The sequence below is a fragment of the Lissotriton helveticus genome, chromosome 1_1, assembly GCF_964261635.1.
Source record: "Lissotriton helveticus chromosome 1_1, aLisHel1.1, whole genome shotgun sequence".
NCBI classification, from domain to species: Eukaryota; Metazoa; Chordata; class Amphibia; order Caudata; family Salamandridae; genus Lissotriton; species Lissotriton helveticus.
The window spans coordinates 1859035891-1859324248 of record NC_136057.1 but is presented as its reverse complement, the minus strand read 5'-3'; the positions used below and the strand labels follow the sequence as shown (position 1 = coordinate 1859324248).

The window sequence follows — 288358 nt, the reverse complement described above, 5'->3', positions numbered from 1 at the left end:
TTTCCCTCCTCCACTCTCTTTCTACTTCCCCTGCTCTTACCCCCCCACTCCCCGGAATATATTCCCTTGCCAGCTTTTTCCCCTACCTATATGTTCCTTTTTGTTTGTCTCAACCTTACTTGTAACTAAAATTGCCATGCTCTAATAACTGTGTAACCTTTGTAAAGCTGTAACCTGCAATTTATTGTCTGATACACATGTAAAACGCTCTGATTCCTCCAGGTCTAGCCAGCGCTATATAAAACCTTTTAAATAAACAAATAAAAAATAAAAACACCTGTATCTTCAATGGGGAATATGTACATGAGCAAGTCGATTAGACCGATCTCAACCTGTTGTTGACAGTTGCCGATACTTAGGATGAGGTGAAATGGTTACAAAAGGAGGTTTCCAAAGAAGAATAAGCTGGATGAATTAGGGCTGGATGTGTGAAAAGAGAAGATGACATATGTGATGGAAGATCGTTGGTGCCAAATAGCTTGTTACACCCTATGGCGAGACATATTCATGGATCTACACACATAGGGAGGGATGCAATGATGAGAATGTTCAGGCAGACTGGTTCAACCCCAAATTTTTAGTGATTGCTGAAGCTTTGTGCCACAGGTGTGTGACGTGTCAACAGATAAATGTGGGGAAAGGGACAGCAGTTACCCTGAGCCATATCGGAAAGTCAGGGGGTCCTTTTAATTGAATGCAATTGGATTTTGTGGAAACGCCTGTCTGTAATGGGCTGAGACACATCCTGGTGGTGGTGTGCATATTCTTTCATTGGGTGGAGGCTTACCCTACGAGGAGATGTGATAGTCTGACAGTGGCAAAGTTGTTACTTAGGGAGCTCATTCCGAGATTTGGATTTCCAACTACCTTGAACTCAGACCGAGGATTCCATTTTAATAATGAGATAATTAAACTGTGTGTGCAGCTTTTCAAGTGGAGCAGAGGTTACATTGCAGTTAATGGCCATAGGGTTCTAGCATAGTGGTGCAGTGCAGATTAATGAAACCTTGAAATCCAGGCTAGCCAAGGTGTGTGCTTCTACCTCAGTAAGTGGCCTGATGTCTTGATGCTTGTATTGATAAGCCACCGTAGCATTCCGGACAGAAAGACTGGCCTTTCGCCACATGAGATCCTCATGCGGCATACTATGAGGCTATTTCCTGTATCTGCCAACATTCTTGTAAATTCTCAGATGATCTAGTGCTCAACTTTTGCAAAGGACTAGCTGATGTGGTTCATTCTGCGTCTCACGAGGTTGGCACATGGATGCACCGCCACACCAGGAGCAGTGTCACGACCTTGCCCGTGGGGTTTAGGTACTCATCAAAAAGCATGTGAGGAAGAGCTGTCTTGAACCTCATTGGTATGGTCCATTCCAGGTGAGTCTAGTGACAACCACAGCCGTGAAGTGTGACGGCCTTCCAAACTGGGTGCATGCCCCTCATACCCATAGAGTTCCATGTCTCCTCGATGAAACAGCTCCTCTTCCAGAAGAAATGCCAACAGAGATTGAGAGACCTCGAGAGAGGGTCAGCCAAGTTGTGAGGGAATGCCCTGAATCCGGAAGTGCACTAGAGAAACCCAGGTGGGACAAGGAAGACAAAGTGTGGTGAGTGGCTCGAGAACAGCTGGTGCTGATGTGGTGTGTCAGGTCCGACCTCTGAAAAGGGAACTAATGCTGTGGGTCAACAGTAGGTGGAAGAAGGCTGGCCACAGGGGCTGCCAAGGAGCGGTCTGCGATTGTCTCCTGATTCCGAGCTTGCATCTGTGAAAGAAACCTCTTAGTTTAAGAAAATCAAAAGCAAAGTAGAGGAATCTGGTCTCAGGAGGTCCAAGAGACTGCGGGTGCCTTTTTGGAGGTATGCTTTTCCTGAGTAGACCTACCTAGCTGTCAATGCCCACGAGAACAAACTCTTGAACATCTTTGCTGATCATCTACATTTTGCTGAGGATTCCGGAGACTGAATTGCAGTCTTCTCTCATTTGCCGTTCCTTATCCACCAAGGTTAAGGGGCTTGCGAAACCTAATATTGAATGACACCGTTTTCCCTCATTTGAATCCAGAACAGCCCCCAGAGGAGATTGCACAATTAAGAGCTGATTTGCTGCAGTTGCTCATATATGAGTTAGGGTCTGAACTTAAAGAGCTGTTGAATGAACTCTGTGAATTTTGCCTATAAGCCTGAGGAAAACACCTAAGCCCAAGTGGAAGAAGAACAAAATTAGGGAACCAGTCCTTTAGAAAAACAAGGAGTAGGGTTAGGGAAGTCTCATGAAGAACTGTATATACATGTGTATGATCTAACTCTGGGCGAAGCACTACGGTCGCGTAGTTTGTGAAGTTTCCGCTAATTTGCACTATGCGAATTGCACGTAGCACAGTGCAAACACGCGTAGTGTAGTGCAGCGGTCATTTTTTGCTTGCTCGCGGTCCTCAACAGCAAGTTGCGACCGCGAGCGAGCAAAACGACATCCCGGTGAGACTTTTTCCTTGTTCGCGATCAGCAACATCAAGTTGCTGATCGCGAGCGTGGAAAATAAACCTCCCGGCGAGATTCTCAGCTCCTTTGCCCAAGCCTAAAGAATAAGTAGTAATGTTAGAGGGGCAAAATTTACACACCAATCTTTCGAGTGGAGATTTTTCCTTAAACGCTTATGCTAGGTTACTTTATCAGTATGTGTACACTATGGAGGCCAGAGATTGTTATGTCTGCATGCAGTTACCCACTTCAGCATTTGAGGGCATCACTTACCACCACCTTCCTTTGATGTAGGAAATTAGCTGTAGTCTGCTTCTTAATATATTTTATAACAAGGATCATTTTGAATATAATTTTTCAAATTATAATTTAGTCCTTCCAGAAGTGCCCTTGTTTAAGCACCTGAATAAGCATAAGCATACAGCTGAATTTCCGGGTAGATATTTCCTTTCACCCAAGACAATAGATACTGCTTATGCACACCAACATTATCTAACTTGTGCACTCACAAGGATTGAAAAGAAATGTATTGATCAAGTAGAAGATAGGTTTAGAGTGAGGTGGCTACTGCTGAAATTGGATGTCGCACCCAGGAGTTGACACAGGAGAAAAATGATTGCAAAACTTCAGGGAGACAAGAGTGTTGTGTTTAGATTGGCAGCATGCTGGAAAATTGTCTTTACCACAAACAGACTGACCATAGATCTATATTTGTAGGAGAGAGTGTATGTGATCACAATTTCGAAGTCAGAGGGTCATGGAAGTTGTATGTGGATGGGAGAGACCCACTGATTATCAGAGTCTATTACATTTGTGGGAAGAATGCTTATTTCAAGTTATCCAGTAGATGGTATGGAGCTTGTTATCTGGGAGTGGTATTTCAGATGGAAAAACTTCTTTTTTTCTACAAAGAACAGGACCCTCTATTGGTTTTCCAGGGGCACCGTCCTATGCAAATACGTTTATGGCTAAATTTGAAGACACACACATTCTTCAGAAAGAAGCATGAACTGATGATCTTGTAATATACATGAGATACATAGATGACATCCAGTTAATCCGGAAGGGCACACACCAAAAATTGGAGCAAAACATACAGATACTGAATCAGCAGAACCCACAAACACAAGTCACATACCAAATTAGCCAGAAGTCGATACATTTCTTGGACATTCAGTTAGAACACATTCAAGGAGAATTACAAACTAGCGTTTTCATGAAACCTACAGATAGGAATAAGGCTTTGCGTTTTACAAGCTTCCATCCACTTTCTTTGAAGAGACACCTACCATTGTCACAATTCATTAGAGTAAAGATGATTAGTTCAGAGTCCAACATATGTTCAGAATTCATGCAGAATACATATCAACAATATTTAAAGAGAGGTAACCCTACCAAGGTATTGGGTGAAGCTATGAGTAGGGTCCAGCGTATGGATAGACAGGGGTCATTACAAACTAGGACCACACAGCCTCAACAAAGGGAAGTATTCGTATTGAATTTCTCAACTGAAGCCTCAGCCATTAAACGCAGCATATAACGTAGGTGGGAGGTTATAGAACAGGAGCCAGATTTCCAGGGTCTTTTCATTAATAAACCAATGTTTGTGCATTCCCGATCCAAGAATCTGACGGAACTTTTGCAAACTGGAACTTTATTGAAGAACAATAATGTGACAGGCCGGAAGAGATGACATAACTGCAGCAATTGCAGTAATGTAATCACAGGCAAAATGTTCACTCACCCACTTACAGGCAAGAAAATAAATTGGGGCATTTGTCAGATTGCAACAAAGAAATGGTAATTTACGCCATTTAATGTCTTTGTAGGCAAACATACAAAGGAAGAACAGCACATAAAATCGGAACTTGAATCACGGAACACAAAAGCATGATTAGAACTGAGAACAGGAATTCATGTCTAGCTGCGCATTGGTTAGACATGAAACACATAATACCTCAACTCCGATTCACAGTTTTGGAAAGACAATACCAAGCAATTAGCTCAAAAAGAAATGATGTCTATTAAGCAGTTGGTACCACATGGTTAAAATGACAAGATAGAGATGGGATCATTTCTATAATAAACTACGTAACGTAAATAATTGAATATACAATTGGTACTATGTTTTAATTCACATTGTATATTACCTGAGAATTCAATACTTTGTACATCAATGTTATTTGTGCATCTCTTGTTCATCTTGTAAAGCATTGTTAAATATGTTCACAAGTCTACAGGTGCACCCAAAGTATGACTTTTAACTTTGTATCTACATGATTTTGTTAAATATTTCGATCACTTCAATAGGGTCACAGGATTTAGAGACACCACTAATAGTGAATTTATGGTTATTTTTTAGGACTCAGAGGGTCGAGGCACCACTTGAATGAAGATGGAGGTGTGATGTATTCCTATAGGTCCTGAATCGATCCCCCTATTCCTGACCCTATTCTGGTTAGTAAACTAACAAGTTAACTAGTAATCAGCCCATGAGGCAGAAAATCCCCATGATGCAGATACCGTTATCTGACGCAGTCACACTACGGCACAGGAACGTGTTATCTGATTAGGTCATAACACTTGCGATCTAATTAGACAAGCGATATTCCTCCAGCCCCTGATAAGGCATACGGAGTTCTCATAACAAATCAAACCTATGACAACCTGGGCAAAACCCTGCGGCCATTGTTTTGATTTCACCGAGAACTTCAGTAAAAGAATGTGCTAACGAGCAAGTCGTATGACATCCTTATTGACGTATCTATGTCCATCCTTACGTCAATCTCGGCACCTTAAAGGTATAAATATTACCGATCTTGCCCTATGCAAACACACGCGTGGTGACGAGACGGAGCAGCCATACTTGCCGAAGCCAAGAGCAGAGCAGACCCCGCTGGCAGCAGCCCCGCCTTCCTGACGCACTGAGAGACGCGCTGACTTCTCCTGCCGAGAAATCCAGCCCCGGCGTTTCTGGGTAGCCCTCGCAGGCAGCCTGGAATATCGAGACCAGAGAGAGAGATACCATTCCTCATTCACCCTAACTTCCAGGTACAGAACTGAATAACCCCTCACAGAGAATTCTTAAGTTATTCACTTGGCAAAAACAAACTTAACTTAAACTGTAACTTTCTATTCCCGCCCTCGTATTAGACTTAGGTCAGGTACACGGGGTAGGCGTATCTAGAAACACCAGTTGAGTACGTTCAGTCAAATGTATATGTGTATGTAATATATTTTATTCATTTTAAACATCTTATGGCTTAGAAACCATATCAATGTTTTTACAGTATTATTTTATACTATTGCTTTTAATGTATGCACTTTACTTAACTATAAGTATTGCAATAATATCGATCCATTTCTCTTGTACGAGAAAAGAGACTGATCAATAAATAACACCTTTTTATTGAACACGCCCGTCTCTTCCTTTTCTCTACATTCTGATGAGACTAAGAATGCACGTACTGACTGAGTAAAATAAATTGCCTTTTGTTCACACGACTCTCAAGATATACTCTTGATTAGGGGAGAGCAAAGTTGTCATGTTCTATGGTTGTCAGAAACTAAATCCCTTCTTGTCTAATCAGGGGAGTTAATTCTTTCCTGAACATTCGAGAAAGTTTCTAGTGAACTCTGAGCTAAGCTGGCAAACCCAAAACTTTAAGTCTAGTATCGACAGTAGTAGACCTAGTTAACGTCTGGTCTAGGCCTTTACTGCTGTAGGTATTATTCCAATGCGCAGAGCCTATTGGGATGATAGGAACTACACTACATGGCGCCCAACGCGTTTGGAAAGGGCGATAAAACTAACGTAAGACATTTAGAGTAACTCAGTCGTGCTTTCTCACTCAGACCCCTTTTCCCACAATACTCCAAAGACGTCTGGAGTGGGTGAAAGGTTATATCCGCCAGACCTCGCAGGAGGGAACTCCTATGTATGGTTCTTGGTATAGTCAACGTTGAAGGATACACAGTTCCAAAATATTGTGCATCTAACCTTTGTTTCCACTAGAAACCTGATCTGCAAACAAACAAAATAACCTTTTGGACAGTAAAATGTCAGAAAATGAGGATGAAAGAGAGGCAGTTAGATTAGCAACTGAACTCGCAGCAGCTGACGCTACCATGCAGGCAGCAGACGAGGATATAATACTCATCCCGGTCATCAAAAGGAGATCTATAACTTTAAAACTTATAGAAAATGGACTGACACCTAGAGGTGGCACAGTCATATTCGTAATTGAGGCACACGAATGTCGGCAGACAGAGGTATACTATTCATGGATACATTTTCCAGCAGCAAATGCTGTAACAAAGTACTTCCACTATTACAAAATAGAGGAACCTCCTAATGAGTACACTCCTTTCGAGGAGGTGGAAGTACCACTCAAATTTCAAGAGCATTTGCTCTTATTTGATGGCGCCCTAAAACATAATAATCACATCACCAGGCTCGGTCCTTTAGGTAGACCAGGAGCAACGTGGCCGGTCCTAGCCGGATACACACCACATCCAGACATCAATGAGATGCCAGCAGCAGAGCTGTTAACACAGCTAAAACAATTAATAAAAATACATAGACAATTAGTCCAGTATGTGATGCGGACTTCAACAATTCAGCCAGCGATTAAACTCCCACAGCTGACCCCTCACCAGGGGAACACAAATAAAATTACACCACAGAACATCCAGTCCTGCCTAGGTAAAGTACCGGCTAAACGGGAACAAATACCATTCTGGTTGGCACAGAAAATCACCCAAATAGAGGCGGTGTTTCCTGACACCACCCCATTAGAAAAACACAGGATTCTGACTATCTGTCTTCCAATGGGAATCGCACCACACATTGAGGACTGTGACACTTGGGGTACAGTCTTTGCTTCCATTTACACAAAAACGCACGGTGTTCCATCCATTTCGGTAATACCAGATGTGCTAAAACAAATTCAAGACGAATACGGTCCAGAACCCGCTTTAACTCTTGGTATGAAATTACTGAAAGACTTCAAGCAGGTCTCGGCTATATTATTAGCCAACATAAAAGGTGAAGCAGCAAACGTGGCGATCCGCCAGAGGTTAAAAGAGACAGATATAGCAGACCAACCAGCGGAAATTGCCAGAATCATAGAAAAATCCTATGAGGAACTAGGTAGAGATAGTTTAGGTGGAATACCAGTAAAACCGCAACTGATTGAAAGTCCAGAAAAAATATTTTTTAATAATAAATCTACATCACCAAAAAAGAACTGGGATGGAAACAAAAAATCCAATCCTAAAGAAAAGAAATTCCAGTCCCGAGGAAGGTCTCCTAGGCGAAGAGAAAAATCTCCGAACCAAAGACACAGGTCACCCCAGAGTGACCCCTCTGGGAATAGATATAACCTTAGAAATAGGGATAATATAAAGAAGCCTGATAGATATCAAGACATTGATACACGTCCCTCTCAATCTTTTCAGACTTCCTCGCAGAAATCGGAAAGAAGAGGACGATCAGAACAAAGAGAAGAGCACGCCAAGTCCAAAGACAAGGAACCTGCTCAACTAAAAAAGAAATTACAATTTCCAAAAAAGAAGGTAGCCAGTATCAAGGTAGTTAACAATGCCGAGAATACTGAGGACACAACTGAAAAACGGAGAGTGGGCAGAAAATGAGGATGAAAGAGAGGCAGTTAGATTAGCAACTGAACTCGCAGCAGCTGACGCTACCATGCAGGCAGCAGACGAGGATATAATACTCATCCCGGTCATCAAAAGGAGATCTATAACTTTAAAACTTATAGAAAATGGACTGACACCTAGAGGTGGCACAGTCATATTCGTAATTGAGGCACACGAATGTCGGCAGACAGAGGTATACTATTCATGGATACATTTTCCAGCAGCAAATGCTGTAACAAAGTACTTCCACTATTACAAAATAGAGGAACCTCCTAATGAGTACACTCCTTTCGAGGAGGTGGAAGTACCACTCAAATTTCAAGAACATTTGCTCTTATTTGATGGCGCCCTAAAACATAATAATCACATCACCAGGCTCGGTCCTTTAGGTAGACCAGGAGCAACGTGGCCGGTCCTAGCCGGATACACACCACATCCAGACATCAATGAGATGCCAGCAGCAGAGCTGTTAACACAGCTAAAACAATTAATAAAAATACATAGACAATTAGTCCAGTATGTGATGCGGACTTCAACAATTCAGCCAGCGATTAAACTCCCACAGCTGACCCCTCACCAGGGGAACACAAATAAAATTACACCACAGAACATCCAGTCCTGCCTAGGTAAAGTACCGGCTAAACGGGAACAAATACCATTCTGGTTGGCACAGAAAATCACCCAAATAGAGGCGGTGTTTCCTGACACCACCCCATTAGAAAAACACAGGATTCTGACTATCTGTCTTCCAATGGGAATCGCACCACACATTGAGGACTGTGACACTTGGGGTACAGTCTTTGCTTCCATTTACACAAAAACGCACGGTGTTCCATCCATTTCGGTAATACCAGATGTGCTAAAACAAATTCAAGACGAATACGGTCCAGAACCCGCTTTAACTCTTGGTATGAAATTACTGAAAGACTTCAAGCAGGTCTCGGCTATATTATTAGCCAACATAAAAGGTGAAGCAGCAAACGTGGCGATCCGCCAGAGGTTAAAAGAGACAGATATAGCAGACCAACCAGCGGAAATTGCCAGAATCATAGAAAAATCCTATGAGGAACTAGGTAGAGATAGTTTAGGTGGAATACCAGTAAAACCGCAACTGATTGAAAGTCCAGAAAAAATATTTTTTAATAATAAATCTACATCACCAAAAAAGAACTGGGATGGAAACAAAAAATCCAATCCTAAAGAAAAGAAATTCCAGTCCCAAGGAAGGTCTCCTAGGCGAAGAGAAAAATCTCCGAACCAAAGACACAGGTCACCCCAGAGTGACCCCTCTGGGAATAGATATAACCTTAGAAATAGGGATAATATAAAGAAGCCTGATAGATATCAAGACATTGATACACGTCCCTCTCAATCTTTTCAGACTTCCTCGCAGAAATCGGAAAGAAGAGGACGATCAGAACAAAGAGAAGAGCACGCCAAGTCCAAAGACAAGGAACCTGCTCAACTAAAAAAGAAATTACAATTTCCAAAAAAGAAGGTAGCCAGTATCAAGGTAGTTAACAATGCCGAGAATACTGAGGACACAACTGAAAAACGGAGAGTGGGCAGAAAATGAGGATGAAAGAGAGGCAGTTAGATTAGCAACTGAACTCGCAGCAGCTGACGCTACCATGCAGGCAGCAGACGAGGATATAATACTCATCCCGGTCATCAAAAGGAGATCTATAACTTTAAAACTTATAGAAAATGGACTGACACCTAGAGGTGGCACAGTCATATTCGTAATTGAGGCACACGAATGTCGGCAGACAGAGGTATACTATTCATGGATACATTTTCCAGCAGCAAATGCTGTAACAAAGTACTTCCACTATTACAAAATAGAGGAACCTCCTAATGAGTACACTCCTTTCGAGGAGGTGGAAGTACCACTCAAATTTCAAGAGCATTTGCTCTTATTTGATGGCGCCCTAAAACATAATAATCACATCACCAGGCTCGGTCCTTTAGGTAGACCAGGAGCAACGTGGCCGGTCCTAGCCGGATACACACCACATCCAGACATCAATGAGATGCCAGCAGCAGAGCTGTTAACACAGCTAAAACAATTAATAAAAATACATAGACAATTAGTCCAGTATGTGATGCGGACTTCAACAATTCAGCCAGCGATTAAACTCCCACAGCTGACCCCTCACCAGGGGAACACAAATAAAATTACACCACAGAACATCCAGTCCTGCCTAGGTAAAGTACCGGCTAAACGGGAACAAATACCATTCTGGTTGGCACAGAAAATCACCCAAATAGAGGCGGTGTTTCCTGACACCACCCCATTAGAAAAACACAGGATTCTGACTATCTGTCTTCCAATGGGAATCGCACCACACATTGAGGACTGTGACACTTGGGGTACAGTCTTTGCTTCCATTTACACAAAAACGCACGGTGTTCCATCCATTTCGGTAATACCAGATGTGCTAAAACAAATTCAAGACGAATACGGTCCAGAACCCGCTTTAACTCTTAGTATGAAATTACTGAAAGACTTCAAGCAAGTCTCGGCTATATTATTAGCCAACATAAAAGGTGAAGCAGCAAACGTGGCGATCCGCCAGAGGTTAAAAGAGACAGATATAGCAGACCAACCAGCGGAAATTGCCAGAATCATAGAAAAATCCTATGAGGAACTAGGTAGAGATAGTTTAGGTGGAATACCAGTAAAACCGCAACTGATTGAAAGTCCAGAAAAAATATTTTTTAATAATAAATCTACATCACCAAAAAAGAACTGGGATGGAAACAAAAAATCCAATCCTAAAGAAAAGAAATTCCAGTCCCAAGGAAGGTCTCCTAGGCGAAGAGAAAAATCTCCGAACCAAAGACACAGGTCACCCCAGAGTGACCCCTCTGGGAATAGATATAACCTTAGAAATAGGGATAATATAAAGAAGCCTGATAGATATCAAGACATTGATACACGTCCCTCTCAATCTTTTCAGACTTCCTCGCAGAAATCGGAAAGAAGAGGACGATCAGAACAAAGAGAAGAGCACGCCAAGTCCAAAGACAAGGAACCTGCTCAACTAAAAAAGAAATTACAATTTCCAAAAAAGAAGGTAGCCAGTATCAAGGTAGTTAACAATGCCGAGAATACTGAGGACACAACTGAAAAACGGAGAGTGGGCAGAAAATGAGGATGAAAGAGAGGCAGTTAGATTAGCAACTGAACTCGCAGCAGCTGACGCTACCATGCAGGCAGCAGACGAGGATATAATACTCATCCCGGTCATCAAAAGGAGATCTATAACTTTAAAACTTATAGAAAATGGACTGACACCTAGAGGTGGCACAGTCATATTCGTAATTGAGGCACACGTATGTCGGCAGACAGAGGTATACTATTCATGGATACATTTTCCAGCAGCAAATGCTGTAACAAAGTACTTCCACTATTACAAAATAGAGGAACCTCCTAATGAGTACACTCCTTTCGAGGAGGTGGAAGTACCACTCAAATTTCAAGAGCATTTGCTCTTATTTGATGGCGCCCTAAAACATAATAATCACATCACCAGGCTCGGTCCTTTAGGTAGACCAGGAGCAACGTGGCCGGTCCTAGCCGGATACACACCACATCCAGACATCAATGAGATGCCAGCAGCAGAGCTGTTAACACAGCTAAAACAATTAATAAAAATACATAGACAATTAGTCCAGTATGTGATGCGGACTTCAACAATTCAGCCAGCGATTAAACTCCCACAGCTGACCCCTCACCAGGGGAACACAAATAAAATTACACCACAGAACATCCAGTCCTGCCTAGGTAAAGTACCGGCTAAACGGGAACAAATACCATTCTGGTTGGCACAGAAAATCACCCAAATAGAGGCGGTGTTTCCTGACACCACCCCATTAGAAAAACACAGGATTCTGACTATCTGTCTTCCAATGGGAATCGCACCACACATTGAGGACTGTGACACTTGGGGTACAGTCTTTGCTTCCATTTACACAAAAACGCACGGTGTTCCATCCATTTCGGTAATACCAGATGTGCTAAAACAAATTCAAGACGAATACGGTCCAGAACCCGCTTTAACTCTTGGTATGAAATTACTGAAAGACTTCAAGCAGGTCTCGGCTATATTATTAGCCAACATAAAAGGTGAAGCAGCAAACGTGGCGATCCGCCAGAGGTTAAAAGAGACAGATATAGCAGACCAACCAGCGGAAATTGCCAGAATCATAGAAAAATCCTATGAGGAACTAGGTAGAGATAGTTTAGGTGGAATACCAGTAAAACCGCAACTGATTGAAAGTCCAGAAAAAATATTTTTTAATAATAAATCTACATCACCAAAAAAGAACTGGGATGGAAACAAAAAATCCAATCCTAAAGAAAAGAAATTCCAGTCCCGAGGAAGGTCTCCTAGGCGAAGAGAAAAATCTCCGAACCAAAGACACAGGTCACCCCAGAGTGACCCCTCTGGGAATAGATATAACCTTAGAAATAGGGATAACATAAAGAAGCCTGATAGATATCAAGACATTGATACACGTCCCTCTCATTCTTTTCAGACTTCCTCGCAGAAATCGGAAAGAAGAGGACGATCAGAACAAAGAGAAGAGCACGCCAAGTCCAAAGACAAGGAACCTGCTCAACTAAAAAAGAAATTACAATTTCCAAAAAAGAAGGTAGCCAGTATCAAGGTAGTTAACAATGCCGAGAATACTGAGGACACAACTGAAAAACGGAGAGTGGGCTCAGACAATGCTAGACAGCGCAGCAGAAGTGAGCATAGCTCGCAAAGTCCTTATGAATCATCTGGAGACAGTGGACACGAATGAATATCTTCAAGTGGAAACTGCGGACACCAGAGTTAGCAACCCTCACAAAATATACGAAATAACATTGCATATAGAGGGAGATAAGACTAGGAAAATAAGGGGACTATTTTGGGATAATCTCTCCAAGGGCTATGACATCCTTCTAGCTGAAAAAGACTGGCCACCAGAGTTTGTCAGGGAGTGCCCTCATGGCGAAGAAATAATTATGCCTGCCTTCTCAAATCAAATTCCAATTCATAAAAAATACACACTTGCTAGAAAGTGGGCAGTGGCTCTAGCTCCTGCTTTATATAAAAATCACGTGGGATGGGATGAGGATTCTCCTCCTCACAAAATCCAGTTAAAATCACAACCTACTGCACAAAGGCAGTACCCAATTAAGCAAGAAGCTAAAAAACAGGTAAATGAAATACTAGATCAGCTAGAATACCAGGGGGTGATTGAAACTTGCACCTCACAAATGAACAACCCTTTGTTTCTGGTCTCCAAACCAGACAATTCATACCGTCTAGTTTTGGATTACCGACACCTTAACACATGTTGCAAAACCTTTGCAGTGCAAAACTCACATAGTACTGCACTAATGAATAACATAGTGCGCAAAAAATACAAAACAACATTAGACATTTCTAATGGATTCTTTTGTCAAAACATAGCACCAGAGAGCAGATATTTAACTGTGTTCTCAATAAATGGCACTCAAAAACACTTCTGTCGGTTAGCCCAGGGGTACAAGAACAGCCCGGGGGTATTCTCAGCGAGAGTAACAGAATTACTACAACTATATGATGATGAAGCATTATCTTATGTCGATGACATTTACTTAACAGATGATGACTTGGAGACTCACTTGAAGAGAGTGAACACCATAATACTTGGGTTCGCAGCAGAGGGTTACAAATTCAACTTTAAAAAATCCAGAATTGCCCATCTGACAGTCCTGTTCTTAGGATATGAGTTATCAAGTGAAGGCAAAAGCCTGGCTGACAATTTCCTAGAGAAATGTGCCGGACTCCAAGCACCTAGAACACTAAAAAACTTACAGTCGATTCTAGGCTTCCTAAACTTCGGAAGAACATACATTGCAAATTACGCAGAAAGGGTCAAACCCCTTTATGATCTGATAAAAACCAGATTTTAAAAGATCCAATTGGACTCAAATACACACAGAAATTTTGAGATCCCTACAAACAGACATGCTAATTAAAACAAAATTAGAAACACGTGATAACACACGCAATCTTGTGATTCGAGTCATCCCAGGAAGATGCGGATTCACATACCTGACCTCTAATGAGGGAGAAAAGGTACCAATTGCATTCAAATCACACTTGTACACAAAAGCTGAACAGAAATTCAGCAACAAAGAAAAAATTGTTCATGCAGTTCAAACCGCAATAGCTAGAGAAAAAGATCAAGCAGACGGTAGACATATCACAGTCAGAACAGCTGAATCAGCCTTTGAGGCATTAACAACACCGTGTAATTTACCAACAACAACATTGAATCCGGAATGGATACAATGGGTGAATTCAATCACAACGGACAAAGTATACTACTACTTTGATCCAGAACTAGAAGAAATGGAAAATCTAGAATATGAAAAAACATACCCTCTGCCAATCGACATTCTGCCTTTACGACATTACGCCTGTGTAATCTATACAGACGGACATGCTCAACCCTCCGTTTGGGGAGAACAAGCATACAACCCCACATGTGAGATTACAAAAGAAGTGTGGCGCGGAGGTAAACTAAAACCTCTATTAACAAAGACACACTCAGTAGAAACTAATTCAGAACAACAAACTGAAGTATTAGCTCTGAAAATGGCGCTAGATAATGCGGATCGCGAATTCCCGACACTTATAGTGTCAGATTCATATTACTGCGTCAAATCATATAACAAGGATTTGCAGACATGGATTCAAAACGGTTACAAAGATAACACAGATGCACCAATAAAGCAGAAACTGCTCTGGGAACAAATAGCTCTTTTACAAAAAGAACTACCAAAGACTCACGTGACTAACTCACTGAGTCATCAGCGTGATGGCGTTCACGTTGCAGGGAATTCATTGGCTGAAACGGCCGCAGCGGCAGCCACTAAATCGGCTCCCGTAGTTCGAAAAAAGCGTACATTAAAATACATTGACGGTGAAACAGTGCTGGCGGTGAAAACGTCATCAAAAGGCGACTGCTCAGCGTTACCGATCAACTATCCACTCAATTATACATACATAATCGATGCAAACTCCGTCCCTTTTGCTCGAATCCCTGGAGTGGGGGATATAGTGATTCCAAACATGGACAGGAGAAACTTGTTAATCGCAGACGCACATATGGGCGAGGGTCTCAGACACCTCAAACTAAAAAATTCTCTGGAAGAATTACAATCAAGGTACTGATGGCCAGGCATGAGCCTGCGTCACACCATGTTTGTAAAAAACTGCCCAGACTGCAACAGAGATCGCAGTGGGGAGAGAAACAGTTTAATACCTCGTCGTTCTACTCCAGAAAAAATCAGGAGTAAAAAGGAAGGGTTGCGATTAACATATACAGGCTAGTTCCACTTATAATGTAGATTACCAGCACTCGGCTGACGTCCGGACTGTTATACAAAGATTTGCGAGTCTAAATGGCATATACGCTAAGAGCATGCTACGTTTGACCATTGTCTCCACTCTAGCCCTCAAGCCTGAGGGGAAACATGACCAAATGAGCATAGCCCAGCGGGAATCTTCTCATTTCCTTCCTGAGGGTACGGGATAGTGTAAAGAAAAAACCAAGGCATAAAGCAATCTATAGCGGAAAGGATATTAGGTTCGGGAGCTGGGTGGGTCAAACATCTAATAAGTGTCCAACGTAGTCTCAATAACTTGCCAAGAAATTCTCTCTCGGCGTTTGACTTTAGGTTTGCACGTACCAGGTTGTTAGGCAGACTTGGTGGAGCCACGGCGAGCTACCGGCAGATCTTGGAGGCTGTCTGCCGGCTGGGTTCGGGAGACCAGCAGCAGCAGCAGCGGCAGCGGCGGATGGCGGAGAACCCAGCCCTGCAAGCTGCCGAGACCGAGAATGAGGGGGCGGAGTCGTGCTACTTGCCGGCCGGGAGCTGGGAGCGAGCAGCGCAGGGGGTCAGCAGAGGACGCCGAGTGCTTGCGAAAATCGGCACTCCAACAAGCGGAGGAAGGGGTCGAGGGCTGGAAGCCATCACGAGTAATCCCAACCCCAAAAGTGTACCGCAAGGGGTCCGTGCGGAGCAAGTAAGCAGGGGGGTGAATGAGGGAGGAAATCCCACAAGATACCAGTTAAGGAGTAAGAGGCTGGGAAAAGACATTCTTGTGGGTTTAAATAAAAGTGATTGTACACAAGGGGGGGTGAAAAACGCTGAGACAGAGGAAAAAGCTCTCCCCAAGTTCACAGCATATAAATCTAAGGTCTCGCCTTCAAAGAGAGAAAAGAAAAAAAGACAAAAAAAAAAAGAGACTGGATTTAAGACCCCAAAAGCTCCTTCACTTAACCTCTATTTTAAGCCAGTTCCAAAGGTGCTGGTGTTGAAGCCTGACTCTACCCCTCATCCTCAAGTTAGGGCTGGTGAGGCAGTGGAGCTCGAGGAAAAAATTGAATATACATTAAAATCTATGGAAGAAGAGGAACGCGAACAGGACTGGTCAACTCTTTCAACACCAAACCCATTTCAGGTTTTGGATACAGAGATGGAGGCAGATAAGGGGGCTAGTTCGGATGTAGAGGTGTGTATGGAGCAGATATTCCAATCTACAACATCAGTCCCATTGAATATGTTAGCTGAAAGCTCACTTGTCGTCTCTGCTGAATTGGGAGAGAAGGCGGCAGAGGATATATTTATAAAGAGGGATGAAACCCGCAGTAATGAAAAGACGATGTTCCCCACAACTGAGTTGGGCTCAGGGCAGCAAGAGAGATCTGCCTCATTAGACGTGTCTGTTATGGAACTCTTAAGAAAACTGGAACAGGATATCCATTTAGGTTTCGAAGCCTCTAGGAAGAATCAAGAGCGTATTAGTGCCACATGTGCGTTGTTAGAGGACAAGATAGATAAATTAACGACACGGGCAGGAGAGATGGAATCCGCAATGAAAGCTGTGCAGGGAAGAGTTCTGGATAACCGTAAGGAGATAGAGATTCTATATTCTAAAGACAGGCAAATGGATGAAAGGATAGAAAGGCTGGAAAATATGGAAAATATGCAAAGGCGTAACAACCTAAAAATTCTCAAACTTCCAGAAGGAAAAGAGGGGACAGATATAAAGACTTTTGTAGTGCAGTTGTTGAAGAACGAGCTAGCACTAGAGGAAACTGAGGAACATTTAGTCCGTGATATTCAACGAATACACCGAGATCCTTTTAGGTTGAATCCAGACCGGGCCAAGCCAAGAAAAATTTTGATTAATTTTGCAACATACTCATTAAAGGAGAAAATTCTGTCACTTGCTTTAAAGAAAAAATCTATTGCGATAGATGGAGTAACAGTTGATATCAGGTCTGATTTGTCACCAGCCACAGCAAATAGGCAATGGGAGATGGGAAAGCGATTGATACCCCTAAGAGAGATAGGAGCTACGGCTCAATTAAAATTTCCCGCCTTTCTAAAAGTCATGTGGCACAACAAAATGTATACATTCCGTACAGTGGACGAGGTAGATGCTTTTTTGGATGTTATTCATAATGAAAAGAAATAGAAATAGACTAGCGGCCATAATATTTGTAAAATAGTAAAAAGATACACCACCACTGAGACATCCACAGGCCTAGGCCATGGGAGTAATGGATGGGTTTTCCAGGGAGGGAAGTGAGTGTAGGGAGAGGGGAGGGATAGGGGCAAGGGAGAAAATTAAAAAAAACATTCCTCATGAGCGGTCTTGCTGTGACTTTATCAGAAAGAAAAAATGGGCAGTATGTGACAAGTATGACAAGTATGATGAGCAGGGCTGGAAATAAGGAGTTACGGTTCCTTACATGGAATGTCAATGGGCTCCGAGTTAAATCTAGGAGATTACTGATTTTGAAATATTTAGAAGATTCACCAGCGCAGGTCATCATCTTGCAAGAAACACATTTAACACAAAAGGAAAGCAAAGAGGTATTTAGTACTCAAAAATGGATTGCAAATGCTATTTTTACATCACAAGACTTGGTTACAAAGGGAGTAGCTATTTTGATTAGAAAAGGATCTGATATAGTAGTCGAAAATAGTGTAGTGGATGGTAGAGGAAGATGGGTGATCTGTAGACTACGACTGTCGAGTGAAGTGCTGACAGTTGTAGGCTATTATGGTCCGAATATAGATGATCCCACAGTTCTAGAGAAAGTTGAATTCGAGTTATTGGATTTCCCAGGTAAAATTATTATGGCTGGGGATTTTAATACAGTATTAGACGTAAGCTGGATAGAGCAGGCAATGCCAGAGCAATAATGAATAGTAAAATGACGGCCAAGGTTAAGTCAATGATGGGGCAACTAGGACTCTGTGATATTTGGAGATTTAAATTTACACAACAGTTGGGGTTTACTTTCTACAATAAAAAGTATAAACATAGCTCACGGATAGATTTTTTTCTGATTGATAATAGACTGAAAGAGAGAGTTATAGGTGTAGATCACATAGGGGCGCATTTGTCAGATCATTCTGGTGTGAGTCTAAATTTGAGGTTGGAAGCAGAAGAAATTATTTCAGTTTGGAGACTAGATCGGACAATTTTAGCTGATACAGAGGTCCTAGAAACTCTTAAAGATGAGATACAAGTCTTTATAGAAGTAAACGTGGGCTCAGCTAAGGAAGATATAGTATGGGAAGAGTGTAAAGCGTTCATGAGAGGCAGAATGGGAGCTCAAGGGGCAAAGAAACGAAGACTGTACTATAGCCAGGTCTCAAAGTTAGAAAAAGAGATTCGAGAGTGCGAAATTAATCGAATCCCCCAGGATGTGACTACTTCAGATGGCCCATGGGAGAAAAATCTTTTAGATTTAAAGGTTCAACTTACTGCAATACTTACACAACGAGTTAAAGAGAGATGGGAAGCTAGTCGGTTGGCACATTTTTCATATGGAGAGGGATGTGGCAAGTTACTAGCGTGGAAGGCCAAGAAAGATGTCGTACGTAATCATATTAAAGAAATTAAGAAACCGGGCATAGATCAAACTATAACAGAAAACAAACAGATTGTAGAAGCATTTCAGGAATACTTTACGAATGTTTATACAGAAGACCTTTGTCCAGATAAAAATGAGATTGAGACCTGGCTACCCCTAATGAAACCACTGTCAGATGAGGATATGCTTGGGCTTAATAAGGAAATCACTCAAGAAGAGCTGATGAAAGTGATTAAGGATAGTAAAAGAGGGAAAGCCCCTGGACCAGACGGTCTACCCGCAGAGGTGTATAAAGCCCTAGGAAATACATTGGCCCCCACTTTGTGCCACTTGTATAATAGAATTTTTAGGGGTGAAGTGAAAATTCCAAGCTCCTGGAATGAGGCAAATATTGTTTTAATACTTAAACCAGGGAAATCTCCCAAAAACATGGATGCCTATAGGCCGATTTCACTTTTAAATTGTGATTATAAATTCTTTTCTAAAATTTTGGCTGATAGGCTTGGGAAAATAATCCATAAATTGATACATGAAGATCAAAGGGGTTTCATTAAGAGTAGGTATTTAAAAGACCTTACCTACTCTTTGATAGGTTTGATAGATTTAGCCTCTAAATATGATTATCCCTTGGCAGTGATAGCATTAGACGCGGCCAAGGCCTTTGATCGAGTCAATTTTGTATACTTAAAAACTCTCCTGCAATATCTTAACTTAGGAGACAAATTTACGCAATCCATCTTTTCATTATATTATGCCCCGACTTCGCGAGTACTTATAAATGGAACTCTTACGCTTCCTATTAGGGTAATGCGGGGCACCCGGCAAGGATGTCCCTTATCACCTTTACTTTTTAATATATATATAGAGCCTCTCGCTTGTAAAATTAGAGCCTCAGAAGAGATACCTCCTTTTGCTGTGATGGGTTGGGCAAAGAAATTAGGTTTATACGCGGATGATATTATTGTTTATTCTACTAATTTAGTTAGATCTTTGGAAAACTTAGTAAACACAACAAAAGACTTTGGTAGGATTTCTGGTTACCAGTTGAATCAAGAAAAGACCGAGATAATGACCTGGAATCTTAACACGAGAGGGGTAAAAACTACAGCAGAAATGAGATATCTTGGTGTTAGGATTACACAGAAGATTGAGGACTTGGCTAAAACTAATTTTGACAGAGTGAAAAAAGAGGTTGGTGATACGCTAAAAGGCTGGATAAACATACCTTTGTCAATATATGGGAGATCTAACCTTGTAAAGATGGTGATTATACCAAAAATTACTTTTTTGTTTGAGACTATTCCGTTGTGTTTTAAAAAGGAATGGTTGGCGAAAATACAAAGTATGATAACTTCATTTATTTGGGCGTCAAAATCCTCTCGAATTTCATGGAAAAAAATAAGAAGAAGGGTAAACAAAGGAGGGTTGGCGGCTCCAGATTTACAAATATACGCATGGGCTTTTTGTTTAAAAAATTGCAGGATGCTATTGGGTACCCTTGTTCAATCTCAGATCGGCTGACTTTTTGGGATAATGCTGAAGATATCAGGTTATCACGAGTTTGGATACTTATATAAGTTTGGAGACCCTAAGTTTTTTAAAAAGGTGAAACTCAAGACTCTGAGGGATCTGGCTGAGATTTGGTATAAAATAAGAAAAGTATTTAAGATCCCCTATCTAAGTTATATGGCTCCGATATGGGAATCGCCGGGAGCTCCTTCCTGGACAAGAGACGCTTTAGCTTTAAATTTGATAAAGGAGCCCGACCTGCAAAGATGGAAAGATTTATTTCTAGACGGAAATTTAATTTCTTGGAGTTCTTGCCAGCAAAAGTGGGGCCCAGTTTTTTCAAAATACAAGTACTTACAGATCCAAAGTTGGGCAAATCAGTCAGAATCAGGGATTGGACGGGAAAATGATTTTGAACTAAAGTTGGAGTCAATGGTTTTTAAGAAGGAAGTTGCTTGCTGGTACTGGCGAATATTGGAAATGGAGGACGGAACATTTGATTTACCAGAGACCCTGTGGAAGAAAAGCTTGCCAAGGATCGCGACAGAAGACCAATGGCAAGTAACTATGAGCATGCTATATAGAATTGTTAAACCGGCAAACCTAAGGCGAAATGTTTTATTTACCATTCACAGGGCATACTGGTCTCCGTATAGGCTCTCTAAATTTAAGGATGGAGGAATAGTCGAATGTTCAAAATGTAAAGCTCCAAACGTCGATGACTTACACATGTTTGTATCGTGTCCGAATATCAAACAATTCTGGATTGAAGTGAGTAACTCCCTTTCCAAAGCATTGAACCAACCCATTGAGGTAAGCCCTGAATTAATTATTACCGGGAAATATGATTTACAAAATAGAGTTTTGGGTAATAATGTTAGACTTATTTTTTATGCTATGTTATTAGCACGCCGAGAGATATGTAAAGTATGGGTCTCACCACTCAGTCCTATTTTATTGGACTGGATCTTAGCCATGAGATACATGGCTAAGCTTGATATGTTAGATCGCTCTAAAAGAAATAGAGGGTTTTGGATACCCTTCCTGCTAAATTTTGGTTAAAGTTATATTTATGTTAAAAGTCCGATGATTAAGCCCGTGCCTGTCTAGCTGGTATATGGATCATCCGAGTACGAAGAATAGAGATGGTGGAGGACACACATCTTGGGTCGGGTGATCAAGAAGGATAGTTGAGAGGAAACCAGAACCAAAAATATGTGTTGTCTACGCCCCATAACTCTAGACCAGCCTAATAGACAATAACAGCCCAGTGGCGGATAAGTACGAAGTTATGGGCGGCAAGACGGCAAATGAGGATTAAAAAAAAAAAAAAAAAAAATTCTCTGAAGGGATTCAGTGCGTACGAATTATTATTTGGAACTAGGATGATGATCTCTGACATTGATAGTCAGACTTCAGTGGTGAAAGAAAAAAGCTTTGATATCAAAGACCGTTTGGCTATTTTGCAGGACTTAAACAAAACAAGAAAAGACCTGAGCAACATAAAGTTGAAACAACAGCCAACAACCACTGAAGAACCACCACCTGTCCCAGCAAGACCTGTCTGGATTCCAAAAGTCGGGGATCTAGTCAGGGAGAAGATTGCGGTAAAGAAGGAATTTGGGCCTTCTTACAGAAAAGCAGTTCCTGTCTTGTCTGTCAACGGGACAAGATCAGTTGTACTACCGCCACTTGCTGGTAAAAAGGAGAACCGAGTTGTATCCATCGACCTGGTAAAACCACAATCATGTGGCCGATAACAAACAGTAGGCCAAGTGGACTCCCAATAAGTAGCAGAACACCAAGGTTTGCTACCAGTACAGAGGTCCTAACAAAGAGGCTCATCACATTCGAAACGCCTACAGAAGAACAACATAGACTATGCAAGAATGCAATAGAACTAAGACCTCTGAAATCCCAAATAAAAACATTTAGCAGAGACACACCAATCTATAATGAAGTACCAAACGAAAATGCAAGAAACAGAAATCCTGAAGCAATTGGAACAATTGACAGAACTGCATCCGGCTACTTCATAAACTTCGATGATTCCTCTGAAGGCTTCAGTGAATCAAAGACACAGCCATCATCAAAAACCTTTAAAGATAAAGCTAAGGAACTTTTGAAACAACTGAAAGAAACATATCTGATTTCTCCATGGATTGACTTTTGGGTGGGTTTTGGTGCATTTATCCTCATACTTTGGCTCATCATGATACTAACATTGGGACGCTTCATTGAGGGAAAATACGCTAAAATGGACACAGCAAGTCAGAAAATCAACTTGATCCTCAAACCACACACATCTTCACACGTCGAGAAAAGAGAACTTTCTTCAGCCAACTTCACAGCCAATCCGATACCTGGTGGGGTAGCTTGGGACAACACTGACTATGAAATGTATGGTCCGGTCGAGATCCTGAAATATCACACCAAATTAAGATCTCCTTGAGTGACTTTGTAAAACCAAACTCATTTGCTGATGATCGGGACTTCGAAAGCATTAATAATATGATGTCTGATTTAGTAATGTCTGCTAAATTTACCAAACATGATTATTTGCAGGGTTCTACAAATTATGATAGTATGTACTGTTATAACCACTATGGTAACCATTTTTTACATAGATCTGCACAACCTAGAAATGTTTTAAATTATAATCAATGGGAACATTGTGCAACACCTCCAAAAGGGAGCTCAAGAACCGTTTACGACAAATATTCATATTTTTCAGGTTTTAACACAAGTAATGCTGAAACATTTTATTTTAAATTGTCAAACAAAACAGGGACCAAGACCATGATAACCAACACAAAATTGTTATATTCAGACTCATTCTTTGAAAAAATGAATACTTTTGGTTTTGATTATTGGGACAAAAATGTTGAATTGAAAAGTGTTCGGGGTACAAAAGAATGGCAAGTACAGGGTATAGAAGCTTTGTTTAGAGCCTGCATGATCCCAGAACAAATGATATTTTTAAATGACACTGTTCAACAAACCACCTGTCTTGGCCTAGCCAAAATCAAAGATTTAAATAAACCGTCTATTCCAAAGCCAACAATGTTTAGCAACACTTCTACAGATGAAGAGATAGACGTAAACCATATATTAAACAAAAACAGAACACATCCTGATTGGAAACAGTGGTTGATCTGGCCCACAGATACTAATAACTGTCAAGACAGATTCCTGAACAAAACACAGGGGTTCAAAATGACCAGGCCAGACCCTAGATATCCTCAAAGACATCACCCAGGGATAATAACAACCTACAGTGTGGGCAAATTATGCCTTCAATGGCTACAAACTTCCACACTGGCAGAAATTAAGCAACACCTAACTTTACTTACTGATGGTGCTGACTTGCGTGATTTCACTTTGGGACCACGCAAACAGCGTCAAAAGCGTTTCATAGCAGCCTCTGTATATGCAGCATACAATGAGGCCTGGAAGGTTACTCAAATTGAAACAGCAGAGAGAATACGGGAAATTGACCGTATTAATTTGGAAAAATCACTTTCTGTAGTGGACAATGGGTTAATGACTCTGTCCTCCAGAATTTTTTCTTTGGACAGCATTGTGTCTTCAGCAATCGACATATTATCGCAGGACTTACTGTTATTACAACACGGTCAGTCACAATTGCGTTCTATTGTACAGCTTGGCTGGACGTTACAAAATCTGCGTTCAGGCTATGTGCCTTGGCGTTTAATCAACACAACGTCACTATTCCAAATCTTTAACCTTACTGATAGACAAATCAGTATGGCACAAAAGGGTGCTGATTATACAATCCTGAGCATTGAGAAACTTGAGAGATTACCAGTGACAATGTCAGAACGACCTGTCAGTGAATGGATAATACATGGGATAATAAATATTCCAATCTCAACCTTCAGGTTTCAATACTGCCAAAAATATATACAGGCTGGCATGTACGAGAAATTGGGAAAAGGATACCTTAAAACAACATGGAACCTGCCCTATTCACATGCATGTGTCAGTAATAAAGGACAGAAAGTGTTTCTTAGTGGCAATAATTGTGCGATGTCACTAAGCTGCACGCTTCTGTGTAACGGAATTAGTTTGCATGGAGCCTGTGAAGGGAATTCATACAACCTTTCATGTCACCAGCAAGGCGCACCTGCAACAGAAATAGAACCATTCTTTCAAAGACTCTATAATGGGAGTTACATTCTTATTGTAGACCGCAAATGTTGTAGTCTTATGCCCGGGACTCCTTATCTAGTAACTACGACTGCGAAGGTCAAGTGCTGTGGACGCTCATTGTTCCCCAGCTCCTTCCCAGACAGGGAGGCAAGTGCATGGCCCGATTTGAAAATTACTTCTATTCGAATAGATACTTTAAGCAGAATGAAAACAGTGCTTCTTCAGACGCCTACCAGGCTCTCGTCATCAAAAGAAACGTATGATCTACAAGTCGCAAGGACGACTGCAGAGATACATACATTATTATCAACTAATTCCCCCGTACATTTCGCGGAAATCCTGAATGAAATCTTAAATATTTCTGATACCAATGGGGTCTCAAAGGTATTTAAGACAGTATTTTCGATGGCATTAACACCATTCAAAGCCATACTGGGTATTTTTCCAGATTTCGTCCATTCGATTTTTGGCGGACTTCCCCTGATCCTGGGACTAATTGCAGGAATCCTATTCTTAGTCCTTATTTTTCGTTATGGCAACCCATGTCACAGACAAAACTCTTGCGACAAGGGAAGAAACAATCCTAGCCATTGGATACCGGGACCGGATATCAAAAATCCTGGGACTCTCCCGGCTTAGAGACCTGAACATGACTTGGTTTCTATCATTTCGACCAATGTGGCAAAGATGTGTTTTACCTGTATTGAGGTGTCTGCTATGCGGAGAAGAATGCGTGTTAGACACCTGTCTGACGCTACAATCGGATGCGCCAATGGATGCAGAAACATTGTTGAGCCCGATCAAGGTTCATGCTTTGTGCTGCCCTCAAAGGCTACCAATCCTGATGACGGCATTCGTGGAAGCTTCACCACTACGATTGATGGGTAGTGAAGTTCAAGGTGAAAGCAGCATCGAACAGGTACGACCTTCTGTCAGTAATACAAATCAGAATGTCAATGGAGACAATCATGCGCAAGAATGCATGATTACACCTATTTCCGAGTTAGTGGAACTTTCCCAGGAAGCTGTTGACAGTTTTTTCGAAAGCCTGAATGATATGATGTTCTCCCCAGAACAGAAATAGAGACTTCTTAGCAAGCTCGCACACGGCGTTCCCTGAATTCGGCCTTCAACTTTAAAAATAAAGTCACATGAACAGATTTTCCCTCCAGTACACGGACAGCAATTTTTCAGCAGCCCCAAATATTTTTGCATATTTTTCGGGAACTATTCTTAAAGAACTAAGGTTTCTAATTTTTAGATAGCTTATAGACATTAGCTGCCCGCTGATACGTTCATAAATATTTTATTCTGTGATGGAATGGTCTCGAACTTTTTTTCTGTATTAAGAAGCCATTTCATGTGTAATTCTCATATACCAAATAAGCAATAATGTATACAAATGCGATTACTTTGGCATTATTCTACAGCTTGAGTGCATACAATACATATGTCTGCAATTTTTCCGTATATTTGAAAAATTTCAAAATGCATTTATGTATTTTGGGGTGGTAAGGTATACACTATACTCTATAGTATGTTGTACTATGTTATACTATGCATAGATTAGTAAATATGTACATAGTTAGCGTGGAGTGGGTGTGATGTATTCCTATAGGTCCTGAATCAATCCCCCTATTCCTGACCCTATTCTGGTTAGTAAACTAACAAGTTAACTAGTAATCAGCCCATGAGGCAGAAAATCCCCATGATGCAGATACCGTTATCTGACGCAGTCACACTACGGCACAGGAACGTGTTATCTGATTAGGTCATAACGCTTGCGATCTAATTAGACAAGCGATATTCCTCCAGCCCCTGATAAGGCATACGGAGTTCTCATAACAAATCAAACCTATGACAACCTGGGCAAAACCCTGCGGCCATTGTTTTGATTTCACCGAGAACTTCAGTAAAAGAATGTGCTAACGAGCAAGTCGTATGACATCCTTATTGACGTATCTATGTCCATCCTTACGTCAATCTCGGCACCTTAAAGGTATAAATATTACCGATCTTGCCCTATGCAAACACACGCGTGGTGACGAGACGGAGCAGCCATACTTGCCGAAGCCAAGAGCAGAGCAGACCCCGCTGGCAGCAGCCCCGCCTTCCTGACGCGCTGAGAGACGCGCTGACTTCTCCTGCCGAGAAATCCAGCCCCGGCGTTTCTGGGTAGCCCTCGCAGGCAGCCTGGAATATCGAGACCAGAGAGAGAGATACCATTCCTCATTCACCCTAACTTCCAGGTACAGAACTGAATAACCCCTCACAGAGAATTCTTAAGTTATTCACTTGGCAAAAACAAACTTAACTTAAACTGTAACTTTCTATTCCCGCCCTCGTATTAGACTTAGGTCAGGTACACGGGGTAGGCGTATCTAGAAACACCAGTTGAGTACGTTTAGTCAAATGTATATGTGTATGTAATATATTTTATTCATTTTAAACATCTTATGGCTTAGAAACCATATCAATGTTTTTACAGTATTATTTTATACTATTGCTTTTAATGTATGCACTTTACTTAACTATAAGTATTGCAATAATATCGATCCATTTCTCTTGTACGAGAAAAGAGACTGATCAATAAATAACACCTTTTTATTGAACACGCCCGTCTCTTCCTTTTCTCTACATTCTGATGAGACTAAGAATGCACGTACTGACTGAGTAAAATAAATTGCCTTTTGTTCACACGACTCTCGAGATATACTCTTGATTAGGGGAGAGCAAAGTTGTCATGTTCTATGGTTGTCAGAAACTAAATCCCTTCTTGTCTAATCAGGGGAGTTAATTCTTTCCTGAACATTCGAGAAAGTTTCTAGTGAACTCTGAGCTAAGCTGGCAAACCCAAAACTTTAAGTCTAGTATCGACAGTAGTAGACCTAGTTAACGTCTGGTCTAGGCCTTTACTGCTGTAGGTATTATTCCAATGCGCAGAGCCTATTGGGATGATAGGAACTACACTACAGAGGTTACCGTTTACTCTTCACTTTTCACTAATGTTTTTAGTGGAATTTTTATGGATGAATCAGGGCACACTGTTCATGATCAGGGTGATAGCTGTGACACGTTAGTGTTGGGTTTCGCTTTGACTCGTTTTTTTTTTGTTTCCATTGACGTTCATTCGCGCTTACGTATTTCCATACGTGTACACAGGTATTGGGCTAAACACATTGTAACTCAGGCAGCGTTGTGTTTGGCAGTGGACTTGGTCCGGAGTAAAAAGTGAGTACCATTGTATATATAGTTATGGTGGTTTCTTTTGTTTGGATTGAGTTTATGGTAATTTAAGCCGGTTTTACAGGAGGATCCAAACCAGCAAGCAACTAATATTGACACATTTACAACCGCACTCGATTTAAAGTAAGTACTGTGGATAAACATTATGGAAAATTTCTAGCATTCATGTTACGCTATATTAACGGAGGTCCGTGTTAATTACAGTAGACAGAATATGCACTTCGATTGAGTGTAAGCGTATGCTGTGACTGGGTATGTTTTGAGCTACTTGCACAGGTGTGCATGTATTTGCACGTCTACTGTCAGGCTGAGCACTGGCATGCGCACGTTGTTGAGATCACAGGGTTGAGCGTGGACGGTGCACGTTTGGGTTACATTAAAACAGACTTACTGGTTACGAGATGCACCATAATTGGATACACTTTAAGGCCATTCCAGAAGGTTGATATGACGACAATATTGAGGCTCCAAAAGCATGAGAAGGTTATTTGGTCACTCACAGTTGTTTGTTGTTATTACATATTATTGAGGGTATTAGTTAACCCCTTCCACGCGGGGCTAATTCCCTTGCGGTGCGGGGGGGGGAGGGACTGCGCACGGTGCCGCGGTACTCATGACGAGTCCAGCTCGTCATGCTGCACAGCGGAGCTGTGCTCATGTCGAGCTGGACTCGTCATGACTCCGCCCACTCCCATAGAACACCCTCACAGGTGGGGAATTAGCCGTGCGTGGTCCGGCCGGGCAGTTATGATGAGCTCAGCTCGTCATGAGCACAGCTCCACTGCGCCTCACGACGAGCTGAGCTCATCATAAGCATGCAAGGGGTTAAGCACTAGGGTGAGCACAGAAGGCAGTAACTATTGGAACCTTGAACATCAGATGAGATACAGGTAGAATGTTGACTAGTCCTGGCAGACTATATTCACTTATTGTACACACCTGTAGTTGTTATTTATAGAGAACCCCTGAAGAAGGGTCTTCCCGAAATGCATTGGGATCGCAGTACAGAGATTCAGTCTTCAAGTGTAATACTTTTTAGCAATGTGATGTAAACATTGTACATTGTTAAGAAATTGTTTCATGCTATGTAAAATCAGCCAGAATATATGGCGACTAAATAGTAAATTGTCGATGACATAAAGAATCATTAAAAAAGAAGAATATAATCACACCTTGGCATACTATTTAGATTTTGATAAAAATGTTTTAAATGTAACAGTACACAAACCCTAGGGTCTTGGGTGGTGCACCTTGTTAGGGTATACAAGATTTGTATGCACCATTTAATATATTTCCGAAAATATACCATGTGAATGATTTTGACCATCCGGTTTGGGGAGAGAGTTCCAGACATAAGCGTGGTTTGAGTGCGCAAGAGTTTCTAGGAGAAATTTTTTGGGCAATCATACCGAGCGTTGGAGTGATCCTGAATGATATTAAGATTATAAAGCTTTCTACTGTCTTTGATAAATTATCATCAAACACAGCTGGATCACTGTTATTGGTCAAGACAGAAATGGTTGCTACTAAGTCAATGGTTTTGCAGAATGAGCTTACGTTAGACATTTTGCTCGCCGAAGAGGGCGAGGTCTACCGGATGCTAAAGATTCAGCAGTGCTGCACTTATATTACTGATAGTCACCGAAACCTAAATGGTTTAGCCACTGAAGGAGTTTGGGATTCTGTTGGAAATGGATTTAGTGCTGTTGGCAGGTGGTTTGCAAATTTGGAAATTGGCATAGTTGGGTCTATTTTGAAATCGTTGTTCATAAGTGGGATATGTGTGTTTATCCTGCACAATCTGGTAAAGGGGTGGCGAAAATACAAGAAGTAGTGAAAAAAGATTCAGACACGGGGTGAAATGTATTTGGAGAATGCAAGAGAGGAGTACTATCATGACCTGAAGAGATTGGAACATTTTAAAAGGAAACAACATGCAGCCACGATGGTTTAGATCAGTCCATCTAAATGTACATCTGATAACATGTGGAGATTGTTGATGGCTTGATACACCATTAGAGGGGAGATTAGAGAAGCGTAATTTTACATTTTGTGTTCTGCTTAAGTCATTCTTTTAATAGTTTTTATAGGAGTGCATTATATTCATAAGCAGTCTGCACTCACGTATATTCTGTGTGACTAATTTAGGACTAAAGGAGTTCATGTTCAAGCTGGTAATGTATTTCTCCGTCCTACAGTATTTCACATGTGTATTATTTTTTTTTATTTGAAAAATCTTTATTCCGGATAAAATTCCATAAAAGACAACATTTCATATCAAATAAAAGGATTGCAAGATAAAAACAGTTTAAATATAAAAGGAATTGAAAAGAAATCCATGCCCAGGGTTACAATAAAAAAATTCATTGGAGTTTTAAGAATTGCATACGAACCCACGAACCAAAACGAGATGTAGCAAATACTATGTGCAGGCTAGTATCGTGCATGTTTATTAGGTGAGTAACTAATAAATTCGAACTTCATATTGACACCCAAGTATAATATTTTCTTTAAATGTGTTTGTAAAATGGTCTAACATTATCATTGTAATAATATTTTAGAAATTGATTATTCATGATGTCGAGAATTATGATGTAATGCTATTTACAAGTCACAAGCTATATTTTACCCTATGTGTTAAGTTAGCCTAATGGTAATTGTTATGTTAAAAAAAATTATACAATGCATGTACACCCATAGGTTTCATGGCGCTAACTCTAGAACTTGCCGGGACCGTGGAGAGTGTTATTCGTGGGCCTGCAAGAAGAGCCAAGTTTTAAGCATTTTCCTAAAAGTCAGAAGATCAGTACAAGACCGAATCTCCAGAGGAAAGGAATTCTACAGTCTTGGGGCAAACCTGCACCCTCCCTGTCGTTTTAGCTTGAAGGTCAGTAGCTGGAGATGTGCTGAGTGGACGTTGCGAGAGGGAGTGTACCTGGATAAGAGGCTGTTAATGAATTTGGGGCTCCGACCGTATAAAGATTTCGAAATTAGACTTCCCGTCTTAAAGGCAGTGCGTTGGGGGATAGGGAGCCAGTGTAGTTTCTTCAAAAGAGGTCTGGCCAATTGCCATCTGGGTTGCTGGTGGATCAGTCTCGCTGCTTGGTTCTGGACCATCTGTAGACGCTTGATTAAGAAGAGTGGCATGCCTAGGTAGATTGAGTTGACATAGTCTAAGTGTGATAGCACCATGGCTATCACAACTTGAATCAGTGCTGCATGAGTGAGCAGACGACTGATTTTTCCGATCTTTTGTAGTTGAAAGAAACAGACGAGACCACAACACCAACTTGAGATCTTAATGATAGGTCGTTATTTATAATGACCCAGAGACTCTTGACAGAGTTAGAGGGTACGGGGGGATCTCAGTTCCAAAGGCCAGTAGTGGGGGCCCCTGAAGATCTGACTGTTCCCTGTCAGAACTAGTTCAGTCTTGCCTGGATTGAGTTTTAAATGGTTTAGGTCCATCCAGTGGCGGATGTGAAGCATGGTGGCCTGGAATTCAAGGGCTGAGTTAGGTGAGTTATCTATGAATGAATGAAAAAGAAACTTGCTAAAGCGCACTGCGGCCAAGCGGCTTCCTGGCGCTGAGGGTGGAAATCGGATTCTACAAAGCAACCAAGGGGGCTAACCGGGGAAGGCCTGGGAGAAGAGAAAGGTTTTTAAGGCTTTACGAAAGGAGGAGTAAGTGGGGATAGAACGAATGGACAACGGAAGACTGTTCCAGAACTGGGGGGCCAAAACCGAGAAGCGGGTGCCACCAATTCGGGATTTACGGTAACGGGGTACTTGGAGAAGGAGAAGAGATGAAGAACGAAGGGTACGAACCGGGGTGTAGGGAGTGATTAAAGAAACAATAAAGAGAGGAGCAGAGTGGGTATAAGCCAGGAAGGCTAAGCAAGCTAATTTAAAAAAAGATCGGAAGTGCACCGGGAGCCAGTGGAGGGACTTGAGAACAGGCGTGATGTGAGAGAATTTGGGGAGATGAAAAATGAGACGGGCTGCTTGGTTTTGAATGGCCTGTAACCGTCGTGTTTCAAAGGCCGGAATGCCAACGTAAAGGCCGTTCCCGTAATCAAGACGGGAGGTGATGAGGGCCATGATGATGGATTTGAGGGCATTCGTAGAAAAAAAACGGGACATTTTTCGGATGAGACGGAGGGACAAGAAGCAAGATGAAACGACAGAGCTAACTTGGGCATGCATGGAAAGGTTGTTGCTAACCTTAATGCCCAGGGTACGAACAGAGGGAACTGGTAGAGGGGGAGGGCCAAAGGAAAGGGGCCAATGAGTCGGGGACCAGGGATTAGAGGGACCACCCATGAGGACAAGCTCCGTCTTGTCCGGATTCAACTTAAGGTGATTCGTAATCATCCAATCCGAGATAAAGACTAGGGTAGAACTAAGAAAAAGAGGGGAGTCAGAAGTAGAAAGATCAAAGATGAGCTGGAGGTCATCCGCGTAGTTATACACGGAGACCCCCAGCTCACGGAGGGAGAGAATAAGAGGGTAAATGTACAGATTGAAAAGAAGAGGGGAGAGAGAGGAACCTTGGGGGACCCCACACACAAGAGGGCGGGGGGGAGCGGAGAATCCTGCAAGATGGACTGCCTGGGACCTGCCTTGAAGAAAGGACGCCAACCAAGAGAGTGCCACACCCCTAATGCCGGCTGCGCTGACACGGTCGAGAAGAATGGCATGGTCGACCGTGTCAAACGCAGCCGACAGGTCGAGGAGCACCAAAGCTTGGGGAAGATTAGAGTCCGCTTTTCCCTTGAGCTCATCCAAAACAGCAGTGACGACGGTCTCTGTGGAATGGCCTGGGCGAAAGCCCGCCTGATTGGAGGCTAAGAGGCAGTGTTCCTCAATGTGTGAGGACAGGCAAGATGTGACATAACTTTACAAAATCTTCCCCAAATAGGGAAGAAGGGAAATGGGCCTAAAATTAGGGGGAGAAGAAGAATCCAGACCAGGTTTTTTAATGATGGGGAGAACTGTTGCGGTTTTAAAGGAGGAAGGGACGGAACCGAGGGCCAACGAAGAGTTAAGCAATATGAAAGGGGGTCCAGGACAATAAGTGAAGAGGGTTTGAAGGATCCGGGCCGGAGCGCAGTCAGCTGGAGATCCGGACTTGACCTTAGCAAGCAAAAGAAGAAATTGTTCGGTAGAGATAGGGAGAAAGTGATCCAACAAAAAAGGCGGCGGTGGGAGAGGGAAAATAGCTTGGGTTTGAGAGACTGCGGGAATATTGGCTTTGATGATGGCAATCTTGTCAATGAAATAGTTATTGAGTGCAAGGCAAAATGATTGAGATGGGGCAAAGCTGATGTTCGTGCGATCGGAGGTGGCAAGCTGCTTAACAAGAGAAAAGATCTCACGGGGTTTATTTACAGAGAGAGCAACTTTCTCAGAAAAGTAGTCTGTTTTGGCCGACACAATTGCTTTCTTGTAGCTGTTAAGCAAAAGTTTATATTTAGTGCGGAGTAAGGGACAATATTTACGCCTCCAGTGGCGCTCCGAGCGCCTGAGATTGAGTTTAAGGTCTTTAAGTTCGCTCGTGAACCATCTGTGGGCATCGTGTGGCCGGACAGATTTGACTTTCTTAAGGGGGGCGGCGATGTCACAAGAGGAAGAGAGCCAAATACTGATGGCGTCAGCTTGGGATTCGAGAGGGAGGTCCGTCAAGTCAGGCACTGAGGAGGCCAGAGAAGAGGAGAGAAGAGTGAGGTCCGTCTGGTTCCAGCAACGGGCTAACACATTCTTGGAGAGAGGGGTTTTAGCAGAGGAAGCAGAAAAAATACTAAAAGAAATCATAAAGTGATCCGACCAAATGCACGGAAGGATAGAGGGAGCAGAAATTTGATGACGCAATGACCAGATTTGGTCCAAAGTATGACCCTTATCGTGAGTGGGAACAGTGATGTGAGGGGTAAAATTTAATGACTGAAGAGTAGCAGAGAAGTCTTTGGATGCAGAACTTTCTCTGGGATCATCAGGCCAGTAATTAAAGTCCCCAAGTAGGACAACTGACGAGTTGTTTACTGCCAGGGTGGCCAAGAGGTCCTGTAGTAAGGGAACAAACTGAGACATGGACAGGGGGGGCCGATAGACGAGCACAAAAGTAAGGGGATCGGTAAGGTTAATGGACCGGGCTACCAGGAAATCCACATTGGGAATAGGTGGATGATCAAGAAGCTGGAATCTGAGCGTGGAACGAATGATCATTGCCACACCGCCACCGGCTTTTCCAGCCAGGCGATCCACGCGAAGAGCATAATGAGTGTCTGGGAGGATAGCCAGGAGGTCGGGGAGTGAATCTGTGGAGAACCAGGTTTCAGTGAGAAATAGATAATTGGGGGAATCTGAGGATAAGAGATTGAAAAGTTCGATTTGGTGCTTAACTGCCGACCGAGTGTTAAGCAAGAGAGCGGAGGCTGCGGAAGGTAAAGGTTGGGGGGGAAGTGTTACCGGATAAACAGAAGGGGAGGGAGTGGAAGGGAGGGGAAGGGGGAGTGAACAAGGGCAATGGGACGCAAGGACACCAAGTGAATCAAGACGGTGTACCAGTGAAGGAGAGAGAGGGCTGGGGGCCATAAGTGCAGATAATTGTGCAGAAGTGTATGACACAAATTGAGCAGGGTCTGTGGCCCCTGGTCCCGGCCGGTCGCGGACAGGCCCAGACGGGCTTGCCTTAGGCGTGCCTTCGGCGCGCAAACGGCACGCCCGCTGCGCCCGTCCGCTGCGCGTACAGGGAAAACACATGATTTATAGGGCCGTTAAGGGCGTGGCCAGGAGAAAGTGGGCGTGGCCCGGGGAGCGGCTCGCTGATGGCGGCGAGCGAGGGATCCTGAACCCGCTGCAGCGTCTACCTCGGCTGTGCGGGGAGCAATGAGGCAAGGGAGAGGTCCCTGCAAGGGTAGGTAAGTTTTAATTAAAAGCGCGAGGTGAGCGCTAGACAGGACAAACAAGTTTAAAATCACAGGGCTTCAAGTAGGGCTCCCGCGGAAGGCAGGGGAGAATCCAGAATAGCGAGCTAGTAGTCAGCTCTTCGTTTTTAAGCCCAAAGTGGGCGTGGCCAGGAGAAAGTGGGCGTGGCTCGGGGAGCGGCTCGCTGATGGCGGCGAGCGAGGGATCCTGAACCCGCTGCAGCGTCTACCTCGGCTGCGCGGGGAGCAATGAGGCAAGGGAGAGGTCCCTGCAAGGGTAGGTAAGTTTTAATTAAAAGCGCGAGGTGAGCGCTAGACAGGACAAACAAGTTTAAAATCACAGGGCTTCAAGTAGGGCTCCCGCGGAAGGCAGGGGAGAATCCAGAATGATCTATGGTGAACGTTAGCTGAAGATCATTGGCATAATTGAAGGTAGTCACGTTCCTTTCCTTCAGGGACTGAATCAAAGGTAAGAGGTAAATATTAAACATATGGGGGGACAGTGAGGATCCCTGTGGGACTCCACATGTGGATATTAGCTTAGGGGCTGTGAATGGGGCTAAGCTTACTGCTTGGGTACATCCTTCGAGGAAAGAGCTGATCCATCTGAAGGCTGAGCCCTGGATGTCCGCCTGCCTGACATGGTCCCTCAAGATACCATGATCGACCATGTCAAAGGCGGCTGAAAGATCTAATAGCACCAGGGCCTGTTGTCACAACCACAGCGCTCCTCAGGATCTGGGCGATGCTCAAAGGGGTCCACCTCCTGACATCCCCACGCTCTGACTGAAAAATGCACAGAGCGTAAAGGCGATCAAGCGAGGGATAGGGATAGGATAGGTGCAGTGGTGGAAAAGGGAGACCTGAAACAAAATAAGCATATGTTGAATAGGACACACAAAATAATCTTCACTCATATATTCTCACTAATGTCACTGTAATACCTTTAAAGATTCTTCCCTGGCAGATTCTTCCCTGGCGTCAACACCTATAAACCAAACACAATCCATTAGTGTTCTGTCCACATTTCCATACATGCAAATAGATTTAAACTCATCCACATACATACCCTCTACCATACACCCTTGTATCCAGAAGAAAAGAAAAATTCAACTCCATGAATTAGGTACGTATCTTTGGAAGAGTATGGTTGTCTGCAAAACAAACTGGGAAGTCCAAACGATACCACTCACTAATGGCATTCAGGCAGGTCATGGAATGCAAGTAATCAAAAGAGTAACCATATATCCATCAGTAAAAGTACTTCCACAAATAAGGCTTGAGAGACAAAAAAAGAATGGATGTCTATGTACTAATCCAGGCACTTGACACCCACTTTCATGAACCAAACCAATCCTTACTTTCCTCCTCTGATCCCAGAAGCAAAGGGAAAACAACCCGCTGCCACAGGAGTCTTTGCGGTAAATCAGTTTCCCGCAGAGGCTCCAACCTGCAACAGAATCCTCACAGCGGTTGCAGGCAGGAATCCAGGCGGGGAAAATAAGCGGGCTGAGATCGATGGCCCAGCTGAGCTGTTCTCCCACCGCAGCTGCAGATGGGAAACCTCCAGTCAGAATATTGTTCACTCTCGGCCGAGTGGAATGAGAAAACTCTTGCGTGAAACCTCCCAAGTCAGGAAACGAGGGAAACAAACAGCGTCTTGGGCGGAGAGCGCTTTTCAAAGGTACGGGCCGGAAATAGGCAGAGCAGCCGCTCTGCAATCCGGAACTGCACAGGAATACTAGAATCACGTACAACGCTCCACGCGTAGCACGTGATTACATAGGCCATAAGGATGGCCTTCTGGGAAATGTAGTTTCTTCTGGCTGTAAGTGATTAACCATGGTAGGCACGCTGCTATTCAAGTCCTGACAGTATGTCCTCCTCCCAAGTGCCTCCTAGCTGCAGGCTTACCAGGATTGCAAGACTAGAAAAGGCGCACGGCATGAGGGCACGTACACCAGTGCACAGCTCCCAGGAATCTTCCTTGGACGGATACCCCTTCCAAGAAACCAGGTACCACAGATGGCCTTGACGGTATTTAGAGTCCACAATACGCCGCACTTCGTATTTCAGCTGTCCATCTCTCATCACAGTTTGCACAGCCCTACACTGTGCGCATTTCGCGGGTTTCAGCAAACCACAATGGAACACCGGATGTATCCTCAGTGATGCGGGTAGCTTCAGTTTGTAGGCCATGGAAATGATTCTGCGAAGAACGGTGTACGGAACAATGAACCAAGGATGAAAGATGCTGCGATACCTGAAGCGGATATCCTTCGTGGAGAGCCAGACCCTATCTCCCACCTGATATGTTGGCCCTTCCTGTCGATGACAATCGGCCATTTCTTGTAGTACCTTTTGGCTTGATCCTGGTTAACTTGAATTTGTTTGTGGATTTCTAGGAGATCTCCAACTTGTCCCATCAATGTAGGATGGTTCTGCACATCACTTGGAAAAACCAAAGGCAAGGTGGAGGCGTGAAATTCAGTGTTTGCACTGAACAGTGTTTCTGGGATAGAGCTATGCCAAGCATTGTTATAGGATAGTTCAGCCAACCACAACAAGGACACCCCGGATTCCATTGCTTCCTTAGAATAGCACCGCAAGAACTTCTTTAATGTCTGATTCAACCGCTCTGTTTGTCCGTCGGTTTGCGGATGGAAGCTTGTAGACAGTGCAGCTTCCACATAAAGAGCCTTGCACCACATACGCCAGAATCTGGTAACGAACTGGGGTGCTCTATCTGAAACAATGATCCTGGGAAGTCCTTGCAATGGAACCACATGAGCTAATAACAACTGAGCTGTCTGACTCGCCGAGGGGAGATTCTTAATTGGAATAAAGTGACTCATTTTAGACAGACTGTCTATGACAACTAAAATAGTGTTGTATCCCTGATGCATTGGTAGACCAAGGATGAAATCCAGACTGATCGTATGCCAAGGTTGTGATGGCGTGGGCAGTGGCATTAGTCTCCCTTTACTCTTGCTTTGTTCTACTTTAGCGCGAGCACAAGTCTCACATTGCGCCACCCATTGTTCCACATCTTTGGTCATACCTTTCCACCAGAACTGACACTGAATCAGGTGTAGAGTTTTCTTATGCCCAGGATGACCCGCTAGTACAGCGTCATGACACCAGTTGAATGCCTTTAAACGGAGAGTGTGGGTAGGCAAATACAGTTTATTATCGTGCAAAGGAACACCATGTCTGAGAGAGTCTGATGAGTGTTTTGATATGCCCACTGCCGCCATTGAGCTGGGGACCGATTGGTCGTGACTTGGTCGAGAAATTGTTCCATGGTAACCACACATAGAACTTTGTCAGGGTTTACGATTGCCTCTGGTAATTCTTGTTGAGGCGATTGGTTCTCACCTTGTCTGGACAACGAGTCTGCTTTTTTGTTTTCTGTTCCTGGACGAAAGGTGATCAAGAAATCATATTGTGCGAAAAACAGCATTCACCGCATCTGTCTCTGTGAGAGATGCTGAGCTGTCTTCATGAACTGTAGATTTCTATGATCTGAGTAGACTGTGATAGGATGTTGGGCCTCCCACAAGTAGTGTCTCCACTCTTGGAAGGCTTTCTTGATAGCCAATAGTTCTTTTTCGGCCACTGTGTAATTGGCCTCTGCAGGGTTCAGTTTCTTCGAAAGAAAAGCCACCGGATGCAGCTGTCCTGTTTGCTTATCTCTTTGGGATAACACCGCTCCAATTGCCACATCAGAGGCGTCAGCTTCTACTACGAACGGGATGTCGGTTTGTGGTTGTCGTAGGATGGGTGCGGTACAAAATGCCTTTTTTAGTTGGTTAAAAGCTTCGGTGGCTTCGGCAGTCCAGAGAAAAGGTGTTCTTTCCTCAACAACCTAGAGATGAATCTCTGATAGTAGTTGGAGAACCCCAAAAAGCATTGAACATCTCTCACACTCTTATGAACAGGCCAGTCTTGAACCACCTCCACTTTTCTCTCAGCCATCCTAAACCCATGTGGACTCAAAATGACACCCAAAAACTCGACCTCAGTAACTCTAAACTCGCATTTGCTTAGCTTGCAAAATAAACTATTTTCTTGCAGTCTTTTGAGGATCAGAATTACGTGACTTACATGTTGTTCCTGAGAGACTGAATAGACCAAGATGTCATCGATGTATGCAATCACAAATTGATCTATGTAGTCCTTAAGCACGTCGTTGAGGAAATTCTGGAATGCCGCCGGGGCATTACATAACCCGAACGGCATAACCAAGTATTCGAACAACCCTTACGGTGTTTTGAACGCGGTCTTCCACTCATCCCCATTGTGGATCCACACCTGATGATAGGCCCCTCTCAAATTAAGTCAGATGTAGATATTGGCCTCCCTCACCTGATTCAGCAGTACCGGGATGAGCAGAAGCGGGTATCGATTCCTCACTGTATTTTTGTTCAACAAGCGATAATCAATAAACGTCCTTAACTCGCCACTGGCTTTCGCCGTAAAGAAAAGAGAAGAAGCGGCTGGAGAACGAGAAGGACGAATGAAGCCAATGGAACTAAAATGTTCCAGGAATTCCCGCAGATGCTTGGTTTCGGGTTCGGCTAATGCATAGACTCTGCAAGATGGAATAATGGCTCCATCCACTAGGTTTATAAGACAATCATAATCGCGATGTGGGGGTAAGATCTCATCCTTGACTTCATTGAAAACCTCCTGATATAACGCATATTCGGGAGGTAGTTCAGTTTCTATTTCTGCTGCAGTGGCAACATGATAAATCTGAGCTAGGGCCAATGTGTGTGAGTCGTTGCTTTTCATGTATTTAGTAAGGCATTCCGTTGAGTGGAAGCTAATGGTTTTTAGTCTCCAATCCATGGTAGGGTTATGTTGCCATAACCATGGCATACCCAAGATAACCTCGTATTGTGGTGCCTCGATTATATTTAGAGTAATGTCCTCCACATGATCCTGAGAATTTCCTTTGAGGACCAATTCTACCACATCTGTGTGTTCTACGATGGGACCTGACTTCAAAGGAGTGCCATCTACTTCTAACACTTTTTCAGGATTGCTGCTAGGCACCCTGACCAACCCCAGATGATGTACTAAACCACAATCAATCAAGTTTCCTGATCAATCATGGTCCATACCTGATGTTTTTGTTGTCCCGTCCCAAGTATGAAGGACAGCACTATGTGCGATTCAGTGCTTTTTATTCCAGTGACGCTAAAGATGGCGGTCTCCATTCTTTCCTTGATGGTTCTACCTTACATAGCTCTGTCTGGATAGAATCTCCTTTACCGGAGGTCCCCACTGAAATGATTGCTACTTTTCAAAGGTACGGGCTGAAAATAAGCAGAGCAGCCGCTCTGCAATCCGGAACTGCACAGGAATACTAGAATGACGTACAACGCTCCACGCGTAGTACGTGATTACATAGGGTCCGATCCCTCCCATAAGGAAAGCCTTCTAGGAAATGTTGTTTCTTCTGGCTGTAAGTGATTAACCACGGTAGGCGTGCTGCTATTCAAGAACTGACACCTGTGGAATGCCTCTGTCAGCTTTATCTCGTAAAGCGTCCAGGACTGCCAGAATCACTGTCTCCGAAGAGTGAGCGGGACGGAATCCCACTTGGTGTGGATCTAGGTAGTCAGAAAGTTCCATGAATTTGGAAAAGCACTATGCCACCTGGGCTTCCAGTACTTTAGCCAGGTAAGTGAGCAGGGAGATGGGGCGGTAGTTAGACAAGTTTTGAGGGTCTGCTGCTGTTTTTTTTAGGAGAGGGACCACAATTGCGTGTTTGAATATTTTAGGGATAGGGCCCTGCGAGAGGGACTCATTCAGGAGGGTCAAAGCGGGACTCAGCAGGGCAGGGAGTGTGTCTTTTAAGAAATGAGGTGGGCAGCGGTCCATGGGGGAGCCGGATTTTACTCTGGACAGCAAGCCCAGGAAGCTCTTGTGCAGATGGCTGGGAAGTGATCCAAGGTAGAAGGGTTCCTCGTTGTGACAAGGGGTGGCTCATTGGGGATAGGTATTGGGATGGGGGCTTTAATAATAGAGATTTTTTCCAAAAAGTAGTTGTTTAAAGAATCGCAGAGTTCCTGGGTAGGTGTGGGTTTAGGTAGAACTCTGTCAGCATTAGATAGTTTATTAACAATAGAAAAGTTTTCCTTTAACCTACTGTTAGAGTTTAACATTCTAGAGAAGAAGCATGCGACCTTGGCTGTAGTAATGGCTTTTTATATTCTCTCCATGCTTCCGAATAGTGGCATTTTCCTTCTAGAGAATAGTTCCATCTCCATTTCCTTTCTTTTGGATGAAGGGCAAGTTTTTGTTCTTTCAGTTTGTCAGGGAACCATTTCTGTGCATCAGAACGGCGAGCATGCTTTAATTTATAAGCGTGGAATGCATATCACTAGCCACTAATAGCCAGGCTGAAATATTTGCTTCCAGGAGTTCAACTGGCCAATGAACCCTGAAATTCCTGTTTATTAAGGGCATTCCATTTCCTAATCATGCCCCCCCTCGGCTGTGGGGGTCTTGCTTCTGATAGGCAGCATTACCGTGAAGTTTATTAGGTGGTGGTCAGACCATATGCATGGTAGGATCAAGGGTGCAGACACAGTGAGATTAGTGGCCCAGACTTGGTCCAATATGTGTCCCTTGGTGTGTGAACCTTTGTTCCTAGTTTATTATGGCCATTAAATAAAGAAATAAATAAATTAGTGAGGCAACAATTTCTTTTTAGATCCACGGAAACTGCTAATAAGTTAGCCTTACTAAAAATAAGGAGGACCAGAGTGAGAGCAAAATTAAAAAAAGAAAAAGAAGACTCTCTCTGGATTAGCTTAAGGGAGGCTTCTGTTTATGGTAAATCTAGAGAATTCTGGTCCATAATTGGTAAGGGATGTGGTGCAAGAACTTTCCCTATTCCCATTTCTATTCCTGAAGATGTTTGGATCTCTTTTATATTGAACTTGTATGCATCAAATGGCGTAGAGGGTGAAGATAATGATCTTGTATGGGATTGTAGGTTTTCTATGGATCCTCCATCTGAGAAATCCATTGCTTCGGCGATTAAGAGTATGCGTTCTTCCGGAGCAATGGGACCAGATGAGTTGCCCATTTCAGTACTGAAGCAGGATGTTTTTACTTGGAGCAGGATTCTTTTCCCTCTGTTTAAAGCATGTTTTTCACTTAGATCAGTTCCTACATCCTGGAAAGGAAGTATATTAATACCCTTATTTAAGAAGGGAGAGCGGGACAATCCCATGAACTATCGTTTGATAGCTCTACTGGATGCTATCGGAAAAGTTTTTGCTAAATGTCTTCTAATATTAATTACGGATTGGGTGGAGGCAAATAGTATTTTACCTTTGGAACAGACTGGGTTCCGTAAAAAGCATAGTACCCTTGATAATTTAACTGCCCTTCAAGTGATTATGGACAAATATGTACGAGTCCGAGGAGGTGGAGTATACGGGGCATTCATAGATTTCTCCACGGCGTTTGACAAGGTGGATCGTCCAACGTTGTGGAGAAAGCTTGCTGTAATGGGTATGCCGCCCCATCTACTGGAACTTGTAAGATCTATTCACTCGAATACCTGGTGTAAGGTGTTACAAGGCGGAGAAAGGGGTCTTTCTCAGACCATCCCATCCTTGAACGAGTTAAAACAGGGGTGTTTATTAGGCCCCCATGTTGTTCTCACTATATACTGCGGACCTACCTGCTTCCATTGCTGCAGGTGTTGGTTTAGCTCCGGTAGTTGGAGGTTCATCCATCTCTGTTTTAATGTATGCGGATGATATCCTCATTTTAGACTTAACTCCTAAGGGCTTGTCTAATTGCCTGCAAGCTTTACATGTATTTGCAGAAGCACATTTTATGAAGATTAATGTCTCTAAAAGTAAAATCATGTGCATCACTGGAAGAAAAAAATGTAGATCTGTAAACTTTGGATGGGCTATAGGAGGCCAGAGACTAGAGGTGGTTAAAACTTACACCTTTCTAGGTAAAATAATCTCGGCAAACCTAAGTGAAAAACCCCATATTGAACATAATTCGCGTAAGGCATTGGCTCATGGTATGGGGTTATGTTCGCTGTATTCTGCTACAGGGAAAAGACACTTTGCCCGATTTTTGGAAGTATATAGAGCAAAAATCCCTGCAACTCTACTTTATGGAATAGAACTGGTGGAGTTAAGACATTGGGGGTTTTTGCAGTCAATGGAGGGAAAGGTTCTAAGAAGAATTTCTTCCCTTAATACAGCTTGCTCTGTGTCCGCATGCAGGCTGGAATTTGGCCTTCGGAGTTGTTGGGTACAGGGGTTGATTGCCCTGGTAAGATGGGTGGCCTGTTTGGCCAGAGGTGAATCGGGTTCCTTACGGGCATATATTAAAAAGGAACTGCTGGGCAATCTAAATGAGTTCTCATTAATAGTAAAAAAAAATTAGAAAAGCTGTAACAATGTTGGAGTTGGATGAAAATACCTTGTTTTTACTCTCTCCTTCTCAACTAAAGTCTCAGCTGAAATATGCATCTTGGGAACTCTGCTTTAAATTGGATATGATTGCTTTACATGAAAAGAAGGGTGGCGATTTACTCCTAAGCTCGTATTCAATAAAGCAGGCCCAGCAGTATGTCTCCTGGAATATCCCTCATCGAGTGCGAAGGCTATGGTACCTTTTACGACATGACTTGCTTCCTTTAAATTCTCTTTTAGCAAAGTGGTATGGAACATCTCCCATATGTAATTTTTGTTATAAGGCAGTGCAAGACCGAAATCATGTTCTGTTTATTTGTCCTACATTACGTCCATTACGCTCTAAGTGGTTAAGATCTATTTGTTTACAATTGGGAATCTTAAATGTAAATACTTTCTTTTACGCCCTTTATTGTCCACCCAATGAAATGTTTTGCTTCAAAATATTTACGTTTTTTAGATGTTTATTAATGAAACCTGTAGAGGTTATTTGAGGATTCTTCGGCCAGTGTTCATGTTATGATCCCTTAATCGGTTCTTTTTATTTTCATTATTGTATATTTTACTGTATCTTTTGGTGTATAGTTATGTGATTGATTTATGTGGCCCTCTTTTGAGAGCCGAAAACATAATAAAAACTTGATGTTAGGCTTGATGTGTCCCTTGGTGTGTGTGGCTGACGACTGGTGCTGAGTAAAGTTTAGATTGGTTAGGAGGTCAATCAGTTCGGGAGAGTGAGGGCCGCCACCTGTATCTTTAGACCAGTAATTTAGGTCACCTAATAATAACACTTTAGCATAGTTCATAACAAGGTTGGCTATTTGTTCACTCAGTGAAAGGGGGAACAGGGGTGTGTACTGCGGGGGCCTGTAGACCAGGACGCAGATCAGCGGGCAGTGTTGGACTCTAATTTGATGACGATATTATCCACTGCAGGGAGACTTAAGGAGCTAATAGCAGTGAATTTGTGGTCTCGATGATCGTAGGCCTGAATATTGTTTAACTTGTTTCCAAATATCGTTTAACTTCGCTCATGCTTGTACTGTGAAATGTTGCATGTATTTGTCTTCCTGCTGCAGGTGGACCAGACATAGTCAGTTTAGAGAAGGTGTGAGAAAGTGCCATCTTTCTTGCATGGTATGCCCCCACTTTTTGCTGAATTGCTTATGTACTTTGACTGAGTGTGCCCTGGGCTCCTGCCAATCAGGTGCCCAGGACCTGTGTTCCTCCCTAAATCTGTATTGAAACATAAACCCAATTGGCATCTCTGGCCACATACCCTGGTAAATGGTACCCTAGGTACCGAGGGCACTGTGACCAGAGAAGGCCCCTAAGGGCTGCAGCACTTATTGTGCCACCCTTAGAGGTCCTGTACCCTGACAGACACTCACTGCCTTTGCAGGTTGAGTGTTGTGATGCACAACAAACCAAAGAGTTGACATGGCACACATCCCTGTGTGCCAGCCCACACAACACACTGCCCTGGCATACCTCAGTCACCCCTCAAGCTCGGTGCCCCATGCCAGTGGTGTGGGTACAGGTGCATGAGCACTGTATCCCTACAGTACCCAGGTCCATTCCTGGGCACTGTAAGTGCAGTGCTGCCATTAAGAGTATATGGTGCTGGGAGGTCGTCATCACAAACTCCACAGCACCATGATGGCTACACTGAAGACTGAGAAGTTTGGTATCAAACTTCTCAGCACATTAAATCAACACTGATGCCAGTGTGGGATTTAATGTAAAATGCATGACAGAGGGCAACTTAGAGTTACCCCCTGAAACTAACCCACAACCCGCGTCCTGACTGAGAGGCTGCCTAGGCTGCCACCCAGCAGACATATTGCTGGACCCCTGAGTAGAGAGCCATCTGCTCTCGTGAGCCTGGAACAATGCACATCCTTGGGCGAGGTGCTAGGCCTCCTCCTCTAGGATGGGCAGGGGAAGCTACAAAGGCATGCCACCTTTGTGAGCTTCTCCAGGCCACATGCTGTACTCAGCAACTGGCCCCCACCGGTTCTGACCCCCACTGTGGCGGGAAGAGAGGTGGGAAAACCAAAGTGAGGAAAGGGGGTGTGCCAGCCTCTGCCAACCCCACCCTTCGGGTGGGGGAGGCGAGGTGCAGCACAACTGCGGGCTCTCGCCATCTTGAGGATGGGGAGCCCTACCCAATCAGGGTTAGGCTCCTGCCCCCCTCGCACTGGAGAGTGGCAGGATAGGGGGTGTACTCACCCCAGGAAAGGGGCCCCTTGGTCCCTGTCCTTTCCCTACCTGTAACGCCCCTAAATGTAGTATTTAGGGGCACCTTGAACCTTCCTTCCTCAGATCCTGATTCCGAAACTACAAAGAAGAACAAGAAAAAAGAAGACCTGCCGTGCAGCTGCTAACAAGAGGATGACACCAACTAACTTGGCCCCAGCCCTACCGGCCTGTTGACCCTCGAACCTGCTCCTGCTAAACCCTGCATCTCCTGTGGTCAGCAACCTCAAAAATACCAGAGGACCTGACTGCCTTGCTCATCTAAAGAGTGGGACTCCCACGAGCAGAGGTTCTTATCAAAGATCTACATCCCCTGGTGCCAGCCAGGAACCGCGAATCCAGCACACTCTGCACCCGCCGAGCCCGGCCCGTGCCTGAGTTGACAAAGACCACGAGGATGTCCCCCAGCGACTGTGACCAAGAATCCAGCACCCAAGGACCTCCCTCAATGCTCATGATGACGCTTGCAGCCTCAACTACAGGGGCCCCCCCAACAGCGACCAGCAGAGTGTAAGATTTCCTGACACCAAAAGACACCTGTGCACCCGGTGCCCTGTGGTTCCCTGTGCCCAATGCCTGGGTGCCTCTCTAACCTACAGCTTCCCAACTTACCTCTCGAAGTGGTGGTCGCACATGAAGAATCTCCGTCCCTGAGTCTGCAGCCTTTGTTCGTCTTGCAGCTTTCCCTTTGAAATCCATTGGGCGCCCGAGGGCCCAAAAGCACCCTACACCCAGCCCCCCAGTGTCGCTGGGGGTGCAACATCTGTTCTGTTCAACTTCCCCACTTGCCATGAGCAAATGACCAGGAGCCCAGCTCCCACAGCCGCGTGGCCTGCCTGCTAGCAGCCACCAACCGAAGGCCCCCTACCCGCCACAGGCTAACATTGGGTCTACTCTCTCTGCACCCGGCTGCCCCTGTGCCGCTGAGGGTGTAACTACTCTATCTACCTGAACCTGGGAGACCCCTGAGTCTAACCCCAGAACTTTAACTCTGCCAGTTGAGTACTTACCTGAAAGCCGATAACTTACATTTTCTTCATAGGGAAACATTGACTGGTTTTAACTTGGAAATTCTTCTAAGGGTCGAGTTTTGCAACTTTGAAATATTCACTAAAAATCATCCGATCAATGAGATCGAAATTACTCACCTGTTAGCAGTAGAGATCCCAGTGCTGGATCTTTGTGCCCAGCACTGACCCTAAAAAGTAATTACAACTGTGATTTTCCGATAACCTGATTTTCTCCCTTAGGATAACATTGCCTGGTTTTCACCAGAAATTCTTCTAAGTGTCGATTTTTGCAACGTACAAAATTCCTTAAAAATCGCCCGTGTACCAAAAATGGTTTATTTCAATTGTTTACAAGAGATGCACCAGGGCTGAATCCAGGATCCAGCCCTGAGTAAGAAAAACATACGCAAAGTAATTGATATTGCATTTACTTAAAATTCCCATTGAGCTCAATGTTATTATTGTGTAAGGATTGTGTTGCATATTGCAACAACTGTATCTATTGCATTGAAAAGTCTATTGCTATTTGAAAGTATCCAACTATAGCATCTCATTCTGAGAAAGTATTTTTATACCTACTTGTGGTTCTAAAATAAAACAACAATATATTTTTACATACAGAACAACTGGCCTAGAGTTCAGTTCTTGAGTGTGTGAGACCATTTGCTGATTGGGTGTGCACAACAAATGCTTTGCACTGTCCTCTGATACTGCTTTTCTGCTCGACCAAGCTACCCCTTTAGAGAGTAAGGTTATATCTAACTTTAACCTCTGCCAAACCTCTGGGGACTGTGGGCTCTGTGCACACTGTACCTTACTTTGGTGCAGTATATACAGAGACACTTTCTTACAGAAGGGTCTATTGTTAAGTCAGTCAGTCAGTCAGTCAAAATACTTTATTGCGATAACTTAATATCATATAAAGACAATGGCAATACATATACAATAAATACATAGTTAAAAACAGTTAAAATACGTACAAAAATACAAAAGTCATACAAAAATCATGCTTATAGTGCAACATACGGAGTACTAGAAGCCTCAGAAAAAGGCAAATCTAAAACCAGATAAGTTCCTGGTACAAAGCCTGTTATGTTCACAAAGGGCCATTTTGTATACTAAATTTGTACTGTTAAGGAGGATCATTTTGATTTTTTAACCTAATATTCCTGCTCCTAATAGCACTCACTAGGAAACTTGCCACATGGAACATGATCCCAGGAGTCTGCATAAGCTGTAAGAAAATAAGAGCGGGTTTAACTTGAATAAATCCAGCCTCTTTTAAAATAGGCACAAGAAACTTCCTCCTTGCCTCATCGTAATGCCCACAGAACATTACAAAGTGCATAGTATTTTGTTCGGAGAAGTGATCACAGGAACATGGTAATACCTTTTCTGGAGTACTCCAAACAGGATAAAAACCAAGATTAAAATGAATCAAATTAAAACGAAACCGAGTTAAAATAAACCTGTGGTACGGATGGGTCACCACATTCAGGTAGCTTTCTGGGCCATCAGGAATGGATAATATTAAGCTAGCCCTGACACTAGGTTTTTTCAGCTCACTCTCTTCTCTTTCCAGGGATAAAAGCTCTCTCATTGCGCACTTTGTTAAAGCAATGTCTTGGGGTGTTATGGACTCTGTTACTAAATATAACTCTGGCCTCCCCAACTTGGCGAAATTTTCCTTGATGTAGGTCAACCACTTGATGTTATTGGCTTTATCCAAACACAGACATTCTTTCATAATAATATAATTTAGGGGAATTTCTTTATTAAGCCACATCCTCAGCCAAGCTACAAGAGGTGCTGTTTTTATCAAGTCTGTGATGTAGCCTTCCCCAAGTTCCAAATGTACAGTGTAGGATGCAGTTGACTGAGGGACACCAAGAACAGATCTGAAAAATTTATTTTCCATGGTCTGTAGGGAGTCTAGGCCCCTGTAACCCCAAATTGAGCTGCCATAGGATGCAACGGAAATACATTTGGCCTTATAAATTTTCATTATGGCTGCAATGGGCCTGGCCCCCAGTTTCTTAGAGAACCCCTGCAGGGCTGAAGATGTTCTTGCCAACGAGATTACTCTATTCTTTAACTTGGGTCCCCAGTTACCCTTTTCATCAAATGTAATCCCTAGATAAGGGAAGGAGGCTACTCGAGCAAGCTTCTCCCGTCCACAAAAAAAAGTTTTATGAAAAGTTTTCCTTCCTGCACTGCCCATAAGCATAATTTGGGATTTCTTCGCGTTTATTTTGAGGTCGAGTGAGCCCATAAAGGTTTCAAAAGCGTCCAAAAGACGTTGGAGCCCCACCCCGGTACGTGCAAGAAGTACCGCGTCGTCCGAGTAAAGGAGAACAGGGATCCCCTGCTCCCCTACACGCGGAATGTCGGGGGTCACGTCCCTCAAAGCGGGTTCTAGAGCATTCACATATAATGTGAACAGCAGGGGTGCAAGAATGCACCCCTGTCTGACCCCTTTCTCTGAAGCAAAGTCCTCCGTGCACCGTCCATCCGTGGTGACTCTAATTTTTGCTGTAAGACCCCGGTGCAAGTCTGCCAATAAATTAACCAGTGTCCTGTCCAAACCCATTTCTAGCAATAGGGACCAAAGCTTTGACCTGTTAACCAGGTCAAAAGCAGAGGAGAGGTCCATGAAACCAAGGTACATGGACCCTGCCTTTGCCTTAGTATATTTCTCTATTAGCATGTGTAAATTAAGGCATTGGTCCTGTGTGCTTCTTTTGGGTCTAAAACCATATTGAACATTGGTCAGAATGCTGTTCTCAGTTGCCCACTCATTTAATTTTGCTAATATGACTCTTCCTAAGATCTTAACTGACGAGTCAATCAATGAGATTGGTCTGTAACATGCAGGATCCTGCCTATTTTCCTTTTTAAACACAGGGATGATTATTGATGGTTTCCATGACTCTGGTATATTGTCATGGCTTAAGGCATTAAAAACCCTGCAAAGTAATCCGGACCAAAAATTAGGAAAACATTTAAAAGCGTCAGCCGGGACACCATCAGGTCCTGGCGCCTTTTTTTTTAAGGTACAATCTATTGCTTTTAGGACTTCTGCGACCTCAAAATGCACTTGATTTTGACTAGCTATACTGCCAACCAGGCCCCCCGGAACCTCCACTACTGTGGTCAGAATAAATGTCGCTAAAATGCTTTATCCAACCTTCATCAGGTATGTTAGTTTCGAGAGGAGTATTCTCCTCTCCTGTAAACAGAGGTTGGTTAACAATTTTCCAGAATTCTCCACTGTTTTTCAAAATAGCTGGGTCTGATAGTTGGGACCAAGCTTCATCTTTGATCTCTTTTTTCCTGTCGGCTATTGCTTTTTTATACTGGGCTCTACAGGTTGTGATACGTGCGTGGACTTTTGGAATAGCCTTCAAGGCACTTAATAACGCACAATGTGCTTTAGAGCATCTGCTATCAAACCATCTTTTGATGGGCAGTGACTGCTTTTTTGAACCAACAAGCAGTCTATGATTAATCTTGCTGCAGATGCTACCAAAGGCAAGTACCACTTCACTGTTTTTAGCCTCACTAGATGAACACACGCCAACCTCAACCTCAGCATCGGAGAGTACCTCTTGTATAAAGGATTCTGGGGTTACACTATCCCATTTCAATCTGCGACCCTGGTCTTTAACTTTAAGTGCTGACCTGTTGTCGCGGGGACCAACTTTCCGCAGGATTAAGTCAGATTTTGCTAGATCCATGGTGACAGGATTATGGTCGCTAAACACAGAAACCACAGTTTTATACATTAAAACTTTACCCAACAAACATGATGGGATAAATATATAATCAATGATAGAGCCATTGTCGGTTCCCTTAAAGGTAGGGACCCTAACACCCCCCTCCCCACACCCCGACTCAAATAGATTCCATCTTGCTAAAAAAAATTCTAAACATTCCTCCTGCTTATTATGTTCAAGATGGATCGGCGAGCAATTAGGGGGGATTCTTCTTCACCGCATACACACATTAAAGTACATGGGTGGATATTAAAATCCCCCATAAGAATAATTTCAAAAAAATTTACATTTTCACTATAGACTGACAAAAACTGATCCAATCTATCTAGACTATGCAAAGTACAGTCAGATGTGTTGGCATTATAAAAATTTATAAATAAAATATTAGGGTGTTCTGCTAGTGAAAGTTCAACAATTAGGCAATGATCAGAGCCCGAGTCACATTTCTTCAGATGACCTTTTATATCTAATTTAAAAAACATAGCAGTCCTCCCTTGGCTCTTCCTGCGACACTGGACACTGCTGGGATACAGAAATAACTATACCCATTCAGTGAAAAACTGTCTTGTGTGTCCCAGGTTTCTTGTAATGCAATAATGTTGAACTTACTAATAAAATCTGACCATGCAAGGATTCCCACTTTTGCCTTAATTCCTGCCACATTGCAAGTGAGTATGCTAAGAGCAGGTACATAATGCCCATCATGGCTGTTTTGTTTGGGCAAGAGTCAATCATTTTGGTCCAGAAAGGATAAAGGAGTATAACGATTAGACAACAAAAGAGGTGGAACAAAAGGATTTTGCTGAACTGAAGGTACTGGGTAGTTTACTGTATTACGACCTCGATCTTGGCCCCAACTGTTATCCATATTCCAGTTGTTATCCCACCCTAGTGCAGGGGTCCTTGGGTAAGTAACATTCTGTTGTTCTCCATAGAAGAATTTTAATGTTAATGGAACAACAGTACCCTGTCTGCGTTGGGGCGGGAGGAGATTAATGAGGATGTTTGGCAGGATACCTGGATGTGAAAAGCTCACTGTCACACAATCCCCCTTAAATTTTTTTTGACGGTTTCCTAACCAGGGAACCCTTTTTGCGGACTTAATATCCCGACCCAATTGTTGCTCTCCCCCCGGAGCTAACTTCATGTTGTTTGTTAGCCATTGTAATGCCTTATTGGACAAAGAAGTAGGTGATTCAACTATGCCACCTTCTAGGGGGGGAACATTAGCTAATACTAGGACAACTGGCGAGGCTTCAACAATGAATTGTAAATGGTCCATTACCTGGGCTTGTACTGGGGGGATATTAACTGTTACTGCTCCGTCACCTTGACCAGCTGCCTGGTTAACATTTATAATCGGTAACTGCTCCGGGGGGTCGATATGTAACAGATCATGTGTTCCTTCTCCAACAACATTCTCTCCTGTGTTATTACCCAAATTAACAACCATCGTGGTTATATTTTCTACCCCCCCCCCGCTATCTTATTCTGCAGTCCTCCCAGTTTTTTTACCTCAGTTTGTAGTTTGTCTATTTTTGCTACTAGAGGTTTGATAATAGTTTTCATTTTACATTCAATCAAATCAGCAATTTTAGAAAACAAATCATCATCAACAGTGTATTTTGCTTTCCCCTCTCCATTGTCCTTTAGTTTTGTCTTTGGAGTGGTTACCCTCTTCCTCCTTACCCCAGAACGCAGCCCACCCCGCTTTAACTGGTTTTGTACACATGTACGTACTGGCCGAGGGGCCTGGTCTGAGGAGGACTGGTCTTCATCAGAAAGACACGCCTGTGCCTCCTGGTCAGAGTCAGTATCCATGTCATTTTCAGGATCTAAAGTAGATACCTCGGGGGCAGGTTCTACATTCCCCGATGAAACATTAATAATAACCTGATTGTTAGGTAGGCTAAGATGGTCTACAGGATCAGACTCCAAAGATGGAATATCATCAGTAAGGGGAAGTATAGTAGGGCTCAGACATCGTAGGTCTGGAGATTGGCTCAACCCCAAAGATTCTCTCCTTTGTGAGTTTATTTTTTTCACAGTTTGAACCAAATAGTTATCAATAGTGTTAGCTGCAATGGCGATAGTTTTTTTTGACATGCTGACGCTATACCTGGAAAGCAACCACCTCAGGAATGAATATAATCACTTTGTATAAGGCGGCTGTATCTTACTTAGGTGTTGAAACTTTTACGTCTCTCCGGCAGCGTTCCTGGCCCTGTCCCTGTCTCTTCCTGCCGATGAGGGCCGTAGAGGGCCCGCCCTTTGCCCGGGCTTAGCCCGGCGCACGCCCGCGCGCGTCCCGCGACGCGGACGAAGCCTTCGACCCTTTGAAGCGCCTCCGGGCGCGCTGGCAGGCGGAAGTGGGCGGGAGTGCTTGCCGAGCACTCTGGGAGCTGTAGTCTCCCCGCGGCATCCACAGGCTTCACTGGACCACTGTGGCGGGAGAGAGCTGCAGCGTGAGCACCCCAGAGGCAGCGAGGCAACGAGCAGGTAAGTGCCCCCAGGTCCGATGACAGCCGTCCCGCTCCTGTTCCGCGTTTCAAAAATGTCCTCCACTCCTCAGATGGAGCCTTCGCCCTTTGAAGCGCCTCCGGGCGCGCTGGCAGGCGGAAGTGGGCGGGAGTGCTTGCCAAGCACTCTGGGAGCTGTAGTCTCCCCGCGGCGTCCACAGGCTTCACTGGACCACTGCGGCGGGAGAGAGCTGCAGCGTGAGCACCCCAGAGGCAGCGAGGCAACGAGCAGGTAAGTGCCCCCAGGTCCGATGACAGCCGTCCCGCTCCTGTTCCGCGTTTCAAAAATGTCAAAAATTGTTAAGTCAATAGCTAGGCCTAGGAAGGAATGTGATTATGAAGACGAGATGGATTGGGATTCTCTTGGGAGATGGAGATGGCACCAAGGATGTGTGGGAAGTTACTGTGTGAGGTGGAGAAGGGAGTCGATGAAGATTTTTGGGACAATGGAAAGTTACCCAATTGTAGGAGGTGCCTGTATTGGATGGTTATTTTGTATTAATGAAGTTAGGGACAGCTGTCACTTCTCTTGCAGACGCTTTGTGGTACAGTCCTCTCTCATTGATTGTGGCATTAAGCTACATAACCATAGTTAGAGTTTTCTCTCAGGAAGTCTCTGGTGTCTGACAGCTTTTTGCTGTCCTTCGGGTGATGCTCAGTCTAGGCTTCCCCTTTTACGTAGTATAGGGATGGTTAGGGAACTGGGACTTTTTCTTCTTTGATCACTCGATGCAATCTAACTCACATTTTTGTCTTTTGATAACCTACGTGGCTATAACTGAATTGGTAGTTTCCTTTTTGTTATATAGAGTGAATTGGTTCCGGAGATTTGGCTTCATCCTATTCTATTTGTATTTTTATACTGTCATGCTAAGATTGATAAATGTGAATCTGTTTCAAAATTTAAAAATAATCAGACTAACCAGAGTTTGTTGGGGATCTGAGTTGCTAAACAATTCCTGTCTTGAAGTGAATTGTGTTGAGGAGTTCTTTACCTCTCATGCTGCTTGAAAAGAACTATCTGGAAAGGTTGAGGAGGCAAATTTCCGCGCTAGTAGCATCACTCCCCGATGTTCCTCCTCTGACCCCCACTATCCACCCATGCTTGCTCTGTGTCCCAGACTCCGCCTACATCTATGACCCCGTCTTCCTCCCTGTTATTGCTACTTTCCTCTGTGACCCCATCTCCCAACTCCTATACCCCCTTCTCCTCTAAGTTCCTAGTCTCCTTTTGCCTGTGTAGCACCACCCACCCATGCTTCTAGGCTCCTCCCACACCTGTACCCCCTCCCTTCTGCAACCCCACTCTGCTTCCCATTCTTGCTCCACCCCACCACACTCAGCACCTTTGCCTCTTCCTACTCGTCACTAATCCTGAACCCACCCTTGATCTCGCGAGACACACACACGTAATTTTCCCATTTTAAGCAGCCTATAATTTAAACATTACTAAGCATCTGGGAAAGGGGTAGTGGTCTTTATTTTAACTTTCACAGGTGCTATTTGACAGCTGTGTACCTCCTTCACACACTTTCATACAGAATCATGTTTACAATTGGAACACCTGATCATATATATGCCTCTGCTTAGAGGCCAAGAATTGGATGCGTATATATTCTGATCCCTTGCGATCAACTGTCACGGATTGTGAGAAATGAACATTGCCTTTGGCCGAATTTCACAGCTCTCATTCGTTGACCTTTATAAACACCCGCCCAGGGCCGGTCCTAGGCCTTCTGAGGCCCCGGGCGAAAGGGAAGAAGTGAGGCCCCCCTAATTGAATATTGCGTCACAAGAAGTGACATCACAGAAAGTAACATCACAGTACTATTGATCTTATTTGGCATCACTGAAGCGAACTAATATGGATATCAGTAACATGGACAATAAGTAGAGGGGATGCAAAACAGGTGAGCAAATATCCAGTTAAAAGGAAATATTGCAATCAAACAACCACACACACACACAACCACACACACACACACACAACCACACACACCCACACACAACCACACACACACACAACCACACACACAACCACACACAACCACACACACAACCACAACCACACACACAACCACACACACACACCCACAACCACACACACACACCCACAACCACACACACAACCACACACACACAACCACACACACACACACACACAACCACAAACACACACACACACACACACAACCACACACACACACAACCCCACACACAACCCCACACACAACCACACACACAACCACACACACAACCACACACACAACCACACACACACAAGCACACACACACAACCACACACACAACCACACACACAACCACAACCACACACAACCACAACCACACACACACACTACCACACACACACTACCACACACAACCACACACACACACACACACCACACACACACACACAACACACACACACACACAACCACACACACAACCACACACACAACCACACACACAACCACAGACACACACAACCACACACACACAACCACAACCACACACACACACAACCACACACACACACAACCACACACACACACACAACCACACACACACACAACCATACACACACAACCACACACACACAACCACACATACACACCCACACACACAACCACACACACAACCACACACACACAACCACACACGCACAACCACACACACAAAACCAAACACACAACCACACAAAAAACCACAACCACACACACACAACCACACCAAGCATTGGCATAGCCAATAGGTCTCACCTTTGGGACCTTATAAGTGTTTAGCCATACAACAGTTGATGTGGGTGCACCAAAGATATTGTACTGCATAACTAAATACTTAGAAGGTCCCAAAAGCAAGACCTATTGGCTATGCCAATGCTTGTTTTTATAACCCATAATATGCAAACCCAGTCACAGTGGTGTGTTTTTACATGAAAACATGTGGAGTCAAGAAGACAGTACTACCCTGGTCAGTTCCAGGGATTCAAAGATCACTAAATTTAACTGAGACACTTCATTGTATATTTGGCCTGTGTCAACGAAATTCCAGCTCTAAAACAACACAATCATGGGAGAGCATCCAGATGCATACTTATCTCCAAGGCATCAGACCTGGGACGTAAGGTGTTCGAACTATCTAGTAAAAAATAAAATATTTACATTCTAAAACTATATGGTTGATGTTGAAGCACTAAAGATCAATTTGGATATTACTGAACACGTATTTGAATCACGGGGATGTTTGTCACCAAATGATACATATAATAATGCTGAAAAGTTAGGTATTAACCTCTGGCACAGCTGAAAACTGTTGTGGGCGGAGAATGAGCATGGTAGCCAAGGATGTTAAAGCATGCCCCAGTTCAAAATTTAAAGCGTAGAGCACTGTTTTAAAAGGTCCACTATACTTAAACGGCAAGGTGCTGTTGCGTTCTACTAGTAACTTATGAACGTTGTTTCCACGGCAACTGATTTTGCTTCACTTACTTTTTCACGTCTCTGCTTCCTGCCCAATAGCCACCGATGGCTACGGTGCCCACTGCCATGACAAAGATGATAAACCATATTGTAGTCCAGGACAGGCTCAATAGAGGCATACATTGCCACCTTCACTATCACCAATATATGAATGAGTCCTGCTTAAAACGTACACTCCTGCTGTGCTTTCTGAAACAGACACCGAAGTCTACAAGGCCCAGGGAAGGGGGCCCCCACACTATGACCTTGCAGCTCGATCCAGTGCTTGAAGGCCTTGGAGTGGGGCCCCCTCCCATGGGCCTTCAAACAGTAACAAGGCACTTCCCAAGACAGTGTTGAGAGCTCATCAGAGTACACACAAAAAACAACAACAAAAAACCTCAGTTGAAGGGGTGTTTTTCAATAGTGGGCAGAAAATAAAGTGGTAGCTGTACCTAGCTTAGATGGCAACGAGAACGGTAAATATTTTTATGTTTTGTAAGTAATACTGCCCCCCTGTGTCAGATCAGTATCAGTCAGATAGTGTTTCTGCATAAATGAATTAATGGCTTTTAATTTATCGAGCTAGGAAGAATGTATCGATCACTGTATGTCACAGGCATTATTATTACCAAACTTTAGCTGTATTCAATGAAGATGAGAGACACTGCCCTATCAAGATTCGATGGTTAACAAAAGCCAGTTGATCTGGCTGCTCCCTCCTCCCCTCACCCACCTCCTTTTACGTGTGTCCGTCTTGTGCTGGAACCAAAGGGGCCTTCTGTTGCCTAGATACAAAATGCACAAACAGCGCCGATAATGGCAGGTACTTAACCGAGGCGCTGCCCTGCCCCTGACATTGTGAGCCAACATAATTGCTGGCTCAGCTATTGTGCCGTCCCCCGTTCTGGTTGTACCGTCCCCCAATCGTAATCTAATCAGGTGAGGCAGGGGGCCCTGTGGTGGGCTGTGGAAGTGTGACCTTTCACAGGGGCGCGAGGCCCCCTGAGCGCGAGGCCCTGGGCAGCTGCCCACACTGCCCATGCCTAGCGCCGGCCCTGCACCCGCCCACAACCTGAACTCATGAAAACATACACACTATACATGAGTAATAAGTTGCCTGAAAATAAACACAGAAACAGATTCTGGAAAAATCAAGTACTCCTAGGGAATTCAAGTGTAAGTAAAACAGGAAATGCAAACAGGAACAACATCGCTCTTTCCAGGCTGCGTTTCCAGGCTGAGGCATGTGTCCACTCCACGCCCTCTACCGACCGATTGTAGCATCAAGCGCTTAACCCGCTGAGCTACCTAGAGGACAATTCAGAAGCATTCATGTTTGATATGTGCCAGTCACGTTCTCTATGATAATTAGCCTGCTCGAGGTGAGCTGTGAGCAGTCTCGCACCTCCGCGTGCTCACGCTCGCGACTGGAACATTCCGTTTCGCGGTATTACCGGCAAAATGGGTTTAGCGTTCTCGTGTGCGCCATTTAGCAAACCCACTCTCTATTTTCAGGCTGCTAAAAGCAAATACATGTTTTTCTAGTCAGCACGGAAACGCGTTCTAAATAAAAACAGCTCGTTCTGTTGGAACGACGCCAGTGACAGAGAAATGGAAATTTCTGCACCTTTCGTCAGCGAAGAGAGCAAACAGGCGGGGCGAAGCTCGCCCACAATTTACCTGGGACTGGCACACGTTTAGGTCTGGCATCGCAGCTGCCACTTAAAAGAAGGAGAAGCGTGCATTTCTGAGACTTCCCAGCTCTCATGAATTTAGCATGGCACTCATTACTTTTTGATGAGTTTCATGATTCTAGAACGTTCCGTCTGTCGGAAATTAGAAGTCCTCTCATTCCGGCATCTCTTCTGAATTTCGAATTAAAGGAGGGGCGTGGTCTACTGTTCTGGTCCCGTGACACTTATATGTGTCACATTTGAATGGCACATTCATCAGCGGGGTCCACAGAATTGGAATATAAGATGATGTCGTTGAAAGAGTGTTGTGCTGCGGTAGATCGGTGGTTTTGTGAAGGTCCACGACGAGTTTTGAAGATCTGATGCGGGAGGGGTCGTGACACATTGAGGGTAGGGGCCCCAGGTATGTGAGCCTGCCCAGGGCTTGGGCTTATCACTAATAGCATCCAGGTGTCCGATCGAAGGTTCTATCATAGCTATGGATGGATCGCTTCTTCCTCATGGTCAAACTTACCTACGTTCCCAGCCACAACCTAGAGAGCTGCTTGTCCTTACTTATGCACATGTCAACTCATGATGGCCACCCAGCGCTTCTTCCTGAACACGCACGGGTGGACGTGTGAATCCAGATATCTCCTCAACCACTTGATGGATTTTAGATGGAGTGAAAGACCCGACTTAAAGAGGCTAGTAGACTGTTTAACAGTAGACGTCCCTTCATTGAAGGCGGTGTACATAAACTTCCAAATCTTTACAATAACTTAAACATCAGCAATTCTATTAATACCTAAAATACACATAGCCAGATTAATTAATGGCCCATACTTTTCTCTTCAGCCATTTGTGCAAATTTCTCAACTGCACTTGTTACCTCCAGTGAATGCATAGTACATAGAAACTGTTCTGCTCTATGGCGCGTATTTATATAAAATCTAATGAAAATAGGTTTTAAGATACTTTGCTTTTACCCTATATAAAACCAATATTCTAATAACATATGCACACTTGCACACTTGTACAAGAGAAGTGAAATGGCTCCCACTACATCTCAACCTACTTCATTTAAGTGCACACAGACATTGACAAACATTAAAACTCAATATTTCTAGAACATTTATTGCTCACAATTTAATTTCATGTGCATTTGTGTTGCTACCCAAAGTAATTTGTACCACTTGATTCTCTGATGACCAGTGAAGCCAATTATGGCAAACATACTTAACAACATGTTGAATTTGTTAGAACATTGCATTACAACTTTTTTTTAACAAATAGAGAATGCTTGTATTTAGGTCTATTTGATAACCTGTATAGTGATATCAGAATATTACATGAGGATTTGAGGATGATCTGCTACTGGCTGACATTTTGGGGCATGTCAAGATTATTTTGTGACTGATATTTTGGGGTACAGCCTGGACACTTTAGCAATGGTTACTGTTGATATTTTGGGAAATGTCATAAAGGGGTTGTGAACATATGTGCTAGCTTTTTTTTAATTCATGAAAATCGAGCATTCATGGTAATAAGTTAGGGCATTTCGTAAGAATGTTCTCAGTTCCTTTTTTATCACTGTAGTAGATGGAAGGAGCATTCAGGTACAGCAATACAAATAAGTAGGTTAAGGAAGCCCTTTACAGCCTTATCACTGACTTACCCCCTCCACCAAGGAAAACAAGATTTTTCCAATTTTGGACGAGGCACAAAAATGGTAGGAATTTCTGACACGAAAATGTTTGATTATATTGCACTTATTTTGGTAGCATTTGATGATATTACTATCGGACATTGCATGATTTTAATATTATTTTGAAGGCGTAGGATGTTTTCATTTTCATTTTCATATTTTAAGTTACTTCTTTCTTTCTTTCTATTCTTTCTATTAATTAGTTTATTTTACTTTAACCTTGCACTGCCAGTTTTTTCACGTTGATTTGTGAATTCTGCCGGTTGTGATTACCTATTGCTTTGTGGTTGTTTTTACTGTGTTTAACTTCACATATTTCTATTCTACTATTCTTTTTGTTTTTTAAAAATAGCTTTATTAAAATTATTAATGACAAATAATCCAAGTTGTCAAAAAACAAAAGATAAATTCATACAAAGGTAAAGATTAAGGGCCCCATTAGGATGTCGGGCGGATCGCCACCGCCCGCATGGTGGTGGCGATCCGCCTGACGGGATGGCGGGCGGACAAAGTCTACCCGCTATCCTAATGGAACCCTTAATGTTTAAGAGATATTCAAAGTTAGCATAATTTCAAACTATTGCATGAAATACATGTTAAACAAGAATATGATCGAGATTCAAATTATTAAACACAACAAAGACTATTTTTTAACTCAAAAGCATTAAACAATATATGTATTAGAAAGGAAAGCACATACTCAGGGAAGGGAGTTGGTGTCACTATTTTCTGAAAATAATACAATGTGAATATATCATGAGTATGTTCTATAAGTCAAAATCAAGACTATAAATCTATTATTTATTGTTACACATCTTTAAACAATATAAACCGCAGGTCCAGAGAAAACAAAAAAAGTTCATCAATTATAGTATATGCAGCAAGCCATACATTAAAGGAAATTTAGCAACCTCTTCACCTTCCATGTGATATGTTTTTTTTGTATTAGGTCTGGATAAACAGAAAGTAAAATAAGCCCATAATATATTTCTTTTGTTACAGAGATCATTATTATTAAGGTTAATGTTAGCATTCTCAAAACATTCAAATTTTCATCCTCCATCCATCATACTATCAACTTCCATATATCTACCAAATAGCCCTCAGCAAACAACTCTCAACACCTCCACACCTCCACTCCACCTATCTGTTTGTGAGCAGCAGCAAAACAGGAAGTACGTTGGCTGCAGTTGTATTGCGTTGTAATATGCTGTAATGATCTTTATTCTGCAACGGTGCTGCTGTGATTAGTGGCATTAAAGACGTAATGCATAATGTTAGCCTCTGTGGCTTGACATAAAATCCACCCCCAAAGTGTGACAATGCCACATGTTCATTGAGTCCTCTGAGAGTTTCTTTCAGAATTAATGGAAAAAATCAATATCAGATTCTTGGGTTCTACACGTTGAAGCGAATTGATTTCAGATAGAATTTCTAACAAATCCTCCAGATGTCTTCTTCCCTACACCACTTCCTTCCAATCCTGTTAAAAATCAAGCTCTTCAGGAAGGGATACAAAAGTTGCTAAACAAATAGGCCATTATCTCAGTTCTTCTCACCAGGGTACCGAAGGGGGGTATTTTATTGTTTTTCTGGTGGGGACTTCAGGCCTGTTCTGGATCTGAAATCATAAATCAGTTCATTCCAAACATCAAATGCAGTCCCATTAGACCACCGTTCTGTTCACAAGAAAAGCAGACTTCCTGGCATTACTGGATTTTCAAGATGCCTATTAACATTTGCTGATTCATTCAGCTTTTCAGACATATCTTCATGTTTTGTTGGAGAAAGTGTTTTCAGATCCGGGTACTTTCTTTTAGTTTGTCCTCTGCACCTAGAGTATTCACTAAAGTGGTGGCGCTAATAGGAGTGCTCCACACTAAAAGGGTATTCCAGTGTTGCCCTATTTAAATGACTGACTTATTGTTTGTTCTTTTTCGAAGGCCATCCATCATGTAAAATTATGCAGCAACACAGAATTTTTAAATCAGGAGAAGTCTCAGTTGAGTCGAAGTCAAGACATTACCTTCTTTGGAGATCACTTAATGATAGATGTTGGGAAGATATTTTTTTTCCTTTGCCTCAAAAGTTGAAAATTGTAGAGCAACATCGAATTATTTTAAGATCTGGTTTATGGACAGCAAAAATGTAGCACCAGGTACAAGGACTGATGGCATCAACTCTACCATTCCCCGGACTAAACTTCCCATGTACTCATTAGTGAACGACTTGCTAAGTCAGTGGGAACCTGTGTCTCAGAACTAGGAGCAGGAGGTCCCAGTTCCTCAGCAGACTTAGCAATCCCTTCAGTGGTAGATTGTGGATGGAAATCTTTCCTAGGGTTTCCTCATTCATGTAACCCCAAAGAAAGTTATCTTAATGGATGCTAGACAGAGGGGTTGGGCTGCATTTCCAGTAGAGGGATCAGTTCAGGGGGCCGATTAAGTCATCGTCAAGTCTTTCCTCGAATTGGAGGAAACTAAAAAACAGTACAGTTGTTTCTCCTACCCATGGATCTACACCTGAAGGGTTAGGAAGTAGGAGAACGGGCAGAGACCAATGTCTGTTGTTCATGTATAATGCATGAGAGCAGTGAATTTGACAGTAGGGACAACAAGGTGACAGATTGCATGAGTGTTTCCCTCTATGAATTCCTCTGCATTGAATCCAATCGGTGCCTCGACAATTGGTGAAGATGATTGGGTGGCCAGAGGTGGCTCTTTTTCATTCATTTCTGTCTTTATTTCGATCGCTTGGATCATAAAAGGTACACATCAAGATTAAAAAAAGACTCATTAGTAATACATTTTCATAAAACAGGAATTAAAAAAGGTCATTACAATTGTCATCTTATTGTACAGATTCAAAGTGCAGGTGCGAAACAGGAATCAGGCAACTAATTACTTATTAAAATAGATTTGTGTTGTGATTAATAAAATCAATTGCAGTTCCTTTTCAATTTAAGAGTTTCTGTGCATTGAATGTTTATAATGCCTGTGCCAAATCCGTATCAGAGTTCAGAATGTAACGAGCTCGCTTATGCCAAATCGCTGTTAGGAATTTGGCTATCGCAAACACAGTAGGAGGTGATAGGTCCGTCTTAAATATTCTGTAGGCTGGAAAGAAGTGCCTAAAACCTACATTTTTAAGAAGAGGGACAAGCCAATACTTTCTAGGTTTTTGATAGGCATTGCAAAAGAATAAGACATGTAGATCATTTTCCAGCTGGTGTAAGCATGCGGGGCATTGCTTAGTGGAGGTGGGCTGGGACCAAGTACTTGTAAATGCTCTAAGGGGAAGGGTGCCATACCTCCACTGTAGAAATAATTTCCTGGTGAAGGCAGGACAAATTCCATCAAAAACATGTTGGAGGTGGTAAGAGTCCTTGGATTGGATAAATGAGATTGTTAAAGTCCCCAACCGCGTATTCCCTAGTAAAGTGTTTAGTTTTGAATCGTAATAGTCCTTTGATAAACGCTTGTTTCAACCAGGGGGTGTTCGTTATGTTTGGTAGACTTAAAATCTCTTTCAACTCCATCCTATAAATCAGGAGCTCTGGAGTAATCCAGAGTCGTCGCCAGAATGTTAGTGGTTTTAAACCCAGTTCTTCTTCTATCGGTCTGAGGCCCAAATCAAGTCTGAGAGGGAGAAGCGGGATGCTTGAGGGTAGGGCTACCAACTGCCTAATAAACTTGTTTTCTGTTGTCGTCAAGTTCAGGCCAGGTGTGTGCCCCCACTGTTCCCCGCCATATGTAACCGCCCCCCTCGCCTGCATTTTGTAAATTTCGAGCAATGGACCGAGGGGTTTAGAAGTCGATCTATTTATTATCCTGGAGATTCCACCCGTTAACTGGACCAGTTTAAGGTTGGCCTTTATTCGGTGTGTATCCCAGGTCATATTTTGATTAATAGTCACCCCTAAATACTCAAATGTATGGACCGTTTCTAGGCTCGTTGTGCCTATGGTTGGGTTGGGGCGAGTTGTAGAGGGGGGGCTGAAAATCATGTATTTAGTTTTCAGGGCATTAATCTCCAGCCCCCTCTCACCACAAAATGTCACAAAACCATCCAGGACTCGTTGTATCCCCATCAGGGATTTTGACAGCAGCAGGGTGTCATCCGCAAACATGATTACGGGCACCCTGCTGCCGTTGAGCCTTGGAGCATCTATGTCGTTGATCCCAGTCAGATGGGCGATTGCCCCTTTGACAAAGAGGCAGAACAGGGTAGGTGCAAGCACACAACCCTGTCTCACCCCCCTGTCAACGGGGAATCTTGCTGAGAGCATCCCATTCCTGCCACACCTGACCCGTGCAAAGTTTTGTTGGTGGAGTCTTATCAATATATTCAGGATGTCAGATGGAATGCCCAACTCCGCCAGCACGGACCACAGTTTAGATCTTGGCACCAAGTCGAAGGCGGCACGCAAGTCTACAAAGACCGAATACAGGCTGCCGCCCTCGATTGTTACAGTTTTCCAGAATAGCAGGCTAAGGCGGAAAATCTGGTCCGTTGTTGAGGTTTTCCTTCTGAATTCTGCCTGGTAGGGGCTCAGAATGGAAAACTCTTCAATCCAATCTTGGAGGCGATCTAATATCAGTCTCCCGAATAGTTTTTGTGACACATCGATTAGGCTGATGGGCCTGTAGTTGGCTGGAAGCAGAGGTGAACCTTCTTAAATATAGGGACAATCTCTGCTCCCAGCCAAGTACAGGGCACCTCCATGCCCCTCAAGACGGCGTTAAAGATCATCAGCAGGTAAGGTGCCCAAACTTCTGGTTCTTGTTTAAAGAGGTCACCCGGAAACCCGTCCAGACCAGGAGCCTTACCAGCTGCTAGTCTGGAGATAGCCGCCCGCACCTTTCCCTCGGTGAAAAGATCCCCCTCTGGCTGTGAGCCAATAATTGGCAGGGGGTGAGCTAGGGCCCCATCATTGTCCACATCAGCTCCCGTGTAGAGGGCTTGGAAGTGTTCTTCCCAAACCTTAGCTGAGATATTAGGTTCGACAGCCGAAATTGGCTCATCGGACCCCGTATTTACAATTCGCCAGAATTTACGGGAGTCCCTCTCTGCTAGTGTGATGGTGAGATTCTCCCATTTCTCCTGGTCCCATTCCGCCTTAGCATGAGTGATCAACTGCTTGTAGTCCCTTCTCCTTGCGTGTATTACAGATCTATCATTACCTCGCTTTAGGGAAATTAATAGATCTGATTTGGCCTTTCGGCAGGCAGCATTGTACCACGAGGGACGATGACTCGCACTTACCCCGGTTTTTCCTGGGGAGAAAAGAACCTCAGCCATGGTCTTAATAAGGTCCTCATGAACGGACCAGAGTTTTTTATACATGTCCTGGGTATTGGATTGCTCCACAAGTGCACTCACCTTTTCGAGTGTGGGAATAACACGACCATATAGCTCTGAGACCCTTTCTGGATTAGTGGCTAATTTTTCCCACCTCACTCTGCGTCTATTGGTCGTCAGGGTCAACCCTATGGCGGACACATCTACACCAGCCCGGTTTTCATTATCTAATCCGGGAAGAAAAAATTCTAATTCAAGGGCGTTATGGTCGCTATCATCCCTCGCTATCACCCTGAAGTCCTTGATTTTAGACCAGGAGGACAATTGGACTAGTATATAGTCCAATCTTGACTCCCTTCCCGCTTTGTTGAATGTACATTTAGGCCGCATGTCAGAATGAATGTGGCCATTACAGGCCCTTATAGCGTGTTTAAGAGTTAGAGCGGTAATCTGTATCGCCAAAGGTGTCCAGGCTCTGGGGGGAGGAGCCACCGTAGGAGGTACTAGCCATAGCGCGTCCTCCTCCATTGATGTTCCATCTAGTAATCCTATTAATGGCTCAAAATGGCAGTTCAGGTCCCCTCCGACCATGAACGGCGTACCCTTGGTGATATCATTGAGGAAGGTGGATAGTTCCTCAATGGTACTCGATTCCCAAGTTATATTCACCGGTCTGGAGTAAACATTTACCACTGCCAATTTAGTGGAGTTGGGCCATTCCATGAGGACGCATTGGACATCCTCCGAAGCTGTAAAATGAGATATGGCCTTGCAACCCAAGTGGGTTGCCACCCAGATTGCAAGGCCACCAGAGGGGCGCCCCTTGCCACCCCATCGTGCAGGAATAGAAAATACAGCAAAGCCTGGGCGAGTGTGTTCCTCTCTCGCCCAAGTTTCTTGGAACATACAGACGTCTTTGGAGTCTATAAATGTGGTCCAATCTGGGCAATCAAGCTTATTTCCCAAACCAGCCAGGTTCCAGGACAGTATCTTTAGTGTAGCTGGTTTGGAATTTAGGGTAGAACTTTGGGTGGCCCACTGGCAAATTAAGCTGGCCGATGGTGTTACACTTTGGTTCAAATCCCCATGACTAGCCACGGGTTGCGTGTTTCTGGGCGGTGGCCTATCTAAGGACTGTTGGCATTCCTTATCATGGTGTTGTTTTACGCGGGACCTAGTCCCAGGGATGCCAGCTGTACCTCGAACGGAGAAGATGATCTTACCCACCCGCTCGCCCCTAGATCGATAATGTACCACCCCCCTTCTCAGCGGATTATGTCAATCCATCATGTCCAGACAGCTAAACCTATTGTGTGTTGTGAGATAGGCAGGCTGTTGAACTATGGGGCGATGGAATTCCCTTCTCTCCCTGCTTCCCCAGCCTCTCCCTCTTATTGGGACTGTATCCCATCCCTCCTCTTCCCGTGCGTTGCTCCAGGGCGGGTAGAAAAAAGATAGGGGTAAGGACTGGATAGATGTCCCTTGGTCACGGTATGGCCACCCACATATGTGAGAAACAGTCCTAGGATCCCTGAAATTAATCACGACGCAATCACTGTTAATAGATTTCATTGTATTGCCTAGCCAGGGGACTCTTCTTACCATAAGAACCTCAGTCACTATTCCTGGAGGGAGGGGTCTGTTTGGAGTAAGCCAATTGACCGCCTTGTTTTTTAGAGAGGCGGCAGATTCTTTAGTCCCTAAATTTAACTCCGGTATGCCCGTTAGAATAACTACGTATGGACTTGCCTCAGGGGGGAGGTCCATGGTTAAGATCTTGTTTGTTTTGTCACCCACCCCTTGGTTGGATTTAATATTAGGCTCGGGGGGAACTATTGTAGTGGCACCTCGATTGGGTTGGGGAGTTGCACGGTGAGTAGTCGGCGGGTGCAATTGTAGAGTGTTTGGAACTATTCTGGCATCCTTAGTGGAGGGTGCTGTTGTACCCCTCTTACTCTTAGACAAAACCCCACCCCTGTGAGCCTTAGTATCTACTTTGAGGCCATCTGCTATTAATGCCGATGTTTTTTCAATCATTGTCACTCTAGCCTCAATCGCAGTTAGACGGGCTTCTAAAGGGCTAATTAGTAACCGCAAGAGGGCGCCAATATTGGCGATGGTAATATCACCTCCTTCCGTTGGTATGGGGGTGGAGTTCGGCTGCTCTATGACTCGCGCCGGTGAAGTTACAAGAGATATTATTGCTGAGTCATCAGGGGGTGTAGGTACAGTTTTACTGTTTTTCAAGGTGTTAACTTCCACTGGAATATTGTGCTTGGCAATGTTTGCCTTACGGCCCCCAGGGATTTGGGCCCCTCTTTTCCTTTTGGGTACTGCTCCTTCCCTGTCTCCCCGTTCTTGGCGACTATCTCTAGCACTAGGGATTACATTATTTGAAGTAATTAATACTGAGGAGGAGGAGCTAGGTTGTATTTGGGGGGGGGGTGGTGAGGACAATTGTCGTATTTCTTCAGTGCCTGAGGATTCATTGACCCTATGTTGTGGAGTCAAGTTAGATACATTAGGCAAACCCATCACCCCATTATCCCGAGTTACCCGCTCCATTGTGTCAAGTCCATTATCGGGAGTTCTGGCATGCGCTATAGTGCCCATGGAAGATCTTTTTACCCATGCAATTTCCTGGGATATGCGCCTCTCCAGTGTGGTAATTTCATCAATTAAAAGGGAGCCAGCCTTGACAAAATAGTTATCCAAAGTACCTGTTGAGTGTCCACCAGCCAGCATTGTTTTACTCCTCGTTTCTCTAGTGGAAATAATCCTTTAAGCGAGGTCTGGTATAAGAGCGAAAAGCCAGGAGTGGTGGCCCGGTCCAGTCTCACCCGTGCTCGAACGGGCTCAAACGGGCCCGCCCTTGGCCTGGGCTTCACCCGGCGCACGCCCGCGCGTGTCCCACATCGCGGTATGCAGGGCCAGTAATATAGAGGAATAGCAGTGGGGGCGGGAAGAGGACGGAGCGCTGCCACGCGGGCTGCCGGTCCTCGCAGTCCCGCCGGTGCTCCACACAATGCCCCAAGATGAAAGTTCACCAAATGACTGCCTGCGAGCGGCTCCCGCGAAGCGGGGGCCGCGAGGCGCTGCTTTGTACTGCGGTGGGGGCAGGAAGAGGACGGAGCGCTGCTGCGCGGGCTGCCAGTCCTCGCAGTCCCGCCGGTGCTCCACACAATGCTCCAAGACGAATGTTCAACAAATGACTGCCTCCGAGCGGCTCCCGCAAAGCGGGGGTCGCGAGGCACTGCTTTTTACTGTGGTGGGGGCGGGAAGAGGATGAAGCACTGCCACGCGGGCTGCCGGTCCTCGCAGTCCCGCCGGTGCTCCACACAATGCCCCAAGACGAAAATTCACCAAATTACTGCCTCCGAGCGGCTCCCGCGAAGCGGGGGCCGCGAGGCGCTGCTTTGTACTGCCGTGGGGGCGGGAAGAGGACAGAGCGCTGCTGCGCGGGTTGCCGGTCCTTGCAGTCCCGCCGGTGCTCCACACAATGCCCCAAGAAGAAAGTTCACCAAATGACTGCCTCAGAGCGGCTCCCGCGAAGCGGGGGCCGCGATGCGCTGCTTTGTACTGCCGTGGGGGCGGGAAGAGGACGGAGCGCTGCCGCGCGGGCTGCCGGTTCTCGCAGTCCCGCCGGTGCTCCACACAATGCCCCAAGACGAAAGTTCACCAAATGACTGCCTCCGAGCGGCTCCCGCGAATCGGGGGCCGCAAGGCGCTGCTTTGTACTGCGGTGGGGGTGGGAAGAGGACGGAGCGCTGCCGTGCGGGCTGCCGGTCCTCGCAATCCCGCCGGTGCTCCACACAATGCCCCAAGACGAAAGTTCACCAAATGACTGCCACCGAGCGGCACCCGTGGCTCTTTTTGTATAGAGGGACAATGCTCCTCTTCCTTGCTTTTGCATGATTATTCCTGTGCTAAAACACAAAGATAAATGCAATGTAATTCAGCTGGTCATGTATAACACTTTGGGGCCGATTCCGATGTCGGATAGACCTGAGTCCATCCGATATCGGCCAGGAGCTGTAACCGACCGACCTGCTGTCGTCAGTTACAGGCCTGCTAGTACGATGGTCGCATTCGTATACTTTGCAATACAAGCATGCATTCCGAACGGAATGCATGCCTGCATTGCTGAAAGCAGGGTTGCAGTTCAGTTCATCCCTGCACCCTGTGGCCGGCACCTGATGGTGCCTGCCACCGGGTGCAGGGATCAACGGAGGGGCACCATAGGTGCCCCCAGGCTGCCATTCAGCAGCCTCACACCCATGGGGGCCGTGCTGGGGGCCCCCAGATACAGCTTCCGACTGCCTTTTACTGCTGGACACACCGGCACCAAAAGGCAGTGAAAAGCGGCCATCGTACTCCCTCGGTCGTAAAGAGGCGACCGGGGAAGTACTGAGGTATTTCCAGACTGCGGACAGGCTCTCCGAGCCTATCGTCCGCAATCCGGAAATCCAAGTCGGATTCCTTTCTGACCGAGCCCATCGGAATGGCTCGTTCGGAAAGGAATCCGACCAGCACTGACCGATTCGGCCAGAAGGGCTTCTAACATGGTTCGGAGCGCTTCCGGCCTAAATCGGAATTGGCCCCTTTATGGTTTTCCTCAGATAGCTGTGATTTCCAGAGTTTTGCAGAAGATCAAGAAAGACAGTTGTTCTAGGAGTGACTTACTGGATGTGCTAACCTTAGTTCCCTCTTTTTCTACAGTTGGCAAGTTGTCCTCATTGGCTAATTCCCTTCGTTCTTTACGTGCTGAGGGGAGTACAGCTATCTTAATCAGCATTACCTGGATTGCATCTGATGGCAAGGCTAGGGAAAGGATGACTCTTTTTTCAAGGGGTTGTTTGGTAACAAACCTAATCCAACAGTCAAGGTGACCTGCAACTTTAAAATCAAATGCCCACCATTGGGAATCCTTTCACAAATGGTTCAATACGAAGAGACCAATGTCTTAGCTGTAGAACTCATCAAAAGTTGGAATTTTTACAGGAGGCCTGGCTTCTTCGGTCTGTCTTCCATCTGGCATCCTCAACATTAAGATCACAATGGGCATACTAAGAGCATTTTAAAGCCATGGTTTTGAAATATTAGAAGCTGTAGTATTGAGACTAGTAAAGAGTTGTATTATGAAGCGGCCAGTTAATCATAACCATTTTCCAGAATTTTGAACCTCTTACAGAGTGAGATATAAAGTTTCTTACTTTTAAGGTTTTGGTTCCGGTAGCTATAGCTTCTACTAGAAGAATAGGCAAAGTGGGCGCTTAATTGTTCTCAGAACACATTCTGAAGGCCTTCGACTATAAGGTTGTTTTAGGTTCTAATCCTCGGTTTGTTCCTTAAAGGAACTCTTCCCTAGATGTAACATTGCTAGCTTTTGTCAATTTCCCAGCTTCTGCAGAGGCGGAGCTCCTCCACACTATGGGTGTTAAGAAGAGCATTGTTTATCTGACAGAACAAGATCATTTAGGAAAGTGAATGACTTGTTTGTTACTTTTGGTTTGACTGGTAAAAGTTTGATACCTTCAGAATCTACCATAAATAGGTGGATTAAGCAAACTATTTGTTTGGCATGTGAGATTCAGAAAAATACAATACCTGATCATGTAGAAGAGAGATCCACAAGAAAAATCTCTACTTCTTGAGCTTCCTTGAAATGGCATCTTTGGTAGATATATGCAATGTTGCAACATGGTCATCTCCTCATACCTTTGCAAAGCATTACAGAATGCAAATAGGAGGCTCCTTATCATCTTCTTTTTGATTAAGTGTTTTGAGCTCTGCTTATAAAAATTAATTGGTTTCTTTATTTCACATGTATAACACGTTTTAAAGTAAATCCATGCACTGCAGTAATGTCCTGTCGTTATCAATGAAGCCAGTGTTTTCCTGAGTATCAACTCTTGACGTAAGGACTGTGGTGAGGATAACAAACAAAAAGGTAATGCCCATTTATTTACCATAATCTTCAATACTCCGAGTCCAGGTCTTTCTCATCACATGGTTTCTAATTCGTCCCTCCCATAGGGTGACTTCAATTTCTCTTGCAGCTTGGGATTTCAACAAGTGAAGTTAGCAAACTTCCTAAATGTTTTCTAAGTGTTTTGGGTAACATGAAGTCTGAAGCCAATGGAGGAGTAATGGGAAACTGAGTTTATTTTGATTGGTGATGATTTCTGTTAGAAGAAGCATTCACTCATGATGTAAGGACTGTGACAAGGAAGACCGAGATTTTGAGTGATGAAGATTGCTGGTAACTGGGGCTTACTTAAAATGACAGATCACAAAATTGCAGTTTGACTTGCGAATCAGTAGTGTCTGCGTTTTTTCCTAATAAGGTACTTGAGTTTCCATGCTTTTGGGTACCTTCCTAGCAGTCCTCTGGGTCCATTTCCTCTCATGGTGGCCCACATACCGTTGCTTTGGAAATGGTTTTTCATAGTTGCAAAGGAGAATTGATTTGCAATTTTCATGAACAAATTTACACCAAACCAACAATAGCATACTTTCTGAGTACATTTTTACTTTCATTCAAAGAGTAGCGTAAATCCATCCAGTCATTTCAAATTCTTTATTATCTCTTTATAATTGATTCACAACCAATCTCTTGTGAAATCCCAACGTGTTTCGGTCTCACAGAACAAGGTCTCTGTGAGACCGAAGCGTGTTGGGTGTCACATGACTTTCTCCTTGACTGTTATAGTCACTGTTGTCGGTTTCTTTTTAAACGTTTCAAGAGCAGCCTCCCGGCGCTCCGATTCACTATACATTTTTCGTGTGAATACTTCTAGTACGTTGCGTGAATTTACCACCTACCAAAGGTACATAAGCATGCAAATATACCAACTGGGAGACCGATAGTCTCCTCTATGGGTAGACTCATGGAACAAATTTCCATTTATGTTGATCATTTCTTTTTTTTTAATTTTATTTTTAATTTATTTTTTCCACAGTAACTCAATGGACCAATACATACAGTAAATATCAAAATCAGTTCAAGCAGACACATGATCAGAAAACATCCCCCAAATTCCTAAACCAATATTTTGTTTCTTGATCCCTTTAACAGAATACAAACTAAACTCTAACAAAAATAAATGATACATCTTAGCCCTCCATCGTTCAAAGGAGGGAGGTTCGACCTGTAGCCATTCAGCAGTGATACAAAGTCGGGCAACAGTCATTGCAATAAAAACAAAATATCTATGTTTATATAAGGGAGTACCCTTGCCAACTTCCGGTCCAATACCCAAGAGCATCATTATGGGTGTTATAACAATAGAACCCCTACTACTCTAGACAACAATTGCTCAATGCATTGAATATCATTTGTCAAACAAGCACATGAAAATTTTTTTGCAAAATATCTGCATTATCCCCCCCCCCGCATCAAAAACATTTCCCATCTTGCCCAGTTCCCCATTTTATCATACGTGCCGGTGTATAATATAAATTGAAAAAAGTTTTGAAACATTGAGCTTTCAGGTTCGCGGACTGCAGAGTGTCCCTGGATCTAACAACAGCATCCTTTAAACTCAAATCCTCAATGCCCAGGATTGCAACCCATTTAGCACTATATTTATCAAGATCATCCTTTTTACAGGATAATAATAATTGATACAGCGCCACGATTTTAACCTGTCGTTGGACAGCAGTGACTACTGAGCTGGAGTCCGATCTAACTTATTTCCGGAAAATAAAATCTCTAAACTGAAGAAACTTAAAGAATTGATTTTTAGACAGATTATACTGTCGGGATAATTCTTCATAAGACATCAGGGAGCCGTCATTACAAAAGAGATCCCCAAGTAGAATAACGCCCTTTGCCCCCCAACCTTTAGCAATGGTATCCCAGAAAAAAGGAGGAAGAATATTTACAGCATTTATAGGGGTATACCGGGACAATTTTTCCACTAAGCAAAACTTTCGTATTCTTTTCCATACATTGAAGGCAGATATAAGGACCTTGAACCTTGTGCGTTTGTAATAAATGCCATCAATTTGTTTGAAAAACATTGACGTGCCTCAGGACCCAGCAAAAGCTGAAAAATAGACGGAGCCTCCGCAATATTACCCACGTCTTCTCCTGTTAATAAAATATGCATTCTTAACAAAAAACAAGCATAGAAATAAAGGGCAAAATCAGGAATAGCAAGCCCCCCCGCTCCACAGGTAGGGTCAGAAACCTCATGGCTCGTCTGGGTTTACCCGGGGCCCAAAAAAAACTTGGAGCAAATAGACTGTAGGTGCTGCAAATGTGCCATAGAAATCTCCAACGGAACAGCTCGGAAAACATACATCACCTTAGGTAAAACATTCATCTTAATAATATTGGTTCTGCCAATCAAGGTAAATTGCATTCTGGGCCACTTATCTAATGAATCGTGAATACCCCATAGTAATTAACGTTAACCAACTCCTCCATGGATGATTTAATTTTAATACCCAGGTACATCACTTCTTTTACCACTCGTGCATCTTGCATTATCACCTGATCAGTAATTAAAACCTGTGTCTTAGCGACATTTAGTTTATCGCCAGAAATCTGACCAAACGAGTATGCAAGCCGCTCTATCTCTTTGAGCGCTGAAACAGGGTCAGAGGTGGTTACCGCGATATCGTCTGTATATGCAAACACTGAATAAGATACATTGTAGACCATGAAGGGCTTAACCGAAGCAATATTCCCTAGTTGTTCTAGAAACGGATTTATAAATAACGCAAACAACAATGGGGAACAAGGGTACCCCTGCCTTGTGCCTCGAGTGATTTTTACCCCTTCAGAGAGTAAGCCCATTGAAGCAATCCTGGCGACCGGTGCAGTGTACAAAGCTTGTAGGGCATTTATGAATCGTCTACCAAAACACATCATTGACATCAGTTCCCACAAGTAAGCCCACTCCACACGGTCGAACGCCTTTTCTGCATCCAATAATATAAGACCTAACGCCCGTTTCTCCGTCTGTGCGATATCAAACAACATCACCACTTTATTAACATGGGATACTGTACTGCGCTCAGGAATAAAACCATGTTGATTTTGGGACACTAAAGGAGTAATAACTTGAGACAGTCGGTTAGCTAAAATTTTAGAATATATCTTGCTATCACAATTCATTAATGAAATTGGCCTATAAGAGCCTGCCAATTCTGGATCTTTGCCTTTTTTCCCTAAGACCACAATAGTGGCTTCTGGGCCGATCCATTCTGTGCAGCCGTAAATGTGCATAACATATCTTCCTTTAATACCTCAAAAAACATTTTCTATATTTCTGCTGGTAGTTTGTCAGGTCCAGCCGCTTTCCCCAGTGCTAGTCCATTAACAGCTGCAGCCAGCTCTTCTATAGTTATCTGTTCCTCTAACCTCTCTCTTTCACTAGTCTCAAGTTGTACGATAGGCCAATCCCTGCTATCTAGAGTGGGTATACTGGGAGGTAGATTTTGCGTATACAATTTTGAATAGAACTGTTGGAAAATAGCTAATATCCCTTTAGGGTCCAGGCAGCGTACACCAGCATTATCCTTCATCCCCGCAATACGCCGCCCAGATTCTTTCATACGTAGGCGAAACGCCAGACACCGACCTTTTCGCTAAATTCGTGAATTTGTTTTTTATGGACCAGGTATTTCCTGGCATTATCCATATTCCATATTCCCTTAATTTTGGACCTTACTAGCTCCACAGCCTCCTCTAATTCTTGTATATTGCCTATACACGTAGTAACCCCCTGAATTAGTCTCTTTTCCGCATCCCTCAGCTTAGCATATAACTCCCGCATTTCCTGCTTTCTCTTCCTATTCTGATAGATCACAAAACTTAATACCTCCCCTCTGATGCATGCTTTGAATGAATCCCACACAATTGCAGGTTGTGACGAATACCGATTGATAGTAAAGAATTCCTTAATCCAGTCTGACATATGTCTCTGAAAGTCTTCATTCAAACATAATTTCCGGTCGAAAGAATTTTTTTTAATTGGAGGTGAAAAAGCAAGAGCAGGAACCCCAAGCACAAATGGAGAGTGATCGGATGTAATAATTGGCAAAATTTGCATTAAAGCCCCATTAATTAGCGAAGCCGACAAAAAAAAAATCTAAGTACACAAACTTTTTGTGAGAAAAAGAATAATAAGTATATCCCGGATGTTGATCATTTCTTGTCTAAATTTGTGATGTCTTTAAAGTCATAAATTAAAGACACAAAGGAGTTTCATGAGCATATAGAGCAAGTACAGTGGCAGGAAGGGGATCACATGATAGTGATGGATATCACCAGTCTATATACGTGCATTGCACACAAGGACGGCCTGGTGGCGGTCCAATATTTTCTAAAGAACCGATCGCTGAAATTCAATGAGCATGATAAAATATAGCTAGAATTCTTAGAATTCTGTCTCAGTAATAACATTGTTCTGAACCTGGACCAACACTACCAACAGGTATTAGGAACAGCGATGGGAACCTGGTTCGCCCCCAGCTACGTAAACCTGTTTGTGGGCTGGTGGGAGGAGCAGGTGGCCTGGACAAATGGTAACAGCATTTGGACCAAAAAGGTGGTGGCCTGGTACAGATACATCGACAACCTCTTCCTAATTTGGAGGAGATCGCATGAAACAGCTACTTTATATGTTGGGATGTTGAATCAGAACAGTGTAAATCTGAGATTTAGCACAGATATTAGCTATACAACGGTTAATTTTCTAGACCCAGAGGTGTGTGCTATTGGCCATAAAATATGCACTAAGTTATATCGCAAGCCCACGGCAGGCAATTCAGTACTGCACACCTCCATCCACCATCCACCAAAACTGATAATTAGTATCCCCTAAGGGAACTATTGAGAATAAAAAGAAACAATATGAGGGAGATTGATTTTGCAAAACATGCTGAAAACTGTCTAAGAAGATGTAGAGCTAGGGGCTATGGGGAACAGGTACTCATGTAAGCCCTACGTAAAGTAAACTCTATACCGAGAAACAACTTGTTACAAGGTAAAGCCACTAAACAACTAACTGATGGCAAGTTTAGAATGATATCTTCAAAAGAAGAGAGCTTCCCAGAAAACCAGAAAGGACTGGGTATTAATAGGCAAAACAAAGGGGATTCCTTTCTGTGTTATTCAATTGACTGACAATTTAAAAAACTTAGCAGCTAATCACAAAACTTTGGACAAGACATGTAAAGAAAATATAATCCAAAAGGCTCTATAAATTCCTATTTATACTCATATTTATTAGTAGGAAAACATTTGATTAAAATTGTACAGTACACAGTTGGACACAATCTCTAGTTAATATTTTGAACTTGCACATTTCATAACATAATGAAACAATTGGATTTCATGTACATGTGTTGCACAAATTTCATAAAAAACATCAAAATTATTACAACATTTATATCAATATCATACTTTTTATAAAAGAAATAATTAAAAAACACAAAGAAAAGGGTAAGAGTTGAAATAAAAGATGCCCGTGGTGAAAACAATGCGAGCCTGTGATGCCGTTCTTGTCAGTGGAAGCCCATGAAGAAGAGGCGAATGCCTCGAAACGCGTCGGTGACACATGCTGGCGGAGTCAATGCGGCTTTGCATCGAAATGAATAAGATGGTGTTGAGTGCCTTCCAATGCTCACGGGCACTTTTGGAAAAAAACATTATCGCGGCAGCCCTTGCCGTAGGAAGAGCACCGTCTTGAACCAAAAGAGGCTGCGGTTAGAACTATTCAAATTCCGCTTGGCACATCATCCCAAATGCTAAAGAAAAGCTGCAATTGACACCGCATCCTACTAAGGAATTTTAAAGCGCTAAATATACAAAACTGCATCGCCCTTACCAAAGGAACTAATGAACTTGTATTGTTGTACCACAGGTCCCAGAAGGCACTATAATCGAGTCAAGGGTAAGAGTTGAAATAAAAGATGCCCGTGGTGAAAACAATGCGAGCCTGTGATGCCGTTCTTGTCAGCGGAAGCCCATGAAGAAGAGGCGAATGCCTCAAAACGCGTCGGCGACACATGCTGGCGGAGTCAATGCGGCTTTGCATCGAAATGAATAAGATGGTGTTGAGTGCCTTCCAATGCTCACGGGCACTTTTGGAAAAAAACATTATCGCGGCAGCCCTTGCCGTAGGAAGAGCACCGTCTTGAACCAAAAGAGGCTGCGGTTAGAACTATTCAAATTCCGCTTGGCACATCATCCCAAATGCTAAAGAAAAGCTGCAATTGACACCGCATCCTACTAAGGAATTTTAAAGCGCTAAATATACAAAACTACATCGCCCTTACCAAAGGAACTAATGAACTTGTATTGTTGTACCACAGGTCCCAGAAGGCACTATAATCGAGTCAAGGGTAAGAGTTGAAATAAAAGATGCCCGTGGTGAAAACAATGCGAGCCTGTGATGCCGTTCTTGTCAGCGGAAGCCCATGAAGAAGAGGCGAATGCCTCGAAACGCGTCGGCGACACATGCTGGCGGAGTCAATGCGGCTTTGCATTGAAATGAATAAGATGGTGTTGAGTGCCTTCCAATGCTCACGGGCACTTTTGGAAAAAAACATTATCGCGGCAGCCCTTGCCGTAGGAAGAGCACCGTCTTGAACCAAAAGAGGCTGCGGTTAGAACTATTCAAATTCCGCTTGGCACATCATCCCAAATGCTAAAGAAAAGCTGCAATTGACACCGCATCCTACTAAGGAATTTTAAAGCGCTAAATATACAAAACTGCATCGCCCTTACCAAAGGAACTAATGAACTTGTATTGTTGTACCACAGGTCCCAGAAGGCACTATAATCGAGTCAAGGGTAAGAGTTGAAATAAAAGATGCCCGTGGTGAAAACAATGCGAGTCTGTGATGCCGTTCTTGTCAGCGGAAGCCCATGAAGAAGAGGCGAATGCCTCGAAACGCGTCGGCGACACATGCTGGCGGAGTCAATGCGGCTTTGCATCGAAATGAATAAGATGGTGTTGAGTGCCTTCCAATGCTCACGGGCACTTTTGGAAAAAAACATATATATATATATATATAATTATTCATATATATAATTACTGAAAAAATCAAATGTTATAGGGGCGTTATAGTTAGGCTCAGCTTTCACTCGTACAAAACCATTGAAATTCAACAGTTATAGTTACCTGAGCTAACTATAACTTACCCCCCGCAATGCACTGGTTATGACCTATGAGCCTAACTATAACATCCTTGTAACCTTTGATTTTTCGGTGAATTTCTAAGCTTTTTTCTTTATTCTAATTCCTCACAGTAACGTCCCTGTAGCCTTTGATTTTTTTCAGTGAATTTCTAAGGTTTTTTAATTCTATCTCCATGGTTCTGGGATTTTTATTAAATTACCCACGAGGTTAACCAGAGAGTCAGCCGCGGCAGTAGGAAGAGATAAATGACAACTCTTTGCTTTAGAATCTGGGTTCCAAATATACAGGGTTTAATACAACTCCCAGAACCTGTGATCAAAAAACAACAAACGGATCAGTGAAATGTATTCCCTCTTTGAAGTTGCCAAAACTATCAATTGAGTATGAGAAAAGTAGGACTACTCCTCTTACAGTGAGTTGTTTGAAGGTTATTGAAGTAACAGCCAATTAGATATCAGAAGCGAGAAGAGCTTTTTAAAGTTATTCAATTGAAGAAGGACAATAAACTTCCAAAAGCTGAAATCAAGTAATTGCCGAAAAATATTTTAAAGCCAGAACAAGCAGGGCCACTCTACTCAGAGCCAACGCCAAAGAATCTGTGTCGGAGTCCTGACGAAGACGCAAGTCGAAACGCGCGTAGCTAGAACACAAACCGCCATTCTCCTCACATCAAGAAAATGTTGAATATATATTGAAACCATTGGATGTATATCCAAATTGTGACATTGTATGATGAAATTAACTCGTTGATACTTCCTTATATAAATAATTAAACAATATGCAGAGATAAGATCATTTTGAAATGTGAGAGTAACTATCAGTATTTAAGGTATGCACACCACAATACCTGTTTTTATATGAAAAATGTCTTGCTATTAATTGAACAGATATCTTTTGTATTGAGAAATATTTCTACAATGAGAATTGTTTTTTAAAAAGTGATCATCTTTTTACCAATATAATAAAGAAAAGAAAAGAAATGTTTCAGATATAGGGTTGTTTTGTGCTCGATATATATATGGTCACATCTGGGATTAATTGTTGTTGATATACCTGTGATTTGTTGAACCCACCTTGCCAAGGTGTTTCTTTTTCAAAAATTATAGTTCCCTGTTATGGCGAATTATCTCATATACAGGGGCCCAGTTCTTTATAAAAACATTTGCTAGCCTAGACTTACCTGGTTTGCCCCCTCCAATAACTTTATATATAATGGAATGGTTTAGATTTTTCATGAACCATGACTGCATTGGTATCTGCTTTATGGCACTCCAATTCATTGTCCCTTTGAATTCTTAGGTTTGGAATGTCTATGATGTTATTGTACTCTACATGGGACTCTGTGATCTGTTACATATGGACTACGCACTTGCACTTTGTTTGCTTTTCACCATTTGAGTATTGCAGGATATATCCTGTGTAGAGTTTATCTATACAGCAGTCTTGATTCTCTGGGTCATTTGCACTGTGTATGTCATATACAAATGTTCGTACTGTATTGTTTGTTTGTTGCTACTGGTGATATACTGTAATTGTCTTATGGAATTCCAATTGAGTGGTTCTCTGAATTCTTAGGTTTGGAATGCCTATGGTGTCATTATACTCTACAGGGAGCTATGTGACCTATTATGCACTGATTATGCACTTGCACTTTATTGTTTTTTCACCATCTGAGTACTGTATGATACATCTTGTATAGGAGCTTATTTGCACAGCAGTCTTGATTCTCTTGCTCATTGCACTGTGTATAGTATACATGAATTTTTGTAATGTATTGCTTGTCTGCTACTACTAGTGACTTATTGTAATAATGCTCCTTCCTTGTTTTTAAAATGCAAAAATACAAAATAAAAACATTTTAAATGGTGTAGTGGAGTGACTGCAGCTCTGCACAGACTGAGCACGGGCGCCTCTATTCTGTTAATGTTCTGATACTTATTTCCTGAGATCAATGCCCTTTTTTCTGTTAAGTTTGGAGGAGCAGTAGCATTATCTATCATCTGCTGCTGGCGCCCAGAGAAATTCAGGAGTTATAGTTACCTGATCTAACTATAACGTACAACCCTTGCAATGCACTGCTTATTGACTCACATATTACATCACTCATGACATGGTCAGTGACATCAGTGATGACATCACTCATGACATCTCAAATGATGGCATCATCTACAGCAGTACTCACACGCCCACTCATACATTATAAAACCTCTTATACACCCCCACTCACACACCCACACAAGCACTCGCAGACCCATACAAGTGCTCACACATCTACCCACTCATCCATAGAGCCACTCAAACACTTACTCACTCATACAGGCACTCACACAACCACTCACTCACTCATAAAGCTACTCATACAACCAGTCACTTACCTATACAGCCAGACAGATTCACACACTCACCCAGCTACTCACACACCAACTTATTCACCTATACATCCACTAACATACCCACTCCCTTACCCATACAGCCTCTTAATACAGCCACTCACTCACCAATACAATCACTCACACACTCTGACATCCACCCACACAACCACTTATATACCCATATACACATCCATACAGCACTCACACATCTGCTAACTCACCCATATATCCATTCAAAGAGACACTTACTTTACAATACAGCCACTCACACACCAACTCACTTAACCAAACAGCCACTCACTCACCCATACATCCTCATACACAGCCAGTCCCTTACTCATATAGCCATTCAGAGACCCACTCACTCACCCAGTCATTCAAACACCCACTTATCCACCCATACATGCATTCACTCATCCATACAGCCACTCACACACCCACTCACTCACCAACATAGTCACTCACACAGCTACTCACTCACCCACACAGCTAATCACATACCTACTTATACACCCATACAGCCACTCACACACCCATACTGGCACTCAGACACCCAATCGCATACAGATACACACAGTCACACAGCCTCTCACATAATAAATGTTAGAAATAGTATCACTCATTTGTAGTATAGAAAGTATACTAGTTTAACCTACATAGTACCTTGGAGTATATGTTTAGAATACACGCACACTCACTCTATGATGTCATCAGTGATGTCATTTGAGATGTTATCAGTGATGTCATCAGTGAAGTCGCTGACCATGTAATGAGTGATGTAATATGGGAGGTCATAAGCAGTGCCTTGCAGGGGCGTATGTTATAGTTAGCTCAGATAACTATAACCGCTGAATTTCTCTGGTTTTGTACGAGTGAAATGTGAGCCAAATTATAACGTCCCTGTAACCTTTGGTTTTTTCAATGAAATTCTAAGTTTTTTTAAATTCTATTTCTTAACTATAACATCTCTGTAACCTTTGTTTTTTCAATGAATTTCTAGTTTTTAGGTCGAGCCTGTCCCATTCCGCAGGAATGGATAGGATCAAATTCATGTCGGCAAAATCCTCTTCAAACTAAGGGGTTTCAGCCCGGCGTTTTCTTGCAGTTCACGTGAACATGCACGAGCATTCACGGCCAGGGCTTCTCCTCCCCTAGCAGCACTCCTCCCACACCAGCAACTCCCCCCTCCCACACCAGCACCTCCCCTCTCTCTCCCCGCAAACACAGCCTTGCCGTAGCAGCACTCCTCCCACACCAGCACCTCCCATCTCTCTCCCCGCAAACACAGCCTTCCTTTCATTTCTCCTCCCCCTCCCCAGCCAGCTTCCCCCAGGCCGTGTTCCCTCAGATATGCTATTGCATATCGTTTGCTACCTCTTGTATTTTGTTGCTCTTGATACTTGCACAACTGTCACTATTGTCTCATGTAACGTAACGTTTGCTTTTGGAACATGCTCACTTGTAATTTTGGCTTCATGTATCTAAAAACACCTCCCACGCGCTCCTTTCTCCCTCTCTCCCGCTGCCTAGTCCTCCCACCCCCTCCCTCTCCAGCGCGCGCTCCACTCGCATCTGCCTGCTGCTCCCCCGCCCACCCCCCCACTCCCCCGCCCAGCAATGCCGAGAAGCTTGTTTCCTCTAAGAACATATCGTTTGCTACCTCTTGTATTTTGTTGCTCTTGATACTTGCACAACTGTCACTATTGTCTCATGTAACGTAACGTTTGCTTTTGTAACATGCTCACTTGTAATTTTGGCTTCATGTATCTAACAAGCATTGGCATTGCCAATAGGTCTCGCTTGTGGGACCTTATAAGTATTTAGTTTTGCAGCACAATATCCGATTATGCAACTCGGATATTGTGCTGCAAAACTAAATACTTATAAGGTCCCACAAGCGAGACCTATTGGCTATGCCAATGCTTGTTAATACTATCTCCTTACTATACTGTCCCTGTAACCTTTCATTTTTCAGTGAATTTCAACATTTTTTTAAAATGTTATTTCCTTACCGCAACTTCTAACCTTTGAGGGTGGGTGTGTGAGTGGCTGTATAGGTAGGTTAGTGGGTGTGTGAGTCTCTGAGTTGATGAGTGAGTGGGTGTGTGAAAGTCTGAGTGAGTCTGTGAGCGGTACTGTGAGTGTCAGAGTGGGACTGTGAGTGGGTCTGTAAGTGTCTGAGGGGGTCTGGAAGTGGCTGTGTGAGTCTTTGTGTGGGTCCGTGAATGGTAACTTGGGCTGGGCATAACATTCCACTCTGGTGGTAGAGTTTATGGAATTCAGCAACTCCGCATTCTGCGCCGAACGCGGAGTTACCGATAAACTCCGTAATGTAACAGAATTTTTTGAGCCATGGATGAACGTGAACGACTGCCGCTGCAACCTGTAGTGCGCCAGGAGACCCAGGCCCTTTGCAGATTGGTTGAGAAAGGGGTGCAGGGCCTCCGATGATGTTTAAACAACCCGGCTGTGGGAGCCTTACTTGTGGCAACAATAGGAATTCATGGCCCCCAACGACCCTCAGCAGCCAAGGGGACTTCATCCCCCAATCAGTAGTGCGCCACGGGGCCCCTATGCAGAGTGGTTGAGAAAGGGGGTGGGGGTCTCTGACCACGTCTCAGCAATCCCACTGTGGGGACTTACTTGTCACAATAATAGTGGTTCTTGGCCCCCAATGACATTCAGCAGCAAAGGGGACTTTGTCCCCCAACCAATAGTGCACCAGGGGGCCCCTGTGCAGAGTGGTTGAAAAAGGGGATGGGTCCTCTGACCACAACTCAGCAATCCTGCTGTGGAGGACTTACTTGTCACAACAATAGGCATTCGCGGTCCCCAACGATCCTTAGCAGCCAAGGGGACTTCATCCCCGAGCCAGTAGTACACCAGCGGCCCCTGTGCAGAGTGGCAGAAAGGAGGCAGGGCCTCTGATGATATCTCAACATTCTTCTATAAGGGACTTGTGGCAAAAATTGGATTCTTGCCCCCCAACGACCCTGAACAATCAAGGGGACCTCATGCCCCAATCAGCAGTGCACAAGGAGGCCCCCGTGCAAAGTGGTTGAGAAAGGGGGCAGAGCCTTCAATCACGTCTCCTTCTCAGCAAGCTTGTTTCTGACCTTTATTTTGCCTTTCTGCTCGTTTCTGACCTTTATTTTCTCTTTCTGCTCATTTCTGACCTTTATTTTGCCTCTTTCTGCTAGTGTTTCACCTTTTTTCACCCTCCTTCTGCTACTTTCTCACCTTTGTTGCCTCTTTCTGCTCATTGCTGACCTTTACCTCTTTCTGCTCCTTTCTCACCTTTATCATCCCACTTTCTGCTCGTTTCTGACTTCTATTCTGCCTCTTTCTACTCCGGCCATTATTTTGCCTCTGTGTTCGTTTCTCACCATTATTTTGCCTCTTTATGCTCATTTCTCACCTTTATTCACCATCTTTCTGCTAATTTCTCACCTTTTTAGCCTCTTTCTGCTTGCTGCTGACCTTTATTTTGCCTCTTTCTGCTTGTTTCTCACCTTTATCATCCCTCTTTATGCTCGTTTCTAACCTCTATTCTGCCTCTTTCTACTCATTTCTCACCTTTATTCTGCCTCCTTCTGCTTTCTTTTGCTATTCAGTGGGACCGCGGGGGGAGTGTCAAGGCCCCTGCGGTCCAGGCCGGCTCCACGCCTCCTGCGGGAGCCGACATTGCTCTGATAAACAGGGGGCTGCTGAAAGGCAGCTCCCTGTGTGTCAGAGCAATTTTTCATGTTTCCCTGCATGCGTATTTGCATGCAGGGAAACAGATTAAAAAAAACGCTTTCTGCAAGCTTGCAGAAAGCAGAGTTATGTTTGCTTTTGCTTGGTGGGAGCTGTCGATCAAAATCAAACAGCTACCTCCCAATCGTGGGAACCTTGAGAGGTAGCAGGGGCCAGTCCTGGGGAGTGGCGGTCCCCAGGACCATCCATGGCTCCACAAGGTGCCCCTCCAATGTATATTTCAGCCCAGAGGAGGTGGTGGTCCCCAGAGCGGAGGGGCCATGATGGACCCCCTTCATTATTTTCTTTGTACCCTGGGAAGATGTTGGTTCTGAGGTTGCGAGGGGCCCCTGCGGGCACCCTACATTTATTTCACATTGTTTTCTGCAGGAAAGTGGCGGTTCCTGGGGTGCAGGCTGGCTCAACAGGCCTGCTCGCATACATATTATACAGTGCTTCTGGAAGGTGGTGGTCCCCATCAGAAAGGGGGGGGGGCGTATGGGACCCCTGCATTTATTTTACATTGTTTGACCCAGGAAGGTGGCGGTCCCCGGCTTGCCTGCATACATATTTCAAAGCGCCCCAGGGAGTTAGCGGTCCCCGGGGCTGTGGGCCATTTTACATTGTTAGCTCCTGAAAGGTGGCGGTCCCCAGGCTTTCATAAGCCCTGTGAGGGTCCATTATATAAGTATTCATGCCCCGAACCTGGCCCACCAGGGGGCTAAACATTAGAGAAGTGCAGAAGCCCGTTCATGTGTTTTTTTTAGGCATGATCCACGGATTCAGGGCGGCTACCACAAATTTTGCCATGGTGGGGTCCCTCTGGGATGCTAACCACCACATCTAGGGGGTCATGGTATTCCTACTGTTAGACCTGGCTCCTTGGCGTGAGTCTCCCTTCCACTTTTTGCTGATGTGCCTCATGTGTTTTGCTGGTGTTAGCTGCTCAGGGCACTGTGCCACTGCCAATCAGTGCCACAGTGCAAGTGCTTCCTATGAAAAGTGTATACATTGATTGGTTTCCATGATTGGCTTATTTGGTTTACTGTCAGTCCCCAGTAATGTGCACCAGGAGTGCCAGGGCTTGTAAATACAAATGCTGCTGGTGGGCCTGCAGCACTGGTTGTGCCACCCACAGAAGCGGCCTAGTAAAATGTGTCTAAGGTCTGCCATTGCAGAACCTGCGTGCAGTCTGGTACTGTCATGCTGGCTGTGCACCCACTTGCCAGCCCCTAAACCTTCCCTTTACTTCATGTGAGTCACCCCTAAAGTAGGCCCACGGGCAGGGTGCATTGTAAGCATAAGGTAGGACAAGCCCTGATGTGTGTGGCATGTCCTAATAGTGAATTACAGCCATTTTCGTTTTTCACTATGGTAAGGCTACCTTTTCTCATAGGCCAGAATGGGCTACTGGAATTATTACACTCTATAATCCCAGCAAGCTCAGGGAACCTGGTAGAAAGTCAAGTTTAGTATGCCTGAACTCAGAATAATAAAATACTTCTTTTAGTAAAGTTTATTTTAATATCCTGCGTTTGCAAATGATACTTTTAGAAAGTTAGCATTTGCTTGCCTGACCAATTCTGCCTGCCTCTGCTAGGATGTGTATCTGCTGTCTGGTTTCTGTGAGTGACAAGGCTGGGGGATTCCAGGGGACAGTCTGGACTGCCAGGCAGTGAATAGAGGGATTACCCCCAGGATAGGTGGGAGGAGTGCCCCTTCTCTCTGAATAGGGCTGTACTCTGCCACCACAATGCTGGCTCCACCTCCTGCGGAGCGTCTGATGTCTCTGCCCTGCAACCTGAAAGAAGCAGCATGAGTCTCCAAAACAAAGTGCTCCAAAACTGGGTTGAACCAGGCTCAGGCAAGAACAAAGGATTTTGAGTATAAAGGTAGGAGCCCTGCTCCTAAACATTAGATCCTGCTTTGACCACGAAGAACCTCTGCCCGACTAGAAGGACCTGGAGAAGCTGAAGGAAGAAAACTGTCCCTGACCTGGGGGACTGGCCTGCAGTGGGTGCCTTGCTGAAGAAAGGAGAGGAAAAGACCAGAAAGGACTTTTCAGAATTTGTGCCTGAAACAATTTCCAAGGGCTTGGGAACGAGCTTGCCCCCTGAACAGAGTCCCGGATCATTGGACTCTACATTGCCTTCCCTGACGAGTTGTTGGGACCTGCCTGATCTCTCTGTGCCACTGGGGCCCCACCTGAAGTGTGCCTCGCTCTCCCCTTTGCAGCCCGTGTCTGGCCGCCCCCGCCTTGAGCCGTGCCGCTCTCCTCTGAGCCGTGTCCGCTCCGCTGGGCAGCCCGCACCCTGCCCCCCTCTTCTCCCTGAGCCGCACTGCTCTTCGCAGCCCCCGCCGCTGGAATAGCCCGGAGCCCCTTTTGCGAGGCAAAAAAAAGCCCGTACGCTTGAAGCGTACCGGCCGCCTCCCCGCCCCGCTCCGGCCTTGTTAGAGATCACCCGCATTGTTCATCAGTAACCCTGACGGAAGGTACGGTTCGTACCTAACAGGCGTCCGCACCGCCCCAAGAGAGCCGCCAGTACAGTCCGTGCCCGCCGCTAGGTGCCGCCTCCGTACCCTCAACTTCGCACCGGACCAGCATGTTACTTCACATAGTCTGGTACGGTGCGTACCTGGAAAGCGCATCGGACCGCCCGCACCAGCACCCGCGGTACGATTCCCTTCACCACGCGTGCTGAAGAAGTACGCGCCGCACAGATGCCTCGCCCCATGAACGCCTACGCTCCGGATCGTCTGCCCACCCCCTCTCCGCAGTCCCGCTCACTCGCCTCGCACCTCGAGGCCTCCTCCGAGCCGGACTGCCTGGGAGAACCGCAGACCTCGTCCCAGGCCCGCCTTCACTTTGGGCCGCATCTGTACGCCACGGATTCCTGCAGTTCAGGTACTGTGCAACTCGGACCTCAGGGTCCGCAACGTTGAAATAACATTGTTTAAAAGGTACAAACTGAGAAAGAAGGCGTCGCCCAACTCGTGCGAAGCGCACAGGACCCCCAGCCAAGCATTTTTAACGACCTTACAAGAACTCTTTTTCCAAAATACTGTGGCCTCATTTTTAATTTCGTTATTGTGGTCTTGTCCTGTAAACCTGCATAGAAACTTATTTTTACATAAAGCATACGTGTTTTTATAAATATAGACTGGTGTTCATTTGTGGTGGGCCATTTTTATTTCTGTATGTGGTCATAAAGGCTTAACTATCTAACGCCCTGAAGATTAGCCTTGTCTGCTCGCGCCACGCAACCTAAAGGGTGAGCAGGGGTTATTTTTGAGGAGTAAGTCCCTTGCCCTGACTAGAGGAGAGGGTCCCTGCTTGTCACAAGTGCATACCTGTGCCAACCAGAGACCCCCAAATCTAACACCTACCCTGCCACCTTTTCTTTTTGAAACTTTGTTGGTGGGACTCAGCTTAAAACCGAGTCCCAAGGTGGCTGCCAACACTTCCTGGATTAAAGTGTTGGCAGCCAATCAGATTTGAGCACACGGACTGTTGGATCCTCGGAGGATCCATGTCCCTATATATACAAATTTGAGTTTTCCTTAATATTTTCCAAAAGTACTGAATGGATTTATGCCAATTTACAAAAAGGTCATTTTCTGGACCAACAGCTACCTTTCTGCCAAATTTTATTGTAATTCTGTTCAACATTTCGGGGTGTAGTCATGTCTAAAACCTCTATGGGACTTAACATGGGGAAACCGTGTTTTGGGAACAGCTGAAGTGAGCATCATACTAGTTTTGAAAATGATGCGATGTTCCTCAAACAACACCCAAGTTATTGGCAAATGTAAAAAACGCTCTTCCTGTGGAAAATAGGCCTTAACTATAACTACCTAATGGTGATCGTCAGTAGGATATATATATATATATATATATATATTATATATATATATATATATATATATATATATATATATGTATATATATATATATATATATATTGGTTTTTTTGAGCACTTGCACTCTTAAAATGTTAATGAACTTATTGCATTTTTTACCCACTATAAGATGGCCGCCACTTAACTGATGTCTAGTTGGCTGAAATCATGTCCATCATTGGTTTCCATGGCTATGGAATTGAAGGGTGGGTTTAAAATGGTTGTAACACTAAGGGTCAATCGACATTGAAAAAGCCGCGAAGGCGAAACGCGTCTGTCGAACTGGAGGGGAGAGGGACTGAAAGCACCGAATAAAGCATTTTTAGCTTTGTATCCTGACTCCGAGTGTGCCTCTTAATTTATTAGCAAACCACCTTGCTTGCTAAGTGAAGGAATATGGAACGATTCACCATCGTTTAAGGGTGCACCCGAAAACACGGAGCGACGGCGGTGAAGCCCTGTTTCAGAAATCAATATGGCCGTCAGCCCGGAGGCTCCGAAACGTACAGCAACGCCGAGAGATATATCGGCGTGAAAGGACGTGGAATGAAAAGAGCGGTGTCCGTGAAAAAATCAACGCGGACTTAACAGAGACGGAGACCGTGAAGAGGCGGTGACGAACCTGTTGGAAAACGATACAACCCCCTTGCGGAGGCTGCAGCGCGGACCAGGGTGAGTCGCTGTCTTCACATGTGTTAAACGGACTGTTTTAAAAGTTATAGCTCTGAGCCTCTATTTCAAGGAGTAATATCACGGTGCAGCATAATCCTCTCCCCTCCCTCATCCGCACAACCAGTGCAAGTGCCACAGAGGGCGCTACGCAATTACGCCTTGAAAACGAGAAAACATAAAGACTCCCTAACATATCCGATATGTCCAGTGTAAAGGAACGAGAGGAAATGGCCGTAGGGATGTTCAAGCCCAATCCTGGCGCACGGCCCAAACAAAGTGCGAGAACATCAGCCGCGGTCAGTCCCGCAAGTAATCTAGCAATTTTATTTCAAAACCTAGAAAAAGCCCACGAAAGAGAATTAAGAAAATGGTGGGAGGCCACCTCATTACAAGGATACGTGGACTGTGATCGTATTCCTAGGGGCCTTAGGATTTACACTGTTCCGGCCTACGAAAACCCGGATCCCCAACTATTGAAAGATTGGGCTGAATATACTGCTGAATCAGCTAAAGGCATGGTAAAAATGCTAGTTCATTACGCCTGGAGCGACAGAAAGAAAGCTCTAGAAGAAATAGCAAGATTGGAGGACCTAATAAGTAAAGAGCAAGATACTGCGGCTGCAATAGATCTAAAGATATATATATATAATATATATATATATATATATATATATATATATATATATATATATATATATATATATATATGGGCGCTTGCTGTAAGGTATAATTCCCCAAAAAAACGAGAAATTGACAATTTTCTTTAAATGCACTTGCACTTTGTGAAATGTTAAAGAATTACAAATGTATTCTTTGGAATGGCTTTCAAAAAGATTTCTTCGGTTTATATAGATATTTGAATGTTGTTATAATTAACATGTTCCAAAATGGCCCCGACTCTCGATAGAGTGAAACCCAATACTCTAAACTCTTGTGTCCTTCATCGCTTCCCAATACCACTGCATTGTGTATTTTAACCGTGTAAAAATGGTGGTCAAACATTGTGAACAAGGGAGCTTGACTCTCGAAACGCGTTGATGTTAAAACCTGTCCTCGAAATAAAGTGAAGACTCTGTTCCTACCTTGGAGTGCCGGATGATTTTGTGCTGTTGTGTTTGGGGTAATCTTATATCCAATATATATATATATTTCCAACAAAGGCCCGAAAGCATTTGAACTCGCACTCCCAACTGCAAAAACGTGAAAACGGGCTTCCTCTTTGCTTGCACTATTTTATACTGCCCCCAGTGGGCCACACCCATTGCGGTGAATTTGTGTTGCATGCAGGGACTTGTGGTCCAGGAATATATTAGTTACCCACAGTGGGTTCTGTTTTTCACATTAAAAGATCATGCAGCATTGTCTTTATATTTAAAAGCCCACAGTGGGCCCGACGATGCTTAGCTGGTTGAATTGATCCCCATTAGCTGTGCAGGTCGCAATGTGACTCAGTTCGTTATTGCGCAGCTTCTCTTCTTTCTTCTGAGATGGTGCGAACTCCACGGCAGGGCGCCGTGCAAGTTAATAGTTCCAACAAAGGCCCGAAAGCATTCGAGCTCGCACTCCCAGCCAATGTTACCTTCCGGCATTAACATAGAGAAAACGGAACCCACTGAGGGTAACTAATATATTCCTGGACCACAAGTCCCTGCATGCAACACAAATTCACCGCAATGGGTGTGTGGCCCACTGGGGGCAGTATAAAATAGTGCAAGCAAAGAAGAAGCCCGTTTTTGCAGTTGCCTGAGAAAAAGAGGCTGTTGCCTTGAAACGCGTTGGCATAAGTAATAAAGGATTTCCTGGTATGCAGAGGCTGGTTTCTCTATGTTAATGCTGGAAGGTAACATTGGCTGGGAGTGCGAGCTCGAATGCTTTCGGGCCTTTGTTGGAACCAATAAATAAATAAATATATATATATATATATATATATATATATATATATATATATATATATATATATACTCCATACTCCTGTTTTACGAGTTCTTCGGTTTCAGCGCGGGGACACGCCATCTGAGCGTAACCAGGCGCTTTACAAAATTCCATTATTATTTATTATTTATTATATATATATATATATATATATATATATATATATATATATATATATATATATATTTCAAAATTTTATTTTTCTTCTCAGAGAAGATACCACGAACCTCCTTGTAGTGACAAGTGTGAATTTATTGGCCCATCAATCAATCAATCAGTAGAATTGTAGAGCACTTCTTGACACGCAAGGGGGTATCCAGGCGCTGGTCCATGTTTACCAGCCTTTTATGCATCTGTGTTAATGTAGTTTGTTTTCACCTTTTTTTAAACTCAATTTGGGTGTTCCCCTCTGGACCCCTGAACAAGGAGGGATGTCTCCAAAATAGGTTGGGAGTTGTTGTTGTCAATAAATTCACGCTTGTCACTACAAGGAGGTTTGTGGCATCTTTTCAGAGAGGAAAAATGAACTTTTGGAGTACATTTGTAGGGACTCACACCCAAACTACCACCTTAAGAGGCCGGAAGTTATGTGAACTGAGGAGTCTACAAGACAAAAATAATAATTATATATATATATATATACGCTACATTTAGGTGAGCCAACATTTGTTTGTAACTTCGCATCGCCATGTCGGCTGACGCTGTACGGGGCAGAAAGCAGGCGGCGCTTGGGCTATTTGATGACTCCCCGGCCGGGGATGTTATCGCTGTGGGGGACCCTACAGCAGTTCTGAACCCTAGCAATACCCTCAGAGATGTATACAAAAAACTGGAAAAATTGATGAAACGAGAACTTTCCAAGTGGTGGGAACACTGTTCTCTAAGTAGATACCTCGAGGTCAATCGTATTCCTCGTGGTTTACGAATCATGTTGGCTCCGTCCTTTGAACAACCTGACCCCGATATGTTAGACGAATGGGCTCAATGCAATCTGGATTCATCCCGCAGATTAGTAACCATCTTGGTTAAATATGCTGGGAGTGATCATGTAAAGGTGCAACAACATTTGGAACTGATCAATGCCGAAATTGTGGAATTGGAAAAGGGGTCAGAGGCTGAATCCAACAAGTTACGAGATGAAATGATCATCAGATTAAACAAAGAGGAGGAGATAATTAAAAAAAGAAAGGCGTACAAGTTCTTACGCGATAAAATGGACTACCAACAAGGTCGCGTGTTTACATTTTCCAAAAAATATGACGCCATTAAAGCGGCCAATATCTCTCCCGACCCTGGCAATAACTCAGCGGCCATTGCTGGCCCCTCGGCCTTATCTGCTTACTCATCTGGTTCAGATATTAGCTCAGCTCCAGGAAGTGGTTCTGATACAGATAGCACCTTAAGAGACCCCAGGTTGGGGTTTACAAAATTCTCTCTGGGCCAAGAGGTCAACTGCCTGAGGCAAGACAGGCGGGCCACATTGCGCCCGCGGGTGTCAAAACAACAGCCAAACAAAAACGGAACCACAAGCGACAACAGCGCCGCAAAGCAGGACGAGGGCGATCAGCCAAAAAAGAAAAAATTCTATCCCAAGAAACGCTGGAACAAATCAAAGTAACGGAGACAGATGAACAAGGTATGGTGGAGGGTCCAGCAGTTATCAATCTAACTCCCACTGTGCTTACTCCTTCTGACATTGAAATCCTCTCCTTGGGCTTAACATACTGTCCAGCTAACAACTTCAGTTATTCCAGAACCAGAATCGAGCTTTTCAAGTACATCCGCAAACTCAAGCTCAAAAAATACTTTCTGACGCATCATCAATCGACAAAATCTGTTGTGACTGGCGGAGTGTCTTCTGCTTTGGGTCCTATTGCCAAAGACGCCAATCTACTCCAAGATTTGACCTCACTAGGTGCAGAAGGGGCGGTGTCTGGGACACAAGATGTGGCTGTGGTTTACAATGCGCCATATCCAACTAAATTTAAACCAAAGTCTACTTTTTCTCCAACAACCCTTCATAACAACCTAGATATATTTCACGATCTGGCAATAGATGGGATTAAGCGTTTGCATATTTCCACTCTTCGATCCAAACATCAAGAAAAGACTCACACCACCAAATATTACAATTTGGTCAACAAAATCCAGACCAACAATTCCATCATAGTGCGCCAAGCCGACAAAGGTGGCAACATTGTTCTCTGGCCACGTTTGCTATATTTGGAGGAAGCTTACAAACAATTAAATGATGTTTCCTGTTACAAAAGATGTGAACTTTCCGAGATTAAATTGGCACATAACAACCTCAATAGCCTATTGTTGGGGTGGAAAAGTACCGGCCTCCTAAGTTTGGATGAATTCAAATTTTTAAAAAAGGATTTTCCAGTGCTGCCAGTATTCTATCTAATCCCTAAAGTACACAAAGATGCCAGCAACCCTCCGGGAAGACCTATAATTTCCGCCAGGGATGGTCTCCTGGAGAACGTCACCAAGTACATTGATTTTTTTCTGCAAGACTTTGTTTCTGCCCTACCTTCGTTTGTGCAGGATTCAAGTGACTTGTTGAGAAAGCTTGAGACTGTGGATTGGAAGCCCGAGTATTGGTTGATAACACTTGATGTATCATCTCTTTACACCAGCATAAAACATCTAGATGGACTAAGAGCTGTACAATGTTTTTTGAGTAATAGATCTGTGCAATTTGTGGAACACAACAAAATGTTGATTGCTATGATTTCATTCTGTTTGAGTAACAATTATTTTTCATTTAACAACCAATTTTTTCAGCAGATCAGGGGTGTTGCCATGGGGGCCTGCTTCTCTCCCAGTTATGCCTGTTTGCACATGGGCTACTGGGAGAGGCAGGTCCTCATGGGCCTACACTCTCTGATCATGTCTGAATGTGTGCCCCATTGGTATCGTTACATTGACGATATTTTGTGGATCTGGCGGGGCACCAAACAGGAGGCAGTCAACTTTATTGCACTACTCAATAACAATGTTTACAATCTAGAGTTCACCCACAACATGAGTCAAACCTGCATTGATTTCTTGGATGTCAAAATTGTAATTTCCAACAACAAATTACATACCACCTTGTTTCGAAAGCCAACTTCGGGCAATACGTTGCTACATGCTAAAAGCAACCATCCGGCACACTTAATCCGCACCATTCCCTACGGGGAAATGCTGCGCATACGCCGCATTTGTAGCACGGAAGATCAGTGCACATTGGTACAACAACAAAGTAAAGCCCGTTTTTTAGCCAGGGGTTTCTCTCTGAGTCTAATAAATTCAGCTATTAGCAAGGTTAATGCCATGTCAAGAGAGAAAGCTTTGCAACCCAGGAGACCATCTAATTTGGAAATTGACAATGCTAACCAACCGGTGAGACTGGTATTAACTTTCAATCGCCAGTTTCAGGCTCTCAGGAAGATTGTCACTAAAAACTGGAATCTGATTAGTTCCGATCCAGTGATTGGTCATCTCATGCCAGGAAGACCTGACATTTCCTGTAGACAACCCTATTCACTGGGTGATGCGTTGGTCAGATCCAGTCCTGAGGTGGTCACGACAATACCATGGTATAAGGCCATCAACGGTTTTAAAAAATGTTCGGTTTGTAAAGCCTGCAAACATGGTGTCAGTGTGACTAAGTATTTAACTCAATTTTCAGATGTCCCACGTTTGATTACCAAACAATTGGCATGTAAGACCGAGTACACAGTGTATGTGCTGGAGTGTCCCTGTGCCCTGCGATATGTCGGTAGTACGAAGTTGCAGGTGCACAAGAGGATACTCCAGCACATTAGGGCCATCAACACTGATGATTCCACCTATCCCGTGGCTCGGCATTTCAAGGAGCATCACAACCAACAAAGTCACTTACTGAAATATTTTGCTATTGACTCAGTTCCACCCCTACGTAGAGGTGGTAATCGTGAAGCTATCTTGAGAGCTCTTGAAACTCGGTACATCCTGGACCTCGATACAAAGGCTCCATGTGGCCTTAATACGAGTGTGGATTTTTATACCCATTTGTAAAGGTCGGGTGGTTTCCATCAGTTGTTTCTGGTTACATCTATAATTACATCTAAATCTGGGTACTATAAGCATCACCAAAAGTTGGGGATTGGCTTGTTTTTCAAAATGAAATTGCAATAGAACTGTTTGTGTAGGTCTCCCCCATTGGATAATGAATTTTGAACTATCAATCCAATACACTCCCATTTTCCATCCAGGGAGGGATTTTTTAAATCTTTAGCCATTTTTATTTGTCAACACTGCTCACGACACTAGTTATTTTATTTTTGGTGCTTGCGGTTGATTTAATTACACTTGTGTAAAATTTGATTAATATCTGGAACGGTAGGCCACAGATAATCAGGTTGACAATATAATTCGATATGACATGTTAGACCAACCCACTTGGGTAATATTAATGCTTCAACCATCACAACAAGAGTGTATAAATCGATCATGGGTGAGAAAATTGGGATAATTAAACACTGTGTTAGTTTCCCTAATTGATAGTAGACGATTAGATCTTAGAGAGGGAATTAACTATAAACCTTGATTTCTCTCTTGTGTTCATTTATTTTTCTCCCTTCATTTACACACTCCCATGTATATTCACTGAAAGTGATTCGACAACATTTGCAAATTTTGCCTGGAATAATTTCATTGTAAATATCCTGTTTAGTTGTTGTACACTAGTGATCGATTATGGTGGTTGCACGCAAACGAGCATTTTATAATGTTAACAACATTGGTGACGAATTAGTTGCTAGAATTGCACATGTTGTTTATGTCTATTGCCAGAAACCTGTGATGAACCAATCATTTGATTCCGCAAGCATGCACTAGCACTTTAAAAATGGGTTGCCCTATCCCCAGCGTCATGTGACCAAGGCCTCTGGGTAGGCCGAAACGTTATGCGGGTGGCGATGCATTATATCTGAATAAACACATCTTTTTCACCTGATGGCTGGGTCGGCTTTCGTTTTTGCTGGATCGGTGGTGCCCTGAGATACTGGGGAGTGCCGGTTTGTGTTGGACGAATGCAGTTGTCATATATATATATATATATTTTGGGGGCGGAGCTTGTTTGGGATTACCCAAATAAATGTCAGGACGTGTAAAGGCGCAGGGTTTCAGATGGTGACTGTTTGGGCGCTGAAGAAGGCATTTACATGCCGAAATGCATTCGCCACAGCCAGTGAATAAATCAGCTTCCTTGAACTTCCCCTCTGTGGCTTCTGCTTTCTTTCGTTTGGAGAAAGGTGTGTTGCATATATATATATATATATATATATATATATATATATATATATATATATATATATATATATATATATATATATATATATATATATATATATATATATATATATATATATATATATATATATATATAGTGTGTGACCATGGCATGTGTGTTTGTTCTCACGCAGACACATTGTGGATATTAAACAGGCACGCCCGTGCCCCACTGCCTCGCCTGACTCTGTTTCTGTTCTTGGGAGATAAAATGCCAGCTCTTATAAATAGACTGCGTGATGGCAAGGGCGAGGGGGGTGGGAAGGGCCTGGGAGTTTATGGGCTCAGTGCAGATTACAGCAGCCTGGAAGGGACAAAAGCTGATCAGCCACCCGGTGGGTTTTGGCATCTCTGCTGCTGCTCTCTTTTGTAAGCCCTTGTCTACTGTACTTCTATGTGTGTGGTTTATGTTTAAGGTCTCGCCATTTGTCCTCTAAAGGTATGCGGTCCCATTACTCAAGTCAGCTGCACCCATGTTGACAGCCCTTGTGTGTGGCTAATGGCCAGATCTGCCGACTTTGCAGATGGGGAACCAGTTTCGATCCTGGCGTCTGCTCATCATCCTGTGATTCTGGGCAAATCACGTAATCTCCCCACACCTACCAAAAAACGTATATGTCCTTAAGTAATGTAACTGATGCTCATGTAAAGCGCTCCAATACCTTCAGGTCGAGTTCGCGCTATATGAAAGTGCGAAGAAAAACCCCTCTGAAGGATGAAAGGCTGCGTTAGTTCCACAAAGATTCGAATGTGGGGGCTAAAAAAAGCATGCACATCTCTTCAGTGACGACATTCGGCCACTAATGCATCCTACTTGGGCGGGAATCTGCCGCCAACCGGTTTCATATAATGTCTCATAATGTCATACAAAACTCCCAGTTAGATCGTAAAATGCAGGCATAATCAAAGTGCTCCTCACACCTGTGGGCTGCGGTGCCACTGCACCTGCTGCACCAATGATCATTACTTCCATTATAGTCTCTGCTGCAAGTAGATTACCGCATGTAGGTATATCAGCAGGTTAGAGGCCTGTGCGCTAGATGAGTGGCCTCAGGGGGAACTGCAACTGGATTTCCTGAAAGGGTCTGCAGTCTGCAATCTCCCACATTTGTTCAGTAGGTGCATTACCTCCTGAGCTGTCTCACTATGGCTGGACCACCTGAATGGCATGTTGCTTGTGAACAGAACTTGGCAGCAGGCGCATCGCCCGAAGCTACTATCTCGCTCGGATTACAAACAGCGCTCTTCTCCAGGTTCCAGGCACCCTCCGGGGCAGGTGGGCGCTTTAAGCAGCCATGGGCCCGTGGATCCGTGAAGGGGCGGGGCCGACGGCAGAGGGGGCGGGGCCTGGGCGGGAGAGCACTAGGATGCTCTGTAGCAGCGGCAGCACCGGCAGCGGAGGCATCCCGTCCATGCCAGGCTGCACCGCGGACGGGCGTCGACGAGGGGCAGCGGGGGCGTCCCACCCTGCCTGGCTGTCAGCTGCCGCCCGCTGCGCAGGATGCGCCTCTAATTATAGATCATGCCGGGCTCCCTCGGCGCCCTCGCCCTGCCTCGCTGCCACTGCGGGGAGACTGCAGATGGCGAGCGCCGGAGCCGGCTCGCAGCATCCTCCTCCTCCGCCCCGGTGACGCCGCTCATGCCTCCGGCCGCCACCTCCGCTCCTGCCTGCTGCCCGCTGCCTGGAGGCTGCCCGGCGGGGCTCGACGACCGAGGACCGCTCCTGCAGACCGGCCTCTAGGCGCGGCGCTATCCCTGCATGGGGGTGTGTGGAGGACAGGTGGCACCGCCGACCTCTGCAGGACACGGCCTTTTGATGCCAGCCTCCCCTGGGCATGGATCGGGAACCCCGGCCTTAACAAGACTGGCATGGATCTCTGCTCTCTGCAAGGCGTGGGTCTGTGATCCCCCTCCGCATAAGACATGGGTTTTGAATTCCGATCTCGATGAGACATTGGCTCGTGATGTCTAGTCTACAGCACATGGGTCTGTGATCCCGAACTCTGTAAAGCCTGGATATTGAATTCCCATCTCAATCAGACTGGCGTGGATTTCTGGTCTCTGTACTACACACATCTTTAATCTCTGGAAGACATGGGCTTTGAAATTCGACCCTGATAAGACATTGGCATTGATTCCTGATCCCTACGAGCCATGGCTGTTTGATGTGCATCCCTATAGGACATGGGTTTTGAATTTCGACCCTGATGTGGCATTGCCATTGATTCCCGATCTCTTAAGGCATAGGTCTTTGATGCCTACCCCTAGAAGACATGGGTTTTGAGTTTCGACTCTGATAGGACATTGGCGTTGATCCCTGATCTCTTTAAGACATGGGCCTTTGATCCCAATCTTTATAAGGCATGGTGTTTGGATTCCGATAAGACATTGGCACGGATTCCGAAACCCACTAAGACATGGGTCTTTGATCCTGAACTCTATATGGCGTGGGTCTTTGATCCCATTCCACGTAAGACATGGGTTTTGAATTCCAATCTCGATAAGACATTGACAGGGATTCTGAAACTCTAAAAGGCATGGGTCTTTGATCCTGAAATCTCATAAAGCATGGGTTTTGAATTCCGATCTCTGGAAGGCATTGGCTTTGTATTCCTTTCTCAATAAATCATGGGTTTTGCATTCTAGTCTCATTAAAACATTGGCCTTGAATTCCAATGTCTGTAAGGCGTAGACTTTGAAATTGTTGTAAGACACTGTACTTTGATCCCACTTTCTAGAACACCAGTGTCTTGAACGCTAATCTCTGTAATACGTGGAGCTCCAATCCTTTTAAGGCCCAACTATGGAACTTCGATCGCTGTAGGACATGGCTCTTGGACCCCGGCGATGAATGGCCCAGGACCCGCAATTGAACTTTTGCCTCGGCTGAAGAGCAGACACAATCTTTATGTTCAATCATCTGCAGGATTTGGCTTTTTTTTTCCACCCCTAGGATGCTGACCATTTCAGAGGGGCTTTGATGCCATTGCTCAGCCAGGTTACGTGGACGCCTTCCCCCCCTGGCCTCTCCCCTTCCCCCACGCCATGGGCTGCATCCAGAGCATCACCTGCAAAACACGGATCCGGCGCGAGAACATCGTGGTGTACGACGTGTTGGCCACCATTGACCCCTGCCCCACTGTCATCGAGGAGACCTCGCCCATCGTCCTGAGGTACAAGACGCCCTACTTCAAGGCCTCCGCCCGGGTGGTGATGCCCCCGGTGCCCAGGAACGAGACCTGGGTGGTGGGCTGGATCCAAGCCTGCAACCAGATGGAGTTCTACAACACCTACAGCGACCTGGGCATGTAAGCGAAGCCGCGTCGGCTCATGTCAGCCTTGTAGCTAGCTGCCCCTCCCCCACCCTCAGTGGTCGCCATGCACGTGCTTCCCCTCGCTGCATGCCTGGGGAGGGGGGCTGGGCTCCAGATTCAATCCATAATGCATGAGACCCCCACCCCCTCACCACCACCCCCTCATGCATGCAAAATTCACTCTCTGTCCCTAACCACACACACCCACACCTCAGGACACCCTGGAACACCGCCACAGCCGCTTGAATTAATGAAGTCATTTCACCTGTGACAAGGGAAGGGAAAAAACGAGTATGTGGCGAGCAAGTGCACGTGGATGAGAACCGAGCAGCTCATGGTGTCACGCCTTGGGGAGGCAAAACGGTTTCTGGAAATTCATGAATATGTTGGCACTGAGAGGCCAAGGAACGGGGTGGGGCTCCCGTACATCATTAATTGTTTTTTTTTGTGTCAGTGAGCGTGCATTATGCAGCAGTGGTGTAACCAAAAATCACGAGGCCCCTGCAGAATGTCACCAGGAGCCCCTGAGTCTCATATATATTTTTTGGCCTTGGGCTGAAGGACTTCCCTTGAAAGGTTGAGGGGCCCCTTAAAGTGTTGTCCCCTCCATTACACCCCAGCTATGTAGGAGTTTACATAGGACACAAAAGGGCAACAATTTCCCCATCTATCACCCCACCTGCTTTCCTTGGTCTCCAGCTCTACCCTAGTTCTCCTGTCTCTGTAAAAACGGATTTTGAAAAGTTTATTTGCATTTAGCACAGAAGTCTCCTTGAAATACATCCTAGCCCCCGGCATGACACTCCGAGACGGATAGTCTATTTAACATGACTGTAGTTCTTCCAAAGGCATTCTGGTACTTGTAGTCAGTTTTCTTTGCCTCTTCCGATGCAAATTTGTGAGGTGTAACACAGTGTGTACATGCACAGGCCTTATAAAATCTTCTGGTACTTTTCTGATAAACTTTAATAGTCAGACACTTCTCTGTTAATACTGGAATTCTTATGTGTATTTCAAGCTTCTGGGCGGTCTTAAGAGAAAAGTTTTCATATCCATACCTTTCTATGGCATGGGTGACCCCAACTGATATACCCAAGTTGTCCTGGGTCCTAAAGCAATCAAGGAGAAACCCCCATCGCCTGGTTTGATAGTAAAGTGCAGTGGGCCCCTCAGACCTCTGGGCCCCTGTGCCACTGCACCTGCTGCACTTATTATAGGTATATCCCTATTGCCCAGTGGTTAATTTGTAAAAAAAATAAGTGCCAAGGCTCTTATCAGGAGGCAGCTTGCCCCAGCCCATTTCGCCTGTTAGCGATGCCTAAAACAGAACCAACTACTAACCATGAAATTGGGGAAAGGATGTGTTGTAATGGCCAGAGCTGCTGACTTCGTAGCTGGGAAACCAGGTTTGAGTCTCGGCATCAGCTGTGATTCTGGGCAAATCAGTTAATATCCCCGTGGCTACCATAAATTAATGTGTCCTTAATTGGTGCTCATGAAAAGCGCTGGCGTTGATGTTTAAGTGCTGGTGCTGAGCACCGGAAACCACCAGATCAAATTAAGCACTGCCATTCCCCCTTAGACTTTAACAGTCTTAGACTGAGAAGGTTGAACAGTACAAGTACAGGATGGCCGGGGAGGATAGAAGCTGTGTCAAATAAAAGACAAGTGCCAATATCCCTAATCGGGTGCTACTAGATTCCGAAATGTGTTTTATTTGTAAACAGATAAAATGCCCTCAGTGTTATCTATAATCAGGGCCTCTGGAATAATGCGATCTTGTGGCTGCAGCGTTTTGTGCATACTTATGGATTTGCTGCATTTGGCACATGCAGTATCTCCTGCAATATCTGCAGATCGGAATAGAAAAATGTTTCAACCTCAAACCGATCAATAGTTACTAAAAACGCAGTGACACGTCTTGCAGTGCACTGGAAGGTCCTTTGCAAAGGTTGACTGATCCCCGTTTAGTTGCTTATTGCTGTATTTTGCTGTTAAACTGGATCTAATGACGTGAAACCCTTTCCCAGACTGTGTTCACCTGTGTGCAAAATGATAAAAAATGAAGAAATACCATCACAAAATATGCCCTCTTGCACTGCATAGCTTGCTTTTTCTTGTCGCATAATTTAGTCAATCCTGCCACTTAACTTAGCCCTCCCATACCGCATAATTATAGCAGCCCTGTCTTTAGGCACAAAAGCACCCTGAAAGTATTAACATTTGCACACAGTATCGAGTATGATTTTCACCCATTTAATGTCATGGTGATATATAATGGGGTAGTAGCATGCCCAAACGGGTTTTGCATCCAACTTGCATGTGTCAATGCACCGTTATGCACACCGAGGTGCAAAACGTAAATGCAAATTGTGCTCAGCTCACAATAGGCGCTTGTTGAAAACAAGCGATTAAACCTAAGTGATGCTGTATCTGTCTGAAGTTTGTCTTTTCTCTCTTTGACAAAGGCAAGAGGCCAAAAACTCATACCAAGTGCAGAAAAGTCCCAAATACAAGCTTTTTCTGTCAGCCCTCACCAATTACCTCTCCTAGTTACGTCATCTAGAAAATACGAGGGTGGGAGCAGAGCTTAATTTGCGCCGGTGCTTGCCGGTGGTCGCCGGTGGTCAGCACAGGCATTCTTTTTCAGCGATCGGGACTCATTTTTCCTTGTCAGACTTTAACCCAGCGCAAAAGAGGTAGGCAGGAAACGGAGAAAAAAGAAGATATAGAAAGATAGGAAACCAGTGAAAAAAGGTTGAAAGCAGGGAGGAAAAAAGAGCCTGCAATAGTGTGATAAGAGATAAGTGTAGGGTCGAGGAAGAAAGAGACTTGAGGTGAAATCAAGATCTGGCAGCCGGCGTTTGCAGCTCCCGCCCTGGGAACACGCGTTAGTACTTTGAGGACGAGAATAAAGCGAAACCCAATCTGAAAATGAATCTTGAACAGTGTGGAAGTTGCCTAGCTACGAGTTTAGATGTTATTTGAAAAGTGCGGTGCGATCGGTTGCAGACCGCATTAGACCGTTTAGAATTATCCACAGTGGTTAACTTCTATTTTTTTAAACACATCCTACTGCTGATATTCAGGGCCGGTTTTAGCACTGATGGCGCCTGGTGCGACAATCATTTTTGACGTCCCCACTCCCAATGACCGCCTCCTCAGATTCTCTCACTACCACCAGGCAAAAGTGCCCCTCATCTCTCCAATCATAAGTTAATGCTAAACCCAGCGATCCCTCAGCCCGCCGAGGTCAGTGCCCCCTCCACATGTAAGCACCCGGTGCGTCCGCACCGGTTGCACTGCCCTAAAGCCGCTCCTGCTGATGTTCAGTATAAGCGCTCCCACAGTTGGCAGTTAGTTCTCAATGGAAAATGGTTTTGTCCAGGAAGACACAATTTGGACAATTGGGGAGCCGGGATTAGAAGTGTATAGGTGTGGGTATTTATAAAGAATAACCTTAGCAAGTGAGCAATGTACATTATGAAGGTGTACGGGAATCGTTCTGAGGTGCGCCCCCTGATAATCGACAGTATCGAATATCGGGGACAGAATACTGAAAATAAAATATCAACAGGTGAGCAAGTCTAGATTTTCGATACCTACCAGTGCTTAATTTGTAATAAAAACATAGAAGCCAGGGCCCCCGTCAGGAGTCCACCCCAGCTTGCCCCAACCATTGCACCTGCCAGAGCTGCCAAAGGCTGCACCAACCCATCTACTAACCATCACACTCTTACAAGTGTGACAATTCCAGGCCCCCAAAAGCCATAAAAATGGCCTGGGTGGTAGGCATTAGTCATTGTTATTGTACATTGAGTTAATAAGCAGCTGTTGTAGTTATCTTTAAATTCAACTGACCGCTAGGCAGACTGTCATAAGTGCTGGTGCTGACAAGTGCCGGTGCAGAGCACAGGAAACCACTGGCTCAAATTAAGCACTGGTAACTCCACATATATTTACCCACGCAGTACATGTATCTTCAAGGTACATAGATGTGAAGTTAGGAGCAGTGTATCTATACTTGCCCACATGCACTTACCTTTGGATATGTTGTCCCTTGATATTCAGCCCTCGATATTAGTTTGCCACAATATTGTTGGTGCTGATTTTCAGTAGTATAAACCAGTATTCAGCAGTATAATCCAGTTCTGGGATTATGGTGTCGAGTCGGGATAGTGTGGAAGTGGAGGGAGAAGAAGGAGAAGCACAGAGAAGCTGAAGATTTCTTGCCAATGATGACTGAGAAGTTGTTCCATGAAAAGAAAAAGGGCTTGGAGCATATTTACAAGGGGATTGCGCCACCAGAATGTCCCGTTTACCGACATTCCGGTGGCGCAATGCCCTGCACAATATGTTTTGTGGCTAAACACTGCATTTTTAATATGGTAATCTTTCCTACAGGTATTTGCGTGAAAGGCGTGCGCAGAGTGTGTTGCAGTGGGCCTTCCATCGTAACACCCATTGCTTTTTGACGCTGTCCCAGATTTACAAGGATCTGTAAATCTGAGAAACGAACGCCATGCAATAGTAGACTAGATCAACGAGGAGAAATACTTTTATTTCCCCTCCTTTTTGCTCTTTTGATGTGTGCTTGCATCTGCACATCTGCCATTAATGATTGTTTATGTGCAGGAAGGTGTCCCTTCCTGCACATAAAAAATCATTAAATAATGACAATTAGCTTTTTCTATGTGTACCGCAGAATGCAGGAAACAGAGAAGTAACAAACCGCCATTGTTAATTGTTTATGTGCAGGACGGGACACCTTCCTGCGCATAAACCATTCTTCCCTGCAACAAAGGCTCCCTTGCACTTCGGCACAAGGGTGTCTGTGTTGGCGCTAGGTAGCTATTTTTAGGGCCAGCTCTAATGAACACACAGAGGTGCGCCGTATTGTTGCAAATACGACGCATCCCAAGAAATGATGGAGCGCTCTTCAAGTGTGAAGAGATGAGGTCCTGATTACAATTGGCCTGGCAAATTGCCACACCTGCGTAAGCACCGGTTTGCGCAGGGATTGCAGTGAAAAGTTGTGCGATGTGCATTACTGATGGTAATTGCCATGGGCGAAAAAGATTGCACTCTTCATTACATTTCGGCAGCTCAAAACCTCCTGGAATTGAATACAGGGAAAAGACCAGGTACTTAACAGTACCTGTGTTTTTTGGTATGGTAAGCTAAAAATCCACGTTAGTCCCCAAAAAATCAGAATATGCAATAATTATCACATCCAATAAATTCGGAACACCTTTGTGTCTGATTTTTATCGGATCATTAATCAGGCTTTTGGTGCATAGTAGGTGAAGGTTTGTCTCCTGGTCTTTCTTTAGCCATAAGTCTGAATTTCAACTCACCTCCTTGTGTTACATTGGCTTCCTGCGGTGATTAGTTTTTGGACCAGGTGGGTTGGTTCACTGTTCATTACTGCCTTGTAGGTGAAGTAGCAGTTCTTGAAGATAATGAGTCCCCCCAGGGGCAGCCAATACACTTTGCTAAGAGGCCAGTATTGTAATCTTGTGTTTCTACCCTTTGAGGGGGGAACATCCTTTACGACGCGGATGTTACCCCGCTCTACCATTACGACGCGTCTCTTACAACGCAAGTAGTAACCACGACTTGCACTGGAGGGCGCTCAAGGACAAGAAATAGTTCATTTACTATTCTAACACCTTCCCTACTATCCACGAGGACTGGTGTTGGAATAGTAAATTAAACTATTCCTAAATCCGCACCCTACAGTGCAAGTCGTGGTAACGACTTGCGTTGTAAAACACGCGTTGTAACGGTACGCGTGGTAATAGCCCGCGTCGTACCGTCATACATCCCTTTGAGGAGTCTGGCAGTGGCACACAGAACAATCTTCACAAGTAGGCCTCGGAGAAATTTTAATTACGTAGGCGTAATATGCATAATTTTCTGGAAATTTGCATTACTCTTGCGACACGAATTTCCAGAAATTACGTCACTGAACTGTTTGGTGTAGTTATGCGCCAAACTCTGTTAAAATTTAAAGTGCAATGCGCCATTTGAGGTTATCACAAAAGCCCAGGAACAATAGAATGGGAGCAGCTGTTGTTTGCTGTCTTTTATTAAATGTTTATATAGGTGGGGGTAGAAATTCTGCTCCCAATTTAAATGTTCCCTTGCACCAAAAATTGGCCTGAAGACGCATTTTACACCATTGTAAAGTACAAAATGACAGAGTTGCTTAATTACTTGTAATTTTGCTGAAATGTCACGTAATTACACAAAAACAGTTACATGAATTTAGCATAATCCCATTCACAAGGATCAGGGTCAAGTCTGGAGCTACAGGAGGGTCATTGGCCCACATTGGTGCGAGAGGATCAGGGTTTAGATGGCGGTTCTGAGTCCTAGTTTTGAATAATATGTTTTTATCCTGCGTAGTAGGATCCCTGAGTTTTCGCTGTTATTTATGTTTTGAGGAGAAGGCAACTGCAGTGGCGGCTCCTCCGCTATGGCGGAGGCGCGTCACCCCGCTGCTTTCAAGCAGTGCGAGATTGAGAAGTAAAAACATAAAATGATAATAACTCTCAGTTACTATCATTTTATGTTTGTGCTGCTTTGCAGGCGGGCGGGTGAGCGGGGCTGCTCTTCTCTCGGAGCAGAGCAGGGGAGGAGAAGTTTGCCCACTTCTAAGAGCGCAATGAGCGTTTGGTTGACCCTCTCAGGCCGCCCAAACCAGTCATGCACACATTCTCCATTCTCCATGCAGGCTGCATTACAGCCTGCGTAGAGAACATGCCATGCCCCCATTCCCTGGTTGAGTGTTGAATCAGGATGCTCAAAATGAATCACAATGCTGCATTGCAGCGTTGTGATTGGTCAGTGGGGCCTGGCTATGCTTCCTGTTCCTTAAGGAGAGCAGGAGCAGAGACGCATGACCCTGCTGCACAGTAAGTTTTTTTTTTGTTTTTTACTATGCACAGTATCCCCCCAAACCTGACCCCGCTCCTCCACCCACGAGCCTTGCCGGCCGCCACTGGGCAACTGTCCATGGTGAATCTGAGTGAAATGGGCCCAATTTAACTAAAGTTTGGCATTGGACCAACGCTAAGCTTTGGGTGCATATGACACAAAGGGGAATAAATTATTCAGTGATCAACTTCTGCATGCAAAAGATAGCCGGCAGGGTTGCAGAACCATCAACACCTTGGGTTGCACAGGCCTAATCCTTATTAATTTATGCACAGTGGGTGTAACAGAGAAGGACAAGCCAAAACTGGCCAGCCAATCACCTAAAATAGTGTGTACGGCCGTTGCATGAAATTCTAATGCCAAAACAAGCCAGGTGCAAACAAAAGGCAAAAGGACTAATGTGAGATATTCCGACACATAATGTATAATTTAAGAAAAATGTGCATATATACACAGTTTATACTTTGCCAGCTGCCAACTTTTAGGAGTTTGTAGACAAGGGTGAAAATAGCCTACAGGGGGCATGCAAGGCACTGCTGCTTCGCGTTTGCATCGCAGCACTAGTGCAGTGTTAATCCACCTTTTTTGCGTGAGCACCTGGGATGTAGCTATCAGTAGTGCAGCAGGTGCAGCGGCACCGGGGCCCATGGTCCTAGAGGGCTCCTCTGCATTCCAATTATGGCTGTGTATTACTATGTAACTGGTACCAGAGGGCCAGGTTTCTTGCTTGCATTAATTCCAGTGGCACCCTTGAGATGCCACTGATGAGCACTCCAGATAACTCAGCATGCAAATTGTAACAGCTTTGATTTTGCTAAATGTTTCTATAATATTTGACGCACTTGATTATATGAGCAACAGTAGCTGTAGGCCTTATAGTTCGCTAAGAGTAGACGAGTAAATCTCTTCAGTGTTATGTTGCGGAGCCAATCCTGGATGTCTGCTTTTGTGGAACTGTTGGCGATGAGAATGAGTCTAGGTTTAGTCAGTCGTGGCCGGTGCAGGTAAGCGTGGTGGGGTTGTTGGACGCGTTGGGGGTGGGTGGGCGGGGTGCGTTTGGTGGGGCGGGAGGAGGGAGTCAACAGACGATGGAATAAGGAAAATTATATAAATAAGTAAATCCTATTCCGTCATCTGTCAACTTTCCCCACCACCCTGCCCCACCACGCTTACCTGCACCGGCCGTGACTGGTTTTAGTCCAGTTAGATTCGAGGTATGCGCATGACACTGAGCCTTGTAGGAGAGTGAGGCAATCTCTGTGTGGACAGCTATCTTTCGTTGTGGTTTTTAGAGTTGAGGGCACGTTCTTAAGGTACTTCACTGGCAAAGCCACAGAAATTATGCAGCAGGGGAGGACCAAATTATGTGGCATTGTTTTCTAAACTATGCGGCAACAAAACCTCAATGAGGCACATTTTGTAACTATGTTACTTCCTTATGTTGTCAGTTTTGCAAGTTAACGCTGTCTGGGCAAAGGTTCCATTTCATTAGTTACAGTTTAACACTAAAATACATTAAATATCAAGAGAAAGATCAACCTTTATGAAGGGCCTTCCATTGCACAGCAATACATGCTGCTGTGTTTTTAGTAACTTTTGATCCGTTTGAGGTAAAAACTATTTGTTTATTAAAATCTTCCAATTATGGAGCAGATGATTGACTATGTGGCAAAGGCAGCATATGCATAATTATGCAGAAAATGCAGCAGCCGCAAAATTGCATAATTCCAGTGCACTTGTCCGCAGGTAATTGGCCCGCACTTAGATTTGAAAAATCAGGGTTTCCACTTCACATTTATCAATGTGACAAGTGCCTACACAGGTGGAGTGGAGATGGAGGAGGGGCTAAATCCTTGTTTTTGGGGTTTCCTTAATCTCCTCACTATTTCCTGCCTCTTACCTTAAATGCCGAGGCAACAACCTACAGCAGAGTTCCATCTTGTCTTAAAGTGGGGGAGGGGGCGTGAGTCTGCGAAACACCGTACTAACACCAGTAAGACATTTATTTAAGTAGCCAATGCCCATGTCTATGAGGTTTTACAGATCTCTAACCTCATAGACATGGGCATTGGCTGGAATGTGCTGCCTCCGTTCAGTTCACTCTCATCACATAGCCCAGTGGGTTTAAGTGGACACTGCAAAGATGTGTCATATATTGAAATCCCAGCAGTGTTGACTTCACTTTTTACTCTATCAATATTAATAACGATGAGTGCTATTGAGTTAGCTCTTTAAATGCCATTATAACATATGCCTATTACAGTGCCTCGAAGCTACATGACTGTTTCAGAAAGGGCTGTAGAGAACCCAGGGGCATATTATCAAGGGGGGCGATAGTATTATCGCCGCTTAGTGGATGAAAACGGCCGCTAAAGCGGCAAAAATTGCCTATCGCCCTATTAGCAAGCTGTTGCTAACAGCAGTTAGCGACAGTTTGTAGGCGATAGCGAGCGGTTTGGGGCCCGCTTTGCATTTCAGCGATATTTATCGCTAATGACATGCAAAGTGGGCGTACCCAACCTGTTAGCGACTGAAAGCAGTCGCTAACATCGCTATCGCCTATTACCAATACAGGCGTAGCAATGGAAATATTCGCGCTAAGCGCGAATATCTCCAAAATCTAACACCTGCTCAGACCAGTTCTTAGCCATTATATCCAATGGGAGGTGGATATAATGGCTAAGACCCTGTTAGCGATAATGCGTGAATATCGCTGTATTCTCAGCGATATTCACGGATTTTGCCGCTATCGCCGGGGATTTTATCGCTTTTGAGATAAACGTTGCTAATAGCACGTTATCTCAGCGATAAAATCCCGTGATGTGCGGCGATAACAAAATTGCCGCTAACCCTACTTAGCGATAAATATCGCTATTTGTTGATAATGTGCCCCCAAGTTATTACTACTGGTAATCTTGTAGGTAGATTTTTCTGGGATTGTAGATATGTCGAATCTCTCCTTTGTTTTGTGGGACAACAGGGAAAGGATATGTAATGTGTTTTCATTTTTGGGTGAGTTGAAGTAGGGATAAACATGTCTGCAGAGTGGCTGCTATACTTTCCATATGAACATGTGGAGAACGGGTTGTATATTCCGGAGACTGAGCACACTGGCTATACATTTACCACTACTGGTAAATATACCATGAGAACAAGCACCCCCCCAGCCACTTGAGTAGTTTCTAGTCCATTTTTAACCCATCACTTTCTAGCAACTTTTACATTGATTCTAAATACTTCCAATCTTGTCAAAAGAGAGGAGAGGAATCAGACCAAACGGGAAAAGAATTAGAGCATAATAAAACAAACTCCAAGAGCAAAACATGAGAGGCTGGAACTGTATTCATATGACATATATGATTAAAAATTCGACCTTAAATCCTCTCAAAAGAGTGCCAATAACTCATATCCAGGCCTTCACACGCATAAAATAAAGACGGGGGATTTTGGCCCTATACACTGACATGACATGTCCAAGATGACATCGCCCACAAATTTTATAAAATCTCTATAGGGCGTTGACCTGAGAGAGGACTCTGCTCGGACAGAGCTTCATGTACTCAACATCGCTCCCATTCTTAGAAAAAACCTTCCAGAGGTAACGATACAAGCCCACTATTTCTAATATATATGTACCCAAATACCAATTAAAAATTCCTCTTTAGTCCTGACGCCTCCTTAGGAAAAATCAAGATTTTGCTTTAAGAAATACTAATCTTCAAAAAGTGGAGTTCTGCATAGTTTGACGATGCTACAAGACGACGCTGCAAGTCAATATGAGTTAAGTCCATAATGGCTACATTGTCAGCATATATCAGGGAGCCAATGGACATTTCACCAATTCTGGGAGGATCACCCTTCAGTTGATTTAAGGTGCCTGGGAGATCATAAATATATAAGGAAAACAGAAGAGGAGCCAAGAAACAGCCCTGCTTAAGATCGCTCCAAGTTTCAACCTTATGGGATGAATCTTGTGTCCCCCCCCATCAGGTATCAATATGTAGCTCCATAATAAGACCCACAAGGTGGTGAGGAACACCCAAAAGAAGAAACTTTTCCCACATTTTTTGATGACCAACTCTATTAAATTATGTGGAGAAATCAATAAACGCTGTGAGTGCTAACATACCTTGGGAAAAGGAGTATTTTCCGCTATCGTTTGAAGGACCGCGATATTGTCAAGTGTACTATGATTCCTCCTAAAGCTGGCAGGTTCCGGGGGAATAATATTCTGATCTTGAGCCCACTGTTGTGAATGACAGAGTACACTCTTGGCAAAAAGTATGCCAGGGGCCTTCTTAAACAGTGGTACAATAACAGTGCCCTCCCAGGATTGGGGGATTTTCCCGGAATGATAACAATAATTCAATAATGGGGCAAGGAAGGATCCCTAAGCTGCAGCCTCCTTTTTAATGACTGTGATGGGAACTTCGTCAGGCCCCAAAGTTGCAGAGCCTATGGCATTCTTTATAAACCCTATAATCTCGTTAACAGAGGGAGCACCGAACACGGAATACAACACCTTGTCTACACAAAGAGTCACGGGGATATCTAGCTCAGTGTTACTCGTGTACAACTGGGAAATATATCCCACCCGGACATTTTCGGGAAAAGGGATTTCCTGCACGTTCACCCTAGAGTCAAATTGTTCAGCAATTAAATGCCAGTTTTTCCTAGAGTCTTTGGCAATTGCAGCATCTCTTAGATTGATCCATTTTAAATTGCATTCCCTCCTACTTTCCAGGAGTTTATGTCGGGTTCTTAACCATTTGAGGCGGTCGATTTCATGCTGTCTAACTAGGGAAAACAGTAAATACTGTTTTCTTATTAGTACATTTATTTCCTGGTTTATTGCCTTAATCTGGAACAGTTGAGGTACTGCTGTTAGAATGCATGTTATTGACCCACCCTCAAACTCCTCACATTATAATCCAAAGGGCAATGCAATTTTCTTTTTCTGTTTAAGGATTCTTACATTTTTATTTTTCCTTTTCATAGTCAAACCCCTTTGGCTCCTTACAGGAGACTCCACCTGACCCTCCATTATAACCCTACTTGACTCGGCCACAATATGATGCAGTGCAGTCAAAGTACTAGCAATTGCAGATTCCCCTTTCAGCCCCACTCCTTACTGTGGTACTAATCCATTTACTTTCCCAGCTTTTTGGTACCTTTTCTGACCCCTTTTTTATTAAATATTGGAAATATCTCTATCTTGTCTATGCCCAAAGAGCGGTTCTGGATCCGGTCCCCAAACAATATACTTAAGTCTAGCTCTTTATTTTCAAGAAATCAACCATTTTTTGGGTGACATCACATAAGGTAGCGGTGTACCAACTTGAACAGAAATATTCTTTACCCTTCCTGGGGGCACAACCATTTTAGTTTAGTTTTTTGTTTCACAGTATTATCCTTAAATGGATTTATGGTTGACTTTAACTTGGAAGGGCCTAACTTGTTTACAATCTGCACTTCAAACAAAATTGCAGACATCATTTCCAATACATGATCACATCTAAACACTGTTTTTTCCAATAGAGACAAAACAGAATATAAAATCTTTTGAATATAAAATACAAAATCAGATTAAACACCATCTCCTCCATTGACAGAATTCAATTGAGTGCTCAGGAGGAAGACTCCATGGTCTAATTCTGAAAGGGACCCACCCCCAAAATAACACTTGGATTTGTAAAGTGCGGCTAATTACCCGTGAAGGTATCTAGGTGCTGTTTATTTTTGGTGGGAAAGGGGAGATTAAGTGATTGGACAGAATCACAGGATGTTGAGCCGACATCGAGACTCGAACCCGTATCCCCAGTTTCAAAGTCAGCAGCTCTGTCCGTTTCCCCAAGGGAGAGGAGCTACAGTACAGTGGAGGTAATGATGGACGCTGCGAACTGAAGGGGAGGTGGGGGGTTGTGTTAAGAAGGCCCCCAGAAGTCAACATTTTCAAGGAGGGACCATAAATGGGGGAACCAAACTTACTCCCTAAGCAAAATGAAGTCAATTTCAGGAAGAGCAAAATCTTCACCAAGCATCTTCTCTTTGCTGGCAACTGTAGCACCTTCATTATACATTTCTCTTCTTGGGGACACTTCTGAGGCTGCGCATAACCCCACACGGAGGCCACCTTCCTGGGGTGAGCTTGAAAAACAATCTTTGATAATGCTATCGGAGGGGTTAGAGGATGTTGAATGGGCAGCTGCAGGTGACTCCATAGAAGATGAAGTCGGAGGTGGATGAACTGGACTCTCCTGTATCCCAATACCCACCAAGGGATTCAATGTCATCGCTGACCCTCTTTGGACATCCATGAGCTGAAGAAGAGGACATAGCCAAAAGTGGAGACAAGAGAAGACAGGAAGTAGAGGCTTCCACCACTGCCATAAAGGTGACTTTAAGCATTTTCTGTAAACAAAACAGTAATAACGGGATGAGATTTGAAAAGATATTGCTGGGAGCTTCCTGTGCCACGGACGGATTTTTTTATTTTTGAGTTTTGACCCTGGGAAGAAGAAATTACTCACTCAGAAAGCAATTTCTTCAATGTCATCGTGTTCTCACAAAACCCCCCTTAAGCAGTGCTTTAAATGGGCCGGTACTCACCGGTACGGAGTACCGGCACTTCTTACATTTGTCACTCTGAGTACCGGCACTTCTCTTCTGCCAGAGGAGAGTACTGGTACTCATGAAAAGGGAGGTCACTGGCTGAGAGTGCGAATGAGAAGGTGGGGACGTTTCTGTCAGCCAAGGCGCCACTTATGTAGCCCCCACCTGAGCCCCAGCTGAGCTATTCAGCAGGGCTCACTTGAATAATGTGAGGTGCTCACGGTCACGCTGTGCTAGACAAAGCAGGATGGCGATTCATTTTACCTGCTAGTGTGCGCATGTGATTTCAAAGCGCAGCACTTCAGGTAGTGAAAAGTACTTTAAACATATACATTTTAGCAGTGGCAAGGGCGGCGGACTCTCACACTTCCTGTACTTTCTCTGGATCAGAGGGTTAATGCCCAGACAATGCGATGGAAGAGGCTCTTTGAGCGCTAATCTAACAGCGTTCTGCACTGAGAAACCCACCTTCCTAAAAAAAAATGCCTCAATTACCCAGTGTGTCTGCATTTGTATGACTGTTTTTTTAAGAAAAACGCGCGAGAGAGAGAGAGAATCAAGGAATGCTCAGGAGGTATTTTAAAGAAAATGGGTGGCACGTTGTGTGTACATGTCTATGGTGACAAAGGTTCATGAATAACGTAGTAGGGAATGTTGGTGGGTGAGTGAGTGGATGGATGAGTGAGCTAGGGTGGATGTATTGATGGCTGGATGAGTGAATGGATGTATGGGTGAAAGAGGGTGGATGATTGGATAAAAGGGCGGATGATGGATGTGTAAGTGAAAGATTGGATGGATGGATAAATGGAAGTGAGGGAGGATGGATGAAAGGGTGGATAATGGATGAGTGAATGGATGTATGGGTGAAAGAGGGTGGATGATTGGATAAAAGGGCGAATGATGGATGTGTAAGTGAAAGATTGGATGGATGGATGGATGATGAATGGATTGACGGAGGATGAATGAAAGGGTGGATGATGGATGAGTGAAAGGAGGTATTGAGTGGATGGTATAAATGAGTGAAAGGGTTGATGGATAGATGAGCAAAAGGATTGATGGATGAGTGAAAGGATGGACAAAGAGATGGATGAGTGAAAGGATGAATGGATAGGTTTAAGGATGGATGGATAGGTTTAAGGATGGATGGATAGGTTTGGATATGAAGGGTGGACAGACGGAATGGTGAAAAACTGAATGATGGATGAAAAACCGAATAGACGACAGAATGTAACGGGTAAATGGTGGCCATCAGCAGGTAAATGGTAGGATGAAAGGATGATAGGATAGATCGATGGAAGAGACAAGAGATATCTTCTGGGGAGGGTCATGATGATTTGCTTCATTTGCTAGTTGCCATAAGAGCTTTGGTTTGATATGGGGTTATTTTCAGTTTCTTCCTACTCACGTGCTCAAAAATATATAGTATTGTGCCAAACATCTTCAATTAACAGTATGGCATTAAGAAGGTGCAACTATTGCAAAAAAAGGAAATGTTAACATATCGCATTTCTCTTTCATTTTGTATAATGAGTTAACCTGCTTTGTTTATATAAACACATGTATCATGTGTTTTGGTGTGTGCTGCAACTATTATGTAAGTTGTTAATTATCACTATGTCTTGCCCTTAGCCCCGCCCCTAGCTCCGCCCAGCCCCGCCCACTCACTACAACTCTAGCTCATTTTAATGAGTACCTGCACTTATTTTTTCCCATTTAAAGCACTGCCCTTAAGCCCTTCCAAACCTGCACCCACTGATATTAAAGCTGTTGAACAGGCCGGGGAATTCATTGCACACACTGTTCACAACTCAGAGAATGCCCAGGTAATTCCAGAAGGCCATTGGGTGACACAGAACAAAATGTGGCGCAAACCTCCATCAACCAAAGAGACGAAACATACAAATGTGTGCATCCCCTTGACTCGACCACAAATCGCACCCAGACCTAGCTGGGCCGCTTCAGTGGATCCGGGCGCACTTTCAGCCAAAGCAACTAACAACAGACAGTGTTAACATCAGGGCTTGAGTCGGGGTACCACGCGGGTGGACGGCGTCCCCCCACTTATTTTACCGGGAGCTCGATAACCGGAGGAAATGGAGCCACACAATCACTCTTTGGCCTCTCTGGGGCGAGATCGGAGCCCATTCAGAACGCTGCTCACGCGATGGCTTCTCTGATGCAATCGCATCTAAGGGGTGAGCGAGCGGAGGCAATGAGTCTGATGGTGCAAGCCACCTTTCGTGACGTCACTTCCTGTCATGTCATCAGCGTCCCCCCACTTCCTGTTTTTTAGGACTTGTGCCCTAGTTAACATGCGAGCAAAAGGCAGGCAGCAGGGTAAATGTCAGGGTAGAGATCAGGATAAAGCATGCAAGCATCTAAACAGCAGGCTTACTAACGCCAGTACAACAACGGACGAGGAGACTCTGTAAACAAACGAAGACAATAATTTCCAGCCTCACGGTTTATCAGGATCGGGATGGGGATTTAATTCCAGGCAAAGACGTCAAATTAAATGCTATTACGTTTCAATAGAGGAAAGGAATCAATGAATGTTGGACGTCTATTTCCACCTTGGATATAAAAAGTGTTTACGGACATCACTTCTATAAGTTCGATTCTCATCACTGCTTACTCTTGGATTTATGATACTATTTGAAATTTTGGACCTTTCTTTTTATTCTGAAGCCTTGAAAAAGCCCTGTGGGCGAAACGCGCGTCGGCTGCTGCGTATCAACAATGCTATGATTGGAAAATAAAAAAACTCATGGATCTGATTGAAGAGTGTGATTGGATTCATCTTTTAGACTGAAAATGTGGAATCCTATACTACAACATTGAAAGAACTCATCCATTTGTAGACCTTTGAATGTGTATTACATCAGGTGGATTATAGATATAGTGATTGGGTGTGCTCTGATTTATTTTTGCAATCTAAACAGCAAGCGAATGGATACCCCTGTAGATGAGCATATGTGCAGAGGGCAGGCTCCCCTCCAGGAGGCACAAGCAGCACCAGCCTTATGCCGGCTGCCTCTGCGCCACCGAGAGGCCCTGCGGCCTAGCCTCTACCTGCGCACTGCCGTCCTCTGAGTCACGTAGCACAGCTGTCCGACTCTGACTCCCTCGGGTTCCGGTGTGTCACTGCTGTCTGTCCCCACCTCACAGAGCAGGGGAGGAAAAGACAGCAGGCCAGCGGAAGGCAGGAAATAGGAGCTAGAAGGCTGGCCATAAAACTCTCCTACTGCCGGCCACTATCGTCTCTGCGCAGACCGAGGCTGTGGGCTGCAACAGATGGAGCACCCCTCTGCCAACGCAGATAGTTAGCCCTGCTACAGCACTTGCTGGGAGCCACGTCCGCCGCTTGCTTCCTCCGTTCGCACGTGCTGATTCTGGTATCTGACGTCAGTAGGCGTGTTGGCTCTCCTGCACATAGGACTCTTCTTTGGTGGGGGAGAGGTTGGGGCCTTAGTGCTGACTTTGGCGCTGGGGAACCATGTTCAAGCCTCAGTGTCAGCACCGCTTCCTGTGATTCTGGGCAAAATCTCCCCGCGCCTACCAAAAAATGAATGTGTCCTTGTGTAATGTAACTGTTGCTCATGTAAAGCACCCCAATATCTTCGGGTCGAGTTTGAACTATATAAAATCTGCAAAAACAAAAGAAATATGCGAAAACATGATTGCCCAAGGGCACATATTTTTGTCAAATGGGAGGGCAGGCTTAAAAAACATGTCTGCTGGTTCAATAGTTTATATCTAGTCAACTTGGCCAAGCCAAGAAATTACCCTTTCCAGATAAATGTCACTGTGCTTTGAGCCCTGTACAAATTAAAAATTCAGTGCTTATTTGTAGCATATTTTGGTAAAGTGGCAAAGCTGGAATTAGATGCCACGTATTTTAGTTTGATGGTTAAAAGAAGCCTTCTTGCCTAATTAGATTAACACACTTAACAGGAGTACCCTATGCACACACACAAATATCAATCAAAAATGATATAACAGTCATGTAACAGAGTACAAATAAACAAAACAACAGAAAGTAGTGGGGATCTCCTGTGGGAGAGTAGTCCGATGAATCCTTTATTATGTTAGGTACATACAGGAACACGGCGACCTGGGAGTACGCGGTTTCATTGCACTCATGTGAATCAGACATTATGGAGACAATTGGGATCTTTATCGAGATCGTACACGACTCCTGGGCACTACACATCTTTACACCATCTATAGAATCGCACGATTTTCACGATTCTTCTACACGTTGCCTACGCATTATACTGGGACTCTGATTAGTGATCACCCACTCCCGACACAGGGTGTGGATGTCATTTCCTTGAGACCTACAACCAAGGTCACGGGCCCTGCTGGGTCGGAAATATCACCAGCAGAGCGACCTCCCGTTTTGACACAGCCACGTTTAGCCCTGAGGATTTGCATAGGCGATGAAACACGTGTCGGCTGGCTGTCTAACATAATAAAGGATTCATCGGACTGCTCTCCCACAGGAGATCCCCACTACTTTCTGTTGCTTTGTTTATTTGTACACTGTTACATGACTGTTATATAATTTTTGATTGATATTTGTGTGTGTGCATAGGGTACTCCTGTTATTCATTTAGTTGATAGTTTCTTCTACTAACTGCTGAGTGGTTCCAAGGGCTTCCCACTCACCCAGTTGCACCACTTCTACACAGCGCGCTACTTATTGATGCGTCCACTGATGGCAGTGCACCCTTTGCTAATCTGACATAGAAAACCTTTTAGGATTTGTCTAGATTAACACACTTGAGAGCAATGATTTGTAGGTCAAAACTTCAGGATTGGAGACAGTGTCTGTAGTGACCTGCGTTCAGGTAGTGGCCCCACTACTGCTTGTAACTCTATGCCAAAAACCTTAACTCAGGTATTTAGGCGTCAATTGTAACATGGTTTAAGAGGTCGCATCTCACAGCCCCTTTCTGTTGCCTTCTAGTGATCTATGGTTTTTCCTAGACAGTGGTTCTTAACCTTTTGACTGCTCTGGAACCCCATGTAATCATTACTCAAATCTAGAGACCCCCTGATGCATTATTAGAATCCAGAGCCCCCAAATGAGTCATTAGTGGAAGCTGGGGACTCTGGTTTAAGCAGCATCTATGATTAGATACTTAAAACATTGCCCACAATACAGAAACAACATTCATCAAAAGCACATATACACAAGCAATGAACTATTTTATTTAGTTTGCAAACAAATATATATTTTTTTTAATCTAAATTTTCATTTTAATGGGAAGATTGAGGCTTATCTAAATGCAACTGAAGCCACCCATCATCCATACTGTATTCTGTAGGGTGCATTTGAGCTGCTCCCACAAATCAATCTGAGCACAGCAAGTACATTTTAGCCTCCAATTCCAAATTCCTTTACATCTACAGAGTGTTTTAAAATGTTCAGTTTTACATTTTGCTTCTTTATTCATATAGACTTTATTAATCTGTTATTATTTAACTTCCTAAGTAGTCACTGGCCCCCTGAGTAGGCGTCATGGACCCCCACGGGTCCCAGACCACAGGTTAAGAAAGGCTGCACTAGAGCGTTACAACAATTTATTTAAATATTTATAAGTTTTACATAGCGCTAGCTTGACCCAAAGGTATCAGAGCGCTTCACATGATCGTGAAAGAATACAATAACTCAGTCAGCCAATAAAAATATGAAACAAGACTCAATAGATAATAGTACAAATCAAAGAAAATAGGAGCAAAACCGAAAACAAGAGAACAATTCGATAGGATCTAAGAGACAGCATAGGCAAATAAACAGCCAACTATGACAGAGGGTCAAGTCCTGTACAAGAGAGGATTAACCAAGTTCAGTAATCTAAGAGTTAAAGAACTTGTTGAGTTTCAGGTCTCTTTTGAAGCAAGTGAAGGAGAGGTTGCATGGAAGACCGCAAGGTAGAGAGTTCCATATGCTCGGAGCATTTCCGGAAAAAAAACAAGCCTTGGTTGCTGATTTTTTTAGATTGGGAGGTAGGCGCAAAAGTACATTGGAACTTCTCAAAGATCTAGTAGTCCCTGCTTTGGTAAGCTTGTTTTCTAGGTGTTTGGGTATTTGTGAGTGAAGGGCTTTGTGGATGATACAGGCAGTCTTGTAAGTGCATCTTCCTTCTATGGGAAGCCAGTTCAGGGTCTTGAGGGCAGGAGTGATGTGTTCAAACCGTTTAACATCTGTAATGAGCCGGGCTGCCATGTTTAGAACTGTCAAGGGGGGGTGAGGTAAGAATGACCAATCTCACACAATTTCCACAGGTGCTGGAATGTTTGATGTATTTATTCTAAGGTGGTTTTAGCCCTGTGCTGAAATATGCCGAATTGCTGTTATTTTGGGGTGGGACAGCCAGGCTAAAACAATTCAGGAAAATTGTAGTCTGACTAAGACAAGTGTCACACCTTTTTATTTCTCTCCCACTTGTGTCTGAAAACATCTCTTTTATTCTTCTGAAGAGGCCCCTCCACCTTGATAATAAGCAGGTTAAGGCAGAAAGTCAAGGACTTATTATTAAATGCATACTGGGCAAGCAGAAGGCGTCCGGACGCTGTGGTACACGAAAGATTACCATAGAGCCATCCATGGAATAGTAATTCTTGATTTATGTATGGGACAAAATATCGTTTTGCATACATTGTAAGGATATTGCAAGTCACTGAGGAGTTCCACTGGAATATCGTGCAACAATACCAAAATTAAACACACCGACATACAACTAGTAATTTATTTTAAAAACGTATTTGCAGTTCAGTGCAAGCCACCTTCCAAGAGCAGCTACCGTTTATAATGCAGGTAAAATGCAGAAAGAGTGCTGCTTTTGTGTGATGAAATATATACAGCCTGGGAAAATGCTTCCATAAATGGTTCCTTTCTGCCACCAACTATTAATTTCAGGAAAACACTTCAGAAGAGTTGAAAATCTTTTTAGCCGGTTAAACAAGAGTTGTAATTCTGCTCTTACCTGAACTGTGATAACTTCTCTTGAGCAGCTATGCCGGTTTCTTATTACCGGTGAGTCGTGATGTCACAACTAGACTGTAATATGAAAAGCAGAGAAGGATTTTATACAGGGATTGCTTCCTCCTCTCTCATACATAAGCCCTGAAAGCATTGAAGTGCTACTCTGGATTAACTTTGTGTTGTCAATGCTTGTGTGGTCTTGTGGTTTCGGTGAAGAGATTTTTTAGGTCATTTTGCAGAGAGGGCTCAGAGTGGGGCTTTCTCAGAGGGCGACCATGATCAGGATCTGAACTTTTGGCGGCCACGGCCCGTGGAGGGAGTTCCGGTGGGGCAGATAGGCAGGGGAGGGGCAGGGTGGGGGGTGCTAAAAACCGGAATATGGATAATTGGAGGTAAGCAAATGATTTAATAAATAAAACGAATTTCGTAGCGCGCACTGCATCGCATTTTGTGATGCAGGGCGCGCTACGAAATTCGTTTTATTTACTAAATTATTTAGTTACCTCCAATTATCTATATTCCGGTTTTTAGCACCCCCCACCCTGCCCCTCCCCCGCCCCGCCTTCCTGCCCCACCGTAACTCCCTCCACCGGCCGCGGTTGACTTTTGGGTCTGGTCACTGATAGTGTCAGGTGCCTGGCAGTTGTGTGGATGAAACTTGGTATTTCTACTAACAACAGAATGAATGAGCGATGATTGTAACTGTGTGTGTGTGCGTGTATGCAAGCTTCGTCCTCCTGAATTTGAGGTAGTGTGGTGTGCGGTGGAGGAAATGTTCCCTATGGTGGTGAGGGCATCTAGGAAGCCAATTCTTGTCCAACCCTGGGTTACAGCGGCTTCGCAAGTAGCTTGAAAACTGCAGTTGGTGGGATGGATGCGGCTACTTCCGGGTATAGATTTCCAGTTTTTTCGGCCACTGATCAGCTCTTACGGTGTCCTAGCTGTTGTATATCGCTGATTCTAGTCTAACCCCAGATATGTGACAGGTTTCTAAGCCTCTGTTTTTCTCATCTAGTCAGCTTCTGACTTAACCATGTTGAGTTCATAGGGCGTCTAGTTCTCTAGTGCTGTACCCACATTGTGAGTCTGGTTGCTACATGTGAACATGCTGTAAAAATACAGGTCATAAATATGATGGGAATGCCGGAGTTAACATTTCCAAGTCAGTGGAAAAACCTAGCTGGTATTTTGGATATTCTTTTTAATTCACTGTGTTCTTTCCCATGCATAATTTGTAACCAGATAGAAGTGTAGGGGTCCAATGTTTTTCTGAAAATGCCTCCACCAGTGCTGTCAGATACCAGTGTTGCAGACTACCAAAGATGCTTGGTTTTATTTCCACCTTGTGCCTCTATCGTCCACCACCCTATACTTCTTATCTCTTTGTCTCAATTTTGCAGGTTCTTTTAGTTCCTTCCTTTCTCCCTTTGTCACTGTGTTCATATCTTTATCTTCCTCCTCACTTTCTCCCTTTTCTGCCTTTCTGTCTCCTGCTCTGGGTTATAGTCTGAGGATGAAAAGTACATTCTGTGGGCCTTATTTATGAAGCCCTTACGCCGCTGTTGCGTCACTTTTTGTGTCGCTGCGGTGACATACAAATTGGGCCACACTGCACCATATTTACAAAAGTGTGCATATAGGCAGATGCGTCACTTTGTAAACCCCTGCGCTACATTATATCTGCGTCAGTTATAATGTATGAAGGGTGGGGCGTTCCGTCGCAGCAATGCCATGTAGAAGTAACGCCACAAAATCTATGAGATTTCACAGCTCCACTACTAGGGTGTCCCTACATCAAATCTGTACTCCTGCTTGAAGCAGGCGTAAGGAGTAACGCCTGACTTTTTACATGGGGCGTGTCCCATGTGAAAAGTCATCAGGACATCAGGAATACTGACGTATCTGTAAATCCTTCCGACATGGAGCGCCGTACAGTAAATACGGTGCATCCATGGTGTTGCAAAGATGGCGCTATGAAAAGTGTAGAATCGCTGTTTTCCCGCAGCGATGTGACAAGTTTTATAAATGAGGCCCTGAGTCCCAAAATGGAGTGCCGGTGCCTATCACCTACATCCACCAGCACACATCAAGCATCGGTTATTTCAGGAGCGCACCCATGTGATGCTAAGCAGTCTAGAGCAAGCATCAAAAGAAGGTGCCTAAAATCCGTCGGTGTAGGAGACATTTTTTGTCCGCTTTATGCCTCATCACTTTTGTATCTTAAATCTGTGTGGTCAATGAAGGCGTCCACAACTGGACACAGCCATTCCTTTTAAGCATTTATTTTTATAGCATTCAATTACCCGAAAGCTTTGTTGGAGCAGAACTGACTTATAGAAATTGACCACAGAGCAGAACCATGATAGACAGCATTGTCTTCCTTAGACTGCCAGCCAAACCCTCATAGGCTGTAAAGGGAGGGCCTACCACTTCCCCACCAGCAGTGGCATTCTTTGGACCCGCCCCATGACTCTTCAGAGTGCTGGGGTGGGTCCTGGGGATTACAGTAAAGTGATAAAGCGGGTTTAAACCCTGTTTTTGTATTGTTTTATTTGCTGGTGGTGGTGGGGGAGTGGTGCTCCACTGATCTAATGGAGCGGCCGCCCCTGAGTTTAATTTTATCAACAAGACATCACAATACAGAGTCCAAATAGGCAGGTTGATGGATATTTGAGCACCAAGGCACCACTCAATGCTTCCAGTTAATTCACATAGATCAAAAACTACCAACAAAGCAAACCAAATAACCCAGTTTGTATGCAAGCATTAAGGGTTGACCTCTGATCACACCCAACAAATGTATAATACATATGTTAGCAACAAAGCATCAAATATCCTTATGCCCTCATACCACCTGCTTCTTACCACAATTTACAAACAGCACCAAACTGTGATGAATCATCAAAACGTGCAAGTGAAGGTACCAAAGTAAAATGGCACTCCGAGGACATATTAGTGTCAGACTGCATGCCACATAAATGCCTCAGCCTAGATTTTCTAAGATTTTGCATTGGGTTGAGTCATTTTTTTGACAAAGCCCACGATGCAAAATCTATTCTGGGATTTGCAAAGTTATGCAAAGCCAGATTTGTGTGACTTTGCATGGCTTTGTAAAGAAAAGTAATTCAACACAGCACATAGTACTGCCATGTGTTACCTTGTGACAGGTAGGCGTTACAGGGTTGGGTTGTTGGCATTCCTGTGAATACACCCATGTCTTTTGATAAAAACCCTTATTTACAAACATGTGTAAACACAGGTTTGCACCATAATGATGTTCCTACCTGAGGCTGGTATAACGAGGAGAAATATCTTAATTTCTCCTCGTTACTTCTTGTCTGCCTCCGATTTCATTTTTGCTTTGATTAATCCCCCTAATGAAGTGTTTTGTTTTAAATTATATAATTTTTTTTAATGTTTTTTGAACTTGTATTAAAGTGGTATCATTAGAGATTTCGTGTAATTTTGCTCATCTGATGTTTGCTATATCATATTTGTACTTCTCCTATGTATTTTATTTGGGATGTGTTTGAATGTATACCTTGTGTATCTTTTATGTGGACCTCGTAAGAGTTCCGTAATCATAAATAAAATAAATGAAATGAAAAAAAATCCTCGTTACTTCTACTTTGCGTGTATGCCGGATTCTGCAGCACACATACAAAGAGGAAAAAGCCTCAAAGGACAGTTTTTGTGCAGGAAGGTAACCCTTCCTGCACAAAACCTATCCTGACCACATCTCTGGCACCCTTGCGGCATGATGGAAGGGTGCCTGCATCGATGCTAGGTGGCTAAAAGTGGTCCAGGCTAGTAAAACGCAGAACTGCACCTTATCTTTGTAAATATGACACAGTTCTGCTCTCTATCTTTCAGGTAATGCAGCACAGCACAAGAATGCAACTTCCTTTGCTACGCTATGTTGCCATAACAGGCATTCAATCCTAAAACACCACACAGTCTTATTTGAACTGTCCCTCCCAGGCGGCAGTGACATTATTGCCGACTGAAAGATGACTGCACGAAGACTGCTTCTGCGTGCACACAGACTATTACCACCAAACAGTGGAGTAATGTGGCTCACTGGTTAGAGGAGGCAGACCCTGAAGCAGAGGTCAGACCCGGGACCAGGGTTCAATTCCCGACGCCCAAAATGTCCACGGACTCGATAATTCTCGCTTCGGTGCCTACTCGAATCATGGGTTCACACTCTGCAACTCTGGGCAATAGCTTGCCTAATCTCCACTACGGCCCCCCTGCGGCGGGATGCCTGGCTTTCACCTTGGGGATGCCCAGTAGGGGTTATCTCACAGGGAAAAAGCCAGGACGGGTTCCCAAAGCAAGCGCCTTGAGACCTTGCGGTGATAAGGCGCTATATAAGAACCTTTGACATGACATGACATGACAAACACTTCCTAAACTTCAACACAATTCACTCTTGTTCCTCCTAGGGCCATACCACAAAAAGCGCCCCAGCGGCCTAACAGAGGCCCCTGCAGCCTCTGTGCCCCAGATGGACCCCCAAGTCATCAAGGGGCCACAACTCTTCGGGGGGGCCTTTGAGCCCAACACTAATGAATTTATGTGAGATATGGGGGACTCAGAGGTCCCTCTTCATATGCTACAGGGGGCACCATCATTTTGTGTCACGCCATTGAGGAGCCCCACAGGCTCAACGGGTGTGTGTGCCTGCTCCATGTGGGCCCAGGCACAATGGTATTACAGAAGGGGCTACAGATGCTCGTGTGCCCCCATCTATGAATGGATGATGACAGCACATATTGTTCACCATTGCGATCATGAGGGAGCATTGTGGCCTCATGCAAAGAAGGGAATCTTTTGCCTTTGTGCCCATGTCATATTACAGACCTGTGTGCAGAGGCAAAGGAGCTGGCTGGAGGCGCACGCACTGCGCCACATAAAGGTGGTGCACTCTCAGTGTGTCACCCTGAAGGGTGCACCTTGGGATTGGAGCAAGCACTGTTGCCCAATGGACCCCCAGGGACTCCCAGGTCTCCATGTAGGCAGGTGCATCTCTGGCCACACTCTGAAACACAGGCTGGCTTGTAAGGTGGACCAGATTCAAACAGCTGATTCTCCTTCCGCTAGTGAGGTCAGATCCCCAGCTGAGGGTGGGCCATGGCGCAGGCTGGGACAGTGTTCCCTCTATGTAATACGTCCCCTGGTGTACCAGACAAATGCCAATTAACTCAGATTTGCAGACAGTCACAGACTTAGTAACAGGCATCATAATAGATCACTGCATGTTACAACTTAAACAACGCCACAGTACGCTCTCAGACAACAGGACACTGCCCCACAGACAGCCAGTTAAGGCACAGTTACACGGCGGGCCGAACAATGACCACCACTTGTAACCCAAGCAAGCTCAGAACATTAGCCACTCTACTCCCATGACTGTGTGCTATTAATGGGGGTGGGGTCGCACACTACTCACACACCAGCGTTGTCGCCCCTAAGGACTCTGGTCTATGTAGTAAAGTGTTCGCGATGCATCATCTTTCGATCTTCTGCTATCTTCGCTGTCTTCGCCATCCCTGGACACGTGTTTTGGGATATCACCCCTCGTCAGCAGGGATCGGCCGTGTACTGGGGTTGCCGATGGCTGCCAATATCTGCCAGGTATAGTACCACTCAGGCGCGTAGGTGCGGGATCCCAGGCTCGTCAGCCCACTGCTCATGGGAGCTTTAAAGTTACAAATGGGGGTGGGGTCGCACACTACTCACACAACGGCGGTGTCGCCCCTAAGGACTCTGGTCAATGTAGTAAATTGTTCGCCATGCATCATCTTTCGATCTTCTGCTATCTTCGCTGTCTTCGCCATCCCTGGACACGTGTTTCGGGGTATCACCCCTCGTCAGCAGGGATAGGCCGTGTACTGGGGTTGCCAGAGTCCTGCTGCAGAGTTCTGAAGTACCTGAAGCTTAACCAGCTCGGATTTGTTTACTCCTACTAGAAGCCCATTACAATAGTCAAGTTTTGAAAGGACTAAGGCTGACATCACTGTTTTTTGTAGGTTTCCTGGAATAAAAGGGAGCACTTTCCTTAAAATTTTCAAGATGAAAAAAATGGATGAAGTAAGCCTTTTTATGTGCAGGGAGAAGGAGAGAGAGGAATCCATTATAACTCCAAGATTTTTGGCTTTGACCACTGGAGTAGGAGCCGTTCCAAGTTCTGAAGGCCACCAATCTGCGGACCAAAATGTAGTATCTTTACCAAAGGGCAACACCACCGTTTTACTTGAATTCAGTTTGAGGCAGTTTTTGGGCATCCATTCACTGACACTTCTCATGCAGCCCTTAAATTTTAATGCTGTGTCCTGCTTATTGCTTGAGATTGTAATAATTATCTGTGTGTCATCTGCGTATGACACCAATTCGAACCTGTGCTTTTTTATCAGATGAGCCAAGGGAGCAACATAAATGTTCAAAAGGGTGGGGCTCAACGAAGAGCCCTGAGGGACCCCGCATGGCAGTCTAAAAGATTTCGATTTAAAACCACCCGATTCAACAAATTTCTCTCTACCCTGTAGGAAAGATTTCAGTAATGCGAGGGCTGTGCCACCAATTCCAGCCTCACAGAGTCGATTGATTAGGATGCCGTGATCTACCGTATCGAAGGCAGCTGACAGATCAAGCAGTATCAAAACTGCTGATCCGCCTTTGTCAACTGCCATTCTGATTTCCTCGGTAGCGGTGAGCAAGGCAAGTTCGGAACTATGTTGTCGTCTGAAACCGTACTGTGTCGGATCAAGGACTTGATTGTTCTCGATATAAGTCCCTAATTCCTGGTTCGTGTGTTTTTCCAGGATCTTCGCCGGTAGGGGTAGGCAGGAGATGGGGCGATAGTTACCTACATCCAGTTTGTCTAGGTCAGACTTTTTTAAAAGGGGTAGGATGGACGTCCTTTTCCATGAGAAAGGGAAAATTGCGGTTTTAATGACGGTGTTCAGGACCTCCATAAGAGGGCAGGCGAATGTCTCAGCTAACCTGTGGCTAATGTTGGGATGGCAGGGATCTAGTTGCAACCCTGACCTGGTTGCTAATAAATATTTAACAGTTAGTTCCTGAGACATTAGTGTAAAATTAGAGACCGGGCGGGATATCGGCATATGCCAAGGTGAACGTGTCAAGACAAAGCTTTGTCGTCTCATTTGGGGGAGCCTGGTTCAATGGGGTATTGCCCGAATGGGTCATGAATGTATTATAGATAATGGAAACTTTGTCACAAAAATGAGAGGCCAAATTATCGCAGAACGCTTGATCTGCCATGATTTGACTGGTCTCTTGTACCTGACTAAGTTTCAGAACTGTGGAAAATAGTCCTTTTGAGCTATTTTGTGCCCCTACTATTTTTTCAGAGTAGTATCTGATTTTGTTATTTTTTATCAGTTCTTTATATTGAGCTAGTCTTGACTTATATTTTTCTTTTTCCTTACAATCATAGCATTTACGCCGGCACCTTTCCTGGCCGCGACAGAGTCTTCTTGCTAGTCTTTGATCTTCAGAAAACCATGGTTCCCTGGGTGCAGTCCTGCTAGCTTTGCCTGTTCTCTGTGGAATGGTTAGATGAGCTGCTTTTGAGATCCAATCATGATATTGGAGCGATGCGGTTTCTGAATCTGAAGAAAAACATGGTTTACTAAGATTTAGTTGCTCAGTGAAGGTGTTTTTAGCAAAGCGTTGCCACGAGTAGTTTTTCCCGCTGTTTGCTGGCCCATGTCTGGAGCGTGTTGCCTGCGGTAGATCAAGATTTAACTCTTGATCTACCCCTTAGTGTATGACATGTAAGGAGAGATCTGGCACCCCTAGTTACACTGCAGTAAACATGCATCAACTTTAATAGCTTAATTTACATCACAAACAATAGATGTGGTATTTATGATGTTGACAGTGTCACTTGTGTTTGTTTCTCGGCTTTCAAATGAATTAATTGAATTTCCTATTGCCATTTTTGAATAGTGTGGAATGTGGAAGAAAGGATGACAGTTTATTTTAGGCAATGAGAAGCAAAGACAAGCAAATGGTTGGCTCTAAAATGTTTTCTGTGAAGACACATCTTTTTTGACTGGACCATCAATAAAAACAGCAGATTCCACCTTAATATGGTGAAAAAAAGCATTAATCCACTTCATTCGCAAAGTCGACAATTAAGCATAGCATATGTGAGTCTCTTCGTCCTATGTCTTTGATAATTTTGCAAGATTAGAATACTGCTTTTGACAGTCACTAAACCAAACCTAACAATCTCTGACAAAGCCAATAGGTTTGATGTTTGTATGGCGAGCAGATCTTATCTGCACTTGTCATACAATCGTCAAAACTATTGACTTTGCCAGTGTTCCTCTGCTTGACACCGCTTGGGAGTGAACGTAGGCAAAAACATCTAAAAAATGAATGCTAGTGAATGAAAGGATTGCTTTCTTTTCTTGTGCATCCATTTAACAGATGCTTTTGTCAACGCTTGCTCCCCAGTGCTTCTGGGTCACTTCTATGTGATTTCAGATATAAATTCCATTGGAGGCAAAAGGACACGCTGGCACAACCAATAGAAAACCTGTGAGACTAAAATGCTCTTGTGGGCAGACCAAATAAGTGATTGGCAATGTAGCCATAGGCTAAAGGTTCCACGAAAAGCTAATGGCTAAAAGGAGGCTGACCTGAAACCCCTTAAAGCTAGTATAGAATATTATATGTTCAGTGTATATGACACTCCTTAGTAAGAGATGCTACATTGCTGTGTACAGAATCCAGAGGTTGTCGTAAGGAGATGCTGAGGTTTGTGATAGGGAACCTCCCACCCTGATTTGGACCCCTGCCTTTGTTCCTAAATTACAACAGAACTCACATATTTTCCAATATAGGCCCCGATTCCGAGTTTGTCCGAATAAAGGTGCAGTTTTTTTTTGCACCTGATAAATAACTAATACGGGGGCATATTACCATGCAGGTCGATAGGCAATTATCGCCGCTAACTGATGTTAGCGACAGCTTTTAGGCGATACCGAGCGGTTTGGGGCCCGCTTTGCATGTCAGCGATGTTTATCGCTAATGACATGCAAAGTGGGCGTACCCAACCAGTTAGCGACTGAAAGCAGTCGTTAACGTTGCTATCGCCTATTAGCAAGGCAGGCGTAGCGATGGAAATATTTGCTCTAAGCGTGAATATCTCCAAATACTAACACCTGCCCAGACCAGTTCTTAGCCATGTTATCCAATGGGAGGTGGATAACATGGCTAATAGCATTTCGTCACTAATGCATGAATATCGCTGTATTCTCTGCGATATTCACGCATTTCGCCGCTATCACTGGATATTTTAGCACAATGGAAAAAAACGTTGCTAATAGCATGTTTTCTCCGCTAACATATCCAGCGATAGGCAGCGATAAAAAATTGTCTCTAAGCCTATTTAGCGATAATTATTGCTACTCGTTGGTAATATGCCCCACGGTGCGGTCCATTATTTATCAGTTGAAATTAATAACACCTATCATGGCTATTTGGGAAATAACCGCACCCTTTTCCCCGTCTTAAATTACGGCACGACCCTGTCGAAATGTTTCACAGGTAATTACTGGATGCAGTAAACATCACCCACTTTGGAATTCAGATCCTTGCGGAAACAGGGGTTTATAGGGGATTGAAAAATTCTGATCAACGTGTAACCAGAGCCATACACTGTTTACGCTGGTATCACCTTCTCAACCCCCTACCTTGAAAACAATAGTGCCATGCAGTGTAATCAAACCCTCCCCAACCCGCAAACAAAAAGTACCACTGCACAGTCATTTTATTTCTGTTTACAATGTTTTATGCTGTGCCAGCGTTCTGCCTTCCGGCAGTCGCTTCAAGGTTCCTTAAGGCTCTGTAAACGTACGTGGGGTTTCACTAAACACCGTTTAGTGCACAGAATGCGCACTTGATATCACGAGAGTGCGCTAAGCACACTCACGCGTACCCCGGTGGAAACTCTAGTTGGTCAATTATAAATGGTTTCTGCTGCATGTGGGTGCTGGCAACGAGGGTTTGAACGTTTAATTTACAATGGGAAGAGCGCAGAGAAGTTCAGCACTTGGACAGCTCCGCTGGAGAGCACAGGCTGAGCGAGGCAGGGTGGGCGGGCCGCAGGGGCGGGGTGTAGGGGTGGCGCGGGCTGGAGAAGGCCCTGGAGTAGATGGGACAAGTAGGGGTGGAAGAGAGGGCGGGGACAGTGTGGATTGGAGCGGTGGAAGGGGACTCGGGTCCACAGAAAGAGGTTAATGTAATGTCTAAGGTTGTGTGGATCGAAGAAGGGTGGAGCTGGGAGGAGGGGCCCCGCGGGGGACTTTGGAGGGGGCTCGTGTTGAAGGTGTAGCAGACAAAGACGGGGCGCACAGAGGGTTGGGGAAGGACTCGATGATGGGGCCTTGAGTTGCGGAGGAGAATAAGATGGGGTAGGTTGAGGTCGGGATGGACTAGGCAAGTTGCCTGTAGCATGCGGCCAGTGATCATCCACGGAGGGGAGGGGGGGGTGAGAGGGGAGTTGAGGGGAGCGTGCACATGGGACCAAGTGGAAGTACACTGGGGGCAGGGGCTGGGGTGGAATTTACTACGAAGCCAGGGATGGGGCTGGGGTAATAGCGTGGGGGTGGGGTTGCGAGGGAGTTGGGTAGAAGCCAGGGTTGGGGTGGTGGTGACAGAGGGGAGTGAGCATGAGCTGCCGACAGATGGGTTTAAGTCGGGAGCTGCACGTGGAGCCAGGGATGGGTTTAACGCGGTGATATTTGTGGGAGACACTGCAGACAGCCTGCGCCCGAGTCTCCCCCCTGCCCTGGCCTCGCTGCAGATCTGCGGGGGCCTCGCTCAGCTATGGGTGGGGGAGGGGCGCCGATGGGAGGCCTCTCAACCGTTTCTGCCTCTCGGCTTCAGGGGCTTAACTATCAACAGTGCAGCAGGAGCAGTGGCACCAGCGGTCTACGGGGCCTACTTCACTCTAATTATAGCACGTTTTTTAATTTCCAAACCTGGGATGGCGGGAACGTTCCTTGCTTGCATCAGGGCCCACGGCGCAGTTGCTACAACAGAGCTATTCAACACAGTTTGGTGTCGTTTCTCATTTTACAGAGTTTTCTGTATTTTACTGCAGCTTGACTTCTGAAAGCGGTCGATATTTGCCTGCCTCATCACACTGAGGAGTGAAATTATTGTTTTCCTTTTTATTAACACTTTATGCCACCCTTAAGGTTTATAGCTCTAAGGAGGAAGCGGGTCTTGGGAGGAAAGGAGGGCACGAGAACAAGAGAGAGTTTTGGATAAGAGGCAGCATTTTGCTGTGACATGCAGGCTACTTCTCTGTTGCTTACGGTTGGGTGCAGGAGGACACCCCCTTCCCTCCTTTGTTGGGAGAGTGTCTCCTGACCCACCCACCTCTTTTTGCTTTGGGTTTTGACAGTGCAGCTCTCAAACAGACCTATTGCTAACAACATAGTATGTGTCTGCCTGTTTCAGCCATTAGCTTTCTTCATCTAACCTCTTTCAGCCATTGTTCTGAGACTTCTGTCAGTTTCATCATGGCTCAGTCCAAAGCAGTATTGTTCTTTCATTGATCTCCAATCCAATGCTATCATTGGCTGTTTGTGTCTGTCTTCCCGCCTCTACTCTTGTGCTTTTGTTGAACTGCATAAGAAACTATTTTATGACTGCGCCCTCTCTGTCGACCACAGTTGGCTCCCTCTCATGTGCGTTAACACATTCAACCCAGATCTACTTGTTTTACCACTGCTTGTTTTTTAGGTAGAGCGTGGGCAGTTCATGCGGTGCTGTGCGAGCCATGCTGTATTGGAGTATGGACTTGAAGTCACGCCCACTCTCCACCCATATTTGTCATTGGCTTGTGTCATTGCCCTTTGTAAATGCTGGCTTCTGATTCGTTATTAGGCTTGTGAGTGCCCCCTTAGTACCGCCTTGTCTTCATTTGTAACCTCCCATGAGGACTGGCCCTTTTACTTCGTTTTTACACAGTATGTCTTCTTTAGTCTGTAAGCACTATTTTCTTTAATGAGTTTCTCTTAGTGCAGGAGGGTCTCTCATGCGGAGTTGTGACCACCGGCTTGTTTATTTAACATGTAGCAAACGGGGACCTCTTCTGGGGCCTTGGGAGACAGAAGGGTGCAACTTAGTGAGGTCTTCAAGCATTTGAAATGCAATAGGTCTCGCATTTTCGAGAGTTTAAGCTATTGACATTGTAAATGACAATGCCTTTCATTTATATTTTAAAAATCAAAACATAAATAAAAGTCCTTGTCATTTACAAAGCCAATAACTCGAATTCGCGTAAATGTGAGACCTGTTGCATTGCAGATGCTTGTTCTGTGTTGTTGGCTGTCGCCTCGCCATGGTGACCTTCTGTTCTACTCAGTCTGACACCAGTACAAATCCACTCCTTGACCATTTGTAACTGGCATGAGGCTTTCTGCCCAAGGAACCGGATAAATATGAACCCCAAGTTGACAAGATACATTTCACCCTGACTGGTAGGGTAGTTCACATTTTCAACAAAGCAGAATTGTGGTTATCACAGGCTTTTCGCCTATGCCTTTAAAGTTGGATATATTCTGGCGACCACCAACAATAACTTGAACATCGCCTGGTCACCGAGACCCGTTCTTGTCAATGTAGGACAGACACATTGCCGGGAGCAGGTCTTCAGGAGACTGCCCTCTCTCAGGCTGGTAGCTAGCATGGGTTACTGTAATACCCCGTTGCTGTGATTGCAAAGCCAGAGGAGGGGCTGGACAGCCGCAACAGGAGAAGAGCTAGCCCATGGTCTCCTAGAAGATCTACATAAAGCCCAATCACTGCCATCTGTGTGGCGGACACCTCAAGAGACCATGACCACCCGGTAAACACAAGACTTCTGCTTCCCAGGAGACATGGAAGAAATACTAAGACCACCGAGAGTCAATGGGGAGTACATGTGACCTGGCGGCCATTCCTGCTGACTTTGGAACTGGGTAAACCAGGGTCGATCCCAGCATTAGCTCAATATCCTGTGATCCTGGGCAAACCACTTAACATCTCCATCCCTAAAAAAAAGAATCTAACTTTGTGTGATGTAATCTGTTGCTCGTGTACAATATTCTAATGGCATTGAGCTAGTTTTGTGCTAAATAAAACTGCAAAAATAATTGCTAGGGTTGTGGAGCTGCATAGACGCTTTCCTATGCATTAACACATCATCATGACGTGGCTTCCAAGAAGGAACTAAGCGAGATGGGGACACCTACATGAATTAGAAGAGGGTCCTGAAATACAAAAATAATAAAGCCAAAGAGAAACTGTTGACTCAAGCATCAATGACCGATTATACAAATAAAGCAATTATAAACTGATTTTGTTTTACTTCCAGTTATTTTCATAGAGGGAAAATGGACAGACAGGACATCAAAAGACATAATTGTGGTTCACTTACTTAAAAGATGTAACAACGCACCTTAAAGTACACACGACAAAGGAAGTTGCAAGACAGGGGGGTTCCATGTCATATTTATTTTTTTATCAATTTCACTTCCGTTGCATTCGTTCCAGTTATTTCCTTTTTTTAAATTTCGTTTTACAGCCTTTTGCACAAACCAAATTCGTTTTCGCAGTGCAATACTTTCTGGTTCAACCAATTTTGGATTTTGATTTCATTTTCCCTCGCACTTTTATTTTTATTGCAGGATGCTCTCACAAACCTCTTCTCCCAGTGCCCCTTTTTGCTGTAAGTTTGTGTCTCACACATCCCCTCTGATTCTATGCTGAGGTTCCACTTCACTGACCCTTCTTTTATATCTCTAGTGTACTGTATTTGCCTTACTTCAGCCACTTGTAATATTGTACCTCACCTCTCTCCGACACATCTTATTCTTTTTTTTCTGTTCCTGGCTGTGTCTTGTGACCCAGACGTTATTGAGGTCATACCTGGTAGATTTCCCAAACATCAAAAGGAAACAGCAATCTTTTCAGAGAAAAGGAAAACTGGCGGATGGCTTTCACCTTTCCCCTCAGAGTTATGCTTATTTGGATAGGCCTGCGCCCTAGAATCAGAATATATACACAGGCGTTTGTAATTTGTATTGTATGAGTATTTATTATACACTATTAATGCACATCTAATGTGAGTAAAAATGATTGTAAATAATATAAACATCTCAGCAAATAATATATACAAAGTGCAAAGTTTAGATACACTCAAATCATATTCCATCACACAGCCCTAATCAGTTAGTCTAATGCCTACTAACTAAAATGTAGTTGTGTAAGTTTATTTATGCTGAATCTATATGGCTCATACCGAGTCATTTATAATTTCCTACTCCTTACCCTGCATACCTTTTCATGCTCTCAACCCTGAAGTCAGAACTGCCTATCCAACGTCTCTCCAGCAATCGGTCCATGTGTGAGAAACCAGCCCGAGTCACCGGTATCTATATACCTGTTTAGGTTGAAACCCACCAGAGCAGCTGTTTGGTTTGCAAGAGACATCTTGGGCACATTCGAAAAGCTTCCCTGGGAATGCATTCTGGCCATTGCTGACCATTGGCTTTGTGGTTTATAACTCACATTTGCGTGGATTCTATTTCCTTGCTTCCTTTGTCTTAGACTGTCCAGCTTGAGTTCTTCTCTTCCTTGGCCAATACCTTATTTACTGCATCTTTCCACCTATGTTGGATTTCTGTAAACAAGCCTTTAAATCTTGTTCTTATCTTGTCACTTTTGCTGTGCATTCAAAAACAGAAGTCAAATGTCAGGCACTGTTTTCCAAGGGGGCTTGGTGTTTACCTTTCTTTTTCTGACTTCAAAGTGAGAGGATTTATATGACCATCGTTCTGGCTACTGGGTGTTTGCTGGAGGAAGGCTGTTGGATGTTATATTTTTTCTAGCACACAACAAAATGTAAATGTCTATAAATGAACCGTGGGCGGAGACCTCCACTCCGCACACGGAGCGTGCTGTGATTTGCCTTCTTCACGTTCTGCTGAGAATGCGGAGATGGCAAATCTCCGCACTCTCTGCAGCGGAGCAGAGTTTGCCAGCCCCCACCTCCACCCCTCTATCAAGAAATACGTTAACCTTAATTAAAAAGAAAGTGAACACCACTTACATGTGTACCCTTGCATCCCCGGGCTACCCGCCTCCTCTTCCTTGCCTGTACCAGTAATGCTTGAGAAAATTGTGCCTGCGCGCGCGCCCGCGCATTTCTCGCAAGAAATGCGCATGCGCGCTCATGCACAGTTTTCTCAAGCATTACTGGTACAGGCAAGGAAGAGAAGGAGGGCAGCCCGGGGACGCTGCGGTACACAGGTAAGTGGTTTTAACTTTCTTTTTAATTAAGGGTAACTTCTTTCTTAATAGGGGGTGGAGGCGGGCGGAGTAGCGGAGCTCCATGGAGTTTGTTTTCAACTCTGTGGCCCTCCGCATTGCCCCGCTATGCACACTAGGCCCGGGGTTACTATAAATGAACTGTTCAGATATTTAAGAATATATCAGAATTAGGAAAGCACAAATTAAATGAATACGCTAGGTGATGACATTTGTATACATTATTGTTTGTGTGCTGTATGTTTTTATCAGTAAAACTGTATGTCTGTGTAAATGTAATGGTTAATTTAATTGAAGATGTGGTTTCCATAATGGCAGTGCAATGTCACACCATGCATAATCCACTTTATTCCACTCTACTCTACACCACTCTGCTCCATGTTACTGCACTCTATTCTATGCCACTGCACTCTCCTCTGCACCACTCTACTCTACTGTGCTCCACTCCACTCAATGCCACTTCACTCGCTGAAACAATCTACTTTACATCACTGCACTCAACACCACTACTCAACACCACTGCAGCCTACGCTGCACCACTCCACTGTACTCTGCACCACTCCACTCGGTGCCACTGCACTCTATCCTGCACCACTCCGCTGTATGCCACTCTACTCTGCACCACTACACTCTATGCCACTGTACTCTACTCTGCACCACTTTACTCTGTCATTCTACTGCACTCTATGCCACTGTACTCTACTCTGCACCACTTTACTCTATGTCATTCTACTGCACTCTATGCCAATGCATCATACATCACTACACACCACTCTACTCTGCATCACTCCACTCTATGCAACTGCACTCTACACCACTCAACTTTATGCCACTGCAGTCTAACATGCACCACTTCACTCTACCCGGCAGCACATCACTCTCTGCCTTCACTCTACTCTGAAACAATCTACTCTATGCCACTGCACTTTACGCCAATATGTTCTACTCTGCCCCAGTGTACTCTATGCCACATCTCTCTATGCCTCTCTACTCTGCAGCACTCTACTCTTTGCCACTGCACTCTACGCCACTGTACTCTACACCCCTACACTCTATGACACTCTACTCTGCAACACTGCACTCTCCACTACTGAACTCTACTCAACTCTGCACCACTTAACTCTATGCCACTGCACTCTATGCCACTACACTCTACTCTGCACCACTCTACAACACTCTACTACACTCTACGCCACTGCACTCGACACCACTACACTTTATACCAATCCTCTCTACTCTGTATCACTGCACTCCATGCCACTCTACTCTATGCCACTACACTCTACTGTGCACCAATCCACTCTACCCTGATCCACTCTACTTTACACCACTTTACACTACCCCGAAAAAATCAAATCTTTGCCACTGCTCTCTACGGCACTCTACTCCACTCTTTGCCACTGTACTCTATGCCACTGCTTCACTCTACTCTTCACTATTCTGTGCCACTGCACCATATGCCAATGCACTGTACACCACTGCACTCTATGACACTCTACTCTGCACTTCTGCACTCTTCGTCACTCTACTCTGTGCCACTGCACTCTATGTCAGTGCACTCTACTATACATCACTTAACTCTACGGCCCTCTACAACACTCTAAACCAATGCACTCTACGCCACTACACTCTATGCTACTGTACTCTGCATCACTCCACTCTCTATCACACTGCAGTCTATCCAAAACCACTCTAATTTACTCCTCACCACTGCAGTCTACCCCACTGAACTCAATGTCACGCCACTCTGTCCTGCACCATTCTCCTCCACACCATTTCAATCTACTCTGTAACAATCTACTGTACACCACTCAACTCTATGCCACTCAACTCCACTCTGTGCCACTCCACTCTGCGGCACTGCATTCTACGCTGCACCACTACACTCTGTGCCACTCTAGACTTTTCTACACTACACCACTCTATGCCACTTCACTCTACTCTAAACCACTGCACTCTACATCACTGCACTCTACGCCAATGCACCCTTCAACACTTTACTCAAAACTGATACATTCTACGCCTCTGCACTGTACACCTTTCTATTCTGTACCACTGTACTCTACTCCACTTCACTCTAGGCCACTCTACTCCACTCTGCGACATTACATCCCATGATACTCCACTCTATGACACTCTACTCCATTAAATCCTACTCCAATTGTACAAAACTCTGCTCCACTCTATGCCACTCCACTCTACAACACCCTACTCCACCGTATGGCACTCTACAACACTCTACTCCACTCTGCGACACTCTGCGTAACTCCCTCTATGCCACTCTGTGCAACCTTACTCCCCTCTATTCTACGACACACTACTCCACTCCACTACTCCACTCTATGCCACTTGACTCCACTCAACTCTTTGCCTCTCCACTCTATGACACTCTACTCCCTCCACGGCACTCTACACCACTCTGCACCAGCCTTTAGCTATGCTTATCAGCACCCATGCTGGTATACAACATGGCTAAAAAACATTGGCAAAGCCAATCGCTATTGCATAGGTGAGACCTCTTGGCTTTGCCAATCCTTGTTTGTATATGGTGCTCTGTGAAACGAGGAGGGATCAGCTCACACTCGGTCCATGTTTTGCTGCTTAGGACAGTGAAAAATACTTTCTTCAGTTGATAAAACGTACACAGACTCTACTGCTCTGATAACTTCTCTCCTTTCCTCAGGACCAAACTTAAACACATTTCAGCTGCATGTTTGTTAAAGACCTTCAGAGACTGAAACGACATTTCTCCACCAGGTTAATGGGAGTCTCAGAAATCTGAACATCTGAGCACGTATTTTGTTATTTCACACAAACTGAATGTCTCGTTATAAAATAAGTAGGCCTGTTTTCTAGGCCTAATACCTCACTCCAATGCATTCAGTGCCCGACAATGACACTATTACCATACCTCAAGGTCTGTGTTGTGTGGAATAGTATAAAGCACACATAAAAGTCATGTCACACATGTCATTGTAACTTGTGTAATCTTTTGCAGATTACAGGAGTAGACACACTAGACAATGTAGAAGAAATGAACAAATGTATAGTCCAGCAACAGTGTTGAGCATAAAGAATAGACACATGTACAGGATGAAACAACTGCGTAGTCTTTTTACAGTGTTTATCATTAGACAGACTAGACAGTTTTAAAGGGCTAAGTGTCTGCATAGTCTATCTACAATTGTCACTTCCTGTTTCAGGCTCATTCCGAGTGTAGCAGAAATAGGAAATCAACTGAAACTAGTGTTTAACCCTGAATTCACATTAAGGGCTACCACTTAGGTCTGTCTCCATTTTGGATTGGGAACTTGGTATCGGCGTTTAAAACCACCAAGGATATTATCGCCATCATGTGGTAAAGGCATTAACCATCGTTTTTTACATGCCCAGTAACTCAGCCTGCCTCCAAATGATGGGTGAGGTGCCCACTGCCAGCTAGGGGTTGACGCAAGTTTTTTGTTCAAATATTGGCTCTGTTACTGCTGGTCTCTTAACTTGGGATAAAATTAGAATATTCTGAAAATGTCCCAAAATTAAGAGCGTTTACCCACAGCATCCATTTTGGCCCTCCTTGTGTTATTTATGGTAATACCAGTTCGGCTACACATTTGTGTTATCTGCCAAATGAGGGGTTTTCAAGGTGTGCAGGAACACTGGACCGCAAGGCCTTCCCCCTTGCATCATCATACAGGATCTTCCAAACAGGATATAGAGTGTAAGGTATCTTCCAGTGCATCATCCAATCACGGGGAGATATTCACAACAAAATGTCGGAGCGAGGTGTTACGCCAAAATTGGTAAGGCTGCGCTCCAATATTTTTAAAATGCAGGGATATGCCGTATTTATAAAAATACGGTGCACCCCGGGCTTCACCTAGTGATGGCACTAATAAAGCTGCCTAGCACCAGCACAGGCAATCTTGCACCATGTTGCAAGGGTGCCTGCGCTGCAGGGATGATTGTTTATGTACAGGAATGGAAACCTTCTTGCACATAAACAATCTTGAAAGGCAGTTTGCTCTTTCTATTGTGCTGCAGAATGCAGCGTACATGGAAAGAGCAAACAATGAGGAGAAATTAATAGTTTCACCTTGTATCACCAGTCTAAGTCCAGGTATTCCCTGGTCTTTGCTTTGGGGCTGCCCCAGCATTGTAAATATGGGCCAGCATCAAAAAGCAATGGGTGTTGCGGCAGAACGCCCACTGCAACACCGATTGCACGTCCCTTTCATGCTCAGTGAAGCGGAAAAGGGGCCTTATTTACAAGGTGGTGTTGAGCCACGTTAAGTGGCCTTAACACCACTATGTAAATACGGAGACGGGGATATCGCCACCAGAACATCGCTAAATGTGACATTCTGGTGGCGATATCCCCTTGTAAATTTGCCCCAAGTTTTCCAGGAAGGCTATGCAGCCACAGGCAGAGAGGCGAGGTCATTACATAAAATGGAATAATTCCTTGAAATATATACGTTTCAGCAATACTCACCTTGCTAGGAGAAACCTAATGAAATATGCATGAGGAAAAGGCTTTTGAACGGGAAAAACCTCCCGAAATAGATGTGCAGACAACAAGTAACGCAGCAACTTCCTATTCCTTCTATGAAAACGGTAATAGTGAGTGAATGAATGAATGAATGAATGGCATCTTGTAACGTGCAACTTAGCCCAAGGGCATCAAGGCGCCTAATGAATATTAAGTGCTTACTTTTAGCTGGTGTTTCCCGCGCAGGTCACCAGCAGTAATTTTTCCTCACCATACTCTGATTCAGAGCAAGATAGGAAAAAACAAACAAGGGGCAAAGAATGAGCAAGAGATAGACTGGAAAATACCACACAAAGGAAGAAAGCAGGAAACTACAAGAGTGGGATAAAGGGACAGGGAATGTCTTGTGGTGAATTAAAGAGGCCTGAGTTGGAACCAACACTACATAGCTTTGGTATTAAGCACTCTGGCGGTTGAGGGCTTCTAAACAAAACTTTGGGCCCCGGCACTTAAACTTTTACTTATGGGATCAGTAATTCTGGGGCTAGGACCATGATGCAGTGTTCCCACATACCTCATAATGAACTCCTTTGTCTCCTGCTCTCTCTTTGCTGTTACACTATGTTGACTTGCAAATGTCTTCTTTTCTGTTCAATTACAAGGGTAGTCTCCGCCTTAACTCTTGTTTTGTTATTCATCATTTTGATGGCACTTGACTTCTTTGGAACAGGGCCAGACTGGGAACCAAATCCGGCTCTGGCAAAGTGCTCGTCCGCCAACACCCCCCCCCCCCCTCCCCCCGGAGTTGTGGGTGCGTCAAGCTCTCTGACAGGGCCGGTTTTCGGCCGATTTTGTTACAGGGACGATTTTGCAAAAACGGCCCTGTAACAAAAACAGTCCCCAGGGGGCCCAAACCGGTCCCCTACCCGTGCGGCGCACTGGGGGATTGCCTGGTGCCCGCTATGGCCAGTCCTGGCCTGCTTTGGGAACTTGGGAGGTGCCGAAGTAGGTTTTCTATTTGGGTCGATTCCCAGCAGAAGTTCTTTGCGTGACTAATGAATTTCCATTGGCTACTCCAGATTCTCCCAGACATGATCTCCTCACCCTTTGTCCTAGAGTCATGCCTCAGAAGCGGGTGGTGGGGAGGGGGTCAGGGGGTAGAGTAACCAAAATCACGTGCCAGCCGACCACCGTTTCTCCTCTGTCCTCTGCTTCTTGATTCCGGTCCCGCAGCAGGAAGCAGCAGGAAGCACCCAGCTCACAGCCACACGATAACCACTCACAACGTTGCAACGAAGCGTTGTGAGTGGTCTGAGCACCATGGATTGGCGCTCAGCCAGGAAATGGGGCCTGGGCATGTTCTCCATGCAGGCTGTAATGAAGCCTGCATGGAGAAAATGCAGAGTGTGCATAAATGTTCTGGCGTCCCGAGAGGGACAGCCAAACAGTCATGTGCACTTTAGGAGTGGTCAAACCATTCCTCCCCTGCTCCTCTGTCATCGGAACAGCCCCGCCCTGAACACAAAGCTGCAGCCGTAAGAAACATAAAATTATAATAGCGCAAGTTAATATCATTTTATGTTTCCTTTTCTTCACTGCTGTGAAGCAGTGGAGCGACGCTGCCACTACTAGAACAGTACCCCTTAAGTACTTGCATTGATCTCTACCTCACGTCTCTGAGGCTGTGCGCTCCTCTTGCTGTATCGCGAGCCCTTCATTGCGCGGTCGCTAATCTTTCTTTATTCTTTAAGTGACAATGAACAGACATAAGCCTCAGGTCCAGATGGGATACACTCCAGAGTGGGTTTTAAAAGGCTTAGTTCTGTTTTACCCACACCCCTTGGTCTATGTTTGGAATTAGTAACCTAATCTGATTTGACTCCTGACCACTGGTGGAAGGGATGCGTAGTGTCAGTTTAAGAACAGGGCAAAGTGGAGTCTAGTATCTGCTGGTAGATTTATTATTTGGTTTAATATTCAACATATGATATCCAGTGTGAAAAACATGACATTAGCTATAATATGTTTTGCTGTCGAACATCTGCAAAGTCAGGTGCTAATCTCTATTAACGCTGTGATACTAGGCAAAATAGGTTACAATCCAGAGTTGTAGCTGCCACTCTCTATGAATGCCATTAAATCAGGCATAATAAATTAAATATTTGAGTAGTTGGACGCTAATGTGTATGAAACTATACAATTATATATAATGGTTCTGTTGTTGAACAGCTGGAAAATCATTCGCTAATCTGTATGAATCACTGTGAAACTATGCCCAATTAAAGCTATTGTCGACCATCTGGACGTTCGTGGCCTAATTAGTATGAAACACAGTGTAATTAGGCCCAACCAAGCTGATCAATTTAATCGCCATCTTAGTGGTTGACAAAAGCATGGTTCTGGTTTGGTGGATGTTATATACTTGAATTTTGCATACTTCTGTCATGCCTTGCCTGTGAAGAAGTCATATTTGGTAATCATACGAGCGTGCTTTTCAAAAGTTATGAACTCTGCACTCCGAGGCCAGAATACATGATCGCCATATAGTGGTTTCACTTTTAGGATCCAAGTCTTTTTGTAATTATTAGTCCACCAGGTGCTGAATAATTCCACTCATTCTAACCTACATTGTAAAGGTCATCTGCATTTGAAGACTGTGATACTCCACAATCTTCCTTCCGAAAAGGGTGTCAGCCCCCTTTCCAGATGAAGGTTTTTCCCCAATCATTTTGCGAAGCCGAAACATGTCCACATTCAAAACGCACAATGTCATATTCTCCCTGGTATGGAATTCAACAGTATTCTGATCAAACAAGTAGCAGAGAACTGATGGTACGACGAACAGGGATCACCACTTATTCAAGATATTTAATAATCAAGGCAATTGATGCCTTTAAGCTTTCCAATTGTACATTATATCACTTTCTTGTGTTTATTAGACCACATACCATACGTGATTTATGTTATGATGTTCACAATAATTCACGTCAAGATAGTAATTCATTTCACTAATGTTATGAATTTAGACAGGCAGATCACAGAATTTGAGACTAATTGATGAACACAAAAGTAGTAATAATTGTAAATTGTCCTATATCGCTCAACCTAAATATTGCCTTTCGGAACATATACTTGTTATATATGAGAAAATAGTTGTGCCAAAGTCACTGGCAGAGGAGAAGATTATTTGAAACCAATGATTCTCTGAAAATGAGTGCTAACATTTTTTTTTAGAAATGTGGCTGGTCAGAGGTGATGAGGACACCAGGAATAAAGAAGTAAAATGAAGTGCAATTAAAATGTAGAGAACATAAAGGTGACGTGTACCTTGATGTAAAAATAGTTCAAACGTATCAGTTAAATATCACTAAAAAGTTACGTGTAAAACTAGGAGCATTTGGGATAAAAAATTTGTATATGGGCCTGACTATGAGTGGGGCGGTTAAGTCTGATCCCTCTGTATACCACTGTTTACGCATGGGTCAGAATTACGAGTTTGAAGGTATTTAACACATCCTTTGTTCAACAATTTTGGCAGGTTAAACCTACCGAAAGTTAAGGGGGAAAAGCATACGGTATTTACTGAGTCTTTTGGACTTTCGTGCATTCAACACAAAAATCTGCATGTTATTCCTCACAAACTTGTAATAAGTGTTATTTATCGCATCCAATAAATAACTTACTCCTTGGACTTGTTAATTATCAGATGCCTAAAATAACACCTAAACTCGTAACTGGGCCCTATATATTTTAAATTCTAAAAAAGTCTAAAACCCCTTAATTGATTTACAGAACATCCAAAAAAGGAAAAAGAAGAAAACATCAGTTGGGTTGTTAAGGAAAATCACTGTGATTGGTGGAGGGAAGGCTACATTCTGAAGACAATCCACAGGAGGAATTTCCTCTGCCATTTGAAAGAGGATATTCCACCGGTGGACTCCCCTGTGTATTTAGAACTTCTAAAAAATCTGAGGATTTTCTCTTACCACTCAGCTGAAAATCAGACCACTAAATGGCCTTACTGAGTGTGGCATTTTGGGCTGGACTGTTCCTATCAGAAACAGGGTCAAGACTGATTTGCATAAGGCTGGGTGCGAACTGAAGTGGCATGGTGGGTGAAAAATGATGGATCGGGATGCAGCCCGAGCGATTGCCAGTGGTTGAGATCAATTGAAGCCTTCCATCCATCACCTTGCTATTTTTGCTAATTTATTTATTTTATCTATAAAGTTTTATATAGCGTAAACATGACCCTTGCAGGTATCAGAGCACTTTGCAATAATCAAGGCCACATGTATAGAAATAACAACCTCATCCAGCAAGTATGAGGTACGGGAGAATCCCCTAGAGAAAAAGCAACAGTTTTCCAGGCAGACAACAACGCGTAGAATAACAAGAACAGAGTCAGTGACAAAAAAGCATGCGTGCAGGCTACAGGCTAAATCATGTCCTGGGGTATAGAGCATGCATTCTATGGCATAAATTTGTTCATCAGTTTCCTTTTAAGATCTTCCTTGAATGGGGCAGTTGAGGAATTCTTTCTGATTTCAGGCAGAAGGGCATTCCAGATTCTCGGGGCCATGCCTGAGAAGGCTCAGTTATAAGCTTTCTTTTTTAAATTTTTGGGTGGTTTCACTTGTAGGGAAGTAGAGCCTCTGGATGCTCTGCCACCACCAGACAGCTCTAGTTTTTTTGTGTAAGGTATCTCGGAGTGTTGAAATGGAGGGCTTTATGGGTCATGCAGGCAATTTTCAAATGAATCCTTGCCTCGTATCCAAGTCGGTTAAGAGATTTCAGGTCAGGAGTGATGTGATTGTTCCTTTTTTAAACTGGAATGAGCCTAGCAGCAGAGTTGAGAGATGCCCTTAGAGGCGCTAGATTAGCTCTATGTACACTGCATAATGTTACACTCCCATAGTCCAACCTGGGAATCACTAGACACTGAACAGCAGATTTGAGGTCATCCTGAGGCAGGAAGGGTTTTATTTTTTTGTAAGATGCTCATGTGGAAGTTCACTCCTTTGGTGGCACAGCTGATGTGCTCCTGCATGTTCAGATTATTGTCCACTGTTTTTCCCAGAGATCTCGTTGACTCTATAATGTGAGGTACGCAATTCAGCGCTGTTAGTTGTTTCATCCATTCTGCAATGTCCGGTGAGTGTTTGGGTGGGACAATTAGGAGGAATTCTGTTTTGCAAGCGTTTAGTTTGAGGTGGGTACCGGTCAGCCAGTTTTGTGTTTTTGTAGGGTTGAGTTTAGAGACCTAATATCTTTGGGAGAAGAGATGTTTTAAGTACAGTTGGGTGTCATCTGGGTACATGTGATAGTGGATGTTAGATGAATTCAACAAATCAGTTAGGGCTTCCATGAATAAGTTAAAGAGCATGGGTGAGAGCGAAGACCCCTGAGGGACCCTAATGTGATTTATGGGTGTTTGGATAAGGTTATATTGACCTTGATTCTTTGGGTTCTGCTCTGGAGAAAAGATGCAAACCAGTTAAGAATGGTCCCTGATGTTCCCATCCTACATTTAAGTAGGTCTAGGAGGCTGTCATGTTTGACTGAAAGCAGGTCCTCAAATAGACCAAGTTACAAGCAAGATAGTCTGCTCTGCACAGGTGAACTACCTTTGAACACACCTCAGCTTGGTAGTTTTCTTTCCCTTTGAGATTTTTGGTGATTCAGGTAATAAGGCACACCGGTAGGGGTGGGCCCACGTCAACCAGCAGAAGAGTCCTGAATGAAGCCTTAAATGAAGTACTTCTATACTTAGGGCCACTGGAATGACTCGATTGTGCGGCCACTGTGATTTTCGCATAGTTATAGATTTGTTGCATTTGCCACATAATCAATCATCTGCTGCATAATCTGCAGAATTTAACAACAAAAAATTGTTTCTAGCTCAAAAGTTACCAAAAATGCAACAACATGTGTTGCCGTGCAGTGGAAGGCCCATTGAAAGTTTGACTGGTCACCTTTCTCTTGCTTATTGCTATATTTCTGTGTTAAACTGGTACTAATAAGTTGCAACCAATGCCCAGCCAGTATTAACAAGTTTTAAAATGACAAAATAATGAAGTAATAGTGTTAGAAAATGGGCCGCATTATGTGGCATGATTTGCCTTTTCTTGCCACATAATTTGAACCTTCCCTGTCACATAATTTGACCCTCACTTGCCACATTAGTCCTGTGGCCCTGCCTATACTGTGCAGACATGTTTGCAGGTTTCCACTGGATTACCATGGAAAACATCTAAGTATCATAGTGCTGGATACACCCCCGTTCTGCTCTTAATTCTACCTAGCGTTTTGCAGATCTTTTTAACGGTGTGTGAAACTGCATAATGTTTTTTACACGTTCCTAGCAGAATGTGATATCCCAGGATCTTGTATCACTTTTTTTTTTAACCTGAGTACGCACCTCATTTAAAACAAAAGTCCTGCGATATTTCGGCAGGAGACTGCAGTGGCGGCTCCTCCGCTAAGGCGGAGAAGCATCGCCCCACTGCTCAAAAGGCAAAATAAAATGACAATAACCTATCGTTATTATCATTTTATTTCCCCTATTACAGTCAGCGATGGGCGGGGCACTCATGTTTCAAGTGAGGTGGCTCACTAGGGAAAGAATTGTAAATTAGACTGAAACTCAGGAGGGTTGAGCAAAAACATAAAGATGAACACCTTCATTTTAGGGTTAAAGGGATACGGCGAGGCTCAACTATCCTGGATACAGGAGGGGGAAGAGAAAAGATACATCAGGGGTCTGTGCCACCTCGTGGACAGACCACGTGCCTCTGTGTTGTCTCTCACACAAACCATAGGTTTATGTTTCTGGCTGCGCCCAAGGGTGCATGGGAGGTGCTGTTTGGCCTGGGTATAGGCCAAGCGTGGCACGGATGGTCACACCAGGCTGGTGCTCACAGACAATGGCGTTGGATTCATATTTAAAAACGGGTGCAGTAGGGTGCTGCTCACACTGACCCGGATTCTAAGGCTGGCTTGGCACGCAGGGGTGCCTGAGGGGTCTCCCACTCTGACCACAGGAGGTCTATGTCTGATAACACCCTGGGGTGCACGAGCAGTCTCCCACACATACTGTAGCACCAAGAGGTGCTCGAGGAGTCTCCCACACAGACCACAGGTCGCCTATGTCTGATAGCACCCTGGGGTGCACGAGGGGTCACCCACACAGACCACAGGGCGCCTATGTCTGATAGCACCCTGGGGTGCACGAGGAGTCTCCCACACAGACCACAGGTCGCCTATGTCTGATAGCACCCTAGGGTGCACGAGGGGTCACCCACAGGGCGCCTATGTCTGATAGCACCCTAGGGTGCACAAGGGGTCTCCCACAAAGACCACAGGTCGCCTATGTCTGATAGCACCCTAGGGTGCACGAGGGGTCTCCCACACAGACCACAGGGCGCCTATGTCCGATAGCACCCTGGGGTGCACGAGGGGTCTCCGACACAGACCACAGGTTGCCTAAGTCTGATAGCAGCCTAGGTTGCATGTGATGTCTTTCACACAGACCACAGGTTGCCTATGTCTGATAGCACCCTAGGGTGCACGAGGAGTCTCCCACACAGACCACAGGTCGCCTATGTCTGATAGCACTCTAGGGTGCACGAGGGGTCTCCCACACAGACCACAGGTCGCCTATGTTTGATAGCACCCTAGGGTGCACGAGGAGTCTCCCACACAGACCACAGGTCGCCTATGTCTGATAGCACCCTGGGGTGCACGAGGGGTCTCCCACACAGACCACAGGTCACCTATGTCTGATAGCACCCTAGTGTGCACGAGGGGTCTCCCACACAGACCACAGGTCGCCTATGTCTGATAGCACCCTAGGGTGCACGAGGGGTCTCCCACACAGATCACAGGTCGCCTATGTCTGATAGCACCCTGGGGTGCACCAGGGGTCTCCCACACAGACCACAGGTCGCCTATGTCTGATAGCACCCTGGGGTGCACGAAGGGTCTCCCACACAGACCACAGGTTGCCTATGTCTGATAGCACCTTAGGGTGCACGAGGGGTCTCCCACACAGACCACAGGCCGTCTATGTCTGATAGCACCCTGGGGTGCACAAAGGGTCTCCCACACAGACCACAGGTTGCCTATGTCTGATAGCACCCTAGGGTGCACGAGGGGTCTCCCACACAGACCACAGGCCGTCTATGTCTGATAGCACCCTAGGGTGCACGAGGGGTCTCCCACACAGACCACAGGTCACCTATGTCTGATAGCACCCTAGTGTGCACGAGGAGTCTCCCACACAGACCACAGGCCGTCTATGTCTGATAGCACCCTAGGGTGCACGAGGGGTCTCCCACACAGACCACAGGTCGCCTATGTCTGATAGCACCCTAGGGTGCACGAGGGGTCTCCCACACATATTGTAGCACCAAGGGGTGCACGAGGGGTCTCCCACACAGACCACAGGTCGCCTATGTCTGATAGCACCCTAGGGTGCACGAGGGGTCTCCCACACAGACCACAGGTTGCCTATGTCTGATAGCACCCTAGGGTGCACGAGGGGGTCTCCCACACAGACCACAGGTCGCCTATGTCTGATAGCACCTTAGGGTGCACGAGGGGTCTCCCACACAGACCACAGGCCGTCTATGTCTGATAGCACCCTGGGGTGCACAAAGGGTCTCCCACACAGATCACAGGTCGCCTATGTCTAATAGCACCCTGGGGTGCACGAGGGGTCTCCCACACTGACCACAGGCCGTCTATGTCTGATAGCACCCTGGGGTGCACCAGGGGTTCCCACACAGACCACAGGTCGCCTATGTCTGATAGCACCCTGGGGTGCACCAGGGGTCTCCCACACAGACCACAGGTCGCCTATGTCTGATAGCACCCTAGGGTGCACGAGGGGTCTCCCACACAGATCACAGGTCGCCTATGTCTGATAGCACCCTGGGGTGCACCAGGGGTCTCCCACACAGACCACAGGTCGCCTATGTCTGATAGCACCCTGGGGTGCACGAGGGGTCTCCCACACAGACCACAATTCGCCTATGTCTGATAGCACCCTAGGGTGCACAAGGGGTCTCCCACACAGACCACAGGTCGCCTATGTCTAATAGCACCCTGGGGTGCATGAAGGGTCTCCCACACAGACCACAGGTCGCCTATGTCTGATAGCACCCTGGGGTGCACGAGGGGTCTCCCACATAGACCACAGGGCGCCTATGTCTGATAGCACCTTGGAGTGCACGAGGGGTCTCCCACACAGACCACAGGTTGCCTCTGTCTGATAGCACCCTAGGGTGCACGAGGGGTCTCCCACACAGACCACAGGTCGCCTATGTCTGATAGCACCCTGGGGTGCACGAGGGGTCTCCCACACAGACCACAGGTCGCCTATGTCTGATAGCACCCTGGGGTGCATGAGATGTCTCCCACACAGACCACAGGTCGCCTATGTCTGATAGCACCCTGGGGTGCACGAGGGGTCTCCCACACAGACCACAGGTTGCCTCTGTCTGATAGCACCCTATGGTGCACGAGGGGTCTCCCACACAGACCACAGGCCGTCTATGTCTGATAGCACCCTAGGGTGCACGAGGGGTCTCCCACACAGACCACAGGTCACATATGTCTGATAGCACCCTGGGGTGCACGAGGGGTCTCCCACACAGACCACAGGTTGTCTATGTCTGATAGCACCCTAGGGTGCACGAGGGGTCTCCCACACAGACCACAGGCGTCTATGTCTGATAGCACCCTAGGGTGCACGAGGGGTCTCCCACACAGACCACAGGTTGCCTATGTCTGATAGCACCCTGGGGTGCACGAGCGGTCTCCCACACAGACCACAGGGCGCCTATGTCTGATAGCACCCTGGATTGCATGAGATGTCTCCCACACAGACCACAGGTCGCCTATGTCTGATAGCACCCTGGGGTGCACGAGGAGTCTCCAACACAGACCACAGGTCACCTATGTCTGATAGCACCCTAGGGTGCACGAGGGGTCTCCCACACAGACCACAATTTGCCTATGTCTGATAGCACCCTAGGGTGCACAAGGGGTCTCCCACACAGACCACAGGTCGCCTATGTCTGATAGCACCCTAGGGTGCACGAGGGGTCTCCCACACAGATCACAGGTCGCCTATGTCTGATAGCACCCTAGGGTGCACGAGGGGTCTCCCACACAGACCACAGGTCGCCTATGTCTGATAGCACCCTAGGGTGCACGAGGCGTCTCCCACACAAACCACAGGTCACCTATGTCTGATAGCACCCTGGGGTGCACGAAGGGTCTCCCACACAGACCACAGGTTGCCTATGTCTGATAGCACCCTAGGGTGCACGAGGGGTCTCCCACACAGACCACAGGTCACATATGTCTGATAGCACCCTGGGGTGCACGAGGGGTCACCCACACAGACCACAGGGTGCCTATGTCTGATAGCACCCTGGGGTGCACAAGGGGTCTCCCACACAGACCACAGGGCGCCTATGTCTGATAGCACCCTGGGGTGCACGAAGGGTCTCCCACACAGACCACAGGTAGCCTATGTCTGATAGCACCCTAGGGTGCACGAGGGGTCTCCCACACAGACCACAGGTCACCTATGTCTGATAGCACCCTGGGGTGCACGAGGGGTCACCCACACAGACCACAGGGCGCCTATGTCTGATAGTACCCCGGGGTGCACGAGGGGTCTCCCACACAGACCACAGGGCGCCTATGTCTGATAGCACCCTGGGGTGCACGAGGGGTCTCCCACACAGACCACAGGTCGCCTGTCTGATAGCACCCTGGGGTGCACGAGGGGTCTCCCACACATATTGTAGCACTAAGGGGTGCACGAGGGGTCTCCCACACAGACCACAGGTCGTCTATGTCTGATAGCACCATGAGTTACAGGAGATGCCTCTCACACTGACCGCAGGTCGCCTATGTCTGATAGCACCCTGGGGTGCACGAGGAGTCTCCCACACAGACCGCAGGTCGCCTGTGTCTGATAGCACCCTAGGGTGCACAAGGGGTCTCCCACACAGACCACAGGTCGTCTATGTCTAGTAGAACCCTGGGGTGCACGAGATGTCTTTCACACTGACCGAAGGTCGCCTATGTCTGATAGCACCCTGGGGTACACGAGGGGTCTCCCACACTGACCGCAGGTCGCCTATGTCTGATAGCACCCTGGGGTGCACAAGGGGTCTCCCACACTGACCGCAGGTCGCCTATGTCTGATAGCACCCTGGGGTGCACGAGGGGTCTCCCACACTGACCGCAGGTCGCCTGTGTCTGATAGCACCCTAGGGTGCACAAGGGGTCTCCCACACAGACCACAGGTCGTCTATGTCTAGTAGCACCCTGGGGTGCACGAGATGTCTTTCACACTGACCGAAGGTCGCCTATGTCTGATAGCACCCTGGGGTTCACGAGGGGTCTCCCACACAGACCGCAGGTCGCCTATGTCTGATAGCACCCTGGGGTGCACGAGGGGTCTCCCACACTGACCGCAGGTCGTCTGTGTCTGATAGCACCCTAGGGTGCACAAGGGGTCTCCCACACAGACCACAGGTCGTCTATGTCTAGTAGCACCCTGGGTGCACGAGATGTCTTTCACACTGACCGAAGGTCGCCTGTGTCTGATAGCACCCTGGGGTGCACGAGGGGTCTTCCACACTGACCGCAGGTCGCCTGTGTCTGATAGCACCCTAGGGTGCACAAGGGGTCGCCCACACTGACCGCAGGTCGTCTATGTCTGATAGCACCCTGGGGTGCATGAGATGTCTCCCAGACAGACCGCAGGTCGCATATGTCTGATAGCACCCTGGGGTGCATGAGATGTCTCCCACACTGACCGCAGGTCGCATATGTCTGATAGCACCCTGGGGTGCATGAGATGTCTCCCACACTGACCGCAGGTCGCATATGTCTGATAGCACCCTGGGGTGCATGAGATGTCTCCCACACTGACCGCAAGTCGCATATGTCTGATAGCACCCTGGGGTGCACGAGGGGTCTCCCACACAGACCACAGGTAGCCTTTGTCTGATAGCACCCTAGGGTGCACAAGGGGTCGCCCACACTGACCGCAGGTCGTCTATGTCTGATAGCACCCTGGGGTGCATGAGATGTCTCCCACACTGACCGCAGGTCGCATATGTCTGATAGCACCCTGGGGTGCATGAGATGTCTCCCAGACTGACCGCTGGTCGCATATGTCTGATAGCACCCTGGGGTGCACGAGGGGTCTCCCACACAGACCACAGGTTGCCTATGTCTGATAGCACCTTAGGGTGCACGAGGGGTCTCCCACACTGACCACAGGTCGCCTATGTCTGATAGCACCCTAGGGTGCACGAGGGGTCTCCCACACAGATCACAGGTCGCCTATGTCTGATAGCACCCTGGGGTGCACCAGGGGTCTCCCACACAGACCACAGGTCGCCTATGTCTGATAGCACCCTGGGGGCATGATTGCCGACCCTACCGACGGCTGGTATAAGGCTCTTGCAGCGCGCCGGGGCTCTCGTGCAGCCTCTCGCGCCCTCCTCTCTTGCTTTCAATGAATGGGGCGGGGGCGAGGGTCAGTGTCTCCCTCAGTCAGTTCATTGATTTAAAGCCAGCAACCGGAAGCCTGAAATTAGATCATCAGCCGAGAGCTCCGTTCTCATCGAGCAGCTCTGGGACGGGCGTCGAGTGAGGTAATGTGAGGGGGAGGGGTCAGGGTCACCGGGGACGTGAGGAGATATTACAGTAACGTGGGGGGAGGGCTGGGTTGCTGGAGATGGTAGGGGGTGATTGATGCTACAGTAAGGGGCGGGGTCACTGGGCATGCGCAGTCTGTTCTGTAAGGCTTAATTTGCCAGGGTTTATTGGTTGGATGAGTGATGCATGCGGCGAGTCTACCATTTTTCCTGGGTTCTGGGGGGCGGTTTCATGGTCGGGAGGGCTTTCCAAGTAGTCGGGCGTGTTGATTTATTTTATTTATTTTTATTTATGCATTTTTATATAGCGCGGACTTTACCCGAAGGCGTCAGAGCGCTTCACAATAGGAACAGAAATGAAACATAATGAGAAACATTACACATTAACAGATTACAAAAGCAAACGTTACGTTACATAAGGTAATAGTGACAATTGTGAGCAAACAAAATACATGAGGTAGTAAGGATAGGTAGGTTGATGGATGATTGGCTGCACCAGCACGCGCTTTAATTTTCTAATGGACATTTAGCTGCTGCATTGATCGCATTGCTAATGAATCTACCTTTTCACCTCAAAGTAACAGCATGGAGGATGACACAAGCAACGCAAGGGGCTCCAGGCCCACCGGAATCGGACACCCAGGGCTCAGGGGGGCAGTGCTTCTCAAATCTTTCAGAACCAAGGCCCAATTTCAAAAGGGGCACACTTTCGCGACCCACATGACTAACGGACACGAGGCGGGACGATTTTTGAATGAAACTAAAGCAACGTGTGGCAGCGCTTTGTCATTTACAGAGAGCACATTTTCCATTGAAATGGCCACTACATTTGCACACACATACAGTTTTACTGGTAAAAAATATATACAGTGTAGAAATAGGGCTTCGGTGAATGCTTATCATATGTGCATCACCAAGTAAAGTATTTTGATTTGTTTTGATCCTAATAAAATCCAGCACATTCAGATTTACAAAGAAATGGGCCTCATTTTTGCTGTCCCAACTGCTGAATGCATAGAGTTCCTTTACATTTATTTACATTTTGTTGTATGTTGCAAAAAAATGACATCCTACAGCCTTTCCTTTCCACTCCATGTATCCCAGCAAGAGTGTCACATAATTCACTTTAAAGACTTTGCAGACAGAGAAGGAAAAGTAAGCACCAATTCACATGTTATAAGAATTAACAGGAATTTGTCAGATGACATAGTATGACATTTGACTTGTGTCTTTGAAGCAAATCAAACGTGGCAAGATAAACACAGAATTTAAAGGCATGATTATTTATTGCTCGGATGTTCCCGACTCACCAAAAATCGGCTTCTGACCATTTGGGGAGCACTGATTTAAACGGCTGCATCCTAGGGGAGAGGTGACTTCCGAACCCATACTGATAGTGTCTATGGCCTTTCACTCACACCTGTTTTCTTGGAATAGAGGACAAGATGCCCTCTAATACTGAAGATGAGGAGTTCTCTTTACCCATTCAGTCCTTGGCAGTGGTTAATTTGCACAAAAACAAGTGCCAGGGCTCTCCACAGGAGGCAGCGCTAACAGGAGAAATGTGCTGGTGTAAACTGACTCCTGACTAGAGCCCCGGCACTTACTAACCTGGAGAGGACTTGGCCTAATGGGTAGAGCTGCCGCTTTCGGAGATGGAGAGCCCGGTTCGAGTCTCAGCATGGCTCAACACCCTGTGAGTCTGGGGGAAATCATGTGCCTTATAAATAAGTGTTTCCTTAACTGATGCTATAAGCAACGGTGTAGAGGATTAGGTGCAGGTGCTGAGCACCGGAAAGCACTGGCTCAAATTAACACTGGTCTGTGGCCTCTCACTTCAGGCATCTCCTCTAGGATAAAAGAAAGAGAATGAGAAACGTACGTCCCTATGTCAGCGTTTCCCCAACTGTGGGCCTCGACTTTGGTTTGATGGGAAAATCTAAGCAATAAATGAAGATGTCTTTAAATTTTGAGTTTATATTTGGCACATTTGATTTGCTTCAAGACACAAGTCAAATGTCATACTATGTTGTCTGACAAATTGCTGTTTATTCTTATAACATGGGGACTGGTGTTTACTTTTCTTTCTCTGAGTGGAGGTTTTAATGTGAATTATGTGACAATCTTGCTGAGGTACAGTGAGTGTGAAAGGAAAAGCTGTAGGATATAATTTTTTTGCAAAACACCACAAAATGTAAGTTCCTGTAAATGGACTGTAGGCATTCAGCAGTTCGGATGCAAAAATGAAGCTCATATATTGTTTGTAATTCTGAAGTGTGCTGGAAAAAGAGATTTTAATACGGTCAAAACAAGTCAAGAAACTTTACTTGGTGTTGCACAAATGATAAATATTCACAAAAACCAGATTTCCAAACATTACCATTTGAATGCTATATACTTTTATCAGTAAAACTACATATCTGTGCAAACTTAATGACCATTTCAATGGAAAATGTGCCATATGAAAATGACTATGCAAAACTACACGATGCTATAGTTATATTGTTGTTGTTGTTGGAATACTTTATTCGATAAAAATTATCATAAAAGTACAGACAGACATATATACAAAATACATAAAACAATCTGCCCTAAAGTACTACATTTCTCATAAAATAACATCAAGAATTCCTAAATTAAAACTATACAATTGCTTCTCATAAGTTTGTCATATTGCCTAACAATCTAGATCGTATTATCCAAGCCCCTGCAAGGTATTTTGCCACCCCACAGACAATGTACAATGAGGCAGTATTGGTTAACATAATACGCATGGCTGAGCTATGATCTTTCACGCCCAGGATCTTACACACTGGTTTAAGCCATCTAAGCCTAACATGCTTATACGCTGGGCATGCAAATAAAAAGTGACCCAAATTTTCTTTCGGACAGCTACAACCTGGGCAGTTAGAATCATGTCCCCCCATGCCATTCCATCCTCTCGTGATTTCCTTGAGTGGCAAGGTGACGTACCTGAATTTTAAAAACAAGGTCCTATCCCTGGGTAGTTGGATAAAGTCCAAAAAGGGTTCAAATTTACGTGTTAGTTTATGTTCAAGAAAATTGATCGATAATGATCCTATTTTGGAATTAATATGAACCTTAGATTCAACCCACTCCCAATACAACTTTTTAACAAGTTGTTTAGTGGGTGGGCATTGTGAGACCCAGGACTCCCCCAAACCCAACAAGAGTACCAGCGACTTAAGATTGTTGAGCCACCTTATCTTATTATTTACGTTGAGGATAATTAATTCGTCCAGCACTCTGGCGTATTCTTTTAATTCTGGGGTCCTTCTGAGGCGCACCCAGAATAACAAGGGTCTAAGATGGATTTTGTCAACAATAGGTTTCTTGCCCATATCAAAAAATAGAGGTAACAGGGGAGTTGACACGGGTAGTGATACCAGGTCTCTAATAAACTTGTTCTCTGCGACCATCAGAGCTCTAGTGTTTTCAGCGCCCCAAAGTTCAGAGCCATAGACTGCCGAAGCGACAGCCTTCCCCTCGTATACCGAGAGGGTTGGGGCAATTGGTCTACTGATGGAGAGGCGCTGGTTTTTTAATATAGCTCCAGATACCCTTTTGAGGTTAAGTACCATTTTAGATATGTGCGGGCTCCAAGACATATTATTGGATAACCTAACCCCCAGATAGTCAAATTCGCTGACAACCTCCAAGGGTGACCCAAATAATGAGATGTCTGCTTTCCTAGACTTCCCTTTTGCTGATAGAACCATAAGTTTGGTTTTCGTGGTGTTGATTGATAAACCGCGCTTATTGCAAAAAAGGGAGAAGCGGTCAAGCAGTTTCTGCAGACCCTTCGGTGTCTTAGATATCAAGAGGGTATCGTCCGCAAAGAGGAGTGTAGGTGTCTTTTCTCCTGCAAGGACGGGGGCATCCGCCAGGTCCTCCCTCAAATGGTCCACCACCCCATTTATAAAAAGGGAGAATAGCGTCGGTGCCATCACACATCCCTGCCGCACCCCTCTATTGACTGGTACCCTCCTTGTTAATTGCCCCTGATATAGTTATATTAAAAAATCACTTTGCTTCATGTCCATTAATGGTAGGTGGGTTCACGAAAGTTCGTCGTTCAAAAGATTGGGTCATGGTTCTAAAAAGCTCTTGTCATACTTGGTATTTTGTCACTAGCATGAGACAGTATGTAATTGAGTGAATGCAGTATGAGTGATAGAGAGATAGATAGCACTGTTTAGTTTGTATGTGGGGTTCTAAAAAAGTCTGTCACTGTAAATAATGTTTTTCTAGTACTGAATTATTTATCTACTGTATGTTAAAAAATATCAAAAAATGCTTAAATATGTTTTTTCTACCTCAAAATATGAAAAAAGAAAATAAATGAAAAACTAAAGAATAATATGTTTATTTGAATACCTTCTATTAGTGTTGCATCTTTGTGAAAGGTTTAGATTAACTCTCCTTTGAAAGACTAATAGGTCAGATTAGAGGTTTTGTGTCCTTAGTTGCTGCTTGTTCTCCCCCCTCTAGACCTAAAAAGCAAATTTGGGAGTACCCTTATTTTTTACATTTTCTATACTTGGCCTCTTAGTACTGGCCTGACCTCTATAAAGACAGTACAGTTTGTACCAATTCAGTCCCTTTCATCTCACCCCAGGACCTCTCTCTAGCATTGGAGATTGAGCATACTCCGTGCTAAAGAGTCCCTTACTCCAAGCCTAGTGTCTAGCGTTGGACAGCGTGAACTCTTTGTCTGTGTAATATGGGCCTCTGCCAGGCGGCCTCCCCACTTGGAGCTGGTACTGGGTCATTTACGGGTTATACAACCCATAGCCACTATGTAGGTAGTATCCATGTGAACTGTGAGAAAGTGGTCTTTTCATGCCCAGTCCTTCCTTGGCCTCATTCTAGCAATGTACTGAACCTCGACATTCAATGGACATTCGATTGAAGCTGTGCAAAACTTCAAATATTTAATTAAGCAATTTATTGTTTTCCCATTTATTATCGACTAGACAGAGTTATCTTTAGTCAAGTGCTGATTCAGATTTTTTTTAAATGACCTGAAATGAACTATTACTAGGGTCACTGGAATGATGTGATTGTGCAGCGATTTTCTCATAATTATAGATTTGCCGCATTTGCCACACAATCTATCATCTGCCGAATAATCTTTAGATTTTAACAACAAAAAACTGGTCACCTTTCTGTTGCTTATTTGGGTTTTGAACTGGCACTAATGAGGTGCAACCAATGCCCAGACAGTGATTAGTTTAAAAATGACAAAATAATAATACAATATTATCACAAAATGTGCGGCACTATGCTGCATAATTTACCTTTTCTTGCTGCATAATTTACTTAACCGGCCATATAATTTGGCCCTCCCCTGCCGCATAATTCCAGTGGACCTGACTATTGCTTACAGCTAATTTGTTATTTTCTGCAACATTGCTTTAACTACCTGGGAGGCCATAAAAGCAAAATGTGTGAAAAAATACAAGTGCAGACATTTAGCAATTATTGTCCTACACTAGTCGTTACTGCACTATTAATTGCGCCGCAGCTCAGTACAGAAATGCCGGTGCTCTACTGATTTACACGGTTGTAGTTCAGTACTGAAGTGCCGATGCTGTACTAACAGTATTGTATTCCAGGACAGAAATGCAGGTGATGTACTAATTAACAGTGTTGTAACCCAGTACAGAAGTGCCAGGGCTGCACTCATGTACAGTGTTGTAGTCCAGTACAAAGGGGCCAGCACTGTACTAATCACCAGTGTTGTTGTACAGTACAGACTCGCTGTGCTGTACTAATGACATTTTATGGTCTATTTCAGATGCACCGAGTGCTGCACTTATTAACAATGGGGAAGAGCAGTACAGAAGTGTCTGTACTGTACTAATTAACAGCACTGTAGTCCAGTACAGACGTGCGAGTACCATAGTAATTAACAGGTACATAATTATCCCAGAAGTGTTGGTAACTAGTTAAAACTGTCGTTATCCAGTGCACAGAGCTGGTAGTGTACACATTTGTACTGTCCTAAGTATTGATGTTACAGTCCAGTACAGTAGCACCAATACTGTACTAGTTAATAGTGTGTTCGTCCAGTACAGACGCATCGGTACTCTACTAGTTAATAGTGTGTTCTTCCAGTACAGACGCATCGGTACAGCACTAGTTAATAGTGTTTGTCCAGTACAGTAGCACCCATACTGTACTAGTTAATAGTGTGTTCGTCTAGTAGAGAAGCACCGGTACTGTACTAGTTAATACTGTGTTCGTCCAGTACAGACAAATCGGTATATTGTAAAAGTTAATAGTGTGTTCGTCCAGTACAGAAGCATCGGTACTGTACAAGGTAATAGTGTGTTCGTCGAGTACAGACTTTCTGCTACTGTGCTAGTATTTTTTGCTCCAGTACATACGTGCTTGCACTTTCTTACTTAATAGTTGCGAAGCCCAGTATAGAAGTACTGGCACAGTCCCAAAAACAGTGTTGTCGTTATTTATTTCATTTAATACTTTCATAGGGAGCTCCTATGGCCAAGGGGCGTAGCAGAGCAGCTATAGTGTGAAGGAGGAAGGGGGGAAAAAGATGGAAGGAAGGGTAAAGTCATTCAGAATGCAGCTTGGGGAAGAAGATGGGTCTTCAGTTTCTTTTGAAAAGATCGGATGTTAGTTTCATAAGGTGGATGCGGTCGAAGAGGCAGTGCTTAATTTGTAAAAAAAAAAATAAGTATCAGGGCTCTCATCTTGTAGCTTGCACCACAAATTGCCCCTGACATGCTGCCAACCATAGTAATACACACAACTACTAAGCATCACACTCCTACAAGTCTGACAATTCGAACTGTGTCAGGCCCCCAAAACTATAAGAATAGCTTGGGCAGCAGGTAATAGTTATTTTTAATGTATATTGAATCAATAATTAACTGTTGCTGTGGTCATCTCTAAATTAGCCAGCAAGCGCCACCTAGAAGCAGACTGTCACAAGCGCCAGTGTTGACAATTAAGTGCCTAGCACCGGAAATCGCCAGCTTAAATGAAGCACTGGGACGAGGGCTCCAGGGAGTGGAGCCTTGTAGGCAGTAATTGTTTTGAAAAAACATAAGTGCTGGGTCCAAAGTTTTTCTTAGGCGCCTGCAGCTGGTGCACCCAATGCTGGGACTGCTTGCTCTTAGATTGCACCTCATGCCTTTTTAGGTCTTTCCTAGGCAGCGCATGCGCTGTCTCTTCGAGTCATGTTGTGTTCAGGATATGGACATTAAGCTCCACCCATTGCCTGCACATGTTTTCAGTTGGCTCTTGTGAATGTCCTTTCTTAATGCTTTATTGTCTTTGGTTACTTTGCTAACTAGTCCCTCCTTGGTCCCTCCTTTTCTACTCTTGTAACCGCCCATAAGGACTGCCCCTGTTACATGTAATGTTACACGGTATGTTTTATATACAGTTTGTGAGCACTTTTGTGAATGAGTTCTGCGTCGGAGCTGCAGTAGCAGGCACAACTGCTACACACTGCCCCAACCGCACTACCACGACATGTTGTTCTTGTAATTGTTCTTGTAATTTTAGATGTGTTTTTCTATGGTTTTTGTTGCGAAAGTGTGCAAGGTACCATTTTATTTATTTATTTATTTTCCCAGCACAGTACGCCTTGCTTGATCTTTAATAATGTTGGCTGCACTTCTTGTCTTTTATTGTGCGCGGCTCACCCAACTCAATGTTTTATTTTTATTTTTAACGCAGCATGCTGCACTTTATCTTTGCCAATAGCAGCCGCGCATCTTTTATTTTGTTGAGTGTGGCTCGCCCAACTAAACGCTTGTGGCTCTATGATATCTAGTTTTATCCTGCTTCAGGCTTCAAACAGGGGTCTCAGAGGGGATGATTTACAGATAATATTGAGCTAATTGGGTTGGATGCGGGACATCCATTCACACTTCTGCGACGTGCCAGTCATCTGTGCCGCCGTTTTGGAAGACAGTTACTGTTTATGTGGGAGTCGTGGAGCGGCAAGAAAACACCTACAGTAGGTGTGTACATGCATTCTTCATGCTGCGTCCAACCCTCTATAGAGTGTGCTTGGATTGTTTTCTTTATCTAACACTTGGTTGAAATGTTTTTACAGATGAGGCTTCCGTGTTTCTTGGCACCCTTCATAACAGCACGGCAGCCAGCGATCCAACGATATATTGTCCGTCTGTTGTTTTGCCCAGGGCATCACCATTGGCAGATACTATCCTTTAAACGTTGCTTGATATTTTCAATATCATTATGTCGTCCCATCTCTGTTCTCATTACAAAGTGAGTGGTCCTTCTTCTCTGCCCACTGAAGCTCACAGTCCCTCGTCTATGTTGTTAATAATTTTGTAGTCCTTCCTCAAAGGCTCTGAGTCCTGGCATCCAGTGAGCCAAAGAGAGCGGAGAATACAATTTTCAGCCCTGTTCTGGAGAGCTCTCTTGGTTCAGGAGCCGATTTGTAGGTGCATCACAACCAAGGTGCATGTGCTTAATATTTTTATGCTTCAGCCTGTCTTGTGTTCAGTTGCCTACTTACTATATGACATTTCCACTTTTTCAGTTTTTCAGTGTCTGACATATAAGTATTTTAGGAGTGACAATAAGTGAGTTGCATTGCAGTTATGCTGCTTAAACAAATCAATAAAAAATGTAATGTTTTATCCACATGTTTACAAAATAATTTAATCTGGTGTTCATGTTAAGCATATTAGTTTCCGTGCACGAAGTTCAAGCTACATAAAACTGCACAAAATAAACTAGAGAAAAAACACCAGAGAAAAAGACAGCAGAGGTTGAAAAGCACAGTAAGAGTGAAATAAAGGGGCAGACAGTGTAATGTGGTGGAAGAAAGAGAAATAAGGTGGGATCAAGGCTATGCAGCCGTAACATTCTTTGGTGCAAACCTACACCACCAGCACGTAAAACAAATGTGTCTACTGCCACACCCGTTCTCATCTCACAATCCGACTGCCCCATGTCATCCCTCACACTCCCTAGCCACTCTTTATACGGCCTGCTCACACATATTAAGAACATTTTCTTTCGCATGAGTTTTCAAGGTTTCCCTCTCTCAAACCCACGCTCTCCTCCTCTTCTTAGGTCTTCTGCATACACAGGTCTTTCCTCTTTATGCTTCTGTGAATTGCTCTCCACTTATTTCTCCCTTTCTCACCATCTTTCTGCTCCTCTGTCTCGAGTTCATTCACCACTACCTGCACAAATACCTATCCTTTTCTATCTTACTTTCTATCTGTTCGATGCAGCTCTCATCCCTATCTATTCACCATACCACATAATTCCACTACACAAATACACTCCACACCACATAATTCCACAACTAACAATTCCAATTTAACCAACATAATTCCACACCTCATACATCCACTACACTAGAAACCAAAACATATAGGCAAAAGACATTGTCATTTACAACACCAATAGCTCTAACTTTCCCAAATAAAAGACCTATTGCATTGCAAATGCTTGTTCTTCCTACTCCCTACACTTGCTTGCGCGTTATTTTTCTCTTGTGGGTTCTTTTTAATTCTTCCTTACCCCTTTTCTCTCTCTTTTTATATCGTTCTCTTCCTCCTTTCTCTATTTTCTACCTTCTTTCTGTTGCTCTGGGTCAAAATCTGACGATGAAAATTAAGTTCTAGTCCCCCAATATGAATGCTGGTGACCACCACCTGCACAAATTAAGCACTATTTGTGGGTACCGAGCTATTTCCCCATACCGTTCGGTTCAAATTGGTCCTTTGATGGACAGGCAGTGTTGTGATTTTGATGTGAGGGTGATGTGAAGCTTTCAAGCAACAAAGGAGTCCAGCAGTGAGGGTCTGAGGTCTTTGCAGTTTACTCATGGTTTAGATTCTATGTAAGTATAGTAATTCACTGCTATATCATAGGTTCTGAGTGACATCTTAATCCACAGGAGGTATGCTCTTTCATGTCACTCAGAACCTCTTGATAAAAAAAATCCCTGTAAATCACTGTTATCCATCTTTAATCTTACATATAGAATTCAATTCATGATAGGACAGCCACACTGGCTTGAGTTTGGGAGAATCCTGCGGAGGCATTAATGGTAGGGTGACCAGGCATCCCGGATTTGTCAGGACGTTCCCCTTTTTTCACCAGCTGTCCGGGCAGATTTCAAGAAATTTAGCTCATTTCCAGGTTTTTGGAGAGGGTCGACTAAAAACGGGGGGCGGGGGGGTATTTTTTTTTATGTTTTACAAAGTGGGAATAGTTAACAGTTGTTCCAAGAAAGCAATTTAATTCACAGGCAAGCTACTGGGTTTAAAAATTGCATCTTATGTATGTTCTTACTGCCCGTTTTGTAATTCTCTGCTGATGAGAGCTGTCATTCTGTGCGCTCGTTTGAGGTAAAATTATAGTCCATCTTCTATTTTTGTGAAATGTCCCGTTTTTTTGCTTTAACATTCTGGTCACCCTAATTAATGGTTAAATATCACATTCCTGGCCATGAAGTTGCCTGGGGGGTGAAAGTGACTTCTGCATTTTTAATTGATTGAAAGAGGTTATATGAAAGCGGAGAGGGAGTGAGCCAGATTGTGGCAAGAATCTCAAATTTTTGGGGGCCAATGTTTCTGGTGACTTAGTGGTCTAATGCATCCACATCAGAAATCTGTGTTTGCCCTTCTGGTCACAGCCATTCATCCTTCCAAGGGTGATAAAACACTACCATTTTGATGGGTAACAACATCTGTTATTTCAGCACCAAGATACCCTTCTGAGTGAACTTGCGCTAGAAACAATGCACTATGGTAAGCCACATCAATAGTCGTCCATTTTTGGACTTGTTTTCTAAACTGCTGCTTTCTGGTTCTTTTGGGATCTTTGTGTGTAGCTGAGCCTTATTGATATATATATGGTAACCAGACATGTCGATTGCTGCAAGGGGAGTCATGTAGGTGTTGAAGAGAGCAGGGCCCAGGGCTAATCTTTGAGGCAACTCACAGGGCACATGAGCCATTTTTGACATAAACAGGTCAAGTTTGACCTGTTGGGTGTGGCCTGAGAGAAGTGTTCGAAATGACTGGAATTCTGACCTACTGAACCAGAAGTGTCTCCAATCTGACATCAAAGGGAGCAGGCAGAAGATTATAGTCCAGTACTGGTTATGGCTTAACTATCAGTAATATAGTCCAGTAAGGAAGGAGCGTCATTGTCCTAATTTATATATTTTTGTCTAGTACAGGAGCCCTGGCACTGTCCTAATAAAGGTATGATAGTCTAGTACAGTAGTACTGATGCTGTCCTAATTAACAGTATTATGCTGTAGTACAGAAGCTTTGGAATTGCTCGATTTAATAATATTGTAGTAAAATACAGTTTTGCTGGTATTTTTCTAATAAACAGTGTTGTAGTCCTGTACAGATATACTGGTGGTGCACTAATGTGTAGTAATTAGAAGGATTTAACACCAGTACGAAAATGCCAATACTCTACTAATGAGCAGTGTTGTATTCCAGTGCTGAAGGTATGGCCTTACATTAATTATTTTTGCAGTCTGCTGCAGAGTGCCGGTGCTATAGCAGTTAATAATGGTAGTTAGGAGATGGCACTTTATGAATTAACAGTACAGTTTTCCGCAACATAAACACTGGTACTGTATTCATTAACAATATTCTATTCCAGTCCAGAAGCACCGGTTCAGAATTAATTAACAGTATTGTAGATCAGTACTGTAATGCCAGAACTAGACTAACCCCGGTACTGAACAAATTGATCAAGTTGTAGCCCAGTATAGAAGTGCTGGTACTGAACTGTATAGCCTACTACAGAGGACTATCCCGCTGTTAAAGGCCCTCAACCCGAGCCATAGGGGTCACAACGAGGTTGAGGGCCTTTAACAACCATTAGCGCCCATGGCAAATAGCAATAATAGTCCATATTTGTAAAGCGCGAACATACCACCCCTTAAGGTTTCAAGGGACTAGGGGCCGCCGGGGAGATTAAGTGAGCTATTTACCAGAGTCACATGATGGTAAGCTGAGATGCCACCAGGGAACGAACCGTGAGTCCTGTTCTCCGGAGTCAGACGCTTTGGCTGCTGTACCACACCTCTCCCTTGGGCTATAATGCCGTTAGAGCATTCCACTCACTGTGGGTAGAATGTTCTGAAACAAACAGGGAGGAAGACGAACATGGGAATGTTGAAGCAGAAGGTCTGTGCCAGCTGCTTGGTGCCCTGAGGCACTTTATCGGCCTCAGTTGAGCTCTCAACATCCCAATATTATAAATGATCGCGTGGCATTCAATTTCAATGTATATAAGGCATCGCACTGCTGAGGGGGCACTGACGTTTACTTGTGAACAAAAAACAGTGCTATCACTTGTTGACCTTATGCTTGTCATTGACCATGTACAGTGCTCTGCTGCCTTTTGGCTAGGTCCACTCTATAGAAATACCATATACGTACATACATACATACATCTCTGCCTTTTCCCTTTGTGTAGTATAGGGCATTGGGCACGTGGACCACTTTATGCTCTCATTATGTTTCATCATAGCATCTATACTTAAATTGGAAGTGAAAAGCTGCAAGTGATAGAATATTTATGCAGTTGATGCTGGTGTGTGGATGGAAAGAAGCGTGAGTGCAGCTGTGTTTCTGTGTTATGCATGGATGGAATTGTCTTCTCGACTGTCTAGCTGCACCTGTGCAATGGATGTAGAAGAGATTCCTTCATGTATGCGTATGTATCTTCTCTGGAGAGGTTTGAACAGTACAGTGTACGCCAGCGGTGGCTAGGGCGTAAAGATTGCCACTGTCGGAGGCGTAGTTTGGATCAAGCGTTAAATATTGTCTGACGTCCACCCACAGGCTGTGGTGGAGCAACCTATCTGATTATCATGCCATCAGAGATGGTACATGCCATGAAGATTTGCCCAGGAGACGCTAGGAGCAATCCATAGAAATAAGTAGGGCTTTAAGTTGGACAGGTCTCTGCCAGGCTAAATTCATGTCTGGGATGCAATTCCTCTTTACATTTCACATGTTTTACTTCATCATGCATCCCTTAAGATAATTCGCTTTTTCAAGATGTTGTGTTTCTCTCGTGCTTTTCATGCATCGCGTGACTCCTCAGTGCGGCGAAGTGAGTCACCGCTAGGACTATGGATGAGTTCAGAGAAAGGATGGGTGTTCCTAAGGGACATGATTGACATCTCTGGAGTTCAGGCTGAAAGCAGTGTAAGTTTCTCGCTGTGCCTGGCAGTGTCATAAAGATGTTCAGAATGCATGCCCATCCAACCCGTGGCCTCTCTGCACGGCGCGCTGGTCACATATATGCCAACTGTAAATACTATTGTATGCCAAACTGTGCAAGGGAAGTCTAAACTGCTGTTACAATGTTGACAGCACCATCTTTGATCTGATACTGGTAATAAGCATTGGTAAAAACAATAGGTCTCCTTTGTTTTTAGGCATGTGCTCATTGGTCTTTGATATGTCTGGATGCAATAATAGAAATCTCACAGAGAGACATCCAAGTACTGGTCAGGTGGCTCATTGTATGAAGCACAGGATTCTAATTCACATGTTTTAAGCCACACCCTTATTTGCATAGGAGACGCCTCTTGGAAAGAATTCCTAGTTGCACATCTTTGGCCACGCCCCTTTCTGTCAATTGCATTGTTTTAATCCCACTTTCAGCACTGGGAATGAGCATCCTATGGCCAGCCATTTTACTTGTTCAGATAGATGTGCGGTAAAGAGAGGGGCAGTTGATGCAGACCAGCCATAGAACACCTATATCAGTCCGGGGAGGCAGGGCCGGAATAAACCCTGTGCAGGCACTTAGGCAGTCGAAATTTCGGGGCTCCTAGGCAAATTATCTCCTAATACCCAATGCACCAGATTTTTTTACAAACTGCCAGCTGCCAGAAGATGAGCTTTTAAGAGACAAACTGTTATGTGAATCTGATGTCTCTGGTTGATGTACTTTAAGTTGTTAATGGGTACATTACATAAATAACGTATTTTCTCTATAGAGTCTTTGATGTGAAAATCCTGTTTCTTTGAGTTGATTCATTTTTTTCTATTCTTTACAATATTTAAAACAGCTTTTTGTCTTTTCTTTCAAGATCAAATCAATATTATTTTGATCTGCTGTCACGGGGCGCTTAAAATGAGTGGAGCTGATAGGCAGGTGCCTACTTTGCCTATTTGGTAATCTGGAACTGTGTGGTTGTAAAGGAGCAATGCATGCATTGTAGAGGATTACAGAAGCACCAGTACCCTTTTAATATAATTCCAATTCAGAAGTGCCAGTAGTGTTTTAAATAATATGGTAGTCCTGTACAGAACTTCTGCTACTGTACTGATTCAGTCCTGCAGCCCTGCACCGAAGTACAGTGTTATACCAGGCGACCGTGAACTTAGTGTACCATTCCCATTCTCTGTCGCACCCCGGGCTGTCCGAGAGCGAGATGCACATTTCTACAAAAGGTCTTATTTACACAAGGCCAGTACATTTTATCTAGCTTGTGTTAGCATGGAGTTAAACCTTCTCATTTTTGGATGAACTGCAAGGTGAAGATCAGCCAGAGCAATCCCCAGAACTCACATGTTGGCCCTAAACCTCTTGAGAACTAGAACGCCCATTCTTGACCTGTATTGTTGTGAAAACTGCCCTCTTTTTTAGATCATTTTGTTGGAATAAACCACCTCTTCTGAAATGACCTGGTAAAATTGGGCCAAGGGCACAATTGTTGCATTTCCGAAATTGTGAAAACTGTGAGCTTTTCCCAACTTCGCTTTGGAGTGGCTTTCCTACAAGATATGATTTTTTGTGACAGAATTTCTCTGCTGCAAATTTTTTTGGCTGTGAAAACCTGATGCAAAACTTGGGTATTGCCAGTTTTTTTCCACTCCTTGAGGATTTTTCACTTGCTTTATTGCCCCAAAAAGTTCGGGGTTTTCAAAATGTTCATACAAACTTAGTAAAGTTTATATAGTGGAATTGTCCGCCCCACTTTGAACACAATTGTCTTTGAAGTTTTTGTTGATATAATGCAGCATCAGCTGTATGTCAGACTATCATATAAAGAAATATTGTCTGCCTCATAATTGATGTATGGAAAACAGGGGTGTTCCCGCACCATATAATGTGCATCACAAATTATTCCACCTGGAATGGGTAATGCTGGATGAAGCGTTGTCTTTTCCCCCTGCGGTGCTGCAGAGGCTGGGCGGGGGCTAAGCTCTGCCCACAGCCCCTCCTCACAGATTCACTTGGAGCCTTATTCATAAAGGCCTTGCGACACTTTTGCGCCTTCGCGGCGTCACTTTAACAATGTGCCACATTGCGCCATATTTACAAAGTGAAGCATCTAGGTAGATGGTTCACATTATAAAGCCCTGTGCCACATTATACTTGCGTCAGGTATAATATATGCAGGGTGGGCGTTCCCCCGCAAGAAAGCCTTGTAGAAGTGTTGCAGTGAAACATATGAGATTTCACTGTGACACTTCTAGGATGCCAATGCATCAAAAACGTACACCTGCCTTATGGCAGGTCTAAGGGTGACTCTGTGACATAGGCACAGGCCTACCCCATGCATTGCTGGAGTTGCATCATACGTGCGACACAACTTCAGCAATGCGTGACTTTTGCTCTGACAGATATGTCAGGATTCCTGACGTATCTGTCTTTCCTTGCAACATGGTACATTAAATTAGGCGCATCCATCATGTCGCAAGGAGGGCGCAGTGAAAACTGTTGCATCGCTGTTTTGTTACAGCGATGCAGCAGTTTTCATAAATGAGGCCCCTGATGTTTGGGAAGAGGCACAGCTGGATGAAGAAGCCTCAAAAGCAAAGTTAAACAAACATTGACAACGCCATTAAGTCTAGCCAAGAAGCAAGCAAGGGAGAAGCGCATGGGTGAAAAAGCAATGGGGTGAGTATACGAGGATGAGGGCAACATGGAGGGAGGCAGGGAGAAGCAGACCAGTGACAGACTGCAACAAGGAGCTCCGGGGGAGAGTCAAGTCAAGTCAAGTCAAGAGAATTTATATAGCGCGCTACATACCCAGAGGGTCTCAAGGCGCTTGAGGAAGGGTGGGAGGATTACTTGTCGAATATCCAAGTTTTAAGTTGCTTTCTGAATGTAAGATGGTTCTGAGTGAGACGAAGGTGAGTGGGGAGAGAGTTCCAGGTTTTGGCGGCCAGGTAGGAGAAGGATCTACCTCCCATGGTGGTTTTATTGATGCGAGGCACGGTAGCTAGGGCTTGGCAGGAGGAACGTAGCTGGCGGGGTGGGGTGTAGAAGGAAAGTCGAGTGTTGAGGCAATCGGGTCCGAGTTCGTAAAGTGATTTGTGTGCGTGGGTTAGGAGGCGGAAAGTGATCCTCTTATTGACTGGGAGCCAGTGGAGTTTTTTCAGGTGACTGGAGATGTGGTCATTACGTGGGATGTCGAGTATTAGTCTGGCCGATGCGTTCTGGATGCGTTGGAGTTTTTTCTGGACTTTTGCGGTGGTGCCGGCGTATAGGGTGTTTCCGTAGTCCAGGCGGCTTGTAACCAGTGCATGGGTGACCGTTTTTCTGGTTTCGGTGGGGATCCAGCGAAATGTTTTTTTGAGCATGCGAAGAATGTTGAAGCAATATGCTGAGACGGCGTTGACCTGCCTGGACGTCGAGAGTGAGGAGTCTAAAATGATGCCCAGGTTCCGTGCGTGATCCGTCGGGATGGGTGCTTTTCCAAGAGCCTCTGGCCACCAGGAGTCATCCCAGGCGGAGGGGAAGGTTCCTAAGATAAGGACTTCTGTTTTATCTGAGTTCAGTTTTAGACGGCTATGCTTCATCCATTCAGCTACTTCTTTCATTCCTTCCTGAAGGTTGGTTTTGGCGGTATTAGGGTCTTTGGTGAGTGAGAGGATCAGTTGGGTGTCATCTGCGTAGGAGATGATGTTGAGGTTGTGTTGGCGTGCGATGGTCGCGAGGGGACTCATGTATACGTTGAAGAGGGTGGGGCTGAGTGAGGATCCTTGTGGTACGCCGCAGATGACTTCAGTGGCCTCTGACTTGAATGGTGGGAGGCGGACTCTCTGGGTTCTTCCGGTGAGGAACGAAGTGATCCATTCCAGTGCTTTTCCTTGGATTCCGATGTTACTGAGGCGCTGTAGAAGGATGCTATGGTAGACTGTGTCGAAGGCTGCGGAGAGGTCGAGGAGGATGAGGGCGACTGTGTCTCCATTGTCCAGTAGGGTTCGAATGTCGTCTGTTGCGGCGATGAGGGCAGTTTCCGTGCTGTGTTTGGCTCGGAAGCCGGACTGTGAAGGGTCGAGGGATTTGTTGGTTTCGAGGAAGGCGGCGAGTTGGTTGTTGACAGCGTTCTCGATAACTTTGGCCGGGAATGGTAGGAGCGAGATGGGTCGGTAGTTTTTGAGTTCGGTGGGGTCAGCTGTGGGTTTTTTCAGAAGGGCGCTGAGTTCGGCGTGTTTCCAGCTTTCCGGGAAGGTGCCGGAGTTGAGGGAGCAGTTGATGACGTCTCGGAGGTGTGGCGCTATGATGGAGTCTGCTTTGTTGAAGTTGTGGTGAGGGCATGGGTCTGTTGGGGATCCTGAGTGAATGGAATTCATCAGGCGGATGGTGTCCTCAGTGGAGATAGGGTTCCAGTCATTGAGGATGTTCAATGGGGGTGAGGGTACGGTAGAAGGTTGGGTGGGTTGGTCTCCAGGTTGGTTGTCGAAGCTGTTGTGGATGTCTGCGATTTTGTCGTGGAAGAACGAAGCTAGGGAGTCGCAGAGGGTTTGCGAGGGAGTGATGTCGTTGGAGTTGGCGGAGGGGTTGGTAAATTCTTTGACGATGTTGAATAATTCCTTGCTGTTGTGGGCGTTGTTATCTAGTCTGTCTTTGAATGCGGCTTTCTTAGCTGTCCGGATCAGTTGGTGGTGTGTGCGGGTGGCGTTTTTGAATGCGTTCCTGGTGGTGGTGTTTGGGTCTTTTTTCCAGGTTTTCTCGAGGGAGCGGCAGAGCTTCTTAGATTTTTTAAGATCATCGTTGAACCAGGAGGCGTTTTTGCTGCCTAGTTTGGTTTGATGTTTTTTCAACGGTGCTAGGATGTCGGCGCTGTTGGATAGCCATTGGGTGAAGTTAATAGCTGCTTGGTCGGGGTTAGAGGTGTGGACAAGGGGGTTTTGAAGCAGCGATGAGGAGATCTGGTCGATGGTGATTTTGTTCCAGTTTCTTCGCAGAGTTGGTTGAAGGAGGATGTGAGTTGTGGACTTATTGTAGGTGAAGTGAACGCAGCTGTGGTCCGTCCAGTGTAGAGTTGTGGTGTGACTGAAGGAGATATGTTTGCTGGAGGTGAAGATGGGGTCGAGTGTGTGACCTGCGATGTGGGTGGGGGTATTAACAATTTGTTTGAGTCCTAGGTTGGCGAGATTGTCCAGGAGGGTGGTGGTGTTGCAGTCGGAGCTCTTATCCAGGTGGAAGTTGAGGTCTCCGAGTAGAATGTAATCCTTGGAGGGGAGAGCGTGAGGGGTGATAAAGTCGGTGATGTCGTCACTGAATTGGGCGCGGGATCCTGGAGGTCGGTAGAGGAGGGTGCCTCTGAGTGTGGTCTTGGGGTCGGTGTGGATCTGGAAATGGAGGTGTTCGGCGCTAGCGAGGTTGACGTCTGAGCTGGTAGAGATGCGGATGGAATTCTTATGGACGATGGCAATGCCTCCTCCTGTGTGCTTGACGCGGTCCTTATGAATGATCTTGTACCCTTCTGGGATGGCAATGGTGATGTCTGGGGCTGAAGAGGCGTTCATCCATGTTTCTGTAAGGAAGGCGACGTCCGGAGAGATGGTGTCTAGTAGATTCCAGAGGTCGATGGCGTGTCTGTGGACCGATCGGGTGTTGAGCAGGATGCATTTAAGGTGGTTATTGTCGGGGCTCTGTTTGACGATCAAGGATGAGGAGTTGGTCTTGGTGCCGTCGAACTTGCAGGAATTGCAGGAGAAGGGTCCATGGGTGTGTCCAGGGGCGGCTTGGGTGCAGTTGGGAAGGCGGCCGGGGTTAAGAGCTAGGAGGGTGGAGGCGTCATAAGTAATGCGGGAAGGCTGGATATTGCGAAGACCAGGGGGTTTGGCGCTGGGCGCGGTCCAGGCGCGGACGGGCGTAGACGGGCTTACCTTTGGCGCACCTTCGGCGCGACTGGGGCGCGAACGCTGCGCGTGGACGCTGCGCGCAAGGGCTTCTGTCATATATGGATGGTGGGAAGGGGGAGGGGCGAGGGCGGCTCAGCTGGGAGGCGGGGCGGGCTCACGAGGACGCTGACCGAGCACAACAACAACAACCAAGATGGCAGCGGAGGGGAGGGCAGAGAACAGCGCCGGGGGTTATCGCGCTATGAAAGTAAAAGTAAATGTGGAAGGTTCAGCGCAAGTAAAGGGGAGCAGCGAGCAGGGCAGCACAAGGCAAATAAGCTTCTGGCAAATAAAATTAAAAATGCAGCACAACGATACCAGGTCTCGGCAGTGAGACTGGGGAGCGACCACTCAGCACGGCAGTGAAGAGGGGATCACAGCGCTTCCAGGTATGAGAGCGCTGTATATAGTCAGTGGGAGGGCGGCTCAGCTGGGAGGCGGGGCGGGCTCACGAGGACGCTGACCGAGCACAACAACAACAACCAAGATGGCAGCGGAGGGGAGGGCAGAGAACAGCGCCGGGGGTTATCACGCTATGAAAGTAAAAGTAAATGTGGAAGGTTCAGCGCAAGTAAAGCGGAGCAGCGAGCAGGGCAGCACAAGGCAAATAAGCTTCTGGCAAATAAAATTAAAAATGCAGCACAACGATACCAGGTCTCGGCAGTGAGACTGGGGAGCGACCACTCAGCACGGCAGTGAAGAGGGGATCACAGCGCTTCCAGGTATGAGAGCGCTGTATATAGTCAGTGGGAGGGCGGCTCAGCTGGGAGGCGGGGCGGGCTCACGAGGACGCTGACCGAGCACAACAACAACAACCAAGATGGCAGCGGAGGGGAGGGCAGAGAACAGCGCCGGGGGTTATCGCGCTATGAAAGTAAAAGTAAATGTGGAAGGTTCAGCGCAAGTAAAGGGGAGCAGCGAGCAGGGCAGCACAAGGCAAATAAGCTTCTGGCAAATAAAATTAAAAATGCAGCACAACGATACCAGGTCTCGGCAGTGAGACTGGGGAGCGACCACTCAGCACGGCAGTGAAGAGGGGATCACAGCGCTTCCAGGTATGAGAGCGCTGTATATAGTCAGTGGGAGGGCGGCTCAGCTGGGAGGCGGGGCGGGCTCACGAGGACGCTGACCGAGCACAACAACAACAACCAAGATGGCAGCGGAGGGGAGGGCAGAGAACAGCGCCGGGGGTTATCACGCTATGAAAGTAAAAGTAAATGTGGAAGGTTCAGCGCAAGTAAAGCGGAGCAGCGAGCAGGGCAGCACAAGGCAAATAAGCTTCTGGCAAATAAAATTAAAAATGCAGCACAACGATACCAGGTCTCGGCAGTGAGACTGGGGAGCGACCACTCAGCACGGCAGTGAAGAGGGGATCAGAAGTGCATGAGGGAGATACCTCGAAAACACATGCACTCTTGTGGAATGCTTAACCAAAAGAAACAAAATGCTTGTAAAGCAAACAGTGAATGCACAGAATCCAGCCAATCAAAACAGATATGAAGAGGGTATACTCCAAGGAAGGGGCAAACACAAGATTGACAAGCCAGGATACAATAATGAAGTAGGCAAACGAGAGTGGACAGAAAAGCCATTCAAGTGTAAGCAAGGGGCAGGCTCTACTCCCCCATGTTGTTTTGGCCATATTATATCTCTCAACAGACAGTGCATGCGCAGTCTAGTGGGTGAGACCTAAAAATGGAAAACATTGATAACAGAAATGTTTCCACTAGTGGAGGGTTCCGCCAACTCTTTCAGAAGACAAAGCAAGGCATCATCCTAGGGCGCCATCCAGGGTTGATGCAAGATAACTGCAAAAGGTCAGAAAAATGCCTTCTTTAGTGTACATGCAGCGTGATAGTAATTTGCCTTGAGCGCTGAGAATCCTGGTGCTATTCCTGTTCGAGGAAGAAGGGAAAGCAAGTAAGAAACCAGGAAATCTGCTGCATCTGCCCTGAGATCTGCCACGAAGAGTTGGCATTTTGCACCATTTCCTACCTCACTTCTGGGGTTTTCAACTACGGCGTCCAGAGGACTTGACTTTATTGACGTTCTGGTCGGAAATCATGTTTTTATCACATCGCAACAGTTAATTTCAGAGCTTTTAGCACAGCTGGAAGCGTGTTACCTGACAGTGCCGGTTCGAGGTGAAGTGCTGCTGATCAATGAGGTAATTGATTGGCTATTCAGGCAGCTCTTTTCAGATTGCTAATAAGTACTTAGTCAATTGTACCACATGGGACAGATGAAAGAGTGACTCTGGCATGGAAATTGTGTGAACTAATAACACCAGGTATAGAATTAGCTCAGTTGAAATTTGTGTAACACCGGCTTAATTAGTGTAATTTTGTGTTACTCTTTTTATGCAGAATTCCTGAAATTACGCTATTGGGCCACATCACATAGTTACATGCCATTCACGATAAAAGTGTACAGTGACTGCTTCGTTTACGGTAAAAATTGATCGCAAATACATTGATACAATGCAAACGAAAGAGTGCACATCTGTTGTTCTCAGTGCTTTTGTTTTTTTTTTGCGCTTTTTACAATAAAATGCATTCTTGCAACTGAAATAGACGCAAGGACGTATTTCATTCTAAAATACAGCGCCAAATGGCAGTTTTGCATTTCGCATAGTTTGATGTGCCACATTGTCCTTCACCGTGTGTGACACTTAAGTCAGCCCTTGTTCTTTGGCCTACAGAAATGAGCATGCTGGGTCAGTTAGACCAAGGACGCTGGAATGTGTAGCAATGGAAGATGAAATTATGCGGAAGGGTTGATTTAATTACATGGCAAGAAAATGCAAACTATGTGGCGCATTCAGTGGTAGTAATATTTCACTAATTTCACATTTGAACAAAAAGTAATACTCCCTGGACAAAGTAACCACCTCATTAGTACCAGTTTATCACCAGGATACAGCCATCAACAACTGGAAGGCGACAAGTTAACCTTTGCTTAGGGTCCATTTCTGTACTGCACTGTGTGCTGCACTTTTCTCAGTAACTTTTATCATCCAGTTACGCTTGAAAACATTTTTTTGTTGAAACCTGCAAATTATGCGGCAAGTAATTGATTATGTGCAAGGCCACTGGAATTAATCAAGTGTGCGGGCGGGGTGATTATCACATAATTATAGAGTTGTCACATTTGCTACATAATCCATCATCTGCTGCATAATATGCAGATTATTAACAAAAAAAGAAATTCTTCAAGCTCAAACGGTTCAAAAGTTACTAAAAATGCAGTGGCACGTTTTGCAACACAGCGGAAGAAATTTTGCAAAGATTGACTGGTCACCTTCCTGCTGGTTATTGCTATATTTGGGTATTAAACTGGTACTAATGAGGTGCACCCAATGCCCAGACAGTGTTAACAAGTGTAAAAAGTACAAAATAATGAAGTATTACTATTTAAAAAAGTGCCACATCAGGCCGCATAATTTGCCTTTCCTGGCCACATAATTTACCCGACCCTGCTGCATAACTTGGCCCTCAGCTGCCGCATACTTCCAGTGGCTTGGATTATGTGACACGTGTACTAAATTCATGCGCAGAAAACGCAGCAGTCACAGAATCCCATAATTTCAGTGGCCCTGGTGTGGTGTCATGTTTATAACGTAATAACAGAAAAAAACATTGCGATGTTTTTGAAAAATATACTATTTTCTGGAGGTCTGACCTATGAGATGGGAACTCTGATGCATGTGCTCTAGGTCTCAGGTACATCTGTCTTCCTCTCTGACTCCGGTCGCCATGGGCTACAGCGAATCAGACTGCACCAGTCTAAACTGGGTAGTTGCACTCCCCACTTTGGAACTATGCGCAGAGAAACCGTTTTGTAAAGCGCCTTGACAGCCCGTTTACAGGGTTTGATCGCGCTATATCAAGAAGTGCATTTTAAAAATTCGAATCCACTTAAACTGCTGCCACCCTGGCTGGCAAGGCCTCTTAAATGCCTGGATCCACGCCCTGTATGTTCACCCACAGTTAAACCACAGCCATGGACGTCCGCAGAAATGTTTCGGGGGGGGGGGGGGGCAACATTTTAACTTCATCACTCGCCTTCCAGGGAGGGAGCAAAATGTTAACTTCATCACTCGCCTTCAAGGCACGTTTAATGCAGACGGCCCATTGTCATTCTTTATGTGATGATTAGCAGCAGACAGAATGGCAATGGGCCTGTCCACAGTCTGCTCGAGGTCGGGAGGGGCTGCCGCAGCCTCTAGAGTTAAAAAACAAGCATTTGCAATGCAATAGGTCTCGCATTAGGAAAGTTTGAGCAATTGGTATTGTAAATGACAAACATTTTATTTATGTGTTGGTTTTGTAAATAGCGATATTAATAGCTTTGTCATTTACAATGCCAATAGTTTCAACTTTCGCAAACGTGACACCTATAGCATTTGTAATGCAATCTGTGTTGTATTTACAGGACTTGGATGTATTAATATTACAAATAACAATGTCTGAGGCAGGTGTAGGTGTCTGACCCAGGAGGGGTCCTCGATCATCACCTGTGTCTGACCCTGGAGGGGTTCTGGATCATTGGCACAGGTGAGTGTAGGTGTCTGACCCTGGAGGGGTCACTGGTGAGGCTGTCTGAGGCAGGTGTAGGTGTCTGACCCTGAATCACTGGCACAGGTGTAGGTAGGTGTCTGACCCTGGATTACTGGCACAGGTGTAGGTAGGTGTCTGGCCCTGGAGGGGTCCTGGATCATTGACACAGGTGTAGGTAAGTGTCTGACCCTGGCAGGGTCACTGGCATATGTGTCTGACCCAGGTGTAGGTGTCAGGTACAGGTGGGGATGCTCGGCACGGCAGGATACTGAGGGATCTCACCCCGGAGGGGTCCTGGATCATTGACACAGGTGTAGGTGTAGGTGCCTGGTACAAGTGGGGTGCCCGCCTTGAGAAGGATACTGAGGGATCTGACCCTGGAGGGGTCATGGATCATTGGCACAGGTGTAGGTGTCTGACCCAGGAGTAGGTGCACGCCATGAGAAGGAGAGTGAAGGATCTGACTCTGGAGTAGTCATGGATCTCTGACGCAGGTGTAGGTGTCTGGTGCAGATGTTGGTGTTTGGCACAGGTGGGTGTTTCTGGCATGGGCAGGATACTGAGGGATCTGACGCTGGAGGGGCTCTAGATGACTGGCAAAGGTGGGGGCATCTGGGGATGTCTGGCATGGGCAGAATCCCGAGGGAACGGATGCTGGAGGGTTCTGGATCACTGTGGCATGTGTAGGTGTCTGACGCAGGTTGGGGTGTCTGGCACAGGTTGGGGGTGTCTGGTACAGGTGGGGGGTGTCTGGTACAGGTGGGGGGTGTCTGGCACAGGTCGGGGGTGTCTGGCACAGGTCGGGGGTGTCTGGCACAGGTCGGGGGTGTCTGGCACAGGTCGGGGGTGTCTGGCACAGGTCGGGGTTTCCGGCATGGGCCGGATACTGAGCGTTCTGACCATGAAGGGGTTTAGATGATTGGCATACGTGAAGGTGTCTGGCACTGGTGCTTGGCATGGGCAGAATTCCAGGGGAGCTGACGCTGGAGGAGTTCTGGAGCACTGGCAACGGATTTGGGTGTCGACATGTGAGAGGTCACACAGGCGAGGGTGTCTGACAGCTCAGGGAGTCTGACATAGGTAGAGGTGTCTGCTCTAGTTGCCTGGCACGGGCAGGATTATGTGGGATCGGACCCTGGAGGGCACAGATGAAGGCGCCTGGCATGGGGAAGGGTACTAAGGGATCCGCTACGGGAGGATTACACATCTGTGACAGATGAGTGTCTGACCCTGGTGATGATGTCTAGCATTAGTCCAGATCTGACAGGACAGTGGTGGCACCTTTGTGTTTAGAATTTTAGTGCTCTTGCTGTTGCTGACTTTGTGACAGGTATTTTCAATATTATGTAAAGGAGCATAATGATTTCGGTTAGAGTTGGGGAGGGTGAAAATGAGAAGTGCCCAATTGCACTGCCAAAGGGTGGTGTGAGGGGGGCTTTGGGCAATTTTACACTGAAAGTTAAAAGTTAAGGCAGTCTGTCCTTACTGCAATTATTTTAATATACTGAGCTGACTTACAATGATGTCAACCTGCGACCTATACTTTACATACAGTTCTGAACACAAGGCACATTAGCCTACTAGTATATCTTAATAGAATTGTAATCTGTGATATAAATGTGACACACATACAAAGACACGCTCACCTGAAACCCTTGACCTTGATGTTGTACATGATGTCAACAAAAATTACATTGCTTTTAGCTGTGTTATCTGGGATTGTTATAAGTAACCTCCAAGTTAGAAATGGCTATCTGCAGCAAGTGCATTAACCCCATAAGTTATTTTACTAGGATTCCTATTTATATTAGATATTTGTATTATCTTGCTAGTTTTGGAACCTGCATGGTACACGTACCTCTCTGCAAGATTTGCATTACCCCGCTGAATTATCTTTCCATTTATTTATTTATTTATTTATGTATGCGTTTTTGTATAGCGCGGACTTTACCCGAAGGTGTCAGAGCGCTTCACAATAGGAACAGAACTGATACATGAGAACAATACAGGTGAGCAAAATACAAAAGCAAACGTTACATTAAATGAAGCAAAAATGACAATCGTGAGCCAACAAAATAAAAGAGGTAGCAAACGGTGCATTACAAAAGTGACAATCGTGAGCCAACAAAATACAAGAGGTACCATGCCGTGCACAATGCCTAATTTGCAAAATGACATTGATTACCAACGTTATTATTATTTCTTACATGATTCTGTCCACTATCAGCATTACAAAATCGACAATCTGACAATACAGTGAAATGCAGCGTGTGCTGTAAAAGCTCACTGGGGCGCGTGCGTTAAGGGGGAAAGTTCGGAATAATTCTCCCTACCACCCATTATGTTGCTATTGTTACTGGGGGACTGGTATGCCTCCAAAAGCATATATTCGGGGCTATGTTCCAGTCTATATTTGGATTAAAAAGGAGTATGTAATTGAAAAATACATCGGTCTGCTTCAAGTTTAAAGCCTGAGTTTGGGTTTTCGTCGGAGTAATTAAGTCAAGTGTATAATAAAGATTTCTATTTTACCATGACCGTGCTACTTGTATAAAAGGCTACTCCGGCAATCAGCAATATTACGGCTTACAAAGTGGAGTGTGACGGTCCGCGCCTGGAAGACTGGCGGTTAGGTGTCCATGACTAACAATGCAAACAGTGCGAGAACTAGAGAGCTGTAAAAATGTGCCTCGCCAACACCACCACAAACAAAAAAAAGTTTTCATCTTCTCTGTCAACTACGTCCTTCCCAACCGCGTGGCCGGTAAAAAGGGTCGGTCGGGTGGGTCCATGTTCCCTCGAGTCAATGCTCATTCCATACATAAATAAACTTACAGTAGGAGCAGCTCCTCTGGAAGCGCTGCCGGGCAATGGGAGAGGTGGGTCAGGCCTGATGATTCATGTAAGTTGCCGCCGCCCCGCGGCTTTCCAACCTTCAGTGGAAAGGCAGCAGAAATAAGGGCGACAGCAAGAGGGAGGAGCCAAATTAAACAACCCCTTTCGAGGGATGTAGGCGTTATCGAGGCCCTGCAACTCCTCCGTTCCTGTACGCTGCAACGCCCGCCTTGCAGACCGTGACAGTTCTCTTAACGTAGCCAGACTTCATGATTCATAGATTAAAGAGGGGTCTCACGGTGCTTAAATGGGAGCGGAGGAGTTACGGTTCTCGCCAAACTGTGTATGGTGCAGGTGGCTAAAGAGTTAAACCTTCGTCGCAGCCACGTTCGAATCATGGTAAAATCTTTCCACTGTCTTTACTGTCATTAAATTAGTAACGATTGACATTTACAGCGCGCAGAGACAGTGAACGTGTGATATCATTCACTTTTATGAAAATCAGGTTAACGTAAGTAAGCAGGCACCACTGCCACGGGCACCAAAATAAAAGTGAACCCCTTTAGCAAATCAAATAGCTAACGAGAAAGCAAGAAAAAGAAATCACCGCCGCAGCCCTGCTCCGTGAAAACCGGAAGTAAGGCACTTTTGGCCGAGACGGGGGCGGGGCCTGCAATCCGGCAGGAAGTCCTGCCCCCTGGTGCCGCGACGAGATGAGACTGCCGTAAAGAGGAGCCCGATCCCCAGCAACAGCCCGGTGAGTGCCCACGGAACACGCCGAAAGAGCCCGGTGAGTGGGGGGGGGGGTGTACGCTCGTGTGTGTGTTCGAATGTGTCTGTCTGTGTGTGTGCGCGTGGGTCTGCGTGTGTGTATGCAGTGTGTGTGTGCCTGTGTATGGCTGTGTATGTGTGCATGCGTGAGTGTGGAGTGTGTTTGGGCAAGGGAATGAGGCAGGAGAGGGGCACGGCGCTGTGCACGCTCACGAGGTCAAAACTGAGCAAATCTGCGCTCGTGCACCCTCTCCTGTCCACATTCCCAAAAACGGGTGACATTAGTTGTCGAAGCAGACTGCAATCAATGCTTACGCATTGAATGCAGGTCGTGCTTCGACCTAAAAAGTGTGAGAGGCCCCAAGTGAGAGATCATTTAAACTCCTGGGGCTTCTCGCAGGGGAACAGCCTGCTGTAATCTTGAACATAACAGACCAAAAGGAATGGGCCCGGCAATCCAGGGGGGGGCAAGCGCACCCCCTTGCCCTCCCCTGCGGACGCCCATGACCACAGCGCACCTGCAGGGATTGCAAACCGCAGCAGCCCAGCACCCCAGCCTCCGTCTCCGAGTACCGAGTCACTCAGACTTCGTGCCCAAGTGCAGTTCAAACGCTCTGTATTAGCCCAAGTGCTTTTATAGGATGTTTAAGACAACCCGACTCTAAGTATTTTCAGAGAAAGCAAATGGGTCAAATGTCTTTTAGTATAAGCTCATTCATTAAAAATTTACTATTTACGTTGCTTAGTAGGGTTGTCTGATTTTTCTATATTTGAAAACCTGACACTTTAAATCAATTAAACGTCAATGATCGCCTCTCTGTCTTTCATGTTTTTGCAGCGCCAATAAAAAACCCAATTTGCTGAATATGTCCTTAAAAAAACCAACATAACAATTCAAAATACAGCTAATGTTTGCTCAACTATATTCCAGGAACTGAGAAAAGATTATTCTGACTCCAGAAATAGAATGCTTGGGTCAAGATGCTTGTCACTTATATGGGGCATGAAAATCTTCACTATGCCATAAAACATTATATTTAAAAAAAAATTATAAACACATTTTTATTCTTTTATTTGCAAGACAAGTCACATGCATGGTCCCATAAAACCCCCTGGCCACTTGACTTACAGATATTAGCTGCATCAGTTGACCTTCAACACCTTGCACACGAAAATTACAACCATTTTACATACAGTGTGATTATAGCCCATCCTCACTCCCCTCCCCCGGCGCCAGCCATTTACCTCAAACCCTGGAATGCTTTGCAGGGCAACCCTGTGCCTCATACACCAGTTTCTCTTGCTGGACACACAGTGCCGGCCGGCATGGCTTGTGGGTGACGGGGCGGGCACAGGGAAGGGGAGGCACGCAGGGGTGGGGTTGTGGTTAATGTAAAAAAAACAAAAAAAAATGATCTTGCCGCCGGGTCCCCTGTTTCTGCTCCTGCTGGCCTTGTCTTGACTCAAGGAACAGCAAGCTCATCCAAGTTCCCCTGACCAATCACAATGCTGCGATGCAGTGTTGTGCTTGGTAAGCACCCAGGCTCCCCTGACCAATCACAACGCTGCAATGCAGCATTGTGATTGGTTTTGAGTGTCCTGATTCGACGCTCAACCAGGGAATGGGGGCCTGGGCAAGTTCTCCACGCAGGCTGTAATGCAGTCTGCATGGGGACTGGGGAAAGGACGCATGACTGGTTTGAGCGGCCCGAGAGAGACGACCAAACAGTCATTGCGCACTTAGGAATGGGCACACCACTCCTCCACTGCCCTGCTCCCGCTGCCAAACTAAGCTGCACAGAAACATAAAATGGTAATAATTTAAAGCTATTATCTTTTTATGTTTCCTTTACTTTAACGTTGCACTGCTTAAAAGTAGTGGGTTGACGCTCCTCGGCCATAGCGGAGGAGCCGCCACTGTGGGCACACCAATCCACTCCACATCCTCATGTCGATGGCTTTGGGGCCTTCCAGTAGGTCAAAATGTCCCTTTTAGCCACCAGCAACAACGCCCTATCCGCCGGGGAAACTCCCAAACCTTTGTCTATCCCCAACAGGACCAGGAGAAGGGAGAGGTCCAGTGTCAGTTCTAATACATGTGAGAGCTCGGCGAAAACCACCTCCCAGTAGCGTGTTATGTTGGGGCAGGGCCATACCATGTGAAAGAAATCTGCCAGTGCTTGAGAGAAGCGTCCACATCCAGGGCCTGTTCTAAGGCCCGCTCCGAACAATCTGGCAGGGGTGAGGTAGGCATATATTTAGTTATTAATACTATAGTGAGTCCATACTATTTCACTAAAAAGAGTTTTCTCAAACAAAGCCACTGAATTATTCCAGCCTGTTTCTTTACTAATGCTTTTTTTTATCGAGAAACCTAATCCAGAGAGAAAAATGCAATTTTATTCACCCAGCTGAGAGCCCTGCTTCTTTTCTCCCTCTCCAATCCACCACCCCAAGTTCCACCAGGCATCCAGAGGAGCTTGCAGAGTCTCATAAGATGGCTGCCAGTGTGTCACTTTGATTGCCATCAGATGTAGTGCAATCCTTACATTAAATTAAATACATTTTACTCCATATCTCCTAACTCCTATTAACGGACTCTACGGAATTAAGAGGGTTCTCCTAATAAGGGTATTAAAGCTAATTCTTCATTATCCTGGCTAGTTTACTTTGGAGAGAGGCCAAGTGCTGAATGAGCAAAGAGGCCACCTGTAATCCATGCTGGCTTCAGTGCAGGACTGGTCATAGCTGACACTGTTAATACGCCGACTAGACAGATGGAGGAGACTGGTTTAATGGCTGGAGGGGCGGAGGGCTGCTCAAAACTCCCAGTTCTCAAAGCAGCCCTCAAGAACAACATTTTGTTTTCTTATTGGCACCTACATGATTTGATGCTGCAGAGGACTAATTCTCACCAATACTGTGCCAGACCTCGCAACCCAGGAATATTTCAGGAATTTTTCCTAGGAACTTGCTGTAAAACGCAAACATTTCACGCAATATAATTTGAAAAATTTGATGTAAAATAAATCGTTTTATCCCATTAGGAAAAACATGTTTTAGTTACATTACTCCCACCTCCCTCCTAAAAAAATAAGGCCTCCAAAGAAAGTTGGGCTCACTTGTACCTTGCATTTGCTGTGACACTTCTGTGTAGAGTTTGTGCACCAGGTCAGTGTCACTTTCCTACAACCTCTGCCCTGACTTTATCTGGCCTGCTGGTGAAAGTATAGCCCAGATGCCTGTGCCTCTTCTGATCAGAAAGTTTGTATAAGTTGCACATTGCAAATAGACCTGGTCAGAGTTCACAGAACTCCACGAAGGGCCCAAAAAACTCCACAGCGCTCCGTGGAGTTCTGCCAGCGGTGGAGTGTGATCATTCGCGCTGCTTACGCTGATTTTTAGCGCTGGGAGTATTTCCCACGCTGTAAAATCAATGCAAATGGCACCACGTGCAGCTCAAGAGGGCGCGATCTTTTCTCCCCAGCGCGAGTAGATGGTCTACGTGAGCAGCAGCTTCCTCAACACAAATGGCAGGTTTCTCAACGCAAGCAGTAGCGACCTGCCGCGACCGCCGTAATTGAGAAATCGCGCCGGGTGGTGGTCTAGAATATGATTTTCCTTGCTCGCCAACTAACCGTTGGAGAGCTGTGTGAAAGGAATAACTCCTCTCTGCTCCGCTTTGCGAAGTTTTTGGGAACTCGGCGCTATACGTAGAGCGCAGAGTGGGTAAAACTCTGTGAACTCTGCTGGAGTTCATCGCCCACCCCTAATTGCGAATTGAAAAGAAAAAAGCTAAATAAGACACAGACACCTGAGGAGGCTAATGTTCCTCCTGCAGAGATCTGTGTTTAACCGGTAGTCAGAGCTCGAAAAATTAGATGCCATTGAGTTGGGTGATTGTAACACCTGTTACTTTGAGTGCTGTGAAACAATAAGACACCGAGGCGCTATATGAAAACGCATTACATACTACCTGTAGGAGCACTCACCATCCAACCATCATGGCTGTAAATTAAGACTTCAGACGAGGGTAAGCCAGCCTTCCTCCTTGCAGAATGGACCAGGCCAGGTATCAACCCCCAACAGACCTACTGCAAGTTTCGGATAACATAGCTCAGTGCGTTAATGCACCTTCAGTTAGCAGTAGATCACAGGCTTCAGTCTTTGCACGGAAGGCACAGCCTTTATTCCTTTTTAAGCTCCTCAAAAGAGCTACAGGAGGCTGAGATAAGAGGAACACCTATTATCCTAGCGCCAGCCCATCACGTGGGGTAGGATATGTAAGCGGTGGATCTCAGAACTAAAGGCTGTTATTTGCTGAACCACAAATATCCCTTCACCACAATGCTTTGGGTAGTAGCAGTCACATCACATATCGTTTGACCCCCAACAATATTATGGGGTTTGACCACTTGGTACAACCATAGCTCCTTAATAGATTCCTATTTGTTCCTTAGAGCAGTGCTTTAAAAGGACCAGTACACAAAAGTCATGAGTACCTGCATTTCTTTATTTTGAGAGGGCGAGTACCTGCACTTCTCAGGGAAGGTCAGGGCTGGACTGGTCGTAGTGGGCACCGGTCGTTTTCCCAATTGGCCCTAAGGGTGGAGGCCGGTTTTGGAGCAGTGATGGATGTTTTTATTGTTGCTGGGGGCCGGTTTTGAAGCAGTGCTGCAATATCGGCTCCCAGTAACAAAAACAGGAGCAGTGTTTCCCACCAGCACCCCCCTCTTCACCCCCCGGCCTGTCCAACTGAATTGCCAGGACTGGCTTGCGTTATCAATACGGCCATGGGGAGAGATCCATACTTTTGATTGGAGAGTACCAGTACTTCTCAACAGCCCGCAAGAATTATTGGTTGGTGAGTACCTACCCTCACACAATTTCATTTTACCCACTGACTCAGGGCGTAGGATAGGGCGCGAATGGAAACATCAGGATGAGTCCTGTTTGCTTTCCTTCCGGCCCCTGCCTTCAATAGAGTAGTCACATAATTCCAGGCTACCCTAGACACTGTTTACTGCCTTTGGGTTTCATGTGGGAACCCATTGCATTCTGGATATTGTAGCCCTGTGTTGCTTCCATGTAACGGATTAGACAAACACAGTGCTTAACTTGAGCCAGTGGTTTCCGGTCCTCGGCACAACACTGGAGATAATAGCAGTCTGCCACGTGGTGGCACTGTCTGTCTAATCTACAGATTAGCATAACTAATGTAATTTATGAATTCCGTATATATTAAAAAATTATGAGTACCTGTCACCCAAGCCACTATTATAGCTTAAGTGGCGTGGAATAGTCTGAATTGACACAGTTGCAGGAGTGTGATGGTTGGTAGCTGTGTTGGTTCTGTCATTGGCAGCGCTGGCAGGGTCAGTGGATGGAGCAAGCTGTATTTGCCTTCTGACGAGAGCCCTAACACTTATTTTCAGCCGCGGCCGATACTCGTTGTACCGGCCGGGCGGTGACGTGGGGAGGGGGAGGGGCAGGGGCAGGGTGGGGGGTAGTAATGTATGGATTACGGACTTTAAAAGGTAAGTAAACATAAAAATAAATAAAACGAATTTCGTTGCACACACTGCATCAGCAAATGCGATGCAGTGTGTGCAACGAAATTCGTTTTATTTATTTTCATGTTTACTTACCTTTTAAAGTCCGTAATCCATACTTTACTACCCCCCTCCCCACATCACCGCCCGGCCGGTACTCCCACTACCGGCCGCGGCTGCTTATTTTGTTACAAATTAAGCTCTGGCCGCATGTAGTGCGGGGGGGGGGGGTGCTAATACTGGCACCCTTAATTGGCATCTTTGGGCCTGACCCTTCCGGGGTGTATATCACTGAGTATGATATTACAAGGCAGTCTAATGTGCAAAGAACTCATACGCCTCTTACTTCATTCCTTGGCGTTTCTTGTTTCTTAAACCAGTTATGAATATTTTGTCGACCAAAGATGATGAGAGGCTGAGTAGGTCCACACAATCCCAAGACTTTCATCTGCAGCGGATACGTCATGACGTCCACAGAGACGCCAGCCCCCCTTCTCTTTGACGCCTTCCTCTAATATGGCGGCGCCGCAGACAGGTGGCAGATGCCGTTAATTAGTGTGAGACCTGCTCTGATCACAGGAGATGGGGGGGGGGGGAGATCAAGGCGCTCATCTGCTCCAAGCAGCGGGAAGAGCTCTTCCGCGTGTGGCAACACCGTGCTGACAGAAGAAACAGGGAAACTCAAAACCAAAACCGAAAACCTGTCCCTCGTTCCTCCAAGTAGGGTGACCAACCGTCCGTAAATTTCACGGGCAGTCCGTAATTTCGGCCGTCTGTCCGTTGTCCGTGAAGGATTCTTTAACGGACGCCATTTGTCCGTAATTTTAACCGGGCACAGGTCCCACCACCCTAATGCCGGCACAGCTTGCACCCACCTCCCTTCTTGACTCCGAGGCTGCACCACAGCTCCTCAGATACTCAGCAGCAGCATTGGAGAGGCACAGCGGGATGGCAACCCTCACACCTCCAGCCCTTGATGACCTGTTAAGAGGTGCTTGAAGGTGACTGAGAGGGAGGGGCTGCAGGTTCAGGAGCAGCGGCATCCATTCACATGCAAACAGCCCTGAATGCATCATGTCTCTGCTATTTAGAGGGGGGCTCACACATTCCATTTCTACCCAGGGCCCCAAACATCCTATTCTCGGCCAGATTACGCCCCTGATTACACCGAGGCAGCACGTGCTTTTCTTCACCGAGCTTACTTACTGTCACTAAATTGTAAGCAAACCTCGGTTCTTCAAATAAGCAGTCTATAATGTAATACAATAAAGAAATGGCACAATCCCACCCACACTGATTAACAAAGTATGGAGGACAATCAGTTAAACCAGTTCTCTTGGAGTATCTCCTGTAAGTACTGTACATCACAGTGGGGGATGGCATTTTGGACAGAGAGCCTGTCTTCTCGTTGTCTTGTGCAGGAGGGGGAGACGAGCCCAAGATGATACTAGAATACTGCATGCCCACCCCTGTGCCCACCCTGGTGGATCCTGTTCCCTCTCCTGTGATGGCTCCTGCCCTCCCCTTAGTGATGGCTCCTGTCCCCCCATGTGGTAGCTCCAGTCCACCCCCGCCTGTGATGGCTCCTGTCCCCTCATGTTGTGGCTCCAGTCCACCCCCGCCTGTGATGGCTCTTGTCCCCCCTGTGGTGGATCCTGTCTCCGCCCTGGGTGGCTTCTGTCCCAGTCCTGGAACGGCCCCTGCAGCGAGGGTGAAGTTCTTGATGGGCCTCTTCTCAAAAGGGCTCAGCTCAAAATTAATATGGAAAGGTGGGCGAGTAAATAAGTGAAGGGATGGGTGAATGGCTGTATGAATTCGTGAAAGGGTGAATAGATGAATGAAAGATTGAATAAATGGATAATGAGAGAGGATGGATGGATTGATGAGTGAGGGGAAGGATGGAGAGAAAATGTAAATAGCTGGATGTATGGGTGGAAGGGTAGCTGGATGATGGATGAGGGGAAAGATGGATGAGGGGAAGGATGGATGGATGAGAAGGATGGATGGAGGGGAAGGATGGATGGAGGGAAAGGATGGATGGATGAGGGGAAGGATGGATGGATGGGAAGGATTGATGGGTGAGGAGAAGGATGGATGGTGGATGAAAGGAAGGATGGATGAGGGGAAGGATGGATGGATGAGGGGGAAGGATGGATGGATGAGGGGATGGATGGATGAGGGGAAGGATGGATGGATGGGGGAAGGATGGATGGGGAAGGATGGATGGATGAGGGGATGGATGAGGGGAAGGAAGGATGGATGGATGAGGGGAAGGAAGGATGAGGGGAAGGATGGATGGATGAGGGGATGGGTGGAAGAGGGGGTGGATGGAAGGGAAGGATGGATGGATGGATGGATGGATGAGGGGAAGGATGGATGGATGAGGGGATGGATGGATGAGGGGAAGGAAGGATGGATGGATGAGGGGATGGATGGATGAGGGGAAGGATGGATGGATGGATGAGGGGAAGGATGGATGGATGGATGAGGGGATGGATGGATGAGGCGAAGGAAGGATGGATGGATGAGGGGAAGGAAGGATGAGGGGAAGGATGGATGGATGAGGGGATGGATGGATGAGGGGATGGATGGATGAGGGGATGGATGGATGGATGAGGGAATGGATGGATGAGGGGGATGGATGAGGGGGATGGATGAGGGGGATGGATGGAGGGGAAGGATGGATGGGTGGGTGAAAGGATGGATGGATGGATGATGAGGGGGAAGGATGGATGGATGGATGATGAGGGGGAGGATGGATGGATGGATGGATGATGAGGGGGTGGGTGAAAGGATGGATGATGAGGGGAAGGGTGGATGGATGGATGATGAGGGGAAGGGTGGGTGGATGGATGGATGATGAGGGGGAGGGTGAAAGGATGGATGGATGATGAGGGGGTGGGTGAAAGGATGGATGGATGATGAGGGGAAGGACGGATGGATGGATGGATGATGAGGGGAAGGATGGATGGATGGATGATGAGTGGGTGGGTAGAAGGATGGATGGATGATGAGTGGGTGGGTAGAAGGATGGATGGATGATGAGGGAAAAGGATGGATGAAGAGGGGAAGGACGGATGGATGGATGATGGGTGGGTGGGTGAAAGGATGGATGGATGATGAGGGGAAGGACGGATGGATGGATGGATGATGAGGGGAAGGATGGATGGATGGATGATGAGTGGGTGGGTAGAAGGATGGATGGATGATGAGGGAAAAGGATGGATGAAGAGGGGAAGGACGGATGGATGGATGATGGGTGGGTGGGTGAAAGGATGGATGGATGATGGGTGGGTGAAAGGATGGATGGATGGATGGATGATGGGTGGGTGAAAGGATGGATGAGTGAGTGAAAGGGAGGGTAGATGGACAAAAGGATTAATAGATGTGTGAAGGAGTGAAATGATAGATGGATGAGTGATAGGGTCAATGCATGGATTCATGAGTGGATGAGTAGATGGATGGATGGATGGATTGGTGGGTGGATGGATGGATGGATGGAAGGAAGGATGGCTAAGTGAAAGGGTCGATGGAGAGAGAAAGGGAGGATGGATGGATGACTAAAAGAGTGGATGGGTGGAAGGATTAGTAAGTGAAAGGATGGCCGGATTGGTGAAAGGGTAAATGGCTGAATGGATGAGTGAATGGATGGATGGGATGAAGAGTGGATGGATAAGTGTACAGATGGATAGGGTGAAAGGGTGGATGGATGGATGGATAATGGAGGATGAGTGAAAGGTTGGGTGAGGGGATGGATGAAGGGATGGATGAGTGAAATGATAGATGGAAAGATACATGAAGGATCGGTTTGCAAATGGCTGAATATGTTTGGAAATGGCTGGGCTTACTTATATACTATTGCGCGACCACCTCTGACATGTCTGTAAAACTTACCTTTTGTCCCGAAGTTTTGTCCTGAATTTTGACCTCCTGTCCTGAATTTGTGTCCTGAATTTTGACCCTTTGTCCTGAATTTTTACACTCACCGTCCTGAATTTGCACCAATGCCAGTTGGTCACCCTACCTCCAAGAAGTGCCTAGAAGCACGTCAGTTGTAAGAATTCACTGCACTCCACCCTGAGCGGCTTACCCTCCCCCTCACACACCCCTCCAGCGTTCGGAATACGCACCGAGGGGAACAGACTACTGTTTCATATTTTGGGGAGAGGCACAAAATAATGCGGCAGGGCTGAAAAATTATGCACCAAGAAAAGGCAAACTATTAGGCATAATTCGGCACATTTATCGTAGGTATTACTTCATTATTTTGTCATTTTTTACACATGGTAATAGTGTCTGGTCAAAGATTGCACCTTATTAGTACCAGTTTAACAACCAAATACAGAAATAAAATAAAACTGCTGAAAAATGACTAGTTAACCTTTGCGAAGGGCCTTCCACTGTGTGCAGGCACAAGTCAATCCATTTTTTATAACTTTTGATCCGTTTGAGCTACAAGCATTTTTTTTTATAAATCTGCAGAATATTCAGCAGATGATGTGTTATGTAGCAAATGCGGCAAATCCAAATTTATGCAAAACAAGCTGCAGACGCAGAATTGCATAATTCCAGTAGCCCTGACCATTAGATGACGGTGGGATCGCGGTTCCAGATATGGAGTAGTATTATCTTGCAGCACAACTGCAGTGGCCAGCTAGATAGAGGGATGTGCGATGGGGTGACACTGAAACATCGGTATTTGATTTTTTTAAATATTTTTAGTGCGTTTAACAACAACGTATTCCATTGTATAGATAGCATCAAGGCCGGTTTTAGCCTCAGAGGCACCCGGTGCAACAATTTATGTTTGTTCCCCCCCTAATGAGCTCCTTCTCCGCTGATTCCCTCTCTACCTCCTTCCAACAGTGCCACTCATTTCTCCACAGCCCCTCTCTCGCATGCATTTCACTTTTTTCTTTGCGATACTCATACAAACCCTAGGGTGTCAGAGCACTTTACAACACCCAACACGTTATGCAGAGGTAATGAATCATACACATGTAAATCGGTCTATAGGAAAAGTTCAGGGCTGGACTGGCCGTAACGGGCACCGGGGGTTATCCTGGTGGGCCAGAAGGGTGTAGGCCGGTTTTGGACCGGTTGGGGCTGTTTTTGGTATGGGGCGGTTTTGAAGGAGTGCTGCAATATTGGCCTCCTGTACCAAAAGCAGCAGCAGTGTTTACCACAAGTAGCCCTCCCCGCCCCTTCTCGTGGCCGGTCAGACTTAATTGCCAGGGCTGGCTTGCGTTCCCAGTCCGGCCCTGGAAATGTTACACAGAACAGTGGTATTTACTATTCTGTGATCTGCATGTATACGTTCTTTGCAGCAGATATATTCACCCTCTGTACTACTTTATGCTGTGTCAAAGCTGCCACGAGACAAAACTTCCATCTCTCTCCAGCAGAAACATTCATCACCTGGTTATCTTGACATTTAAATTGTTGCCTGAAAACTGCTAGACAGGCAAGGAAACAGCAGGTGCTTTTGAAAACAAAAGTTATTTCTAAACACAGTGCTTCTTCCAAGGTCAGCGCCAGGTGCATCTACGCTGGTCACACTGCCCTAAAGCCCTGCATAACATATTGACTGTAAATTCACACCTGCTGTGCAGCATATTAGCAACTTTCAACTAGGCCCGGTCGGTATTTCAACTATGCTGGAGTATTCAGAGTAATTTCAGTGATTCTGCTTTACTCTTTGACATGGAATTACTGATAATAACATGATTACTCCTGCTTGCGTTATTAAGAGTATTTTGGGAAAAGCAATTCTACTGCAAAAGCACATTTAGCGAGCAGCCGCTCGCACACGCTACTCTTGTTCTGCAGCATTTAGCACTATTTCTTAGCGCAAACTGCATCCTTGCAACCATTATGGACGCAAAGCGGCATTTTGCACTAAAAAAAATAGTGCTAAATGCTGGAGGTAGTAGGGGGGAAATCTACCCCAAGAGCACATTTAGCGATTGCTCACTATTTGTGTTCTGTTTCATTTAGCACTATTTCTTAGCGCACTGCAAAATGTACTCTCATGGTCATTGTGGATGTCAGCGGGCATTTTTGCAGTAAGAAATAGTGCTAAATGCAAAATTGCTCTTTATTACGCGTACTTTCACAGAATTCTTAGGCAAGTCTGTGTGATTACACTACACTGAATTACACGAGTTACGCCCACCCCTACTATTAACATTGAATACACATACCTGACGTGACTAAATTCGCCACGTATCCTCTCTCATGCTATTGTTTGAAAACTGGTTGCTGTGGGGAGTGGAAGGCCACCAGGCAATCCTCCTTTTACCTTAGCAAAGGGTGGGATCTTTTAGTCTATAACTAGGGCACACAAAGTTACGAGTTGTTTGGGTGTTCATGCTATAGCAACTTTACGGGTGGGGTTACACCTGTAGATGCCTAGCCTTTGTTTCCCTGTACAGTGGTTCCTAAGTCCCCTGTATTACCATGTAAGCCCAGTCCTTTGTATTCTTACGGAATCTCTTCCCAGTGTTGTGTGAACTACTCCCTGCCCAACCCTTCATAGTTTTCCTTCCGAATTGTCTCTAATTCATTGTCAGTCCAATGAGTTACAGACCTACTATGTTCCTTGTTTCCCTATCTTATTTTGCTCTCCATTGATAACCTACAGCTCCTCCATGCACAAAATCTTTGTTAATCACCCGCTCGTTTTTCTTATCCCATGTATGTGTAAAGCGCTCTGATATCTGCAAGGATCTTGTTCGCGCTATATAAAACTTTAAAAATAAAAATAAATAAAATAAAATAAATTCTGCACCCTCTGGCACTTTCCACGCCATTGCTGTGCCACGTTTTGGCAGGACCGAAGCAAGGCTTAAGAATTTGTGGCCCATTTTCTTTTTCTCAGTTTGTAGGAGTAAACTGTACAGGAAGTATTTCGGGTCGAGGAGGGCTGATCTATATTCAGAGTACCTTCTAACATGCCTGTTACCTTGCTCCAATAAAACTCCATTAACTGGCAGGTCCACATCATGTGGAAGAAGCCAGTGTCAGTTTGGGTATCTCTTGTCTGTTGAAGGGCATATGAGACCTATTCTCTTCGGGGTGAGGTACGCCCTGTGCAAGAAGTGTAACTGCTGTCATTTGAACCGCGCACTCCTAGCACCTCTAGTCGGGTATTTCAGTGCACCCTTTCATTCACTATCAGTGGAGCCTACTTCCAGGGCTCAAGTCTATTTCGATTGTAATTGACTGAGATCCCCGTCTAGGTCCTCCTGAAGGGCCCTGTACAAACATGTGATTGGTTTCTTTGTTGACCTTATGTCCAGCACTTCTTGGAGTGTACGACTCTGATTTGGCTCTATTATGAGCGTGTGCCCCCATTTTTTTTGCAATACCCCTAAAAGTCACCATATATTAGTAGTCATCCTGTAGGTACTGTGTACATTTCTATAATCTCTGTGAAGGTTTTCAACACCCCTACCTCATGCACATCTGCCACTTATGCTATGAGGCATTGCTCCCGGTTCTGCATCTCATTCTTCCTCCCTTTGATCAAGATTTAAGTGGTATATTTGGTAAATAGACCATGTCATGCCTAAGCCTATGGGGCAAGGGGAGGGCTGGTTCCTCCTCAGAGGGACAGCCCAGATGCATATCAGAGGCGGTGTGTCCTTTCAAGCTCACCCGCTTTGATGTGCCAATTCACTAGCTTTCTGGGAGGAGGGTTGTGAACTCCTTCCTGCCCAGCGTTTGTTTCTAACTGGGAGTGATCACACTCCCTGGCAGGAGGTCAGTGTCTAGTCTTGGTGGCAGCAGACGTTGGAAAGCATGTGCTGGTCAGCCAGAGCACAGTAAAGCTGGGGCAACCAGGGGTTAACCTGTAAGGTGCCCTCTTGGTGCATGTCACATCACCCAGAGCACAAGAATAATGTCAGGGGTGTGAAGGCATGTTGTTTGATATCAAATATGACTTATTTTAGTGGTCTCATAATGGAGATGCCAGTCTCGAGAATGCCCGGTTGGCAGACATGTTTTCCTATGGACTGCTAAAATATATAGTGGTTTCCCATGGGGAAAGTCACATATGGACATATAGGCTTGCACTTACATGTCCACACCTGCACTCTGCCTCCTGGGCTGAGGAGGCCTTCCTTAGGGGTGCCTTGCATACATTAAAGGCAGTGCATGTGACTGTGCCACACATGATGATGGCACAGTCGAGTTTGAGCAGTTTATATTGCTTCTGCAATGGCAGACCTGCTGTCAGTAGGTTGCATGGGTCACACAGGGTGGCACAAACTCATGCTGCAGCCCTGGGGGCCCCTTTACCACCAATGCCCTGGGTACCCATGGTACCATATGCTATGGACTTATAATGGGGTAAAACTTTTGCCAATTTTAGATTACCAAGTCGAAAATAACCGTTTTAGGAACAATCACAGGCACTAGGGTCTTGGCAGCAGACTCCAGTACAGTATCAGAGCCATAACCATCAGCATTTGGAGCAAAAACTGAGGTGGTGACTATACAAAAGGGGCACTTTCCTATACCCACTGTGACTCCAGTGAGGGTGCCCACTGGAGTTCGGAGTCCATCTGGTAATATATGAACTTAGGAACTCCCACGCACTCCTTCTTTTTGGGTAGTTTTGTTTTAAAAAGCCCAACTCTGTACCTTCCTGCCCGCAAAATCAATGATACCATCAAAGAGTATAGTTCTTTATAATAGCGAACAATTGGAATTTGATGTTCCCTGTCGGGTTATTATATTGGCTCTCCTACTCAACCCATTTAGTAAAGCACGCTATTGAAAGGAGAACCTTTTGATATGTTGCGTCGCTGTGTGGGGGCTAGAGCCCTTCAGAGAAGGCATAAGAGCTTCCATACACAGGTGAACTGCCACTAGCGGCTTTATTAGCATGGCTCGCGAGTGCAGCAGCGGTGGGTTACATGCATAGGTGGGGCAAGGGCTGACCACAGCGGGTGGGCTGTTCGGGGAAGGGAGACTAGTGGCGTTTCAAGGTCTAGTTAGTGAATATGGGATTCCGGCACAGCACTTTCTCTTAGATGGGGCATTGGCAGCTGAAGTCCGTAGGTTGTGGAAGTTGATATATTGGAACCACCAACTCATGTTTGCTTTAACGATACACACACAATTAAAGGCAAACATAGAGTGATTACCCTCTTGTATAAAGCATTGATTATGCAATCTAAGTGTGTGGTGACTGGGTTGCGGGACCAGTGGTCTGCAGATATGGGAACACCATTCAAAGAAAGGGATTAGGGCAACATCTCAAAAGATACCCCCACACTTCAGGGAATTCCAGGTTGAGCTTATTCAGTAGTACTTTTTACACAGGGTTTATCTCACATCTAAAAGGATGAAACTTATTTTTACAAATGCACATGCGGCATGACCTCGCTGCAACTCAGAGGGAGCAGACTTCTATCGTATGGTGTGGGAATGTCCTATGCTAGAAAATTACTGGGAAACAGTGGTGCATTTCATCAATGAATCCACAGGCGGGAGCATTACCAACGCTCCAGCGACTCGCCTTTTCCCTCGGGCTTAGTCGAGTGCTCGTCACATCTAGACATACAGACCTGGCATTGATACTGGCTGCTAGACATCTCTCTATGAGCTGGAAGGCCAGGAGTGGGCATAGACAATGGGGTGGATGCTCCAACAGCTCAAGTGAGCAAGGTGTGGGGGTGCAGCACTGAAAGGGAAATCAAAACAAGGGTTGAGAAAGCATGATTGGATGTAGACCTGGGATGCAATATTGCAGGACTACCCCTGTATGGAGAGCAACAAGCTAATACTTCCTGCTCCTGATGACAATGCTACTAGGGTATAATACGATGACAACCTGCTGGAGGCCCGCCCCTTTTTTTATATTTCCTTATTATGTATGTGCTAAAGTAGGTCCTCAAGTCATGACAAATGGATTTCTGGTTGGCTACACTATCTTTGTTCCCTCATATGCTCCCTCCATTTGAAGACAGCATTATAAATGCATATTTCTCATACATCTCCAGTTGTTCTAACAATTTTCTGTTCTTTTTTTTCTTTATTGTTTTTTCTTGACATCATGTAAGTATTACACAGTCAACTGTCTGGAAACGACATAGCATTTTTTTTTCTTTTGTCATTAGGGGCGGCTCCTCCGTTGGAGCAGAGGAGCGTCGCCCCACTTATATCACTCCCAAAGATAAAAAATAAAATGGTAATACATTACCATTTTATTTTTCATCCTCCCGTCCTGAACCGAGAATCAGGATGGGGGCGGGGTCACTTCTAAATGACAGCAGCAGGGAGGAGGGTGGGCTGTTGGGTCACTTTTCAATGTGCGCATGTCTCTTTGGCCGGCTGTCTTGCTACAGCCAGCCACACATACGCAATTTGAAAGCTCTAACCTGGCTATCTTATGACATCTGGTTTAGAGTATGTGCATGCCTTCAGGGTGGTGGGGAGCACAGATTGAGGCCACTGCCTCCAATGAGGGCGCTGCTCTCACAGCCTGCGAGCAGCACCAGGATTGATGCCCACATAGCAGCGTGGAGTTCATTGGAAGTGGTCCAGAGCGGAGGTTGTTAGTTCAGATAAGTTTTATTTTTTATTATTTGTGCGCGTGCCTGTCCACCCCCTCCCCTTAGATGGCCACTGCCACTGTTTGTCATTGACAATATGATCCTTAATGGACACTGTGACAACTCCTTTTTTTTATTACTTGCTCCTATATTGATGAAAAGTGTGGAGAGTATAATTAAGTAAGGATTATATTGAAAAAGGTAATGGCTGATGTATCATGTTGTACTGTAGAAAATAAAAATACATTGTTTTTAAAAAGTCCGTTTGTAGGGTAACACTATAGAAGTTCCTCCATCACTAACATACCATTCATGTGGCCACCTAACCCCATGTAATCATGGACATGGTTTCCAGTTCTGGCCTTCTCAATTACATATCTTTGCTATCAGGTGTGTTTATCCTCACTGCCTGCCCGCCATCTTGTGGGGTTAGTGCTCCCTCCCGAGGGCCTTTATCAAGGTCATGACAATGCAGACGCGCTGCAAGGTCCAGGCGCTATGCATGCTGATCATTATTTTTTAATTGTTGGGCTGAATTGAGCTATTTTATTCACTGTTTTAGGATTGTGTTGGGGATAGGGTCCTTACCTTTATTTTGTGCCATGCTGCAGTTCCCACCCCTCAGTCCGCCCCAGATTTCTGTCTGTGCAGAAGGGGTTAGGCTACTGCAGTTTCTCCTCACTTCCTGGCCACCATCTTTTGGGGTTAGCGCACCAGCACTCCCTCCACTGGGCCTTTATCAAGGGCATGACAACACGGATGTGCAGCTGACACATACAGTGGGAGTGCCACTTCTGCGCCAACGTAACACCAAAGGCAAGCCTGTCTGCGTCTGTCCAAGCCTGTACGACTCCAGGGGCCAGTACACCTGGTGGTTTGGTATCAGCCCCTAGCCAGTAACCTAAACAGGTACTACTGGGTCTTGCAATGTCCGTGCCATTAGCCTACTGCCATGTGATAGACCCAGTACAGGTAGAGCTGTGGTTATTTACTCAAATCTTTGCCAAAGAATAATACTCTGGGTAACTTAACCCTTACACCCCAGCCCACGGCAATATTTTATTCTATTAATTGAGGGTCACTAGTTAAGCATAAAGTGGAAATACATGATTTCCTGGAAGAGCATCAGCCAGATGATGTCTTCCTCACCGAGACGTGGCTCACACAGGACACCTCTCCTGATCTTCTTCAAGCTATCCCTAAAGGTTTTGTCATTGTGAGAATGGATAGACAAGGACAGAGAGTCCGATGAATCGCAATAATTTTCAAGCAAGCGGTACAGTGTACCCTCTCCAAACTGTGCATTGAAGGCAGTGAAGCAGCTTGCTTCTCGTTGGCATTGACCAACAACTGCACAATAACAGGCAGCGTGATCTATCATCCACCAGGTCCTGCCTCTAAGTTTGTTTCACGATTAGCAGACGTGGTGTCTCCCTTGGTCCTGCTTTATTCCACCTTAATCTGCATTCTGATGATGTCACCTGTTCAGCATCAAAATCAATGATTGCAGATCTGGAGGGTATACAGCTGGTCCAGTGTGTGACTTCCACCACACATAGATTGGGGCATATTCTTGACCCTGTTTTTTCTAACCTGACTGGTTTAGTAACTGACCACCCTATCCCTCTCCTTTGGTCAGATCATATGGCAATTCCTCTTTCGGTTTTCTTCTGAGAAGGTGCCTACTAGTTTTGCCTCAACCTCGTGGACACGGGTGAAAAAATTGGCTAAAGTTACTACTCCTAATTTTTGTGATGCTCTGTGTACTAGTCACCCCACTTTGGACAGTTATGCACATAGAGCGGACGCACAATTGGATTAATTGAGTGCTAGACAAAACAGCTCCATTAGAGAACCAGCGGCAGATGTAGGTCGCCCAATACCGGTCGGTAACGGCCGAAATTACCGAATTTCGGCCGTTACCGACCGGTATTGGGCTTTTTAGATGTAGGTGGCATTTTTGTAGGATTCGGTATTTTACCGAATCGGTAATTTAATGATTTGGTAAAATACCGAATTCTCAACTTACCGATTCGGTAAATTACCGAATCCAGGATGTAGGGAGCACTCAAGTTAGTGCATTCCTCAGTTAAGGATTCATTATTTACCACCAACTACAAGTTGGTGGTAAATAATGAAAACCTTTGAAAAGGCATTTTTTTTGCTTTTCCAACAGTGCCATGTTGCAGGCATACATTCCCTTAGGGCATATATGTCTGCAACATGTGCACCCATACACAATTGAGGGATGCAACAGGGTGTCAAAGTGACACCCTGCCACCCTTCAATGTTTTCCCCCTTTTACCGAATCGGTATTTACCGATTCGGTAATTGACATTCATTCCTATGGGCCTCCAGGCCCATAGGAATGAATGGCAATTACCGAAGCGGTAAATACCGATTCGGTAAATACCAAATTTTACAGATTCGGTAAAATTTACCGAAAAATGACCTACATACTAGTTACCTATTCCTAAATACTGAATCGGTATGATTCGGTATTTAAGAATAGGTAAATAGTATTTACCTACATCTGGCCCTAGATCTTTCATAGATTAGATCCATCAGGTGACTGGTACAATGAGGATCTGATGTTCTAAAAAAGAAGCGCAAGTGTCTCGAGCGCAGGTGGAGCAGAGAGTATGACCCTGTGTGTAAGAGGGACTATGGGGCTGCACAAAAAATGTATCACTGTCATATCAAGAAAGCTTGCCGTGCATTTTATACAAACAAAATGCAAACAGCCCAAGGTTCGTCCTGTGAAATCTTTGCAGTAGTGAACTCACTCTCATCTCTATCTAGAGTTCAGCGTCAATTGCACACTCGAAGAGGGGTGCAATGTCTTGGCCCAATTCTTTACTGAAAAAGTGGCCTGAGAAAAAGATGCTTCATGCTTGAGCTCTTGGTTCAAGGGCCCAGAGGATAGCTCTAAGCCAGGGGTACTCATAGTACGGCCCGCGGGCCAGTGGCAGCCCGGCAAGCCTTCCCTGGCGGCCCGCGGACCTTGGAGACATCCTACCAGTGTTATTAAGAAAAATGTAAGTGTCCTGTGTCCGCAAACACTGCCGGTTGCAGCAGCGCTCTATGGTGGGGGACCCTGCCACTTAGAATAGGCCTTCCGGCAGCGCCCCCACCCACTCCTGCGAACAATCTACATTTCAACAGCATTGCCCGTGGCGCCCCCACCCCGTCGAGGCCGCACCCGTAAAGTGATGTCAGGAAATGCCCCATTAACCCTTTGCTGAGGGAGGGGCGGCGCCTTCACCAGGAGCGGCCCGGCAAGGCGTGAGAAGATACCGCAGGGCCGGCCGGGGAGCATAAAAATCTGAATTTAACGAGGCGCTAGGTGTGAACCAGGGCGCATGACGTCGGCGCGAAGGAAAACAAACAGGATAAACATGACCGAGACACTAAAAGGGGATAAACCGGGTCAGGCGGTGCAAGGGTGCGGGCACTAGTGAAAGCACTCATGCGTGCGCCTCGGGTGGAGCCGCGAGCACTACCTTGTGCATCCCTGCAAGCCGCCACCATGGAATGTGGCCCGGCGGATCCGAGGAGCGCGCGCGGCCCCGGGTGGTGCCAGAGGAGGCAAGGGTGAGTGGCAGTTGATGGGCCGGGGTGAGTGGCAGCTGATGGGCCAGGGTGAGTTGCAGCTGATGGGCGGGGGTGAGTGGCAGCTGATGGGCGGGGGTGAGTTGCAGCTGATGGGCGGGGGTGAGTGGCAGCTGATGTTGTGGGCCTGAGGGCAAAATACAAGTGATGCCCAGCTTGCCTGGGTGTGGGCCCGCCCTGTGGGGTGAGAAGTATTCGTCAAGGTGCACCTGTAGCCCAGGGCGGGGCAGGAGAGGCTGGTACTGAAGGCCAGCGAGAGATGGAGGCTTGGGGGCAAGCCATGGAAGGGGAGGGAGTGATGGAAGGGGAGGGAGTGATGGAAGGGGAGGGAGTGATGGAAGGGGAGGGAGTGAGGGAAAGGGAGGGAGGGAAGGGGAGTGAGGGAAGGGGAGTGAGGGAAGGGGAGTGAAGGAGGGAGGGAATGAGGGAAGGGGAGGCAGGGAGTGAGGGAAGGGGAGTGAGGGAAGGGGAGTGAGGGAAGGGGAGTGAGGGAAGGGGAGTGAGGGAAGGGGAGTGAGGGAAGGGGAGGGAGTGAGGGAAGGGAGAGGGAGTAAGGGAAGGGGAGTGAGGGAAGGGGAGTGAGGGAAGGGGAGTGAGGGAAGGGGAGTGAGGGAGGGAGTGAGGGAAGGGGAGTGAAGGAGGGAGGGAATGAGGGAAGGGGAGTGAAGGAGGGAGGGAATGAGGGAAGGGGAGGCAGGGAGTGAGGGAATGGGAGTGAGGAAGGGGAGTGATGGAAGGGGAGGGAGTGAGGGAAGGGGAGGGAGGGAGTGAGGGAAAGGGAGTGAGGGAAGGGGAGGGAGTGAGGGAAGGGGAGGGAGTGAGGGAAGGGGAGGGAGTGATGGAAGGGGAGTGATGGAAGGGGAGGGAGTGAGGGAAGGGGAGGGAAGGGAGTGAGGGAAGGGGAGGGAGTGAGGGAAAGGGAGTGAAGGAAGGGGAGTGAGTGAGGGAAGGGGAGTGAGGGAGTGAGGGAAGGGGAGTGAGGGAGTGAGGGAAGGGGAGTGAAGGAGGGAGGGAATGAGGGAAGGGGAGGCAGGGAGTGAGGGAAGGGGAGTGAGGGATGGGGAGGCAGGGAGTGAGGGTGGGAGTGAGGGAAGGGGAGGCAGGGAGTGAGGGAAGGGGAGTGAGGGATGGGGAGGCAGGGAGTGAGGGAAGGGGGGTGAGGGAAGGGGACTGAAGGAGGGAGGGAAGGAGGGAGTGAGGGAAGGGGAGTGAGGAAGGGAGTGAGGGAAGGGGAGTGAGGAAGGGAGAGGGGGATGAGGGGGAAGGGGAGTGAGGGTGAGGGAGGTAAGGAGATGAAAGGAGAGGGAAGGGAGAGGGAGGGAGAGAGGAGATAGGGAGAGGGAGTGAGACAGTCAGAATGAGGGAGAGATAGGGAGAGAGCGGGAGAGGGAGGGAGTGAGAGGGAGTGAGACAGTCAGAGTGAGGGAGAGATAGGGAGAGAGAGGGAGGGAGTAAGAGGGAGGGAGACAGTCAGAGTGAGTGGGACAGAGGGAGACGGAGGGAGAGAGAGAGAGAGAGAGAGAGAGGAAGAGAGAGAGAGAGGGGGACAGAGAGAGAGAGGGGGAGAGAGCGAGAGAGGGAGAGAGAGAGAGAGAGAGGGAGATGTGTGTGTGCCGGGTCTGGTGGCTCAGTGGACGAAGGCGTCCGCTGCAGGGACCTGTGTTCAACCTCACGGTCACAGTTTTTTTGTTGCTCTAGCCCCGCCCTCTCCCCCACTGACCCCTCCCCCACCGGTGCGGCCTTCGGACACAAACCACACTGTAAATTTGGCCCCCGAGAGACAGTTTGTGAGTACCCATGCTCTAAGCTATCAAACTTAAGGCCTATTGAGCCTGAGGAGCTGCCCCCGCAATGTGCTGCGGTAAAATCAGGGTTGCACTGGACCTGGCCTCTCCATCCATGCTGCAAGGAGGAGTGGAAGTAATTCTACATGTAGTAGATCAATTTATTAATGGAACCCTGGCCTCTGGCCAGGTTCCTGGCCAATGGAAGCATTCTTTGGTGGTTCCACTATTTTTTTTTAAAAAGGCCGCTGGATCCAGCTAAGCCAGAGAATTTCCATCCAATTTGACTACTTCCTTTTTTCTCTAAAATCACGGAGAAGTTTTCTGCCTTCATAGAGAGTCGTAACTTACTACACATGATGCAATCAGGCTTTCACCCATCACACACTGCTAAATCAGCCTTGTTGCTGGTGAGAGTCAATCCGTAATATTTTGGATACAGGGGATTCGGAGCCATTGCTATTATTAGATCTTAGCACCGTGTTTGATATTGTGTCTCATAACTCCCTAATGGAGAGACTCTGGAACTGTGGAGTGGGCAATAAAGCATTGAGCTGGGTCACCTCCTTTTTACAGGGGTGCACTTTTCAGGTAGCACACAAGCTGTACCAGTCAAACGTGTTTCCAGTGAACCAAGGAGTGCCACAGTGGTCGTCTTTGAGCCCTACATTGTTTAATGTGTACATGCAATCGCTTGAGCAGGTCATCAAACGCTATGGGTGTATCATCATCTCATATGGGGATGACATGCAGCTTATCATCACTCTGTCACAAAACTCTTCCAACATGGCCCCATCCTCGTGTCTCTGCCCTGCAGAAGTTGGAAGGTGGATGGACTGGAACTGTCTTAAGCTCAGTGCTGCAAAGACCGAGGTGCTAACTCTTGCTATGCAATCCAACATCTGGTCTACGGCTTGATGGCCATGGAGCTAGGTCCGCTACCTAAACCTAAAGCTAAGGTTAAAGACCTGGGCATTTGGCTGGACAGTAAGCCATCTTTCGACAGGCAAATCACTGCAGTGGCGGGAAAATGTTTTGGAATTCTTAAGATGCTAAGGAAGATTCTCTAGCATCTGCCAGAGCCAGCTTTTAAAAACAGTGGTTCAGGCCCTGATTGTGTCAAGGCTTGATTACTGTAATATGCTGTACCTGGGGGTCACACAGGGTCGGATCAGGAGACTCCAAAGAGTGCAGAGCGCTGCTGCTTGTCTTAACCTTCTTTGGCGTGCATCAATGGGGGGGGCACTTAAGAAGCCGCCCTGGATGCCAGTTAGGCATAGGTCTGTCTTTTAAAGCCTTGTACTTTTGTCACATGGCACTTACAAAAAAGGACCACAGTACCTTCAATCTCTGATCAGACTATATGTACCAGCTAGAAATCTAAGATCGGCTGAGGAAAGGCTGGTGTCTGTTCTTAATATTAAAAGAACACACTCTGGTGGGAGCTCCTTTGGCTACTTGGCATGGAACTATGGAACTCCCTGCCTCTGGCAGTTCATCAAATCAAGTTGGAGTATGTTTTAAGGCAATAACTCAAAATATGGTTCTTTAAGGGTGGGAGCTCTCTTGTAAAGTACTTAAACAAAAAGAAAAAGGTATCACCGGAAAAAGTGAGCAGTGAAAATACACAAGTAATGTTTTCATGATCTAGGGCAGGGACAAATACATGAAGCGAAAGGAAGACTACGAAATCTGAATTATAAGAAGCAAGCAAATAAAAGTGACAAGGAGGCCATGAAAGTGACTAAGAGGCCAACCCATGGTAAGCTATGGGTGGCCTCTAATCCCCATAAAAGGCATCAAAAGGACTTGCACATATGCTGTCTAAGGAGAGACCTAAACAACCCTGTACGGCTAGTGATTTTCTTTTGTTATCGTGTCCACCATCTTGGATAGGTAAAGAAAAAAAGAAAATGGTGTCCCCACTAATTAGTAGGCACTTGCCTACTGAATGACGCAGAGTTAGTACTGTCATGATGCAAAAGCACTATGCGCATGTCACCTCATGACAGACTCTTTCTTTCTTTTTCTTTTGCTGATGCTGCACAGCAGCAGCAAAATGCATTTTGCCATTTAGCGAGGCTGTATAGCATCCCCAAAAAAGCATTGCCAAAGCCAATAGGTTTCGAAGCAGAGACCTATTGGATTCTGAAAAAGATGGTCCTATAGCTTATCCTCCTGGCTCAATTGGCTTCCCTACCATGGTCAACCCCCAGTAGTTCAATAAATTCATCAAGACCTATTTTCTGATCTAGATGTTCTCCATGTTATAGGCCTTGGTGATGTGGCCCACTGTTTTTGGCCATGAAGCATCTTGATCCCTTGCACTCTATGAATAAAATTCATGCTCATATATCTTGTCTGTAACTTCTGGTGTACGGTGCTGGTACAACGAACACAGGGTGGGGGGAATCCTATTTGTTTTTTTGATCTCCAATCCCCATGTTACATCATTTAAACAGACATCTATATTGGGAAACTACATCTAGCTCCTTTGCTATGTCCCAGCACAGGTTTTGTTGAAGATTTTGCCTGGCAAGAGCCAATAATACTTGGAAATATTTCTGTCTATCATAGAGCCCTGCAGTGCTTAATTTGTAACCAATTAAGAGCCAGGGCCCTTCTCGTAAGACCACTGCAGCCTGCACCACCCACACCCTGCCAGCACTCCCAATGACAGTACCGACATAACACCTAATCATCGTGTGACAATTTAGACTATTTCAGGCCACGCAAATCTATAATAATGGCATGAGAGGCTGATATTATTGATTTTTAATGTATATTTACTTAATAAACACAGTTTTGTGCTCATCTCAAAATTTAAAAGACATTGTCACCATGTGGTGTACTGTCTCTAGAGCTGGTGCTGAGCACTGGAAACCACCGTCACAAATTAGGCACTGGAGCTCTGTAGTAATATACACTTCAGTTGTTTGGTCTCTTGGTAGTAAATGCATTGAGACATAATTCAGCATCATGAGAAATAGGCACTGATCAGCTGTCTCGATGCTAGAAAATGAAACCGAACCAGCACAGAGCCACAGCAGATTCCTGATCTGAGAAATGATATTGAATGTGTCTGATTTCTGTTCATTTCCCCTGTCAACAGTAAGGCACAAAAATGCGTTTCTTTTTAAAAGGTCCAGCTAAAAGGAAGTTGTTTCTGCTAATAACCTCTGTCTCGATTTGTATGCTAATAAATTAAAGCATATCAGAAGCCCTCAGAAGCCTACTCTGGCAGCACAAAACCCGTTGTGCCATCCCTGATCAAGCATACATCTGCTACCATCTTTTCTTGAATATAATTATTCCTGATTTTTTCCAATAAAATCCACAGTTTACTTTGGCAAATATATTGTTCCCAAATCGATGCAAATACATAGCAAAGCTGCCATTTGTGGTCTGTATGTCTTATAATATGTCAATGAGTTTTCTGAACCGAATTTCTTCTCAAAATTAGGCTTCAAAATCTATACTTTGATGGATAGGGAGCTTGATTACTGAGAGACTGTTCCAGAAAATTAAAATAACCCTCTATGTTCGTGGACCCCACAGGAATCCCAAATGCCACCAAAAGCTTGCCAAAATGGGGGCGAGGACACACCGAAGCCTTATTTGAAGCACACTGCAGGAGGCAGCCAGTAGTACAGCAAGGAAGTCATGGGCACCAGAGCAAGTAAGGAAAATTGCTCCAAAAGCACTGACAGCTAAGGATGAGGCCAAATGTAAAAGAGAAATAGCATTGAAAGTGAAACAGGAAACTAATATTCTCAAAATGAAATGGACTGGTTACAGAAGGCACGTTAGGCCAAGCAAAGGTTGTTCTTTACAGTTCAAGCAGCAGCAGTAAAGGAGGGATTAGCTGATGTGTTGCTGCATCACACAATGCCCTCACACATGCAACAGAGGTCAAAAGTCATAGAGATGCCAAAATGAATTTTTAGTTCATTTGTTTTTATATCGCGTGGCCGAGATGATCGCTGGAAAGCTAGAGCACTTTAAAGATACACCGGGATGTACTAAATAATGTTGCTGTTGCAAAGTCTGTGATTTGTAGAATTGAAGCATTGGCAGCTACAAAAACTTGGGACCATATTTATCATGCGTTGTTTTACTTGGCCCCAGAGAGGCCATCCAAGGGCGGTGCGGGGGGTGTTCCCACTCATCACAAATGGATTTTGACATATTCCCAGATTTACCATAAGTGGTAGACCTGTGGATGCACCAAAACTGCTACGTCTCCCCAGGTGAGGCATAACGAGGAGAAATGTTTTATTTTTCTTAGTTATTTCCTCTCTCTCTCTCTGTGCTGCATTGTGCAGCATGCGTAGAGAGAGGAAAATGCCTCAAGGGATAGTTTTTGTGCACGAAGATGTCATTTCCTGCACAAAAACAATCTTGCACCATAGCGCAAGGGTGCCTGCATTGGCGCTAAACAGCACATTGTGCGCCAGCACTGGGAAAAGACAGGAATGCGCTGTATAATGTTAAATACAGCAATCCTGCCCTTTTCCTGACACGCATCGTGGCTTGCTGCATTGCATGGCTTATTGATATACAGGCCCCTTGATTTAGAATGTGCAAAAGGACTAGTACAAGTCACAAATGTTTTGGTGACTCAGAAATTGTATGAGACTTCTTGTGTTTTGCACAGAAGAGGTGCCATGAAAGGGCCACCTTCCCACCTAAGGAATTGCAATGAAATGCATCCATGCTTAGCAACAGCAATTGCAGTCACAAACCATTGATGACATAGCATCTTCTCAAATAGGTGGTGCTGCATTTGCAAAACGGAAGCTGTCTGTTTTGGCATGGTAACAGCATTGTGACAGCCAGTTTGGGGAGAGCAGATAGTATTCCGGAGGACCGCTACATTTTCCCCAAGCGATGTCCATTCACATTATGCCAGTTTTTTAAAAAAACGTTGCATCCCTGTCCCTTTAAGGGGCAAGGGCTGCAATGTCAGCATTTTACAGACACAAATGCAGGCATGAAGATGTGCTGTCCCTCAAAGGCCTCCATCTTTGCATGTGCAGCCCTTTCGGTTGAATTCACAAATGGAATCTTGCCTCAGTACTGTTAATTGAGCAGCCGCCTGCAAATCCTACCAGATGGTCATTTTTGGCCTGTAATATATTGGGGCATCCATTTAAGTGCATTTTCAGTGTGCAAACTATTGGAGCTGCTTTGCGACCAGAGAACATGTGGCCTAACGGCTAGGGCAGTTGATCTCAAATCTGGGAAACGGGGTTCGAGTCTCTGCAATGATGGTCAACATCCTGTGATTCTGAGCAAATCATGTAATCTCCTCGTTCCTAATAAAAAATGTAATGTGTGCTTGTGTAAACGCTACTGGTGCTCATGTAAAGTGCTCTGATGCCCAATACTTCCAGGTCAAGTTTGCGCTGTATAACACTCAGTAAAGAAAAATACATTGGATTCCTTGTTCCCAACAAAGCAAAGTAGTCCTCCCTTGCAGAACTATTCATTGCACTACCTACACATACCAAAGTTGACCAATGCAAAGGAAAACAGCAGGCAGTGCACCACATTATGATGTGCTCTATACCACACCATAGTAACTTGGGACCTTTATTAAGATTGCCCTGCTGCAGATTTTGTTAAATGCACAACTCTGGAGTTAATAATAATGGGGCTGCAGAATTAGTGGAGTTACGAGTTAAAACTTGAGAGCAGGGGTGGGGGAGCCGCTTAAGACTTGGTCCTTGCTCGAGCTAGAAGTCAAGCGCTGGCTTGGCCTGAGGTCTGCTTGGAATCCCAAGCCAGAAGCGAACCAACCCAAAATGGTTGTATGACACAACGACGCTTTCCTTTCCCTGTGTTCCTTAACAACCCGGGCGGAACAACTAATGCTTCTGAACCACACGTTCCATTTGCAACACAAGTCGGTACAATGACTTACCTTGGGGGGGCGCTGGACTTTTGGAATAATATAATTTACTATTCCAACTCCAGTCCCCGCAGCAGTAGGGAAAGCGCTGGACTTGAAGGTCCAACGCCGCTTAACCTACCGCATGTCACTGTAAATGGAATGTGTGTTCAGACGCATTCCTTGTTCTTCCCGCATTGCAAAGGCAACGCGTTGTTCGATGGTCGTGGTGATCCAGCGAAAGGCCAGGATAAATATTTTACAATCAACGTATTATTCACAATGGGCCCATATACACGTTCAGTTTTCCTGACTATTTCGCTGGGTGTCAAGTTTATTTCACTTTGATCTGAATTAGTCAATACCTAACGAATCTTCACAGATCAACACTCCTCCTTTGGTCAATGGACCATTAGTTGAGTAGTTGATGGTGATATTAACAAATTCATTAATCTATCTTAAAACTTTCAAATAAATGATCACAGACTCCGAGTAAGAGTCAATAAATTTGATCTAGTAACTCAATCAAAGTGATCGCTCATTTTTACAGATTCACAGTGCAAACTCCATCAACTTTCATGGGAGAGAAAATTAATTTATCACATAACATTTCAATACACAAATATGTCCAACAATCTCAATACATTAGGAGTGATACAGGAAGAGACAAAAGACACAATAGTTCATACTTTGCAAAGAACATGCAAAATTTTAAGCTATAATGATAATTACCTAGGTTAAACGGGAAACCCAACCCCTGGCCAAAAGGATTGGTGGAGGTCACCTGATTTAAGAGTCAGGAGACAAAGACTATAGGACAGGTGCAGGATAAGATTATACATACTACACTTCTCTAGAACCCGACGCACCGGAGCGCATCCCTCTCTTACACTCTCTCCCTCCTCGACATTCTTCCACAAATCTTCAATCTAATCAGGCTGTATTAAGTATTGCATCTTCTCAGTCTGTTCTTCCCAACAGCAGTTCTCTCTCACTCCTCACTCAGCATCAGCATTTCTTCGTAACAGGTCTCTCTATCTTAATCTTAAGTCACTCAAGTTATACCCTTTAATTTTGCATGTCCTACCCTCAAAGATTGCAAATATCTGTGAATCATAAACTATGATTGGGCCGGGGCAGGGTAGTTGTCATCACCTCATACGGTCATCCCAAAATTCATAACTAATTCTTTGTTTATTAAACCCTTCCCACCTAACCTTTTCCATGTGGGCGTGTGCGGAGGACGGCCGCCAGCCGTCCAAACTGCGCATGCATCGTTTTTTTTCTTTTCACATGTATTCTCGAAGCAGATAGATACAATTTTTATATAAATTCTTCATTTGAAGAACTTTCCCAAGCATTCGCTCTTGGTTCTTGGCAGCAGGTCAATGTTCCAGTCAGCAGGTCATTCCGAGATTTTAGTGTGCGGACTCAACGTGCGTTATGTTTCACCCGCCATCTTTTCTTTTGGCTTAGCACATCAGGCCCAAAACGTTCACTATTGACGAAAGAATCATAAACAGATGTTAATTTCTCAAATATGTCATTATAACTGTTTACCTCCCCCTTTTACTCTATCCCATATTATTTTCTTATTCATTAAGTGAAAGCATTATCAGCGGCAGCTCTTTTAAATCCAGGCAAGCATATGCCAAGCACGCAGTACCTCGAGACCTACGGTTAGTGACTCCTTGCGCATGCGTGAGAGTCTTCTTCTCACATGGGTTAATCACATGGTTATTACACGGTATTAGTTCTCACATGCGCAAGGCGATTTCCGGTTTCAGGCAGGATTTCAGTTTTGTGGCACATTATTCTTTGTTATTTAAGCAAGCAGTAAGCCTTTTCCCCATATGTGAATGTTGTGTGTATATTAATTCGCTTTCATTTTTCTACTTGTTAGTGCTTGTTAACGAGAGGTAGATTCGAGCAAGTTTCTTTTCTTTGAATCCTTGCTCCATCAGTGGTATTTTCTGTTTCCCACCCGAAACACAGTCGCTTTAGCCTTTGTGCAGTGTCACATCATTCTCAGGTCCCCACTGGCGCAGCAGTGGAGGGGGTGGTCAGCACTGCTCATTATTTGCATTTCCACATGAAAAAGCAAAAAGCCCATGACACTGTGTAGTGGAGCTTGAAGAATGATGTGATAATGAGAAGAGGGGGAAAGGAAGGGCTTGGTGCAAGGAGGCTGGTAACCGGGTTTACAGGCGAGAGATAGGAAGAAGGAGCAAGAAAGCAGAAGGAGAAACAGAGAGCGGAAGAGCAGGGGGGGGTGCAGAGCATAAGGGAGAGGTAGTGGGGCTAGGAAATGAGAGTGAAAGAAAGCGAGAGGGCAGGAGAGAAAGAGGTAATATGAGAGAGAAGGCAAGGGAGTGGGAAAAGAGATTTGGGGCCAGGAAGAGACAGTGGAGAGAGAAAAATAGAATCATAGAAAGGAGAAACAGAGGGGGGCGGAGAGTGAGACTGCAAGAAACAGAAAGAAGGAGCAACACCCGGGATTCCAAGGGATCTGCATGGAAAAAATTACATGTCTGCGGTGTTTCGACGGGGGGGGGGGGGGGGGGAGAGAGAGAGAGAGAGTGTGTGTGTGTGTGTGTGTGTGTGTGTGTGTGTGTGTGTGTGTCACAGTGTGTGTGTTATCACCTTCAGTTCCGAGAAACCATTACAAATAATACCGCTGTTTTGGTAACTTGAATTTAGTGACTCTTTATTTTGATTAAAATTTGCTTTGGCTCGGTATTTTCGAAAGTGTTATTATAAGCCAGTAGAATTGCCTACACAATCCTCGTGCCCGTGTGCCTTCCAAACATACTCCTGGCTTCTACATCACTGCAAAACGAATTGCAGACGCACGAGCCCCCGCTAAGCAGATTCCTGCCAATCAGTTTATCTTTATTTTGTGAAGGTGCGCGTTAAAAAGAAATGATTAATTCGGGTATGTTTCTTGCCTCCGTCTAAGGACACCACGAAGATGGCCGCCCCTTTTCGGTGGGGAGGGGGAGGGGGGAGCTGCTGCCCAGTGTGACAACACAGGAACCCTGACAGGGCCCAGATATAGCCGTGGTGGCGCGTGCCTGGCATACCCGGCGCGGCTGGGCCGATGCCAGCGGGTGCCCTGCCAGGCATCTTGATGAACATTCGAGTCCCGGCAGGTGCTCCTTAGCGTCCGGTTTCAGGGCGGGGGCGGGGGTTATTTCAGGCCTGGATGATTCCCCTCACGTTATCGATGCCTCCTCTGAGGCCAGTCGTGGGCGAGTGGAGGATGACTGGGAGGGAATAAATAGCAAAGCCTGCTGCGTCACAGACTGACAGGAACTAACACTTTCAGAGGCAGGTGAAATAAAACAAAAACAAATAGAAGCCCTGAGATGTGCAAAAGGAACGATACAGTGCGCATAATAATCTGCCAAAGTCATGGCATCCGTGCAGCACTGAATTATTGATTTTTTTTACATTTGCAATCCGCTTCATATGCGGTCAGGTGTTATAATTAAATTCACAGTAAAATGCAAATTAATTAAAAAAAAGTACGATGGAAATATTTTATTGTTAACGAAAAAGAAAATGACTACCTTAAACGAAGGGCGGATATGGTGTTAACCAAGCAGCAGTGGTGGTGTTAAGAGAGTGCAATGGCAGTGGTAAATCAGTGGCAGTGGAGGGGTATATTAGCAGAGTGGCAGCTCCAGTATTAACCTAGTAGTAGTGTGTATTGAGCTCTGGCGTTAACCCAGTGGCGCTATTAAATCAGTGGCAGTGGTAGTGTTAACCCAGTGGCAGCAGTAGCGATAAGGGAATGGCAGTGACACAAATAAATCAATGGCCGTGGTAGTGTGAACCCAGAGGCAGTGTGAACCCAGTGCTGTGGTAGTGTTAGCTAAGTGGTGGTGTGAGCAACAGATGTGGTCTGTAAGGAAGAGCGTTGGTAGATATTAAAAAAGGTGAGGATGAAGGTTTTGGTGACCTTTAATCAAGTGGGGGGAGAAAGAAGGGGCTGTAATGCATTCAGCTTCCTTGCAGTAATACTCAATATCAATAGGGAATGGATCACTTGACCTGAGTAACCAGGGTTTGCAACATGTTAATTTAAAACCCTCATTCACGTACCTAAGGCGTAAGGCGGTGTATCTTGGTTCTCCGCCAAGTTAAAACGTGACAGCATTTTTGAAGTCCTGCAGTGGATCTAGCGGGCATGATAGATCAATGACTTGCAACACTAAAGGTAAAATGGAAATGTACTGTTGGAGTGCTCCAGCTACACTTAAAATACCCCTTTTTGTATCCATTTCCAAAAATTGAGCACTCATTAGTGGAAACACATGGCATGCAGTCTCACGGTTGGTTAGGCCCCGGTGGTGTAATATAGCTTGGAAAGGCCTCTTATCTGATGTCTCTGTTTTCATAGGGTGTGGTGAGTTTCCTTGGATGCAGTGGCCATTATTCCAGGGAATGTTAGTGATAGTTACATTGAGCAATGTGGGCCAAATAGCCTTGTCTCTATAAAAGAAGGATAGTTAAGTCCTGCCCGATGGTCCACACAGGCACTTGCAAAGGATATTTTAGTAGACATTTCTTCATTTACTTCCTCAACAGCATGATGGAAATCTCAGAGTCCAAGTTGAACCAAAGTACAAGGGCCTGTGTCAAGTTTGCCGAGTTCTGCTACACGAAACTCCACATAGTGCAAAAAAACTCCGCCGCGCTACACAGAGCTTCGCAGTGATTTTCGGTGTCAGGTGCTTGTCTGCACTGTGCAAACATCGGGAATGGCACCATGTACAGCGCAAGCTGGCACTGCTTCCTTTCTACCGCTCGAGTAGATTTTTACTCGAGCAGTAGCTTTCTCAACGCGAACGGACAGTTTCTCAACAGGAGCAGTCACGTGCATACGTGACCACTCGCAATAAGAAATCTGACCACCTTCTTTGAGAAATCTCGCTGGGAGGTTGATTTTCCACGCTCGCGCTTGCCAACTTGACGTTGACGATCGTGAACGAGGAAAAATCTCGCCGGGAGGAGGATTTTCCTCGCTTGTGCTCACCAACTTGACAGTGACGAGCACGAGTGAGGAAACACAATTCCGTGAGCCCCGCATAACGCGGATTGTGGAAATCGTCGCAAACTCCGTGAGCGGAGCAGAGTTCACCACCCAGACTTAGTTCTCTTGCACCATTTGGGCAGATCCTGAGGCTAAGCTGGACCTCAGATTCTGCTTGGGGTGTAGGGCCTAATTTGTAAAAATGTGCCAGCACCACCCACAGCTCCTGCCATTGCTACCGAATGGTAGTGCCAGCATTACCTACTAATCATCATGATTACAGATGTGTGACATTTTGGACTACTGCACGTGACCACAAACTGTAGAGATGATATGGAACTCTGAGTTTTATCATTTTGGAATATATTGACATGCCGAACACTTGTGCTGATCTCAAAACAGTGGCTGAGAGCGCCACCATGTGGTGTACTCTCATAAACATGTGCTGATGTTTAAAAATAAGTGCTGGTGCCTAACACTGACAAACACCAGCATAATATAAGCACTGTTTTGGTGAAGGCCGGGGTGTAACACAGGGTCCTGCATCCCCCATGGCGAGAAGGGGGTCAAGCTCCAGGTTCTAAGGGGGCATCACTTACCTTTCATCTTCACCCTGAACGTCTGTATGGGTGTGGGGGGGGGCCCTCCACTGACTTCGCTGTGGGGCTGTCTCAATTCTCCATCCATCCCTGGGTGTAGGCATGGGCCCTTTTTAGCTTTCACCTGCACAGCTCTTGTGCTGTGCATGTGAAATCTATTGTATTTAATAACAAGCATTGGAAATGCAATAGGTCTCGCAGCATTAGAGTTAGTGCATTTAGAATTGTTTATGGGTTTTTTGTTGTAAATCTTTTGCATTTTTATTTTTTGTAGCCAATGCTACCGACTTGCACTCTGCACTAAAGGTCCCCACTGAATGAACTATGCACACTCCAGGTGCAATGGGAAATTTATAATGTGACATTCAAAGAAGGCTTAGTGTGAAACATCAACCAGTGGCCCGCAAACAATCACCTGCCCAAAAGAATAACGGGTCGCTTTCAACAAGTAAAAAAAAATCAACAACGACGACAACGACGACCTAAAAAGCATCGTCCGAAAGGAAAGCGGCTGGCAAAAACAAGCTCTTGGCATTGCTGTGGGGAGGCCGTGGGCAGCAACAGCAGGGGTAGATAATTAGGGCGGGGATGAGAAATGCGAGACAGGGCCTGGCGGCCGTGAAAAGTGTGAAGCAGGGGGCGGGGGACTGGATGCCTTTCAAGTGAAGCTCTCGGAGGCGGGCGGGAGCAAATGGCAAGCGAGTGCTAGTGTTCACGTGAACTGTTTTGTAAGTTAAAAAGATTTATGCTTTTAACTCGAAAACTGAGAGAACCAGAACTCTGAAAATTTGACAGTAAAATCAAAAGCAGTGGAACACAGATCCTGTTAATCCCTGCTCACTTCAACTTCTGATAAATGCCCACTGAAAACTTCTTGTGCGCACGTATTACTAACAGGCTGCCTCACCCACAGCATTCACAACATCAGCTTGAGCCTTATGGTGGTGAAAGTCTCCCTGATAATAATGCAAGCTGTGACCCATAAGCCTCACACAGATCTCTGCAGGCGGCCTTAAACCAGCCGAGCTGCCTTGCAAATGAAGAGACCAGAAATCACACCAAAAACGTTGGCTCCCTCCCATCTTCAGCCTTCCGAGGACGTGACGGAAATAAGACGTGACATAAGCAAATTCAATTACAGTAACACTTATATTTGTAACAGATAAGGGAATGCTAACGATTTGCATGGCTGAAAAAAAAAATGTCAAATAGGAAATACAAAACAATGGCTATCGAACAGACGGCGAGCGGGAGAGTAGGCAAGGCAGGCGGCTGGGGGGAGGGGGGAGGAGAAATGCGACGCGACATGGCAGGCAGGGGAGGGGGCGGAGCGGGGGTGTGGGAGGAGTGCGGGAACAGACAGAGTAGGAGGAGGAGAGTAGGGGAGGCACGGCCTAGCGGCCGTGCAATCAAGAAGTGAGGGGGCGGGAGAGTAGGCAAGGCAGGCGGCTGGGGGCATGTGCACGCGGTATGCTTCTATGTCTGAGTATGCTTGCACGTCTGAGTGTGCTTCTATCTCTGACTCTGCTTCTATGTCTGAGTATGCTTGCACGTCCGAGTGCGCCTCTATCTCTGACTATGCTTCGAGGACGTGACGGAAATAAGACGTGACATAAGCAAATTCAATTACAGTAACACTTATATTTGTAACAGATAAGGGAATGCTAACGATTTGCATGGCTGAAAAAAAAAATGTCAAATAGGAAATACAAAACAATGGCTATCGAACAGACGGCGAGCGGGAGAGTAGGCAAGGCAGGCGGCTGGGGGGAGGGGGGAGGAGAAATGCGACGCGACATGGCAGGCAGGGGAGGGGGCGGAGCGGGGGTGTGGGAGGAGTGCGGGAACAGACAGAGTAGGAGGAGGAGAGTAGGGGAGGCACGGCCTAGCGGCCGTGCAATCAAGAAGTGAGGGGGCGGGAGAGTAGGCAAGGCAGGCGGCTGGGGGCATGTGCACGCGGTATGCTTCTATGTCTGAGTATGCTTGCACGTCTGAGTGTGCTTCTATCTCTGACTCTGCTTCTATGTCTGAGTATGCTTGCACGTCCGAGTGCGCCTCTATCTCTGACTATGCTTCGAGGACGTGACGGAAATAAGACGTGATATAAGCAAATTCAATTACAGTAACACTTATATTTGTAACAGATAAGGGAATGCTAACGATTTGCATGGCTGAAAAAAAAAATGTCAAATAGGAAATACAAAACAATGGCTATCGAACAGACGGCGAGCGGGAGAGTAGGCAAGGCAGGCGGCTGGGGGGAGGGGGGAGGAGAAATGCGACGCGACATGGCAGGCAGGGGAGGGGGCGGAGCGGGGGTGTGGGAGGAGTGCGGGAACAGACAGAGTAGGAGGAGGAGAGTAGGGGAGGCACGGCCTAGCGGCCGTGCAATCAAGAAGTGAGGGGGCGGGAGAGTAGGCAAGGCAGGCGGCTGGGGGCATGTGCACGCGCTTTTAAGCTCAATGCGCATGCGCATTGAGCTTAAAAGTCACGGGCACTGCAAGGAATCGCCACGATTCCTTGCAAGTTGGATAAAGAGTGGATGAGCCCCTATAGTCTCGCTTGCTCGATGCGCATGCGCATCGACAGGCGAGACCTAAAAATCTTATAAGGGGCTTATATCCCACTCTTACTTTTCATTGATTTGTGTGCATGCCACTGACTTTTCTTCTGTTTCTATTGGCCGTAGCATACTATTTCCTGTTGTTCCTCATGTGTTTCTCTAATCAGTGTCCCACGGCCCAAGTTCAGTTTTCATCTTCATTGCTGAAACTTCTTTTAAGTGTGTCTGCACCTCTACATGCTTTGTGGGAAGCCAATGCGCCGATCGCAACGCCCACTCACCCGTCCCCCCCAAGGATGAAGCATGGGACCCACTCTAGTGCTCACATAAGTTTGAAAACCGAGCAGCGCACTCACTAGTACCCCCGATACCAAAGCAGGGACCCACTCTAGTTATTTAATCTTTCTGTTTCTTTACAAGTAGCAGTGCACAAAACGAACTGTGCCACTTTGGAACGCTTAAATGCAATGCGTTTGAATGATAGTCGGAAAAATGCCAGCCTACTATGTGTGAGGCTTGAAGCACCCTAAGATCACCTTGCACACCTCTTGCATAAAGGAACACTGACACCAGCATGGAACAGCAGCTTATTACAAGCGAGATTACATGCTGCGTGCTTTCACACAGTCCAATTTGAGTGGAACATGCCTTTATGTTCAACAAATATCTGCATATTGCAGAGAATGGTTTGGCAACACATTTGCTTTTCTTTCTATTTCTTTTCTTTTTTTTGCAAAATGGCAAGTTTCTTCTTTCTTTAACTTTACGCACTTTTACGCTTGATTACCAGGCACGGCGTTGAAGTTCACTGTTAGAATGCATTTTCAGTGTTGGTTTTCAAATGAAAGGCACTTCACAAGAAAGGGTTGATGCTTCGTGAGTGCGTTGTTTTCTTCAGTACGGCTTAACATTGATTTTTTAATCTGTGTTTCAATACGTGCGCGCTGCAGAACATAATGGGAACAAGCCCCGTTCCCCTTTCAAAATATTAATTTATTTAACTTCGTGAGACTTTGCAGACGTGTTAGTTCGCTAAGACATTTCATTCTTGCACAGGTGTATTTAGTTTATTTAATTTCTAACAAACGCAATGTTGTTGGTGTGGCTTTGGAGTGCAGGATCAGAGCTACTGGTTTGAAACTGGGGATCCAGGTTCGAGTCTGACTTCGGCTCAACATCCTGTGATTATGGGCAAATCCAAATCAACTTTCCTCCCGGGAGCGTTGAAATGAATGTGAACTTGTGTAATGTAACTGATGCTCATGTAAAGTGCTCCAGTACCTTTGAGGAGGGTTCGCACTGTATTAAATTGCAACAAAATAAAAGTGGTGTGGGGCTCCAGGCTTTTACATGGTGAGGAAACATCTTGTAGCTTTGCATGTCCACATAATGGCCTGTGCGCTCTGGAACTGCTGTTGTATTGTATTTATATAGTTGGTCTTACTACCATGACAAGGTATTGAAGCACTTTAAGAATGTTTTTCACCTCTGACCTTCAAGCGAAGCGTCACGCGCCCTGAGCCTGTGGGTATACTGGGTAAAAGCTTTGAGGTCAGCAGTAGTTCTCCAGACCACTGGTGTACTGACCTTGGTTTTCCAGATCATTGACCGCAGCAGCAGCAGTCCGTGCAGGTAACAGCGGTGGGGCGGCGTTGGGGGGGATTTCGAGGGACGATGCAGTAGGGAAAATTAAATAAATATTTTTTCCTCAGCTTCGTCCCTCAAAAGCCTTCCAACACTGCATCACCGCCCCACCGCTGTTACCTGCATGGACCGCGGCTAGTCCGCAGGCAGGTTTTAGGAGAAAACTCCAGTCAACCGTCCAGGGTTGGAGTGGCCTATAGGGCAATGTGGAAGTGCCCATTCGGCTGATCTAGCTGACACATCAGTGTGTGGATCAGTTTTTAGTAGATTGTGGGCCTTTTTTATGGCCTTTACCTAATCTCCCCATGGCTGCACACATCTGGTGCTTTTTTTTTTCTTTGCCTCTGCCCTTTACCTAATCTCCCTGCTTTATAGTGCCACCAGTAACAGCACAATATACTGCCTTTCTCAATAAACAAGACATAACGCTTTAACAGAGTAACTTATATTAAACAACTGCTCACCAAGCTACAACCTACAACAAAAACAGCTTATTTATTAATCACACAGGCAAGACCTTTGCATTTACAAATGCTTGTTTATTATACATATGGATCCACACCTTTAGAACACTTCCAACAGGGAGTACAGAATCCTGAATGTCATTGTCTGCTTAATCAGAGTCATTTAAAGTGGATGGGCTAAAATGCCAATAACAGACAATGATATTAAAGTTTCAATAACAGACCATGTGTAGGATTAAATCTCCAATAACAGTCTGTACATGTGATGAAAACTATAACAACCGACCGTTCTGGGGTTAGAGATTCAATAACTGTCAATTCTTGGGCTAAAACTCCAATACTACACTGTGGGTGGGATTAAAGTTCCAATCACAGACCTTGGATGAGATTAAAGCTCCAGTCACTGCCCTCGTGTGGAATAAATCTCCAATAACAGACTACGGGTACGGCTAAAACTCAAATAACAGATGGATGTTCGACTAGCATCCCAATCTCATGCTAATTGTGGCTAAAGCACAAATAACAATTTGTTGGGAGGAATTAAAGATTCAATAGAAGATTCAGTGCTCAATTTGTAAAACATTAAGTGGCACGGCCCTTCTTGGGAGGCCACTGCACCCTGCATCACCCACTGCCACTGCCAGCACTTCCAGTAGCAGTACCAATTGAACTACAAACCATTGCACTCCTACAAGTGTGAAAATTCAGCCTATTCTAGGCCATCCAAATCTATAATTATAGTGTGAGTTGCAGGTAATGTTCTTCTTCAATATATATTGACTTATTAAACCCTGATGTTGTGCTTAAGGTAAAATTAGGCAGACAGCGCCACCATGTGGTGGACTCTCACTAGAGCCAGTGCTGACCATTAAGTGCTGGTGCCGATCACTGGAAACCACCAGCTCAAATTAAGCACTGAAAGACTGTTGGTGGAATAAAGGCAAAAAACATAATTATGAAGCAAAAGTATCTATGTGTAGAGCACAGGGTGAGATATAGAGTATGGCAGAAGGATCCCTAACCCTATTTTAAAATCAGGCCAGTTTCCTGGTAATGAAATATAAAGTTGCTGTGCTGTCTGTGTAGTCTAGCCAGCGTGTCATGGCCCTATTGTAAGGAGCAATGTAAAGGTAAACACCCAGGCTATCAGTTAAACACAAACCAGCTATGTATTCGACTAAAGAATTCCCAAAGTTGGAAACTTAAACCATAACACAAACAAACATAATGATATCAAAAATAGTATTTTTTAATAAAAACAAAGATAAATTTATACAATGCAAATATACACTTATAATAGATTATTGGTGCAAAAATGATGAGTTTCCTAGTTGAAGAAAACATAAATTTAAAACATATTTGGATAGACACTGATACATATCCTTTCTACAGTTATCATGGCTGTTGAGTTCGAGTCAACGCGTTTCGACACGTCGTGGTGTCTTCCTCAGGACAGTTTTATACGTTCAGCCAATATGTCTACAAAGAACAAAATACTATTAGTTCTTGTATATTTGTTTAAAAATCCAATGTTATAGTTTACAGTTTCATATTAGAATATCAAAATTAATGATTGATAGCAGTAAGCCTAAAAGTCATTATCCATTTCATTTTATCATATCTGGTTCATTTCAACTTAACATGGGAATATTGATTGCATTCACTGTTTGACTTTCAGTACGTTTTAATACATAGCATAGCACGGTACATTTTAATCTATATTTGTACATCGAGGGTAACGTTGGGAGAAACAGCCTAGACAATTGCAATTTTCATGATATTGAGTGTTTTGTCTAAGATTTACAATTATTTTGTTGTTGATATTCATTAGAGAGCTGATTCCCATTTTGATTTGATGACAATGATTTTTTCCCCTTCTATTTCAGGTAGGCAAGAGGTGCCCAAATTCAAATTTAGGAAAAGAATAGATAAGTAAAAGAAACCTATAGAGAGAAGGTAACCACAAGAATTAATCATTTATTTCTTATAAGGGTTTCAGTATTAATTTGGACCACATCTAAGGACTGGTATCCTAGTTTCTCTGCGCTCATGCATCTGGTACTTCATCCCTATCTACAATAGTACCTTTTTATGTCTCAACTCCTCAAGAGTGGGTACCTCTTTTCTTTCGCCTAGATAATAGATGTCCTATAGTTTTACCTGACTGCGATCTTTCTTCAGGATTTGTCAGCCAAAACTTTCATTTAAAACCAGAATGATTGAGGCACCGTTATTTTCATTTCCTAAAATTCGGCATGTGTAACCTGCAAGAGAGATAATTGCATATTTCTTAAACACCCTTCTATTTAATACTTTATGTCTAGAGCAACCTAAAGAGCCACATATGCTCCTTACAGGGTATTTTATCTACCTTATTTTTGAGGGTTCACTGCTTCCATCTCAATCAGGCTGTATTCCTATACCACTATGTGATTATCTTCATAAAATCGAGTCCGCTCCAAGCTATAAATAAAACCAACTAGTCGTCATAATACGTCATAGAGGTTTCCTAGTGGTACAAAACTTAACTAACAGTCACATCTTTCCTCACCTTATTTGTGAAAAGAAGGCATTGAAAGTGCAGTTAAAAATCCATCTCGTAGTTGCTTGGTAATTATCAGCCCAGAACTGACATGTGTTCAGGAGATTCGCGCTTTCAGCGTCGAGCGGCAACTATTTGAAGCAGATGAGAAATTACACTTAGTTGTATTTTAAATCAGGTATTTTTACAGCCCTCCATTAATAAAATCTGATTGGGTCAGGGAGCATGGCCTATTTCCATACTTTCGTACCTTAAAGGACTCTTGTTTCCTACAAGCGGACCATTGAAGGTTCCTGCTGTTGGAGATAATGCTGCATAGAAGACGGGTTTCCTCGTTCGTTCCCTTCTTAAGGAGATTCACGCCTACAGCGCAAAGCGGCAACTGTATAAAAACGGTGAAGTACCACACATGTACAAATGTTAGGACAATTATTATTATAGCCCGCTTTAAATGAAGTCTCATTAGGTCAGAAAAAAGGCATGTCTTCATACCTTTAAAAAAATCTTGTTTTCTTCACGCGAGCTGTTGAGGGTTCCCGCTGTTACAGATAACGCTGTGTTAACGGCGGGTTTCCTCGTTCGATACCTTTACACTGCGACGACCAGTTAAGAATCATAGAGCGCGTTGGCTTGTGAACGGACTCTATCCTTTGCATAGAGTACCTATAAGATTGAAAATTCAACTAGCATAAGTTTGTGGGTTATCTACTTCCTATAGTTTAAAGCTATTCTGAGCGGGGGAAATCATTTCTCGTCTCACTCACCTTACTCGCGCTCTTTCTCCCTCTGTGAATGGTCCAATCGGCAGGCAGCTTGTAACGGCAGGAATTCAGGAGATTCACAAGCCGTAGTTCTATTGGTATTTATACTCTGACCTAATAGCCTTATTGAACTGGGCCTCCTCCCATGCTTAAAGGTGTAACTACCATTTTATCATAGGGACTCATTTCAAACAGAGAAAGTGAAAACAACCGTTCCTTTTCATACAACGATTTGTTTCCCTTTGTTCTTCTGTCTAAATGGATGATTTGTTTAGTGCAAGCTAGGAATCTTTATCTGAATGAATCAATAATGAATGGCACTTTGACAGTTATTAAAGATGTTGATACATATCAATATGATATATTGATTTCATCATATTATTGCATTAGACCAAGGGCCTATTGTAAGGAGCTAAATGGGCCCTCCAACTGCTCTTAGAGACATAAAATACAGCAATTAGCAGGGTTTAGTGGAAACCCTCAGTCCACTGTGCCCTGGTGTCACTGCATCTGCGGCACCAATGGAAGTTAAGTCACTGATTCAGGTGCACATTCTGGATCTTGATATGATATATGATATAGAGGATTTGTAACGCGCACTAATACTCAAGAGTGTCCTGGTGCGGGTGGCCTGGGGCAGAAGGGTAAGTCAATTAGATGATCATACTAAACAGATGTGTTTTCAGGTGTTCCAGGCTGCTGCAGCTTTAACAGAAAGTGACTGGACTCCCATACGAACTCAGCGGAAGCGCGGGACAATCATCCGGCGGAAGGAGGCAGATCTTGCACCAGTATTTTATTTAATCCAGCACATCGTCCTGGTTAGCACCAGGTGCACCCACTAAGGGTGTGCACGTGGCAGTCCTGGACCCCGTGCCCTCATTTTGCCATGAATGGCTACCACTGTGCCAGATACGGGTTCCTTCATTTCCAGAGATAGTCCCAAATGCTGGTTGAACGGGCAGTTTCAGGTGCTAAGGAATGCTCAAGATGCAGCGGTTGCTGCAGAAAGGGGTGTGGCTCTGTTTGGGGGAGGGAGGGGGAGAAGAAAATTACTTGACAATAGCGAGCATGCATTATAACCAGTCGCCAATTGAGCGTTCATTGAAATCTGTTCAAAATATTCTACATAATGAATTTATTTTGTCCCTAAAACATCTTCTCATCTCCCTAAAGTACTATTTGCCTTCCCAATACCAGCTTTCATTTCCAGTAAACATGCTATTTTTGTCTCCAAACATCAGCTTGTTGTCTTCTTAAAATGCAGATTTTTGGTCCTAAATAACAGGTTTTCATGTTTGGTAAATGAATTATTTATTCCCTGATGACAGCTTTAATTTTTCTTAGAACAAACATATTTTGCTAGTTTTAGCAAATGCACCAATTTTGTCCACAAACACTTTTTAAAATTCTTTGTAAATATGCCCCAGACTAGTTCAGAAACATTTGCGATATGAATGTGATTATTTTTTGCGCGTTGCAGCGTTTCTTGTGCACAAAGGGACTCGTTAGGAGATACCCAGTAATCCTGATTTGGCAGTTAATAGGAGTTACCATCAGAAGCAGGATTAAAAGCAGGGCCAGACAGGCCTTTTATTCCACCGGGCATTTCTCCCTTTGAAAGCACAAAGCCACTCCCAGTTCCATAACTGCCTGCTCATTCGTGCCACCTTGTGACACGATATCGGCTCCCATCACATTGTCTCCCGGTGAGGAGCTGATGTCACATGATGGCAGGGAAAACGAGCTGAAAACCTCTGTAAATAGGGGGTTTCCAGCTCGTTTTCCGAGGTTTTAACCCGTTCCATTCATCGAACAGCCCCTGGTCATCGGACGTCACAGTGGAAGTGTGCGGAGGATGGCCAGGGTCCGTCCGAACCCCGCTCACTCATTAATTCACCAGCACCGCAGCAGAATTCGCGCAGCTGTCAAGGTGTTAAACTGTCGACGTCCATTAAGGTGTGTAAAAATACCCCAAGGGGCGGAGGTGAGGTCGGGTTCAAAAGTGCCTTGTAGGTACTTCACGGAGCGAGGCCCTGCCCACTTTAAGGCCCCGCCCATTTTACAGCCCCGCCCCCTGCTTACACAATGAGATTATTCTTCAAGTTGGCAGGTATGTTGTTCCTCTGTCACTGTTCCCAGCTCCCCAGGTTAATGGGGAGGCTTCGAAAAAGAGAGACAGAGGAGGAAGATAGAGAGAAAGCGATCACAGAGGGAGAATGAATGGTGAGTGGAGCATTGCACTGCATTCTTATTTAGGAGCACGAGAGGTTGTGCACCATCTGCTCTAACTTTTAAAAACCAAATTGTTTCTTTCTGAAAAATAAATTGCTTTTAAACTCAATATTTGTTGTAAAATCTAATTGTGTGGAAACCAGACTGATTACGTGTTTGGGGAGGGGAACTCAATCATAGAGTTGCATTTTGCACTTTCTAGAGAGACGCTAGCGAAGTTAGCGCTCTAGATAGTTTATTGTGCCCTTCAATGGCAGCGCCTGTGAGTGAAGTGGTGCACTGCATTCTTATCTAGTAGCATGAACGGTTGTGTGAGAACTGCTTTAGCCTTTAAAAACCAAATTGCTTTTAAACTCAATTTTTCAGGTAAAATCTGATTTGTGGGTACCAGACTGATTACGTGTTCGGTAAGGGGAATTCAATCATAGAGTTGCATTTAGCACTTTCTAGAGAGATGCTGGCGAGGTTAGTGCTCTAGGCATTTTATCGTAGCCTTAAATGGCAACTGAGATGTGGGCGTGAACAGCAGGCGTATTGAAGGCATGCCAAAGGTAAGCCCGTCTGTGCCCGTCCACGCCCTACCAGGGACCGGGATCCCTGCCCAAAATGCTACAAAACAGGGAAGCTACTCAGCTGAGGCCCTACTCGCGATCAGGCCCAAACCTTCCTTACATGGCGGTTCTCTCATATGGCTGGAGAATGGGGAACGTCACTGCTCTCAATGTAATAATTCACTATGCAGAACTGAGGAAGGCAGGACCAAATATACGGCCCCCTTAAAATGGAAAATTTGTCTTATCAATTGTAGCTCCTTACTGTGCCAGAAGTACAAGCTCTTAACTTTAATAGTGGACGAACAATTTGATGTTTAATTACTTACTGATATTAATCAAGCCCTCTCCCTTGGCTATTTTATATGCAGGAGAGACCATGCACATAAAAACAGCAGGGGTATTGCTATCTCATTAAACGACGCATATAGATTTACTACCAACCCCCTTCCCATTTCAAAATGTGAAAATTTGTGTTTTACCATAAACTTTTTACCTGCCTTTTCCTTTTCAGGCATTTTAATATACAGATCCCTCCTGGCCCCTGTACTAGCTACATTACCAAAAAAACGCACTTTACCCTTTTAGGGAATTTGAATGGGACTGACAAACCCATGGTTGCAGGGATCCTGCATGACCTTGGCTGTCTGAAAAAACACAATGGGTAACAGGGCCTACCAACAATAAATGCCATTTGTTAGACCCTGTATTTTAGTAATGCGAGCAATCTAAAACCTAATGCCCCTTGTCCTATGACCTGGACAGACCACGCCTTTATCTCTTTGATGCTAGAAGGTCCTTCGCCATTGGTGAATGACAAGTACTCTCCCAATTTGAAGATGGTCTAAATTAAACAAAAGAAACCTGGCTAGCTGCATTGGCATCAGCTAAATTAGAACTTGGGAATGACTCCTTGGCAGCTAATGCCTCATTAAATAAGTGGATCGGTAATTCTCTTGATACTACTATCCCTTTTTACTACTCTGATAAGTGGAAAGAAAGAAAAATTGGCACCATGGTTTAATGCCCATCTCCTCTCCCTTTAAAAAAGGTTGTAAAGAAAGAAAATGGAGACAACGATATGATGAAAAGTTAAAGGTCGCCTATCAGTTGACAACAAGACATTATCATCAAGGAATTAAAGAGGCGCAAGCCTCATACTATGAAATCTCAATGGCTAAAGCAGCCAATGCTCCCAGGGAGCTGCTTCAGATTGTGAAAACCTTGATCACTCCCAAGTCAGACATCTCACTACCTCCCCCTTCTGTAGTCCGGTGCAACAAATTGGCAGGATACTTCCAGGACAAAGGATCTGGAATCTATAGTGAATTACAAAAGACAAAAGATGTCCTACCCAATATAACAGAGATACCTACCAGATCCAAGGACGGCCCTGTTTCTCCAATTTTCCTCAATTCCTCCTTAAAATTAAATGGAGACAAAACCAAGCTGATGGTGGGGAATTCTTTTTATCCCACATACAACTTTAGGCTGGCCAGACTGCTTAAGACCTTCTCCTCTCCCCTAATCCCCTATAAAAAGTTTGGGTATGTGGTTGAGAGTTTGCTAACAATGGAAGTCCAAGCCAAAAGTCTCACAACATCTTGCTTTGCCATGTTGAGAACCTTATGAAAAATCATAGATCTACCTCCTCAACAATCTAGGAGAATTGTGGGGAAGGCGCTCATTCTTTCCCACCTGGACTACGGTAATTCTCTGTATATGTGATCTCCAAAATCTGTCATCATGAGACTTCAGGTGGCTCTAAATGCTGCAGCAAGCACAATCTATAAGTTGCCCAAACATTCCACTGTGAAAAGTGCCTTGTCATCCCTGCACTGGCTCCCAGAGGAGGAAAGGATAAAATGTAAGGCTCTTTGCTTCGTTCAAAGAGGTGTAAACCATAGAGGACCTCCTCTTGTATCAGCATATGTCCCCAACAGGAGTTTAGGATCATCAGGTCTCCTGAAGGTTCCACATGTTACCAGATCTAGATGGGGTGGCAGATCATTCTCGTATCTGTCCCCCAAATTGTGAAATTCTATGCCAAGGAAATTAAGAACGGAACCTAATAAGACTAAGTTTAGGAAAATAAATGTTTAAAACTTGGCTCTGTTTTCATTAGTTTAGTCAGGCATTAGCTCTTGAGGATTAAGGATGCACACTTGACTAACTCAGTGCTGGGAAGCCTCAGGGTAGCTGTGCGCTTTACAAATCTACATAAAATAAGAGAGTGATAACCCGAGGCGATGAAGGAAAAATGGCTGGCTTGAGCATTTTTGCCAGGGCTGCTTTTGGTTCCTCAGCCTGGCTCCAGTTACAGGATCTGAGGTGACTCCATGGATCTATGGAGTTTTGCCTCGAAAAGTAGGTGGAGTCTCTGAGTGACAACATGTGAAATATTGTAGATATTATTGTGGGACTAGGGACTGGAATTACATGTTTCCCTGTAAATTCATAATATCTCAGAGGACCTTGAGTGCGCCTCTTTTAATCCCCATTAACTCCTCCTCCTGGAGTTAGCAGAACACCAATATCAGTAGGTAAAGGGGACAGAGTTAAAGGGGAAGATCGCGGGCACCTTGTAATGAGGCCCAAAGTATACACCAGGTGCTGCTAGTGCACAGTATATATGGGTTTACACATCATGAAAGGAACAAGTTATACTCTACACAACCTCTTCGCACAGCTGGTGGTGTTGCCTTCCTTAGATAGCCCTATGTGTCCCATTCCAACTATTTTTAGCAGTAGGAAGGCATACGCCTATATTTTTGCGCTACAAGAAATAAAAGAAAGTGAAAACAAGTGGAGGGACCATGAGACAGTCTGCACAGGAATATTTTATCACGGCCGAAGAGGAGTCACAATATTGTAGGCTATTTCCATCTTACTAGTACCTTCAATGAGTTAACCTCTGTCACACCTTGGTGGACTCCAGGTAGCACTCCCTTAATGGCTCAACAGCGCCAGCAAGGGGCTGGTTCTCCGTCACTGATAGGTGGACTATGACAGTGATGGAAGTGGGCGGGGACGGAAGGGCACGGCGTGCCCCTACTTCTAAAAAATTGTTCAGTCCGTTCCCCTACTTCTTGCTTTCAAAAAAGCGTCCCGGGACGACAAGAATAGTCCAACTTTAAAATGATAACTTTTTTCATTCCGCTTCCAGGGGCTGCTCGCACTTCTCTGTTAAACTCCAGAGGCTGCAGCAGCCCCCGCCCCCCCCTGAGCTCGCACAGACAGAGGGCAGGCCATTGTCATTCCGATTGAGGCAGATTAGCCCCTTTAGAATGACAATGCGCCCCCCCTCTGCCTTTAACATATCAAGTGCCCTTGAGATCGGAGTTGGTGATTAGAGAGGAGCTTTCCCCAGACGGAGTACTTGGGGAACTTGACACCTTTGTCAATGTTGTACACGGAGTGAAGTGAACTGGGCAGGAGCAGTGACCAAACAGAAGAGGCGACAGGAAAGGAGAGGTACTAGGGCAGGAGAGGTGTCGGGGCAGGAGAATTGACAGGGCAGGAGTGGTGACGGGGCAGGAGAGGTGACGGGGCAGGGGAGGTGACGGGGCAGGAGAGGTGACGGGGCAGGAGAGGTGACTGGGCAGGGGAGGTGACGGGGCAGGGGAGGTGACGGGGCAGGAGAGGTGACGGGGAAGGAGAGGTGATGGGGCAGGGGAGGTGACGGGGCAGGGGAGGTGATGGGGCAGGAGAGGTGACGGGGCAGGGGAGGTGACGGGGCAGGGGAGGTGACGGGGCAGGGGAGGTGATGGGGCAGGAGAGGTGACGGGGCAGGAGAGGTGACGGGGCAAGGGAGGTGATGGGCAGGAGAGGTGACGGGGCAGGAGAGGTGACCGGGCAGGACAGGTGATGGGGCAGGGGAGGTGACGGGGCAGGGGAGGTGACGGGGCATGAGCTAGAGCAGTAACCGGGCGTGAGCGGTGAAAGGACAGGAGCGGTGAAAGGACAGGAGCGGTGAAAGGACCAGGAGCGGTGAAAGGACAGGAGCGGTGACAGGACAGGAGCAGAGAACAGGACAGGAGCAGAGAACAGGACAGGAGCAGGGAACAGGACAGGAGCAGGGAACAGGGCAGGAGCAGGGAACAGGACAGGAGCAGGGAACAGGACAGGAGCAGGGAACGGGACAGGAGCAGGGAACGGGACAGGAGCAGGGAACGGGACAGGAGCAGGGAACGGGACAGGAGCAGGGAACGGGACAGGAGCAGGGAACGGGACAGGAGCAGTGAACTGGGCAGGAGCAGTGAACGGGGAAGGAGCAGTGAACGGGTCAGGAGCAGTGAACGGGGCAGGAGCAGTGACGAGGCAGGAGCAGTGAGCGGGGCAGGAGCAGTGAGCGGGGCAGGAGAGGAGAAGGGGCAGGAGAGGAGACATGATAGGAGATGCGACAGGGCAGGAGAGGTGACTGGGCAGGAGAGGTGATGGGGCAGGGGAGGTGACGGGGCAGGGGAGGTGACGGGGCAGGGGAGGTGACGGGGCAGGGGAGGTGATGGGGCAGGGGAGGTGACATGGCATGAGCTAAAGCAGTAATCGGGCGTGAGCGGTGAAAGAACAGGAGCGGTGAAAGGAAAGGGGCGGTGAATGGGGCAGGAGCGGCGAACAGGACAGGAGCAGTGAACGGGACAGGAGCAGTGAACGGGACAGGAGCAGTGAACAGGGCAGGAGCAGTGAACGGGGCAGGAGCAGTGAACGGGGCAGGAGCAGTGAACGGGGCAGGAGCAGTAAACGGGGCAGGAGCAGTGAACGAGGTAGGAGCAGTGAACGAGGTAGGAGAGATGGCGGGACAGGAGAAGGTACGGGGCAGGGTTGGTGACGGGGCAGGGGAGGTGACGGGGCAGGGGAGGTGAAGGGGCAGGGGAGGTGAAGGGGCAGGGGAGGTGAAGGGGCAGGGGAGGTGACGGGGCATGAGCTAGAGCAGTAACGGGCGTGAGCGGTGAAAGGACAGGAGCAGTGAAATGACAGAAGCGGTGAAAGGACAGGAGCGGTGAAAGCACAGGAGTGGTGAACAGGACAGGAGCAGTGAACAAGACAGGAGCAATGAACAGGACAGGGGCAGTGAACGAGGCAGGAGCAGTGGACGAGGCAGGAGCAGTGATGGGGCAGGAGCAGTGACGGTGCAGGAGCAGTAACGGGGCATGATAGGTGACGGGGCAGGAGAGGTGACGGGGCAGGAGAGGTGACGGGGCAGGAGAGGTGACGGGGCAGGAGAGGTGACGGGGCAGGAGAGGTGAGGTGACGGGGCAGGAGAGGTGAGGTGACGGGGCAGGAGAGGTGACGGGGCAGGAGAGGTGACGGGGCAGGAGAGGTAACTGGGCAGGAGAGGTGACGGGGCAGGAGAAGTGACGGGGCAGGAGAAGTGACGGGGCAGGAGAAGTGACGGGGCAGGAGAAGTGACGGGGCATGAGCTAGAGCAGTAACCGGGCGTGAGCGGTGAAAGGACAGGAGCGGTGAAAGGACAGGAGCGGTGAAAGGACAGAAGCGGTGAACGGGGCAGGAGCAGGGAACAGGACAGGAGCGGTGAACAGGGCAGGAGCGGTGAACAGGGCAGGAGAAGGGAACAGGGCAGGAGAAGGGAACAGGGCAGGAGAAGGGAACAGGGCAGGAGAAGTGACGGGCCAGTAGAAGTGACGGGCCAGGAGAACGGAGGGGGCAGGGGAATTGACGAAGCAGGAGTGTTGATCGAGCATGAGCAGGAGTACTGACTGGACTGGAGCAGTGAATGCGCAGGAGCAGGTGTTTCCCAGGGCGACTGGAAGGGTAGAGGGCCAGTTTAGTTTGAGGGGACCGGTTTTGTACAAGTGCAGGAGTTTTAAAAACACTGCAAAGTTCTTTGTATATTCAGCAGGTTTCGGTCAACAATACAAGTGCCAAGATAACTTTGGTGATCAATGTACCTGCTGGAGAGAGATGGGAGCATGTTTTGTCTAGTGGCTGTTTTACTCATCTAAGGTAGTGCAGAGGGGTAATATGCCTGCTGCAAAGAACATGTACCATGCATATCAAAGAGCAATATGTTATGTGCATAGTTCAGTGGGTACTGCTATGTGTTCTCTTCCCGAATGAAAGGACACTTGAATACATATGGCCTGGCAGTTCGGGCTGGACTGTTCACATTGGGCGCAGGATCAAGACTGATTTGCATATGGCTCGGTCCAAACTGGAATGGCATGGTGAGCAAAAAACGATGGATTTAAGCCCAGATCTCTGAACTGGGGTGAATGTATGACATTGTTCTGCCTTCTGTCCATCAATTGTTCTTTTTGCATTTGTTACCCCGAGTGGGACGGGTATGCTCAGACAATAGTCCGGTGCTCTCCATGCCACTGGAGTCAAGCTATCCTGGTTGATGAGGGCTGAAAGCCCGAAACCGGTCCTAGGATGCTTGATTCCGGTCCAGGGAGGACTTGGCCTGGCAGTTCGGGCTGGACTGTTCTCATTGGGTGCAGGATCAAGACTGATTTGCATATGGCTGGGTCCAAACTGGAATGGCATGGTGAGCAAAGAAACAATGGATTTAGTCCCAGATCTGTGTACTGGGGTGAATGTATGATATTGTTCTGCATTCAGTTGTTCTTTTTGCTATATTATGATTGAGCAGCTGGCTGTCGACATGAATATGAAGGAGCCTTTGTGGGTTTCTGTGAGTCTAGATTCTCCTGAAGAGTTCCTTTCTCTTCTGAGCCCTGCTTAACACATGTGTACAGGGGGAGCCCTGTATTCATGACCTCAATGTTTGAGACAAAAAATAATCATGGATTTCTGAACAATGAGAGTAAAAGCATTAAGGTAACATGTTGTTCCTGCTTATATTTCACATGCTTTACATAAACCTGTATTCCCTATGCGTGTTTGTTTTTTCCTGAATTAAACCTCAAATAAACATATCCATTCTTTTAATTAAATAATGTTATAAGCTGTAACTGGTCAGTGAAATGCTAAACGTACAAAAAATTGGCATGTTTTGCTATTTCTAGCCACACCCCTGACTCCGCCCACTGATTCAATCTTCGGTTATTCCCGCCCCCTGATTCTCCACCCACAGTTCCCCTACTTTTGTTTTCCCACTTCGACCACTGTATGTGTATCATCCCCTTGGTGGCTTAATTCTGTCTCCACTTGGCTGGTCCTCCATCACTGATAGGTGGACTCCATGTAGCACTCCCTTAGTGGCTTAACATTGCCAGCAATGGGCTGGTCCTTTCTCGTATCTGGGTGGACTCATATATTGCCCCTGCGTAGACTCCAGACAGCACTCCTTTGGTGATGTGACTGCACCTCAAATTAGTTGGGTTTTGTGATTCTGCTAAGTGTACTCCATATACCCAAGTATATCCAACAGATGCACATCAAAAGCTGGTTCTACACATTATACTGTCCACCCTGAAGTTAATAAGTTCTTGCATGTGTGAGGGTATCTACTCTCACATTCTCAGCTACACCTCAAGCTTATCTGTGGAGGTGCTTCTATCACATTGCTCAGATCTGTCAGCGTGCTTGTCCCACATGGACCAAACTACAGATAACACCATTTCAACCATCACTCAGGACCCCAGTGGAAATCGGAAATCTTTGTGACCTTGCCTGGGGTAAGAAGCACTATATAAATAATGTAGTTGGACCATCGAAAAGGAGATTTAGGTGTTGCAATGTGTATGAAAATGCTGCAGAAACACCAAACAATACTTTCTGCTCCAGATTTTCCTGACACAACATGCATCATTTAAAGGTTTATGGTTGCATATGCTTTCTAAAGGAAGGTGGCTGAGATTGAACTGATGGATGGGGTAATGGGCAGAATCTTACACATCTCTCAACAGGGTCACATCCGAAAACTATATTGCGAGACCTAGACATCCACAATATGAACGCTGCCTTGCTCCGTAGGTGAAGCTTTTCCCTTAATGAATATGGTGTCCTCCCTCCACAAGCAAAAAAGGCCAATTTGAAAATGGATTCCTTTGATTAGTACTAGACATACTTGCTTCCTATGCAAGAGAGTATATGTTGGGAGACCTCCTAACAGCTATATCACCTAGGAAGTGTTAGAGGTTTGAAACGAACGCACTCCCCGCTAGCACGATTACAGAAGACCACAAAAAATGCAATGGTGCTCAAAGTTATTCTGAAGTTATGCAGTGACCTGATCGACTTAACAATATAGTATAGATTGGATGAGGAAAGCTCACCCACACTTTTGTGGCATGCTTTATCATAGGCATCATCATCCTACCCTGATAAGTTGGTACAACCAGAGTTGACTCAACCTTGCGGAGAGGACGCTCTTAACCCCTTCGGCGCTCATGACGAGCCCAGCTCGTCATGAGCGTAACGTGCCCTACGCGGATGACGAGCTGGGCTCGTCATGTAACGCGGGGTTTTTAAAATTGCAGCGCGCAGCGGGGAAACCGCTAGCGCTAATGCGGTTAATAAGAAACACCGGATACTTTAGAGATGAACGGGAAACTCTCTGGGCCAGAGTCACAAAGATAAACATGCACTTTTGTGTAAGTTTACGATTGTTTGCTATTCACAAAGGTATTTTACAAGTAATATGTTTACGACTACCAAGACTTAACACATAAAAAGATAATAAAATCCTAACTTTTTATGTGCGGGAGCTTTACAGTCGTAAAGATACTACTCGTAAAATACCTTTGTGAATATTTAAAAATCGTAAATTTACAAAGTGTTACTTTATCTTTGTGAAACAGGCCCTCTATTGAGCTACTAAAACTCCCCTGCCAACATTTAACATCTGCGCAAAGAAAAGAATAGCTGTTGTGAGAGTAAACACAGATGAAACTCCGTACAAAATAACAAAGATGTTGAAAGAAGAACAGATATGTACAACTGATTGAATGACGGCTTTTGAACTGTGAGTCAGTTTGTAAATACGAGCTACGTTCTCATTAAAGTGGCAAGAAGACGGAGGCTCATTTACGAGCAGGCCAGAACACTGTCCAGTGTTTATATCCCTCTCACCTTCAGAACAACTGGTAACACGGGCTTTGATACTTCCAGCTGGACAGAAATACTATACTCCAGAATATATGTTTTTGGAGCTCATCATGTGTAAATGTTTGTTTCTGCCCAGATTCACCACATGTCTGCCATTTTCTGGCAATGTTTCAGCCGCATATTTCACCTGCTTGCTTTGAGCAGGCACATGGTTTGGGAAGGGGTGGCTGGCACAGCTCGCAGGTAGAGGGGGGTGGGGGGGTGCGGCCGTGAGCTTCATAAAAAATAAAAAATAAAACGTACTTTGCCGCTGCCGGGTCCCGTGTCTTCTGTCCTGCTCACCTGTGTCTGACTCCGGGTCAGAACAGGAAGTAGGCAGCCAGGCTCCCACCCCTAAGCCAATCACATCCCCCAAGAGGGGCTGGAGGGGTGTGCTTGTTTTCCTTGCAGGCTGAAATGCAGCCTGCATGTTGAACAGGGGAGCATTGCAAACTCAGGTGTGGGCAAACCAGTCCTTCCCTGCCCTGCTCCGCAAGCAGAGCCGCCCCGCCCACCTGACTGCCGGCGAAAAAACCCATAAAATAGTAAAAACTAAAAGTTATTACCATTTTGTGTTTTTGCTTCCCACACTGTGAGAAAGCAGTGAGGCGACGCTCCTCCACCATAGCGGAGGAGCCATCACTTGGTCTGGGTGAAAAGCTTCAGACCAGAGGTGTTCCCATGGATCTTGTGTTACTGGCCCCTTTGGGAATTACAGAGTCCTGCAGTGGGGCGATTCTCTAAAATGGCAGACATGAGGCACATAGAGTTGATACGCCACGTCAGCAGAAGTGAGGTCAGGCACCATTTGATCCCTCAATGACTTCACCCAGTTTAACCTTTGCTGAACGGTTAGACCCTAACCAACCTCCTATGTGCCGCCACATAGCCAGTAGAGGGATAAGGAGGTGAAACAAAAAAAGTAAACATGGCTCCTAGAGCCATGTACAGTTTTTGTTCCTTCCACTGCCTTCGGGATCCCTGAGATGAAGGGTACAAGGTGAATGACAGGGGTACCAGCGGGCAAACCCCTTGGCTACCCCTTTGCAATTTATAGGCAACCTTTGCCCATCCTCCCAACATTGATGTCAACAATTTGTTTATGCTGCTAAATATCATGGGGCCAGATGTACTATGGTTTTTGCATGCGCAAACGGGTTTGCGAACCCGTTTGCACATGCAAAAACCAATAGGGGTATGTACCATACCAAAATGGCATGTAGCAATTTATTTGTGACTCGTTATTTTGGAATTGTGAGTCACTATTAGAAAGGGGCGTTCCCTTCCTATTAGCGAGCGCAACCCCATGTACAAATGTTTTGGAACCACAATTGCGGTCGCAAAACACTCGCAAATTACCACCCTCTTCAAGAGGGTGGTAGTGGGGTTGCAAAAGGGAAGGGGTCCCCAGAGAACCCCTTCCCCTTTGCAAACGCAGGGGAAAATATTTTTTCAGGGCAGGCTGTGGTCCCGTAGACCACTGCCTACCCTTAAAAATTAAACAAAAACGTTTCATTTTTTTTTTTTAAATGCATCCCGTTTTCCTTTAAGGAAACGGGCTGCATTAAAAAACTGCTTTATTTAAAAGCAGTCCCAGACATGGTGGTCTGCTGAGCCCAGCAGTCCACCATACCTGCCATTCCCAATGGGTCGCAAATTGTGAGAGGCTCATTAATATTCATGAGGCTCTCAATTTGCCACCCCATTGGGAATTGCTAACAGTGTGTTGCACACTGTTGTACGTCCAAAATAGCGCCTCACAAATTGCGAGTCGCAAAAGACTCGCAATTTGTGAGCCGCAATTTTGGGCATCGTACATCTGGCCCTCGATCTGAGCAGTCGTGTGTGCCATTTTTAACTCGAGCATGGGCAGTGCATGAGCTGCTCTGTGAGGCATGCTGTATTCAGAGATAGACTTGAAGCTCCTCCCACTCTCTGCCCACCTCTTCAATCGGCTGCTGTGACTGTCCTTTTTAAATGTTGGCTTTTGATTTGTCAATAGCCTTATTAGTCCCTTCTTTTGTAGCCTCCCATGAGGACTGGACGTTTTACCGTGTCCTTACTGTATAGCTTGTATTAGCCCTTCGGGAGAACTCTGTGCTTAATTAATGTAAAGAGCACCACTGGGACACCAGTTTTAGCAAAGGCTGCTGCGTTCTTTTGGTATTTGCAGCACGCCATGCGCGCTTTCACTTTTGTTTAATGGGCGTCGCATGTGAGTTTTAAATATGCCCCCCCAGCTCCCCTCTGTACGGATGCTGCACAAGCGGGCACTGTGTTAATTAGAGAAATCTGTGGACGCTTCCTCCATTGTTTTTCTTTACTTATTTGTGCTAGCAGCATGACTTTATTTTTTTCTTCAATTTGTTACTTTCTTTTTGAGCAGTAACAATGGTAGCAGCGTGGGTATGCGCAGCTTGCCAAAACAGTTTTTTAGTAACTCAGCAAGGCGCCTATTTTAAACAGGGCCGGACTGGGAACCAAAACCGGCCCTGGCAGAGTGCTCGGCCGCCGCCCCCCCCCTCCCCACTCAGGGGGGTTGGAGGTGCCGCCGAGCGCTTTGCTAGGGCCGGCTTTCGGACAATTTTGTTGCAGGGCCGATTTTGCAGCTCGGCTGCAAAAACGGCCCTGTAACAAAATCGGCCCCCAGGGGCTCAAAACCGGCCCCCACCCTTGCGGCGCACCGGGGGATTGCCCGGTGCCCGCTATGGCCAGTCCGGGCCTGATTTTAAATATGTTCCATTCCTTGCACCCTCACCCCACTGCACAGACCTGGGTTTCACGGTCTGTGACGCGGGCGCTGTTCATTAAAGACTCTGTGGAGGCTTCCTCCATGTTGCATTGTTCCCGCCCCCATCCATGCTCTTCAAGTATCTTGATTTCTTTTATTTTTACCAAACGCAGTGTCCGCTCCATAGTGTCTGCCCTTTTTTTTCATATTGGGGCAGCCTTTTTTAAACTGTCCCCCTGCCTCTGCACACACTGCGCTACTTCTCCTCAAGTTGCAATCCATGCTCCTGCAGCTGCCCAAGACCCATCTTCGCCACTTTCAGGATTCCAGCCCATTCAGGTACAAGGGGGGAGGAGGATGAGCAAGCATCCGTAAACCTCCCCTGGGCACGGGTCAGAACGTGGTTAAACTATATACAGACGTGGAAGATTTGTGTAGACATATAAGGTATTTTTTATTAGATGTAATGATTATTTTTGCTCAAAAATGCCTGGTTATATTGAGACCATTATTAGTGTGGCGTCCACCACCCCCTTTTATTTTTTCCAATTTTTGGTTTGCGGCACGACTTTATTTCATATTGCGTGCAGCTTGAAACTTATTTTTGTTCATCTTGCAGTTCCTCTGTGATACACTTGTTAGACTATGACTGCGTATTTGTATGACTCATCCTAATTACTAACACGCATTTGAGATGAAAGGTCTCACATTTACGCAGTTTGAACTATTGGCATTGTAAATAACAGTGCCTTTTATTTATGTGTTGGTTTTCAAAACATAAATAAAAGGCATAGTCATTTACAATGCCAATAGCTTAAACTCTCGCAAATGCGAGACCTACTGGCAGATGCATCAAAGTTATGTTTTGCGAGTCCTTAATAGCGAATTTTAAGGAATCGCTATGAAAGACTAGCAAAACGGGATGCATGTAGGAATCGCAATGTTAATAGCGATTCCTACAGATTCCTTATTAGCGATTCGGTAATAGCTAATCGCTAATAAGGAATGGCCTTTAGGCCCATAGGAATGAATGGGAAAGCCATTCCTTATTAGCGATTAGCTATTACCGAATCGCTAATGTTCCACTATTTCAAGGGTGCCAGGGTGTCCAAAGGACACCCTGTTGCACCCCTGAAATGGACCTGTGCACAAATGTTACACACACATGCCCTAAGGGCATGTGTGTGCGCAACATGTAACTTTGAAAAATGCACAAAAGTGCATTTTTCAAAGTTTTAGCAAATTACCACGAAGTTCAACTTCATGGTAATTTGCTCCCCCTATTAGCGAATTCCATATTTTTTTGGGTTTCATGCATTGCATTTAAGGAATCTCATTTTGGGATTCCTTAAATGCAAGAGCAATTTAAGGAATCGCTATTTAGAGATTCCTTAAATTGCGATTTCTCCATTTGGGATGATGCATCCCAAATGCAAAAATACCGGGAGCAAACGGCCAGATTCTGAGAATCTGGCCGTTTGCTCCCGGTATTTTGCTTGATGCATCTGCCAGCTAGTGCATTGCAAAGGCTTGTTAGTATTTCTAGAGTGAATCTACGTGCCAGTGCTGGTTCTATGACAATTCACCCAACCAGAACCTAAAAATAAAGAGCATTGCTGCAAGAACACCTTTGAAGGAGCCTAGTCCTTATTTAATTGCTCATACCGTAAATAAACAACCTTTGCCGTTGAAGGGGACAAACCCTGCAAAAAAACACTGCTCCCCTTTAAGTTATCAGCTGACAGATGGAAGGAGCAGCTGCAGACCTGACTTCCCTTGATGAGGGTACAGCTCTGACTTTGATCCCCTGGCTCTCAAGCAGGTGGGGAAGGTGACTTAAAGAAGGGGAACTGTACCAATCGTACTTTTTAGCAAGTTGAGAGGCTGCAGCTGTGGTTTCTGGTATCCTTAGTATTAGACATACCTAGGCGTATGTAGCTGGAACGTGCTATAGATTTATGGCCCCAAGACCAAAATGGCGTTCACTCAAGATGGCACCTTCTCTGGTAGAGCAACATCAGCATGGAATTTACTACTGATCAACATCAAAGTCCAGCCATCTCTCCTTATCTTCAGGAACCTGCTCAAGACACATCTATTGCTAGACTCGTGAGAACTCAACCACCCAGCTCTCTCTGTTTCACCTTGACCATCCTCTTTGCTTCATCTCTTCCCCCACCATCTTCATGCCTCCTGCTCTTCTTTGATGTTGACTCATAATCCCCTCTTTTTTTTCTTCTTTTTCTGTAGTTTTATATATTGCGAACTTGACCCAAAGGTATCAGAGCGCTTTACATGAGCACCAGTTGCATTACACAAGGACACAATCATTTTTTTGTTAGGCACGGGGAGATTAAGTGATTTGCCCAGAATCACAGGATGTTGGGTGTCATTGCCAAGACTCAAACCTGGTTCCCCAGGTTTTTCTCTCAACTTATTCTTGAAGACTGGTCCGTTCAATGTAAAGCATCTAAATGTTCTTAGGTGATAGTGTGCTATAAAATGCTAAATTAAAATAAATAAGCAGGCTTTCCTCCATGACATAGGCAGAAAGTTATACCAGTCGGAAAAATGTGACAATCAATAGCCAGATTAAGACTTAGCAAAGGTCTATAAAATTGTTGAGAGTAGTAGGTTCTCCCCCAGTCAGGAAGGAAGAGAAAGACAAACATCGGAATGTTGGAACAGATGGTGCATACCAGCCATCAATCACCATCTACCCAGCCAGTGTCTTCAAGGGAACTGTCATCATTCCAATGTTCTAATTAAAGGGATGAAGTTGTACTCTGTGTTTTTGTACTTTAATTTTGTATAGTGCTTTGTACCCATGTTTGGCTCTGCGTGCTGTCATGGGCAGTCGAGTAAGTAGCTCCCCGATTTGTTGTGTGCAGTTGGTAAAGTGTATGTTTTTAGGAAGCATTTAGGGTTCCTGATGGCCGGAAGGTTGCTCCAATCAAGTACCTTTCGATATTTCAGTTAAACATATTTTATTATCAACATTACATTACCACAATATTCTGTCATTCTGTCTTCGATAATTTTATATTACTCTTTGAAATGGATTACATTGCCCTTTCAGATGTAAATATCTGGAAAGGGAAGCCTCTGCAATATATGTTTGCTATGTAATGGCAAAGGCATCCAGCATTGATCCAAGAGCCATGAAAGAGTTTTGAGCAATCAGTTAACTGCGTAAGGGACTCCTGTTTGGATTCAATGCCTCTCTGTTCCACTGTACATGTCAGTTTCTTTGTCCCACTTAGAGTGTTTAAATGTCCTTTTCCGTGTTTATACCTCCTTGTCGAAGTGTTTCAATTCCTGTGTGTATCTCTGTACTTCTCTCTTCCACCATGCACTGTTGCTCTTCACTTTTCCCCATTACCCCCTCATCCATCTGCCTTATCCCAGTCCTTACTGGGTAAGATAGTATTTTGGCAGAAATGTGTTTACAATAATTTTTCTTAATGAAAAAAAAACGTTTAAGATGGCTGACTTCCTCTTCCTGTTACAAACATAAATAAAGGACATCGCCACCCTATCTTGCTGTAAATAACAAGAAAAAATACACACGCCACAACAACCTTTCTGATTTTCTATACCCCACAGGAAGGGTAAAGCAGGACTGTGACTAGGAAGACCCGAACCTGGAGCAGTACATATTACAGCTAAGTAGCAGTAGTGAAGATTACCAGTATGTAATCGAAGCATCTCCATCCAATAATATCCATGTTTGTCTTTCCTTCTCCCAGTGATGTCTTACTAGAAGTGTGTGCTAGTAAGAACCTCACTGTAGCTGTGTGTGTTATCAGTGTCTTTCTACCCAGCGCATGTGCCAATTCTCTTTCTCTGTGCACGTGGCAGTAACTCTGGACACTGCACGTTAATGGCACTCTGCCTCATTGGGTATAGGGTATTAGAACATTGGAATGTTGGGAGCTCCATTGAAAACAATGCAGTGCTCTGGGCTTATAATGGCTGGTATAAGCCTGGAGCTCCAACATTCCAATATTTCTTTGTTCACAGCTCTGGATGTGAACAAAGGCTTCAAGGAGCCTGAGGGGATTCCAATCCCCTCACGCTCCCAAAAGGCTTTGTTCATTTTTGTTAGAACATTCTACCCTCTAGTGGCAGAATGTTCTAATAGCCTTATAGCCCTTCGTAGCTGGGCTATACCGCTATTAAAGTCCCTCTCCCTTGTTAAAGGCCCTCGCCTTCGGCTCGGGCCTTTAACGCTGGAGAGGGCCTTTAATAGCCGGTATAGCCCTCTACGGCGGGCTATAAGGCTATAATAATCTCCCTCCTGGTCATTATGGACAGTTTCCAGTCCTGGACTTTTGTGTTATTAGCTAATGCATTTGGGGTGTTGTAGTCTTGTTTTGCTTCCATTTAAATCATTGGAACACACCGAAAATCAATTATTTGTAGGTGAGAAGTTCAGGATTGGCTTAAGCAGCGTCTGCAATGTCCTGGAGCTAGGTGGTCACCCTCATTGGTTGTATCAATGTCTGTGTGCCCCACTGCGCTCATACCCCCTTTTGCAAGTTTCTGTGTCTCCCTGCCCCAATATTGGTGTGTCTGATTCCAGTGTTATCCTATGCCTATGTGCCTATTTTCCTTCCCTGCCATCCGTGTTAGTGTCTCCCTGTCCCAGTGTCGGCATCTCTCTATAATAAAATGTCTCTCTCTCTTCCAAAGCACAAATCTATACCTTTCAGCTGCAGTGTGTATATCTGTCTGACCTTGTTCTACTGAGCTTGTCATTGTATTGTACAGGTACAGGCACTTCTATAGCACATAGTACCCCAGGAGAGGTTATCTCTCTGTCCTAGAGTCGGGCTCTCATTGTCTTAATGTCAGGGCTCATGTATTACTGTCCAAGTATCGGTGTATTCTCTATCCCAGTGCATTCTCTTTCTGTTTACTCTCATTGTATTACACTTTTCTCAAATGGATATGCTGAAGAACCTGGCTCATCTCCAGAAAAGTGGTCAACGTTGCACAGCCCTGTCCTAGAGCAATTGGATAAGGTGCATTTGTGGGAACAAAATGAGGAAACCTAATTTCTCTTTCTAAAGATGTCTAATTTCTACAAATACATGGATTTGTTGGGTTTCCCGGTAATCAGCTTCCCTTCAGATGAATAACTGCAAGAGCGTCACTTATGAAATTTCCACTCATTGCTAATGAGCCTGATCCAGCGCTCCTAATGAAAAACTGTCTCACCAACGCTACCTATCTCCACAATACTCACCATTAATCATGAATCACTTACCAGGGCCCATAAACTAACGAGACAATTTTTGAGCGACTGAATCATGTGACCTAATTAATCAGAACTGTTCACAAAACTATTTACATACAACTGCAGTATATCTTTTCTTACCATGGTTTTAAACATATATCATTTAATTAAGTCAATAAGGCGAAAGGATCAACTGATGGTAACTAGACCACGAATAAACAAGACCAGCTTTTCGTTTCAAAATCTAATTTTTATTATCTTTATTATTCAAAGAAAGAGCATTTTCGATTATAAATCTTTATTTTATTAGCAATATGACAGCAGCATTTTATTAAGGAAATGACTTATTAGACTGACATTTTAAAGGCAAATCAGTTAGCATGAATTAAAAGCAAAATAACAGTTTCCATTCCCTAAATTCTATTTCCCTGTCTAAAACTCACTCCACCTAAAAGAATAATCTTTAAAAGTCTGCTGTCCTAGCGTGCGCCAAAGAGTCCAACAGCACGTCACGCCCTTCAAGAATCGGAAAGCGAGAAGCGCCCTCCTGCCCATGGGACCAGGTTTTATACCTTTCTAACTAGCTAATCTTCTCAAAATTTGTATACTTTCTTTGCCATCCAGGATTCCCATTGGCTGTCTTATGTCAGTCCACATTAGGTCATCACCGTTTCCAAACCAAAATCAGGCTTTTCTTTAGCCCTATTGTCCTTTGCTTTCGTGTCATTTGGCTTCCTCGAAAGTGTTACATTTAACTCGAGTTACAGTTCACAACTTCCTTGCCTTGGCAATCTTGCCGCTTCCTGTCCTTGAGCCTGTCTCTCCAAGGGCACGTTTAGCACAACTTATTAAACTGCATTTTCTGACAAAACTGTCAACGTGGTAAAAGTTTCCACTTCTGTGCAAGGCTCCTCTCTGGACAAGAATCGAAACGCCATCTTTTAACAGGCCTTAGGCCTCTCTCGGAAACTATTATTCAAACAAACATAAAACATTAATTAATTAGAGAATTGAGACCCATTCTGTTACCCACCCCCTTTGCTAATTATTAACCCGTTAATTTATGTTACCTAGCTGAACACACAAAGCAGCGTTTATATCTACCTTCTTCTTTTAGACTGCAAGGATTCTCCACGAGCTTTTGCCACAGAAAAGACATAACATAAGCACACAAATAAGCACATGCCATTAGTTAATCAGCCGCATTTCATACTGACAAAGACAATAGACAAGGTTAGTTTATTATTTTCTACTCACTTGCAACATAGAGCACATAAGTTAGTCCCTCGTGTTTCTGTGTAAATGCATTTTTAAACTAAGTTGATTAGTAATTTCATCACATGCTTGTTAATACGGTTACAGTTTTATGGAAGTTTAACTTTGCGAGTTTGAACAAAATGTCATTCAGCACCTCGCTCCATCAAGCCCTCATGATCTTCTCTGGTTGATACCTTGATTATTTTATCCGACATTACAAATAGCTTTACATTTTGTTTAGTATTCCACTTAAAAATTGTATTCATACAGATGAAAAATGAAGCCTGGTAATATATATTTTAGAGACAAAAGTGCCCAGTGGATTAAATAACGAGGAAGACGCACATTAATTTCTAAGAACAACTCTTATGTGGTAGCACCTATTAATGGATGGAAGAGACATGTATGAGATTTCAGGTAAAATATTATTGCTGGGATATGTATAAAATCTCCTATAGGAAATGCCCGTTAGGGCGTGGTTCTGTGCTGGACAATCTTATATTTCATCTGATTAGGTATATTAATCTATTGGCTATACAAGCTGAGTGCTATTTCAAAGGCAGCTATGTATATTCTTGCACAGTTTGTGGTATGCAGCCCTAATCTAGTCCATATTTGACATTTAATATAAGCAAAAGAAAGTGGGAACTTTGATTTCCTTTAAAAAAGGCAAGGTAGCTGATCGAAATTCTTCAAGTTTACTATGGACCTTTTTGCACGTACTTTCTCTTTTTGCATTCTGACATAGCAGAAATGGTTGCCTGTAATCGATGTTTAACAAAATGAGAAAATAATTATAGACATTCATTTTTGTACCCTTGAAGATAAATGATTTGCCATCATCACACCCAAATGATGTCCCTGAATATCTATGCCATTCAAACTAATGTTTTGGGTGGTGATGAAGAATGACCTTGATGCTTAGTTCTGCTGCAGGTTAATTCAAAACACAATTCTTTGACAAACTAAAAAGGGTGTTTGTCTACATAATTAGTGATGGTCGACATAATAAAAGTTTTATTTAATACGACCCATAACTGTAGATTACACAAAATATATTTTGATTGCATGGGAATTCTGGCCAGAGATATCTGGGGAAAACAAATAAGGTACCATTTCTCAATTCAGAATGTGTGGATCTTTTTACCTATACATTTCAAGAATATAGTGCATGAACATTTCTAACATAGATCCATTTTGTAGCAAAAGATGTAGTTAAAAACTGCTTTCTGCTTGACAGCCTACATTCCATACAGAACAAGCATTGGCAAAGCCAGTGGGTCTCGCCTTTGGGACCTATTTGCTTTTCCAGTGGTTTTAGCCATGCTGCACAGCATCCTGGTTGTTGAAGAGCATGGTTAAAAAAGAGAAAGAAAAATCAATTACCGATCTGAGTTGTATCACCGAGACAAGTTTACACTGGGAAGTACAAATTTCCAATTATTAACTCCACATCTAAGTACCCTTAGATATGTTGATAGTCAACATTGTGTAGTAGATGTAAGTGTTAGCTGACATTATAACGTCAATATTGTGGTAGAACACCCATCTGACAGTTATTTATCCTGCTTCTCTGCTGATACTCATATTTTGTTCTATATATATACTATACTTTTCTCACAACTGATTACTCTTTACTGCTTTTGGAAGTCCTTTGAATAGTCTCATGTTTTGCCCAAGCGTTATACAAAAACAATTAATACAACTAAAATGAAATAAATCTAGGATGTTACAAAAGCAAAAATATACTTGTGAAAGGCATTCAACTGTTACAGAAAGTTCAGAAAATTCTGATGTTAGAGCTGGATAATTTTTTAGCAGGTACCAGAGGCTGTAGATTAAACACACCTCTTTTACCACAACCTTTTGTTGACTTTTTGAGGGGAACACACCTTTTTTATAAACATTATGGCGATAAAAAATATTAGAGTGTTAGAGACTAATCAGTCGGCACTCAGACTCATCCGCCAGCTATCCTCTGGTGTTACTTTCAGTTCACAAACAAATATTATTTCAGAGGCAACACAATACAAAAATAGATAATTGAAATCAAAATAGTAAAAATATATATATTTTACTTTTTTATTTACTTCAGGTGACAACGTGTCATCCAAAGATCATAGTCCAATTCCTGACTCACTTGTTTCATTCTGTGGTTCATCATAGTTTGTATTCCATTATACAGTTCATAGCTTCAATTCCATATAAAATCAGTTATTTTCCGTTTCATGTTATAGCCGGCGTGTGTTTGTTGATAATGGCTCACACATCACATCTTTCTTGTTTCATACAAGAATGTTGGGCTGAATAAAACAGAGTAAAAAATTAAAATAAAAAAATAATGCTATGATGTGCATGTGCCATTATCACCAAATGGAAATCCTGTTATCCAGTTTTTTTTTTTAATAATGACAGTACAACAGATAATCAAATAAGAATGAATGAAGGTACCAATGATATTCTTAAATTGAGATGTACATAGTGTGACAATGTATTTGAAGCCTTGATAAAGCTATAGATTTGGCGAAACTTGTGTCAGCTGTATAGAGTAAGCAAAATTAACTGGTTTGTGGAATTGAACCTATGTGCTGTGTACTGGAATGAAAACTAGGGTGAACCACAAAAGGAACCAAGCTAGTTATGAATAGTACTATTATGCTATGACAATGTGTTTTCAGATGAAGTAAATAAAATAGTGGTAGAAGGAAAAAATTGGCACAGTTTTGATCTTAATCTAGTTTTGTATCATGCTCCATCCAAAGTAATATTTAATTGATTACAGTATTTGTGATATGAAAAGCAGACCAACAGCAGCCTGAAAACATTGAATGATATTAAGAGCATCATGGATTCGCAAAACGAAGAGTAACGCGCCTTGATATCTTTCATACAATAAAAGATACTGAAGTTTAAATGTGATAAAATACATAAAAAATGGGGCTAAGGAAGAATTATGAAAGGGGAAGACACTTTCCATGGAATTATTGTTTGGTGTTTAATAAGGGAGGTCTGGGGTAATATTGGTATTGTAAATCAGAATATTGAGTTTGACTGTGCAAGTAACAACTTTATTTTTTAGATGCAGTGGTTTATCATGGTACAATAAGGGTGGGAGGTAACATGAAAGGTTGATGATGTACTTTTTGGGGTGATTAGGCTGCATCATTTGTTGCCCTGGGGCCACTTGAGCGTTCTATTGAAATCCGCTGGAGTGGAGTGTGTGGCTATATTTAGAGTCATAGCAAAGTAAGAGCTTGTTCGTTTAAGTGGCAATTTAAATCATTTGCTGGTGTCACCTCAGTACTTCTATGAATGATGGAAATGTACAGTCATTTTATCATGTCTAGATATTGCTGACATCCTGTGATTTGATACTCCGTCTTAAGTATTTTTATTGATTTATCAAGCAAATAAATGACACACAGACAGTGTCACAAAAAGTAAAGAAACTTGAGAAGAGTTTTAGGATTAGGTACATACAATGAGAAGAGGAGGTCAAGAAAGGGATGAGGTCTATAAAAGAAAGCAGAGGAATAAAACAAAAAGAAAGGATAGACAAGGAGGCAAGCAACCCAAAAAAGTACTGTGTGTAGATCTTAGGCGAGGGGGAGGAGGACCAGTGAGACCAATATAATAACCAAGACCTGACAATATTAAAGACGTGACAATGGCCTCTCACTTTTCTCCCTGTACCTCATACCCATTCGCAGATCACTGGTGCTCTTCTGCCCCTCTCTGTTCTGCACACTGGAGTCTGAACACAAGAAATAAGGTCTGTTCGCCACTCACTGGTATTGTGTTTGCCAATGCTTGTTTGATGCACACAGCCAATAGCTTAGGAGTCCACTTTATACTGGTAAATGCAACATGAAATCATCGTTGAATTGTATAACAGTAATACATTCTAGAAAATATCGCTAATGACATTGCCAATGAGTGTTGGCCATAAGTGCTTTGTCAAAGCCGATACCAACAAGTTCATAATTAGCAAAGCCAATTGGGCAAACAAAACTGATTGGCTTTACCAACGCTTTTTATATTGTGCTTAAAATGTAAAGAAATGTATCTGTACAAATAAGCAACATGTGTTGCTGCATGGTTCGAGCACTGCAAAAATAGACCTAATATTGGGGAGTTAAAATCCAACTCCTGCACTTATCAATAATCATGGCGCTAGTTTATCAAACAAAAGAACAAGCGGCCACTCCTTTCTCAAGCTAATACCTGATGCAGCACTCTTTGTTAGATTTCAAATTGAATTTTAGCTCCTCCCACCCCCTACTACTTTCTCAGTTTGTAACTCGTTTAGACTAGGGACAAGCAGTGCTTAATTTGAGCCTGTGGTTTCCGGTGCTCAGCACCAGCAGTTAATTCACAACACTGGCACTAATGATAGCCAACCACCGGTGGTGCTGTCTGTCTAATTTTGAGATGCGCACAACCAAAGTGTTTACTAATATAATATACATTAAAAAGAACACTACCAGCCACCCGCTGCCTTCATATAGCTTTGGGTGGCCTGGAATAGTGGAAGTTGTCAAACTTGTAGGAGTGCGATGTTAGTAGTTGTGCTAGCAGCAGGGCAGGGGCAATGTGTGGTGCAAACCGCAGTGGCCTCCTGAGAAGAGCCCTGGCACTTGTTTTTTCACAAATTAAGCACTGGGACAGGTGATACGAAACCCTTGTCTTCAAACTTGTCATTTCTCCTTGGTGAAAGAGGTCTACCATTGATGTGGTTGTCTGGCGGTTTTTCTGCCACTGGATCTCCCACCAATGAGGGGTGGAGCATCCCTGAGTGGACATAATATCTGTTGTTGACAGGGGATGAGAGCAGAGCACAACAGGGGATGAAAGAACCTCAAGTCGAAACAAGCCCAATGACAAAACACCTCCAAAGTGTCTCAATGGACTGAGAACACAATCCTTTTAAGAATATCCAGATTGGGCCATAGCGAAATTTACATTAAGGTGGCGCATTGTGCATAATTTTGCGAATTTCACGCAACGCTTGTTCTGCAAATTCCCTCAAATTATGACACTTCGCGTAATTATGTGCCATTTGGGATACACATTTGTGTCAAAATGCGTAAATTCGCAGTAAAATGTTACACGAGCGTAGGGACATCAGAACGCAAGCACCTGTTGTTCAAGGTGCTTTGGTTTGAATGCATCCTCATACCAAAATTTGGTGCAAGGGTGCATTACACGCTACAATTTAGCATGAAATGCCAGATTTGCATTTCATAATTTCCCATAACTTTGCAGAAATGTTGCGCAGTTATTCGAAAGCAAATGGTAGAAATGTCTTGATTAAATGAGGCTACCAAACTCCTAAAGCTGGCTCGAGGCCAGCCCTAAAAATAGTGAAGTGGACTGTCAACAACATAGCTCAGTGCTGAGCTCCCACTGTTTACGCTGCAGGTCTAAAGTTACAGACCCAGCAGGACTAGCTGAGGCTTCATATTTCCAAAGTTTATAGAGTGAACACAATTGAACTGTGGTTAAAGAGGTATCTATTATTTGAGCACCAAGGGACAATAAAATCTATGATGTGCGCTATTTGCATGCTGTATACTAACAACTGTAGGGCAGCTGAACATTAGGTTATATCTGTTAAAAAGAAAATACTTGTCAAATGGTAGGTGTACTCAAACCTTGGTCCCATATAGAGTTTGGCAGAGCAGGAATGCCACCGTAAACCATGCTACCACCCCATCAAACTCAAGGTGCCCCCGCTCTGTTTAGCGTCAGAGGACGCACTGTGTTTACATTGGTGAAGCCTTCTCTGCCTCTGACAAGGCAAACCTCTCATCTGGTTGGCTGTCTTCTAAAGGGTCGCAAGGTCACCGTGCCCATCATCCCGCCCTATTGAGAGTGGTGCAATTGTCACTCTCAATTTGGACTGCCCATGGTGTTCTGGTAACCAGGGGCGGCTCCTCCATTAGAGCGGAGACGCATCGCCCGGCAGATCAAAATGCTCCCCCATGCCTCAGAGATGAAAAATAAAATTGTAATACAGTTAATGTACTACCATTTTATTTTTCAATAACCATGTCCTGAACCGAGTGTCCGGACGGCGCGGGCCAGCTGATGACTGGCAGCAGCAGGGAGGAGTTATGGGCAGGGCACTTATATATAAAGTGTGCATGTCCCTTTGACCAGCCATCTTGCAGCGGCCAGCCAGACATGTGCTCTTTAAACCTCTGTCTTGGACAGCTGAGTTGAGACCAAGCAAAGGCCTCCAGAGCTCTTTAGAGCGCTGAAAGAGCCTGCTCCATCCAATCCTGGCGCTGTTCTCACACTGGGAGCAGCACCAGGATTGGTTAGGGGAGTTGCCTGGGGCCGGCGCTGGAGGAGTGAAGGACACGGGACAGGAGCACGGCTGTGCCACAAGATAGGTGAGTTTTCTTTTCTTTTTTTTAATTGTCTTAAATGTATTTAATGAGTATTTAATGTGCACCTAATCGCCAACATGCATTAAATTACTGTTTTAAAGTTACATTAATGTAATGCATGTCGGCAATTTTGTGGATGTAATGTTGCCTCATCTCCCATTTGCCCGCCTCACCACTCCTCGTAGGTGGCAGCCGCCACTGCATGTAACGCCTGGTAGACACGGGCACTGGAAGAAAATGCCCTGCAAGTCTGGGCTGTTTGATTCCAGTATTGAGAAAACAAACTCCAGCTTTGGCAGTTTATTTTCTCAATAGAAAAAGTTTGCGCTTTAAACATGGCGCCCACTCTGCAAGCCGTCAGTGCTGCTACGGGAAACGTAAATATGGTGACTGGTCCTGCGCCAGAGAGACGAAATGCCATGTCCTTCACACCCCCAGTGGCCTGGCAGACAGTGCCAGGCAGAGCTGAAGGAGCAGAGAAAAGAGACTCAGGTGCCAGATACATGGAACCCTACCAGAGACTGAAAAGCCCACAGCCCTGCTGCAGATTCACACCGTCGATTATTCGGCACGCCGGCGGCAGGTGTTGCTGTGGGTGGGTATGAGAGTGCAATTAGCACATGGCAGATTGCAGCTGAAGAGGAACGTATTAAAATAGATTCTATGCATACCTTTCGTTTCTTGTTGGTAAAAGAGCCTCCCCTGGAAAATTGAAGTGTTTAAGCAGAATGAATATGGCAATTATTGCGCATTTCAAGTACGTGATTGGTGTTTTGCGTGTTTGAAACTACTGCCTTTGTGTAAGTATATTGTAATTATTGTGTGATGAGTCACGTAACTTGATGTAGGCCTTATACGTGTTTATGGAGAATACGAATATTTGATGTTTCAATATAAATGTGATGTGGGGGTGAAAGGGCAAAGAAAAGTTATAAGTAAAGGAGGAACAGACACATTGTTTTTTCTTTGACTAGAAGGCCCCTCCCCCCACTGGCCTCTGGTGGCCAGCGGAACTGAATCCACCCCTGGTTCCGGCATCATCGGCCATTAATTTGGGCATCTTGTTTGACCCAGCTCTGTCCTTTGCCTCCCAGATCAGGCATATCTGGTCGATCTGCTTCTTAAGCTCAGATCAGTCAGGAATCTGATACACTTACTTCCAACGGAGACGCGAAAAACAGTAATCCACACTCTTGTGAGATCCCGCTGGGATTACGCCAATAGTCTTTTTTTAGGTCTGCCGCCTATGTGATCCACAGGCTTCAGATCATACAGAAGGCAGCAGCTAGGCTGATAGAACGGGTTCCTTTCTATCATCATATTTCGCCGTATCTGAGGCAGTTTCATTGGCTTCCTGTAGCAAAAAGGATCAAGTTCAAAGCCCGACTCTGGCATTCAGAGCACTTGCAGACAACGGCCCTCGTTACCTGAGAAATAGACTTGGTCTGAAACTTACGACCTATCTCGCTGCTGACTTATTTGGCTAAAGTGGCAGAGAAGGTAGTAAATCAATAGCTAATGGTTCATGTTGAGGACTCTAGCCTCCTGCACCCTTCTCGATCTGGCTTCCGGGCTTTACATTCTACAGAGTCCGCACTACTCCTTCCACGGAAGTCATTAGACAGGGGGCAGATGCTAGACAAACAATGGCCCAGCGCCAGAACCCCTGGCCCTCCCCGCCGAGGCAAGACGACCCGACTGACCTACGACGCCGCCACTCTCAACGCACTCAATGCCGGCCGGACCCACGCCTGCTGCCGAGCCACCCCGAGACGCACCCACGGACCCTTCACCTGCTGCACCTGCAAGTTCACCTGCCTCCGAACCTGCCCCGTACCCGCCAAGACAAATACCAGCAGCAACCACCTCAAGTGCATCCTGATCAACACCCGCTCCGTCCACAGACACGCCGTGGAACTCTGGAACCTCCTCAACGCTACATCACCGGACGTCGCCTTCCTCACGGAAACCTGGATGAACGCCTCCTCTGCACCCGACATCGCCATCGCCATCCCGGACGGGTACAAGATCATCAGGAGGGACCGCATCAACCAGACCGGAGGTGGCATCGCCATCGTCCACAGGAACACCATCCGCATCACGACCGACGCCAACGACTCCTTCGCCGCAGCCGAACATCTCCACTTCCAGATTCACACCGACCCTAAGACGACCCTCAGAGGCACCCTCGTCTGCAGACCCCCGGGACCACGCACACAATTCAGCGAAGACATCACAGACTTCATCAGCCCGCACGCCCTCCCCTCCACTGACTACATCCTCCTCGGGGACCTCAACTTCCACCTGGAGAACAACAAGGACCGCAACACCACCGCCCTGCTGGAAAACCTCGCCAACCTCGGACTCAAGCAACTGGTCAACACCCCCACCCACTACGCCGGTCACACGCTTGATCCCGTCTTCTCTTCCAGCAAGTACATCACCTTCAACCATGCCACCGGACTCCACTGGACCGACCACAGCTGCGTCCACTTCAGCTTCAAAAGATCCACGACCCACCACCACCCGCAACAGGTACCTCACAGGAATTGGAGCAAGATCACCGCAGACCAGCTCACCACCTCCCTCAGCCAGAGCCCACCCGCCAACACAACGGACCCCAACGAAGCAGCCCGCAACTTCACACAGTGGCTGACCGCCTGCGCCGACGACCTCGCTCCACTAAAGAACCCTCCCAGCAGACCCAGAAGCAAGAAGGCATCCTGGTTCACCGACGACCTCAAGGACTCCAAGAAGACCTGCCGCACCCTCGAGAAAGCCTGGCTCCTCGACCGGACCACCGACAACATGACCGCCCTCAAACACGCTACCCGCAAGCACCACCAGCTCATCCGCACCACCAAGAAGAAATCCATGAAGGAACAACTGGACAACAACGCCCACGACAGCAAAGAGCTCTTCACTATCGTCAAGGAGTTCTCCAACCCCAGCACTGGCACCAACGACATCACTCCGTCACAAGACCTCTGCGACTCCCTCGCCTCGTTCTTCCACCGCAAGATCACCGACATCCACAACAGCTTCGGCGCCCCACCCACGCACCCAACCGTCGAACCAACGCCCCCCACCGCCACCCTTCGCACCTGGACCACGGTGACCACCGAAGACACAGCCCGCACGATGAACACCATCCACTCCGGATCACCGACCGACCCCTGCCCACACCACGTCTTCAACAAGGCCGACTCCACCATCGCACCCCAACTCAGGAACATCATCAACGCCTCCTTCAACACCGCCACCTTCCCGGAGAGCTGGAAGCACGCAGAGATCAGCGCCCTCCTGAAGAAACCTACAGCGGACCCCACCGATCTCAAAAACTTCCGCCCCATCTCGCTCCTCCCTTTTCCTGCTAAAGTCATCGAGAAGATCGTCAACAGACAGCTGACTGCCTTCCTCGAGATGAACGGATCCCTCGAACCCTCGCAGTCCGGCTTCAGAGCCAACCACAGCACCGAGACCGCCCTCATCGCAGCCACCGACGACATCCGGACCCTGCTCGACAAGGGGGAAACAGTGGCCCTCATCCTCCTGGACCTCTCCGCTGCGTTCGACACGGTCTGCCACCGCACCCTAGTCCAGCGCCTCAGCAACATCGGTATCCAAGAGAAGGCACTGGAGTGGATCATCTCGTTCCTCGCCGGAAGAACACAAAGAGTCCGCCTCCCCCCGTTTCGCTCCGAGGCCACCGAAGTCATCTGCGGTGTCCCGCAAGGATCTTCTCTCAGCCCCACCCTCTTCAACATCTACATGAAACCTCTCGCAGCCATCGCACGCCAGCACAACCTCAACATCATCTCTTACGCCGACGACACCCAGCTGATCCTCTCCCTCACCAGAGACCCCGACACCGCCAGAACCTGCCTACGCGAAGGGATGAAAGACGTCGCCGAGTGGATGAAGGACAGCCGCCTGAAACTGAACTCGGACAAGACAGAAGTCCTCATCCTGGGATCTTCGCCCTCCGCCTGGGACGACTCCTGGTGCCCCCCAGCCGTGGGCACCGCACCCAAGCCAACCGACCACGCACGCAACCTGGGCTTCATCCTGGACCCCTCCCTCTCGATGACCAGACAAGTCAACGCCGTCTCCTCATCATGCTTCAACACCCTGCGTATGCTTCGCAAGATCTTCCGCTGGATCCCGACCGAGACCAGGAAGACTGTCACCCAGGCACTCGACACCAGCCGACTGGACTACGGAAACGCCCTCTACGCCGGAACCACAGCCAAGCTACAGAAAAGACTCCAGCGCATCCAGAACGCCTCCGCCCGACTCATCCTGGATGTCCCCCGACGCAGCCACATCTCCAGCCACCTGAGGAACCTGCACTGGCTCCCCGTCGACAAGAGGATCACGTTCCGGCTCCTCACCCACGCACACAAGTCTCTCCACGACCTGGGCCCCAAGTACCTCAACGACCGCCTGACCTTCTACACGCCCACCCGCCAGCTACGGTCCACCAGCCTCGCCCTCGCAGCCGTACCACGCATCCGAAGAGCCACCACCGGAGGAAGATCCTTCTCTTACCTGGCTGCCAAGACTTGGAACTCCCTCCCCATCCACCTTCGGCTGACCCAGGACCATCTCGCCTTCAGGAAACAACTCAAGACCTGGCTGTTCGAGCAGTAGCATACCCCTCCCCCCAAGCGCCTTGAGACCCTCCCGGGTGAGTAGTGCGCTATACAAATGGCATGATTGATTGATTGAATGGCCCTGATTCTGCTGGACCTGAGCGCCGCCTTTGACACTGTGGCTCATTACACCTTGCTGCAGTGTCTGAATAAGGGCGGTGTCTCAGGCCCGGCTCTAAAATGGTTGCATTCTTTCCTGGCAGAGTGAAGTTTTTAGGTTAGACAAGGCGCCTATTACTCCAAGGCCATTAAATTGGAACAGGTTGTGCCACAGGGATCAGCCCTGAGTCCTACCCTGTTTAACTTATACGTAACCCCTTTGGCAGAGATAGCGGAAGGTTTTGGAATCAGGGTCGTTTCATACGCTGATGACACCCAGCTGGTGGTCTCCTATTCACAGGCACCGGACATGGCAGCTTCTATTTTCATGGCATGCATGCAGGAGCTGGATGGCTAATAACTGCCTGAAACTAAATGGTAACAAAACCGAGGTGCTTGTGGTAGGAGGTGCTCCATCTGTGTGGACGTCGACGTTGTGGCCTTCAAGCCTGGGTTCCACTCCTATACCGTGCACCCAGGTGAAGAACCTGGGGGTACAGTTGGACTCCAATCTTTCATATGAACTTCATACTAGATGTGTAGTGGGGACGTGTTTTGGAGTCCTTAAAAGCCTGCGGAAAACTATGGATCTCCTCCCTATAGAGGCTAGGAAGACGCTGGTGCATGCCCTCGTTACGTCTCACCGAGATTATGGTAACATACTCTATCTGGGTGCCACAGCTAAATGTTTCAGCAGACTACAGGTTTTGCAGAATGCAGCCGCACGACTGGTTCTTATGCAACCGAGGAGGGCTGCCTTCAAAAGAGTCTTGGACACTCTGCAATGGCTTCCTGTAAGGAAGAGAGTGATGATTAAGGCACTTTGCACATGCCATCACATCATCCAGGGCATGGACCCTTCCTATTTGAGGAATCTTCTCACCTGCTATATGCCCGCACGGCTCCTTAGTTCGACCGGGACTGGCTTGCTGCTAGTACCCAAGGTTAAGAAGGCCAGGATGGGAGGTAGGTTCTTTCAGCTTCTGGCGGCTCAGAGTTAGAATAAACTTCCTCTGAGCCTCAGGATGGAATAATCCGAGCTGAAGTTTAGGAAGGATCTTAAAACTCATCTGTTTTCATGTTAATTGCGTTTTACTGATTTGGCCGAGGTTCCTCTGTTCTGCTTCCTCCACCTACCCTAGCACGGGGACATGCCGGTATGGCGTAATCAGTCGCTTTATGAATTCTTTTATTATTATTTATTATTATTATTTTGATGCCAACAGGAGAGATCGCGGAGATCGAACCACCTCTGACTTGTGCGAAATCCCCAGGTTTTCCACAGTCCGTCAGGGTGGTAGATCCTTCACCGCACTGACTGCAAAACTCTGGAACACCCTACCTATCAACCTCCGCATGGCTGAGTCTGAGCACCGCTTCAGAAAAGAACTAAAAACCTGGCTCCTTGATCAAAACTAGTTTTGACAGTCCGGTCCTGTACTCGGTCTCTGCTTTGAGCACCAGGACACTTCTTCTGAAGCAGCTGAGCGAGACATAAATGTAAGCGATTGTTTGGTTAGCTGGTAAAATAGCTCAGTAGGTTAGTGTAAATGTATTTATATAGCGCAAATCACCAACACGGTATCTAAGCGCTTGCTTAGGGAACCCGTCCTGGTATTCCCCTGTGAGAAACCCCAGCAGGGTGTCCACAAGGTGAAAGCCAGGCATCCCGCTGCGAGGGGCCGTAGTGGAGATTAAGCAAGCTATTGCCCAGAGTCACAGAGTGTGACCCCGTGAGTCGAGTAGGCACCGGAGCGAGAATTGTCGAGTCCGTGGAATTTTGAGCCCGAGACCCGCCGAGGCAGGGAATCGAACCCTAGTCCACGGTCGATCTCAGCTTCTGGGTCTGCCGCCTCTATCCTCTGAGCCACGCTTCTCCACTGTATCCTGCCTGTATCCAAATCAGCTTGTGACCTGCTGATCATGTTTATTCCCATCAGACCGTCTTATACTTTCAGCTTTTCGAGGATGGTTAAATGAGTACTATTGAAATGGATGACAGGAAAAGTCATTAGATGCTCAAGTTGGCGAAGAGAGCTTTCACATTCTGACTTCAATGGTTGATTAAGAGGGATCCTATATGCAGTTCTTGGGGGCCTTGTCCCTTCACAGGGGGAGTAGTCCTATTTTTATCTTGTTTGAAGCTATAGGTACTCAGAGCTCTCTTTGAGTCAGGCAGCTTTAACTATTTTTTTTCAGGTGTGAACTCTAGGTGAGACGGTTTTAATAGTAATAATGGTATCTTGTTTCTTATGTACTGCTCGTGACTGCTCTTTCTCCAGTTCTAAACACTGTAAATAACAGATGTTACTATCACTCAACTTAAAGTGATGGAAGACCACTTTGGCCTTGTTTGGATTTGGACTTGTGATCTACACCCCAGAGCAATTTTCCATAGAAAGGGTTTAATTCAATGAGCCTTCTTGCTGGCATATTGTAGGCCCATTACATTGATCATTGGCCTTGTGCATCTTTCAGTTAGATTTCATCTGAGTAATTAGGTTGGCGATTCCTGGCCTCTGTTTGTGGCATACTGTATTATGGGGTATCTGCTTCTGGTGGTATTTTGAATCTGTGCTCCAAATTCTTTGGAGATGATGACAAGTAACTTGCCTTTGATTCTCTGGGTCCCTCGGAGATAGTGCAAAATTTGAAATATTGAGCAGGGGGTCAGGGGCAGAACACAGGCCCCTGGAACCGCCTACAGTGCATGTGGGCCCCAATCCCTCAGGGGCGCCCCATTCTGCCACTTTCCAATGAATATTTGTAAGATATAGAAGACTCAGGGGGCCCTCTTTACATTCTGCAGGGGCCCATCATTTTGCATTACGTCATAAGAGGGGGTCTGATCTCTTAAGGTTGAAGCAGTGTATTGCTGCTTGCTTCCTGGATGTGTTGGAGTTCTTGGATTTCATTCTTCAGACCCACCTGTAGATTACGTTTCAGTATACCAACCAGGACCAGGACAGAACCAATGCACTTCTAATTTCAACATGGTGGGTCACGGGAAGAGCCCATTGCGGCATCACAAGTTATTCATTTTAGGACTACTATAAGCTGGTGCATTCAGGAGAGCAGTCAACCCATAGTCAGAGTCTTTTTTAGGTCTGGCTTGACCGCACAGATATCACTAGACCTTGTGGTAAAAAAAGAGCATTCAAGAGGGACTGTGACTCCGCGTGCAAGTTGGTTCATCTGAGTTCAGCTTCGACTTGTCAGAAGCTGTGTGCTTCCAAAGAAAGAGCGTTCACCCTCCAAAGAACCGTGATCCTTGTGTATTCAGATGCTTGGCCCAGGCTTCTTATCAAGCAAAGGTACTGTGTTTGTCCTTTCATCACACATATGACGCTGCGGTAGATAGAGCCCGATTTTTAACCCCTTGCATGCTCGTGACGGAACCATTCCGTCACGAGCCACAGTGGTGCTGTGCTGGTGACGGAATGGTTCCATCACAGCCCGGCCGCCAAGCCTGCGCGGCGCTGATTTCGCGCCTGCGCTGAGCGTTCTATTAGGCGGGTGGGGCCGTGACGGAACCATTCCGTCACAAGCACAGCGCCACCGCGGCTCGTGACGGAGTGGTTCCGTCACGATCATGGCGGCGCCGCGTGGCCCCCCTTACCCCCTAGCGCCGCGGCAGAATTACCACCGCGGCCAAGGGGTTAAGGGCAAGCAATTCTACTGTGATGCTACTAGTTAACTTCTCCATGTAAGTTGATCATTTTGGTGTTTGTTCCTCTCTGGATGCCATGTGGGAAAGTGTATGCTCAATACCACAGGGCTTTGCTTGTTTCGGTGGTAACCCAATGACAAATGCTATGAGATAGATCTGTTTATTATGAATAGTTATGATAAAGTCAATGGGCTGACTTATTTATTGTGCAAGAAATATGTTAAAGCCAATAAGCATTTAAGGGTGGATGTTATTAGTCTATTCAACCGTGGCAGAGAGGTATTTTGTAACATGCAATCTCACACTTTACTATAGTAGGCAAGGGTTTTAGGGTTGGTTATCCCCACTGATAAACCATTCGGCTAGAAGATTTTTATGTTTACTATGTTGATCCTTAAGTAGTATTCACTGCCTGATTTTTTCCCTGATTGTTTGGGAGGAAAGATTGAGGTGGTGGTGGTGCCTACTGGTTCACACCCATGCTGGTAGCCCCTGCCTCCATCTTGCTCTGGTTCAGGAAATCCCTGGGATTTCCCAGTCTGCCACGCACCCTGAGGGTGAACTTGAGGTGCTAGGATGGTGCCTTCCTTCCAAAGTGCCTTGTAGCTTTCCAAGCCTAGGCGCTCTATATGGTGTGGGTTTCAAATGGGAACAGGGACTTCAGCGAGGCAAAGCTCGTAATGTATGTTGTGTACATGTTGGGGTATTTGTGAAACGTGGATCCAGCTGGAGAGCAGTGGACCATCAAACCGAGCCAGGGTCATGACTCCATTCTCTATCCTGTGTGCCACCACCCTGGGTTTCACCCACCATTGACTGGCAGCTCCTGTAATCAGCTGCGGCCCGTGCAGGTAAAGGCGATGGGGCTGGGTGGGGGGGATTTTGACAGATGACGACGAGGAGAAACAAATGATTTTTTTTAATTTGCCCTTTTGGGGCGTCTGTCAAATCCCCCCTCCCCCCCAACCCGGCATCCCCGCTCTTACCTTCATGGGCCGCGGCTGCCTGTAATTGAAGGCAATGACTTCAGAAGGCTGTGGCGGTGTAAACGTGGTGATGGCAGGGTTGTGCCTTGCAGATTGAAATGATTTCGAGGCCCCGGTATTGCAATGGTGCATAGTGCTTGGGATTCTAATAGCTCTGAAGGAAAGTTACAATCAGTGTAACATTAGTATCTTAATGCTACGATTGTAACTAGTTTTGAAGTTTGACACTGTTTTTAAGTTAGGCTACTAAGTATCTGTCAGTGGCAGCAAACAGTTGAAGAAGTACATTCTTCTGAAATTTGACTGGTGCAAAAATAATATGACTACAGGTGTAAAACAATTATCTTGACAGAATTTGGGCACGCATATAAAGTCCTAGCAGTGCTGGAGTAAAGTTAGTATAGATGTAATGTAAATACAGTATTTGTAAAGCGCAAACAACTGCCCAAGGGCGTCAAGGCGCTGAGGGCCGTTGGGAAGATTAAGCGAGCTATTGCCCAGAGTCACCTGTTGCTGGGCTGACCTGCCGCCATTGCCAGGGATCGAACCGCGAGTCCCGTGCTCCGGAGTCAGACTCTCTGGCCGTTGCGCCACACCTCTTCCTAATGTTGCTGGCATAACTCTGCTGTGGTAGCAGAGTAAAGTCACCATGAATGTAAAGTTGGTTAAAAAAAAGATTCAATTACTTACAACTTTTCCATTGCTTCAGTGGTATTTCTGCTATCCTAGCTCTGCGGTGGTACTAAATGCATTGGTAATTATGTAGTGCACACCCATCTGGGTAACAAGGAAGCAATTTACTTTACCTGGGAGGCACCGGTAAACATTATCAGGTTGTTAAATCAATTGGGGATTTACACCTTTGAATTTCACAATGACATTACATGTCTCACACATTTACAACCGTAGGCACCAGGGAAGTTAAACGATTTTGATGCGAATCAAAACATTTTAATTCAAGAATCAGAGGAGAGATTAGAACCTATGCTCCAAAGGGACACAAACTCCTCAACATGTAATTTGAAAGTGTTATTATAAATGCCAGGTTGGTATATTAATACGAAAGTTGTGTATAGTGCTCTGAGGGCCTCATTGCGAACTTTCAGCAGAGCACTGCCACAGTGGTGCAAACTGCTGCTCCACTGAAGGTCTCAGCGGCCTGCCCGCCAGATTACTTCTTTTGAGTGATCTGGCGAGCGGGCAGCATGGCGGTTCCCCCTGCAGTGCCCTTTCAAAGGCGGCGGTGCCTTTTAAAATGGCACCTCAATGGGGAGGTTCCTCCAAGGCATGGACTTGAAAGTTCCATGTTATGCCCTCCTGTGTACATTCACATATGTTTGAGGCATAGGGGGCCCTGTAGGGTCCCCTTTGTTTCCTCTCCGCCAGGCTTTTCATGGCAATGGAATCATCACGAAAAGCCTGACTGAGAGGAAACTCGTAATAAGCTTGGTTAGACCGTGGCGGTCCCGCCAAGCTTATTGAGGACTCTGATCACCACTCCGGCGGTCCTAGGGCGGTCCAACTGTCTGAGTCGTAATTGGTCGGTCAGACCGCCGATGTGGCTGGATCTGCCAGCGCCATGCCACCATGAGTCTGGTGGGCAGGGGCGGCTCCTCCACTAGGGCGGAGGAGCGTTGCCCCACTGCTTTCTCGCAGTGCGAGATGCAGAAGCATAACATGGTAATAACTTTCACCTATTACCATTTTATGTTTGGTTGAGGACGGGTGGGCGGTGCTGCTCGGCAAGCAGGGCAGGGGAGGTATGGTGTGCCTGCCCACTCCTGAGTGCGCAAAGACTGTTTGGTCGGCCCCCTGGGTCCGCCCAAACCAGTCATGCGCACCCTACCGTTCTCCATGCAGGCTGCTGGCCCCTGGCTGGGGGGCGTCATGCAGGCTGGGGGGCATCACGACCAATCACAATGCTGCATTGTGATTGGATTAGGGGAGGGGGCCTGGCTGCCTACTTCTGCTGGAGGCAGGAGAGCAGCGGCAGAGAAGACGCAGGACCGGGCTAGCGGAAAGATAAGTTTAATAATTAAAACTTTTTTTATTAACCCCCCCCCACGTGACCTCCCCACCCCGCGCGACCCCCCCACCCCCACCCCCCCCCCCACCCGCGAGCCATGCCGGCCGCGACTGCTGGCGGTTCTCAGACCGCCAGACTCGTAATTAAGCCCTAAGTGTACTGATGTAATGATGCTGTTGCTTTAATGTTGCTGTTTCTAAAACAGTGCGTTGTTCTCAGCTTTTTAGCCTGTTCTGATACTCTATAAGTGTGAACCAATCCCACAGAACACCCGCTCTCCACCCTCCCATGATTCAGCTCCTTCAACAGCTTTCTCCCACACCCATTTGATTGCCTTGCCAATGCAAAATACTGTGTGTGTCTTTGTATTTTTATGCATGCATTTGTATTTGTGTGCATGTGTACACAAGTGTGTATTTATATTTTAGTGTATGTTGTCGCCTGTATGTGTGTGTTTGTATTTGTTGTGTGTTTGTGGTACAGTATGTATTTGTGAGCATGTTTGTTTGTAGTTGTGTATGTGTTTGTGCAACTGTGTGTATTTGTGCGCCTAAGTGTTTGTATTTTGTGTGCTTTTATGTGCGTATTTGTATACAAGAGTGTGTGTTTCTGTGTGTTGGGGCAGTTCGTCTGTATGTTGTGTCATTATGCACAATACATCACATATCATTATGTCACTCTGAATGTATAAACTCAGGCCGATGTTGTCCTTATGAACCATCTGGTCAAATGTTCAGCATTTCAGAGTACCTCTTTAGATCAGTCACTGGAAGGGGAGAAAAACCGGCAGCATGGCTAGCGCTAGGCACGCTCGGGGCGTGGAGGGCGCAGACGGTCTAACCTTTGGCTTACCTTTGGTGCGCCAGCGGCACGCCCGCTGCTTGCGTTCGCTGCGCGTCCGTGAAGACATACGCACTTTATGTGTGCACCTCCCTCCCCCAGCTAGAGCACTGCCACTAGTCCAGCCGGGGTCCGGGACTACATCTAAGATGGCCACCTGCCCTCCACTCAATCGGCACAGCAAGCCGCGGTGGAACGGGGCAGGGAAGGCACACCTCAGCACCCTGGGATGGAACAATCAGGTATGCGATGTTAAAAGAAGGGAAAGCAAAATTAAAATGGGGAAATTCAGCGTGGGCACCTCAGCGCGAAAAAGCAATTTCAGCAATGTTAAAACAGTGTAGCACGATTTAGAAAATAGGTTAAGAAATAATGCCTCTGCAGAGCAGAGATGCGAACTTAAAACAGCAAATACGAGGAGCAGTCGGTTTAAATGTGCCCTCTGGCTTTTTTTATTATTCCCAAATGCTGTTTAAAGCAAAAAGAGACGGGGTAGCCATGATTAAAAAAGATTACAGAGAGCTTCACACTAATCATTGTTCAAGTCCCAGCTCCTGGCTCTTCCAGAATGTCAATACATGAAAAAAGGCAGTTTTTTTCTCTGAGAAAGCTGGCGACCATAGTTCCAGTGTGGTTACTAGAATAATAGAATCATTCTGGGCGAGATGGGATGTTGGCTTCCATTTTGTAATGTAGGCGGGGACACCTGCCACAATGTTTCACACTACAATGATGTGCCTTCTGCCTCCTGTGCGGCTATGGAGAGCAGGAGAGGAAGGGGGTAATGCCCAGAGCTGGCAGAGAAATTCCTTTATCTGGGTCTCTTGTATAAGATCAGAGACAAGTAGGAAGGGGTTTAATCTTGCTGTCTCACCTCCTGTCAGCCTACAAACACCACACATCAATAGTCTTTCCTCAAGGGCTTACACACTGTTTCTAAGCCATACCTAAATTAACTGAAGTACATTCAGATCAATATAGTTGTTAGAAGTTAAGCTATTGCAAAGGCTGGGGGATTCAAAGAATATCCATAGACTAGAAAGAGGGAACAGTTACAGCAGTCTTAAGTCCCTGTAAAATATGAACCTCAAAACAGGGCAGATATATCAACATGAGCTTAGCGAGTCAGTCATCTGCTCGCGGGCAATTGATCTTACCCAACCTGGCCCTGGAATCGGAGATAAAGTCTGTCCAGTGGTGTAGCAAGGTCAGGTGGTACCAGCTGCAGAAAATTTCTTGGCACCCCCAGCTTGACAAAATGGCAAAAATATGTGTTTAAAACATATTTTTGTCATTTTCTCACCCCACTCAGTGATAACACCCAGGGCGGCCCGCACCCACTGCACCCCCTTCCTACGCCACTGAGTCTGTCATTGTTAAAGTACTCGCTATACGTAAACCCAGTTCTGCAGTTATCTCCCCGGACCTTCTCTCACCCGAGGCAGTGTTCAAACTAAGGAAGTCATTTTGACCCCGGCGGATGGTCCATGTGGTGGAGCACCATCTTTCCTATTTAGAACTCCCAGCCTGGGATTGCGCTGCTGTCAAGGGAGCCACTGTCGCCATAGCTCCTTTCACAGCACTGTCAGTTTGCTGAGCCGGCGCTATGTTTAACCCGTTTGCCGCGGCCGCAATTTTGCGGCAGATAGGCACTTCCGCAAAACGGGCGGGGCCGCGTCAGCCGTTGGACGTGCGCAGCACTACGAAGGTAGTGCTCGCGGCGGCCGACGGCAGCACTTAAGGGGTTAAGTAGGCCTGGGTGGAATTATTAATTATTAATTCCACCTGCGGAATCGATAGGAATTTGGTAGATCCGCATTACTATTGTAAGCGGAATTAATAATAAATTCCACCACTCCGCTTGCAGAATTATTCGCAGCGTTTGTTTTTTAAACAGGACTGGAAGAGGGAGCAGCCCCTATCTGTTTAACAAGCATTTGCAATGCAATTGGTTTCTCATTTGGGACCATATATGTATTTTGCTATGCAGCACACTAGCCTGGGTGCTGAAACATCTACTGTTCTTTAACATGGAGAAAAGGTAAGCACAAAACTGCATGACACGCCAGGTATGGGAACACATGGAGAGAAATATTGCCTTTCAGAGGGAATGGTATAGTCCAAAACACTGTTTTTAATATAAAATCAGGGCCTTCGGTGGTCATATCACTGAAAATACAAGATAAAAAAAATACATTATTGTCCACGGGTGCTCATGGAAGACTATTTCTATGGACTGTAATCTAGAGAATGCTAAAGTGATTTTGGTATTTTACTGAATTCTGCTGGTCATTTTCTATCAAGAAAGTTAAATAGGCAGTTGCCAGAAAAATAAAAAAAAGAAAGTCCCTCAGAAGAAAGCAATTCTGGTATGTTACTGACCTCTACTGGTTGTTTTCTATCAAAACAGTTAAATAGAGGCAGTTGAACAGAAAAAAAAGTCCCTAAGCGAAAGCAGACAAGTCCTAGGGCTGATCTCCAGAGCTCACAAAATACATACACTATATACTAAAGTATATACAAGAGGTCTTGAAAGCTCGACCTAAAAAAAACATTGCAGAATAAAGTTTAATTTGCAGTGATTTTTAAACATTGAGAGACAGCTCCCTCTTCTGGCCTTTTTTTAGAAATGACTGACTGCACTGCAGGGCATGCCCCTCGGCGTCGTTATGTACTCAAGGGCATATTTACAAGCCCCATTGTGTTGCTCTTGCACCACGCAATGTGGTTCAAGAGCACCACAACTCAAAAAAGAGATTTAGAAGCCACATAAGGTCCCCTTTGCGTAGCCCTGAGTGGCTTCATAAATTGCAAGTAAATCAACCCAGCGCACATCGCTGCATTGCCTTGCTCTGCACCAGGGAGACGTTCCATGGGCGTTGCGTAGGTGTTCCCATGCAACTTCCATGGTTTTTTATGCATTCCCAGATTTACCAGAACTGGTTAACCTGGAAATACGCCAAAAAGATACGCCTCCCCAAGTGAGGCATAATGAGAAGATATATCTTTATTTCTCCTGGTTACCTCCTCTTTCTGTTCTGCGGCACACATAGAAAGAGGAGTTTACCTCTCAGGATTTGTTTTATGCAGCAGGGTTTCTATTCCTGTACAAAAACAGCCATGGCTGCAACGCAGGCACCCTTGTACCATGTGCACCATGGTGCAAGGGTGCCTACGTTGGTGCTCGGTAGCCACAATGGCACTAGCACAGGGACAAGGATATGAAAGCATTGGATTATTTTAAATATGGTGCCTTCCTGCCCTTTCCCTGTAATGCAGCGCAGCAAGGTGACTTGTTGCACTATGTTACTTTGCCATAAATATGTCCGTCAGTGATTACTGCAGAGGGTGTAAGGGCGCCCGAGGGGTATGCACTACTGTGCATGGCCCCCAGCAACCTTGCATACTCCGCAGTAATTACTGCAGAGTATGCTAGGGCGCTGAGGGGTATGCACTGCTTTGCATTTAGTATTTGGCATCCCTATTTCTTCGCACAAAATGTATCCTCATGTCCAATTTTAAACGTGAGCGTGCAATTTGGCCTAAGATAATCGCGCAAAATCCCACTTCACCCTGTCGCAGAAATCCGCGGAATCTCGCTGAATTTTAAGGTAATTCCATGCAATTCTGCGGTATTACATTCCACCCACTCCCTCCCCCCCCCCCCTTAAAATGCAATTTCACAGACTTTTTTCGGTTCAAAGAAACTTCCGATGTCATTCTTCCCAGACTCTTTTTCATCGAAGCTTTCTCTGTTACAGTTTTCCTAGTTACTTTCCTCCTTCTTTGCCCCTTTTTAGCCTATCTCTCTTTCTCTGGGTCAACAACAAACTAAAAGTAGGTCCTGGTCTCTAAAAATGAGTGCCACCTGCAACTACCTGAACAAATTCGGCACAGTCTGTTCTTGGGTTCTGTCCTGAGCTTCTTCAAAATAGGACATCAGACTTCTGTTAAAGAGATCTAAATTCCAAAAGAAAGTCCCTAAATCTATTCTCTACTTTCCATGATGCCACACAATCTTCCATTAGTATTTGCATCTCTGCAGTAAAAATATCAGCGGGGTTTAAACAGTAAAAAAGATATAGCAATGGTGCTTGACTTCTGATTTTTAGCAGGGGTCTCCAACAGGTTAAGAGCGAGCTACCAGTATCTTGCAGGCTGCCATTAAGTAGCTCACTCTTGATAATTGCCTGTCAGTAAGTTTGAGAATACACAGCTTCCCACCTGATAAGGCAGCTATTTAAAATACTGTGCCTATGTATGTGAGGACTTCAGGAGTATGCAGTCTACCCTCTTCTGAAAAGTTCTTTCTTTAATTATTTTTCTCCATTCTTTCTTGCCTCTCCTTCCTTCTCTTTCTTTTTTGCCTTCCTTCCCTTTCTTGATTTCTTGTATCCCCTCTTTCTTGCTTTCCCTCATTTGTTCTCATGTTTTCTTCCTTTCTTCTAATACTACTTCTTTCTTTACCTCCCTCTTTGTTGTGAATTTTTTTCAGTTTCTTTCTTTCTTTCTTTTTTCTTCTTGTCTTGATTATACTCTTGTTATTTCCCTACTTTTTTCTCATTTTTACCTCGTTCCCCCTTCTTTGATTCTTCTTTTTTTCTTCTCCTTTTTCATTTTCTTTACTTCTTCCTCTTTCTCTCTGCTTCTTTCTGTTCTCTTTTTTAACCTTTCTTTTTCTCCTTCTTTCTCTCAATCATTCTTTAATTTGTTCTTTCGGTCATTTTTTCTCCCCGTTCAGTCTTTTTTCTTTGTTTAGTACTTCTTCCTCCTCTCGTTCTTGATCTCTCTCCTCCCCTTTTGTCCTATATCTTTCTTCCTCTGTTTATTTCTTTCTCTGCTCTTTACTCTTCTTCCTTCCCTCTTTTCTTTCAGCCTTGTCTTCATCTTTCCTCTTCTGTTATTATTTCTCTGTCTTTCTCTTATATGTTTTGTATTTACTATTTGTACTTTTTCATTTCTCCCTGTTCTTCATTCACTGCTGTCCTTTAAACCATGTCACCCTTTCTTTCTGTTTCTTTTTTATTTACTTTTTTCTTCTACTCTCTTTCCATTTCCTTGTCTCATTTTCCCTTTCATTTTCATCCTTTTCTCTTTGTCTTTTGCTTTCTCTCGTCTTCTTTCTTTTCTCTTTTTCTGTCACATTCTTCCTGCTCTTTTTTACTCCTTCCTTTGTCATTTTTTTCTTTCTTTATCTCATTTAATTTATTAATTTCACTCATCCTTTCCTTTTTCTTCTATTTTCTTCCTAATTTCTTTCATTCTTCATCTCTTTTTTTACTCCTTTCCATTTTTCATTTTCCTTGTTTTTCTCTCTTTTAATTTGCTGTTTCTAATTGGACTTTTTTCTTTCTCTCCTTACTTCATTCACTAATGTTCTTTTCACCATGTTACTTATTATTTCTGATTCTTTCTTATTTTATGTTTTCCTCTACTCTCTTTCTCTTTCTTTTCTAATTTTTCCTTTCCTTCCCTTCCATCCTTTTCTCGTTGTCGTTCTCTTGCCTTCTTTATTTTCTCGTTTTGTACCATGCTCTTCCTGATCTCTTTTCCTACTTGTTCTTTTGTCTTCTTTCTTCCTCTCCTTTCATTTATTCATTTCACTGTGTCTTTGCTTTTTCTTCCTTTTTTATTTTCTTCCAAATTTATTTCTTCCTTCATCTCCTTTCTTTTGCTCCTTTCTCTCTATTTAGTTTTTTATTTTTCCATTTTTTGCCGCTCCTTTACTTAGTTCTTTCTTTCCCTGTCTTTCCCTACTTCTTTCTTCCTTATTTTCCTTTCTTTCTCTTGTGCCTTTTTCTTTTATTCTGTCATTCGTTAATTCTGTCTATTTCTTTCTTTTTTGCTCAGTTTTTCTATCAAGTGCTCTATCTCTCTTTCTCTATTTTTCTCCCTTTCTCCTTTTTGCTGTCTCCTGAGCAAAGGGACATAACTGGTCCTCATGGACACCAAATATGAATCCTTTATGATACAGTGTTATTCATACTCTATGGTCCCAGTAGCAGGGATGGGGTTCTCTAGGGGCAGTGTTTATCTTATTTGGTCTCTGTGTACATGTATCGATCCCTATTAGGCAGTAGCTCAGGACAGTTTTTATTGATCAGAAGTAGCTCTCGCTATTCAAAAGTTTGGAGACCCTGTTCTGTAGTCTGGGGCGGTAACGTGGGATGAAGCACAGGTGATGTTTAGGGAGGCTTTTTGCACTGTAAAATGACAAGATTTTTAAGTTATCTGTAAGACCTATTTAATTTAATAAAATTTGGAACAGTAGGATCTTACCTCTATTTGATAAAAGCAACACGCCTTCTTCCAGCACCCTTGCCATTTCAATGTGAGCCTTTTATTTGAATTGCTTTAACCATGGATCCCTGCAAATATATTTGTTGTGCCGAAGTGACTGTGGTAAATGTGGGTCTCTAGAACTCTGTATTGTAATGGCATGCTTTCATTTCACCATCTGCATGTATCAGCTCAATGTTGGTAAGGTTATTCCAGCCTGATCTTTGGAAACTCAGAGAAGCAGTGAGCAGCGCAAAATGTCAACAGGCAGGATTTGTCAGAACAACGTGAACAATTCTGATTGGCTAATTCCCACAATGCGATTTAGTTCAGAGAATTGAGGGACCTTGTATCTGTCACTTTTGATCTTCCTCAGAATTCAGACGGCTTTTCTTTTTCTTTCTCCAGGTCAAGCTGGGAGCTTCCTGATCTCAGAGAGGGAAAGGTAAAAGCCATCAGCGACTCGGACGGCGTCAGCTACCCTTGGTATGGGAACACCACTGAAACTGTGACCCTGATGGGCCCCACTAGCAAAATCTCCAGGTTCTGCGTCAGCATGAATGACAATTTCTACCCCAGCGTGACTTGGGCCGTGCCCGTGAGCGACAGCAACATGCCCCTCCTCACGCGCATCAAGAGAGACCAAAGTTTCACCACCTGGCTGGTGGCCATGAACACGGCCTCCAAGGAGAAGATCATCTTACAAACCATCAAGTGGCGCATGAGGGTGGACATCGAGGTGGACCCGGGGCAGATGCTGGGCCACCGGGCCAGGCTGGTGGGAAGGACTCAGCAGGAGCAGCCCCTGCTACTCAGCCGGATGGAACCCATCCCACCCAATGCACTCGTGAAACCCAATGCCAATGATGCCCAGGTCTTAATGTGGCGGCCCAAGAGGGGGCCGCCCTTGGTGGTCATCCCTCCAAAGTAGGGGAAGGCTGCCCAGTTGGGAGAAGATGGACCGCTGGCTTTCTGAGCCAGCGCATGTGTCTCAAGAGAGGCGAGTTTGCCTCTGACCTCAAAAGCAAGGAGGGTGTGAGCCTGTGCTCCTGCCTAAAAAGAAGTGGCGGTGTTTTCAAAATGGCTGCCACCTCTTCAATCATATTTTGTGTGCAGGAACGGCAATGGGCTATCCTCATATTTGAAGAGAGAGGGAGTACCTACTGGATGTCATTATTAGAGGGGTATTTTGTAAAAAAAAAAGTATGGTGGAGGAGGGCAAGTGCCTTCCTGAAAAGAGGTGTCTGTACTTCCAATATGGCTGCTGCCACTAAATGACGATGTTGTGAAAAAGAACGGCGATGAGCTATCAAGTGAGGCGATACCTCTAGGATGACTGGTATCACTGCAGGGATACTTTGTAAAAAAAACAAAGTTATGCGATGGATTATCCTTCTTCCTGAAGTGAGAGGACATAACTTCAAAATGGCCACCTCCACTGCAGGGGGTACATTTTGAAAACAAGCACTTCCAATTATTATTTTTTTGACGATGGGAAAGGGAATGAGGAAATGTTTTTTTATTATTATTATAACTGATTCAAATGTACTTGCTTGCCATGAATGAGTAGACAAAACCGGATCTGTGCCTGTGGCCAACGCTTTTTTGTAACGGCTTGACGTGGCAGTGGAACACACTCCATACAGCAGGCATCCTTCCAACGACTTCCGGTACACAATCCTACCGATATAAAAAACAAAAAACAAAGGGGCGAGCTTAAGAACGTGTAGAGGGGGGTTGGAATAAAGTTGACACCTATGCATTGTGGGGGGACATCAACTCCACGCAATCCTGGCGGGGTGGGCGGGCTTCAAGGGAGGTGGGGCGGGGAACGGAGCTATGGCTGGCACCGGAAGCGCTGACCGTGCCCGGGTGATCGTGTGTAGGGGTTCGTTGCTCATCCGCGGAGAGCTGTCCCTGGTGCTGAAACTAATTCCTTGTTTGCCAATTTTCAATGTAACCTTTAGGACGTGTCCTTTCTTTCAGAAATGTATTTATTTGCAATCGTATATATCCGGGAAATGTTTATTTTTTCTTTTTTTTTTTGCATGATCTTTCTGTAGTGTGAAGCCTGTTTTATCAGCACTCCAGGATGCCTCATGTTTTATTTATTTATTTATAATGTCATTTTTACTGCAGTGCGTGTTTTTCTCGTGCCCTCTCCTGTCCACAAAATGAACATGGCAATAGTATCATTTCTCACCACTGGTAGAGCACGTGTCACAAACTCGATTGGCTGCTGGCGCGTCCGTGTAACCCAGAGGTATCTAAAAAAAACACATGAGCACAGCCGCACATTTGAAAAGGGCGAAGTGGAGAAAATGCCCCGGATGCCTGTTCCGCTGTGTCTGGCAGCTGGTGAATTAACGTATTTTAATTTAAAGCGCTAGCTGCTTTCCTCAGATCCTTTCTGCGCTATAAATGGCTGTAATAATTACTCAAGTAAATTGCAATCCTTGGAAGCATGAAAGGCTGAGTGGGATCTACAAGTGAAATGAAACTGTGACTGGTAGGCTAAAGAAAGATCCCGGCCGTATGTATCTTTTCCTACTGAGCTATCTCACTGAAATTGCAATTAACCCGCTGAGCAATAGACGGCGCCACAGATCACTTCAGGGGTCGCCAGTGCGGTAAACCTCTTCAATGAAAGTTCCCAGTTCATCGGCTGGCAGGCCTAAACCAGAACACTGATGTAATAACTCAGATTCCTATTCCAGCCCTAAAGGACCCGCCCACCTCGGGCTAGCAGCTTCTTGCGCCCTCAAAGACCCAAAGAAGTCTCACCTAACTTCGGGCACGTACACGTACATTTCTGTTTGTTCCCACTTGTCAGAGCTTCAATCCCCCCCCCCTCCCTTTAGCCAAGGGAGTACCACGGGGCTCAGCTTGCCCCTGCAGTGCACGGGGTCCCACGGGCTGTTGGTCCTGAAGGTGGCACCTGTCATCATCACCCTGCAGGTCTGTTTGGGTGTGTGGGAGGACAGCAGGCCGCCCTAAAATTTCGTTACGCCCCGGCCCCACCAGGGCCTACGATGAAGGGTCCTCGTAGACCCGCTCCGGTCCTTTCTAATCTACTGGCTTAGAGAACCCCCGCCCCGCACCACCCCGACTTGGACAGTCAGGCCGGCAAACGAGAGTGACCTAAAATGGACTCACCCGAGGCGACCTCGGCAGAGCAGTAAATGAGTCACCCTCCCGATCAATGGAATGTGGTACCGTCCTTCCTGGCCGCATCACCCCCAAAATAAATGCACCATGGGCCTCGGGTTCGTCCCCTGGGACCCCTTTCCGATGGAGAGCCGCGGGACACTGGTTCGAAACTAAGGAAGATCGGTGGGTTCAGCGCAGGCAGCTGAGCTAAAATTCAGGCGGGGTTATGAATCACAGTAAGACAGTGCAAGACGTCCAGTGCCTACTGAAGAGATGTGCGTGGAAGGGCTCATTGTAACCTCAGCAAGATAGCTCAGCAGGTTCAGCGCCCGCATTGTTAGCCGTGGGTATATTACAGGGCACAGGTTTGACTTCTGGCAAGGCTGGCGCAGACGGGCATTATGTATCAAGAAGTTCAATTTGTGGTGTGGGCTCCAAACACGGACCATCATTATTAGAGAGCGGCTTCGGCCCATTTCCGCCTGAACCTCCCCTTCCTTTAAACAAGAAGGATTACACATCAGCTGTGCTGACGTCACTAGTTATAGGGTTGCGCGAGTGGCAGGATGTGTGTGTTTGAGTGGAGCAGCTGAAGGCTGACATGCTATAATCATTCAGACGTCAGCCCCGCGTGCCCATCTTCCGGCACCAGCCGCTGGTGACGTGGAAATCCCGCTAGAGGGACCGCCCGGGTGGGTGCAGACGAGGGACGCCCGGGACGGACCAGGAAGCGGCCCATCACCATAGAGACATGGTTTTATCATCCTCACTCGGGGTGTGAGCAGGAGACCTCAGTGGCTCCCTCTTCAGGCAGAACAGAGGCATCTTCACCCAGTGGACTATCACTGGAGGCTGCTGCTTCACCGTGGACAGACACCAAACGGGTCCTTATCTTTCTGTCCCAATGTCTCTCCTCTTCCCCGTGGACAGACACCAAACGGATCCTTATCTTTCTGCCCCAATGTCTCGCCTCTTCGCTGTGGACAGACACCAAGCGAATCCGTAGCTGTCTGTCCCTGAATCTATCATATGCAGCGAGAGGCATCAAACTCATCGTTGGCGTTGTGCCTCGGTGTCTGTTCCCTTTCACGGTGCTCAGACACCAAACTAGTTGTTAGGTTTGTGCCCGTTAGTCTATTCACATGATCGCCAACCTGATCTCTAACATAACCGTGGTGTGTCTGAAACTGTCCCCTTCACTGTGAACAACCACCGAGCTAATCTTTTATTCTGTTCCCCAGAGCATGACCCCGTGATCAGACACCAGCCTCACCCAGCTGTGTACCCCCGTGCCTGCCCCTTGAATATGCACAGATACCGACCCGATTCCGATCTGTAATACTGAGTCTGTCACAGTCATTGGGGGCAGACACCACCGTGACCCCCAGTCCTGTAACATTGAGGCTGTGACAGGCACGGCCTCACCAGAACGGTGTCAATTTCCTTCAGTGAGTGCAGCGACCGCTCTCACCCATGCCTATGTGAAAATAAGCAGAGCCACTGGAATTAGGCAATTTTGTGGCTGCAGCATTTTCTGCGTTATTTTGTATTTGCCACTTTTACCACATAGATATAATCCATCATCTGCTGCATGATCTGCAGGTTTCAACAACAAAAAAGTTTCTGGCTCAAATCACTCATAAGTTAGTAAATATGCGGTGAATTGTGTGCCACGCAGTGGAAGGCTCTTTGCAAAGGTTGGCTGGTCAACTTTCTGTTGCCCATTGCTGTACTTGAGTGTCAAAGTGGTGCCTGTGAGATTAAACTTTGCCCTGATAGTGATAACGTGTACAAATTCCAAAATCATAATGAAATGCACAAAATGTACCACAATATGCCACATAATCAACCTTTTCTTACCACATCATTTCGTCCACCCTGCTGGTCCTGGCTATAAGTCTGCCCCTTTCAAATGGTACAACCTGATCCCTCATTGTGCGCCCTGTATTCTGTCCCCTTCAAAGAAGACATGTACCCACCTTATTCCTAGCTGTGTGCCTCTGTCCCATGGGTCACTAAACCTGACCCTATATGCCCCTAAGGGTACCCCGATATGTACTTGAATCTGGTCCTATAGGATCTTCAAACTACTCCTATCGGAAGGGTGACCAGGCGGTAAAAATTTGCCAGGACAGACCCGGTTTTCCACCAGCTGTCGCAGCAGATCTTGTAAAATTTAGCTCATGCCCTGGTTATTTAGAGAAGATCAACTGAAAACATGGAAAGGCACAGTTTTATGTGCTCAAAGGCAGGAGGAGTTAGAAACTCTTCCCAGACCACAATTTAAATGACAGCCATGCAGCTGGTGCATTCTATGGGGGGTGCATGGGCGTTGCCATCAGGGGCGCGCCTAGAGCCAAATTTACGGGGGCTACTAAAAATTTCGGGGGCGGGTGGGCTGACTCTTCCAGTGATAGTCAGAGTGGAGTAGCAGGGGCTTCAAGAAGGGGTGAAAACACAACAAAGTCTCATTCAGGATCGGACTGGCCATAGCGGGCACCGGGCAATCCCCCAGTATGCCGCACGGGTGGGGGCCGGTTTTGGGCCTCTGGGGGCCGTTTTTGTTACAGGGCCATTTTTGCAGCATAGACCGGCCCCGGCAAAGAGCTCGGCGGCACCTTTAAACCCCCGAGTGGGGAGGGGAGGCTGGCCGAGCACTTTGCCAGGGCCGGTTGTGGTTCCCAGTCCGGCTCTGGCCTCTTTAGCATGTAAATGGTCTTTTAAGGACCTGTGAAGTACTCGGGTAAGGCTGTTTGTGTGCCTGGGAAGCTGTGTCAGCTGCGCTGACACACACAACGGGGGGGCTGAAGCCTTTTGATCCCAATGGGCATAGCGCGCCTGCTTGCCATCACAGTACTGCAATAGCACAGAGGGTTGTCCATTAGTAATCAGGCAGTACTGCAGTCCATAATTAAGATGTATTTGCTGAGCCGTGTGTGAGTGTCAGGACTGGAATGAGAGAGTGTTCTGTCAGCAAGGGTTAGATGCACTTGCAGAGCAGTGTGTGGGTCTCAGTGCTGTAATAACAGGGGTACTGCAGGTATGGATTGAGGTGCACTGGTAGAGCTGTACGTGTCTCTATGCGCAGGAATAGCATGGTCTGTTGGTGGTAACTGAGTGCGTGTAGGCCCAGGATTTGGAATGTGAGTGAGTGTTATAGAGAATACAATTCAAATCACTCTGCATTGTCTTTAAGGCAGTACACGGAATGGGACCTAGGCCACTGCAGAGCAAATTCGCCTGGTATACTCCATCTAGACGTCTCCGCTCAGCAACAGCAAAACTGTTGAGCACTACCAGATTAAAAAAAAAAACAGGATTGGTGGCAGAGCATTCAGTTCTGCAGGTTCACAGCTGTGGGATGAACTCCCGACTGATCTCAGACAGACTGAGAATCTGTTGGATTTCAGAAAAAAGCTGAAAACTTGGCTTTTCCCTAGGGAATAGTGTAAGTCATCTGCAGTTCTAACTACGTTCATCTGGTATGGTTAGACTTGCGCACAGGGAAATGTATGGTAACCTCAGCGCCAGGATACCCATAGGGTGACAATGCGCTTTTGAAGTTCAGCTTACATTACATTACATTACGAAGGATGTACATTCACAAAGTGTATAAGGGGTAACGGTCTACCAGCAGAGCCGTACTGACCATACCAGACACCGGTCCTTTCCCCGAGAGGCTGGAAGGGTGGGGGCCGGTTTTGTTACTCGGGGCTGTTTTTACAACCATCGACTCCTAGTAACAAAAGCAGTAAGCAAGTGTTTTTAGCTCCGTAGGGGCCAGGCAGTGCTTCCGCAGGAGCTCGTCCGAGAAAATTGCCATGGCGGCTTTGGGTTTCCAGTCTGGCCCTGTCAAGCAGGGATATTGGGGGGGGGGGTGAATTGAGCTTTGTTGTCTGAACTGTAAGTGGCCCATGTATTGGAATACAAGAAGGTATCATCAGCACTTGAAACAGCACAAACTCACCAGAGGTTTCTTGGCGCTGACCCAGTACTGAATACCCAGAGGGGGTGCAGACTTAGAGATGTTCGTGGGTCCCAGCCACGAGGTTGCTATAGGTCTGAAAGTAGCTGCAATGGTAGAGGTATGTTTGTTCCAGTGACGGTATCCGGGCATGCTGCAAATCAGGATAGAGGCACCCCGGCAGAGCTGTTAACTGTTTCTGGGTCCCGGTACTCGAATAACAGGTGTGTTGTAACATTAGGTTTAGGTCTCTTTCCAAACCTGTGCGAGGGTCTCAGTACTGCAGTACCAGGGGGGTGCTGTAGGTTTGGGTTAATATATCTTCCCAAAGTTGTATGTTGGTGCCCAAGATGTACTATGAGGTGGTGTTGCAGGGCAGGGTTGACTAGTATTGGTAGAGCTGGGTGAGGGCCCCAGTACTGCAATGGCAAGAGCCGCAGGCAGAAAGGGAGAGGGAGTCTGTGCTGGAATTGAAGGGTGGTGGGCAGTTCGGAGGTGCATAAGCGGAGCCTATGGTCCCACAACAAAACTAGCAGAGGGCACTGCAGTACAGGGTGGGGGGGCATTGGCAGTGGCATGTAATGGCCCCGTAATGGAGTAGGAGGGGGTGCAGGGCAGTGTGGAGGCACATAGCTCCCAGAACTGAATGAGCAGTGGGTGCTACGGGGCTAGGTGCATGTGCACTGGCAGAATTATGTGTGGGCCAAGTACTGGGATAGCAGGGGCAGGGGTGGCTCTAGGCTCATGGCGGCCCTGGGCAGGGAGCCCCGGAAGAGGGGGTCCGGGCGGGGTGGGGCAGAGCGCAGAGGCCAGTGAAGAGGGGGGGGTCAGGTGTTTGGAAGTAGAACAGAGTCGGAGGCCGCCAAATCCCTGCCAGGGGCCGCCACGCAGATATGTATCCATCCTCAGAGAATTATTATATTAAGGATATATATTGGCGTTGTGGCCCCTGGGGTTTGGCGGCCCTGTGCAGGTGCACTGCTTGCACATGCCTAAGGCCGCCCATGGCAGGGGGTGCTGCTTGGCATTGTTGAGTTGCATTGGCAGAGCTGTGTGTGGGTCTCAGTAGTGGGTGCTGCAGAGCAGTGTTGAGAACAGATGCTCACCTTCATGCCTCTCTGTCTGTCTGCTGACTTAAGGAAGATTGACGGGTAGCTGAACCAATCATTTCGTTCATTAAACACGTTGGGGCGGTGCATGCGCGAGGCGTCAGTATTCAGTGTTGCTGCACCGAAAGATGGTATCATGTTAAATACCCATTCGCTCGAATTCCCCCTTCACTGTGTGTGACGTCAGCCCTTCCACTCTGACTTGCATATGACGCCATTTTATGTGGCACCTGTTGCTCCCCTGGGCGAGCCCTGCACCCCGCAGCCCAGGAGTACGAGTGCGTGCATTTGCAGTGCCTTAAACCCCTGTATGCTCTTCCATGTCCGCTAGGACAGCGACAGATCGGGGTACTGCTGGGGTTGCCACTGTCCTGTTTTTAGGGGCGTCTCTGTCGTTTGGATACAATGGTGCCATGTTGTCTGTTCTGCCCTTTAATTTGCTGCATCTCACCCCCATGGATGTATAGTCCTATTCCCCAAAATGGCCCAGGTTTGCCCAAGAATGCCCTGCAGATCTGCGTTTGAGAGGTGGCAACTCTAATACGTATCCCAGAGGGCCTTGCGGCGTTCCACCGAATTCTGGAAGTCGAAGTGTTAAATACAGTATGTGTTGGAAAAAAAAACCTTGTCTTGTTTTCTTTTTGTTCAACAAAGACCTGAAAATAAGGAGGTCCAGAAAGCCCTGTCAATGTGTTCAATAGTTATTTCTAAGTCACTGGGACACAGCCTGTCCAGTGCAGGACTTTTCATTGTTATGTTGTTGGCACTTGTATTGGACACATTCTGTCACTAGTGTGGCCTCGTAGTGCTGTTCACAGTCTTAGGGTTCCACAGCCTGAGATTACAGGGTTTACATTGCCGGCTGGAGTCTGAGCGGCCCTGGGCTGATATGTTCTGGTTTTGTCTTTTGATTAATTTGATTGGATGGGCAGTGTCATGTTCAATGAGCTGTGGGTGTGTGATTTGTGTGATTATGGTGTCTGAGATGTCTGCATCAAGGCATCTCTCCTAGGTATGTTGCATGATATTTTTCCTGCTAGAAAGATTGGCTTTGTTGGATGGCTTCTTAGAGAAAAGTGTGTGAGATCAACGTATCCCGCTATTTGGCATATTGGTGGTCTGTTGGGTCCATAGGCAGTGGCGGCTGCCTCGGAAAAGGGGTGGTGAGGCGGGAAGGGAATGAAAAATAAAATAGACTTACCTTTGAACGCTCAATCAATCAATCAGGTCATTTGTAGAGCGCACTACTCACCCGTAGGGTCTCAAGGCGCTGGGAGGGGGGGGGTGCCGCTACTGCTCGAACAGCCAGGTCTTGAGCTTCTTCCTGAAGGAGAGGTGGTCTTGGGTCAGGCGCAGATTGGTCGGAAGTGAGTTCCAGGTCTTGGCGGCCAGGTAGGAGAAGGATCTTCCTCCTGTTGTCGCTCTTCGGATTCGGGGGACGGCGGCGAGGGCGTGGTTGGTTGATCTGAGGAGGCGCTTGGGAGTGTAGAAGTTGATCCGGTTGTTGAGGTAGCTCGGGCCTTGGTCGTGTAGGGCTTTGTGCGCGTGGGTGAGGAGCCGGAAGGTGATTCTCTTGTTGACCGGGAGCCAGTGCAGATCTCTCAGGTGTCCGGAGATGTGGCTGCGTCGGGGGACGTCGAGGATGAGTCTCGCCGAGGCGTTCTGGATCCGCTGGAGTCTCTTCTGGAGTTTGGCAGTGGTTCCGGCGTAGAGGGCGTTGCCGTAGTCCAGTCGGCTGCTGCCACCGCCGCCACTGCCTCTCCTCTGTCCAGTAGCAGCCTGTGTTTGGCACGAGTGGCGAGGCGGGCGGTGGAGGAGGGTGAGGAGGGGGCATAGGGGTCAGGAAGTGAGGGGGCAAAATAAAAAATAAAAAGACTTACCTGCAGTCGGTCTTTTCCACAGTCACACTCCTCTGCTCCACACAGGCACAGTTTCCCAGAATGCCCTGCGGCCAATCCTGAAGCTGCTCTCACATAAGCGCAGCTTCAGGATTGGCCTGAGTGCCCTCAATTGGCACTCCAAGATGGACTGAGAGTCTGTGCCTGCTCTCTCCAAAGCCAGCAATGCAGCTGGGTTTGGAGAGAGGTTCACTGCGCATGATGGTTTGGCCGGCCTGAGAAGGCAGGCGAAACCATCACGTGCAGTGGAAGGAGTGTACTACCACGCCCCTCAGTGCTGTCACTCCCTAAGCCCCGCCCCCAAGACTTGAAAGGAAAGGAGATAAAAACAACATACGTATTTTAAGAGTGCAAACCTCTCCTCTCACTGCTCTGGCCAGCCCAACCTTGCCCCTCTCCAACCTGGCTCAGAGTCCTGCACAGAAAAATAAAATGATAATAACGTCTAGTTATTATTATTTTCTTTTTCTTTTTTTGCATTGCTCAAAGAGTAGTGAGGCAACGCTCCTCCGCCTTAGCTGAGGAGCCGCCACTGTCCATAGGGGCGGTCTGTCTAACATGTATTGTGGGACGGATGTGCATGGTGCATCCACGTGTATGTGTGTGTCTGTTAATTCTTGGCGGTGAGTGTTTTGGATTTCTCCTATTGGATTTATCTACGTAGCATAAAGCTAGCCAGAAGAGTAATGTTGTCCTACACATGGTTACATTTAGAGGGTATTCACACTACATCAGTGCCATTTGTCCACATGGTTACATGAACAGAAATCTTTTCAAGGCAGGTATACGGCCTATTGCTCTGCATCTGCACTAAGTAAGCGGGATAACAAGTGGATCATCAATCACAATTGGTGTCATGAACGGACCTTATGGAACCTTTTAAAGGCGCAGATTTTCCCTATGGCTCAGATTTGCCAGGTATGACGCCATTTGCACCCCAAGTGGCTTGTTGTTGCAAAGTCATCCTGTATGCCCTCTGCACCCCAATTTTTGCTGAAGGATACTGGTGGTTACTGACTCTGACTGTGCCCTGGGCTCTGTTGACAGGTTGAGGACCAGTGCCATGTTAAAACACAAATACACACATGCATTAGGGTACTCTATGAGTTAGGGTACATCTATAATTGGCATAACCTACCCTATAAGTCCCTGGTAGATAATAGGGCAAGGGAGATTACAACTACCTTCAAGGCCCTAGTAAATAATAGGGCATGGCAATTTAGAGGCCAGCAGCCTTGTTGCACTTGCATGTGTGCACTGCTGAGTGCCCGCAGCCCTGCTTTTAAATGTAAATTGTACCCAAACTCGACTTTAGTGGTAGGGCAATTAAAATGTGAGAATCTACATTATTCTTACATAGTAAGTATCCCCAGGGTCTCCCCTAGGTGTCCCGGGGGTGGTGGCAGTCATGTAGTTATAAGTAAGGTCCTTATAAACGATGTTTTATATGCCTTGGGGTTAGATAAATTGCACATTTCCCATTGTAGTAAAGTCCCTCCCAAAATCTATTTCGGTGATATGAGTACTGTGAGGCGAGGATTCATATTATTTTTAAATATTCCGGACCCAAGGTCTCTCCTAGGTGTCCCAGGGGTAGGAGGGTCGTGTAACTATAAGCAGGGCCTTTATGAAATATGTTTTGTATGCCCTGGTGGTGAAAAAACTGCACATTTCATTTTACTGATTGAAGATACCTCCCACAACCCATGCCCGCACCACATCTTCACTCTCAGAGAGCAAAGGATCAGCCAAGAACCCACCACCCTACTCAACACCTCTCTCCACCGCTACATTTCCCTATGCCTGGAAATATGCCGTAGTCAGACCACTACTCAAAAAAACCAATGCTGACCCTCGCAAACTCAAAAACTACCTGCCAATCTCCTAGCTCCTATTCCCAGCAAAGGTACTGGGAAAGATCATCAACATTCAACTCATGAGCCACCTGGAGCAGAACCAGCTACTCAATGCCTCCCAGTCTGGCTTCTGCAGCAATCACAGCATCAAAAACACTCTGATCGCAGCCACCAGTGACATTCGAACCTTCCTCAACAGAGTGGAAACAGCAGCTTTGATCCTTTTCGACATCTCTGCAGCCTTCAACACCATATCCCACCACAGGCTAATTGAAAGACTCCACCATATCGGCATCCAATGAGAAGCACTCAGATGGATCACCTCCTTCCTCACCAAAGGAACCCAGAGGATCCACCTCCCACCTCCCACCTCTGAACCTAAGGAGATCATATCCCGTGTCTCACAGGGCTCATCTCTCAACCCCATGCTCTTCTAGGCATATATAACCCCGCTGGCCAATATCGTCAGATCCCACAGTCTCAACATAATTTCCAATGCAGATGCTACCCAACTCATCCTCTCACTCATGGTAGACCCCACCACCACCAGAACCAGCTTCCACAGATGCATACTGGATGAAGAATAACTGCCTGCAGTTGAACACAGATAGGATGGAAGTACTGATCTTTGGCAATAGCAGCAACACATGTAATGACTCCTGGTGGCCGTCAGACCTAGGACCCGCACCCACTCCATCCAACCACGCAAGAAACCTCAGAATCATCATTGACAACAAGCTCACCATGAAATCACAGATCAATGCCGTCTCCTGTGCCTACTTCACCACTATGCACATGCTATGTAAGATCCTCAAGTGGCTACTCCTACACACGAGACACACCATGACACAAGCCCTCATTACCAGCTGACTGGACCATGGCAACACCCTCTATGTAGGAATCACTGCATACCTCCTTCAGAGACTTCAGATTATACAGAACGCCTCAGTCAGACTCACACTTGGCGTTCCCTGACGAGTCAACATCACACCCCACCTCAGGCAGCTCCACTGGCTCCCCGTACAGAAGAGATGCTAATTTAAGCTGCTGACCCACTGACATAAGGCTCTACAAAACCAAGGACCCGCATATATAAATCACCACATGAACTTCCACCGACCTTCAAGAAGACCATGCTCCATCTCCCTCTCACTTGCCAATACTCCCCACATCTACCAAAGCAGAAATGGAGGACATTCCTTCTCCCACATCGCAGCAAAGACCTGGAACAGCCTATTCACTCACCTCTTGACCATCACCTCAGTTCCCGAATTCTAAATGGGCCTCAAAACATGGCAGTTTGAATAAGCCTCCAGGACCTGCAAGCGTCTGTATACCCTATTGTGTGATTAGCCGTGCTTTATAAATCCTGATTGATTTATTGAGATACCTAGCCACGTAGGATGATATGCAATAGGTTATAGACGCATAAACATTGCTAGAAATTGAATTAAATATCATTCAAATACACAGAAGAATTATATTGATAAATCCAGCAATATGCCATTGCTGACCTTATCCTAAATTGTACAGAAAAGTAGTTGTAAGACTTTCTTGTTTATAAGCCAAAATTCAGCCTTCCTGTAGTCTTCCCTGATTGGTCAGAGCTAACAGGATTAGCCAGGCTGCTTTGACTTAGTGATAAGTGGCTCAACAGTGGAGAGGCTATCTGCTAGATAGGGCTCTGCTACACTGGAATGCAAGAGCGGGGGGAGGGGTTCTAAAGCATGAGGCTTTAAAGGAAGAACATGACCGGCAGGGAATGCCAGGCCTATCTACCCCCCAGTCCCTCTAACCCAGCCAGATAGCAGGTTTAAGGAATGCACCTGCAGCTATTAGGGGTAGGAGAGCTATGAAAATGAGCCACACTGTAGGTTGGTTAAGCTAGTATTGCTCCTCTGCTGAGATTTCAGCCATCATGAATATTCAAGAAATTATTCATACTGGGACAAGAATATGCCACACTTTGGAGGAAGTTGTCATGCTCTGGGGTGTTGCCTTGCACCTTAATGGATAAGACTGTTCTCCTTAACCTCAGAGAACACTGAATACATGTATGAGAGGAGCAGAGCCTCTCAGAAATGCTGCTTGAAACTAAGAGAAGAAGAAGGATTGCCATGCTGGAAACTTGTTTTGCACCACCAGGCCCTGAATTCTGACTGACTGCACCTGTTGCACTATCTGGAACTGCAGTCCTGTTTATGTACCTTGATTCAAAAGGATTAAAGAATGAACTCCCTGCAAGCTAAAGGTTAACAGAGCTCACCTCACAAAGGTACAGGGACAATAAGAGGTGCTGAATCCCAGCAGGCTCGTCCAGTCTCAAGAAGCGAACCCTGTACTCACCTGGAAGCATGTGACAGGTGCGTGATGAATTGCAACACCCATAGCCATCGCAAACAAAGCACCAGGCACATTTGTAGCTTGTAGCTCCTTAAAGTATCCCCAGCAGCACTTAGTGTTAAATGGCACTTGGCTTTAGAGAACTGGCTGAAGAGTTCACCACCTTTAATAGTGCTCAGTAAACCCGCAGCCAGGACATGTGGGCTGGCGCCGCAAAAACTCTGCTACGCGGGAGGCAGAGTTTTTTGCAGAAAGTCTTATAACTACTTTTCTGTACAATTTAGGATAAGTTCAGCAATGGCATATTGCTAGATTTATCAATACCATTCTTCTATGCCTTTAAATGATATTCAATTCAATTCCTAGCAATATTTATGTGTTCACAAATTATTGCAATGTTATCTTATGTGCTTAGGTATCTACAATGGGACAGATGCATTGTGCAATTTGTCCATCACCAGGCCATACAAAACGTCTTTAATAAAGCCCTGCTTATAGTTAGATGATCCTCCGCCCTTGGGACACCTAGGGAAGACTCTGGGGGTCTTGAATATGTAAAAAATAATGTGATTCCTCACCCCACAGTGTTCACAGCACCAAAGTCAATTTTGAGAGGGCCTTCACTACACTGGGGAAGTGAAATGTGCAATTTCTACATCCCCAGGGCAATAAAACATATGCTATGAAGACCCTACTTATAATTGCATGCCCTTCACCCCTGGGACACCCAGGGAACTTAATATGTAAGAATAATGTAGATTATCACTTTTTAAGTGCCCCTACCACCAAAGTCGAGTTTGGGTACAATTTACATTTTAAATCAGTGCTTCAGAGCAGGGCTGCTTTTAAAGTGACCTCAGGCACTCAGCAGTGCACTCATGCAAGTACAACAAGGCTGCTTGTCCCTGAAATGAGATGCCCTATTACATACTAGGGACGTAAAGGTTGTTTTAATCCCTCTAGCCCTCTTATCTAGTAGGGACTTATAGGGTGGGTCATGCCAATTATAGGTGTCCCCTAACACATAGTGTACCCTAATACATGCATGTATTTGTGTTTTACCATAGCCCTGGTCCTGTCAATAGAGCCCATGGCAGAGTCCGGTACCACAAGTATCCTTCAGCAAAAGATGGGGGTGCACGGGGCACACATGATGACTTTACAATACTTGTACTTGGCAGAAGATCACAAGTCGGTCATGCCTGAGCCCTTATTAGGTTCACACCTTATGTATCCTGTACACTAAGTGGTTGGTAGGCTATTGTCCAGCGAGAACTAAACCCTTCAGAATCAACCTTCTGCTCCCACCACTCCACGCAAGTTCAAATCTGTATTTTAGATCCCAGATACTCCTGCAGGGCAGGTGTAAATGAGAAGGAGTACATATAGGGAGGATCCCAAGGTCCTGCTCAACAACTTTATAGCCGTAGTCTATTGCAAGACTAAGGTTTTAAGTATGGTGTACGTGTGCATCTGTTCTGGGTAAGGTCCACTTTTCACAGTGGGTTCAAAGTTTACATTCATGATATGCAACCACTAAATAAGCAATGAAAACAGTTAAGATCCAATACTTGAATGTATAGCAAGTCATGACACCAAAAGAGTATAATTGAACCTAAGAAACAGGTTACTACTTTATTTGTGTTACAATAACCATATTGGGTAGAATACTTGCAGTCTTGTTTATTTCCAACGAGCACGTGTTTAGCCCCATACTCCGCGAATGGTTCTGGGGCTTTTTCAAGGCTTAATTATATACACAAGCTCCCTCGTCTTTTGACAGGACTTCATATTGATCTATGTCTGATTCAGCATCACAGAATTAGTTTTGAGGTTCTCCCTTTATTATGAATCTGGTTGAACTAGTTATGCCTCAGTGCCATGGTAGTCCATTGTGAGTAACATAAGCAGTTTTCAAGCTACCAGAATTGCCTTCGCTGTTTGCCTCTCCTTGGAGGCAGGGCACCATGTGTGGTGTCTGAAGGTAAAAGCGATGGTGTCAATTCAATTCAATATTTATTCGGCTTGTAAAACCATAAAAGAGTATGCCACATAAAAAACATTAAAATACAGTCAATATATCTTGGCAATTAAAATTTAGAAACAGGTACATAAAATAAATACAAAATGACATATGCATTGAATAGATTATTTGCCAGCGACAAACACATACTCTGCTATGAGAATTGAGACCATAAAGTTATTGTGCATAAATGATCCACTTTGATATTCCATACTCAGAGACTCATCAAAAAAGCGAAAAACAAGACAGTTAAATAAATCACCATTAAAACATTACTTCCCCACCATATTCCTCAGTCTTACATGGCCGATATAAATGTGTGCGCCATTATGTAGACACATTCAGTTTATCGCAATCGCAAATAAAAAAAAAGCTGGTGTGCGCTTTCTAATGTTCAGAGACCTTAGTAGCGGAATTAGAAACTGTTTCCTTGGGATGGCATACAGTTAATTTTTAAAAAAATGGAGGATGTCATCCATGGATGTGGTGCAGAATATATGCATGGCTCACATGCAGGACAGCGCCATGTCGGGTGCTGCTGTGGGCTCCAACGGAGCAGCATATAGAAAGGGAGAACACCATGCTGCAAAGTGCAGTGGAGCAGCTCACCATATAGCTGTCCAGAATCAAATGCCTCCTGTGGTCTGATTAGAAACAAACAAATAAAAGATAGTCATGTATTTCTTAGGTTCATTTGCCCTCTTTTTCAGTCATGGCTTCCTGTAAATTCAGGTATTGAGTCTCCAAACATAGTTGTGCCAGTTTCTGTTTTTGTTGCTTATTTGGTCATGGCATCTCATTAATGTGAATGAGAAGGAATCCTTCACACAGGTATGGTATACAGCAGGGGTCTCCAAAGAGTAGCTCAGGAACTAGTAGCTCACTAGCCCCTTTTGAAGTAGCTCAGGGGTGAAGACAAGCCCATAACTTCATTCAGAGAGGCTGTGCATATTAAAGAAGGCAGCACTGCTCTTCACAAGTGACAGCCAGCCAATCCAGTGGCAGGGCCTCATTATAACATTTAAATACTCATAGAGTTATCCTATGTGGTCTTCCCTATAACCATCTATCTCCAGGCTCAATCTAGCTAAGTCAAAAGGAGATTGGTCGTGTTGTAAGCCCTGTCCGCCAGTCAGACAATGTGTGAACAGAAGGGAATAAAACAAGAGTGCCAGCAGTAGCCTAAGCAGTAAACAGTGCTGACCCACTGCAGTGCTGGACTGCAGGAGTGAAAGTGAAAATATGCTAGTTGGGTGCATAATGAGTCCAAGAGCTGAGGTGAGCAGGGTAGGGATCTAGAGCTGAGACAATAAAGACCCTCGTGTGCATTCATCTGTGCGTGTGTGTGTGTGTGTGTGTGTGTGTGCCTGTGCACATTTATGTGTTGGGGTATATCCAGGGCTTTAAGTGGGCCGGGTCTGTCCGGGTCTGAGCACCGGCAGTTTTTTTTGGGACCCTCGAAACGGGTCTCTATCGGGCTCTATTTTCGCAGCTGGCAAAAGTAGTCCTTTCTTAATTCTTTTTTTTTTAGACCCGTTTCGAGGGTCCCAAAATAAAACTGCCGGTGCTCAGACCTGGCTGGCCCACTTAAAGCCCTGGCGGTTGCTGCTGCAATGTTTTCTCAGTTAAGGATAATGAATTATGCTACTGCAGTGAGAGCTCAGTTAGTGGAGGTCACGGCATGACCACGACGGCATGACGTCATGCCAGGTGCGCTTTGTTAGAGGAAGGGAAATCCTTTAAGAGAGCCATTTTCTCTCAGGATTTCCCTTCTCTCTTTCCAGCGCAGGAGCAACGTCGTTGTGGGGCCAGCGTGGGACCTTCACTTTTTCCAACGCAGGAGCAACGTCATGGTGGTGCCAGCCTGGGATGATAAAAAACTGAAGAGGCAGAGTACCCCAGGCAGCCTGCTCCAGCACGACCCACACGACCTTCACTTAATGAATTGGACGCCATATTCGGGAAAATTAGTTTCAGCATTTCTCACCTGTGGAGCCCCATCCTTGATCGGTAAGTGAATTGGGTTATCTCCACAGTTTGATTACGATCGTCCATCATTGTTATCTTGCTGAGAGGGCACATATTATGGCCCTGTTTTCTCTTTTTTATCCATTTGTCTACCATTTTAGTAGTGTTCTTTTTCTGTTGAGCTTTTCTTGGTGGCATAAATCAAATATGCAAATAAGAAAAATGCAACCCTCTGCAAACTCGCCTACAACTTGAAAGATTCTAGGGCTACAGCCTCACGTCTTTTAAGGTTTTTACTACGCTCCAACAAGTGGGTCCACTTTTATACCATCCACAACATTGCTTCCAGTCACTGATCAGCCTTAAAACGCTCTTGTTCCACAAGCACCTTAAAGGCCTTTCATCTTGAACATTTCAGATGCTAGCATACATACTCACTCCGGCAAGTGAGAACACTTTTGTTAATTGTATAAGAAAATGTCCTCATAGGAGGTGTGTGGCCAGGACTTTAAGTGGGTCAAGTCAAGTCAAGTCAGATCATTTATATAGCGCGCTACCTACCCAGAGGGTCTCAAGGCGCTTGAAGAGGGGTGGGGAATTACTTGTCGAATATCCAAGTTTTAAGTTGCTTTCTGAATGCTAGGTGGTTCTGGGTGAGGCGAAGGTGCATGGGAAGTGAGTTCCAGGTTTTAGCCGCCAGGTAGGAGAAGGATCTTCCTCCCATGGTGGTTTTGTTGATGCGAGGTACGGCAGCAAGGGCTTGATTGGAAGAGCGAAGCTGGCGGGGGGGGGTGTGTAGAAGGAAAGTCGCGTGTTGAGGCATTCGGGTCCAAGTTCGTAAAGTGCTTTGTGTGCGTGGGTTAGGAGGCGGAATGTGATCCTCTTATTGACGGGGAGCCAGTGGAGGTTTTTCAGGTGATCGGAAATGTGGTCTTTACGCGGGATGTCGGGTCCCTCTGAGTCTCAGACCTGGTAATAATTAAAAACAGACATGAAACGGGTCCCTATCAGGCCCTAGATTAATTTCATTAACTGTTCTGGCAAATAACACTGATGGAGTTTTGAACAATTTGTGTGAAAAAATGTTAAAGTAATCCATGTCACCGATTTACTTCCTGTTCAAATTTTACACGTGCGTAATATTGCACTCCGTAAGAGTGTCAGCTATTTTCAGGACGTTGTTTTTCTGTTTCTTCTTTGGATAGCTTATAATTCTTGTACAGAACACATTTTGAACAGTCGCTTCCAAGAGTTTATAACGAGCACTGATTGAGAGCCCTAAAGTGGAGGCTGAAGGCCTGTTTGTCTCAGTTTCTGACAGTGCCTGTCAGTGTGTCAGAAAGATGTTCAGAATACATGGTCATCCAGTCCTTGGCCTCTCTGATAGTGCATAGAGCAGTGATCACAGATTACAGTTGCAACTGTGCGTGAAGGAGGTACACAGATGTCAAAGTATTGACAAGGTGAAAGTAAATGAAAATTTTCTCTTTACACTGGCAGTCGGTTTGCCCTGTAGTTTTTCGAATTTGAACCTCCTTGAGCCATGTCAGGTGGCGAGCTGTAGTGCACATTATCTTTCCAAGATCGTGCTTGTACTTGTACAGATGCAGTTACTAATGCCTGTGTTTTGTCTACATTGGAACACGTGACTTTTGGGATTTCACACATTTTCCTGCAATAAAAGGGGTTTTTAGCATTGTACAAACTTCAGAAAGAACTTAGATCAAGGTTTATGTTGAGCCAGAGATCCCCTCTATATTTCCCAAAGATTTCTTAATGCTTACATTTATATGTTTTTTAAAGTGTTTGGTATGTTTATGGCTTATACCTAATAAATATACCCTTTTGCCTATTTTATTATCCTTTGCTGGATACGACTTCATGATTTTCTTAAGCACACAATGCTAGTTATCTTGATTTAGACCACGCCCCTACTCGGATAGGCTCCACCCCTTTAAGAGATTTGCCACGCCCCTTTTAGAGCACCCCCAGTTTTTTTTTCCACTTAAAGCCCTGGGTATATCCATTGTGTCAGGAGGTTGTGATCCTTTGGCTCTTACTTCATTAGTCGGATGGAGGCTTTTAATAATAATATACATTTTTCTAGCATTTCTTCTGGTAACCTCGTCTGAAATGTTTGGGTGGTGACTGATAACCCTGTTTAGGATGCATATAGTAATGTTAATGCGTGGTCAACGGTTTTGCAGTGATATAATTTTCTAGTAGCTCGGAAGGACTTATCCTATGCAGAAGTAGCTCTCACTACAGAAAAGGTTTGCGACACCTGGTAAACATGCCTGATATGAGTGAACGGTCAACCTCACCTCCAAATAGGTGAGTCTCTCAAATGATAAGTGCGAATTGAAGTCTCTGGATTTGCCACAGACACCAGTTGTTTTACCAGTTTCAGGCTATTAGCTACACACATTCTATGCATTTCTTTTTCTTTTTCCTTTGCTAACAGCCTGATGCTGTGGCTGCTCACTTTCTAGAAAGCAGAGACATTGTAGTGGGTGTAATCTAAATGAATGCTTCACTTTGTCTTTCCAATATGTTTGACTCTGATTGCTCACTTCACCTCCTCGTGCCTGCAAAGGTAGGAGGGAGAGCTCTCCTGAACTTTGTCACTCATTCAACAAACCCAAGCTCTCCTCCCCAGTGCATATTGCAAAACATAGCCCCATTGAACACTGGTAACCCAGTCCAGGGTCCAATTGGCTATTCTGCCACTCCGGCATTTTTGCCTTGGGCTTCAGGTTGAGGTTGGTTTCAGAGCCGAATGTGCTGCCATGAACCAACCATGTAAGCCTCCGTGGCTCATTCCAGCTTGGACCTCCTGCAGTGAGGGGCTGCTTTCAACTTTTTTGCTTTGGCTGATTTTGGTTTCTATAGCCTGCCTCTCTCGGAGTAGGAAGCCTTGCGTGAATGAAGAAAACTGCACAGGTTTGGGTGCAAACTGAAGCATCCCTTCATAAGTGAACGCAAGAGCTCACAAGTGCTTAGTGTGTAAATAAAAGTGCCCACCAGTTGCACGGCCAAAAGATGGGGTTGCTGAATACCAACATTGCCTACTTTCGATTTCATCTCATG

General features: G+C 45.4%; 1 protein-coding gene across 2 annotated transcripts; it reads left to right on the top strand.

Annotated features, from left to right (window-relative positions):
- Positions 1 to 97602: 97602 nt before the first annotated feature.
- LOC144775259 (protein FAM78B) lies at positions 97603 to 268747 on the top strand. 2 transcript variants are annotated; one of them, XM_078659221.1, is made up of 2 exons: positions 97603 to 99518; positions 267366 to 268747. In XM_078659221.1, the coding sequence occupies exons 1-2, from the start codon at positions 99256 to 99258 to the stop codon at positions 267886 to 267888; spliced, it is 786 nt and encodes a 261-aa protein (XP_078515347.1). In that variant the 5' UTR covers positions 97603 to 99255; the 3' UTR covers positions 267889 to 268747. The 2 variants fall into 2 exon arrangements, with proteins under 2 accessions (XP_078515347.1, XP_078515349.1); XM_078659223.1 differs by lacking the exon at positions 97603 to 99518 and adding an exon at positions 152483 to 152613.
- Positions 268748 to 288358: the final 19611 nt, after the last annotated feature.

Excerpts from the sequence above, each read along its gene's own strand:
- LOC144775259 (XM_078659221.1), top strand. The coding sequence starts at position 99,256 with ATGGGCTGCATCCAGAGCATCACCTGCAAAACACGGATCCGGCGCGAG. Across the intron at positions 99,519-267,365 it reads ACCTACAGCGACCTGGGCAT|GTCAAGCTGGGAGCTTCCTG; the intron begins GTAAGCGAAGCC and ends TTCTTTCTCCAG.